Source organism: Talpa europaea, assembly GCF_964194135.1.
Source record: "Talpa europaea genome assembly, chromosome: 2".
In the NCBI taxonomy this organism is placed as follows: Eukaryota; Metazoa; Chordata; class Mammalia; order Eulipotyphla; family Talpidae; genus Talpa; species Talpa europaea.
This window is the reverse complement of record NC_140068.1, coordinates 78340564-78616697: the sequence shown is the minus strand read 5'-3', so window position 1 is coordinate 78616697 and position 276134 is coordinate 78340564. Positions and strand designations below refer to the sequence as shown.

At 36.7% G+C, this 276134-nt stretch overlaps 2 protein-coding genes and 1 pseudogene across 6 annotated transcripts; 2 read left to right on the top strand and 1 right to left on the bottom strand.

The window, feature by feature from the left end:
- Window positions 1–18059: 18059 nt before the first annotated feature.
- GFRAL (GDNF family receptor alpha like) lies at window positions 18060–63133 on the top strand (the record flags this gene model as incomplete). The annotated part of the gene is made up of 8 exons (XM_084258814.1): window positions 18060–18198; window positions 23220–23276; window positions 23896–24226; window positions 28443–28693; window positions 57505–57600; window positions 57688–57760; window positions 60523–60629; window positions 62931–63133. 8 exons carry the CDS (start codon window positions 18060–18062, stop codon window positions 63131–63133), a joined length of 1257 nt encoding a protein of 418 aa, XP_084114940.1.
- Window positions 63134–75524: 12391 nt separating this feature from the next.
- On the top strand, window positions 75525–76294 carry LOC311185724 (TLC domain-containing protein 3A-like; annotated as a pseudogene). Its single transcript has one exon. The product of its transcript is annotated as a TLC domain-containing protein 3A-like (transcript).
- Window positions 76295–88924: 12630 nt separating this feature from the next.
- HMGCLL1 (3-hydroxy-3-methylglutaryl-CoA lyase like 1) lies at window positions 88925–244494 on the bottom strand (the record flags this gene model as incomplete). 4 transcript variants are annotated; one of them, XM_084228213.1, is made up of 9 exons in its annotated part: window positions 88925–89026; window positions 93043–93168; window positions 163176–163364; window positions 166588–166651; window positions 175878–176026; window positions 177720–177815; window positions 204406–204513; window positions 205002–205082; window positions 244387–244494. In XM_084228213.1, 9 exons carry the CDS (start codon window positions 244492–244494, stop codon window positions 88925–88927), a joined length of 1023 nt encoding a protein of 340 aa, XP_084084339.1. The 4 variants fall into 4 exon arrangements, with proteins under 4 accessions (XP_084084339.1, XP_084084340.1, XP_084084341.1 ...); XM_084228214.1 differs by lacking the exon at window positions 177720–177815; XM_084228215.1 differs by lacking the exons at window positions 204406–204513; window positions 205002–205082.
- Between the last annotated feature and the right edge of the window lie 31640 nt (window positions 244495–276134).

The window sequence follows — 276134 nt, the reverse complement described above, 5'->3', positions numbered from 1 at the left end:
AGTGTAGTTACATTCAAAGTGAAAATCTTCTGCACAGAAAAAAAATTTAAAAAAATAAAAATAAAAAGGCAACCTATGGAATGGGATAAAATACTTTCAAAGTATATATTGTATAAAGTTAAGATTCAAACTATATAAAACTCAATACCAAAAAAACTTAATGTTAAAAATTGGCAGAGGAACTGAACATCTTTCAAAAGAAGACATCCAGATGCCCAACAGGTAAATTAAAGATGTACAATATCACTAATTATTAGGGAGATGCAAATCAAAACCACTATGGGATATCACCTCACAACTATTAGAATGGCTATCACCAAGAAGATAAGAGATTATAAGTATTGGTGAGGATATGGAGAAAAGGAAATTTTGTGTACAGTTGGTGGATTGTAAATTAGTGTGGACACTATAGAAAACAGTATGGAGGTTCATTAAAATATTAAAAATAGAACTACCAATGATCCAGCAATCCCACTTCTGAGTCTATATTCAAAGAGCAAATGAAAACAGAGTATCAAGCAATATATGTACCCCCATATTTATTGTGGCATTATTCATGCCAAAAAAAAAAGATATGCAAACTGAAATGTCCACCAGAAATAAAGAAAATGTAAATATATAATTGGGGATATATATATGTATATGATGTATATTATTCAGTCATGAGGGAAAAAAAAGTAATCCTGCCATTTGTTAGATGAATGGATCTTGGGCCTCCCCGGTGGCGCAGCGGTTGAGCGCTGGGTTGCGTAACTGCGCGCGGCCTCTGCGGCGCCGGTTCGATCCCCGGCTGCTCCCCGGCCACCGGAGGAGGGTCCCACATGGCGTGCAGACCTCTCCTGCCGCCCGCTGCTCCCCTCAGCAGTGTACTTCGGTCCTTCTGCCTGCTCTGCTCCCCGCTCTGGCTCTGGTGAATTCTCTCACCCTCCCGCACTTCTGACTGTACCCAGTGCATGTATAAACAAAACAAACAAACAAAACCAGCAAAAACAAATAAATAAAGCATGCCTCTATAAAAAGAAAAAAAAAAAAAGAAAAAAAAAAAAGATGAATGGATCTTGAGACCACTGTGTGAAGTAAAATAAGTCAAGCAGAAAAGACACATATTTTTATAATATCACTTACATGTTAACCCCCCAAAAAAGTTAAAATTACAGAATGAATCAGATGATGGTTACCAGTGTTTGGGGATGAGACAGTTGGGGAAATGCTGGTCAAAGTGTGCGAGTTTGCAAATAAATGAACAAATTCCAGAGATCTCAATTATAGCATAGTGACTGGAGTCAGTAATATTATATTACATACTTCAAAGTTGCTGAGATACTGAGCCTTTAAAGTTATCACCACATAAAAGGAGAGAAAATTATGTCAGGTGATAGAAATATTGGTTAATTCTGCAGTAGTAATTGTATTACAATATGTAAATGTATCAAGTCAACACATTATATACCTTAAACTTATACAATGTCATATTCCAATTATATCTCAATAAAAAGAATATACTAGCAGAATACAAAGTATAAAATTTAAAAAATGACAAAATGGAAATGAGCAGACATTACCATATTTCTTATAGAAAGTAACATTGAGCAAAAATTTAAAGCCATATATATATACATTTAATACATTAATGTTTATATACTTTGTATCCCATAAATTTGGAATATAAATGATCTTCTTAGGATATTGGGACATTTGAAATGTTAATGTGTTTGCCACTCAAAACCTTAATAAAATCAGGAAGGTAGAGATATAAGTCAACTTAATAATTTAATATTTGCTATGAATGGAAGTGATATTTTAGTAGTTGTGAACATAAACAGTCTGGAAAGCCTACTTTTCTGGTAGAAACCTTGTAAAGTTACTTATCCTCTCTCTACTTCAGTTTAATCATCATCATATAATAATAATTGCCACTTTAGCAGAATAATAAGGTTCTTTTGAGGTTCAGATGACTCACTACAACTAAAACACCCAGAATTATTGTATCATGTAGTACCTGCTAAATAGATATTAGCCTCAAAGTTAAGATATATGCTCTTAAATAATACCTGATTTAGAATAAAATTAAAACTAAAATTCCACTCTTTAATTAGAAAATAATTAAAAAGAGAACTCTACAAAAGCAATGGATAGAAAATAGTAACATAAATAGCCCCAAATTTTGAAGGTTTATGTTATACCATCTTATTTTCATGAAAGACCTACATAAATACCTACATTTTACTAATTGAAAAAAAATCTGAAGCGGTCTTTAGCTTTTATGGCAAAAGGCAAAAAGTGAAAATAAGAGTCACTGTTTGTTTCAAAGCAGCCCTAATAAATGCTGTGCCCACCCTGAGCAGTGGCACCACCAAACTCCTTCCCCAGAACTACTTGATACAGGCTGTGTGTTTATCATATCATTCTGGGCTTTACTGTATGTTAGCATAATTTTAATTTTTATGCATAACATGGTATGATGTGGCGGGTTAATTCTGGGGCCTGGGCATGCTCAAAATTATTCCCATATAAATCAGTGGTAGTTGTTTCTTTATGCCATTTCAGCCTATGAAAGTTTTCAAAGAACATTCTACTTTTGGATAGGGGGAGGTCCCATCATGCTATTTTTCCTTTAAAAAAATGGAAATTAATGAAATAATTTTTGTATATTAGAAATTACTTGTTGGAAGACTTACATTTAAAAAATATAACAGAAATTTGTGTTAGGGGCAAACCAAATTTTCTGCTGGTAGGAGAGTTTTGAAAAACTTGCTTTTAGAACAGGGAAAAAACTTGCAATCTTTGAGAATGAGGAATGTTTCAACTAGATGACAGTGTTGTTTGGCAGTGTCAGATGCTCTGGATGGTGATATAAATTAATAATAATAATAATATAGTTATAATAAAACCAGCAAGCACAGTAATGCAGTTTTCTTCGGTATGTTTCAAGCAGAGATCAATCAGTTTGGGTATTGACATAGTGTAATTTATATCATAAATTGAAGCATCTGAGTGTACCAAAAAGTATGAAGGAATTCCACACCATAGAGTTTAAGATGGGAAGTAAGGAGAGCAATGGGAGAATAAGGAAATCATGGAGATTAAGTTGAAGGATAAAAATATAATAAAAAGAGTAAAATGTTTTGAAAAAGAAGAGATTGATATGCTAGAGGTGCAGCAGATTATAATCTCCCAAATATGGCTGTATCAATACATATCCAATCCCACAACTGTTTTTACACTGCTACCTTGACATTTTCCATGAGGAAGTAAAGATTTATTTCACCCTTCCTTTAAAATTATACAGAACTTTGTAATTACCTGGGCTAATCAATAGCTGCAGTGAAAGTGATGCCATATTATTTCAGAAGCTCATTTAACAAGGCAATAAGGCCTTCTGTTTGATTTTCTCTTGGGACTCACACTGTGGAACATGTAAGAAGCTCAGCTGTCTTATAATCACTGTGCTGGATAGAATACATAGAGAAGCTACCCTGGGATAGAAACTATGTCCCAAGAATACCAGCTGTTCAAGGTTTCTCAAATCAGGCACCTAACAAGTGATAAAACGTCTTTCAAGGTCAATTCTCTGAAAGAACTGTCTATTTGCAAACTCAAGAGAGTCCTAAACCAGATGGTGGACCGACAGTCTCAAATACCAGACCCACAGAAACAGGGAGTGATAGTAAATAATTATTGTTGCTTTAAGACACTAAGTTTTAGGGTGACCTAAAAGATGAATTAGAAGCATGAAGACAAACATGAGGTCAGAGAATTTGAGAAGGGGAGAAATGAAAGGGAAAAAATAATAATCAGCAAGAAAATGCAATATAATGGCCCTCCAAAGGAAAGTTTGTTCTGAGCCTCTGAATGAAGGATCAGATTACATGGAAATCTTTGGGTTTAAATGCCATTGACCCTGGGCTATATTTGTATTAATTCCACTATTAGAAAAGTATGAGTTGGAAATAAACTTTCATCAACAGAGGAGTTGAATGTATTTAAAAATCTATAATAATAGGAAAAGGTCAAAAGCTATTGGGAAGGTTTTGAATAATGATTTCATTAAGTAGACAAAACCATTATCAGGGAAGAATTAAAGGACAGTAAAGCTGTGCTGAGGGGCATCAGCATGGGTGTTTTGGTGGAGAGTGAGAGGAACATGCACAAATGGAAGAACAAAAATGCAACTCCAAAAATGAAAATAAAAATTAAGAAAAAGACATGGTAATCTGCTTAAACTGATATAGCATGCTAACAGCTCCAGTAAAAGCAGCAGACATGTCAAATATAAATGAGAAAGAGCAAGTAGAAATGACATCACAACAGAGAAGAAAGAACTAATGACAGGTGGGGTGCTTCTAATTTAGAGACATGGGAAAACTAAAAAGGTGAAAAAGCATACAGGAAACAGCCAGAGTTATAGATGTGACTCAAAAAGTAATTTGAGTTTTATTTGCAGTCAGGAAGAGTGCTTTAGGTGTAAAATGAATATAATCTAATATTGCCAATATCTCTCTCCTGACCTCACATCCCTCTCCAGATACTACCCAATCCTTAGCTTCTTTTTGCAGCAAATAATCCTGAAAGAAGAAATACCTATTATCACAAATTCTGATTCCATTTTGTCATGAATCCAGTCCATCTGAGTTTTTTGGTCCCCCAAATCCTACAAGTACTTCTTATATTATTGCCAAGGACCTCCACATCGCTAGATCAATACAGTCTTCTCATTGTACTTGAGTTCATGGTACCTGACTATACCTTTCTCCTTGAAATACATCCTTGACTTATTTCTAAAATCCCCTGTTCTCATGATTTCCTTTCACTTCATTGCTCATTTTTTCCCAAAATCTCTTTATCTTCTTGACTTCATTCACCCCGGGGCTTTGAATTAACCTCCCAGCTAGGTTTCCTACTTTCACCCAACTCTCCATAGGGCAGCAATTACAGTCCAAATAAAAAAGCAAATTTTGCTATTATCTACTCAATATGCTCCAATACACTTTTATTTTATTAAAGTAAAAAAAATTAGTTCTGTTGTAAGTATACACAATCCCACGTGATTTGTCCCCAGAAGCCCTCTGGTCCATGTCTGATCTCTCTCCCCCTTGCTCACTCTGCCCCAGCCACAGTAGCCTACTAGGTGCTCTGTGAGCAGACCAAGCACTGAACTAGCTCAAGGCTTTGCAATTGTGCTTCCTTCTGTCTGAAATCTCTCCCTACTTATTTTCTATGTATTTTGTCCCTTTACTGACTTATCCTATAAAAAATAGCAATTCTTTAGCATTTGCTAAAGTGCTAACTTCAGCATTTTATATCTTCTTAGTCCTGAATTATATATCTTCATAGGCTTACAGGTACCTGGCATAATTGATCATTTCATTTTACTTTTTATACCTGTATTCACCAATTAGAATGCTCTCCCATCAAGACAAGAGATGAATGAATATTGGACTAAAGTTTGAACCATCACAGAACAGAATAAAAGGTAGACAAACATAGCAACTTTGATAATTACATGTGGATGGAAAAGGGAGCATGCAGTACATTGCTAAGGGAACAAATGAAATTTAGAACAATATTTAGAATATAGTATTAATAAATATATAAACGGTATGTACTTATAAATATGCTTAGAAAAGCTTTGAACGTTCTGCATCAAATCTTGACATAACTTGTCTTTGAGGGAGGGAAAAGGTAGATGGAGTGTGGACATGGGTGGTTTGTTGGAGGGTAGAAAGAAAAAAGAGGTAAGGATTCAACCAGACTTTTTAAAAGGATGAGCTTTTATTTCTTTTCAATATTTAAAAAAAAATAAGTTTTATACAGCATAATTCTGTTTTTGGACATTTAGACATATAATTAAAGAAGACGACTGAATTATTTCTATGCATCAAAGGAGGTACTACATGGACAAAAAGATTATTTTATGTGAATTTGAATTATTTAAATTTCTGCTTTAACATTTAGGATTTGCTGAAATTTGTTTAAAAAAAGATCTGTTAATACCTTAAATCCAAGAATTAAATGTAGAATTTTGATGAAAAAAAACTGAAAAGTCATAATACTTTCACTATCTTTTTTCACATTAGTTTCATTTACAATTTATGAATAATCCTGTGTAATTTATGCTTTGAAAAATGCTATATAGAATTCATATAAATGCCTGTATCTATATATGTATTGATGGATGTAGATAAACTAAGAAATATAACCAAGTATTTATACTAGTTGTCCATAAGTAGTAAGGACTGTTATGATTTTCTTCTCGATATTTTCAGTCAGAAAAAAAGACGTGTTATTAGCATTTTAATGTACAAATCTGTATGAAATCATATAGTAGTGATGCTTAAAATATAATAAATACATGTAAGTAAAATGATTTGAAGGAAATACACTAAGAAATGTACAGATGTCTCTCTTAATAAAGAAGCACATATATTGCTTTCTCACAAGTTTGCTTTCAAAAACATTTATCAAAATATTTGATGCCCATGACCAGATCCCTTCACGTACTATGGCTTTCCTTGGTGATGCATGCCTGTGCTTTGAATAAGGCCTACACACCTACGTCTAGAATTCTGGACATTGAGTGGGCTCAGTTTCACATGGCATGGGCCTCCCTGGTAGCACAAGGGGTTAAGCAGAGCACTGTGAGGCCTTCTGTAGCCTTTGCAGCAGGGTTGGATCTCTGGCCAGTCAGGAAGCACATCAAACCTCTCCTGACTTGCCCACTGCTCCCCTCAGCAGTGCATTTCAGTTAGTCTGCCTGTTCTGCTCCCCACTCTGTCTCTGGTGAATCTTCTCACACCCCACACCTCTGGCCTATCCCCCAGATCTTATATGCATAAATAAATAGTTAAAAAAAGAATGTGGGCATGGAACACATACAGAACTGATGAGACATAATTCTGGAACTTGATTAGGAAAGCAAAAAAAAAAAAAAATACTAGGAAAGAAAAAAAGTTATGATTTTTACTCAGGCTTCTGGGAGAAGGATGCATGCCAAGGGCTTAACTGCCATCTTCCCACAGAGAGGAAATGAAGCTGACAGAGAAGAAAGCAGTTAAAAAAGACAGATGTAGGAGAAGGGGGGAGGGGATAAACAAGACAGAAAGACAGGGGTGAGGGAGTAGGGGGCAGGGGATATGGTCAGGGTCCTAGGACAAGTTTTTAAATCTGTGTAAAATTTGTTCTGTCGGGCCTCCCCGTTGGCGCAGCGGTTGAGCGCTGGGTTGCAAAGCTGCCCGCGGCCTCTGCGGCGCCGGTTCAATCCCCGGCTGCTCCCCGGCCACTGGAGGAGGGTCCCACATGGCGCGCAGACCTCTCCTGCCGCCCGCTGCTCCCCTCAGCAGTGTACTTCGGTCCTTCTGCCTGCTCTGCTCCCCGCTCTGGCTCTGGTGAATTCTCTCACCCTCCCGCGCTTCTGACTGTACCCAGTGCATGTATAAACAAAACAAACAAACAAACAAATAAATAACATGCCTCTATTAAAAAAAAAATTGTTCTGTCCCTAAAATCTTCAACTATGGGAGCTGCCAAATGCTTCTCTAGTTTAAGACATTTTCAGTTAGCTTACATCAAGAAAAGTAATTATGTCTTTATGAAAGAATTATTTCTTTAAAAAGAAATAATATGTCATTGCAATTATTTTGTTAAATAATAAAAATGGGGACAATATAACTGCATTTGTTGGTATTTGCGACATAGTTAATATAGCTACAGATACAATAAGCCCATTTTACAAAGGAGTAAAATATAAATAATTTACGTAAACATTTATCTGTATCTACAGAGATACACAATATTACCCTTTCAGTTTCTTGGACTCCAGATGTTATTTTTGCCATTATGTACTCTGAAAGGATAATATAACCTCTCTTCTAGTATAAAACAAACACTTTGTGGGAACAAGTGTGCCCCTTCCATCTCAAGGAAGTCATACTTCTCTTTTTATAAATTTTTGTCAAAGTAGTATTTTATATTTTTTAAGCTTTAATTATAGAAAGCTCTCAGGGCGCTTTAAAAGTGAATGCCTCCTGATGTCTCAAAGGAGACAATGAATATTTATCTTGTGAAGAAGAGGACATAATAAGGGAAGATAAAATAATGGCTGTCTTGTCCAGTTAGGCTTCTATATGACAGTTTTACAAAGGTATCTCCAAAAAAGGGAAGGTATCATGTCTCCCCCCACCCCAAGTAAACTCTGGGTGACGCTGCACAGCCAGGAGGAATTGTATGACACACGGCAAGTGGGCTGTGAGGAGAAGGGCTTACTTGCTTCTTGACTTTGAACTTGTACCAGGGACTTAGGAAACATGGAAAGAGACACATGGGTGAGACATGTAGATCATGGCAGCCTTTACCTTGGTTTTTATTTTGATTTTGCTGCTTTGTTCTCAGACTTACCTGGACTCTGTCACCCCCTTCTTGGGGGTCCCTGCAAGAGGGTGCCTTAGACTTGCACATCCGTGACCCCACTTGGGCGAACCCTGTTTGGCTGGGCATTTACCCACAGGGGGTTAGTTAGGTAATTTGAGTATTTTAGTGGGATACTATTATCTTTCTTCTCTTTCTATGTACACATTTTATTAAAGTTCTTTCACACTAAGAATGTTTTGTGCAAGAGGATTGCTGAACTGCCTAGGGCAGCCCTCAGTCATGCACTAACAAAAAATAGCATGGCCTGGGTAGCTTCCAAGTCATAGAAATTTCTTTTCATTTTTTTAAAGATTTATTTATTTATGCATACAAGAACTGGGATAAAGGCCAGAGGTGCAGGGCCAGTGAGAGGATTCACCAGAGACAGAGTGGGGAACAGAACAGGCAGACTGACTGAAATACACTGCTGAGGGGAGCAGCAGGCAAGACAGAAGAGGTCTGCTGCGCCATGTGGGTAGCTCCCTGGCCGGGGATCTAACTCGTGCTGCAGAGGCTGCAGACAGCTTCACAGTGCCATGCTCAATCCCTTGCACCACCAGGGATGTCCCCATAGAAATTTCTTTCTCATGTTTCTGGAGGCTGGAAGACTAACAGTGCCAGCATGATCACATTCTTGTAAGGGCCCTCTTCCTGATTCATTGTGGGCAACTTCTCTTGATGTCCTCACAAGGTGGAAGCAGTAAGGGATCTCACCAGAGTCTCACTTTGTAAGGCTCTGTTCTCATTCATGAAGGTTCTATCCTCATGACTTAAGCACTTTCCAAAAACTTTACCTACTTTTACTAATATCTTTGGGGGACTGGATTTCAACATATGTATTTAGGAAGAATGAAAACATTTAGACAATAACAATGTCCCTCATTGAAGCAGAGAGAAAAATGGCTGTCAAGTGGATGATTACCTTTCCAGTGGAAAAAATGATGGAATTTCTCCATCACCATATGGAATCATTTCTTACATTGTCATTGCATTTGGAAGGTTTGAGGAACTGAATTTGAAGCAGCACAACTAAGCGCATGTGGAGAACATTTCTTGTTTGGGAAGATGAAGACTGATGCAGTGAAACTTGAGTCCCTATACATTTTCCTGGATTGCTTATGCTTGTTTTCCTTCAGCACATCCTCAAATGACATAAAATTGCTTGCATCAGACTACTTAATGAATTGGTAACAGAGCTTCTTTGAGTGTCTAGGAAAATTTAGGGTTATGTTTGGGGAGATTTTTTACCATTTCATATTGTAGTTGAAGAAAAAAATACTTTTGCATGATTGTGCAGAATATGTATCTTTTCTCTTAGTATCTGGCTTGTGAGCTTTCGTGGAAGTGTAATATCCAAGATTAGTACACTCACAAGAAAATAATTAAATTTGGACATAATTAGGAAAGTTCACAGCTCAGGACATATTGGTGAGGACATGATGATATAGGAAACTAATTTGAATCAGTAATGCTTTTAGGAAGCAAGAGCAGACGCTAAGACCTAGTTCTGGACAGTTTTTCTTAAGAAGGTGGTTGGAGTCAATGTATCTGCTTTCCTTCCAGGTGAACAGACCCAAGTCCAGCATGATAGTTTTCATTTACCTGGGTAAGTGATCTGTGCTTCTTGTTTATCCGAATTCATAATAACACTTATTTTTCATGAATCAAATGCTGTTCTGTTTAATACTGTTGATTAAGCTAACAGGTTTATAACATGAAAAATCAATTGCAGCTTATAGTTAACATGGTTTATTAGTCTTGTAAAATGTTCATTTACTGTTCTTAATTCTCTAGACCATCTTGAATGTGAGACTTGCATTAATCACTCAGGGTGCTTCTATACTATTGTATGGAATAATATAATTATTTTGAGTTAATTAGGATTTTTGAAATTCACATATATACTCGAGCCTTTTAGAAAGGAAACCTCCTAGTATAACAATTCACAAATTATGATACATTTCAAATTATATCTGTTTTTCTTTGAAATTAAAATGAGATTAAGTAATTTAATTCCCCTAATTTTAACATGTTACTAGTAAAATTAAAGAAGTAACACAGCATTTAGGTGCTTTACATTTTGATCATTTTTTGTTAACTGGAAATAAACTATAGACTTAGCTCTCTTGTATTTAGTACTATGAATGTATTTAAGCTATCGGTGAGCAAAACTATTATTACGGTAGAATAATACTTGATACATATAATACAATGATATTTAACATATGTATTATTGAAGCTAGTATATATTCTTCAACCGTTAGTAGAATCTATATATTGAATTTAGGAGAAGTGGTAAGTTATATTGTGGCTGAATATTAATAATGCATTAAAACAAAGCCAGTCTATTTTCTGCTTACTCTGGGCTAATAGATATCAATGAAAAAAAGGCATAATAATGAGGAGAAAAAAACAAAGAAGCCTAATGAAATTATATTAAACATAAAAGAAGAGTCAAAGTAAATGGAATTAAAGAAAATCAAGATAAGAATTGAAGGAATCATTATGTATTTTCAGTTTTTCTTTCATTTAAATAACAGTTATCCTGTGTTGCTTATATTTATTTCTAATAATATTGTCTTATTTCTATTTTTTATTTGGAGTGACATCTAGGAAACTTTAATTTTTGTAGATCAGGCAATAATAGAACAAAGCACACAAATTCATTACACTTCAAATGGCTAGTTGTAAAAGCAATGACAGTCTTGTCATAGTGAATTTTTAAAATAGAGCATCTGAGAGGCAAAAGATTTACATAAATATGAATTGTGAAAGCTCATTATCCACATTCTAAATATATATGTATTTATTTATAAGCTACAAGTTTCCTATTTCTTCTACATATTTTTCTTTTATCTCTGTGTGCATACATGTTTACATGCATGTTTTACTTGTGTACTATGATGGGAAATACAAATTAAAAATGAGAAACTTTATTCTTCCCATTGAAAATAAAAACTCCCTCACCCTAACCCATTTCCCCAGCACTTTTGGGGGAGCATTTACTTTGAAATTGAATTGTTTTTTCTCTGCTCCTTTGAAATGCCTGTAAATCTTTTAAAATGCTAACTAGCCTCTTATCAGCTACCCAGGAGTGTCTGTTTGAAATGTTCCCATCAAGTATGAGGGGTCCCTAGGTGGTTGGATCAAATCTGAACTTCAGCTGGCTTCTCAAGTTGCAAAACTACCTTTAGTCTTTAGGGTGTAAGAAACGTTATTTTGGGTTTTTTTTTTGTTTTGTTTTGTTTTGTTTTTTGACATAAAACCAATTAACTAGCAAGATGGTCACACCAATTAGCAAGAGAATGCTAGATGAACCATATGTGACAAATGTTGCTGTCTGTTTCTCCTATTTGAGGACTAGCTATTATTCTTGAGGAGACACACACTGTGTTGTAACCTCTTGGATATATATATAAGGGCAAGGTTTCTCTGTGCAATCTCTATTCAGATTGCCTGTCATGGACATCACATTTTGGTTTAATGATTATTTGATAATAAAACTGTTTTCTTTCCCTTAAAAAAAGAGGCATCTATTATCCTAATAAGGGTTACAAAGAGTGATATCATGTGCAACTTTTCCCATTTTTGTTGTTTCAAAGTAGAACCTATTTTTCTCTGAGCATTTCGAGAGAATCCTTGGAAACTCCTGGGTCAAATATATGACCATAAATCATAATCAGAAATAAACACGATTTTGGGCAAATAAAGATATTTTGATTCTTGAAGGCCACATCAAGATGGATTCTTTAGTCAATTCAATATTTCATTAGAGTGGAAGGTTTTGGAGTTGATAGATTTGGAGAGTGGGGCCCTTGGGTTCACTCTGGGAAAGGTTTCACCAGAGCTACCCTTTCACCAGCACTGGCAAGTTTATCCATGTCACAGAGTCGTTAGTTGTATCCAAAAGGGCAGGTTTAGTATAAAAGGGAGAGAAGAATAAAGGACACTTGCATAGACACAAACTGGCAGAAAGGGCTGCCCCCAAAGGAACAGGTTTGCTAAGAGAGTGGCCTGAGAGAGGCCTGCATGGCCTCCGCTGAGGGAGGGCAGTGAAGAGAAGCCCTGGAAAGGGACAGATCATGGGCAGGCTGAAAGGCTGCTGCCCTGCAGAGGGACAGACAGTTGCTGAAAAGGAGCATCTGATTAATCACAGGTGGGCACAAGGACTGCCCCCTAGTGCCACTGCAGAGATTGCACAGATACAGTCTACTTCTCCTGTAAGACAGGCTCACTCCTTCATGGAGTAGTTTTTTTGCTGTTGTTGACTTTGAATAAACTTTGTAGAATTTGAAAGGGGCCAGATTTCTACAATGGCCCTCAATCTCCATATCTTCCCCTTCAGGTCTGTACTCCTGACACCCCCTACAGCAGTCTGAGACCTGCTCGGGTCTGGGTCTGTGCTTTGTGATCTAGGCATTGGTGCCTAAGGATCTTAGTTCCTATATCTGGGTTAATGGCTATGTTAATCCCTTTGACCCCCACTTCCAGCTCATAGCATTGTGTGAGCCAGGTTTCTGATCTTGTACACTTCCTTTCCAGTTTTTCTATCATTACCTACCATTAGAAGGTTCGGAAACCTATATAAAATATCCAATCAAGTGAATTATTCAACCTAAAATTTTTAAAATGAAAGAATATAAAGCTGCTTTGGAAAAGATACTATGTAGAGTTTATAAGTGATTGTTGCACTGAGGTACAGTGAATTTTGGATGTTATATCCAGGATACCGTCATCTAGAAGTTTCCTGAGGAAGTTGGACTCCTAGATTAACAGCGTAACATCCTAGCAGATATCCGCAGTTGTGCAGGTGCATCCAAAGGTAAAGATATGGAGATTGAGCCCATTGTAGAACCTCCGGGTCCCTTTCAATTTTTACAACGTATTCCAACATTAGGAACTAGCTGACAGCTCATAAGGGGTGACCCCTCCCAAACAAAAGAAAATTACATCAGTACAGTCTCTGCACAGGCTGGGACAGCACTCCCTCTGCCCACCTGTGACTATGCAGGTGCCTCTTTTCACCAACTCTCCCGCTGCAGGGCAGTAGCCTCCCTGCCTGCCTGTGACCTGTCAAGGGCACCTGCCTGCAACCATGCCGGCCTCTCTTAGCAAAGCTGTCCTTTCTGGAGCAGCTTTTCCTGCCTGCTTGTGACCGTGCAAGTGTCTTTCACTGCTTTATCCCTTCCCCAATAAACCTTCCCTTTAAATACAACTAATGTCTCTGCCTTGTGGAGAAATTCTCCTGGGAAACTCGTGCGTGTTGCTGAAACGGGAGCTCTGGTGAAACTGTTCCCAGAGTGAACCCAGGGACCCCACACTCCAAACCCACAGACTCCAAAAACTACAACAGAAAGTACTATTTTTATTACATATTATCAATTATTTATACATAATTTATAGAACTGTTAAAATTTGTGTCAGTTGTATATGCTACTTGAATAACTGTCATGCATCAATGTGTTGACGATGGAGATACAATTATGAATTACTCTTAAAGCCCACCCCCTGGAATCCCAGAATTCACTGGTGGAGACAAGCACATAAATACACTGTTACACTATTTTTATTACATATTATCAGTTATTTATACATAATTTATAGAACTGTTAAAATTTGTGTCAGTTGTATATGCTACTTGAATAACTGTCATGCATCAATGTGTTGACGATGGAGATACAATTATGAATTACTCTTAAAGCCCACCCCCTGGAATCCCAGAATTCACTGGTGGAGACAAGCACATAAATACACTGTTACACTATAGAGAAAATTCTATTGTTAGGAAATTAATACAATTTTATGAGAGGTGTTAAATTATTATTTTTTTTTAAAGAGGCACGTATTTTATTTATTTATTTGTTTGTTTGTTTGTTTTTGTTTATACATGCACTGGGTACAGTCAGAAGCGCGGGAGGGTGAGAGAATTCACCAGAGCCAGAGCGGGGAGCAGAGCAGGCAGAAGGACCGAAGTACACTGCTGAGGGGAGCAGCGGGCGGCAGGAGAGGTCTGCGCGCCATGTGGGACCCTCCTCCGGTGGCGGAGGAGCAGCCAGGGATCGAACCGGCGCCGCAGAGGCCACGGGCAGCTTCACAACCCAGCGCTCAACCGCTTTGCCACCGGGGAGGCCCGAGAGGTGTTAAATTAAAAATAGGTTTAGGAAGGGGAGATATTGAATTCAAGGAAGATTTCCATGAAATAGATAATTACTGTGTTGAGTCCAAAAGGACAATAAAAGTCTATTCCTGAGGAAAAAAGAAAAGGAGTGGCTTCTAATGGGCATATAGTAAATGCTCAGAGGCAAAAGACAACACGGGACACTTGGGAAACTATAATGATTGAGGTCTTCCACAGTGCATTTGATGAAGAATATGAGAGCCATACTCTGAGAAATCCTCCAAAGAATAAAGCAGGACTAGAATAGTGTGTTAGGCACATTAAGAAGTGTAAAGAAGCTCTCTGGATAAGACTAGAGGCAGACTAATTAACAAATTGGTCACATTATTTACAGTGAGTCAATGAACCTATGTAAGAATTGATATGAGAGATTGAAGTTGAGAACGGAGCAAAGAATTTATATGAATCCAAGTTTTCTAGTCCAGTGCCTGTGTGAACAGTAGAATCACTGATGAAGTAGGATGGTTCCGCCGGAGGAGAAATAACAAGGACACCATTAATGGTGGTATAATCTGGAAATGTGCCTGGAACATTCAATGGAGATAACTGCATCTATAACTGGAGTACTAGAAAATAATGGATTGGATTATACATTTGAGAAAAGTCTAGAGAACAAGTTAAAACCATGAAAGTGCATAGAATTGTTCAAGGAGAATGTGTAAAATAAGAATGGAAAAGATCTGAGGATAGATCCCAAGCTGAAAATGAAAGAGCAAGAGAATCCTGGGAATGTTTCTAATTACAGTCAGAAAATATCAAGTGGATAAATATCAAGAGAACTAGATGAAAAGGTTGCCAAAGGAAAACAGAATTTCAAGAACAAAGTAACAAAATGCCCAATGACAACAGTAGGAAAGAAGTCTTAAAACTATTGAGTGAATGCTATGGAGATTACTGGGAAAATTGAAGAGCATTTTCCAGATAGTAGTAATCACACACAAAAAATTATAATTTGAGCAACTAAAAGGGAAGAAGAAAAGAAAGCAAAAATAGAGTCTTAAGGGCCTTGCCGGTGGCACAGGAGGGTTGAGCGCTGGGCTGTGAAGCTGTGCACAGCCTCTGCAGCATGGGTTTGATTCCCAGCCAGCCAGGGAGATTCCCACATGGCGCAGCAGACCCCTCCTGCCTCGCCCACTGCTCCCCTCAGCAGTGTATTTCAGTCAGTCTGACTGTTCTGTTCCCCACTCTGTCTCTGGTGGATCCTCTCAACCCCTGCATCTCTGGCCTGTACCCCAGTTCTTATATAAATAAAATAAATCTTTAAAAAAATAGTCTTAATTTTAAATGTTATACAGGGACAGTATAGGTCTATAGATAGAGAATGGTTAAGATTCATTGCAGGCTTCCGGTGATTTTATCACATTTTATTTTCCATAGTTCTCTTTACCATTAATAACTTAGTTTTGAGATATATAACTGCTATACTGTAGTATCACAAATTTGTTTTGGTTGTTCTGCTGTCATCACTTTGTTGTTGTTCAAGTTATGGGACTATGCTTGGAAAATGAATCTGCTCCCCAAAGCATTGATTGCATTCATTTAAGAAAGCAGTGCCTACAGGATGCAAGTGCATGTAAGCATTCCTGGAAAACAATGGAAGATGCCTGCAGAGTTTCAGGTAAAACAAGTTGTTTCAGATAAACTCATATTTTTTCTTGCCTAGATAAAAACAGGATTTGATTTTTTTTTTCACTATTCTAGGAACTAGATGTTGCTATAAATGCTTTGCTCAAACTTGATACTCAAAGGATTCACCTGAAATTTAGTGACAAAAGTTTCTTAATTACTCAAGGACCCTAAATAATGACAAATTTATGCAAGTTTTAGATGATTTTTGCATATCTCACCATGTATAGTGGTACCATTATATACATGCTTTTGAGAAACATGACAACACTTTTAAGTAAGATGTTCTTTGGCTTATGCACTAAAATATCAATAATGAAAGAGAAAAAAAACGAAGATTCAAGGAACTGCTATTTATTTGTAAGTGTATAATGTACATCTTATACTTTTTTTTTTGCAATACACACTATTTTCCATCCAACTATATCAAGGTGAATGAAAATCTTTTCCTTTCTAACTTGTTCTGCATTCTAAACATTTGAGGGGAAGCCAAAGGGATAGAGAATGTGAAGATTGAAGAGTCACTATCATTTGTTTGAAGAAAACCAACCCTGAATACATAAATTCACCAAATACTGAATGAAAGAATTATAACAATACTTTCACTGAAAGGAAATAAACTGATTATTGGCACATTGACCTAAGATTAATGTGACAAAACACTTCAAAATATCACACTGTGCCATAATAACAAATTTTATCTACTTAATTGTGGACATTACTATAAAATCTTGCTAAACTTCTGGAATGTTAAGAAAATTCAAAAGCAAATATAATAATCTACTCTTTTCTGACTCGCTTTGTTTATCCATCCATTTCCTAGAGTCAATTCTGTACTGTTCATGACTCTGTCTTCATGAGTTTCTTCTAGCTCCCAAGTACTATAAGATAGAGTGTGTGGGGTTGAGGAGCAGCACTCTCTGGTAAATAGTGCCAATGTTCACCATCCCCACCAGCAGATCAACCACTGCCCCCCAGACATCATGTTTGATGTTGAAGAAAACAGAGAGATTCCCTTCTCTGTCTTCCCTTTAGGAAGCACATGGACTAGCCACACTGCCAAGGATATTATTGCTATCTAATCCAACATTCTTGTTACTGCCCAGGAAAAGAATTTCAAAGGCATAACTTGTTCAAAGTAACACAATAATTTTAAGATGAGAATAGAGGGCAATGACTTAAAAAATATTTTATTTGTTTTGATGATGAAGCTCCACAGCAAATTACATAAGGCAATTTAAAATGTGTTGTTAAAAGACTGCACTCACTGTGTCATGATTTATAACATTTATTTATGTCTACATAAATAGCAAGTCATTTGCAGTGAAGTGCAATAATATTAGCATAATTGTCCCATGTGGGAAGCTGAAATAGAAATATTGTCAAGTACACAGATGTAATGAATTCAAGTAGTTTTACTCAGAAAATGAATAAAAGAAAATGGTTGGGTAGATGAATATTACTTTTTAAATTAAAACAGAAAATGAAATATTGGTAATCATGAAAGATTCATTAGTCAATAATATTTACTTAGTGCTTTTTAAGTGTCAAGATCATTTCATTTCCCATGATAAATTTAGAACCACCTACACATCTTTTACTATAATCTTAAAAGGAAATATAAAGTAAGGCAGCAGATTAAGACAAAACAATTGGCTGAATAGAGAAAACCTGGTATTTTGCTTAAAAGCCACTTATATGTACGAACTGTAGCAATTCCAGTTATTCTTATTATAATAATGAATTACTCAGATTAGCACATTGGGTAGGGTGTTGCTCAAGAATTATATTCAGATAAATATCTGGAGTGTTATATGTTTGACTGTAAAATACAGATAACCTCTGCAAGATGAAGGATGTATCCAGCTGTAACTTGAGTATCCAGTCCTTCATGGAAAGCAATTTCCAATTTAAAGATTGTCTCTGCACTGATGACCTCTATTGTACTGTTAACAAATTGTTTGGGGAAAAGTGCATCAATGAATCAGGTAATGTGTTGTTATATAGGATATTTACAGTCATGAAAAAGAAAAAAACTTTGAAAATTATATTAACCTGTGCTATTTGATTAATTCTTGATATAAGTTAAGGTCCTGTAATCTGTCAATCTCATTAAGTACATAATAAATTTCTGTAACTGATAATCCACAATTTCAAGCTTCATTCAATTATAATTTTTGCCAACAGATTCACTCAGATTTGGAGACTCACTCAGTCAATACATGTATCTGTGGGTTCACTGTGACATTTTTGCAAGACTTAAATGCTAGAAGATGAGAGTTGTCCTTTCTTTTGTTATGAATTCAGGTTATCCTGAGAAAGAGCAAAATATAGCCATTTACTAAAAATTATATTTGCTGTTGAATAGGAGCATTTAGTCATTTAACCTGCATTTATTTACTGCCTACCCAGGTTACCAGACTAATGCTAGATTTATGGTAGTCAAACTAGTCTGCATATATTCTTGAGGATACATAAAGATTTTCCAAGGGATAGGTGGGATAATGTAATTCTAAAGCAGTTGATTTCCAGATCCTTTGTGTCCCTATGTCTTATCTCTAAAAACTATCTGCTATTGACCATTGACTAATTGTTAGTCATTATTAAACTTATAGAAGAGTCAGTGCTATCATCAGATTTGACTTCACAATCAAATATTACACAATGGCTCCCTCAGAGAGATGCATCATTACTGGTTGAACAAATGAGTGACTGTGTCTTCGCAACAAACATCTGCCAGGAATCTGAACAGTGCATGCTGTTGTATGAGGAGTTTAAGAAAAACTGTGGGAGAGAATCAAAACAATGCAAGACACATGAAGGAAGCCACCTTTGTGTAGCATTAAGAGAAAGTCTGAAAGAAACTATCTTGTGGAATTGTCAATGCAATGACCCTTTGAAAATAGGCTGCATTGAAATTTGGAAAAGTTTGTTTGAAGACATATGTGTACAAGATTCTCAAATAACTCAAGTTCCAGGCTTCAGTAAAGGGCATGAAGATAGATTCAACCAGAACATCATTTCAGGTTGGTACTTGAAAAATAATTGAGTAACATTAAATATAATCAACACTATAAATTAAATGTTTATTTATTTTAAGATTTATTTTTTATTTATACAAGAACCGGGGTACAGGCCAGATGCACAGGAGGGTGAGAAGATTTCACCAGAGACAGAGCGGGGAACAAAACAGGCAGAATGAGGAAATACACCGCTGAGGGGAGCAGCAGGCGAGACAGGAGAGGTCTGCTAGCCATGTGGGTTGCTCCGAGGCCGGCGGGGATGGAACTGGCACTGCAGAGGCTGCAGACAGCTCCACAGCACCGCACTCAACCGCCTGCGCCACCAGGGAGGCCCTAAAGAATATTTAATTTTTGATTTCAGCTTTGTCATTTCTGTCTGCATGTCTCCTAGGAAATTTAAATAATTTAGTTATTTTAATTATTAATTTCATTGAACACATATGTGTGAGTCATTTATAATGTGCTAGATCCTTTGCTGCAGGATTTAAAAAAAAAAAAGCATTCCTTCATTCAAGGAACTTATTATTCTGGAGGGTATTTTTAAAAATTAAAGACATAAAATGTGGTGAGTTGATTATTTAATGGGTAAATTTTTGAGTGCCTACCACATCCTAGGCCATGTTCTAGGACCTGGGGACAATGTAGTAAACAATGCAAACAGAAATCACTGCTTTCTAGAAGCTTATATTCTAAATAGAGAGTTTTGAGTTAGTTTCTCTGGAATTAGACTCTGAGAAACAGGTTTGCATACAGAAAATGTGCTGGACTAACAGCTGACAATCAGGAGCTAGTAGGAAGTATAGGATAAGGTGGACAGAAAGTTGAAATCCAGTACAATTACTTCAGCAATCTTGGTTGATTCCACAGGACACTGGGGTCTGCAAAGATTTTTTGATAGATTTTACCCATTGAGGTAAGGGTGCTAGTTCCTTGAACACTTCATTTGGACTAGTCCTTAGGTGTGAACTGTTGTCTGCAAAAAATCTGTAAATTTAGGAGTGGCAACTTCCTTTGGATGATAATGCCTAGAAAAGGACAAATTGCGATCCAGCAAGCAATGATACTCAAAACAGCTGAGAGTTGACTACCAGGATCACCAAAGAGGGGACCTCAGCAATGGACCCCAGAACTCAGTATAGGCACAAAGAAAGAATTAGCAGGACAAATGGCGTTAACGTATATATTTTAAGCAGTATTAGTGCTAAGGAGAAAAATGAAAAGGTCTGAATGGGTGTTTTGTAATTTTGATTGAATGGTCAGAAAGTTGCTCTAATGAAAGTATTGTGTGAGTAAAGTTTAAAAAAGGCAGGGGAATGAACCATGAGGACATCATGGGGAAAATACTTTAGGCAGAAGAAACAGGTTAGAGGTCCAAACTAAGAATATGTTCTGAAAATTAAAGAGCAAAGAAAACGCTGTAGCTAGAGTTGAAAAAGCCAGGGAGAGGGGTCGGGGTTAAGATCAGAAATAAAACAAATCATGTAATCATGCAGGGCTTCATAGTCACTTAGAAACCTTTGGATCTTTTTCTGCATGATGTAAGAAACCACTGAAGGATTTTGGTTGGGGGAGTTTTATCCCTAGATTTATATCTTTAACAAAATAATTCCCATGCATGCATGAACAATTGAAGAGAAGCAAAACCCCAGGTTGCAAGACCAATTAGAAGGTTTTCATAGAGGTACAACAAAAAGATGATTGATAATAGACCAAAATGCAAAGTTGTCAGATTCTGGATATATTTTAATATTAGTGAATCATGTAGGAATGCAAGAAAAAGAAAGGAATCAAAGTTGACTCCAGGGCTTTTGCTCTGAATGATTAGAAAGATATGGTTACCATTATTTTCATTAATTATATTGGGAATAGCTACAGGAAGAAGACTATCTGGTGGGACATGGAGGAAAGGTCAATAGTCAGTTTTGGATTCATTAAGTCTGAAATGTTTACTAGATAGCCAGGTAAAGTACACAGTTCTATGTATGGAATGGACATCAAAATTCTATGGATGATATAGAGAAGTAATATCTGTGCAACAGGAGACAAATTGTGGGAGGAGGGGAGGTTATTTACTTACAGAAGGCAACTAAAAATATGGAACTAGGTAAGGTCAACAAAGAAATCCTTGGCATCTTGGACCACAGGCAGCAGAGAGAGAAGATATTAGAGTCTGGATATATTTTTTATTAGTGGAGCAATAAAAGGAAACAGTTTCCATTTTTTTGATGTATATGATTTTTATAACTCAAATGTAGTTCTGATTGGGACATGCTTCTGCTTACCCCCAAGATATATTGCCCTTTAGTTCTTCCTCAGTAATTAAGCTACAGTTTAAAATATCCTCTGGAGGGGGTGGGGGTTGTAAATGTGTGACTACACTTATATTATGTGTGTGTATGTGTGTGTATATATATATATAATGCTATAATATCAGACTAATGTACAGATAGTTTATTATTTTTCAGTGATAATTTTGTGAATATGTTTTAGTCAGTGGCACTGCCATACCAATCAGTCCCAAAGCAGAGGTATTAATATGTAGTAAAGGGCATCCCTGGTGGAGCAGGGTTTAAAGACACAGCACTATGCAGCTATCACCAGCCACTGCAGCACAAGTTCAATCCCCAGCTGGCCAGGGAGCTATCCACTGCTCCCCTAAAGCAGTGTATTTCAGCAGATCTGCCTGTTCTGCTCCCTACTCTGTCTCTGGTGAATCCTCTCACCACCACCCTCTCTTTTATTTTTGTATGCAAAAATAAAAATCTGAAAAAAAAGGTAGTAGAGAATGAAAAGCCACCATAGTGAGAATAGTTAGACCAATGTAAAAAATCTAGAAAGACTCTAAACCTGGTAATAGAAATAAATGTCTTACAATTGTGCCTTCATATACATGCAGAAGATGGGCAAAGAATATAGAAGCACAAATGAGGATAAGTGGAATTGTGAAGAGACACATGTCATAATAGAAGTTAATATCCTAATCATTAGTCAAGGGCTAAAACTAAATTTTTATTTGAAAATGAAAATATGATCCTACTATTCCCCATCATATTGTGCCTATGTCTGTTGAAGTCCTTTTATCTTACTTTGGTTTGCTTATATGTGTTTATTTCCTGCCAGACTGTGGTAGAAAATGACAGTCCCAATGACATGAGACTACAGATGCTCTCATCAGCTTGACATTTGGCTTATGAACCTAAGACTCAGCCAATACTGCATAAATGATTTTAGAAGTAGATGGCTATGGAGTACACATCCTTCAGTGAGGATCAACAATTCTGTAATTATAATTCCTAAAAACTCTAGGAGGCTAAGATAATCAGAGGTAGAAATAGTCTCTTTTTTTTTTAAGATTTATTTATTTATTTATACAAGCACTGGGTACAGTGAGAAGTGCAGGAGGGTGAGAGAATTCACCAGAGCCAGAGCAGGGAACAGAACAGGCAGACTGACGAAATACACTGTTGAGGGGAGCAGTGGGCGCGGCAGGATTGATCTGTTGTGCCATGTGAGATCCTTGCCGGTGGCCAGGGATCGAACTGGCGCTGTAGAGGCTGCGGGCAGCTTCGCAGCCCAGCGCTCAACCACTGTGCCACCAGGGAAGGCCCTAGAAATAGGGCCTTAAAATGCATTTCTATCTAATTAAGATCCAACAGAGAAGAACATTTTTTTCCTGTTCAGGCAATATTCCTCTTGGTCTTTCTCCCCAGAGAGGGTTTTTGTTTATGTCAGTGCACATAGCCTAGTCGTTAGCATTTGTTTAAATCTTCAAGAAACTGAATTCTTAGAGCAGATCTGTTTAACTGGAATGATATTTCAGAGATTTATTTTTCTTCATACCTCACTAATTTTGTATATCAAGAGTTAAATAAGTGTTGCATGAGCATGTATGCATTTTTGCTTGGTTACTCATTTATAAATATAGCCCTATTCTCATTTAAGAAAAATGTTCACTTAATAAAATAGTCTCTTTATTTTCCTTCTAGATAACATGAAAGAGGATAATAAATTCAAGTGGAATCTAAGTACTCTTTCCTATCATGGTAATGTTTAAAAATTGTCATAGACACTAGACAATGTAATTTTAAATGTAGTTACTAGACTTCTTAACCATAGACTAATAGATAATTCAGTGGCTTTGTGATGGTTCTGGTATTACAAAATTCAACAAAACCATTGCATTTCTTCCATTAATGTATCAAAGCGACTGCTTTGCCCATTCATCATGTATTTATGGATATGTGAAAACTATAGTTAAGATTTCCCCAATGCAAAAGCACAATAGAACAAGAATCATTTTGATTCAAGCCAATGAACTCACCATAAGTTATATAGCTTAGATGTGATTTCTGAAGATTTATTGTTTACATTTGAGAAACATGAACTCAAGAATTTTTCCTTCAGCTCAGTTTGGCCCCACATACTCCCATCATTTATGGATCACAAAACATATTCCATATAGATGAAAGATGATTCAAATAGCCCACTATTCAGGTCTCAGTAAATTTATACTTATTCTAAAAAAAAAAAAAAGTAATGCTTGCCAAAAATAGCACATTGATACATCATTTTACTTAGCTCATGGACTTTAAATAGTGTTTTTCAGATTCTCTATGTCCAGCTTATATTTACTCTTCATGATGGGTATGCCATTGTTTTCAGAAACCAAAGGGATCCAGTCCTGTTTGGAAGTGACAGAGGCGTGCGTAGGGGATGTGGTCTGTAATGCACAGTTGGCCCCCTACCTTAAAGCTTGCTCAGCAAATGGAAATCTGTGTGATGTGAAACACTGCCAAGCAGCCATACGGTTCTTCTATCAAAACATGCCTTTTAACATTGCCCAGATGTTGGCTTTCTGTGACTGTGCTCAATCTGATATACCTTGTCAACAGTCCAAAGAAGCTCTTCACAGCAAGCCATGTGCAGTGAACATAGTTCCACCCCCTACTTGCCTCCATGTAATTCACAGCTGCCGACATGATGAATTATGCAGGTGAGTAAAAACACACATACCTTACTTTCTTATTTCGGCACCTTATTTGTTACAGTCCAGTTCTAACACTTGATCCCATTACATTAGCTAGAGTTCCCACCATCATCCAGCATGATGTAAACAGGGCCAGACAATTCAGATATTTGAATCGGTCGTGCATGTGTTATATAATTTTTGAAATTCTAGTGTAGGATGTATTTTGGAATAAAAATATTGCAGTATATCAGAGTTAGGGTATCATTAAAACTATATATTCAAGTTAGAGTAATGAACTGGTTAATAGGCCTGACATGTCACCATTGGATTATTTGGTATGATGACATTAGACTGATAAAGTCATAGAATTTTGACAAACTTCAGCATAAACCCTTTCTGCCTTAGGCTGGAGACTAGGAAGGAGAAGACAGTATTAGTACCTTTTCATTTAAAAGATTTATTTATTTATTTATACAAGAATTGGGGTACAGGCCAGATGCACTGGAGGGTGAGAAGATTCACCAGAGACAGAGCGGAAATAGAACAGGCAGACTGATGAAATATACTACTAAGGGGAGCAGCGGGCATGACAGGAGAGGGCTGCCACGTCATGTGGGACCCTTGCCGGCTGGCTGGGATCCAACTGGTGCTGCAGAGACTGCAAGCAGCTTCACAACGCGGCTCTCAACTGCCTGCGCCACCAGGGGAGGCCCAGTATTAATACCTTTTGGACGTCCCCAGCACACATGCCTGCCTTGATGCACAAACATACCCATTCTCCTCCTCCTAATTTCATACCTTAAAGGAATGGTATTAGTCATTTATTTGATTATCTAAATTAAACGTATCAATTTGCTCTACTCCTCCAGGCATCAGTATGCAAGAAACAAAAATGCTTGTGCCCTGGAGTTCATACTCTAATGACGTTAGCCAGATAATAAGTCAGGAAAATGTGTATTATATTTTAAGGTGATGAGTGCTTTGGAGATAAACACACACACACCCCCCCCCAACAAAATAAAGAAATTGAATGGCAGAAAGAGTTGCAATGCAAATAGGGTGGTCCCAGTAGGGAGCATTTTATCAGACTTGAAGAAGTGAGGGAATGAGGCTTTTTCAGGAACTATCTGAAAGAAGAATATCAGGCAAACAAACCAGCCAATTCTGAGGAGGAAATATGCTTGGCATGTTAGAAAAACAAGCAGAGTGTACAATGGGAAGAGCAATCAGAGATGTAGTTACAGATTTAACTGGATGGGTTCCCAGCAGGCCTCGATCCTTTAGGGATACTAAAATTTTCATTTTTACTCCAAGTGCAAAGCACAGGTACTTGTGGATTTTTGAGCAGAGGTAGGAATGATCTGGCTCACTTATTATAACTTCCACTTTGATTGTTAAGACTAGACTATACTTTCACAGGTAACTCCACTCATAAATCATAAATCTAATCCAAAATTCTGGATTTTCTTTTCACAGTACAGTTTTCATTAACACACTGCCTTATATATTCAAGATAAACTTATCTTTTTTTTTGTGGTAAGAAATCCAAAGTTGAGCGAGTCTCTTTGGACTAGAGTAATAAGGTAGAGGAAAGAGTAGGAATACTAAATAAATTTGATGAATCAAAACTCTGTGTCACATTGAGTTTGCCATGTTAAAGGAACTTAACCAACATAGAATTGTATAATCTTTGGATTCATATTTTACTTCTTTGGGAGTTAATTCTTATATTAATTTTTTGCTCAGTGCCTTCTATCAGGGACTGTTTCATTCAATGTTATTTAAATGAATAACATTCATATATAGCAAATTCACTTAAAGATTAAAATAAACATTTAGTGTGGAGGAGTAGATTTGTATGTGATAACTCAAAGCAAGGTTTGTCATATGTTTCTCGCTTCCCTACACTTTTATCTTGCAGTTAATTTTTATGATGTTTTGATGTACATACACACACACACACGCACACACACACACAACTCTTACATAATTTCTGTGTTTCAGAGATTAGTTCCATGAGCAAGCACATGGGCATCTTTGATTTCTTTTATCACTACAAATAATCTCTTCAGGACTACTTTGTGTAATAGAAATATTGTGCAATATTTGAAGTCATGATACAAATATAATTCCTGTCATTTTCTCAAGCAAATTTTTCCTTAGGAAGATTTCTGGCATTTGTGTTATTTTAATGTAATTCAAATAGAAAAAAATTCTTCAAGTGTAAAACAACTACTTCAGTAACTTTTAAGGCCTTGTCACTTACCATTTTTGCAGCAGAGTCTGTGCATAGGACAAAGCAAGGCACTTGAGCTTTGAAATAAAATTTCTGTCCATGTTCCAGATTTCTCAATTCATGATATGTTTTAAGACTCTTTTATTTAATTGAAAAGGCCAAGAAGGCAATATAAATTCCATTTTCAACTGTGTTCAACACAAATATACCCTGGGTGATGAGATTATATTTGGTCATTATAAATGTTTAAGAACTTAAAGAAAATGATAATACATCAGAGTTCCTTACGTATGAGCTCAAGAAAATGTGAAGAAAGCTATTTACTTAAAAAACAGTTCTATCTTTAAAAATGAAAGTCTATAATATGTACATTTAATTATCATTGAATATTTATAAAGTTTGACTACATATTAGATCACAAAGGAAAATATAAATCATTACGTGAGCAGAGTTATACAGAGTGCATTCTCCTACATTTTGTTATGTAACTTTTAATTAATAGCAAAAAATGTTAAGCAAAATGATCCATTAAAAATAATTACTCTTTTATTCATTTGCTTGAGTAATAAATCAAAATTTAAAATTGTGGGATAATAAGAAAATAGGAATGGCAAAATCATAATTATCAAAACATTTCAAGTACAAAACATAAATCTATATAAAAGTTAAAATTTTTTTAGCTTTTTAAATTTTAAAAAGTTAAATTTTAAAATCAAGTCATAATTTTAACTTCAAATGATTTGGATAACTAGTGTGTCAAAGTACTTTTATGACATTTTAATATTTAATTTTATCTCCTTTGGTTCTTCATTTTTGAAAAATTTTACCACTACTTTTCTGAATGAAATGACTTCTATGAGCAGGAAATAAATCATGCAACTTAAATGTAGCTAAACATATTTTTTAAAAGAATAAATGAAATCTCAATCTAAATGAACACTCACATGTAGGTGAAACATGTATATCCCTTAAACATTATGTATATCCCTTGCATTAAAGGAACATAATTCGTTCTGGTCTCAAAATCATATACTCAAAAATGTAGTACTTCATTAAATAAACATTTTTAAATTAATACTTTACATTGTATTAAAAATTATTCCTTGAAGATAATTTAAATATGAACTATTAAAATTAATGTGGATTTTCATTTTAAACAAAATAAAATCATGAGAAGGAACAAGCTTGTGATAAATGGATATATCGGGTTTTTCATGCGTGTTTGATGGTAACCTATTCAAGGAAAAGATAAAACATAATTTTAAGTGATAAATATTAATAAGGAAGCATTAATGTCTGGCTTCTCTGAGAATATCTTCTTAATGTGAATATTTCAAAAATGAAACTATTGTACATTATCCAGATGTTTATTCAAAGCTAATAAAAAAGAATCAAAGACATGCTCAGAAAAGTCATGAATGGATGTGAATCTAGTAGATTATCCTGGTTATTAGGTGAACTCATAATGATTTGCTTTAAATTAGCTGTTGCTGCCAGAGAAACTCAAATCATTGAGTAAATTTTAGTAAGTCTGCTTAGCAATGCTGAGAAAGAACAGCACACCCCTGTCCTGTAGGAATACTGGCTCCAATAGTCAAGAGCATTATCTGAAATCACTTGGTGTGAGACAATAGGTAAATGCTAGCCAACTATTGGTCACAAAAGCACATACCGCTTCAAAAATATTGCTAAGAAATATCCTAAGTAGTTCATACTGCAAATCATCACTCATTGAAATAAAATAGCAATGAAGAAAAAAAATCAGACTGGGAATCCTAAATGAAGCCAATGCCTTTCATCACAAAAGGAAAATAATCCACATGGTTTCACTAATTTTTCTTCCACACTCTTTTGGGATGTTTGGATATACAAATTTAACTTTCAGGTCTGTAACAACAGCTAGACGTCATTTGGTTTCATGCAGTCTTTCATTGGGTAGGGCAGCAACAAATACTAATAAGAAATAATATTATTCACAGATTAATTCCATTTTAATTATTCTAGGAAACGCTATAAAACATTTCTGTCAAAATGTTGGCAGAATGTCACTAGCAGGTGCCAGGAAGATGAGACCTGCATCGGTTCCTTCAACAGGCAGGACCTCACTTGTTCGGGAAGTGATGACTGCAAAGCTGCTTATATTGGTACCTTGGGGACAGTCCTTCAAATGCAGTGCACCTGTAGGCCTGTTGCCCAAAATGAAGAATCTCTGTGCCATATTTTTCAGCACCTGCTTCATAGTGGAACCTGTTTCGGTAAGTTCACCAAAGCAACTCGATGCTTACAATTTTTTTTTAAAGATTTTTTTTTTTTATTTATGCATACAAGAACCCGGGCAAAGGCCAGTGATGCAGGGGGGTGAGAGAATTCACCAGAAACAGAGTGGGGAACAGAACAGGGAGACTGACTGAAATACATTGCTGGGGGAAGCAGCGAGCGAGACAGGAGAGGTCTGCTGTGCCATGTGGGTTGCTCCCTGTTTGGCCAGGCATCAAACTTGTGCTGCAGAGGCTGTGGATTGCTTCATTCATAGTGCAGTGCTTAACCCCTTGCGCCACCAGGGAGGCTCCTACAATTGCTTTTTAAAATCTGGTTTCTGGCTATATTTTATGCATTTGCTGCTTTGCTTTCTTGTTAGCAAGCAGTGCATGTTTTTAATTTATATGATTGATTACTCTTAGTTGTAATTCATTGAGTTCAGTATCAGTGGCATAATGGGATTATCCTACCAGATAACAGAATGTATTAGGTAGCCATTGTGAGTATACCGCCACGTCAAAAATTAAAGGCTTGAAATAACCATTTATTTTCTCACAATACTGCACATTAGATTTGGCTCAGTTGGGTGATTCATCTGATGGTCTTGCCTGGGGTCTCTCATGTTGCTGCAGTCATCTGATGGCACAACTGCAACTGGGTGGTCCAAGATGGGGTTCAGCAAGTGCCATTGGCTGGTAATGCACAATTCTTCTCAATGCAGCCTCTTCAGCAGCACACACTGGGACTCTTACATGGTAACAACAGCATTCCTAGAAGCTAAGCAGCAATGCATAAGTATTTTTCAAGTGCTTCTTCTGTTATATTTGCTAACCTCTCTCTAGACAAAGCAAGTCACAAGGCCAAGTTCAGAGTCACTGTGGGAAGGGGCCATACAAGGATGTGTTTATTCGAGGTAGGATGTTCACAGGGACGATAATGTAACAATCTAGTCTATACCTGTCCTGACTTACGTAAAGCATTTTATCCTTGGTTTCCTTCACTTGGTCCTTAGTAAGTCTGCTGATCTACCTGAAATGATGGAATGGAAAACACATTTTCTGAAATTATTATTTTTAAAATATTTATTTATTTATACATACAATATCTGGGGTACAGGCCAGAAATATGTGGGGTGAGAGGATTCAGAGAGCAGAACAGAGACAGAGTGGGGAGCGGAACAGGCAGATCGACTGAAATACACTGCTGAGGGGAGCAGCGGGGAGACAGGAGAGGTCTGCTGCTCCATATTGGTCACCTCCCTGTCGGGGGATTGAAGTCATGCTGCAGTGACTGTGGATTGCTTCATAGGGCGGCGTCTTAACCCCTTGTGCCACCAGGGAGGCCCTGAAAATACTATTTTTTCTATTTTAAGAATAAGAAAACTGAGCTTTAGGAATTTGAATAATTTATGCAGAATCTCAAAGTAAGAAAGTAGTAGAAGGGATTTGTCTGTGAGTCTTGTAGAAAAATCTATGCTCATACACTATTTCAAGACCTCTCCACTTTCCATCTTTACCATTAGTTTGTTAAATTATCCAAGTACCAAAACATCGTGGGGTCCATAGGTCCTTAGTTGCTTTATGTATTTATTTTTATTGAAATACTATTATTTCACATCCTTGTTCTTTTTTTTTTACAATAAAGAATTTTTCCCTCAGATATGGTCACTGTCGTTCTCCTACCACCAAATCACCCATAATCCTCCACCATAGTCTGTTGTATTTACTCCACCCCTTTTTTTCTCTCCTCCCCTTCTCATATTATGCTGGATGCTCTAGATCTATGGTCAGTTTTCAAGGGCTGGTTTTAAGCTTTGTCTTTGTGTACTCTTTTGTTCGGTTTCTCTATATTTCACATATAAGTGAACTATGAATATTGGTATTTAGCTTTCTCCTTCTGGCTTATTTCATTTAGGGTAATCCCTTCCAGTTCCATCCATATTGTCACAAATGACATGAGTTTATCTTTGTTTGAAGCAGCAGCACTATTTACAATCACCAAAATATGAAAACAACCAAAATGGTCCAGGATAGACGAGTGGATCAATAAGATGTGGTACATACATACAATGGAATACTACTCAACAATCAAAGGAGATAGGCCCTTACTTATGATTACCAAACTTGTAGACACTGTTCTCAAAAAGAAACAATAGGGGTTTACTGCTTCATCACAATCAAATTTTTGTATTTATGAAAAATGTCTGACACACACATATATGTATACATCTTTAGTCTTTTCCTGTTTTTTAATGTATTTTTATTGAAATAATATTGGTTTATATTAATGTGTGTGAATCAGAGATACAAGTTCACACCTCTTTAGATGTATAATACCATGCCACACCCACCAACAAGTACCCGTAGTCCACTGGGCACGCTTTCTGGTTTATATCTCTAGCTATTGAACTATATACAGATAAACACATTTAATTATTTATAAATTCTAAAGAGATACACATTAACCCATGACCTAACTTGTGATTTGTGATGTATTCAGTAATAAACAGAGTTTATGGTTTTGATTCAAACAGAACACTCTGCTGAATTTCCATAATGCTATAATTAACCACTACACATATATTTTAATTGAAATCATGATAGAAGAGGAAAAATGGAGCATTATCTATGTTGAGTCATATCTGTATATAACTTCCTTTCTGCTTAATATTAGATGGCTCATTCTGTTGAAACTAAAGGTAGATATAATAAAAGACTCATAATAGTACAGCATTATAGAAGGAAATCGCTAATAAAATAAACCAACAGCAATATATACCTTTACAATATTATGGTTATTTATAAGTGGTTTCTCCATACTAAATGGTATCTAGGCAAAAAGCAAAAAAGTAGATTCTATAGTTTAGTAATAATTCAGTTTCTTGGGAATAAATTCTCTAAAAATATCAGTCCAAGCAATATAATTCTAGTGCCAAGCCTGTTTTTTCCTATGCATTTTAAATTATTATTATGTTTTATTTTCATAGTGTTTGGCTACTATAACAGAGCCTATAGTATAACAATAACTGTATCAGAACACAAAAAAATTATTGAGGGAGAAATAGTAGCAATAGAATTTAAAAAATCATAAAAATTGGTGTACTGTGTAATATTTTAGAAAAACAAAACTAGTTCAATTTTCTTCACTCATCTATTAAGAAAAAACCTTATGAGGTTTTCTCTTTAAACATTACTTACTAAAAGTAGGCATTTCAAGAGACAGGTTTATAGAATTAAAGGAAAAAAAATAAATATTGGATGGTTTCACTTCTATTTAGAATATAGAAAAACTGAATAAAAGGCCAAGAAAAAGAAAAAATTAGCAAGTTGACCGTACATCTGAGGCATACAGTAGGGCAGGGTGGAAGGTCAAACAGGGAGGGAAGAGCACAAGGGACAATGGTGAAGGTTCACAGATGATGTGGTGGTGGTAGAACTACGGGGTCTACACCCGAGGGCAGAAACCAGTTACTGTACAAACCTGCGCAATGACACACCCTGGAGCCTGCAACCTCCAGGCATTTTTTTATACCCTCCTCCTGCTGAATGAGGAGTAACTCTCCTCTTTGCATTCTGTTGGTCTCTCAAGTCCAAGAAGTTTTCTGGGTTGGCCTCAAACCACAGGATTCTTGGGGTGTAGGGTTCTCTACTTAACTGTACCCTGTTCCTCTAAGATAGGAAAAAACCACTCTGCCACTATCTCTGTGATCTCTGTCAAGGAGGGAAAATTTTATGATCTATTTTTATTATTTATGCATACAAGAACTGGGGAATAGGCCGGAGGTGGGGGGTGGTGAAAGGATTCACCAGAGACAGAGTGGAGAGCAGAACAGGCAGATTGAAATGCATTGCTGAGGGGAGCAGCAGGCGATTCAGGACTGATCTGCTATGCCATGTGGGCCAGCTCCCTGGCCAGGGATTGAAATGCTGCAGTGGCTGTGGACAGCTTCATAATGCTGAGACTTAACCCCTTGAGCCACCAGGGAGGCCCTCAACTGGATATTTTCATTGCCATTTAAAAATATTTGTTGTTAAAGTGATTAATACTAAAGAAATTTTGTAATGTAAATATAATATGTGAAATCGTGGTATTTGCCATTCAAGCTAAGAAATAGAATATTACCATATTTTTGAAGTCTTTTTTAAGATTTATTTATTCATACATCGAAAAATTGGGTGTAGGCCGGAGGTGTGGGGAGGAGGTAAGAGGATTCACCAGACACAGAGTGGGGAGCAGAACAGGCCGATCTACTGAAATACACTGCTAAGGGGAGCAGCAGGCGAGATAGGAGAGGTCTGTTGCACCTTATGTGGGTTAGCACCCTGGAAGGGATTGAACTCAGGCTGCAGCAGTGGAGGCATGATAGCATTGAGACTTAAACCCTATGCCACTATGGATACCCTTTTTGGAGATTTTTTAAGTGACCTTCCATATCATATTATTTGTTCTACTAACACAATTCACCAACCATACACTCCCTGTCACACATGTCTATGATATTTTCTGGGGTAGCAGTTCTCCATCTTTACTAAAGATAAGAATAACCAAGAGATTAAAATTTCTTCTTCCCAATGAAATAATAAAATTATTATAAGGAGACAGGACTTAGGTGTCAGGGTACCAACCAGTAGGTTCTGGCCAGTGCTGTCACATTGAGCTCAGTGCACAGAAGCACCCAGAGCTTCTGGCTTCATGTTCTTCAGTGATCACCAAGATAGTGGCAGAGGTCATTCCTTACTTACAGATTAATTCCTAACTTGAATATTAATTTATCTTTAAGTTTGTGTTTGTAAATGATGTCCAGTAGAGTTTATGTGGGGAGCTCGGAGTCTCAATGCATATGCATTCCTGCTTCCTGCCATTTCCCTGGGACAGGTGCATACTCAGCTCCCTACCCTACCTTTAATGCTCACCACCTGTCCACTCCCCCACCCTGCAACCACGAGCAGACATCTGTCTTAATTTTTAAATGACATTGCATCTTCTAATACATGGGTGTCGATTTTCTTTGATGTCTTTTGATATATTTTATTATTTTTTCAATAAAAATAACATCTCAATAATTTGCTCACCTAGGTTTAGTTATAATTATTTGTAGATATTGTGAAATATTCCATTTGCTACTCTAAACTTTATCTTTTTTACTGTTGCATTTTCAAACTCTTTAGAGTTGGGCTAGAGAATGTGATTGATTTTTAAACCTCTAAGTGGATTTTTGGCATGGCAGTTGTTGCTCACAGCTAGCACTGTTTTCACCATTCTAGGAAGCAATTATTTAGTAGATTTGTTAATCCCCAGAAGCATGTTAGGAGCTGCATATCAAATGGCAAATGGTCCTCCACTATAGATTTCATTGCCTTGCCCTAGAACTGAGGGCTCTGTGATATGATTCTCTATTTGGACTTGCCAGAAACTCCATATTCATTTCAAGAATTGAATGATATTATGTGTATACAGTACTTGTTACATAGAAAAATTCCACTTCATCCTACAATTACCTTGCCTTTAAAAAACCCTGGGTTTGTTTTTGGATTCAGGACTGGACAATGTGGGTTTTTAAAAGTATTTTAAAAGTCCACATACATTTTTAGGAGTTTCTGTGTTAATGTTTCATTAAACTCAGCTGGTTCCTCAACTCTACAAGGAAAAAAAAAATCTTTGCTTTATTAGTGAAAAGTATGTTGATCATGAAGACAACCCCAAAATACTGAGAAGCTGAATACTGAGTTTTTGTTCTCCAACCTGCTAATTCTCAGATATACCCAGAGAATTGGTTTCAAATATAGATGTGGGATCCTAACCTTAGTCATTCTACCTCTGTGAGACTGGGGTGGAGCTCAGAAATCTGTACTGAAAGAAAAAACAACTCACCCTTGTGGTTCTGATTTTCATCTACGTTTGGGAACCATTGCTCTAATCCTCATGTGGGAAAAACCTGGTCACCAGTCATAGGTCCTGGAGTCTCTTTTCATTCACACCTCTCAGAAAATGAGAACCTTCTGTGTTCAGAAAGGCAACACTAATACCACACAGCTCTCAAGGTGGCCTGCTTCCCCCACTGCCTAAACACATAGTTGGTGCATATTAGCCATGCAATAAAAGTGAATGAATGAATGAAATAAGGAATGAATGAACCAATGTCTACTCCGCTTCTTTGGCAGCACTGTCTTCTGAATACCATTGTTTTTCTTTCCCTTATTAGAACTCTCTTAATAATACAGCTTCCATATTAAGAGCCTCACTATTTGTGTTTCCACTTAAGTTGGAATTTTCAATTCAAATATTTGCGCAAAAGAATTAGGAGTTTTAAAGACTAGGTTGCTAGTGCCCATTTTAATAAAAACATTTCAAACCCCTATATTTTCTAACACTTTTACTCTTGATAGATCTACTTTCAAAAAGTCTACGTAATAGGAACTATTTTACTGTTGATCCCTGGGAGGTGTCTATACTGTAAATGATCAAGTCTATATTTTGCTCTTAAATGTGTCTGTGTCTCTAATGATCTGTATCATATGGTTAGCTCTGCCTATTCATAATACGGATGAAGAGGATTCTCCTAATATACTTGTAGAACTAGCTGAATTTTGTGCAGCATTAACATAAAATTCCTAAAATGTGTATAAACTTATTAAGAAGTCTTCTATAGCCACTTAGGAAAAGAGCCCTTCTAATTCATACCTATTTCCCCCATTTAGTTTGTCTTTTGTAGCCCTATTTATCAACTTTCTGTGTATTGAGGTGTTGTATATGGTATCAACATTACTAGTAAGACTTTTATTCATACTGTCTGCATTCAATGGGTAGATTATTTATTTGGCTGCATTTACTCTTGCCTTGTATCATTTCATCTATTTCCAGCAATATCTAGATCTAAAATTAATGTTCCATTAGTGAGTGTTTTAATAGAAATCCCTTTAAACACAGTCATATATGTATGGAGATTCATAATATATAGTTTTATATTTATGTCTGAACAGCATAAAATTTTACACTTACTGTTAGCAAAATAATTTTAAAGATTATAAAAATGGATTAATAGACTCAAACTCTTTGTAAATTCTTATTTTTTATTTTCGTCTAATCAATAGCTGTATAAATATAACAGTGAAATAAGTAAATTGTGAAAGGCATTTCTATTGCAAGTCAATCTCTCTCTCTCTCTCTCTCTAACACACACACACACACACACACACACCAACTTCTCTTATAGTCAATTCATATAAGTTAGTATTTCAGGAGCTTTATGTTAAATTTTGGCTTTAAATAAATCACTTCATCTAGCCAAAGCCACTGACTTTTTCTTGGTTTCTACACAAAACTTTAATTCAAGTTCAGTTTCTTTCAAATTCAGTCCAGGTGCTAAAAAAGTCTCTTGGTTTTCCAAGGAACATTCAACCACATTTCTCTACTCTGTATTCATATTTATAACATAGCTTCTAAATAGTCCAGTATTTTGTATTTTGTGGATTAAAGTGGCTCCATGGTGAATTTGTAGTTCATCAAATTCATGGACACTCACTTATAAATGTATGTTTTTCCTCTTAGAAATTAGTAATTATTCCTTTAGGACCTTGTTTTTCATTATTTGCAAACTCTTTTGAATCCTTTAAAGAACAGACATGTGTGTTATAAGTTAGCAATAAAAAGAATAATCAAAACAAATAAACCATTCATTTAGATTGACTTTAGTTACCACCCAAAATAAAAATTCAGGCTCAAAGTGAATTCTTTAACTTTTGGTTTCTATGCCATTTAATTTATAGGCTTACAATTCTGGCTATTTCTTTGGGTATGGTTCTCAGGGATAAATCAATGTATTGAGATTTTACTGGACTTCAAACTTAAAATACAAACAGGACCACTTCTTCCACTCACATATTTCACAACCCCATTCTTGCCTTTTGGTCAAAAACCATGATCATCGACAATGAATCTAATAATCAGATGCAATATTGGAAGTGCTGATGGGCCCTATTAGATTCCAGCCTTAGAGAGACAATGTGCACCAGCATGTCTGGGTTCAAATAAGATTTAATCACTTACCAGGTAAGTGACTAGGAACCAGCTACTCATTTTCTCTGTCCCTCAATTTCTTGTCTGTGAAATGGAAAACTTAATCCTAAACCATAGCACTGCAGCAAAGATTACATAAGTTAATTCATGTAATGATATTTGAATTTCTAAAAAGTTCCCAACTGATCACACTTTAAATAGCATGAGCTTAAATAATGTCTTAAGGAAAAATAATTATATATATATATATGTATGTTTCTATCTATCTTTCCATCTATATATATCAAATAATTTATACATTTAATGTATAAGCATTCCTGAAAATTACACCAACAAAACTGGCCAGATGCATTCTGTCAATTTAGTACTCTATTCTTCACGGACACTAGATGTATTACTGTTACAAAAGAGTTCAAGCAGATGTACTTATAATTTCCTAAAAGCATTTGTTGAGATAATGACTTAAAGGACTGGTTCTCAAATTTTAACTGTATGGAAGTCATCTGGGGGCCTTGTTAAACATGATGATTGTGTCCCTAATCCCAGGGTTTCTGATTCACTATATCTGAGGTGAAACTTGAGCTTTTGCACTTCTAAGAAGTTCCCAGGTATGCCAGAAACTGCTTGTTCAGGTACCACACTTTAAGACACACTAGCTTTGAGCACTCTGATTCTTTCATGAAATCAGTCTACTGGTGTTCTCTTTCTTGAATAGTCAATATAAGTATGCACTTCTGACCCTCCATTGGGGGAGCTTCAACGTTGGTTATTTTGAGATACCATGCCTAGAATAGTGATTCTTAAATGTGTTGCAACTTGCTTACAAAAAAATCTCATCGCCTTCCATTTCTCTTCATGAAGTAAAATGCTTTCAGATTCAATAGCAGGAGATGCACTGGTTTTGATTAAAGGATGGTGAAGTGATGCCTGCCTTTTATTAAGTATAAATAATTATTAATATACTCCATATGTGTTAACACCAAGATTGCCATGTTATAAACATCAAAACAAACTTGGATCCCTGGAGGAATTCTTCTTGGCCTCACAGTTTTGCTCTCTGTATTGATAACCACTGATCTGAAGGATAAAATTCTCGAGGCAGAAAACATCACAACAGTGCCATCACTTGAGATTCAGCATACAACACATGATATTCAGAAAGTAGTGCAGAATATGTGCTGCACAGGGAGTGCATTTTTAGCTCTGTTGTGGTGAATAACCAACCGGTGAGGGAGGAAATATTGGCTAGATGAGTTTACGTGATTAAACATCTGATATGCTACCTGGATATATTTGACTAAGTCCTATTTGCCTTGGTAGCTTTTGAAAATTTACAAGACACTTTGTTCTAATAGTTGAAATCTACATCAGAATGCCAAGATAGAAAAATCTCAGACCCCTTAATTTCACACTAGTTAGTCTAACCTCTAAGGATAGCAGTAAGTCAAAATTAGGGTAGGCCAGATGGAATGCTCTAACTTCTCTGATGGTATAATTGTGCCTATCCTGGAAAGCACAAGTCTTTAGAAACAAGAGGTAGAGATCAAAAATGTTCTTTTATGCACCTAATTCTATTTTTCACATTACTTCTGCAGATAGTGGCTATCAAGTGAGGTTCTCTTTGAGCCCATTATTACCTGCCCCAAAGAAACTGCAGAGTGAGTGATTAATGGCCAGAAGCAAATATTTAAAGCATTGCATTAATTTTATTAGTATCAGGGGGAACTGGGCAAACTCTTGAAAATTTTCCTTCCAAACTGCAAGGAATATTTTCATGTCTCTGTTTGCAACCTTATTTCCACATTATGAAATAACATGGAGAAAACTAAAGCTATATGAGATACAATATCTTTAAAATTAACATTTAATAAATATGATATCACTTATGAGTTTAAATCCATTCACAGGCAGTTAACCCTAGCTTGCCTTTTGTTTACTCAGGTTCCTATGATCTGATTGCATGCTCACTATGTGTGAGATGTTATTCTACTCATTTTATGTCTTGGTTAACTGAGCTTTTACAGGAAATATATAAAGTAGGTGCTATTTCTTTTATCCAAGAGGAGATTGGGGCACCCAGTAGTTAGCAACAGATCAGTTATCACACAGGGTGCAACAGAAGCAGAATTTCAGCAAGCAGCCATGGGTACCAGAAACTGTGACGGTAACAATTGCAATGTACAGCTTTCATCTAATCATATGAAATTTATAAATGTCAATTGATTATAAATATTACCCTTCCCAGAGAACGTGTATGTCTATAACAAGAGAATCCTTCAAAAGCCTGTTTTCTGGGAGGCAGGATGTTGTAACACAAAGAGCCTGGGGCTAGGAAGCGAGCTCAGTCCCTAACTACAGCAGGTTTTGTGGAGGGAATCAGCTATCCTCTCCACAGACTTCACATACAACTTTTCAAAACAGTTTCCCAGAAATAGATGATCTCTGAATACAAGATGTAGCTTAATACTGTTGGATTAGATGACTGACAATATCTTTGAGGTCAGTATATTTTCAACAAACCTCCCTTGCTCCTTGTGGATAGGGTCACTTTGGAGTAATGTGCTTTTTAAGAGCTAAAAAGACCAGCAGTCTGCAAGAATTTTTTGCTTCTTAAGATTATACTAAAAATTTAAGAAATTCTGTATCATTTCTTCCTTTGCCCTTGGGACAATACTTAATTTTTTTCAGAGATTTTAAATTGAGATTTGTAATAAAAGGGTTTTGCCTAGTGTTGGATTGCCTTTGAATACTTTGTTTACTAAATTCCAAATAGATTTATAAATAATGTATCCAAGGCTCATGGAATACTCCCTATAGGGCATATTCTTGGTTCTACTACTTATGTTTTGAAAATCTATAAAATGACTTTTTGCTTGTCAAGGAACACAATAATTTTAAGTAACACTGAAAATATGATATGGGATTTTTCCTCTGCAAATCCTGTAAGTTGGACATTATTTGTCACACTTGTTTGAGTTTATGTTTAAGTGAACATGATGTGTGTGTGTTGACTTTTGATTTTTTTTTTTGTACTGTGTTTAGGGAATCATTAGCTATTATAATTTGTGTAATTGAAAATAAGATTAATGAAAGAGACCCAGTTTCCTCTCATCTGTCTGAAGTCTTGACTCAGAATGGCATCATTTCTGGTTGTACCTTTCACCTCCATTGGCTAAGAGTCTACTAGATACTCTAAAGAATAATATGGCAGGTTTCTCTTTGGACCTTTTCCCCAAGGGAACAGATGTTGAGTATAGGCCCTAAAGATGTAGCCTATTCCAGCGGAGACAAACGTCGGCTTTTGTTTCACTGCTAGGTTTACTTGCACACAAAAGTTCCCAATAAAATACAGCTGGTTTAAATTTTGTCTGCAGACCTGAAACCCAGCAAATTTGGCTTGGCTTTCTATTTTGCAGAAAATGCTTCACACCACTGTAATCTGGAAATACTAAAGTACAGCCCTCAATAGAAACAACAGGACAGCTGTCTCCTACCTTCACTTTCTCCCAACTCTACCCAAAAAGACTTAGGTGTAGTTAAGGGAGGGAAAAAGTCTGCCACTGAACATGAAAGATGGTATGAATCATCTATGACTACCTTTGTTGTTTGCCCTGAGCCAAAAAAGAAAGATTAAAGAGTTGCCATTGATGAGTGAGACAACTCACGTATTGGCATTACTAGAGAAGGAGGGAGCATTTCAGATCATGGAAGGAAATAAAACAACAAAACAATACTGTTACAATTTGAATAATAACATGCTTCAGTATGTGAATGCATCGTGTTATCTTTTCCATTTTCCACCCTTATGCTTTCATTGGCTTCATACAATCCCCTGGTTGCCTGTAATTGGGAATGAAGTTAGTGCCAAAGCTGCATAAAATAAGCAGTCTTTCCTTTATACTTTCTGTGCATCATGATTGTGTATGTGAAGTCATAAAATATTTATTATGAGCGTGTGTATTCCTGCCTTAAAGAGCCAAGTATTCTTGTGACAACAATATAATATCATCAGATGTATTCCCATAAAACACCATATGTGGGCACTTAATAGTTATTGCCCTGGCACATACATGCTGGGATATCATCTTAAAGGTGGACTCCTTTGACAAAAATCAGTGGTTTGGTACACAGACATAGAAAATCCTTAGATGAGTTTGGTGAGCAAGGAATAGAAAATTGTTTCAAATCTAATGATAATGACAATTGTTCATCTTCTGTTAGAATCAAATTGTCTCAAATCATCTAGGGTTTTCTTCATGGATTTAAGAAAACCCTTAACAGCATGGCAAAAATCAGTAAATATTATCTCAATAGCTAAACTGCAAGAATGTTCTAATATTTGATATCTAGTAATTGTGAGAATGGGCATATATACTTTTTCCCAGTGATTTAATTAAATATTCATTTTTATTGTGATAAAATATATATAACATTAAATTTAACATTTTAACAGTTTTTATATTTCCAGTTCAGTGGTGTTTAGTGTACTTACATTGTGATTCCACACATCCATCTCTAGAATGTTCTGGGTTTTTTTATTTTTTGATTTTTTTTAATTGCGGTAATGTTGGTTTACATCATCAGTACATTGTTTGTATTTTGGGAGTATGGAATCCCCTCTTCTGGTGTATTTAGACTGGTCTAGCCCTTACAGAAAACAGTATGGAAATTCCTCAAAAGATTAAAAATGGATCTGCCATACGACCTAGCAATTCTACTTGTAGGTATTACCCAAAGAACTCAAAAACACTAATTTGAAGGGAAACCTGCATTCCCATGTTCATTACAGCACTGTTTATGATAGTCAAACTATGGAAACAACATAAGTCCCCAAAATGGATTAATGGATTAAAAAGATGTGGTACACACACACACAATGGAATACTACTCGGCAATTAAAATGAAACTTGTGCCACTTGCAGCAAAATGAAAGGCACTATGCTAAGTGAAATAATTTCACTCACTGTTTTTTTACCCAAACTTCTATTCTTGCTCCCCTCCCCTATGATGGAAATATTGTTGCTTCTAATTGGTTTTGTTCTTTTAATACTTCCAGGAAGCTGAAAGGGAACTTTTTTTTTCAAAAAAGATTTATTTATTTATACAAGAGCTGGGGTTAGGCCAGAGTTAAGGGGGGTGAGAGGATTCACCAGAGACAGAGGGGGGAACAGAAAACAGGCAGACTGACTGTAATACACTGCTGAAGGGAGCAGCAGGTGAGACTGGAGAGATCTGCTCTTCACCATGTGGGTTTCTTTCTGGCTGGCTGGGAATTGAACTCGTGCTGCAGAGGCTGCAGATTGCTTCATAGTGTGGTGCTTAATCTCTTGCGCCACCAAGGAGAAAGATAAATACTGCATGGTGTCACTTATAGGTGGAATAAAGAGGAATTAAACCAAGTGTCAGATAAAGCCAAACTTAAAAACTTAACCTTGAAAGCTTACTATGAACCAAGGAATCCAGAGGGGGAGAAGCAAGATCAAAGAGGGGTAGGATGGGAGCACAATGGGCTCTGGTGGTAGACTGTGAGTGCACCATGGTAATAATTTTTATTTTTCTTATCCAATACTTTTGGAAAGCCATTATTTGGGACTTCTGTTAGAAATCAATGCAGTTTCCAAACTAGATAAAAGAATGAGAAATGGAGGAAGGCCACTTAGTGTCACAATGTGAGTGCTTGCTGATGTGATTGATGCAAGTGTGTTTCTGTGACAGAGACTATTCCTCATTGTCCTTTTCCTTTCTGTGGGCTTTTGGTTTAGGGTGAGATGTCTCCTTTTGGTTGCCACTGAGGCTTTTCCAACTCCCATTATGCTAGAATTTGCCAGAACTCTGGGGCTGATGTTTTACTACAGCGTTAGTACCACCTCCAGGTGGCCAGACTAAGCATATGATAGAGACTTCCAAAACAGCACAACTACAAAAAGATGCCAGAGCCCATTAGTTCCTGATTGTATAGCTATGTTAGTTGGGAGTCAAGGCAATTTGAGAAGAGGAGCCAAGTAAATCTAATTGCAAGAATTTTATCTTGGTAATGCACTGCTGTGTGTCACTGGGCCTGTGTAGGAAGATGCTGCTGTTGATGTTTTAAGATTGCAGGCCAGTCATGATTCAGTGCCTGCATCCCTATTCACACACTCTTCATATACAAAAGCCTAAAACTTACAATGATATTTTGTTAAAGTACATATGGTAGTTATTATGTTGAAAGTGCACACTACACATATGGCTGTAACCCTGAAAGCTCCTGCAATACTCCTATGTTGTGGCTGCTTCCCCCTAGTCAATTTTACTCACTGATTTTTTTTACCCAAACTTCCATTCTTACTTCCCTCCCCTACAATGGAAATATTGTTGCTTTTAATTGGTTTTGTTCTTTTAATACTTCCAGGAAGCTGAAAGGGAACTTTTTTTTAAAAAGGGATTTATTTATTTATGCATACAAGAGCTGGGGTACAGGCCAGAGATGCAGGGGGTGAGAGGATTCACCAGAGACCGTGGAGAACTGAACAGGCAGACCGAATGAAATACGCTGCTGAGGGGAGCAGCAGGCAAGACAGGAGAGGTCTGCTCTTCACCATGAGGGTTTCTCTCTGCCTGGCTGGGGATCGAACTCATGCTGCAGAGGTTGAGGATTGCTTCATAGCGCAGTGCTTAACCCCTTGAGCCACTAGGGAGGCCATGAAAGGGAACTTTTGAGGTGGATACATCCCTTACTAATCCAATTAACTTCTTCTTAAATTTGGTAAAGCTGGCCTAGTAATTACTAGCCCTATTTTTTACTCTACCAGTAGCTGATTTTTCAAAGGTTTTTATCCATTAAACAGAACCCCCCCCCCGCCAAACTCTTCCCTTCTCTTTCTCATAATTACTTCTATTCCACAAAGTCTACTATAATGCAATTTATCATCTGATTTCTTTCTTTCATCTCCAAGATCATGTGTTTTCTATGCTCTACCAATGGTTCCTCATCCTGAGTGTGCATTGCAAGTGTGTTAAAGAGCTTTCTGAGAGTATGAATGTCTAGTATTGTACCTCACTTCCCCTTAACCTATTAAATCAAAAGTTATAGTGATGAGGCCTAAGGATATTTAATTTTAAATGTTCCATACTTAAAACTTATATGCAATCACAATCAGAACATACTTTTCTAATGACAAAATTCTGACTTCTATTTTATGTCTACCTTCTGCAAGATACTTTATATGTTATGTCTCATTTAATCCTCACAATAAGCCACATAAAGCCAGTTATCCTCATTTAATAGAATTGGAAAGTGGGGCACAAAAGAGTTTTTGAAAAAATTATTCCAGGTCATATATTTAGCAAATTTTTGAAGAGGGACTTGAATCTGTGGCTTGCAGCCAAGCTAAAGTCTGGCTTCTTTCCACCTTGCTATCCTATTCCTCCCTACACTCTATTGTCTACTTTTACTAGTAGCTTATTTTTATTTCCAATTTTTCATTATGTCTTTGTAGTTTTATGTAAAGTGACAAAACAGATGGAAAATTCATCTTGTATTATAATACAACCTGAAGTCATTTATGAATAAAAAAGATCTGGTCCTAAATGATTGGGGTATAAGTTAAATCCCAGAAGAGATAAAGGTGTTGCATCTCATACATTTTTGAAAATGAAATGAACTTGAAGTTAGGATTGCTGGATGATAAATAAGGAGAGATTATAATAAAATCTTAGTCTAGTACCTGATTTCCCCAAGTGAGGTGGAGGGGAGCATTTCTATCTCCAAGGTAAAGACTGTTCTTTAGTGCACTTCTATTTTCCTCCAAGACTACTCTTTTCCATTCTCCTTTTTCTTTAACTTTTTTCTTATCCCTCTAACTATATTCAACTGATAGATATGAGACAGAAAAGAAAGCACTAATATTTATTAAGCACCTACTATTGGTCAACAATTTTCATCTGTGTATATCACTATGCCTACATTAGATTTTGCTAAATTATGCAATTATGTGTAATCTTTGTACTTCAGTGACTTACAAAAACAGAGATTGACTTTTTTTTCTTCTTTTTTTTAATATTTATCTATTTATTTATACAACCACTGGGTACAGTCAGAAGTGCAGGAAGGTGAGAGGATTCACCAGAGCCAGAGCAAGGAGCAGAACAGGCAGACCGACAGAATACACTGCTGAGGGGAGCAGCAGGGGCGGCAGGAGAGGTCTGCACACCATGTGGGACCCTCTCCCAGCAGCCGAGGATTGAACCGGCGCTGAAGAGGCTGCGGGCAGCTTCACAACCCAGCACTCAACTGCTGTGCCACTGGGGAGGCCCCCTGAGATTGACTTCTTATGCTACATGCAGACCACTGTGGATGGACTGCTAAGGCTCTACCCCCCATGTCTAGACCCAGGCTAAAGGCATAGTCATTATTTGCAATATCTCATCTCATGGCAGAGACAAAATCAACAACAGAATCTCTCAAGCTTAGTCTTGATGACAACTCATCTTAAGCTTATTCTTGAATATGTTCAGCTTTTTGACTAACTCAGTCAAGTTCAAGGCCAATAGAAGTAGGGCAGTAACATACTGCTCCACAGAACGTGATGTTCTAAGTTACATGGTAATAGGTAATGGCTGTGCAATCATTTACAGTGAAGAAGAATTAATCCTTTTGCAATATAATATGATTTATCCCCATTCCCCTTTTACATATGAAAATTATGAGACTAAATGAGATTAAATTAACATGCCCAAGACTATTGAAGCTAGTGGATGACTCAAATATGATTGTGTTGGAGAACTTTCTCATTTCAGAACCAGTGTTCTTTTCTCTCTACAGTCAGGTTGAAATGTGGGAAAGAAGTAGTATTATTTTTATTCTTCTTTTATTTTTCACATTAAAGCTATTTTAAAATATCAAGTGATCTCAAGAATCTAAGTATGGTATGGTATGGTATGGTATGGTATGGTATGGTATGGTATGGTATGGTATGGTATGGTATCCTTGACTTGATAGCTTCATTTTCAATGTCAACTAATACTCTAAATTATAAATTTATAATGATAGACTTTGCTGAGCATTTATTTTGTGTGAATCGATGTTGCAAGCTCTCTTCCTATATTTAATTTTTAGCTATAAAATTTGTGGCATTGTTCAATTTTAAAGATCAGGGGAAATTCACACTAAGTTGACTAAAATGAAGAACTGGGGTAAGGCAGAATGTATTTTAATCATGTCTGATTCTAATTCCTGTGCCACTATACTCTGCATCATTCTGTATTCCAATAAGAATCTCTGTCTTAAATGCAACCTTACACTTACTTCTTTGCTTAGTTCTTACACTTATTTTTATTTTCATTTTCTCATGTCTAAATTGCTGCTAGAGTCGCAGTGCTGTGAAGCTGTCCACAGCCTCTGCAGCGCCAGTTCGATCCTGGCCAGCCAGCGAGGGTCCCACAGCAGACCTCCTGTCTTGCCCACTGCTCTCCTCAGCAGCGTATTTCGGTCCATCTGCCTGTTCTGCTCCCTACTCTGTCTCTGGTGAATCCTCTCACCTTCCTGCGCATCTGGCCTGTACCCTGGTTCTTGTCTAAATAAATAAATAAATAAATTTTAAAAAAAAATTAAAAAAATAAATTGCTGCCAGAGTTTCCTTGTTAGATCTCTCTACCAAATCAGCCTACTTACCATGACTAGACTAATTCTGCAATGGTGCTTTGATTGTGTTATTTGTATGTGTAGAAAACATCTGCTGCACACTCATACTCTTGCTTTCTAAATCTAAACTTTTAATCTAAACTTTCTACATCTAAACTCTTTCCAATCTAAACTTTTTCATCTGATTTACAAGAACACCCATAATGCAAATCAGTCTTATTTCCCACCTTTCATCACATGTGTGCTTTTCTTCTAGTTGTCATTTGTTGATTCCTACCTCACTTATTTATATTATTCTTCCCACCTGAATATAGATTGGGAACTTCATAGAAGTGTGGTCACATATCATCCAGCCTATATATCCTCATATTGAATGCCATCATGCTAGCTTTGTGGTTTTTTTTTAATTGTATTATTTTTTATTGAGCCAATACAGTCTGTGATTCAGTGGTACATGTTTGAAGTAGAAAGTAATTACTTAATTGGGAAATATATATTTAGGTCCAGATATGATGGTTTCTGCTATATGCTATGAACATTTATAGGTGACTAGGTATAAATGACCCATGAACTTTTTCTGGCTCTTCTGGAATGGGTAGAGGACAGATTCTGAATTCTCCGTATCCCAAGAGAAACTGCTGAGAAAGTGAAGAATGGCAGGTTATCTGGCAGCAAATGTGGAATTAATGTTGCATCACACCATCCTCTCAAAGGGGCAATAGAAGTAGCATTTGGGAGGTCAGGAATCTCCCCAACCATAGGGTGAAAAATTTGTTTGACTCCCAGGAATAAAGAACAAGAGAAATTGTTCTGCCAGGTGCTGTGTGTATATCTGTTTAATAGAGGAAATAATTGTAAATTAGGTCCTACATTCGTGGAGAAAAAATATTTTCGGTATGGTATTCTCTGCTTTTCTATTGACTAAGCAAAAATAAGAACCCTTAATAAGCATCTTATGTCAGCCCCAAATTTATATATATTTGTCTGTTAAACTCATATACCCTTGTTTTCCAGGGTTGTTTGTAAATGTTTTCTAGGTGTATCCCACAGAGAAAATATCTTAAGGTGTATCCTTCTCTTATAGTAAAAAGCTAGAAAACACTCACAGCAAATAGAATACATATTTTATTTTGGCTAATCTAGAATTTTCCAAGTCATTTAATTTTGGGACTTTTTATGTGCCTGACACCTAAAAGTATTCTACAGAGCTAATGTTTCATGGAACACAGTTTAGAAAGATGAATCTCTTCCAACAAGCATTGAATTTACTGTGTCCACCTGAGACCAGGTTTCTGAAATAGAAAATTACAGAGGGTTCTATCTTAGAAAATTGGCCCAGGAATATCTTTCCAATGATAAGAAGTAAGGGAGGGAGGAAAGAAAGGGAAAGGGGGGAGGAAAGGAGAAAAAGTACCATCAAAGAAATTCCATCTCTTTTCTTTGTTTTTCCTTCCATTCCTCCCTAAACTTAAACATTATTTCTTATGGAAGTACCCCAAAACTGTTACCCAATACCAGTTTTAATTTTTACTTTCATCCTCAAAAAAAATGAGTGCTGGGCCTCCCCCGGTGGCACAGTGGTTGAACACTGGGATGTGAAGCTGCCCGCAGCCTCTGCAGCACTGGTTCGATCCCAGGCTGCTGGGCGAGGGCCCCACATGGCGCACAGACGTCTCCTGCCGCCCGCTGCTCCCCTCAGCAGTGTACTTCGGTCCTTCTGCCTGCTCTGCTCCCCGCTCTGGCTCTGGTGAATTCTCTCACCCTCCCGCGCTTCTGACTGTACCCAGTGCTTGTATAAATAAATAAATCTTAAAAACAAAAAAAAAAAGAGTGCTACTAAACTCATTTTCAAATAAGAAAAAACTGAAATTGAGAGAAATTCTCAAAATTCTTTGCTCTTAGATACCTTCTAACCCAGTGACCAATGAGTCTTGGCTCTTCTGAAAAGAAATGTAACAGAAACTGTCACCAGGCAAAATAGATTGTTAACACATTTTGTTGAGTGGGAAATCATATGCATTGCAACTAGGATGCTGGATTTACATTTTGAGAAAAGCTGATAATATGAGACAAATATGTGATTTCCATGAAAACCCTTGGCTAATGTCAGTTAAAGAGAAGAAAGCACTAAAAATTATATAATCATATATTATAAAATGTGTGTCTATTTAGTTAAGGATGTGCTATTTCAAATGTGGAAATTGCTAGTATATACTTTGTGGCTGTAGATAATTGCATGTGTATGGCATTGTGATAGCCATATTTCTTTACAAATTAGATAATTTCTCAGAAAGATTGCTAAGAGGGGGCCTCCCTAGTAGTGCAATGGGTTAAGACGCAACCTATGCAGCTATCTGCAGCCACTGCAGCACAAGTTTGATCCCTAGTCAGGGAGCTACCCACATGGCTCAGCAGACCTCACCTGTCTCATTTTCTGCTCTCCTCAGCAGTATATTTCAGTTGATCTGCCTGTTCTGCTCCTCACTCTGTCTCTGGTGAACATTCTCATCCCCCACACCTCTGGCCTGTACCCCAGTTCTTGTATGCATAATAAAATAAATCATTTTTTTAAAAAAAGAAAGATTGCTAAGGGAAGTAACTATATCTATCTATCTATATATATCTATATATATATCTCTCTTTTATATTCAACTTTCTTTTTTTTTTAAGATTTATACAACAAGAACTGGAGTATAAGCCAGAGGTGCTGGGGTGAGAGGATTCACCAACAAGAGTGGGAAGCAGAGCAGGCAGATCTATTGAAATACACTGCTGAGGGGAGCAGCAGGCAAGACAGCAGAGGTCTGCTGAGCCATGTGTTAACTCCCCCACCGGGGAATCAAACTAATGTTGCAATGGCTAGCAATAGCTTGATAGCTGAGACTTGAACCCCAGCGCCACCCGGGAGGCCCTATATTCAATTTTCACTCAAAGATTTGCAAATATGTGTGCAGGGAAGAGATCTGCAATTACATATGTTTTTCCATTTTAAAACTCAATAACTTACAAAACTTGCTGAACCACCTCATTACTCCAAATGACATGAAAATCTCTCCAGAGTGTCTTTATTTTTTTCCCCGACCCTCTTTTACCTTGTGTTTTCAACCATCCTTTGAAAAACTTGTGTAAGCCATCCTGGTAGAGTCTTACACATTTTCAAATGAGCTGACATTAGTGAATCATTCAATTACAAATGGAGATAACAGAAAACTATATGGACCATTAATGCTGGTATCACATATACTTTATCACACATACTATATTTATCACATATATTTCACAAAAATATACTGCACATTAAAACTATCATACATAAAATCTTTATCTTATGAAACTGATAAAATGTAGTGAAAATTTTATCTTATATTTGTCTTATTATATGTTCTCTTAGTGCCTGTATAATATAATTCAAGGTAAAAATTACTGTTCAATTTTGGGAACTTAAATTTTTTTCCATTAAAATCACTCCAGACATGGACAGATTTTAGCAGTTGGGTTACTTTAAATTTTTATCTAAGACTCAGGTTATATTGATGTAGACATAGATTATAGCAACCAAAGTAATAAACAGGTCTGATTTTAAATAGTTACATTGGTCTTTTATGAATTGTTCTTTGTATGCACTTTGCCTACTAAATACTCTGGAAAACTAACTATGCATCTGTAAAAACCATAAAATGCTCCTATTAATATCTTAATCATATATAACCATCTTGAAAACTGCAGCATTCACTTTATTATTTATGTTAAATGTAAGATTTTAAGTGGTTGATTAATTGATTACACTGAAATTGATGGACATACTTTAAAGTGCGTGAAAAACAAAATACCCTGCATGTATAGGTGAAGCCTTCCAGATATTTTAGTCATCAAATTTTGTGTCACATTTCCTATTGTGAATTTCAGCAATGGAAACATATAAGCATGATCATTTGCAAGCAGCTACTACTGTTAACTGCTTCTTACTGAATGATTCTCTATATATAACTTGTTCACTTTTTTTTTCAGTTCAATTTTCTAATACAAATACCTGTCACAATAGAAAAAAACTGAAAATGTTTTACATGGTTTTTATGGTCTTCATAAAGTGGCTTTTACATATAATTGGTAGGAGATTTCACCTTAAGTAACATATTCACTATTTATCAGCTGTTAACTAAGTGAATGAATATCCCTTGCTGGTACATGGTATTATTGCAGCAAGTTATTATTTAGTTTAATTTTTGCAACATGTTTTAGCAGTGAGGCTGCTTTATTCTTGGTACATGTGTTTATACCTTGGTTTTTCATATTATACATGTATTACTTTTTCAAATTTAGAAATGCTTATATATTTTTCTTTCTTCCCAACACAGTACACCTTAGGTCTGTTTTAGAAGGAAGCATTCATACACTAATGATGAACAGTTTTCAATATTTGGAATCTCACCATTGATCATTAGGTGAAATAATTAAAAACTCATTTCCAGATTGGGGATTTGTATATCTTCAGATAAGACACTATTGACTAAATTAAGATTTTAATATATTAAGGCTGATAAATACCACCAACCCTTGATAAGCAAATATGTTATCTTTGAATTTTCATTCTCACTAAGATATTGCCATGATATTGACATTCATTTTTTTAAAAAGAAAGAATTAATAAAGTTTTACCTGTGCATATAATGAATTAATTTTAAAAAGCTATAAAATATGTTTTTGAATCTGTGAAGATGTTCATTTTAATTTTTCTTCCAAGCTGATTCTTCTGAGTTAAACTTTAATTACAATTTTAATTGAATGTTTATTAATTTGAAATCTTCAATATCCTATTTATATTCCAACTACTCATATATTCAAGTCATTATTTTGTATCAGATCAACAACATTTTTTACAATGCATTTACTGTTTCATATAAATTATACAAGTAGAGCTTTAGTATACATCGGCTCTCAATCACTGCTGCACAAGTATTTTGGAAGAACAAAAATCTAAATGATCCCATCTCTGGTCCTCATTTGTGAGAATACTATTTAAATTTGTTGTTAATATAAGGTTGTAATTAATCTTGATTTCCCATCAAATGTACAGTGATTTTACAACATAGTTTGTAAGAGTGTTTAAATCCTCTAGAGTATGAGGTAAGATAAACAAGTCACTGACAGGGTTTATCTATAAATATAGCAGATGGTGTGGGACTGAGGCTGGTTATTAACTCTGCTGACTTTAATTGCATGGTTATAAAATACTGTAAACCTCATTGTTTATAAAAGGTGGGGAAGAATCTCCAATGGGCTTCAGTAGCCAAGAAATCCTCTATGACATTAATCTCTCTAACTGATATTTGGTATCCTCCTTGGGTGCAATATTTAAGATTGTGGAGTGATTGCTAGACACATTAACATTTTCACTGGGATCATTAGCTAACATTTCTGTCATTGATCTATTATAACTTTACTAATGAATTCCATGTGAGTGAAATTTAGTGAGTGAGATGATTTTTTTTTGGGGGGTGGGGTAGGTGACTGTTTAACAGTTACTTTAGCCAGTTATATATCTAAAAGATAACCTTATTTGTCAAAATAATACCTTTTTTCTTACTCAAAGATAAACTGTGATAACTAGACCAAATGCACTTAGTGATAGAATTTCATAAAGGAAAGCTATAGCATTATTTAAATAATCAGTGATTATACTATATATTTATATGTATTTACATTTAGATCTTGAATCTGTCTAAAATGTTACAAAATGACAGAATTTTAAAAGGAACAAGTTATCCTACTTATTCTTAGTTGATTTAAATGTGAATTTTTTTGTGATCATTTATTTTACTAGAATCCTATATGTTAAATTTGATTAAAATCAATTCTTCCAAGAAGGACCACTATTATAAAAATGGTATTATTTGAAATAGCTCAATTTTTCCATTCCAACTTTATAGTGAATAGCAAATTTTATTTTATAATCGTAAAAGAGAAAAAAAAATTCACAGGCTCTTCCTGTATTACTTTTATATTTAGAAGAAGTTGATTTTTCCTAAGTTCCAAAGGAGGTCAGACTTCTATAAATATTTGATAACCCAATATATGAGCTGGGGATTTAAAAAAATCTCACACACAAAAAAATGTTTGGCTACATTAGAGTTCAGACTCCTTGAGAATAGGTTTCTAATGACAAAGTCCTTAGTTACTTTTCTAGCTTTTATATTGGGCTGTTTCTCCTGGCCCCTTGAGAGCTTTGTTGCTGATCTGAAACAGTCTTTTTCCTGTGCTTTCTGCTGATTATTCCTAATATAAACCTCAAACACTGAATTGCAAGGAGCTGACTTCTGAAAAGCAGCAGCTGTTGGTCATAGAGCTTCTCTTTTCTCCTTCCTGCAGAGCGTATTGTCACTACCTGTCATCAGATACAGTATCCCAATATTTGATACACTCATATCTATAAAATATATGTCTACTGGTACTTAGATTTGCAGGTCTCAAAATGTCCAAGGTACCTGTAAGAGAGGACAACAAAGTCTCTCTAAAGTGGAGTTTTTATCACATTTTCATTTTTCACTTTTATATTTCAACTCCACCAAAATCATCGTCATCAAAGAAATTGGTTATTGGGCTCCTAGTATGACTGGTTTCATATTTATGTTGAACTGAGTCAAAATTAGGTGTAACCTCTCTTCAGAGTTATATAAAAGTCACTTAAAATAGGAGTACAGGATGGCATCAGAATAAAGAAGCCAGCTTATCTCCTTTGTATATTCACAACTAAATTGCAGCTAAACAAGGACAACAAACCTTGCATACATTAAGTGTACTTTGGTCAATCTGCCTGTTCTGTTCCCAGCTCTGTCTCTGGTGTGTCCTCTCACCCCCCACACCTCTGGCCTGTACCCCAGCTCTTGTATGCATAAAATAAGTGGATATTTTAATTTTTTTTAATAAAAAGAAAAGTGTATTGGCACAGTGGAACTAGGTAGGAAAAACTGTAATTACCCGTTTAGAGGGGTACTGGAGCAGTAGAACCCACAAGGGGGATGGGCGACAGCTGGACTGAGCCCTCTGTTGTTAACTGAATACTAGCATATGTCCACATTGGGGGATTTAAAAATGGGCACTGGAGTGGAGAAGCGAGTGTACTACTGGAAACTATAGAAGCATCACTGCATGGTGGTGATCACCACCTTGAGCCGATACCTCTCAAACTAGAAAATTTGGAGCCCAAACAGAGATAGACATCTGTCTCCTCCTGGAAGAGACTATTATTTGTAGCCTTTGGCTGTGATATGCAAAACACCTGCTGCACCCCCACCCATGGCCAAAAACAGAACAAGAGTGGGATCTTGCCCCCAGCCAGAGTTTAAAGCTCCTGGTCTGGAGCAAATGCTCCAGGGGAAGGTTTTGTGTTCCAAAAGCAGCTGAAAACTGTCTCAACTCTAGTTATCCTTCAGGTCTACATCTATTGCTCAACCATAGTTAAGATGTTGAGGCTGACAAGAGACTGAGGTGTTTTGGCTGAGGAGCTTGCCTAGGGAAGAGACACGCAATCCAGTACGTGAGGCCCTGGGAAACTTAAACCTTTGATGTTCACTAGAAGCAAATTTTCCATACCTTACTGCTCTAGTTCCTTCCTGTTACCCTCTACCCACATTAGTACCCCAGCCATCCACCTAGGTACAAAGGTATCAGTCTGTGAAATAATAGATATGTAAAAGTCCTGGGTAAAAAACATCTGGGGCTAATACCTAACTTCCTGTAAGTGGTGGATAAAGCCAATCTGTCAATCTGTTGAGATAAGAAAAAAGAAACAAAGGAAACCCCTGATTGTAACTCCCAAAATGAAAGTAAAGGACAGAAGAACATAAAACAAATGTGGAAGCAAAACAACCTAACACTACTCTACCAAAAGCAATATATAAATTTAACCCAATTCTCATTAGAATACCAATCATGTTCTACAAAGAAAGAGCAAAAAACCTAAAATTTAAATGAAACCATAAAAGGCCTTGAATAGCTACATCAATCCTGAGAGAAAAGGAGAGAAATATTCATATTACCTAGCATTTAATTATGCTATACAGTGACAGTAATTAGATCAATATGGCATTTGCATAAAAATAGGCACTTAGATCAATAGGACAGAATAAAAAGTCCAAAATATGTCCACATATATACCAAAAATTAATGATCAAGAAACCATGAGCACACAATGGGGAGTGTCTTTTTAACAAATGGTACTGGGAAAAATAGATAACCATATTTAATAAATTGAAGTTGGATCTCTAATTCCATGCACCAAAAAAAAAAAAAAAATCCAAATGGATTACAGACTTAGATATAATACCTGCAACAATACATAGAAGAAAACACTGGAAATTTTTTTCATGATATCAATGGTAAAGATGTTTTGGAAACAACCCCTATGGCAAGAGTAATAAAGCAAATATAAACTATTAGGATTACATCAAAATAAAAAAAAAAAATTACAAGTGAGAGGTAAGTAGATTAAAAAGACATCCTACTGGGCCTCCCTGGTGGCGCAGGGGGTTTAGCACAGCACTGTGAAGCTGTCTACATCCTCTGCAGCAGGAGTTCCATCCCTGGCTGGCCAGGGAGCTACCCACATGGCGCAGTAGACCTCTCCTGTCTCGCCCACTGCTCCCCTCAGTAGTGCATTTCAGTCAATCCACCTGTTCTGTTCCCCACTCTGTCTCTGGTGAATCTTCTCACCCCCCCCCACTTGTGGCCTACACCCCAGTTCTTGTATGCATAAATTTTTTTTTTTTATATAGAGGCATGTTTTCTTTCTTTATTTGTTTGTTTGTTTTGTTTATACATGCACTGGGTACAGTCAGAAGCGCGGGAGGGTGAGAGAATTCACCAGAGCCAAAGCGGGAGCAGAGCAGGCAGAAGGACTGAAGTACACTGCTGAGGGGAGCAGCGGGCGGCAGGAGAGGTCTGCGAGCCATGTGGGACCCTCCTCTGGTGGCCGGGGAGCAGCCGGGGATCGAACCGGCGCCGCAGAGGCCGCGGGCAGCTTCGCAACCCAGCGCTCAACCGCTGCGCCACCGGGGAGGCCCTGCATAAATAAATCTTTAAAAAAAGGACATCCTACTGAATCGGAGAATATATTCACACAGTAGAAAGATGACAAGGATTTAATAGCCAAGACATACAAAGATCTTATTCACCATAACAATAGTAATTTTTTTTAATGAGCTGCAGATTTAAACAGTGCATAAAAGAGGATATTTAGAAGGCCAATAGATATATGGGATGTTATTCACTATGTCTTTTAAAAAGGGAAATACAGGTCAAAACCACAGATATATATCACCTTACAGCCATCAATGGCACATATTAAAAAGACCCCCAACAAGAGAGCTAGAAAGGATGTAGAGAAAGAACAATCTTATTACAGTGTTGATGGGAATGTGAACTGGTAGCGCCATTTTGGAAAGCAATTTGTATTTACCTTATAAAACTAAAAATGGAAATACTGTATGATCCAGCAATCCCATTTTTGGGCAACTATCCAGGGAATAAGATACCATCACCATACTATCAATACAAAAATATTCTCTACAGTGTTTATTGAAGGATTATTTACTAGGATAAAGAAACAACCTAAGCTCCTGCTGATAAAGAATTGGATTAAGATATGGTACATCGAAATAACAGAATATTATTCATCCATAAGAAAAGTCTAAATGTTGCCATCTACAACAAAATGCAAGGAATCTGAGGAAATTGTGTTTAGTAAAGCAAGTCACAGTGACAAATTTTAGACATTTATGTAATAATTTGGCACAGCAAAATACATACAAAAATTAGCAACCTTAACACATGAAGGGAGGCTTCTGCGGTTAATAAGGAAGGGGAAAGAAAAAAGGGATAAAGGGGTATAGGGTTGGTGGTGAGGGAAAATTGTTTTAAAAAAGTAACCTGAAGTTATCAATTCATTTTATGGGTCACATCTTTTGTCTTGAGAATTGTGAGGTAAGGTGGAAATGTGTTTAGCCAAACATGACCAAGAAGACTATGGTCACAGAAGGGCCAAAAGTAGCCTTTAAGTGAGACAAAAATAGGTAACAACAATAGAAACAAGACAGTTCAAAAAGACCGGGTGAAATAAGCAAGGCCAGATATTGAAGGATCTGATTGGAGGGTTGTGCAGAGTGATTGGCTTAGGGACTCTGTTACAATAATTCATAAATGTAGAGGGTCTTGGGGCCTCCCTGGTGGCCTAGGGTTATGTCTCAGTGTTATCACTGCTATGCCTGAGTTTGATCCCCAGCCAGGAAGCTAATCCACATACGGCACAGCAGACCTCTGCTGTCTCTCCTGCTGCTCTCCTTAGCAGTGTATTTCAGTAAATCTGTCAGTTCTGCTCCCCAGTGTGTCTCTGGTGAATCCTCAGACACACACAACTCCCCCTGCATCTCTGGCCTATACCCCAGTTCTATGCAAAAATGAATAAACAAATCTTTAAAAAAATATAGAGAGGGTCTTAGGGAAAAGCATATTAAAAGCATATTAAAACAATCAATTTTGTCAATAAGGATTTTTTTTCAATATCCCAGTGAATAGCCTAAAGATACTGTCTTCTATTCCCTAGTCTACATTCTCTACATAAGGCACAATGGACTTTCTTATACATGTAATTTTTTTCTATAATTTAAGAAAAAACAAAGGTTTCTGTAAGAAAGTTATCTGATCAAAAATAAAAATAAACCTATTAAAATGTAAGAAAAGTGTTTATTTTTACCCTAATCTATCTGATTTTATTTAAATAGTGTCCTAGATATAGATTGTTGCCCTATAAAGTAACCACTCAGGGCCTCCCCTGGTGGCTCAGGCAGTTGAGCGCTGCGCTGTGAAGCTGTCCGCAGCTTCTTCAGTGTGGGTTTGATCCCTGCCAGCAGATGAGAATCCCCATGGCACAGCAGACCTCTTCTGTCTCTCGTGCTGCTCCCCTCAGCAGTGTATTTTGTCAGTCTGCCTGTTCTGTTCCCCACTCTGTTTCTGGTGAGTCCTCTCACCCTCCTGCTCATCTGGCCTATATCCCGGATCTTGTATGCATGAATAAATAAACCTTTAAAAAAAATAAAATAACAGCTCATGGGGTAAAGTTAATGCATGGCCTTTAAGTACTTTGTTTACAATCTTATTTTCAATATTTTCTTTCAGATCATCTGATGCTATCTAGTGTCAACAGCATTGCACTGCCTAAAAGAAAACATGCAAAGGAAACCACTCTTAGTGGATTTCATTCCTCCTTCAATGGTCAGTTAAAAGTCAATCCTCTATAAATATTTTATTATTTATTCTCACCAATAATCCAGTGATGTTTGAAAAATATTTTGCTTCTAGGAGAAATCATCTATGCTGTCTTGTGCATGGCAGTCACCTGTGGAATCCTTCTTTGGGTTATGCTCAAGCTGAGGTAACTGGATACAACCCAGAGGGGAAGGGCTGGAAGGGCATCAGCATGTTAGAGCACATTTCACAGGGATAGAGGTTACAAAACCAACTTCCATGTGAGACAGGTCCATGGAAACAGTACTCAGTCTTCATATGTCAGGGAAATGTGATCATAGATTTATTTTTTATATTACACTTTGGAAATAAACATGCATGGCACCCTCCTCTCTACCCCTTACTCCATAATAAATTTATCAATCTTTACCCAGGTTTTTCTATAAGATCCAATTTGAACTTTGCTGCATTCCTTATTCTGATCATTTACAGGGTTGATTAGCTCACATAATGAGCCCATTGTGTATTTTAGTTTACAGTTTCCTGAAGATTTAGTGTTCATGCTAATTCTTTGTATTCTAATGAATTTTATTCATATTTTAATATGCAATTATTAAGAGATCTTTAATGAGATCTCACAGGATTCTGTTAGAAGAGGTATTACTACTTCTTGAAATTAATTAACTCTTCAAATCTTCTTTATCCTTGCCTGCCTTCATTGCTGAGTGCAGTAATGCTTAGAGTCACATGAGACTTACCATTAGATTAAACGATCTCTAGATTCTAAATGTCTGGAGTTAAAATTTTCCACTTATTTAACATATTAAAATAGAGATAAAATGATATGATTGACTTACCTTTAATTAAAAAAAAACCCTCACCTTTAAGTATGAGTGATAGTCATTTGCTTATTCATCATACATATTTAGGTATTTGTGTGTTACAAATGTTAACAAAATATATACGTTTAAATGCCTATTATATATGAATTTATAAATCTATATCAACCTATATAATATATACACACACACAGATACATACCATCTACTTATCAATAACAATCAGCCTAGAGAGGAGAAGAGGCAATGACTTTTATCTCACCATACTCAGAGGAAGACATCAAACTATACAATGCATGTATATATATTGTCCCTCTAGAAATCTCAGACTTAAGGGCCTTGACAACCAGTCAAAATGACTTTCCAACTTAAAAATAAATAGGTAAATAACAGATCTTAAAAGACAGAAGATACATGGGGCAGTGTATTGCAATATCAAGGAGTCTGGCACATGATAAATGTATATCTCTGCCTAAGGACATTCAGATTTTTTTATTTTTAAGTGCAGTGCCGGATAACTACAGTTAAGTCCTCATTTAACATTGTCAATAGTTTCTTGGAAATTGTGACTTTAAGTGAAAGGATGTATAATGAAACCAATTTTACCATACACTGATTGATAGAAACAAGAGTTAAATTTCCTAATGACATATTTCTGGTTACAAAATACCACCAAACTTCTAAATATAGAAGTCAAGAAGACTTCTAATACTAAGCAACAATCGTTATTCATTCATTCATTCATTCATTCATTCATTCATTCTCTTACTTTTTAACTGCTTATTGCCGTTCAGGGTTACAGGTGGCCTGAACCTACTCTCTGGACAGGATACATGAAGAAACCCCATGTAGACTTAGGGAGAATATTTAAACTCCACACAGACAGTGGCCCCTGGCAGGAAGCAATTATTTTTTTCCTCATCAAAGTCATAATGAAATGACAGTGAACCAAATGGCATTATTTGAGTACCTGATGTATATCTATTTGTCAGATTCAACCCCTTTAAACATTCAATTTGATATTTACCAATATCAGTATCAAAACAAATTGCTGTTCTCCAAAATCTTAAAAGTTGTGTTTCTGTAAGAATTTTCTTGGGTTCCAAAAGAATGGTTTGAAATGGACTGAAGTAATTAGAGTCAGCTTCTAAAGGCAAAAATAGCATTTGGAATTTATTAAATTCCCCTTATTTGGTTTAAATTTTTTTGAGAATACTGTTCAATTAGTTCTGCCTACATATGCCATCACAGACATTATTTCAGAGAAACACAATATGTTTTCTAATCTGCAAAAATCGTATTTTAATGATCCTCAACCTTCATTTCTTAGCTACATACATAATGTAAAAAGTTCACATCTGTTACACAGTCCCATAGTTTTTTTTACAGATTACTGTTATGCCACAGATAAATAAGGTGTTGGTCTCTCAAAATTCCCTGTGTACTAGTTGTAACTTTATCTCCTTTCTCACATACAGATAAAGGCATGTTCCTTTACTGACTAGCAGTTGTGAATGTTTTAGACAAAAATGTTGATTTACTTTCATATGTATTTTAAAGCAAATCATCCATAATATGTGATTTAAAATAGATCATTATCTGTAATCTGAAAGAACAGACCCAAGATTAGTAAAAGCCATCATGCAAAGAACACAACAAAAGCATCATTAGCAACAAAGGTTGTGTTACCCCACACCTGAAGATTAATAATTCCTCTTTAATGAAAGAAGGCTGGCAGCTACTCACTTGATGATAAGTCTAATCTATGTGAATACCTTTCTGTAGGAAAGATGAAAAATTTGCATTTTTTAGTATGCTAAATTTTGAAATATTTAAATCTTCAGAGAAATTGGCAAGGAAATCAAAAATTCAACACTTAAGTATTTGAGAAAAGAAAGTATACTTTTTTGGAAAAATCAAATCAAATTTAATTGAATGATATTTATCAGAAAGACCATCACATATTCTACTACTGGGATTTTACATTCAGGAGTTTGATTATTTTTCCTTCTCTATGTGCAGAATACATCCCAAATATATCGGCACAAATAAGCACACGTAAAATCTCTAAAATGGCATATTGTTAACTTTTACTTTTACTTTTATATAGAACTTCCAGAATATCAAGTCAAACAAGAAATCTCTCACCAATCCAAATACCTAGAGGACTTACACTTCATCAAGAGTCACAGATCATTAACAACCATATTCTTTTAAGCAAGTCTTTGTAGTCAACAGAATATTGTCAGTCATCAATAAGGCAAATGTTAAGATGGATTTAATGATATTGGATCATTAAGTATAATCATGTAAGGTATAGTAATATGGCATGATGTTGGCTTTATTCTGAAGAAAAAAGTCAAGTGCTAATAAACAGTGATATCTTTTACTGCACTGGTACAGAATTAAATTATCCCTTGAAGGCAAAAACTGTTATTCCAAGTTACAGTCTGCATGATCTATTTCTTGATGACTTTGAATCCATATAATGGTAATTAGTTACATCATAATATGAATTAATATTGTTAGCAGGGCTTGTTGTAATCAATTTGATAAATTCCCATTAACTTGCCAAAAGGAAAATGCTAATAAAAAAATACCAAGTACATTTGTTTTTATATATCCATTTTCAAATCAATAGCTACATCATTAGCATTGACTTTAAGTTCCTCTAAGTATTTGATTAGATTATCTGTCTTAAAAGTCAGAAGTGATATATTTGGATTTCTATAATTTGAATAAAGTTGAATTTTGCTATATTAACATATCTTTATCTTATACCCATAAATATGTAAAGCATCTACATTTAAGCCATTGTGCACTTCAGTGACTTACTTGAGAATTTAATTTTTATCCTAATTATTATGAATTTTTGCAATCATATAGCAACATCAGTTGATATTCTCTATATTATTTTTGGTGTTATTCGACAGCAGAGTATAATTTGTAGTAAAAAAAAATTGGGAAAAGATTTCAGTTAGGTTTTTGATAAATGGGCCTCCCTGGTGGCACAAGGAGTTAAGCACCGCACTATGAAGCAATAGCAGCCTCTGCAGCACGAGTTTGATCCCCGGCTGGCCAGGGAGCAACCCACATGGCAAAGCAGACCTCTCCTGACTCGCCTGCTCCTCCCCTCAGCAGTGTATTTCAGTCAGTCTGCCTGTTCTGTTCCCCACTCTGTCTCTGGTGAATCTTCTCACCCCCCCACATCTCTGGCCTGTACCCCAGCTCTTGTATGTATAAATAAATAAATCTTAAAAAAAGTTTTTGATAAATGCTTTTCAACTGTCTGTGATCATTTCAACTGTCTGTGATCTTAACTCATTGTTAAGAATATTATGTTATCTACAATGGCACACAGGTGAAAATATTCAATAAGTTAATCATATTAATAATTAGTGATATATTTACAATTAAAGGTCAAATATTTTTCTGCCTGTTTGGTTTCATGACTATTGCTGTTCACTGTTCTTTGGATTAAATTGTCTATATTAAATAAGTTTGAAGTTAACATTTGACTATGTTTACCCAGACTGTATATCTATAGATATATAGATATATGCCTCCCATATCTTATTTATCCAGTCATATATTTATGGGCACTTAGGTTGTTTTGCTATCTTAGCTATTATAAATAGTGCTTCAATGAACATAGGGGTGCATATATTTTTCTAATTAGTGTTTTCATATTGTTTAGATAAATGCCAAAAATGGACTAGATGGATCATATGGTAATTGTATTCTTAACTTTTTGAGAAATCTCCATAATTTTTTCCATTGTGGTTAAAACAAATTTACATTCCCAACAACAGTGTCTAAGGGTTCCCTTTTTTCCATATCCCCTCAACATTTGTTTCTGGTCTTTGTATCTGTCTAGCTAGCTAGCTAGCTAGTTAGCTATCGCTATATCTATAGCAATATACACACACATTTATACACAATGAAATATTACTCAGCTATAAAAAGATGAGATGTTACCATTTGCAACAACATGAATGGACCTTCATGGTAATATGCTAAGTGAATAAGACAGAGAATAAATACCATATTATTTCATTTACATATGTAAGATAAAGAAACAAAGCAAATGAATTTCAGTAAGCATCTCTTCTTCTTTCCCCTTCAGGGCTAGAAAAAAATTATTGTCAAAATCTAAGGGTTATTTTTGCTATGTTTAACATTTTCATTTGCTTCTTTGTTTACCCTCCAAAAGGTAAAACCAGCGACTCAGGTGTTACTAGTTGTGAGTTTCTGAGTTACTTTGGTTTTCCTACAACTACCCTCACCTGTATAAAGACTCCCTAAAGTAAACATCTTACATCTCTCTCCCCTGAAGAGAAAACAAGTTTGTCATATGAGGATTGCCTTTGATATTGGGGGGAAAGCCTTCTGGGGAAGAGTCACAAGGTCACAGACCTCTCCTCACAAGAATTTGACAGTTGATGAAATTCCTCCAGAGCTGCCTGGCTATACCAGTAGTAAGCTTCTGTGACTCTGCTGCTACTTCCCATTTACCAGGGCCTCTTTCCTCAACCCAGAATCCCTTTCATAACCCCCACACGTGTTCCTGGGTGACAGAAAGCTGCAGAGTGGTGCCAGCTGGGACTCAGCGAGGTGAATATCAAAGGGCTCTTGGGAAGGCTTTTGGGCAGCAGGAAAACAGGGTGCCGCCGCCAAAGCTGGTGCTCACGTCTCTGGCCCTGCTTTTGAATGTCTTCTGAGAGCAGGGAGAAAGACCTTTCAGGAGATAGTGGACCATGCATCCCCTCATTGCCGTGGACACAGAAATGAATACAGACAACTGAAAACGTAAGTGTTTCTAAGTATTTCCGTGAACAAGCCGAATTGTGTCTCTACAACCAAATGATAGTTTAAGCCACTGACAGTCAAAAGGGTGATGGTGCTGCTTTATGGCAGAGCCAGAAAAGCCCATCTCCTTGGTTCCCTCTGCTGTATTTACATGTTCTTGTCTATGCGGCCTGCAGTTTCATAGTTCATTCCCTCTTAGCCCTCTTCTGTGGCCATCTAGGCCACAGAGATTTGCTGTGCTTGAGTTTCTCTAGGTTTTTTCCTAAGTGCTTTTTATGAGATTTCAGAGTGTCTTCAGACCACACTGGTTGTAACCCCCAAAACTTAGGGTGCGGAATGAGTGTTTACAAAGACTTCCCCCACGGACAAGTTAGTTATAGTAGGTGAATCCTTAATCAGGCTTGTTGCAGCTGTCTGTTGTTATCTTGGTTCTGCAGAGAAAAGGAAAATGCCTTTAAAACACAGCAGTTTAAAGTTTAGTTGAGCAAGATTGCTAGACTTAAATGTTGTGTCAAACATTCACCAAGTTAATCACCAGAATAGTAATTAGTAAAAGTTCATGCACCAAAAAAGACAGTTTGCAAACCGGGAGTCCTCCAAACACAGAGTGATGCTCAGGAGAACGTTGTGACAAAGCAGCTTGTGTAGTGGGGAGGCAGAGGCTGTTTATGCTTTACAGTGATTGGTCAAAACTTCAACATCTTCTAGTGATAGGGAATTGGCCAGAGGTTACCTCCTATCAACCTTGGGAAACAGGCTGTTTTTCTTATGATTTCTAGAGCCATGCTCAGGTCAGGATAGCCTCAAAAACTAAGTAAAAATGTTTGTATGAATAAACTGGTTTTGTCTGTTGAAATATATATAGCTATCCTTTTTCAGTGTAATGGGTTATTAGACATCTGCATATAATTTAAACTACCAGAGGCAATAGGGAGATAATAAGGTAAAGTATTTTCTAAATATTTTGTGTTGATAAAAATACAACTGTAAATAAAACAGTCATCTTTAGAAGGAATTTTTGTTTGTAATGCTAAAGTTTGCTTTGGATGTATGTATATAGCACTAATTAAGCAGAGTTTTTGATTTTTGGTTTAATAGTGTCTAACATAAATACAGCCTATTTTATTTCCGATGGGTAAAAGCAGTATGAATCTTCATAATTACTTAAAAGTTATTTATTTATAAGTTTTTTATTACTTTACAAAATAACATTGAAAGATAAAAAGGATATACACAAATATATCAGTATTTAGTGTGATAAACTCTCAAAGAATTAACATTAAACACTGAGATTTCACTGTAATTTTCTGTTACAAAATGATAGGTTTTGCAAAATTTTTAAAAGTTCAATATTTATATTTTTAGGTAAGCTTAATTTCATTTACTATATTGTTTCAATATTTTGAAACAAATGTAATTGTTACTCTTTTGCCTTAAAAGTCTGATGCAGTAAGTCATTGAAGATAATGTGTTTCTTTCTTAATAATAAAAAGCATCAGCAGCACAGTGCAAATATGTGACATAATTATAAAGGCAGAATAAATTCCCAAGAACATGTCCATAAACACCAAATACTCATAATGCTATATTTTTTCTTAATCAGTGGGGTCATAGAAAATAAGGTCCTATTTTTTTTTTTTTTTTTGTGGGACCCTCACGAGCAGCCAGGGAACGAACCGGTGCTGCAGAGGCTGCGGGAAGCCTTGCAGCCCAGCGCTCAACTGCTGCACCACCAGGGGAGGCCCAATAAGGTCCTATTTTCTCCAAATTCAACATTTATTGGTTCTGGTCTTTGGGAGATGGGTCATTTTCACAGGTATGAAGCTGTAGCTCATGATGGTTTTGATTTGCTTTTCCCTGGTAGGTGATGATGAGCATTTTTTCATATGCCTGTTAACTAAATGTACATCTTTGGAGAAGTATTTGATTAGCAATCCTGTCATTTTTGGTTGGATTTTCATTTTTCCTTTTGTTGGGTTGTATGAGATCTTTGTAAATGTTGAATATTAGCCCTGTAGCTGTCCAGTTTTCCAATACCATTTGTTGATACTTTCTCCACAGTTTACTCCTGGCTCTTTTGTCATAGATTAACTTACCATGTAAGTGTGGGTTTATTTCTGGAATCTTAATTCTGTTCCATTGGTTCTGTATTCCAATAGCATACTACTTTAATTACAATAGCTTTGTAATGTACTTTGAAGTCTGAGATGTGATGGGATGCCTCCATTTTTTTTTTTTTTTGAGTTGGAATAGCTTTTGCTATTCAGCCATCTTTTGTAGTTCCATATAAATTTCAATAATGTTTCTTCTACTTCTTTGAAGAATGTCATTGAAACATTGCCAGGATTAGGATTGACTTTACATTGCTTTGAGTTAAATGGCCATTTTAACAATGGCCATTTCTTCTAGCCCATGTTTCTTTTTGTCTACTTCATTTAGCAATATCTCATAGTTTTCATTCTACAGGTCTTTTAGCTCCTTGGTTAAGTTTTTTTAGGTATTTCTTTTTGGAATGTTTTTCTCAATTTCTCTTCTACTTTACTATTTAACTGTAGGAACACAACTGATTATCGTATAGAGATTTGATTTCTTTTATCTTTCTCTTGCTTAATTGTTATAGCAAGGGTCTCCAATACTGTGTTGAATAGCAATGGTGAAAACAAACATCCAGTTTTTCACCATTGAGTATGATGTGAGCTGTCAGTTTGTCACATATGGCTTTTATTATGTTGAGGGATTGTAGTGGCAGGATAGAGATGGAGCTGGTTTTCTGATGATCTGAGCAGACTGGGCAGGTAAAGGAGAGTCCTGGAGCCCTCAGTGGCTTTCTCAGGCTTGTATTGAGCTTTTTCATGTAGTACAGCAACCAGGTACAGAGCAGGCAGGAGTGTCGGGCTGCCATCAGGGATCCTGGCCTTCTCTGGCTACAGTCTCGGCCACAAGCCACACACTGCATCCACCCCCAGGATGCACTCACTCTTGGATTGGTGATTCTATACTCTTTGGGGGTAATCACCCAATCCTCAGGGTTTTCTGTCTGCAGTCACCTCAACACTGGGCTTTCATAGCCACCAATGTGACACACAGACCCCTGCACTCAGGCCAACCCAGAACAGAACAGGCATATCTACTGAAATACAGGTGCATAACAGGCAGATCTACTGAAATGCACTGCTGAGGGGAGCAGCGGGTGAGACAGGGGAGGTCTGCTGCACCATATGTGGGTTAGCTCCCTGGCGGGCCTGGAATCGAACTTGTGCCACAGTAGCTGACACTAGCTTGATAGTACTGTGTTTTTGACCCCTACATACTACCGGGGAGGCCCCCTGTATCATGTATTTCTTTACCTTCCTAGTTAATGAAGCACAACATTTTGTATCCTATCCTCTGTCATAGTTTGTCCTGATCCCTGATATACAAGTGTTTTTTCAGTTCACCCAAGCCACCAGACATTCTAGGTAAAGTGTTCTTGTGATAAACTATTAGATAATTCTCTTATGAATGAAGCAAGGAACCACCTCTGATGCCATCTTGCCTGTCTCCCAGCCTAGATTCCTATCACTGTAAGACCCTTCTGCTCCCACTTTCGTGTATCCCCTGGGGATTTTCATGTATCCTCTGATTAAGTCCCTCTTAGATCCTATTTATACCATTTTGCATTATGAGCTTTAAAACTTCAATTGACCATTTCTACAAAATGGGATAAAAAACTGGCCAGAGCAGAATAACACTGACTTCTAAGTTCTATTTTTCATTCTATTTATAGTAAGTAGCCCAACTTATTAAAATGCTTAAATTCTAAAAATTCAGAATTTCCTTTATTAGCAAAAAAAAAAAGAAGTCTAATAGGAAGAATATTGGTAGATGTCAAGCAAGAGTATTTCATCTTCCAGGGAACATGTTTCCCATAAACATGAGGATCATCCCACTTGTAGCAGGGGAAAAGCTTGCGGACCATATTACTGACATTCAAGTTACAGAACATAGTGAAGGTAGAGGCATCATTTCTTCCTGTTTTCTTTTTTTTTTTCTGGAAGTTGTAATCTGTAGAGAAGTCCTCTTTAGAGAGCTCATCTATTTGGTGTACCTTTGCCTTACTAGCTTTAAAAAGATTGAAGGAATCAGTGTTTCCCAGATAGTAGTCAAGAAAGAATATCAGAGGTCCCTGACACCAAATAAAGGTACCATCAAAACCAAAATGGTAATGCTTAGGGGTTAAATGGGAAATTTGCCCAGATTACCTGTTCTTCCAATCTGATCACATTACTCCCTGCCTCCAATCTATTACTTAAGTTGCCTCACTGATTACTCAGTTTTTATCCTATAGTGTAAATCTCTTAACATAGCCCTAAAGCAATAATTAGTATAACTTAGTGATTGCAAGAACAGTCCCTATACTAAAACACCATGGGTTTGAAGTTCATGGATTTGCAGCTTATTATCCCATACTAAGAGAAATTTACTTAAACAGTATATTCCTTGTTGCTTATCTACAATTAATTATGAATATCTCTTTATAAAAGTTGTGAAGTCTGAATCCTTGATATGAGCAAGTGGATAGTACAGTTCTGGCACATGGAAGATTTCAATATGTTAGCTATTGTTATTGGCATTGTTTATAGGGTCACCATTGCTTACCTCCCCCAGCTTAACTTTCTACTCATTTATTCTGTGTTCCAGACACATTGTCCTTGTTTGGATCCCTTGAAAATGATAAGCTTCATTCCATCAGTCACCTTTTTCTGTTCCCCCACCTTCTCTCTAAAGATTGTATTTGTGAATTGAAGATTTGCTTAGGTGTACAAGCAGTCTTTTGTATATTTTCTGGTCTCTGTTACAGAGTGGTTACTTTTCTGTGGTCATACTGTGTAAAGCTGGCTGAAAAGTGACTAGTCTATCCTTATACTTTGGCTCTGGTGGCTACTTACCATGGCTTTCAGTTTCAAGGGCTTAGTATACTGTGACTCTCTCATTCCAAGACTGGCTTTCACTTGGCTTTCTAGGGAGAGTCTCCCTATATTTCTGTGGGGAGGAAAACATTCAGCTCCATTTATAGCCAGACCCCCTCATTTTGCAACAAAACCTGCCCTACACTAAAAAGTAGGAATAAATGGAACTGAACTATAGCACCTTTTATTCTCTCTTCCACCTACCCCCTCCTTGTGATTAATTATTAATTGGCTCCACTTACATTCCTGGGGAATTGGAAAACTGAGTGTGTTACATCCCTAATAAACTTCTCCATGCCCCTCTGAGGTTAATAGTGGCATCAGGAACAAACATCTGCTGATTGCTGGGTAAAGTCAAACACTCTGCCTCATGTTGCCTAGACTGCCTGATACCTTGTTGGACCTAGAAATAGGAAACCCTCAACTTCCTTACATTCCTTCCTTCCTTGTAGAATCCCAGCATTCCTGCTGACTGTTTCTTGGATACCTATCCTGGCAGACCCTTCGATAGCCATTTCGAATAAACTGTTCCTTGAGAAGACGTTTCTCATGGTTCAAAATTTGTCTTTCTGGGCCACACGTGAAAGATCTAGTTTGGTCATTTATACTTCATCTGCCTTCCTTCTTGCTAGAGTTTAGTGTCATGGTGATTTAGCATAATAATTAATGCGCAGATTTGTTGAGAGGAAATAGGTAAGTCCCCCCATATACTGAGATTTCCCCCAGACTTCTATGGAAGTTACTATGGTTCATTCTGCCTTGGTCCCAAATCCACAGTTCATACCACCGTGGAAGCAGTGGGATGGTGAATGGGAGAGAGGAGAGTGGCGATTTGGAAGGAGGCAAGACAGGTTGCCAAAGCTGAACCTCTTGCCTCTACCTTTCTCTTCTTCTCCAAGGTGGAGTGTGCCTATCTAACATGAATTTCTCTTGCAACATACTCTTAATATTTTTATATTCTTTTAGCACAGTTTTATGACTTACATTTATCCGTTTATGACTTACATTTATCCGAGTTTGATTATGTTATCTACAAGGAAATTTTTACAATTCAAAAAATACTGCTTTTTCTTAAGAAACCTGGCTTTTGATGCTATTTCTTTATGTGCTGAAAAAGAGTGGATATTAAGCTCAAACTGAACAATGGGTTATTTGTTTGAAGATTGTGCCTAGTCTTTCTCAAGAGTAATAAATAGTATTGCTTTCCTGGTTTTGGAGTTGTAAAGGATCACAATTCAAGAAAAAAATGAAAAAAAAAAAAGTGATAGCTTAAGATTTTCCACTACTGGGCCTCCCCTGGTGGTACAGCTGTTGAGCACTGGGATGTGAAGCTGCCCGTAGCCTCTGCAGCGCCGGTTCGATCACTGGCCACCAATGAGGGTCCCACATGGTGTGCAGACCTCTCCTGCCATGCCCGCTGCTCCCCTCAGCAGTGTATTTCATCAGTCTGCCTGTTTTGTTCCTCCCTCTGGTGAATTCTCTCACCCTCCCGCGCTTCTGACTGTACCCAGTGCTTGTATAATTGAATGAATGAAAGAATGAACGAACGAATGAATGAATAAATAAATAAATCTTTGGGGGGGAAAAGATTTTCCATTAATTTCCTACTACATACATACAGTGGTTCAACTAAAAGCTAGAGTTAATGAGAAAAGAGTATGTAATATCATGGAATGAGAATAAAAGAAATGAGAGAAAGTAAGAAAAGAGAAAGGAAATGAAGACAATGATAGAGGGTATCAACTACTGGCTCTGCTTCCCACTCCCTATATTATCTTATTTCCACTTCAGGTAGAAAGAAAGAGAGTTGCAGGGAATACCTGAATGTAAAAGCCCCTAAAAAGAAAATGCTTTTGTAGGTCTAATATGTGGTTGTAGTGGCCTGATTTGTTGTTTTGTAAGTCATTTTAATTATCATGGTCACAGTTCATTGAAAAGGAATTTCCCCACAATGGATCTATCAGTGTTGCTGGACAAATCTTTTTTGTTAAGGTCCATGGCACACAATGTTTAAAGATATTTGAATTGAAGGTTGTTTGAGTTCCACTTGATTATTGACTTAGTGTCAAGTATCTTAATGGACAAAATAGACCCTTAATCTATACCTAAATATGCATCTTTACAATGTCACAGCTAGTAAGCTCAGAACTGCATTTGCATCGAACCTTTAGAACGTTTCTCTGATTTAAATAGATTTTTATACTTGCCTTTATTATCTACCTAGTTGAATACAACTAGTAATAGGTACTTCAACAAGATGGATTGTTATGCCAGAGTGATAATCACTAATGAAATGTCATTGTATTATAATAACAAAGGTTTGTTTCTTATGCTGTAAGTTCATGACAAGTAGACTCTGACTCTGCTTTGTTGCCTTCACTGGGAAGTTCAGGCTAACACAGGAACTTCTCTCTGGAATAGTACCAGACGGAAATTGAGATTATGACAAAGCACACATTGGGTCTTAAAATTTCCATTCATTGGCCAAATCAAATAATATGACTGCCTGAATCTGAGGCAAGAAAGATTCAGATTCAGTCTATCAATTAAATAGCATGCATTGAAATTGCTACACCGAAACTGGCATTCTTCTAACATTCATATATTTAATACTCATCTGAGTTTTGTATGTACTAGGTTTTTCTACTTATAGGTGAACAATAACAAATTGAGAGATTTAAGAAATTTGTTCAAGGTTATAATGCTAAGTGGCTGAGTTGGGATTGGAACTGGATTTTCCTGCCTCTGAACCCAGTCATTATTCCTGTATATTGTATTGAATATGCCTTCAAAACCCTTCTATAATAAGGAGGAGAAAGGACTATTTAAGTATTAGGAAACTGAATGATTCTCATTACATTCCACTGTTAAGAAAATCCAGGTTTACTTCAGGGACTATCCCTCTAACTTTGAGAAACCAACTGCCAGTGGACCAAAGTAGTTCCTGATGAGCTGATAATTTTCTCTCACTAGTAGCTAATTAAACTTCAGTCTACAGCCACTTATCTTTGGTGTTCAAAAAAACCAGTAAGATGAAGAGTCAACTGGAATACCTGACATAGGTCAAAACAGATATGAGCTATAAAAATTAAAATACATGAAGTTAAGTAAATAAGACAGAAAACCAAAGAGATAATTAAGGTCCAACTTATTAATTGCTTGTTTTTTTTTTTTTTAAGGTACAATCCTTTTAAATTTCAAAGTAGAATTATAGTCAGATTCCATCCTGAGCCTAATTAGCAGATCATTGACAATAGTGCTTTACTATCTTATCGCTGTGGTTGGATTGTTGGATGGGCAGATTTATATATTTCTGGAGTCTTTTCTTCTCACCTACAAAATTGTTCTGATATTTCTATTGTTATTCTCCAGTGTGCTTTCTTATGGTATCACTTAGAATATAGGAGGGCTATGTTATTAATTCAACTAATATGAGACATTATGCACCAGTTCTTGTAGGCCTGAATGTGACAAAGGCATGGCCTTCATGGAGCTTAGTCAAATGGGGGTAATTTAAACATATTTGCAAGGCATTTGGGCACCATATTCCATTTGAGTTCTTTGTTTTAATTTTATGTGCATGTGTGTAAGTGTATGTGTGTACAAGAACTATGGTGTAGGCCAGAGGTGTGTGTGTAGTGATGGTGGGAGGGAGGGGTGAATTTTGAGAGAATTCACCAGAGACAGAGTGAGGAGCATAACAGGCAGATTTACTGAAATACACTGCTGAAGGGAGCAGGAGAGGCCATATGTGGGTTAGCTCCCTGGCCAGGGATCAAACTCAGGCCTTAGCAGTGATAGTGTTGAGACTTAACACCTAGGCCTCAAGGAGGCCCCATTTGAGTTCTCTTTACTTGGTATCCTAAACTGGACAGAAAAGAAATGTGTTAAATTTATTTGCCTCAACTTCAATATTATATTATGACTGAAAGAGTTGTATCTCTCTCCCCTGTTAAATTAATATATTGAAATCCTAATCCCCAAAATGATGGTGTTAGGGGTTGCAATTTGGGAAGGTGATTTAGGTCATGATGGTGACAGCATCATGAATGGCACTAGTGCTCTTGTAGGAGAACCCCCAAGTGATCTCTGTGAGGATGTCACAGGAAGTCAGCAGTCTTGCAAGCTGGAAGAGGGCCCTCAGCAGAATCTAACCATATGGCAATAGGATCTCCTGCTTCCAAAATGCCAGAAATGAAAAATTTCTGTTTAGAAGCCATTCAGTTATGGTACTTCATTATAGCAGCCCAAACTACCTAAAACATATGATTATTTACACTATATAATAAAAGGGAAGTGTGTATAACTCTTCATCATATGTCATACTTGAACAATTATACAGCTGGGACTTGGAAATTGTTTTGGCGGAATGGAAAGCATCTTGAAACTCATCATTTTTGAAGTTTGAAAAAAGTTAAAATTGTCTCCTCGTGAAATTTATAAAGCATTATACTTAATATTTCAGTATACATTTATATGCAAGCATTATTTAAGATGTACTCACAAGTAAATATCAATGTAGAAAAATATCTTTTCTTAACTAAAATTTCTTCCATTTCTAATATGAGAACCGATGTGCTAATAATAGACTTCTTTTAAAGTCTATGAAAATAAATAATGCTATGCATTTAACTTTACTTCAATAAACAGCCTTACATTTTCTGGTTCCAGAGTACATAACCATATATTCTGCTTGTCCTTGAATATCTTAAAGCACACTGTGATGCTTCACATAAGAGTAACAGGCCCTTAAACAGGTGGATAACATAATTTTCATTTTCCTAATGTATACCAGAGTCTAAATTGCATCTTGCCTCCATTTGAAACCCAACCATTCAGTTACAGTAAACCTACTTGATAGGAAGTTTATCTTAAGACTTATGTAATCTTTGTCCCTTGTGTATTATGATATTTGGGGAATATATTTTCTGGGGATGACATATGGTGGAACAATCTTTCAGGTTACCTGTTGTGACCCTGTGTTTGCATTATGGGGGGAAAATATGCTTCCAATTAAAATTGTCCTGTGGGGATGCTATTCTTTATGAATTCAGGGTGAAGAATAGCTAAGGAGTCTGGTCTGTGTCTGACAGCTGGTGCAAAGCACCTTGAATCAATAAAAGTCTTATTAATTCCATTCTAAGTACTGGCTATTGGTTCACATCGACATGACTCTAAAAAGAACTGTAAATTTGAAAACATTTAATACAGGTTATCATCCAAAAAAATGCCAATATTCCTGAGAAAGGTCTATATACTGACAGCAATAACATCTCACTGTATAGCAGCAGTTTATAGGCATTTTTTTTTTTTAGATACTTGAGTGTCTCAAATTTGAAGACAAAATTTACATCCCTGAATGAGGTTTTTAGAAAACAAGACATAGAATTTTAACTCAAGATTATTATGTCATGAGTTTATAGTTTTTCTCAAATAATTAGTTTACTTAAATGATCCAATAATTCACACTGTCTCCTAAGGTTGAACCCTGGGTAATGTTAAACATACCAAACATTCTGCAGACTTGCCTCATTCTCTAATTAGATTTTAATTTTATTTTTTTTCTTTCTCTTCTCTAAGCATAGTCTCTCAGATTACTCCATATTTAATTTATCATCCAGTGTATTGCAGGACAGTACAATCATGCTAATGCTCACTATTTAACCTCCATCACATCTAACTTGTTACTATACCCCTTCCTGCATTCATATATTTTACAATTTTATCCTCTGATTCACATCTGAGTATCCAGATCCTAAGGGATAATTTTCTCTTGATACAGTTTATACAGCCCTTCACCTCCAGTAGAATATCAACTTTATAACCAAAAATAGGGAAGGAGGTGATGATTTCTTTCCCCCAGTACCAAAATCTCAAGGTAATTAAAATTAGCACTCAATAATATATTTATTTCAAGTTTATTTAAGAATATGATTTTCATTCTAAATGTTCCTTAACAGTCAGCCAAAGCAAGAAAACATAAATCTCATATTTGTTTAGTCCTAAGAATCAGGGACAGTTTAAGAAACATTTATTATTATGACATCACATCACATGACAAATTAATTCTTGTTATTTTATTTTTGATGCTTGCCTTTTCTGAACAAATACATAGGTGAGAGAGTGACTACTGTGACTCAAGTACTGAGAACATAAACTTATAACAAGCTTTCGTCCAAATGACTTCCTTGTATATTATAATTTGTGATCTCCTTATTAACTAACATATGTTCGCACATTCATATTCTTACATTTCAGTCTATTTTGAGTTTCTCAATGCATCATGCCCCTTCCATATGACCATTACACATGTTGTCCTTCACATGAAGTGGTACATCCCTCTATTTTGTGCCTTAATTCTTTCAGAGCTCATGAAACATGTCTTGTGGATCGCCACATTTGGCAAATCCATACCTCTGCCATTCACTATTAGAGAAGACATATGCTTCCCTTTCATAACACAAGTGTAATTGTCAGTTGATCATTTCTATGACTATCCCATTGGACACTATCCATAAGGAATCTTTGGCTGTTTCACCCATTGTTCTATCTCTAGCACATAGTACGACCTAGCCCCGGTAGTAATAACCTTGGCTTTACTGACAAAGATAATTGTTTTTCCAGGATCTAGTCTTAAATTCTTCCATTCATAGAATCACACTTGTGTTTGGGTTGGCAATATGCTTACATTTCCATTTCTTTAATAGCTAAGTATAGTGGCATGACGAAGTTGTAGCTAATGACATTGACAAAGCTTTACTTTTCCTGGTAAAGAGAGACAAAGGCAGCTAGACTGCTGTTGCCCTTTCTTTTGGCCTTAGATGTGAAGACTGAGCTATTGAAGCTATCTTGGGACTATGAGGAAACTAGAAAAAAGAAAGAGAGAACATGTTTTAGTCTTGGTGAAGCAGAAAAATAGCATTATAAGATTTTATGATCAAAGAGATAGGTTGGTCTCCACCCAAAATTGGCTCAAATGTTAAGACTGATGGTGTCATATGCATCTCATTGAATCTTTCAGAATAGACATCCAAGCAGATCTGAAAAGAGCAGGAGCAGAGGCAGGAGTGAGTGCCCCTGACATTTATTGTGACTGGGGCATACACCAAGGTGGGAATTCAAGCACAATTAGAACTTTCCTGCTGGCAATCTCCTAGTACAACTTCCCCACCACCACAGGTGGTAGGGAGAGAGGAGGGAAAACCTAGTCTTTCTTACCAGTGTGGCCAGCTATGGCACAGAAGGGGGAAGCGAGGTGAGGGGGCCTTAAAATCTACCAGTGTTTACAAGTCAAAAATGGAGTCAGAGATGTGCAGAGCCGGAACGCACAGGAGACACACCAAGTGGAGCACCCATGCTGCTCACGCTGCTCTGGGGCTTCCTCTTCTTCCCCAGGCTCTTGGCGCTCTGCACCTGCGGGCTGCGCTGTGCGCTGCCAGAATGACCAGACTCCAACTGCGCAATGATGAGCATCAGGCTGGTTTCTTTAGTGCAGGCTGACTTGGCCACCGGCTCCGGGATCGTCGTCAGTTCCTGGAGCGACATGATCTCCGACAGGCACCGGCTTGCCTGAGAATACATCTGGTTTTTGATTCCATACATGATCTATGACTACTATGCCATGTACCTCTGTGAATGGCACCGAAGCAGGGCCCAGAACCGCAGACACTCCCTCATTACTTTTTGAAACTTCTAATTAAAAATCGCCTCGTGGTCCCACACCATGCAGTCATTCTGTTTGCACTTGTGCCAGTCACACAGACGTTTAGGGGAGAACTGGGGGACTTCTTTGTCGGCTGTATCTTCACAGCAGAACTGAGCACTCCATTTGTGTCACTGGGCAGAGTTCTGATTCAGCTAAAGCAGCAGCATACCCTTCTTACAAGGTGAATGGAGTCTCCATGTCGATCACCTTCCTTTCCTGTCGGAGCCTCTTTTCCCCTCACGTATGAGTCTTATGGCCAATAGCAGGGGCTAAACCTGTTCCAACTGCCATTCCGTATCCCTTTCTTCTGAAGTGTGGCCGATGCCTTCCTCATTGCTCCCCAGATCTACTGGTACTCCCTGCTGTGCAAGAAGGCAGTGCAGCTCTTTGACAGTGCCCCGGCCAAAAAGGATGGTTAGTCACTTCCAGAGTCAGGCCGCGAGGGTGCGTCCCCATACTAGTTGTCTCTTCGCTCTGTATTCCACGGGCCAAATTGTGCCCTGGGTGGTCTCAGCCTTTTGGGTATTGGTCAGCAGAAGGGTTTGAGTTTTTCTGGAGAATATTGTATCACCTCCACTTTTCCAATTAAGCACTAAGCCCTGTCCAGTCATTGGTTCCCAAAAACATTGGCTGATATAGATCTTGGGTTCAGTGTAAATATTCTTCTGGAAGAGCTCATGAAACACAGCAGATATGCTTCAGAACTCAACTGAATCTATACTTGTCGCCCTGTAGAGCAAATGGCAGTTTTGGGGAAAGCTAGAATTTGAGTATAATACTGACAGACAGGGACTACATTTGCCTTGTTCATTATTAAAACCTCAGAACTTAGTGTTTATATATGCCCAATAGGGAAAGCCCTAATTTGCACTTGTGTATTTTCAAATCACTTATAAGGGCACCTACAAGTTCATTAAGAGTTTATTAATTTTGTATGTAAGATAATTCGAACAATGATTCCAACATCAAATATACTCTGTTTCCTAATGTTCCACTGGGTTTTCCAAACTTCAGAAATTTAAAATAGTAAGTGAAATGGAAAATGTCAAGAGGGTCTTAAGAGTAAAAGCTTCTCCAAATTAGGAAAATGAGAGCATGTTTTCCTAAAACAAAACAGTCTAAGGCCACTGAGGACAGGGTTTATTTTTATTTTATACATCTCAATAGTAACTGCAACTGTTACTAAATGAAGTTTATATTGTTAATATGGGCACTTACTATAATCAACATGCCAACTCATTTATTCATTCGAAAGATACTTATGAGATGAACGCTACATTATGTCAGATATAAAGCAAGGCACAAGGGATACACAAGTACTAAGTTGCAGCCTGTGTATTTCAGAAGCTCACAGTCTACTCAGAAATACTGGCATGCAGCAAATAATCACACTGAAGAGTGATAGAATATGAACAAATTTCCCCTGGAAATAGCTGGTTGAGTAGCAGCTATGTAGGTGAGAATGTGTCAGGGACCGGGAAGAAAAAAGGAAGAAAAACAAGATTTTCCTGAATAGTGATTCCTTTTGAAGGGATTTGAATTGAGCAGAGGATCATGGGGTAGCAGAAGATGAAGTAAAATGACAAATTAAATTTATATCGGAAATGGCCTTGTATGTTAGGAGGGGCCTTTAAAACTGGGGAGCAAATAAATCCTGCCCATAATAATACTTCCTATAGATACATTTCTTCTTCAAAGAGTTGGGATGTAGAGACCTTTACTCACCTTAGAAGATCATGTATCTTTAATAGCCCATCTCTAATTCATCTAAATTCCAGTCATTGTAAGTTATTAGATATAAAAAATAAAGTGACTTTTTAAAGCAAAGATAGACATAAATGATTTTGAAGGAAAGTCATTGCCTTGCAACTCTGGTCACCTATTCAAACATTCTGTGGGTGAAACAGATGGGTTTACTTACATTGTAATCAAATTGTTCTAGAAAAATTTGATACATTTTTTTCTTTTTTTTTTCTTACTGAGATAACATGGGTTCACAACACTATATATGATTTAGGGGTATAGGTTTACACCTCTTCAGATGTTTGATACTATACCACATCCAACACCAAAGCACCCTAATCCTTCACATAGCCCATTGGGCCTCCTTCTCCTGTGCTCCCTAGCCCCAATCTCTCCTCTGTAACCTGAGTTCTGCAGTCAGATTCCTAGGGTTTGTTTTGGCATAGTTTTGTCTGTTTCTTTGCTTTATTTCTTTATATTTCACATATGAGTGAAATTACCCAGTATTTATTTTTCTCTTTTTGACTTTGCTGAGCATAATCCCCTCCAGCTACTCCCCTGTTGTCACAAATGGCAAGATGTCCTCTTTTAATTTTAAATAGCTGATTAGTAATCCATTCTTTTGAATTATTTGGAAGGCTGAAAATATCTCTTGTGTCAGCCTCAATTTGAATTTTAGGAATAATAGAACATAATTTGGATAAAAAATACAGTGACTAATGTGGATATTTAAATGGATTAAATCATGATTGTTCACAGTATTATTTTAATCAAATGTTATTGATCTACCATTCATTTGCATGGCTGTATAACTATAGGGGTACAGCTTCACACCTCAACTCATATATATGTTTCACTTACCCTCCACAAAAACTCCAAAGCCACCCAATCACAAAATGAAACAACAAAAACTATGGCTAATAATATCTTTGTTAACAATATCAACATAATATAAAAACAGAGTATGACCATGCATTAGTGACCTTTAGTTCTTTATATAGAAGGAGTCATTGCAATCCTAAAAGCTGTCATTGAAATGAATGTGACATCACAAAATGCCAACTGGGGGTACAATTAATCTTGCACATATTAAATACCTAATGATGGTAATATACTTTTTGTCATGTCCAGTAGGCCCAGGGAACAACCACTAGTCACCTGAGTGGTAGATCAATAGGAAACAAAAACCCGTAATTCCAATCTTATCTCTTTTGCTCCTTAGTATCTATGAAGATATTAACAATTGACAACCCTAAGACATACTGATTCTTGTTCAAGTACAGGATCATGTATTTAATGTTTTCTTTACACAAGTGTGATAGGAAACCAAGTGTACAGGCTGCTATAAGATATAACCAGACTTTAGGTCACCAGAAATTAAATATAAATTGGAAGAATGTATTTTTTGACCACATCACCCCCTATTCCCTAGGCCCTGGAAACCACTATTTCAGTATAATGATTATAGTTAATAATACTGTATTTTTCAGTTGCTAAGCAATAATTTTTTTATTTTTATGACATAGGTAATTGCAATTATGTGATGTGATAGACATTTAGCTTATCTTTTTGCAATATCTACCTGTATCAGATCAGCACATTTGCAACTTTAGCTTACTCAAAGTTATATGTCAGTTAAATGTCAATAATGCTGGGTTAAAAAAAAATGAAAGTTACCAAAGAGATGTAAGTGTAGCCTCAAATGCACTTCTAAAATGATTTACAAAACCATGACTGGGGTTTTAAATCCCACCATTGATTTCATAGAAAAAGTTTTACTGAAATTCATGGTACATTGGTGATTTACTGATGCCTATCTTTTATTGCAAACTTATCAGAAGAAATTGGATTTTTATACTACAAACAAATGATTTCTTTTAAATTTATTTATGCATATAAGAGCTGGGGTGCAGACCAGAGGTGCGGGGAGGTAGTGAGAGGATTCACCAGAGGCAGAGTTGGGAGCAGATCAGGCAGACTGACAGAAATGCACTGCTGAAGGGAACAGTGGGTGTGACAGGTGAGGTCTGCTGTGCCATGGGGGTCAGCTCCCTGGCTGGGGATTGAACTTGTGCTGCAGTAGCTGCCAAGAGCTTAATAGTGCTGAGACGTAACCCCTTGCACCACCATGGAGGCCTTTTAAACAAATGATTTTAGAAGAGAAAACTTGAGATTCTTCTTGGAAGATTTTTAGACAAAGTATTCACTTCACAACCTTTTAAAATGTCCAGGATTCAGAAGATTCAAGATAATTATCTGGCTACCTGTGATTTGCCTATTTTATCAGTGACTGTCCTATAAAGAACCTAGCTGGAGAAAGTTAAGTTCAGATGAAATAGTTACCATAAGTTTGGAGGTATTTCCTCTCTGATTCCTGGAAGGATGTAAGCCTTTCTGTAAGCTGTGGGAGCTAGATACTGTGGCTATGAGGTCAGAGGATAAATAGCCCCTGTGGATGCAAAGAATAACCCTTTCTGACTTTATACACACAGTGTCACAACAGGAGCACACAGAATGGTATTTTGTATGACACAGAGAAAATAGAAGCCTGCCCAGTTAGAGAGCTCATCAAATATCTACTAACAACTCTGTGGCAATATTTATCAAGTTTACCTGCTCACTTGTCCAGCTGCCAAAAGCATAGGACTAATTACTAATGTTCATGAAATTTATGACTTTAGGTGATGGAGATTATGCTTATTATGACTTTAGGTATGGAGATTATGCTTATTATGTCTTTAGACAGATTTACTTGGGAAAGTCTCAGTAAGTTCCTCTGGTAACTATAGTCATATAAAATGCAGAAAAGGTCAGCTCAGAATGCATGGCTCCAAGATGGAGCATAATATGTAGAGTGTGGGATTTTGGTGCCAATTTTCAATTATGTGGTTCTGGGATTTGATGGTGATCTAGGGATCTAGGCAGCTCTTTTAGCCAATATACCCTTTACGTGAAACTGGAGAAAGTATGATGATCTTTTATAAGAGCCTCCCTAAGGGTTAAGCAACTCATAATAGAGGAAGAGCTCACTCCAAGGTAGTACCATAGAAAGGGATAATAAAAATGATGATAGTTAACATTTATTGACCACTTACTGAGTGCCAGGCATTTTGCCAAACACTTGTAACCATTTCATGAAATCCTTCCAACAGCTGTATAAATAAGGGCTATTATTGTCCAGGTTTTACAGGTGAAAGGAGTGAGGTCTGAAGTGAAGTTTAAAGGCATTCACCGTGGTTGTGGAGCCATTGAATAATAGATCAGATGGTGCCAAAGAAGACTCAAGGCTGATGGAATGCAGTAAGGCCACTGTGCTGCCTCTCTCTAGGGCAGTGTAGTTAGGTGACAATTTGAGGGTGTCCTTCCCTCAAGTAATACATTACTTTTTAACTATTCCTTATGGTCATCCCTAGAGGTCTCTAGTGCTCACTTTAATTTGCCTTTATACTTACAGTAAGTTGAGGGATACCAAAACGGGTGGAATTTGTCTTCAGTTGCAGCCTCCTGGAGAATTACTGAAGCACAGTCTGTTCAATGGTTCTTCCACTTCATTGGTCACAAGCCAGGTATGATTTGAAACTGACCCCCCCGTGCATAGAGCGCAAGGAGAGACCCAAGAAAAAGCTCACTCCATGTGAGCTTGGTGATAGTTTTAATAACCAAGACATTTTACATAGAGACTTTGCAGTGACTGTGACACAAGTAGTTTTCTATGTCTGTTCCCCAAATCGGAAAAGTTTATATAGAAAGTCAGAAAGAAAAAGAAAAATATCAAAATATATAAGGTGGTTTCACTTACAGGAGGTCTATAGTGAAACTGAACAAAGGGTCAAAAAAAAAAAAAAAAGACAAAACTTGCAGGCAAACTATAGATGTAAGGCATGCAGCAGGTTCCGGAGGGAAGAGCACAAGGGACTGGTGATGGTTCACGGGTGATGTGGTGGTGGGGGACTTATGGGAAGTCCACCTGAGGGAAGAAATTAAATTTTCTACAAAAATGAACAACAATGTAAAATATAAGTTAATCAATAATAAAAAAAGTAGAGACATGAACTGAGTTTAATCATGTGTACTATCCACATGATCTTAGCAATTTATTCTCACTCAGGGATATGTCCTTGGGAGCTTTGGAGATAAAAGAAGGAACTAGCATTTCTAGGGTTGTGGAGGATAGTAGTGGTGGTGAGGATCCACTAATCATGCAGGTCCAGCTCGTTGGCCAACTTTTTTTTTTTTTTTTTGCTTGCCTTCCTCAACACACTCTAGGGTGCTGGGAAGCAGTCAAAGTGAGGAATGTGGCAGGAGACATCGACTTTGTGTTAGAGTCTCCCTTCCCCTCCTGCTTACTTTGGACATGTAGAATGATATAGCAGATTGGATTATCTGAATGCTAATTTAAAGGATGTTTAGTTGTATGAATGTAGCAAACTGAGTCTTGCCCACTTTTTCCTCAGTTATAGCTGTGGTAAGTCACTGTTTTGGAAGACGATTCACCTTAGACAAGTATTCTGAAGATTCAGGGTGCCTCACAAACACCAGGAAGGCCTATGAAGACACAAATAGTTGAACCTCATCCTAGAGTGTCTGATATGCTGAGTAGATCTGAGTTGGGGACCATGACTTTACATTTCTAGTAAATTCTAATTTGCATTTTAATGCATTGGTATTTCATCACTTCCTCTACTCTCTGGAGTGTACATTAATGCACATTAATGGTGTGACTTTTGCCAGGTGACTCCCAGATGATCCAGATTCATCTGAATAAAGTTCTCAGGAAAATTAGTTGCATTATTGATGCCACTGGTCCTGGGAGCACACTTTGAAATATTCCACTGGACTGGACATTTTCACTCTGGCTGCACATGAGGACTGCCTATACACACGTCATGATACTTGAAGTCACTCTAGACCAATTCAATTAGAATTTCTGGAGACAAGGTCCAGGGATCAGCATTGCTAACCCCCCTCTCCTGTCCTCCATGAGCGATGGAATGAATGTGCAACCTACATTAAAACTGCAGGGTATATGGTTGTTTGTAATTTTCTGTCAGCCATGGAGAATTGAGAATTGATCTATTCTAAAACTTGTTCTGAAATACCGAAGAGAACTACTTAACAAATACTAAATAAATGAGACCTTGATATAAAATAATTATGAATTTTTTTCTATTAATCACATAAATGGCAGCTGCTGTTGCATGACATTTTACAGTGGACTTTTGAATACACAATTCAGTTCTAGTTCCTTGGACAGGAAAAGAGGCTGTAGAAAGTTCAGATGAGGAAACTGAGTTTTACTGTGCCTAGTTGGATGGTTTATTATGAATGTGTGTGTGTGTGTGTATGTGTATGTAGGAGAGCAAGTGAAATTACATACACTTATTGAAATTAATACCTCTTTTCCACCTCAGATTTTTGTTGTTCCTGATATTGTCAAGATTTTCTACCAATCCTGATGGTTTGATTATTGCTTAAAGGATATTTGGCTTTCTGACTATTCCAATTTCTCTAACATATGTAAACACTCTTAAATTGGTACATAGTTGTATCCATTCCTTAATATCCTTAGCTCTATTCCAAGAATTTTTAGTAAGCATTATTTTGAAGCTACTATGAAACAAGAAGTCAGGAAATGTTTAGATATATATTAAAAAGAAAGAGTTTAGGCCAAATGGTTTTCTTTCTTATGTTCACAGAAATTTGTATCAAGCTCATTTCTTTAGTTGTTTTTCCTTCAGACTAAGCCTCACAAATAGCTATTGTTGTTAGGCCCTAACATTGTATGGTAAGAATGAAGAAGAAATCAAAGCCCTTTTTCTCTTGGAGAACATATTCTGGCAGAAAAAAAAGAAAACGGCCAAATTAAGTAAAGATTCTATCATCAAAATGAAAATTAAGCAAGCTGAGTAACAAAATCTTGGCGTACTGGACTGAACCGTCCACAAAAACTCACTTAAGACTGAGGACTGAATGATAGGAAGTTGCCAGTCAAGCCCTGGCTAGGCATCAGAGAAAGGGCACTACAGGCAGAGAGAAAAACAAAGGTAAAGGACCAAAGATGCATCTGAATCAGGCTTATTCCAGGAGCAGAGAAAAGACACTGAACTAGAGCACAGTATATGAGGAGAGCCGTTCTAGCCAGACTATATGGAGCTTCGATGTCCATGTGACACCAGGAAGACGTCAAGCAGGCCAGTACAAATAAGCACTGAGCAAGGCAGTCCTGTGAGGATCTTGCACCAAATATAGATTTTTTTTAAAAAAAAGATTTATTTATTTATGCATACAAGAACTGGGGTACAGGCCAGTGGTGCAGGGGGTGAGAGGATTCACCAGAGACAGAGTGGGGAACAGAATACGTAGATTGACTGTAATACACTGCTTAGGGGAGCAGCGGGAGAGACAGGAGAGGTCTGCTATGCCATGTGGGTCAGCTCCCTGGCCAGGGATCTAACTTCTATTGTAGTGGCTGTGGATAGCTTCATAGGTTGCATTATAATCCCTTGTGCCACCAGGGAGGCCCCAAAATATAGATTTTGATGCCATGCACCTGGGAAGGAGCCAAGGCATCTTTATTTCTCAAAAGCTCACAGGTGATGACAACTTTGCTGGGCCTGGGATATATCTTAACTAGTGGGGTGCAGGCAATTTTACATTGTGATCCATTGTTAAACCAAGGATAGGGGGCCACCAACATTTAAAGGGCTGGTGGGATATGAGATGGAGCAGTGCCTCAGAAATTGAAAAACACTTCAAAGAGATGCCAGTGTGTCCAGTAGCAGTGAAGGTAGCATGAGGATAGGTGAGTGGACTTGGATTTAGCACCTAATCACCTGTGGAAACTTGTAAGAGTGAGTTAACTTCTAACACTGCTCTGGATAGATTTCAAACTTGATTCTCTAAAGCTGTCACTCCATCCCCAATTCTGATGCTCAGAGACCTCATTCTGTACCTTCCTGAAATGAGTAGAAACCTAATAAGCAGGATCAGCTACTTTCACCTTAAAACCTAAACCTCTCAAAATTTAAAACTCAATTTCTATCCTTTCCTCCTGTTTGAGAAATTAGATAGAGCTCCTTAGAGTTGTTAACTCCTCTGCCTTGGATTTCTCTACCTTGTCTTACCATAAAAGGTACACCTGCCAGGCTCCCCACTACTTCACTGATCATCAGTTCAAGGTCACCAGTGACCTTGTTGGTCTGTGTTAATGATCTAATCTCCATGTAAGAATATAAGAAAGGGCCTGTGATAGTCTGCCCAATGAAATATACAGGAAGAGCGATTGGGGCAGGGTGAAGAAATGTTCTTCATGAATTTAAAACAAGACTTTCCGGAAGAAAAACCCCTCTTCAGTGACTAGGCTGTGTGTGGAATATGAGGCCTGGAAGTGCTGTAATCTGGGCGATTCTGGGGATAAGGAGCCCAGAAGGCAAACCAACACCTTGAGACTAGAAAAGCAGGGGAATGGTGAGATAGTTTTTTGCTGGAAACATAATTGATCCACTGAGTTAAACTATGGTGGAGGGTATAGAATTATGATTCAACATCTATATACCCTGTATCATTCTCACTACAGAATGTTTACTTTCCATTCATCAGCATCTTCAGCATTTCACCCACCCTCCCCCTGCTTCCCTTCCGGTAACCACCAGTCTATTATCTGTATCTAAACATTTTCTGTTTTGTTTTGTTCTTTCATTTGCTTTCTTTATATTTCACTTTTGACTGAAATCATACTGTATGTGTCTTTGTCTGAGGTATTCATTAGCATAATGCCCTCAAGGTCCTTCCATGTTGTTGTAAATGGCAAGATTGTGTCTGTTTCATAGCTGAAGTATTCCATTGTGCATATACTGCATCATCTTTATCCACTCATCAGTCACTGGACACGCCAGCTGTTTCCACAACTTAGCTATTGTAGATAGCTTTGCGGTGAACAGAGGGGTGCACATATCTTTTCAAATTTGTGTTTATATTCTTTTTTATATATGTTTACTTCGTTGTTTATTTTTGTACAATGTTTGATTTCTCCACTCAGGGCTATCACCTAAAGTTTAAAAGAGCCTAGCTGATAACACTCTACCACAACAAATTCAAATGATTACTGGTGTTCACAGTAACTCTTCACTTGCTGATTATTTCAACTCAGATTCCTGGCTGGTTCCCAGACCTTTTATTTATGATTTATTTATTTATGCATAGAAGAACTAGGATGTAGGTCAGAGGTGTTGGGGGTAAGAGGATTCACCAGAGACAGAGTGGGGTGCAGAACAAGTGGATCTACTGAAATACACTGCTCAGGGTTGCAGTGGGCAAGACAGGAGAGGTCTACTGCCACAGCTGATGGTGACAGCGGTGGTAGTGTGGTAGTGTGATAGTACTGAGACTTAATTCCTATGCCACCAGGGAGGCCCCTGGTTCCCAAACCTTGTATCTTCTTATAGTTGTGATATGGTAGATATTTGTGGTTTATCTATTCAACCCTAAATAACCTGTGACTCTGGGCTATCTGGACTTTATCATTTCAGAGAGGCAAGGTGCATACATATAAAAACAAATAGCCACCTAAGTGCATGTAAAAAGGTATTTATTAAATGTTGATCATGGTAAATCACATAGAAGGGCATTCTGAATTTTTTGTCATAGGCAGCTTCCATTTGCTTGCTTTGTGAATTTTATGAATTCAGAATTTAGAAAATATCTAGCTTTCAGAGTATTTAGTCTTAAAGTCTTTGTTTATAATCAGTCATCTACATGTGATAAAATAAATTACATATTCTAGAACATGTAAACGATATTTACCTTGACTTACGGGCAGATGTCATAGAAGACTGTTAGATATGTATTTCAATAGAGTCATGATTGCTTTGCCATTCTTAAGCCTTTCCCCAGGGCTCACTGTGGTACAGGTGTGGGTGAGTCCTATAGTGACTCCAAGTTTTCCTGGTTACTTGAAATATAGGGGCATTCTGCCTATGGACATTTGGCAGCTTTATGTGATTTTGTGCCTTCCCCCAAAAAACTAGAAAAGAAACTCTCGTTAGCAGAGGTGTTTAAACAGTCTGGGTGGACAAAGGATCACAAATACCGAAAATACAAACTGATGAGTATGAGTAGGTAGCAGGGAGATATTTTTGGAAATGAATCCATAGACTGATATGTGTGCAGTTAAATGTGTGCAAGACTGCACCTGGCATTTTACTGCTTGTTCTGCCTTTTGAAGAATTTGTGTTTTATTTCAAAACAGCAATGCTTTGTCCTTAGCTGTTTCTATAAGCAGTTTGCTTCAATAGATGCTTTTCCAAATAACTCAAAACTAAGAAACCCATGGTACCATAAGAGATAGGAAAAGTACCCTCAGAAGACGGGGGCATGCCCTGTCATGCATTTAGGACAGGTGTCCCATTACTGTGCCAGAGCACAGGGGCAAGCACTTTGTCAATAGTGACACACAAGGGAGATGGAGCTGAAACAGTCATGTAAAAGAGCTATGACTTTGGCCCTCCCTGGTAGTTCAGGGGTTAGAGACTGCTCTATCAAGCTATTGCTAGCCAATGTAGCACAAGTTCAATCCCCAGCTCGCCAGGGAGCTGATCCACATGGTACAACAGACCTCTCCTGTCTTACCCACTGTTCCCCTCAGCAGTGTCTTTCAGTAGATCCACCTGTTCTGGTCCCCACTCTGTCTCTGGTGAATCATCTCACCCCCTGAACCTCTGGCTTACACCCCAGTTCTTGTATGCATAAATAAATAAATCTTTTAAAAAAGAGCTATGACTTTGTTTACTCCCTTGCACTGCCCTTCCCCCACTGACATTTACCCAAAGGTAGAGTTACTCAGCCCTCCAGATGATAGCCTCCTGTTTTACCACCATCACAACCTGATGAGTTGGCATTTTCCATGGGGATTAATTTGGTTTTGTCAATTATCAGTGTTTCCCTTGTGCTGCTTCTCCATTATTGTATATATTTAAAGTTAACTTAGCTGTAATGATATCATACTGAATTTCTCTTATTTCAATGGTTTTGATGCTTTTTGAACAGAAAGTTGACAGTACTCACTTTGATATTTCAAGTTTTATTCAAATTTATTCCAAGATAAGATCATCCAGTAACACTGGAGAAGACTACATAAATAATGGAACTGATATTTCAGACCCACATGTAATAATATTGTCCCCACATGATTTGCATAGGTTGTGGAAATGTTTTTCTTAACATAATTCTCCTGCTTAACTCTTCTCAAGTTTGATATATTAATTTTGGCTATTTCTGGTAAAGGTATCCAGTCCAAGAGATAAAATTTCAGCCACTTCAACATCAAAAATAAACATAAAAAAGCCAACCTCAAAAATGTGATGTAATCAAAGTACCCTGAATCAAAGCAAAATAGTTTATTCATGAGTTAAGAAATGTCTTAATATTCTTAGGATCACAATAGTTCCATGAGCAATTTGGAAGTGATCTGAAAATTACAAATGTAGATGACTGTTGTATATGCATCAACCTATTCTCATCGCTACAATGGAGACATTGGAATCAAAGCTGTGCCTCCCATTTCTCTATAGCCAAGCAACACCACCACCATGCTGGTTTTTACTGTGACTTTAACTATGACTGATGAAAGGGAAGGTATGGTAAACTAGATGCATGTAACAAACATGGGAGGTCGTAATATGTTTCCAGGATATGGCATCTTGCCATTGACCACAGGCTTTTGGAACAAGATAAAGTCATTGAAATAGTTAACAGATGTTAGCCATACTCGAAATATAAAAGTTCTATTGCTAAAAATTATGTAGGGTCAGATGGCGTTTTGGCGCTTGGTCCATAACTTAACTGACTTGGCAAGTGGCAAGTTGAGATCAGGAGGCATAGCGCATAATAGCGAGGCCACACACTTCGCACACTCTGCAGGAGCTCATAAACCACCGACGATACGTGCACTGTGCTAAGCCAGCTTGATTAAGTATTAACACAGTATTTGATACTTAGGGAAATCTGAAGTCAATTTGCACGTCTACTAAATTAAAAAGTTATTTCTGGAAGAGCAAAACAGAAGACTTTACTACAAATTCAAAGTACGTCTAAAGTTCTATTATTTAGCCTCAACTTGCTGTTTACCTGACGACTGGCATTGCTTTCCACTGACTTCATAATCCACCCAGTTATATTCTTTTTAAAAGTATTTTTTCTACTCTTCTATGCTACTTAACATTTCAGAACAAGTTGACAGTAATGATTTTCAGATGAATATTTGTAGCCAAAATGGATCTTCTCTGCCTTGAGTCACAAATTCATTCACATCAAGCACTGAAGGAGGCTTGAGCTACTTTAGAGTTTGTGGTTTTGTTCACAGCTTTGCAAATAAAGTCACCAGCATCCATCACTTTGTAAAGATTCACACCCTGGTATGGAAAATAAGAGACATCATTTGGAAAGGGGGTGAGCAAGAAGGAAAACAAAATAGATTCACTTTAAATTTATCAGTGATAAACCATTTAAAATTACCAAACAAAATTGCTGTCATTATTGACTTGCAGACAACATTTGTTTTCATGAATCATGTAGTGAATATTTTATTAGATTTTTCTGCTTTATTAAAAGATGTCTTGATGCTTACCCTTCTATAAAGCCATAGGCTAATTCAGGCTGAAACCTAAACTCTAGAAGGACACTAATGGAACTGGAATCCACCTGTAAACTTTCAATGAAGGATAACTAAAGTGATAATGGTTTGGCAGATTTATAGATAAGGACTTAAGGATAAGGAAAAAATCCCCTTAATATAAAAAAAACAAATTCATAAAACTGTAAGATATATAGGAAAGGTGGTCCCTAATTTTTTAGCACATTCAGAAATAATAATGTTTCTGAACACCAGTGATATTGAATCTTATCGCTAATATGATATTGAAGGAGGTAGGTGAAATAAAATGTAGTATTTAGTATACATCTGGAACTTGTTTGCCTGAGAGGCTGGACTGTCTGAAAGCATAAATAGGATCAACAAAGGCTTAGATAAATCCATGGATGACAGATAAGCAGTTGGGTATGAAGGCCAAGTTCAGTGCATGTTCCTCATCTCTCCATCTTGGTGTAACAAAAGGTCACCATCAAGGTCCCTATCCAGCACCTTTGCTGTCACTGAGGGAGAAAGAGTATTAAGCAGATTAACCAGAGATTTGCCCTCATACAGTGTTTTATAAGCTTCTATGACCTCCCTCAACATGGACTAGAAACAATGTGGATTTAAAATTGAACAGAATCAGGCTTCCTTTCTATGAGGGAGTAGTTTTTAATATTTATGTAAATACGTCATTTTCTTAGACAAACATAAATGCTCATAGGGGCTTTTCATAACTGATCATTGATTATCATTTTAATGTAGCTAATTTTTGATCACCTTATCCTTTGCATTTTACTTTAAAATGATCAAAAAATATTTTGTAAAGTGACACATTTAAATGAATTTTACTATAGTATAAAGTGTTTTGAGGTTACCAGTATTTGCTTTGGTTTGAGAAATTTGGCTTTGTCACAATAAAGCTTTAGGTTGAGTACCTTTACATGTATTTTAGGTTAACATTCTAACTCAATGATACTTAAATTTTATAAATAACTACATTTCATTTCTGAATTACACTGAAAAAGGGACCCTAGGAAGATTTCACTCACTAATGTTCTTCCCTTAACAAGAATTCTATTTATAAGACTTACGTAGTGAAATTTTTTGACATCATACCAAAGACAAAATTCACTTTGACTTTTCTTTCCCACTGAACGAACATATATCATTATGAAATAAGTGATTTAAAAATAAGTGCAGCTCAATCAGATACATAAATATTTCTCAAGTACTGTGACATTCTGTATTTTGAGAACCTCATGTAGAAGGTAACCTCTGTCTCTGAGGTGCTTATGTTCAAAGCAGGAAGATGGACCCTTAAAGAGAAAAATCCTGAACTACACAGTAAGTCACTGATAGAGGGAGACCCAAAATGGCTGTGAGGGCAGAGGCACAGGGCAGTCAGTTCTCAGAGCAAAGAGGAATGTGTGAAGGAAGGGTGTAAGTCCTAACCTGAGTCTTCTAGGAAGAGTATGATTCATTGAGGAGGTGGATGGCTGTGATTCCATAGACAGAAGGATAGTAAAAGACATCTGAAAAATATTATGGAATATGTGAGGAATCATGGCAGAGATGGCTAGAAAAGATGTAATAAGCCATATTATGTGGTAAAACCTAGCATAATTATGTGACTAAAACCTAATCTGACATAATTATAGCAAGGGCAGTAGGGGAGAGACATCCAAACAATATATTTTATTTTTTTAAAGATTTTATTTACACAAGAGCTGGGGTACAGGCCAGAGGTATGGGAGGGTGAGAGGATTCACCAGAGAGAGTGAGGAACAGAACAGGCAGACTGAAATACACTGCCTAGGGGAGCAGCGGGCAAGACAGGAGAGGTCTGCTGTGCCATGTGGGTATCTCCCTGGCCGGCCGGGAATCAAACCCATGCTGCAGAGGCTGTGGCAAGCTTCACAGTGCTGTGCTCAACCTGCTGCACCACCAGGGAGGCCCCCAATATATTTTAGATGTCCAATTAGCAGCTCTTTGTATATGACTGGGCATGAGAATCAGAGTGACACTGAGTTCTACAGAGAATCCTGGCTTGTTAGCTTGGGATACTGGTTGAATTGTAGTTGCTACCCATGTAACAATCATTCTTGAATTGTGAAATTCTCAGGAATGGGATATGACTAACATGCATTTGGGACCTGTATGGCCTGATACATATTAAGGATCAGCTGAATTCAATTCAGTTTTCTCAATCTCCAAGAAAGGATTATTATTGCTGTTCAGTTTCTTGATAGTCCTATGTTTCTGATATTATTAAGTTATGGAAATTAAGTTACTTTTTAAATAAAATATTCCTAGCCAGAGAAGGCAGGCAATAGCTTTTGGGTTTTTAGTGCCTAATGATGTCAGTCTTTGAATTAATATTATGGAGCATCTCTTTGCAATAAGTTGAATAAGTTGTAATAAATGCTCTCTGGCTGCAGGGCATGCAAAACAAAGCAATAAGATCATTATATAACTTTATGTTAGGTTCAGAGATATAACTTTATGTTAGGTTCAGAGATATAATTTTATGTTAGGTTCAGAGGTAGAGGCACAGAGGTTAGGAGGGAAGCACTTAAGAACAAAATCCCACAATATGGAGCAGAGGCATAGGTAGGGAACTGTTAGAAGAGTTGTTTTTTTTTTTTAAGATTTATTTATGCATACAATAAATGGGGTACAGGCCAGAGGTGTGAGGGTTGAGAGGATTCACCAGAGACATAGTGGGGAGCAGAACAGGCAGATTGACTGAAATACACTGCTAAGGGGAGCAGCGGGTAAGTCACAAGAGGTCTGCTGCACCATGTGGGTAGCTCCCTGGCTGAGGATGGAACTCTTGCTGCAGTGGCTGTGGGTAGTTTCATAGGTTGTATCTTAACCCCTTGCGCCACCAGGGAGGTGGCGAGTTAGAAGAGTTTTTAAGGATGGTGGTGACTCACCATCCAGGTGAAATTGAATATGAGGGGTGAGGCTATTCCAAGTGGCAGTGAAAGTGAGCCCAAGGGGTAAAAGTGAGAAATGGATGGTGCAGAATGGGGACTATAGGCAAGTGTGGTGTTGCAGGAGCATCAGTGTAGGTAGTGAGGAAAGAGGAAGAGACGGACAGAGAGAGAAAAATTCCATTTTGTAATCAAGATGCTGCTTCTATATTATGCAAAGTACTTTAAACTTCTAATCATCTACAAACACTTTTCTTTTTATATTTACCCTCCAAAAAAAAATCTGCCTTATAGACTAATAAGCATGTGGAAAAACGAGGTACTGATTTTAGTAGATGTTATAGAGCATATGACTGTTTGGGTACTCTTTGTAAAGAGTATTCTTGCCATTCAGCATCTCACCTTCTAAGTATGATTAAACTCCACCACTGACCATTTTAAAAGTACCCTGAATTCTTTTCCAGAAGCCTTGTTTGCCATCCTTTGAGAAAAATCAAGATTGCAGTTTCCTCCAAGGAAAACATTCATACTAAAATATAAAATGGCAAAATGTAACAGCAAAGACACAGGCTCTAACTCAGAAAGTGTGTGATGTCAAATCAGATAATATATGAAAAAGTACTTTGGAGGTCATGAAGCACTGTAAAAATGTGACATAGCATTTTGGTGATTGATCTATAAAAATAAGTTACTTTATAAAGCCCCTCAAAGAATCACTGTATTTTCCCAGTGTGCATTTTAGTCAATAGTAAAAGTGTAGTAAAACTTTGACCTCAAATTTGCTTACCAAATCTACAAGGCATTCCCATTTGAATTTGTAAGGAATATATGAATATTAAAATATGTTAAATTAACTTACTGTTTTGAGCCCCAGGCCATTAAGCATATATATCAAATCCTCAGTGGCTACATTCCCAGAAGCACCTTTTGCATAAGGGCAACCACCTAATCCAGATACTGCAGAGTCCACCACGTTAATCCCCATCTGGAAAACAAACCAAAACACTCAAGGCTTGTGTATTTATGACATGTAAATTGTTCCATTTCTATTCAACCTGTTCCAAAGAGCCAATAAGCAAAATTGGAAGCTGTTATTCAAACATATTCACTTACCTGTCTGCTGTTTCAACAGCCCCTGGGATGCAGACTTCTTTTCTGACTAATCTTGTCTTTTAGAATAATAGACACTCTGCTAAGGATCTGGAGAACCCTAGTAATCTTACATCAAAAATAAAAATGTTATTTATTAATAGCACAATTATAGGGAAGAGACTGAGGTTAGATTAATTTACTCATGAGAGGTATGGATTTTTCACACAATTCAATATATTTATCCTAAAAGCATTATGTAAATAGCATGGAATATTTTCAACATTGTAACTCAATCAAGGTGCCTTAGAATATTGAAAGGGGGTGTCTCTGTGTGTGAAATAGTAATCCAACCAATCTTACAGAGCCATTATTTTGTTCACAAAACAATGTTGCTTTGGGAGAAGTGATGAGATTTTTAAGAGGCAAGACATTCACCATTAACAATAGCGCCAGCTCTTGCTGATTGGGTTCTCACTAAGTGCCAGATACTATTCTTTACACCATATGAATATTAACTCACAATCCTCACAAAAATATGAGGCAGATGCTTTTCTGTATTCCTCAAATCACAGATGAAAAACCCCAGGTCCCTTCTGCCTCCACAGAATTCACACTCTGTTGTGATTTGTGACCTCCAGGAACCTGCGAGTTCATACACTTTATGTATTGGTGTTATCGGAGGTGGAGGAGATTGTGTGTGCTGAAGAAGCTGTGAAAAATGAGCACAAAAGGGTCTGGCAGGGGTCCTGGAGATCAGATCTGGAGATCAGATTCAAAGAACGGGGAAAAGAAGCAGGCATACCATTCCTCTGAGAAAGGTGATAATTGTGTAGTCAGAAGCTACCAAGAGGCCAATGATTCTTCATTCCTGGCCATTAAAAAAAAAAAAAAAGTAACATGACTTCATCTAAAATGAGAAGCACCTGACAGCAGACTGCTTGGCTTTCTTGCCAGTTCAGCAGTTCTCAGTCCTGGGATCAGAATCACGGTTTGTTGTTATCTGCCACATTGCTGACTCAGGTGTCTGAACTGGGCCCCAAGAATCTGATGTTTAACCAGATGCTGGTTGCTGCTCATAATGCTGCTTTGAGTAGGGGAGCTGGCGTGGGGGGGGAGGTCTCTCCTTTTTCTTTGATAATTTTTTTGGGTTATATTTTAAAAGGACAGGTTCATTAGGAAAAGAAGGAAAAGAAGCACCTGTATAATCAGTCATGGGTAGGAGATCTCCCAACTTTATTTTAGAATAGTTGTAGATTTTCAGAAACTCTGTGAAGTGTATACAGCATTTGCATATACTAGGCTCCTGATTTCCCCCTGCTATATTATTATTATAGTATATTTCTCATAACTAAAGAACTGATCTTTTAAAAAATACTTATTTATGCATACAAAACCTAGGGTACAGGCCAGCGGGGCAAGGTGGGTGAGAGGATTCACCAGAGCCAGAGCGGGAAACAAAACAGGCAGACTGACTGAAATACACTGTTGAGGGGAGCAGCAGGCGAGACAGGAAAGGTCTGCTGCACCATGTGGGTAGCTCCCTGGATGGCCGGGGATTGACCTCCTGCTGCAGAGGCTGCTGATAGCTTCACAGTGCTGTGCTTAACCCCTTGTGCCCCCAGGGAAGCCTGAGAATTGAATTTTAAACTGAATTCCACCCACCGTTGAGATTTCTCTAGTTTTGAACCTGATTTTTTTTTTAAATCGTTTTTTTTTTAATAGAGGCATGTTTTTATTTTATTTTATTTATTTGTTCATTTTGTTTATATATGCACTGGGTACAGTCAGAAGCGCGGGAGGGTGAGAGAATTCACCAGAGCAGGGAGCAGAGCAGGCAGAAGGACCGAAGTACACTGTGAGAGGAGCAGCGGGTGGCAGGAGAGGTCTGCGTGCCATGTGGGACCCTCCTCTGGTGGCCGGGGAGCAGCTGGGGATCGAACCCACGCTGCAGAGGCCGCGGGCAGCTTCGCAACCCAGCGCTCAACTGCTGCGCCACCTGGGAGGCCCAAGAACTTGATGTTCTTTATATGCCCCGGGAACTCATCCAGGATACATCATCACAGTTAGTAATCTTGTCACCATGGACTCCTTTGGGCTGTGATAGTTTCTCAGTTTGTCTTTGTTAACCCGCACAACTTTGAATAGCATTTGTGATGTATTTTTTACCATACCCTTCCATGGGGCTTATCCGATATTTTTCTCATGTTTAGAGTAGAATTCTAAAATTGTGTGGGGAAGACAGGTGAAATTCCATTCTCAAGACATCAATTCGACATATGCTTGATGAGGTAGTGTTACTAAAATGTCTGCATTAAGTCCTCACCCCTTTCCAGTCCTACCTCGCCTCCTCATTCTTTTGTCTAGTAGATGTGGGATGCTCTGAAGCTGAAGTTCTCATCCCTCTCACCCTTTTATCAGTGGTGAACATGGGTCAACTTTAATTTTAGTGAAGTTCTACACCACGGGGTAGTAAAGAGTTAATTGTGACTAGTCAACTTTTTTTGAAAGAAGATTTAAAAAAAGTTGAGACAGCAAAAGTCAGAGGTGCCAGCATGAGGTGAAAGATGGTTCCTGCCCTCTGTGAGGACTGACTCATTGCCTCTTGGGGTCTGCAATCTGGGTATCCTGTTCCTTTGCCACTACCAAGGATCAAGACCCTACAACCAGTGTTACTTGCTGGAAACAAGGAGACATGTTGCTTTATCAAAAAACATAGCTTTAATTGGTCTTTTGGGAGACTGAAAAAACAAGTCACTCTTCTATTCTGTAACTAAAGACCAAGGTCACCATTGTGTAACCTTTTCTTTGGGCAAAAGTGAAAGGTTTATTCATAATAGAGTAACCAGTGTCACGACATAGGAACAATATATGAACATTGTCAAAATACAGTAAACAAAAAAACAAGTGAAGGCAGGAAAACATGCAACCTCACATTATAAAAGATTGTGACTGAAAGAAAACACTGTCATTTTACACTCACAATAACAAAGATTGTAGCAAAGAAGTACTACAAAGAAAGGAAATGAGAATACACAGAAGTTCAACAGTATGGACAAATGTCACAAACAAAAGGTTGTATGGAAGAAGGGAGTCCCCAAAGAGAACATGTATTATGATTCCATTTAGATAACAGATAACAAGCCATGTTGTTAGAGGGAAAAATAATAGCTATTCTTTGACATGTAAGTAAAAATGGGCACAAGGAGAGCTTCCAGAGTGCTGCCAATATTCCTTTTCTTGAATCATAGCAACAGTTGTGAACTTACAAGATTGCGCTTATTATGATTTGTGTCACTTTGTGTATTAGGTTTTGATAAATATCAGTGACAAATATCATGTTCCTTTTTAATGATGCGTACCTGAAACTTATGTACCATTTTATAATGCAAGGTTACTTCAAATTTAAAAAGGCACTGTTGAAACTAAAGATAAACAGGAGAACATAAAGTGGTAGAAAATAGAATTATTTTCTGGTGAACAATTTACTTTCCAATTTTAATTGCCAATATCCATCCTTTATATGATTTCTATTAAAAAGCTTTTTAATGACAGTCTCATGAATCATAATAGATGAGAAATAAAACAAATATACTTATGGGTGAGCGAAGATGTGTCATGCATGAAAATACCATATAGAATAGAAATTTGAAATCAATCCAAAATTCTATAATGGGGAATATTTAAGTTAATTATGGTATAGCTACAAAATGAAATGATAAATGGCATGTGAATCCATGGTTAAGGGAAAGAAACTGGTTAGAGGATGCTATAACAGTATATAGAACCATGAAAAAAAATGCAATTTGAAAAATCTCTATTTTGAAATTGAGATTTGGATGATATGTCAAAATGCTAACAGTGGGGGTGACCACTGAATGGTGTAATTAACAGATATTTTAATTTTGTTTGTCTTTATTTCTACTCGTCCCACAGTGAACATTAATTACATAGATATGTAGAAAAATAAAATCTTTTCTGCAAACTTTAGTAGAATGATAGTAAGAATGAGCATAAAAAAATCCAAGTTTGAATAACTTGATAAACATCATGATTTTGCATCTGATGGATCTCTCTAGGTCTTCAGAATACAGGATTAACCTAGATCCATAATCTGATAAACACAGTCTAAATGAGAGACTGCTGGAAGTGGTCTTTCCCTTTCTCCCCACTATCTCAATGGCTCTAGACATGATTCATTTTTTCAGTAGGCACCTGTCAGAAATAAAGTGAAATAATTCTAAGAGCAATAGGTGCATTTAAAGTTTAACAAATTTAGGGCCTCCCCGGTGGCACAGTGGTTGAGCGCTGGGTTGCGAAGCTGCCCGCGGCCTCTGTGGTGCCGGTTCGAACCCCGGCTGCTCCCCAGCCACCGGAGGAGGGTCCCACATGCCGCGCAGACCTCTCCTGCTGCCTGCTGCTCCCCTCAGCAGTGTACCTCGGTCCTTCTGCCTACTCTGCTCCCCGCTCTGGCTCTGGTGAATTCTCTCACCCTCTGCGCTTCTCACTGTACCCAGTGCATGTATAAATAAACAAACAAACAAACAAACAAATAAAAATACATGCCTCTTAAAAAAAATAAAGTTTAACAAATTTAAAGTTTATTAAAGTATAAACTACCTGTGAGGGAACTGTGAAGATAATAGCTTTTTTTAAAGGTCTGTCTTCAAAAAGCACAATATTTGAAAAATACTTTTTATTCAATAGCTTTTATATTATCTATATTAAATTGTAGTCCTCTTCCCCAAAAATAAATACCTTCACAATGGGTAATGGGAATTACGTACTATGTGTTTTTATTTTTAAACAAGTTATTGTGGAATTTTCTCATAGTAATCTAAGGAAATTTGATTTTACTGTGTACATTTTTTTATATATGCTTCTTTCCCATTAGATATTATATGTGATATGATGTAAACAAGCTCTTAACATAGTAGGAAGAAAAACATCTCTTCACCAGTTCTTTATAGTAAAAACATGGAAAGTATTTGTGTTTTATTAAAGTTATGGTATCGCAGCAGAAGCCATTACATGTATTATGGTATGCATTTGAAAATGACAGACTGGCCACTTAGCTGATTTGATCATACAAAAGATTATCTGCATAAATGAGTATTCTTAGATAATTCCTGCTCTGCATTTCCAAACATAAAACACTGTTGAGAGAGAGAGAGAGAGAGAGAGAGAGAAAGAACACAAACAAGTGGCTTATCCAGCACATACTGAAAAAAACAAAGCACTTGGTTTTAGTTTTTAAAAACAGCAATCTTTATATGAGTAACCACAAGGTGGCAGTGTAGCATCAAACTCTATCTAGTTAAGGTCAAGCATGTAACCCCACTGTGTTCCAGTCCAAGAAAATGGCAAACACATAAATAAATGACTTATTCAAAGAACTATTTTTCTTAATTTTAAAATATGGACATTTTACTAATGGTGTAGAACACATAAATTGTGGTTTAATGTATTTAGTATATTTTTAATTCTTCCTTTGACTTGACCATGTTTATTAAGCACATGCTATATGCAAGGGACTTGGAATATATACAGAGTTCCGGAGCTCACTGAGCTAAGCATCAGTACCCCCAGTGTACAATAAACTTGTTGAATTCAGGTAATTATACTCTGCTTTAGGGTTAAGAAAAAAAATGGATAAACTATTGGTGGCCCCTTTTAGTGGAAAATGAGAAATGAGCTGTAGATCATGAGCATATTATGCTGGTGGTGCTGATTTGCCTGGCGATGCTGATAGGATTGAAAAACAAGTTACTGTCTCAACTTTTTGTTGGTGCTGTAAGAACTTATTTCCTCAACAAAACTGAGAAACATAATATGGACTGAAAAAATCATTTTGAAAAATATATCATCTTCTGGGTAGTCATGATTTCAAAATATTTAATGAAATCTCCAATTTTAGATATCAGGTATACTAACATCTATAGGGACACACAGAATTCTGTTCATGTTATTTTTTTGAAATGACATCCACTTTCTTCACCCTGTAAGATCAGCGTTTTCTTTAAGAATCTGTAATAATGTTAGCTTTACTAGAAAGAATGTCCAATATGATTTATTTCTATGTAGTTTTATGTTACTCAGAGGAGAAAAGCAAACATTCAAATTTAAAAATAATGCATTTTTCTCCACTTGTTCCTCATAGCCAATATTCTCTCCAACAAAGGATCACAATCATCCCTTCATGAGGTGCTACTTTTCTAATGACCATGCCAGATATTACTATTGAATCTCAGCACACTTTCCAGTAATCCCAAATCTTGTTTTGAGCTGCTTTTCAACCAGTGCTAAATAGTTATAGATATAAGTTGTCGTACAGCTGAGAAAGACGCTATTGCCATTCATGCCTATTGTGAACACAATATACCATGCAAGTCACACTAAATACACAGTTCACACATAAATAAAGTCCAGTGTTTTAATAAACTGAAGAACATACCAAAATTGCCACAGAAATAGTGATAGGCATATATATACACACATATATGTGCTTGGTGGTGGATACCTAAGCAAATGGTAACTGAATCCTAATGTTCATATACAGAGCATCTTACTTTTTAAAAGAGTGTTTCCTGCCTGCATCACTCCTCCTCACTGACCACATTTATAAGCTATATTCTTACTTGCACTTAGTATATTTCAATATATAGAAATGTTAGTATGCACATAGAAGGGAAGTAAGAAAATGGAAAAAAAAACAGATAACAAGAAAAATCTCAATTGGGTAAGGCAGAAAATAATAAATACCATTAACAAACGTCTACTGAATGTTCTGTCACAGGCATTATGCCATATGCTTCATACATGATAAAGCCCCTCAAAATCAATTTTAAGTAGAAAGTACAACTTACTCTCATTGACGAGGAAACTGAGGCTCGGAGGGGCAGTTCCTGCTTCACACAGTATGAGGCTGAAGCCCAATTTTAATTGTGCACTAGTATTCAATATTCATAGTTAACATTTTACAAGCAGATTTCAAGTCAGACACATTATTAAACACTTTACACGCAATGTTTCACTAAATTCCACACATCAACTCTGGGGTACTGGCTATTAGAGTGCACTGGCAAGTCAAAAGACACTGTTTCCTTACGAGACGTTCTTTACTTTTCTGAAAAGTTTCTATACAAGCTAGCAACATTATCAAGAGTCTTGAGAAAGTAAGGGATTGTTGTCCCAGTGACTATTTCTAGGAAGCTAGTCCAAGAATATAGTCAAAATTGTTATTCTATATTTATACTCAAGCATGGATATCCTTTAAGGCATTATTTGTAACAGTGGAAAAAATCCATAAATTAAATGTCTTTAGGGAAAGAGGTAACAAATTCTGTAAGATAGACTATTGTGAAACATGGCAACATTTTCAAAGAACATTGAAAGGTAAGAAAATGGAAGATAACAGAGTAGGGTACTATATTTGCTATAATTCATTTGTGTTGCTAGTTTTGATAATTCTTTATAATCTATACCACTCATGTAATTAGGAAAAATAAACCTTATGAATTAATTTATACTCCTTTTGCACCATTACTTCTAGCAGTTCAATACCCTCAAAAGGGTAAGGACCTTGTTTAGGCTATGTTTTCTCATTTCTTGGATTCATTTCAAATTCTACAGCTAATTTCTTTCAGAATCTTCTACTTTTGCTTATTCTTGAATGGATATTGACACAAAGAACCAAAATTGACCACCAGCTCTCAAACTTTAATAAGATTTTATTTAAGATGTGTAAAGTGAGGGTTGCATTGGCACATTTTTAACAACTGCAAGTTACGTTGAAGCTGCTCATTCCACAAATGTACTTAAGTGGCAAGGAGTTGTTCTTGTTGAAATCATCTCAGGTATCACTACACCGTGGTCCAGTCACTAAAGTGGTTCCCCTGCCTGTCTTGTACACTTTCGATGTGAGATCATCTGGGTATCAGAATCACCTAAGTTTCTAGTTAAAAATGCAGATATCTCTGCTCTATCCCCAAATCTGATTTTTTTTCCCTCGTAAAGCCCAAATATATGCGTTGTTGCAAACTCCAAGATAACTTTAATGGATAATAAAGTTTAAAAATATCTAGCCATTCAATTTAACTGTTCTCATGTGGCAGATGCTGCTAGCATTTTACCAAAAATATTTTCCTTTTCTTTCTTCATCCAGCTAGATGACATTACCAAGCTGACCTTTTGTTTTGCTGGTATTATTTGCCAATGTATGTGGGCAAAGTGACCATTTCTAGAACAAATCTTTTCAGAAACTACATTTCACTTTCCTCTTTAATAGTCAAAAGCAGGTGACAGTGAGACCTTAAGGGAGGGTGATGAGCCACAACATGGAGTCTGGGTTTCTGAATGACCACTCTGTGGAGGAATGTCCATTGACAGGACTTGTGCAGTGTATTGTCTAGTGATTGAGGAGTAGACAGCCATATGCTTGAGTCATTGATTTTGGTGTATACTTTTATGTTGGATTAAAATCTGCTATCTATTTTCTATTCTAGTCTATCATTTTCCCCTCTTGTTAATTGAGTTTTTTTTAATGATCCCATCTTATCTTTTCTATTTACCTAATATTTCTACCTCTTTTAAAAATTATTTAGTAGTTACACTATGGTTTATAATACCTCTTGCATTAATCATAATCTACCTTCAAAAACCCATGCCCACATTTAGAGAAGGAACTTATCTGTAGTAGATTCTGAATTCTTTCCACCTCTCCTTTATATTATTGTTTCCTACCTTTTTACTTTTACAGATGAAAACAATATAATGGTATTCTCTTGTTTAAAGAAGTTCTCTCTTGAAGTGATTAAAAATGAAAAAAATAATCTTGGTTTTTCCATTTCTGAATTCTCTGAAGAAACTTGCCTAGATTAAGAATAGCAGAAATTAAAGTCCTGGTTTTAGCTGAACCCTATCTTTTGAAGTTAGAAGGAAGACGAGTTATTGAGAGACAGAGAAGAGTTCAAGAGTAATTGAATGTCATAAGACAAGATGAAACGTTTTTTTAAATACCTATATCATAGTGATAAATGCTACAAATAGTTAAAGAAAATGACAGGTAAGAAAAATCTGCTGGACTGTGCAATCGACAAATTTTGAAATAAACTGTTTCTGCAGATGCATAGCAAGGGAGAGCTGGCAATAGATTTTAAAACAGAGAACAAAGACCCCAGAGTCCTGAAGTAAAGTTTCAGTACTCAAACTTCTTTTTGAATGTCCTCAGCCACTTGTATATTAGAAGGATATAGAGACCAATTGCAGACATGTGGTGATAAAATGGAGAAGAGCGCTCAGGGATAATTTGGGAGGGGCATGTGATAGAGAGATGGGAAAAGTGCAAAACAGGTAAATGGGAAGTCTTAAAGGACATGGCTAACTGAATGGGAGTAAAGAATGACATGCAACAGAGTAGAAAATCAGAAAAATTAAAGAGGTGAATATTGAGATTAGCATAGAAGTATGGAGTTAAGAAATTAGTTAAGTATGAGCTAAGAAATTAGTGAAGAAAACTTTCCATGGAGATAGGGTGAAAGGAGAGGACAGAAAGAGGTATAGAGGTATGGAAAAAAAAACAAAAAACAACTCAAAGTTTCTGAAGAAACTAAATGTTCAGAATTCTCAGAAAAAATAGTATTGAGTTCCTCTGCTGAGAGTCCAGGAGAGTTGATCACCTGCCATTTCTAGCTCCTTGACACTTGACTTCTCTTAAATGCTGCTCTACCCTGTCCTCACTGTTCAATGTGTGTGCAAAGAGAGATGGGTAGAAGTAATGCTAAAAAGGATGGATGGGGGAGAAGAGAGATCATTGACATTGTATAAATGATCAAAAATTTTGTATCCATAAAGTTGGAAGTCTTATTTTTCATAAGAATCTGCAAATCAGAGATCATTCAGTCAAATCATGTATGGTTGATTGGTTCATTGGTTGATTGATTTAAAAGAAGCTAAGCCCCAGAATTCATGGGGAATTACCAACATCACAGAGGTCATCATCTGTCACTAGAACTGAATGAAATTAGAACATAGGGCTTCATGTTCCTGAAATTTCACTTAATAAGAGATTAAATAATTTCCAATTCCAAAATGAATGTTAGAATCCTACCTGACAACATGAAAATATAGTTAAATTTTAATAAATTTTAAGAAAAGTTGGAAAATGTTAGAAAACACAGGCTTGCCGATAAAGAATAAATAGCATTTTCCATACTCACAAACCAGGGGGTGCTTGAAAGAATAGGAAGACCAACTCTTTGAAAAGAAAGTCAAAATAGCAAGCAGTATATATGCTATAAGAAGGCAGAAACTTTAATCAATCTCACTTCATTACACTCTCATGATATAGAGTAGTAACTAAAACACAAAATGTTATTTAAAATTTGTTGAAAGAATAATTCAACAAATGACGTGTATAGAACAGTAATAGGTGCAATATCAAAACCTGGACTCAATTATAACTATTCATGGTAAAAACTGAACTTGATTCAATCCAATTAGAGACAAAACTATGTACTGAAGTCACCAAAATAAAGGAAACATTTCAATAGATCACTATCACTGTTGTTTGTTCTCTAAACCATCTTCTCTTGGACCCACATCTTTTATAAAGATAGGCTTTTGGAAACTGTTTATTTGCTCAATGCCTATTAATTCTAAACTGGGTCAGTCTCCTCCTTGAGATTCAGAACAAAGAATAAAAAAGAATACATCTTTCTAAGACATATGTAACATATGAGCTATCGACTAGCAATTTTCCAATGAATAATGGTTGGGATGGGGGCAAAGTAATTAGGTCTGCAGTAAGAGGGAAAATGAAGTGCAGTTGAATCAGAGAAATGCCACCTGAATTCCAGAGAGGTTTTCAGTTCTTTCTGAGGTCCAGCTTCATTTCCTCCCGAACTTTGTTTTTGAAATCATATTTAGTAAGAGCTGCGCCAAGTGCTTTAAATCACACAATAACTCTAGGAAGTAGGTACTATTAATATCATATTCCTTTTATAAATGAGAAAATTGAGCCACAGAATGTTTCATATGATCATGCACAGTTACATATTTGGTAAGTGGTGAAAGCTGAGATTCAGAATCAAGTGGAAAGCTTCCAAATCTCTCCTCTTGATTTGTATGTGTACTTCCTCCAAGAGGTTGCTGTAAGACATCCCTGTATCCTCATGAAAGAAACCTTTTTGCTGAAGGTAGCATGAATTAGGCATTGTTGCTTGGAAACAAAGAGTAGGAACTAACACATCATTGAGTTAATGACCTGGCAAAGAAGATATTCATAAATACCAAGCACTATAATAAGAAGTAGAATGTGGTAGCTATTATGATAATTATAAACAAAGCTGCTTAAAAAGTGAGATGCTTTCTCTATTTTGTATTGGAGCAAGAAAATAGAGGTAGAGTGAAAAGGTTGATGAATAGTTTGACTCTGAATTCGGTCTTGAAGGATGTTGACAAGTGGGGGATGGTGAGAGAACAGAGATTCTACAGAGAGGGAACAGCTTAAGAAAAGACAAATGATGAACAGGCCCAGGATGTAATGAGGAAATTTTAATGAGACTTCATTGTAGGGAGTACTGGTTGTGCTTTGCATCCAACTCCTGATCATGGTCAGCACTGAATGTCTTTCTACAGGGTATGAGCTTTATTCTCTGGGAAAAAAAAGACAAACATATGACTACTACAGCCAACATCAGCATTTTGTTTTACTCAGATTTTTTAGTAAGAGAGTAATAATTGAAAGGGATAGTTAAGAAATTATATGTCAGTGGAAAATACTGCTTAGAAAATTAGTGCAATGTATCAAGTCAATATTGCAGGTATTTAAAATGAAGAAAATATTCTGTTAAGAATAAATTTGAAATTGATGAGGTAAAATAGTATCTAAATAAATGAGGAATAATTAATGAATGAGGAATCATTAATAAAAGCACTGTGATTTCTAGCTTAACAACTGAATAAGGATGACCCATTAACTGGAATGGAACATACAATTCACTTTAATGGACAGTAGAAGTTGGTTTCTTGAAAATCACTCTAGCTAGAGAAAACTGGACACTTGACATGTAATCCCTAAAGCACCCTGATTATTCAAAATTCACTTTAGTTATTATCCTTCCATACCAATTTCTACTTATTTGCTTCTGGGGTGATTTCATTAAATTGTAATGCTCAGATTCATGGTAAAACATTCTGATAACCAAAGAATTGGCTTCTATTGGGCAATAAAATCATTTAAAAAGATACAATAACATGCCTGGATGCCTCCTCTCTGCTAGGGATACAGGCAGAGTAATAGGAGATATAAATTTCAGATAGGTTTAGGGGAGCTCTAGAACAGAGGGGACAGGTCCTGCTTCCAAAGGTATGCACTTGAGGGAATTATAAGACTCAAAGGTTCTTTCTGAGCTGCTTGGGATGACACAGCCGCAGAGGCAAAAAGGAAATGCCTGCAAAGGAAGATTTTAGGCAGCCTCAAAGGCAGAGGGCACTTGAACCTGGCATACAAAACAATACCAATTTCTGTTTTTCCCAGTAGGGATGAGAAAGCACTGGTGGCCTTGAAGGGTCTAGGGTCATGCCCGGGAAGGGAAACACCCCAAGGATGGAGGCTGAAGGAACTGGAGAGTTGCATCACAGAGCAGATAAGGTAGGATTAAGAATGCCATCAGACCAGGTAATCTTTCACTAATGACAAAATGATACATAAGCTCCCTTCCAACTGGGCTCGCTCATGGAAGGTAAGAGGGGCAGAACAAACAAGAGACACTTTGTTGTGCATGAGAAATAACTGACCTGATTAACACACATTCATCCACTTATTAAGAGTTATTTTTTGGGGGGCATTTAAACCAAAGGTTGTATTCAACTGGGCATGGTAATATATTTACATATATAAGGAGTTCAAATTATTTTATAATATTCACTGTTTGATTATTACCACACACACTGTTATTGTTCACTACAAATAGCTTTCGATTTGATTTCTAAACAACTTACCAAAACATCTTTGCTTATGCGAGAGCCACCACTGATGAAAATAACTTACAAGATATTTATGGTAACTGTGATTCAACTTTTCTGAGCCTTGAATACAACTTGAAAGAAGAGAAAGTTGAATACAAATGAAATCAGAATGGGTTTTTCTTCAGTTAAAGTCAGTTATTCAAAGAAGTTAGGGAAACAAAAGTAGTTATAATTGCACAAAGCAGGTTTGGGCAAGCCAGCATATCTGGAAAACATGATATAACCAATGGTTAAGGTAGTTGTGGGTATTTGTGTTGGATGAGACTCATAGGTAGATGATAGTTGTAGTTACACAGTTTAAGATCATTATGTGGTCAAGAAAGTACACATATTCTGTATGGTTCCAGAAGAAAATACAGAGGTACACTTTGGCTGATTTTGAAGGCTAACTCGACCCACTTAATGCTGCCTGAAAGTAAATGGCATAGCTTTTAACATAAAGATCCTTTTGTCACTAGAGTATTGAGTCTATCTAAAGGTTGTTCAAGGAATTCTTCTTCAGTAAGTGGGGCTATTTGTTTTGATGACTTCTAGGATTTTATCCAGTCCTAAGGCATTCTATAAATGTATGTTGAACTTAGATTGCTCAATAGCATCCAATTCTGACAGTTATAAACATAGTTAACAAAATGAAAATATTAAGGGTTTCTACTATAGTAGTTTGCAAAAATGCATCACTGGGGGAGGTTCATTCCTTGGCCCCTGAATGTGACAGGCAAATGTTAAAGACACCAAGGTTTCTTGGGAAGGACACAGCAACAGGCTTCCAGATGGCTGACAACCATGATGCCCAGTGCTAATGGCTTATGCCCCCCTCCCCAATGTCCTATAAAACACAGTTTGAAAAGAAAAAAACAAAACAAAACACTTGCAAAGATTCTCTTGAAGGGTGCCAAACCCACACATATTTGGTATTTAGGGCATGGCTGCCAGTTAGCACTAGAGTTACAAAAGTTTCCATATGACCTGGAATGCAGTTGTGCATTTTAAAAACATACTTCTAAGAACCTAAAATGCAGTCCCACCCACAGATACAAAAGAAAATATAGATAAGTAGGTAAGAATCTTTAGATCTTTGTCCAAATCAAGTGTTAGTACATTCAGAGAAAAATAATCACTTATGTGACATGCAGGAAATGACAGCAAATATTAATCATGAAAAAATATTGATATGGCCAACTGTTCTATAGAAGCAAGAGGGCCCAAAAGGTGTAATGGGTACCTCTGGTCTCCCAAGGACACAGGTCTGTGATAGTCAAGCACCTCTTTGCTATAAGAAGTCTTTCTTGTCCATACCTTTCCTGCTCCTTATCACAGGGGACTGATTCCTGCGGTCTGTGTTTCCCAAGCTCCCATGTCAAGTAGCTTCCCACTGAGTTCAGTCAATAGAAGGCGCTGATGAATGAGGAGGCCAGCACATTTCCCTATCTGATGGCTTCACCTGGTATCTCCACAGAGCCATGCTCCACTCCCTCCTCCACCTGTCCTTGGCTCCTAATGCCCCCAACAGTCCCATCATACTTCCAGCTCCCTCCTGGTGATTCTGGATGCTGGGATGCAATAACACCATCCTCTTCCTTTGTCCCTGCAGCCTGTGGGCCTCACTGATATCGAAGTGGTGGTTCCCTGCTGTTTTTAATCTCAATTAGCTCCTTAAAAGTATGTCATCCAAGATGCAAAATTTAAGGGTACACTCATTATCAGGTCTGGCAAGTATAGCATCAATACTTGAGAATGAGTGCCTCGTAAATCCTGTACCCTGGATTCCTGGTGCACCCTGCCCTAACCTAAGCCCTGCACATCTCTGGATTGCCTCATCATCTCACATTTAGTTCCATAGTTTGCCCATCACCTTCATAATTAGTTCTTATATTCAATTGCTTTTGTGTTTATTGCTTTCTGTCTGTATTCTGACAAATCTTAGCATCTATTTCAAATATTTTATTTTTTTAAGATTTATTTATTTATACATACAAGAGCTGGGGTACAGGCCAGAAGTACTGTTCTATAGAAGCAAGAGGGCCCAAAAGGTGTAATGGGTACCTCTGGTCTCCCAAGGACACAGGTCTGTGATAGTCAAGCACCTCTTTGCTATAAGAAGTCTTTCTTGTCCATACCTTTCCTGCTCCTTATCACAGGGGACTGATTCCTGCGGTCTGTGTTTCCCAAGCTCCCATGTCAAGTAGCTTCCCACTGAGTTCAGTCAATAGAAGGCGCTGATGTGGGGGGTAGGATTCACCAGAGACAAAGTGGGGATCAGAACAGGCAGACGGACTGAAATACACTGCTGAGGGGAGCAGCAGGCAAGACAGGAGAGGTCTGCTGCACCATGTGGGTAGCTTCCTGGCTGGGGATCAAACCTGTGCTTCAGTGGCTGCAGATAACCTCATAGTGCTGTGTTTTAACCCTTGTGCCACCAGGGTGGCCCGCATTTCAAAGATTTTAATCTTGATTTTGCTTTGAACAAGTTCTTATAAAAAGAAAATTGAGAACATATTAAACAATGATGTTTTAAGGACCATACTTTCTGTCCTTTTTAGAGTGCTATCCTTGTATCAGTTTAGTTCACCAGAAAGATACATTACCTGGATCCCATTATCTCAGACTCCTGCAGAGATAAGCATCCATAAATTCTATCATGAGGTCATTCTCTTACATTTATTGGTAGTCATTACAGAACATTAAAAAATATGTGTGTGTGATGAGAGTCCCCCCTCCCTTTATCCTAAAAATTCCTGCTGGAGATATTGACCATTAATTTTACTTTATTATATCTTATATTAATCAGAATAACTCGGTTGAATCATTTAAGGAAAAGAAAGAAGGGAACTGATTTACTTAAGAGGACTGTGCAAAGAGTTTGATGCCTATTTTGGGGAAAACTGAAAGAAAGGATCCCAAAACTTCTCCTTCCCTTCTCTCTCCCTTCCTCACACTCTCCACCACCCTAACTTCTTTTTCTCATTCTGATGTCATCATTTTTTTCTCTGTGTTCCTTTCCTTTTTCATTTTGCTATGCCAAAAGTCACAGGAATTTATATAAGAAAATAAGTTATATTACATGAGCTAAGCCAGAAAATTCTTGGAAAGGGTTCTTCATTAAAGTCACCTTCAGTCATATGTTCATCTCTGATCAGTTATTTTTAAATCAGTTTTAAATCAGTGATTTAATCAGTTATAAAGCCAGTTATTTAAATCTGCCTTCTAGTATATGAAGATTGCTGGGGCTGCGACCAGGAGCCCACCCATAGATCCAGCAGGAGTATGTGTATCGGTGGCCAGGAAGTGAGAGGAGACTGCTGCAATTTCTAAGTCTTCACAAGAAATACAAGATTGGAGCAGCTGGCTCCAATCCTAGAAGGAGGGTATTATTTTGAATATGCCAAACAATAAATAATCACTTAAATTCCTTTTGTAGAAGTCATTCAGTATATTCCATTTAAAGCTCAATACCATAAAAAGATTAGTGTTAAGTCCCTAGGTAACTCTTTATATATATTTATTAGGAAATTTAACTCTTTATATATATTTATTAGGAAATTTAAAACATCATCTAATGCTTGGTAGTTTATCCAAGCAACTGTTTATCCTTTCATGGATCTTTATTTAATTCCTACATTGTTCTGGGGGAACATACATAATAATGTCAAATAACACGTACAAAATCTGTTCTCTCATGGAACCAACTTTCTACTGGAAGAGAACATCTCTTATGGGTAAACAAGATACAATGCAGGAAAACAAGTCTAGGATAGATGTTAATTTATGCCTTCTTTCAAGGAGCACTGTTTTAATAAAGGAGTATTTGAGCAGAGATGTGAAGGAAGTAGGAAAGTGAATTATGAATTTATCTGAACAGTGTTTAAGGTAAAATGAATAAGGTTAGAAAAATGCCCTGAAAAACAAGAATGTTCAGTGTGTTTAGAAAACAGTAAGGAGACAGTATGTGAGCAGAATAGAGGGACCAGGGAGACAATGCTAGAAAATAACCTGATAAACATGGCAGGGCCATGAGGCCCAAAGGGCATTTTCTCAGTGACAGGAATAGAGCAGAAAAATGCATGTAGGCAGTGTACCACATTCCAGTGTTTGATAGGCCACAGTCTTTAGGATTAAGGCACAATGTACTGGGGAATATGTTATGAATCAAAGTCCTACAAAGCTATTAATAATTTGGGTTATATTTATGCTTTGCTATTAAACATGTTTACTTTCCTGTTAAATATATCCTGCAATAGACTGTGAGCTTTTAGATTCTTACCGAACACTGCAGTGAATTTCATAAATATCTGTCAGTTGAACTAGTTCTAATTTCATAAGGATACATCCTCTTTCAAAATTACTCTGGAATGATAGCTGTTTTTTTTTTTTTTGAATGATAGTTCTTAAGAGTGCATTTTTTCATATGAGCCAAAGAATAAATCATGCAGTCAGTTTTGAAACACAGTTCTTGACTAACATTAAAATCTGTTAGAAAAATAGGTGGATACATAAAATGAGTAAGAAGTACTAACTTGGGTCAATTAGGAAACTATATTAAGAGTTCAAAGGGAAAGGAAATCATTTCAGGTTGGGTTAATCAAGGCAGGTTTCATGATGTAAATGAGATTTGAACTTCGACCTTAGAGTGGGAATGTTCTATAGACAGTGACAGAGGCTCAGAGAGCAGTCCCTAAAAACAAACAAACAAACAAACAAACAAAAACAACTAAGAAACAATGTCAAAGACTGAAATGATTAATAATAGTTTCTTTATTGCTGATGTTCAACATTACCCCAGACATAACGCTGGATCCCTCTTGCTCTGTAGTGCAATTTGGTGGGAGTATCTCAAATCTTACTCATGCACTATTTACTAAACTATATTTATTAAATGCTTTCTATATACAACTCACTATGGGAGATATAAGTAAGAGTAAGACACAGTATTGTAAGTAACTACATGCTTAATAGAATATATTTCTATGATTGCATTATGATATTATGCATGTACATATTTATAATTTCAGCCAAATGCTACTTTGATAAATATGTTCATGATATCTCTATATAGAAGAATATGCATATCTATCACTCTGTTATTTTGACTACAGCACAACACTGTATAGCCTATAACTCTTTTTTTTTTTTAAGATTTATTTAAGCAAACAAGAGCAGGGGTTAGGCCAGAGGTGCAGGGGGTGAGAGGATTCACCAGAGGCAGAGTGGGGAGCAGAACAGGCAGATCTACTGAAAAACACTTCTGAGGGGAGCAGCAGGCAAGACAGTCCAGATCTGCTGTGCCATATGTGGGATTGAACTCAGGCGTTAGTGGTGATAGTGCTGAGACTTAACCCCTAGGCCACTAGGGAGGCCCAATCTGTAATTCTTGAAGAGAATGTCTACAAGGCATCTGTGAATATGACTGGATTTCTTTATAGAATCACGTCTGTTCTTGTTCAGTATTTCAAGTCAGTACCTAAAGTTTTGTCAATTGTGTATAATATTTCTCATGTCAAAGTTTGTGAGATTCCTAACAAATGCATGCATACTTTTTAACATATAACTGTATTTTAGAAGTTTTTCAGAGGTAGTACTATTTCAGGTAATATAACTTAGGGTAAGAGGGTACTATTTCAGGTAATATAACTATTCCAGGTACTATTCCAGGTAATATAACTAGGGTAAGAGAAATCCAAAATTTCACAGGAAATTAAGTATACCATAGTATAGTTTGCTATGTAAAATAGTGTTTGGTATTTCAAGCTGTGTACACAAAAATATTTTCATGTTGGTACGAAACTCTAAATCATTTGTGTAACAAATTACTAGAAACAAATGACGACTGAATTCATAGAAAGCATTTACATTTAATTTTAGCCATGATTTTTTCCCTTTTACCAACCACTTGCTTATGAACCATTTTATGAAACTAGACAAGGCTTGTTGAAGCACAATAGAATTGGCCTTTGTTTTTGCTTTCAGTTTTTCAGTTACTGGACATTTGACTTCGGAAAAAACACTTCACATTTTTTGGATGTTACTTTCCACATTTGAAAAGTGAGCTGTTGAAGTAGTTCCCTTAAAAATATTAGTATAAAAAATTCTGTTAAGAAAGTAAGAATAGAGTCCTGGTTATAAAGGCAATGAGAGATGCTTAAGAGCTCTTATATAGGTTTAATAAAATGACATTCAAGGTGCAAATATTTATGCCTGCCAAATGTCATCTGTTGATAGTACTACTTTTCCTGGTAGGCAGGCAGTCTGTAAAGTTTATTAAGGAACGTATTATGTACTCCTGATTTATTACTCTACTTATAAATATTAAAATTTTTAAAAATGCATATTTCAAAGATAATAGCACATTTACTGTGTTATAAACCTTCAAGTTTCTGAAAACCAGAACAATGATCTTCTAAATCACGGTTCGAAATACTTTGTAAATCATAGACTGCTCTAAAATCTGAAGAAAACATTAGATCATTTTGCTAGAAAAAAACTAACATGTGGAGACATACTCAAATCTGTATCTTGACATGATCTCTGGGCAGAACACTTCCTACAGAAAATATATTGCATTCACTTGTCACCTTTTCCAAGGGAAGGAAAACATTTGATTGTTACCTGTTTGCTCTGCAGTCCATGTACCTAAGCATTTTTTGTGTCGGTGTTTAACAGACTAATTTCTGAAATTTAGTATGAAGGTAAATTTTAATGTCAACATTCCTTGTTGCAACATTTAAACATTTTTCTGATCAACTTGAAGTTAGGTAGGAAATCTCTATGAGACATATAAAATATAAGATGTAATATCTTCTCATGAGAAACAATTTTGTGTGTTTTATTAAGACTTTTGCCCTTATGGTGCTGCTACAGGATTTGGAACCAAAATCATTTAACTCTATGCCCTGAAAATGAAAAAAAAATACAACCTAATTTATAGAATCTATTCTGTAGTGTTTTATTGGCAAGCAACATAAACATCCTAAAGAATAATGACCCACTTTATTTCTTTAGTTATCTAGACATTCTTTCAGGCAGTAAAAATTTTTTTTCAGAGTAAATGGTTTTTGGAGAGTCAAAAGAAGAAACATGTGGAACACATTCCTCAGCTTTCTGAATTCTCCAACTGTGAGTGACACATGTATAGTACTTTGGAAAAAAATTCAACCAGTTTCTCATAATATTAAAAATAGACCCACTATATGATCGAGCAATCCCACTTTTAAGTATCCACCCACAAAAACGCTAATTTGAAGGCATATCTGAACTTCTAAGTTCCTTGCAGCATTATTTAAAATAGCCAAGTTATGGAAACTAATGTCCAGTGATAGATGCGTTGATTAAGATGCGGGGTGTGTGTGTGTGGGTATATGCACTTGCATGTATGTACAAACATGTGCGTACAATGGAATACAACTCAGTTATAACAAAGATGAACTCTTTCTATTTGCAACATTACAAATGGTACTGGACGGGATTATGCTAAACCAAATAGCCAGCAGGAAAAAGAGAAATATTAGATGGTTTAGCTCATATGTGGAATATGGACAAAAAAGGACCAAAGAGTCAGGAAAAACACTAAATCATAACAAATCCTAGAAATATGACTATAGAATTGAGGCTGCCAGGTCACGAGGGGGAGGTGGGGAGGAAATTGAGGAGAGAGCCCAGTGGACTATAGTGGAGGACTGTGGACATCTTGGTGGTAGATGTGGTTTGATAACATACATTTAAAGAGGTGTGAGCCTAAAGCTCTGAATCATATACAATGTTGTCTACCAACTTAGCATGGTTAAAAATAAACATTATACAAGTATGGCAAATCCCACTGTAATTCTGTAAATATATAATATTTATCTGCTAAAGGATGCAAATACATAATACTATATCCACTAAATGTTAGTACTGTAAAAAAACACTTAGCTAGGGTTTCAACGCTTAGTAACCAATTATGGGAGTCAGGGAACTAAAACCAAATGTACAAAGATTTGCAACTTTTGAAATGCAGTGAGGGATACATAGACTACTCTATATATCATAAAAAAGGAATATAACTAATTTTCCCCTTCATGTTTCTTTCACTTTACTTTTTTTTTAAGATTTATTTATGTATACAAGCACTGGGTACAGTTAGAAGTGCAGGAGGGTGAGAGAATTCACCAGAGCCAGAGCAGGGAGCAGAACAGGCAGAAGGACCGAAGTACACTGCCAAGGGGAGCAGCTGGTGGCAGGAGAGGTCTGAGCGCCATGTGGGACCCTCGCCGGTGGCCAGGGATCGAACCGGCGCTGCAGAGGCTGTGGGCGCCACTGGGGAGGCCCACCACTTTACTTCTTAAAAACTGAATTGTTTTGGTCGATTCCATTTAAAATTAAAATCACCCTTTGAATAGGAGAAGCATAGAAGAAGCACTCAAGATAGATAATTCAAAAATTTGTTCACTCTGGTTGATGTAAAACACATAGGTATGCAAAGCACACTGATAATGAGAATAATATTTCTAATTTTAGACAAGGAAATCAAATAGTAAAAAAAAAAATAAGGGTAATTCAGTCTGTCTGTTATCTAATACAGGAGAAGGTTTATATGATTTAATTGTTACCCAGGTGAACGGCAGATTATAGCAATCAAGATAGTCTTTTGGTCCCATCAGAAATGGCATATGTACATATATTGGGCACCTTAGGGGCAGCCTAATGCCAACTGCTGTCAAAATAGAGTCAACAAATGAGGATGACTATATTGAAAATACCTTGTGCATTTAAAAACATATGATAGGGATGACATGATAGGGACATATGAAGGGATGATATTGTTTCTCTAAGTTTACATTTATAAAACACAAGTCAGTTACCTTAAATACTGCAATCTACTCTTGAGATCTTGCCTTCCTCAAAATGCTCACCTTTATCTTGTTGCTACCATTTCTTCTGTTTCTATGCTGACCACATATGGTCATCTTTTAAGTCTGTGTTTTACTCCCTTCTCCATTTATTCCACATCTTAGAGCTCTCCTCTCTCCCCCACAAATCTACCCTTAACCTCTCCTCTCTTTCTGGTATAATATTTATATGACTATAATTTCATCTAGAGACTTAAGTTTCAACATATCATCCACAATGTTGTGATGTGACAAAAAATGTAATCCATAATAAAACTAAAAATTCTTTTAATTGGTCTCAATTAGAGCATGAAATGATCAATGGAAATGCCAGCCATCTTGACCTTTGCTTATATAAGCTGTTGTAGAATAGGCTAAAGATTATTTTGAAGACACCTAAGATCAAACATTGTGCAAACTGTTGTGCTGTAGTCATGCCTCAGATGCTTGAGTTTTCTAGGTCTCATACAGCTGCTATACCTTTCAGCCAATAGGCATCTCAGAAATAGTTAAGTGCAGAATTGGTAGTACTCACAAGGACTCCACCACAGTTAGAAACTGGTTATGAATGAAAATTGTTTGTGGAAGGTACAAAGACTCTCTTTCTAACTAGGTCAACATGTGTAGTCAAAATATTCAAAGCAGTTATGCTAGGTTTGGAGTGTTTAGTCCATGCAGACTTTGCCTAAGAGAAATAAACGATGTATAGAAAAAGAGGCCCTTACAATGTGAAAATAGTTTAAAAGCAAATGAAGAATGGTTGTTATAATTTATAATTTGAATTATTTACTTATTAAAACTTAGCTTCCTTGATTTAGAACTCTACTAAGGAGACAATTCCAGAAAAGTTAGGCTAGTACCTACAAGTGTTCAAAGCACTCCTATAAAACAAAGTATGTTTTAATACAAGTATTTCAAATTAAAACAGTATACACAAACAATTTTGGTTTGAAATACTGGCTCAACCACAGACTTTCAAGTATCTCAAACAAAATATCTACTTGCCACCTAGATATAGTAACCTCTAAATACCTCTCCAGATGGATGGAATCTTCACTGAAAAAAAAAAAGTGAGCTTTGTCTTTTGTTCTGTTGCTGATGGAGTTGTTCATTTTTCTACTCCAGATACTCTTGCTTTCCTGAGAGAACGCATGAGTTATACTTTCAGAATAAAAGTTGTTTTGAATATTTTCTGCCTCACCTCCAGGGCAAAAGTCTATGTACAGAATCATTAAAGAAAGAGAACAGAAAACAGTGGAAATTAGGAACCACACAGGACTTTAGACTAAACTGTCTTATTTTATTTTGATTTTAGCTTGTTTCATTCCTCATTTTTAAGTTATTAAATTTTAAGTTTGAAACTGGTAATGGGACAGTTGTACAATTACTGAGATTTCATATTTGTCAGATACAAATTTCTATAGACAATGATTGTGAATATTAGTATTATAGCCTAAGCAACTAATGTGCTAATGTGTGCTGTCAATTGAAAACATAATTATCTCTGTCATTAGATCTTCATGAAGAGTACTCAGTAGTTGTAGGACAGTGTGAATAGATTTTCCCAAATTGAGAAGGTAATTTGAATTCAAAGAATATTAGTCACACTAAAAGCTGATAAATGGCAACTGACATACTGGGGTCCTCAGCACTGGCGCTGCTAGACAGGACTTGAGGTTGAAGCAGGATCCACACCTCCCACCCTGACAGGGATCACCCTGATGCTTAACATTTAAGTAAAGAGTAAGGGCTTGTCTAAAACTACTGATCCTAGGTGTCTAGGAGACACCTCGTGTGCATTTTTGTTTTATTAGTATCAATAAGCTTATGTGTGGTTCACAGCTACAGGTTAATGCGAATGTAGAAAGGTATATGGAATGTGATCTTTTCCAAAGTAGGACAGCTGTAAGTCACAGGCCCACAATGGCGTCAACATGAGATGGTGTCCTGTTTGTTTCCCTACAGTAGTGAAAAAAGAAAACTCACAAGGTCATTACAGAAAAAAATTATGACTCCTAGTTGGGAATAGAAATCAAAACACAAAGTGAAAGGTATAAAAGCCTTATTCTCCAGCCGTTGCCCTCACTAATGAGACTTAGAGTGACTTAATTACTTTAAGAAAATATTCCTAGTGCCAGGCCTGTATGTACCCACAAGGAAAACCACCTAAAAGGTATTTTTAATGAATATAAACTAGAACAAAATTGTCCAACCACAAAGAAATCCTATAGCAATTGCTGAGACTGACATTCAGTTCTGATTGTGACTCATTAATTCAGATTAATAGCCCAATCAAAATGAACAATAAAACAAAGTTTCCTCTGTGTGGATCTCCACAAGTAAAAAAAAAAAAAAATCCTACCAGTGTGAGAGCTTCCATACTCAGAGCCGAGGTCTTTCTGTAAACTTTCATGCATTCTAGCCTTTTAAATTTAAGTACTGGTGAGCATCCCAGTCATTGTAATCCTGATTTCAGAAGAAGCCATACTGGAGGCTATTTATCACAAAAAGGGTATTCTTCTGATAGAAGAACCTGTCTTACCAAGATTTTACCTTATTCTAAAGGATACTTGTTTGCTCTTTGTCTTTTATGACTGTTTCTCCAGCTTTATTTTTTCCAATTGTATTGAAATGTAATTGATGAGCAGTACTGTAAGCTGTGCATGTTGACAGATTTGTGCAAAATGATTACCACCATGGCATCAGCTAATATCCCCATTCTGCCATATAATTACTTCTTCTTCTTCTTCTTCTTCTTTTTTTTTTTTTGGAAAGGATGACTTTTATTTCCATCCTGAATGATTATCACATCATTATTTAAACTGTTGAACTATTTGAATTTCCTCATTTTAAGCTTAACTAGTTAAATATTTGATTTGTTCTGTGCCTTCAGTTTATTTCAGGATTTTTCCAGATGTGTTTAAATAATTACTTCTTCTTTTGATGAGAATATTCAGGATCGACTTAATTAGCAACTTTCAAGTATATAATATAGCAGATACTTAAGTAACATTGTTTTGTTACATTTTTTGATGAGGGAAAAAATTTCCCCACCAGGATCACTGTATCTGTGGAGTTTACAAATTCTTCCCAGATCTGCCTGGTTTTTTGGGGGAGAAGGTTACTAAGGTTTCCCCCACATCCTCAAGATGTGTACTCTAGATTTATTGGTGTGTCTACAGTGTTCCAGTCTGAGTGAGTGTACCCTGCAATGGAATGGTACCTGTCTCTGTGCCACTGGAATAGGTCTAGCCATGGAAACCCTAAACTAGAATAAGCAGGTTGGAAAATGAATGCACTAATGAATATTGTACAAATGATTGTGTAATGTTAGAAGTACTTGGATCCTTATTTAGCAATGTGGTGATGTTAACAGAAATAGGCTGTAGGTATATAAATTATATTGATTAGTCTATGATAAAATTGGTTTGCTGCGCATTATTTTGTTTTAAATCACTGTTTCTAGGAACCTAGCAATGACATTGAGGACTTTCATAGTATTATTACCATGACATATGGTAATATACAACATGCTATATGTTAGATATCCCAATCTTTTTTAGATTCCCCAAAGCTGTTAACCTTATAACTAGAAATTTGTACCCCTCTGTCAGTATCTCTTCAGTACTCTCCCTCTATCCATTATAACCATCTCATCCATCTACTCTGTTTCTTTGAAGTCGGCATACAAATATACACATGCATGTGCAATATACCACCATAATTCACTTATGTATTAATGGGCACTGGGGTTGTTTCCATAAGTTGACTACTGTAAAGGACAATGCAATGAACTTGAATGTATCTTCAAGCTAGTGATTTCATTCCCTTTGAATATATACCAGGAGTGGGATTGCTGGATCGTATGATAGTTCTATTTACCTCCATATTGTTTATAGTAACTGAACCAATTTACAATTCCACCAACAGAGCATAAGCACTCCCTTTTCTCTGCACCCTTGCCAACACCTCTCTCATCTTTTAGATGATAGACATTTTTTTTAAATATATTTTTTTAAATATTTATTTTTATTTATTCATGAGCTGGGGTACAGGCCAGAGTCGTGGGCGGGTTAGAGGATTCACCAGAGACAGAGTGGGGAACAGAACAGGCAGATGGACCAAAGGCACTGCTGAGGGGAGCAGCTGGCGAGGCAGGAGAGGTCTGCCTCACCATGTGGGATTCTCCCTGGCGGGCCAGGAATCCAACCGGTGCTGCAGAGGCTGTGGACAGCTTCAGAGCATGGCGCTCAACCTGCTGTGCTACCAGGGAGGCCCGACAGCCTTTCTTTGCAGGTAACATTGCTTTATAACACTGTATATGACTCAGACGTATAGGACCCCCTATTCAGATGTATGCTACCACACTCCACCTACCACCAAGCCGCCCATTGTCCTCCACCATAGTGTACTGGGTATTCTTCCTTTTTTTTCTCATCACTCCCCTGCTCAGTTGTAGTCTCAATTTTACCATCAGATTTCTAGGGGTTGGTTTTGGTTTCGTTTGACCCTCTCAATTCTGAACCACTGGTTTATGTGTCTGTATCTATGCTAGTACCAAACTGTTTTCTGTTTGTCATTATAATTTTTATTGAAGTAATATTGCATTGTAACACTGTATGTTTCAGGTGTGCAGCATTATAAATCAATGTCTGTATATACTACATTAAGCTTACTTTTACCATACAATTGACTGCTTTACATGATTTGCCCACCTCTTCCCTCTGTGACCATTAATTAGTTTTACAGTCTAAAATTTCATCTTTGTTTTATTTAATCCATCCTTGTTTGACTTCTCTATATTCCACATGAGTGAAATCATAAGGTATTTGTCTTTATCTGATTTATTTTACTAAGAGTAAGTTTATCCATGTTGTTACAAATGGCAAATTTTCAACTTTTTTTTTAACAGCTGAGTATTTCCTAGTGCCCAGATATAATTAGATAAAGAAGATGTGGTATATATTCACAATGGAATAATACTCAGTACCATACTGTTTTTGATTGCTATACCTTTGAGAATAGTTTCAATTTTGGAAGTATGATGCCTCTAGCTTTGTTCTTCATTTTTCAGGATTGTTTTTCTCTTCATGGTCCTTTGTGGTTCTATATAAATTTTAGGATTTTCTTTCTATTTCTGTGAAATATGTCATTGGAAGTTTTGATAGAATTGCATTGAATCTATAGATAGCTTTGGGTGGTATGAATATTTTAACAATATTTTTCTAATCCATGAGCATAGGTTATCTTTCTATCTGTAATATTTTCCATCAAAGATTTATATTTTTCTTTGTCTATTTTCCATCTCTTTGGTTAAATTTATTTCCAAATATTTTATTTTTTGACAATTGTTTATTATTCAGATATTCATTGTATAGAAGCATATTTTCTATATGTTGACTTTCATAGTCAGAAACTTTCAGAATTTGATTATTTCTGGTAGTTTTTGGGTGGTATATTTTAGGATTTTCTCCAAAGATAATATTACTTCCTTTTTTATTTAGATGCCTTTTGTTTTTCTTGAATTATTAACTTCTTGAATTATTAATTTCCAGTTTTATATTCAATAGGATTGGTTAGAGTGGGCTCCCCTCTTTATGACCTTAGAAGAAAAACTTTCAACTTTCATTAAATATGAGGTTGGCTGTGGCTTTGTCATATTTGGCATGTATAGGTTCCATTATCAGTTTTCATGAACAAAGCTGTTAAAATCATTTCAAAAACCCAAAACTATATAAACTAATATTGGATCAGTCCCATGCTTAAGATACTGAATTATGTGATCTGTGAATACTGTGTATCTGTTTGTTATGATTTCTTTGTGTTCTTCAGTGCCATTTTAAACTCACATATAGGTTTTACATCAAAGGTTTTAGTAGATTTTTTTTTGTGTATGGTGTGAGGTGGTGGTCAAGCTTCATTCTTTTGCATGTAGCGACCCAGTTTTCCCAGCACCATTTATTGAACAAACTTTCTTTGCTCCAATGCATAGTCTTTGCTCCTTTGTCAAAGATTAGTTGACCATAAACCTGTGGGTTTATTTCTGGATTTTCTATTCGATTCCATTGGTCTGTATGTAAATCAACTCAAAATGGATTAAAGAACTAGACATAAGACCTGAAACCATAAAATATATAGAAGGAAATATAGGCGAAACACTACGTGATTTGCACATCAAAGACATCTTTACAGACACATCACCCAAAGCTGTGATAGTGAAGGCAAAGATAAACAGCTGGGACTATATCAAATTAAAGAGCTTTTGCACAGCAAAAGAGACAATAACAAAAACAAAGAGAAACCCCACCAACTGGGAGAACATTTTTGCACCCAACACTAATGATAAAGGACTGATCACAAAAATCTGCAAAGAGCTGATGAGTCTCAACAACAACAAAGAAAATAATCCAGTCAAAAAATGGGCAGAAGAGCTTAAAAGAAACTTCTCTGAAGAGGAAATGCAAATGGCCAACAGGCATATGAAAAAATGTTCAACATCACTTGTCATCAGGGAAATGCAAATCAAAACTACCATGAGATACCATCTTACACCAGTGAGAATGGCACATATTAAAAAAACTAGCAACAACAAATGTTGGCGAGGGTGTGGAGAAAAAGGAACTCTTCTGCACTGTTGGTGGGAGTGCAAACTGGTCCAACCACTGTGGAAAGCTGTGTGGAGATTTCTGGACCTACTAAACATAGAGCTTCCATATGACCCAGCAATTCCACTCCTAGGTATTTACCCAAAGGACACAGAAACATCAATTCCAAAGAACACCTGCACCCCTATGTTTATAGCAGCACTGTTTACAATAGCTAAGCTTTGGAAACAACCCAAATGCCCAAAAATAGATGACTGGATCAAGAAGATGTGGTACATATATACCATGGAATATTACTCAGCATTCAAAAAAGATAAACACATGCAATTTGCTGCAACATGGATGGCGCTGGAAGGGATCATGCTCAGCGAAATAAGCCAAAAAGAAAAAGAAAAATACCGGATGGTCTCACTCATAGCAGGAATCTAGAAAACTTAAATAAGGGACCAGGAAAATGAATAACTATAAGAAAGTGAAAATCAAAATCAACAAAAAACTATGAACCAGAGACACTTTTAGGGGGGCGGGGGCGGGAGGGGAGGGATTGGGGTCAGAATGGGGGGCTGCAATTGTATGGGGAATATAACAATAAAATTTATAAAAAAAAAAAAAAAAAAAAAAAGAATTAAAATGAGAGCAAAAATTAATGAAATTGAAAACAATGGAGAAAGTCAATAAACAACAAAAGCTGATGGGGGTAGAGGAAATCTAATAAAATAAATACCAACAAAAAAAAAAAAAAAAAAAAAAAAAAAACAAAGGTTTTAGTATATTTTTGTTATATATTGTTTCCTCCAGTACTAAATAGTCTTTTTATTGTTGTTGCTAACTTGAATATTCTCTCTCTTTGACTATATGTTGATTAGTTATTATTTCTGTGTGGAAACACTGCTAGATGAGTATTTTTTAACCTGCATCTTTTCTGAATGCTCTTATTACTATACATATTCCCACTACTCCCATATACACCACAGTTATTGCCAACTGTGCAGTAACTTTCATATAGTTTATATGAAAATCTAAGATAATAGAATCATTTGAAAATATTTGAAGCCAATCATTTGAAAAATAGATACTTTTAATCTAATTATCTTTATTATTTTACTACATTGGTTAGAACCACCTATAAAGTGCTGAAACAGTAATAAACACCTTATTTTATTTTATTTTTTTATAGAGGCATGTTTTATTTATTTGTTTGTTTGTTTGTTTGTTTATTTATACATGCACTGGGTACAGTCAGAAGTGCGGGAGGGTGAGAGAATTCACCAGAGCCAGAGCGGGGAGCAGAGCAGACAGAAGGACCCAAGTAAGCTGCTGAGGGGAACAGCAGGCGGCAGGAGAGGTCTGTGCACCATGTGGGACACTCCTCTGGTGGCCGGGGAGCAGCCAGGGATCGAACTGGTGCCGCAGAGGCCGCGGGCAGCTTCGCAACCCAGCGCTCAACCGCTGCGCCACCGGGGAGGCCCATAAACACCTTATTTTAAATTGAGATGATTTCTAAAGTATATTAAGCATAATATTGATTTTAAGTTTTGATAGATTTTCTTCATTAGCTTCAGGAAGTCCCCAGGTACTTATAATTTATAAGAGCTTTATCATGAAAGATTGTTTTTCTGTTTTTCCCAGCATTTTAAAAATGTTTTTCTCATCTATTCTCCTAATGTTTTGATTACATCAATTTCCTGCTATTGAATTACTCTTTCATTCATTCCTGGTATAAAGCTTACTTGGTGTCCTAGACTGTGGGCTGCTATGACATACTTCTGGGTGGCATAAAAAAGTATTTCTCATATTCAGGAGATAGCAAAGTTCAAGGTACCAGCAGATTGGTTCTATTTGATGAAGGTGCTGATTTGCAGATGACTGTCTTCATTTTGTATGCTTTCATGGCTAAGAGAAAATGTAACTCCTTATTGCTTCTTTTTTGTTAAGATTTATTTTATTTATTTATGCATACAAGAACTAGGGTATAGGCCAGAGGTGGGGAGGGTGAGAGGATTCACCAGAGACAGGCAGACTGACTGAAATACAAAGCTGAGGGGAGCAGCGGGTGAGTCAGGAGAGGTATGTTGTGCCATTGGTAGCTCCCTGACTGGGGATCAAACTTGTGCTGTAGTGTCTGCCGATAGCTTCATAGTGTTGACATTTAACATCTTGCGCCACCAGGGAGGCCCTCCTTATTGCTTCTTATAAGAGTATTAATTCCCATTCACTAGCCCTCTCCCTACATAATTATTTCCCAGTAGTATCACCAGACCTAATCACATGGAGATCAGGATTTCGACATAAAAATTAAGGGGAGCGTACATGAACATTAAGTCTATAACATTTGGTCATATCATATTCATCCATACTAAGTTCAATTTTTATAACAATGTAATATTTCTGTTGTTAAAATTTATCACTTTGTGTAAGATGCTTTCTTCCTCTTTTTACATTTATGCCCATCTCTATTTTAAGGTTGGTTTGACTCTAAAACCGTTGCACTAATCTTTATTATAATTTGCCATCAGTAATGAAATAATTTTCCTAAGACATTAAGGTTAAAACAAAATAGATGGATGAAAACAGGCCAAACTGTAAGTTTCCTGAGTAAGGGTATATTTGTGGACACTTTGCCTCTCTGAGGTTCAATATTGAAGTCCAGAACCCTTCTCCATAAGTATTAACGGGTAGTGGGGCAGAAAGTTGAGTAAGAAAACATCTGATGAATTATTAATTTTGAATTATTAATTTTGAGTAAGAGGCAGTATCATTAGCCACTCCAGAGTTAGACAATTTTTTGTAGTAAGCTTATGAGACGAACCTTTACAACAGTGGCAGTTGAAGGGAATGAATGAAGTAGCAAACCAAGAACATAAATTTTGTCATATATTACTACAGGAAATTGATGAAGTCCAGTTTTTGTGCTAATCTGAAATCATCCTTGTGCTTTAACACTTCTGTTTTCACTGCCACTTCCATAGTTTATTTAAACATAAACATGCGAGGGTAGTGGTACAATTGTTCTCTGCTTTGGGGGGCAGTCATAGTAATTTAATCAATTAACAAATACATCTACACGTTAATGGCTTGATTGCTGACCATTCTATCAGTTGTCATTCCTCTAAAAAGCAAGGGAGCCCCTCACTTCCTTTTTCTTTTTTTTTTCAAGATTTATTTATTTATGCATACAAGAGCTGGGGTACAGGCCAGAGGTGCAGGGGGTGAGAGGATTCACCAGAGACAGAGTGGGGAGCAGAACAGGCAGAATGACTGAAGTACACTGCTGAGGTGAGCAGTGGGTAAGTCAGGAGAGGTCTAACGCACCATATGGGTAGCTCCCTGGCTGGGGATCAAACGTGCTGCAGAGGCTGTGGACAGCTTCATAAGTTGTGCCTTAACCCCTTGCACCACCAGGAAGGCCCCTCACTTCCTTTTCTGTCCCACCCACTGTCTGGTCTTCTATCTGGAGCAGAGCAGATAGTCTACTTCATCAAGTAGTGTTTCAATTGGTGGAAGAATTCCAGAATTCATTTTATGAAACTGTATTCATGTGTATGCAATGCAGATTTTATAGTGTACTGTGCTTTCCAGATCTAAATTATATACATTAAGGGACAAAGGTGCTAACAGCAAAAACAAAAATAAAAACTACACAATGGAATTAGCCACATATCTCCCCAACCCCTCCATATTCAGTCAAACCTGAAATCCTACTGATATTACCATTATGCTAAGTGAAATAAATCAGACAATTACCTCCTGATTTCACTTATCTATGGTATATAAAAAATAAAAGTGAAACTCATAGCAATGGGAGAAAAGTAGCACCAGAGGGTGTGTGTGGGGAGGGGAGGGAAAATTGGGAGAGGTTGGTAAGAGTGTAAACTTTCAGGTATTAAATATGAATAAGTTCTCAGTAATGTAAAACATGATGGCTTCAGTTTAGTAACACTGTATTGTATACACAGTATTGTATAGCAGAAAGTTGCTAAGAGAATAGAACTTAATTGCTCTCACCAAAAATTTAAATATAAATACATAAGGATTATAGATGTAATTAAGGGAAATCTTAATTGTAATACATATAATTGAGGGAAATTTCTTCACTATGTATAGTAAATCATGATGCCGTATACACTGTAAATAAGTTACAATTGTATTTGTCAATCCTACCTCAATAAGGCTAAAATTAAAAAAAAAGTAAGAAGTTATTGTTTGAACAATAACAAGACCCTAGGGGGTGTGTTATGTGGTACAGGAACTCAGTCCAAAAATAATCTGCTCAGAAATTTTTTCTAAACTGTGACTAAAAGATGTATATAGAAGTTGTCCAGAGGCATAGAGAGGTAGAAGTGTACCTTAAGGAATAGCCTGTGTGAAGATACCCAGTCCAGGGGATTTGAGGTTATAGAGTGCACAAGGGCAGCCCAGCAATGAGCTTGGGATCTATTTTGAAGACTTGATGTTGAGAGTACAATGGAGTCACTAAAATGTCAAGCAAAACATGAATTTATGTCTAGCAATGTAATTTATAACTGAACAATGAATTCAGGTTTAATGATTTTGAAAGTGTTTCAAAATCAATGGACTCATACTATCTCACAGTCAGACACAGACACATACTCAGTTAAGTCACGCAACAAGCAGTCAAGCCTAGCATTTAATAAAAAATATCTTATAGAAGATGCTCAACAGATATTTCAAGAATTCTTTGAGGAACAGAGACATGTTTTTTTATGAATTAATGTCACATCCCATTAAAATACCGCTCTTTGAGACTTGGGAAGTCAACCTTTCAGTGGAAAGGTGGGATGACTGAGTAACATTCCTGCTCCAGGTTTGAAGGCAGACTGTTAGCTGAGGAGTGCAGCTAATAAGAGAGGCGAGAAAAACATTTATAGGGCCTAACATGTACCCACATTCACTTAATCCTTGTAAGCGCTCACGAGTAGATACTATTAATACCTGAGTCTTACAGATGAGGAAACATGGGGCATAGGAAGGTTAAAAAATTTGCAACAAAAAACTATGAATCAGAGACACTTTTGGGGGGTGGGGGGCGGGAGGGGAGGGATTGGGATCAGAATGGGGGGGGTTGCAATTGTATGGGGAATATAAAAATAAAATTTATTAAAAAAAAATTGCTTGAGTCTACAGAATCAAAATTGGAACCTAAAAATTCAGACCTCAGATGCTCTGCTTACAACTAATATGCTACATTCTTCTATTCAGCATATCAGGAATGGGTTCGTTAATAGTTTTTACTTCTTTTAATTAGTTTACATATTTGTACATTTATTTTGACCACTTGAAATATTTAATGCAAAGGGGACTAAAAGCATGCAAACTAGTAAGCAGAGGAGGGGCAGACAGAAAGGGAGAAACAGGAGGGCAAGGGAGAGGGAGAGAAGAAATTGTTACTAATTAGTTTTTGCTGGCCAAATGGAACCAATATGAAGGGGACAAATGTCAAGGCCCAAGTATAAAGGGGGAGTCCAGGGGGCTTCTTGTGTTATGGGGTTGATGCAGGTGCATATTCATCTTTTGGCACATTTGGGAAATGAAAATTTTATTCTTTATTCAAATGCTATTAAATTATTTACAACTAGATGTGGAGGTTTCATATTCATCATCATGAAGTATAAAGCCAAATGTCCCTTTTTCAGGAGCACCAAAGATTAACAGATTAGAATGTTTTCCACATGTCCATTTTTACTGTCAAGAGAATTTTACAGAAGTTTTCCAGCTTCCGCAGCTGAGCCAGATGTCAGTGGGTCCCACAGTGAAATGAAATTGGCAGAGTAGCCTTCTCATGACCCCGGGGTTGTTTTATCAGGGATCAGTTTAATGCCTAAGAGCTGTTCCTTGCTGAAGACTGTAAAGTTTAGGGGGCCAATCTGCCACAGTTACAGAAATCTGCTGACATGGTTGAACCACTGAAATCAAGCAATATTTCTTACAACTTTTCTCACATGGCACTATAATTGTTGTTTGTGTTGGCACAAGAAAAGTAAAGGATCTCATTTCCATTCTGTTTCCGGTCTCTGGCTGCAGAAACATCAGTAGAGAATATTTTACCAGCCACATTTTTTTGTTGCGTAAACAAGTCCTAGTGATTTACCCTATCAGTCCCTCCACTGTGTTCTCAAATGACCATGGGCTTAAAAGATCTCAGATGAACGCTTTCTAAAATAAATGTAGGAATTAACACAAAAATGCTTCTTATTTTAATTAACAGTTTTAGTTCAGGATTCATGGCCAAAAGTGGTTACACTGGCATATTTCATTCTTTTTTTCTCTCTAACTTTGTTATTGTAATTTTAAAAGTTTATTTACACATAAAATTTAAAAAAATGAATGTAGTTCTGTTCACCACATGGTTTAAAAAATGGAATATCCCTGACAGTTTTAAATCCGCATGTAAGATCTCCTTGCATGCATGTTCTCCTCCCTCAGAAAATTTCACAAATGACTTTTTAAATTATTCTTTACAGTGTGACAATATCATGTGGTTGTTAATTAAATTGTTTTGAACTTTACTTAGGTGGACTGATTATGTATTCTTTTACAATTTGCTTTTTTTCCCACCCCATATTAGGTTTTTGACATCAATCCATGTAATTGAACACAGCTCTATCGTTCCTTATCATGGGATATATTTCGTTGTGAGAGTCTGTGACACTTCATCCAATTCATTTTAGATGAAAATTTGAACTGTTTCAGTTTTTATTATGCAGTTTTGCTAAAAATTTTTCATGTATTCTATTGTGCATATAAGAGAAACTTCTATGTATATACCAAAGAATGAATTGTAGATCATAAGAGTTTTCGTGTGCTCAAAATTACTATGAAGTACCAACACTGTCCAGAAGTGATTATATCAATTTACATTCACACCAGAGTATGTGAAATTTTCTGTAAATCCACATCATCACCAATACTGGATATTGTCTGACACTTTAAATTTTTGCCTGTATACCAGGTATTAAGTGGAATCACAGTTTAATTTTACTTTTTCTGACAAATAACAAAGTTGATATATTTTATGAATTTGTGGCATTTGTGCTTCCTTTTGTGTGGAAAACCTAATGAAGTTCTTTGACCATCTTCCTACTGGTCTCTCTCTCATTCTCTCTCTCTTTTTTAAGTAAACTCTTTAAACATAACATCCACAGAGAGCACATACAGATAAATGAGTAATCACATGAAACCAACACCCAGATCAGAAAAAGTACGTCAGCAGCAGATGCCCCTCTAATGTCTCCTTCAGCATTATTCTGCTCCCATCTTACTTTTTCACAGATTAGTTTTGAGTGTTATGTAAAAGTGATTATATACTGCACACTCATCATGACTGGCTTCCTTTGTTCAACTGTTTTGAAAGTCATTGTTGCCTATAGTAATGTCTTATTCATTTTCATAAATTAAAATTGCCATAATCTTTATAAAAATATAATTGCTATGTACATTTGAGTTGCTTCCAATTCAGGTAAATTGCATATTGAAATAGTGAAAATATTCTTAAACATATCTTTTGGTGAAAATGTCTCTAGATATGTTAGTTATATATGTAGCAATGGAAATGCTGGCTTCTGAAGCATGTGTATTTGGCGACATGGTGGTACTGATTTTAAGTCCCCAACCAGCACTGTGTGAGAGCCCCCTTTGTTTCCCATTCAAATACTTTGTTTCCCATTCAAATGTTTGACTTTATAATTTTAGCCATTTTTGATTGTGCAGTGTTATCTCATTATGATTGTAATTTACATTTCTCTGATGACTAATGAAGGTGAATACCTCTTTATACTTTAATGGCAATTTCTATGCCTTCTTCTATAAAATGTCTCGAACTCATTTGTATATTTTTCTATTGGGTTATTATTCTTCAATTTTTGATGGATTAGTCAGAGTTCTATACATACTCTCTCTGTACACCATTTCTTTGTGAGATGAATGGACTGCAGTATAATAGTATAATAGCGCCGTAATAAACATAGTGGTGCAGGTATCCTTTTGAATTAAAGTTTTTGTGTTCTTTGGAAAGATTCCTAGGAGTGGAATTGCTGGGTCATATGGTAGCTCCATTTTTAGTAGTGTGAGGAACCTGGACACAGTTTTCCATAGTGATTGGGCCAGTTTGTATTCCTACCAGCAATGTAGGAAAGTTCCTTTATCTACACATCCTCACCAATATTTGTTGTTGCTAGATTTTTTTTTTTTTTATGTACCATCCTCACTGGTGTAAGATGGCATCTCATTGTGGCTTTGATTTGCATGTCCCTGAATATAAGTGATGTTGAACATTTTTTCATAGACCTGTTGGCCATTTGAATTTCCTCTTTGAGATGCGTCTTTTTAGCTCTTCTACCCATTTTTTGACTGTATTGTTTAGTTTGTTTTTGTTGAGTCATGTGAGCTCTGTATATCTTTGTGATCAGTCCCTTATCAGTTGTGTGGAGTGCAAAAATTTTCCCCCAGTCAGGTGTCTGTTTTGGTTAATGTCTCTTTTGCTGCACAGAAGCTTTTTAGTTTGACGTAATCCCAACTGTTTATATTTTCCTTCACTTTCTTTGCTTTGGGGGATGAGTCTTTAAAGATGTTACTGAGATGTATGTCTTGTAGTATTTTGCCTATATGTTCTTCTATGTATTTTATGGTTTCAGGTCTTATGTTTAGTTATTTTATCCATTTTGAGTTGTTTTCTTGTGCACGGTGAGAGGGAGTGGTCTAGTTTCATTCTTTTGCATGTGATGGTCCAGTTTTTCCAGCACCATTTATTGAACAAACTGTCTTTGTTCCATTCATATTCTTTACTCCTTTGTCAAAGATTAGTTGCCAGTATATATGTGGCTTTATTTCTGGGTTTTCTGTTTGATTCCACTGGTCAGTGAATTTGTTTTTGTTCCATTACCATACTGTTTTAATTGAACACTCAAATAAAATATAAGGAAATATATCCATAAAGGGAAACGGATGAAAAAGATTGCAGGACTACTGGGATTGGGAAGGGAGATAGGAACCAAGAAAGAAAACATTTGAAAAATGAGATTAGGTCAGAAGTGTTTACTTAAAATAAGTTCTCATTAAAAAAAAAAAGTTTTATCTGTGTATTTTTGGAGTTATATATTTCAAAAATATGTTCTGTGTTTTAAAGAATACATACCCAACGATTAGTGATTTTAATCTGGTGGAATGTGTATGAGGTTCCATGATCTTCCTGGGAAGGAAGCAAGGCACCTCCTCTATATCCATCTTGGTTCTTCTCCCCTCCCATTGTTTTTAGGTATATTGCATATACCTAAATTACCCTATAATTACTCACCATCACTATTTTGAAAAGTGTCTATTACATGAATTAATAATTAAAATATTGTAGCTTATCTTCATTAAATCTTTGATGCTTGTTCTTTCTGACTTTGATGCATATTTTACACATACACACATGCACACACACATGCACACACACATTATTTTCCTTCCTTGAAAAATCTGTCTTAACATTGGTACTTGAGCACATCTGATGATGCAATTTCACAGTTTTTGTCTGAGAAAGAAGCATTGGTTTCTCTGATATTTTTGAAGTGTAATTTTGTTGAATATAGAATTCTACATTGGTGGTATTTTTCTTTCATCATTTTAAAGATTTCACTCCACTTTCCTATTACTTCTATTGATTCTGGTGAGAAATCCAATGGCTATCTTTTCCATTTATCTTTATATATAAGATGTTTATTGTCTTCTGGCTTCAGTATTTTCTCTTTGATTTTATTCACTTTAAATATGATATCCATAGTTGCAGATACTTTATATTTATCTCACTTGGTATCCTCTGAGCTTCTTGGATCTGTGATTTGGTGTCATTAATTTTAGAATATCCCAGATATTTATTTTACCCTGTTCTCTACTCCTTCTTTTTATGGTATTGAGATTTTGAATATATACTTATCACATCAGACATCATTATTTTATGACATCCTTTCCAATTTATATAGATTAAAATAATTTTCTATACTGTTTGAGATGATCATAAGATATTTTATTTATTAATATAATGGCACTTACTGGTTTTAGAATATTTCACTAAAATTTCTAGAATAAACCCAAACTAGATCAAATGATTTTTTTAATGTTACTGCATTTGAAAGAAAGGCCTCCCAAGATGTTCATAACACGCCTCCCTAAAATATTCCCAAGATGAGTTACTTGGTATGTGCATTATTTTATTTATTTATTTATTTTTTTAAAATTTTTTTTTTAAGATTTTTATTTATTTATTTATACAAGCACTGGGTACAGTCAGAAGCGTGGGAGGGTGAGAGAATTCACCAGAGCCAGAGAGGGGAGCAGAGCAGGCAGAAGGACCGAAGCACACTGCTGAGGGGAGCAGCGGGTGGCAGGAGAGGTCTGCGTGCCATGTGGGACCCTCCTCTGGTGGCCGGGGAACAGCCGGGGATTGAACCGGTGCTGCAGAGGCTGTGGGCAGCTTCGCAATCCAGCGCTCAACCGCTGCGCCACCGGGGAGGCCCTATGTGCATTATTTTAAACTGAGATCGAGACCCTGCAGATGTTTACCACTCCCTTACCTGAAACAGTAGAATTATAGTATTTTATTGGGGCCTCAAGAACAATAGCTGCTCCTGAAGCTACTTAGGAATTTGGCTCCCTGGTGTTTAAGGTTTTAAACAAAAGACAAGAAAACAAAAATTGAATAGTGAGAAAAACTAGATATCTAAATGCCCCACGACAGGGTCATAAATAAATATGGTCTGGGTTATACCTGTTATATGTTGAGATGATATCTTTTCCTTTAAGGAAGTGATTTCAAGTGATTTTAGTTGGACCTAACTCGAATTACTGGGTAAAACAAAGTTCTTTGGGATGTGCTCTCTTTTTATACATCAAAGACATGGTTGGTTTGACTGGATTTGGTTTCCTAATAATTTGTTTAAGACGTGTCACCAACATTCATAAGTGGGAATAGACATCATTTTCATATAATGTCCTTACATTTTGTGTGTTACTGTAAAGTGGGGTTTGTTCTGAAAATATGTGAGCAACACAGAAACTTAATGCATATTTTACATTCAGTATAGCTCACCTTTAAAATCATCCGGATCCTATTTTTCATTGTGAAAAATATAAACACTGATTTGATGAGTATTTCTTTTCAATTTTGATCATTTATATTTTATGAATTTTCTTCTACATTTAAGTTTTTAAATATACTGGCACAATATTTTCACAGTAGTCTTTCATGTTTGGCCTGTACTACTGATCACATGTAAAGTTGTACCTGTTTTCATTGCTTCCATCTTCTCATCTCTCCTTAGGACATCATAATTAAGACCCCGTGAAAGCAGCTCATGAAGCAATAAATTTTCACAGAAAATGAATAAACTCTTAACAGACACTGAGAATAAAGGTAGCAGAATTTCCACATAAATTTTTAAGTACGGATGAGAAGTAAAATAATGAGTAAAACAGCATATATGAATGAGCTTATGAATTTGAGATGTGAACATATTACAGAGAAATCTTACACATTTCAGAGCAAGAACTCCTTGTGGCAAATGGATAAGAGAAAAAAACAGTTGTCTTAAATAAGAAATTTGTTATCAAAATACTGAATATAACCAAAAAATTTGTTCTTAAAATGAAACTTTTTAAAGGAAGTCTAAAAATAGACATGAATCTGGATTAGTAATCACATAGATATTTAAATACTTTTACATATGTGTTTATATTTTCGAACATAATGTAAAACTCTTAAATCATTAGTGAGGAACCACTAGAGGTCAGTCTTCTTGCTAAGTGGGGTCAACATCTACATTTGAAGTAGGTATTTTGTATCATGATATTTTTTTAAAGATTTATTTATGCGTACAAGAGCTGGGGTGCAATCTAGAGGTGGGGAGTGGTGAGAGGATTCACAGAGATAGTGTGGGGGCAGAACAGGTGGATCTACTGAAATACACTGCTGAGGGGAGCAGTGGGCAAAACAGGAGAGGTCTGCTGCGCCATGTGGGTCACCTCTCTGGCCAGCCAGGGGATCAAATTCGTGCTGGAGTGGCTGACAATAGCTTGATTGCACTATCTTTAACCCCTGTGCCACCAAGGAGGCCCTGTATGATGATTATTAAGTAATTCTTATGGAGGCTGTTCTTATATTTATTTCATGATAAATAAATTCAACATGTTGAGGCAGAATTCTCCCTCTAGAAATTTATTCTTCACTAGTATCACTCTACCTAAAATTAAATAATTGAAAGGCCACAGATAGGAAATTTCCTTGAGTGTATTAATCTACTTTTTCTTATCTCTGGTAATAATTTGGACTATATGTAGTTTCCAGTGTTTTTGATATTAAACTAAGTCAAAACCGAAAGGAATTAAAACCATAATCCAGTTAATTCTTGCATTTTATGCTGAAAACACTTAAGTTTATGGATACAGGGATCATCTTTACCAGACTTGGGCTTTACACTTGTGTTATATGCTATGCAGCGGGAAAAGCCTTTGCCAACCATTAGGCGTTCTCCATGGGAGTTAGTCTAGCGTCTGGTGTGACCAATCATGACAATCTTGTTGATGTTAATTTCAAAATGACAGTGCTTGAAACAGAAATGACACACATTTCTTCACAGTATCTATGTATTTTGATGGTGCATATGTCTGCATTATAATATGTGCTGGGCTACATCTGAAAATTTGGGGCGTGGTTTGTTTGTAATATGGAGTCCTAATAAAATATAAAGAGGCTTAATTTCCTGACCCATTCTCATGGAACATGAAATTGCAAATCCCTCGTCACTCTTATCCTAATCTTTTCATTTATATAGCGGCAAGTGATCCTCATGTAATCTTAACCTTTCTCTCGTGCTTTTTCTTTTTCATTTTTTGTATTAGTGCAGTAGGCTAGTACATTGTAGAAACTCACTTGTAGTTATTTAATGATTTCATTTTTTATGTGAAAAAATATTTTGGGTGTGCAAGATTGAACATTAAAAGGAAATACATAAGGATAATTACAAATGTACATGTTTGGCTCCTTTCACTCACTGAGCTCACCACAGTTTAACAGGATTCATTTAATCTCCAATTTATACTAATTTAATCCAGAATTATTCTAATTTACTAAAGACCACAGTCTTGGTTTGGATCCTGGATTAGTAAATTATGTTTACCAATTTTTCCATTTCCTTACCCAACTACCACTATCTCTTCCTTCAAAACCTTATATCAGGTTTCTAAAACTCAAATGCTTCTAAAATTTAAATTCCACAAGTAAGGCAAGATGCAAACCTCACCTAAGCACTTGGAGCATGTCCAGTCAATGTGAACTAGAGAAGGGACATCCAGTTTCAAAGGGCTATTTGTAACTTAGTTATGGTCTATATTTGTCACGTAAGAATAGGAATCCACTTTGATAAACAAGTCAGCATTCATTAAAATCCACAGCAAAGCAGGCCTTTCATGGTATTTCTCATAGTCAGAGGAGGCAGGCAATCAATGCCTATATATCTACTTACCTGTTTATACCTAACTTTGTGCAGTAACACTGAGGGGAAAATACCATACATATTTACCATAAGATATTTCCTTGAGAAATTCTATGTCTTTATTTTTAATCAAATAAGGCAAGAGTAAGATAAGGTAAAATTCAGAAAGTTGCCTTTACTTTATTGAGGTTATGTCTTGATAAAAAGAAAGGGGACTCTTCAATTGCTATTTCATATTTTATAAGTAAATTTTGGTAGCAGATAACTGTTAGCTTTCTTACAGCTGAATGTGGGTACTACTTTTCACTCTAAAATCTGTTATCTATAAAGTCTTGTGTATTTTTAAGAGGAAGTGTTCCAAAATGCCTGTGTAGAAAAATAAATAAGATTTTCTTTCCTTACAAAATAGAAACAGTATTCTTTTAATTTGGACCTTCAGTGAAAACAGTGGGTTTTGGTTACTGAAGCAAACGTTTCCTTTAAGAATGTTTACTGAACTGAAAACATTTTACCAAGAAATGTGAGCTTTATTTAGTTATCTGTAGTTATTATAAGATCAAAGTAAAAAGGAATCTAATTCTCAAAGCATCCTCTTAAAACTTCAACTTTTTTACCTCAGGAAATTGATGTCATAAAAATATTTTCCATATCCTGCAAGTAAAAATTTTTCCCAAGAAAATACTCCAGGTATTCATACATTGAATATAAATAAATTTAAATGTCTTAAGCACAGTTAAATGAAGGGAAAGTTCTGAGAAATTTAAGAACTATCCCTGTTAGGTGAGGAAATTTTCCTTGGATGGAGAATCATACTTTGTGAGTGAGGGGAAGAAGAGAGATTGATAATGTTAGGAAGAAAAACAAACACATTACAATTATTTTTTTTTTTTTTTTTTTTTTTTTTTTTTGGTGGGACCCTTGCCTGTGGCCGGGGATCGAACTAGTGCTGCAGAGGCTGCAGGCAGCCTCGCAACCAGCACTCAACCACTGTGCCACCAGGGGAGGTCCACAATTATTTTCAACAAGAGAATAAATCTAAATTCACAGGCTATTTATAAAAAATATTTTTTTCTTTTTGTAAAAGCAAAATATTTTTATATAAACAATAACCTGAATACATGGAAATATAAGCCAATTTCTTGGGTGGGGAGAAAATGCTGTCAAGTCTTTAAACTATATACTTAAGGAAATGGATATTTCGGGATGAGGTTTTGTCAAATTTAGCTAAATTGAATTAAACAATATATATAAAATAATGAGGGTTTGTTATAAAGACTAATAAAGAGATCAGGCAATGCTAGATTTATAATCTAACATAAAATCAAGTGAATTGAAAGTATGGCATTTGCACAAAATAATTAGACCAAAGGGATGAGATAAAGCAAGATAACTAGGTTTTTGGTTTAGTTTCTGCCTTTTAAGTACAGGGTTTTGTGCAACTGACCTAACCTTGGGGTAGTCATCATTTCTTATGTTTAAAAAAAAAAAGAAAGGAAAGAGTGAAAAAGTTACTTAACAGGTTTGTTATCAGTAGAAAATAAGATAATGCAGGTAAAACACAAATTGAAAGTCAATGAATTGGAAAATCAGTAAATACCAGTTATTATTATGACAGAATAAAACCTCTAGGGATAGACTCAAAAATATAAAAACATAGTATTGTTATAGGTCAACCTATAACCTTTTTCTTTGTACCATAAACTATATAATAGTTCAGGTGAATTAAAGGTTGGATTATAGCAACCAAAGATGCCATAAGTAATAATGTATATCAATTTGGAATCCTGAAAAGCCTTTGAAACAAAATTCCAAAGCAGAAATGATAAAAAGGAGACAATGTTATTGATTCTTGATTGTCATCTTACTTTACCATTAAATAGCATTGACACAGTTGAGCATCTCTTCCTCCTTAATACATTTTTTTCCCTTTAGAGTTCAAGACTGAAGACTGTCTTGGTTACCTCCTGCTTCATCAAGTCATTGTTTCTTAGTCTCTCAATATTTTATTCTTTCTAATCTCTTAATGATGAAAGGTTTTGATGCTTAGGATTCTTAGCCCTCTCTTCTTCCCTACCTACCATCTTATACATTCCCTTTGTTTTACATGCTATTCTGTATACTGATTACTTCCAAACTCATCTTTAGCAAGCACTTCTCATGTCAACCCAAATCAATCTTTACATCTTTACACACACACACCATCTCTACTAAACAGTTCTATCTAGATGTTTCATCTCTACCTAGATGTTTAGTAAATTCCTCTGATGTAATCCAAGCTGAAATCTTGACATTCCTACTCAAAGTCTTCCTTATCTTTTATTAGTTGATGGCATTTATAACTCTAGTTGTCAGGTGAAGACAGTGGTACATTTATGATCTATTTCCATTCCTAATACTCCACAAGTAATTCATTATAAAATCATTTAAAATTTTAAAACATACCCAGAATATTCTCATGACTTCAGTGGATATTACTTTGATTCAGATCATCATCATCTATTACCTGGCTTGTTGAAATATTTTCCTAACCATCTCCCTGCTCTGATCTTGCTCTTCATTACCATCTAGTCTCAACAGGGCTACCAGAATGATTCTTTTAAAATGCAAGCCAGATCCACTCAAAATCCTTCAATTTTTCCCCATTTCATCAGAGTAAAAGCCAAAAGACTTATGATGGGTCCTAAGAATGCTCTTCTACTCTCCCCCTTACTTACAAAAGCCCCAGTCGCACTGGCCACTGTGCTGTTTGTTCAACATCCTTTGTAAGTTCTTTGCTATCACTTTTCCCTGGGTCTGAATGCTCTTCCTCCAGAAGTGAAGTGGATTAACATCAATTTGGTCATTTATCACCATCCTAGTTAATGCTTCAACCAACTCGTCTTCCATGTACCCCAATCTCCCCATCTCCTTTATCTGTTAATCTTTCTCCTTCATTGTTTGGTTGCATTTATCGCCAATTCATAAACTTTAAAACTGCTTCTCTATTATGTGTTTTTTAAAATCATTTTTACTATCCTGCTAGAATATGAGCTGTTTGAGGATATAACTTGATTTCATCCATATGCATAGACCAATATATGGTATGTAGTATGTGCTCATTATGTTTATTGAATAATGTACCTATGAAAATTTAAAGCAACATGAACTAAAAGAAAGATTTTTAAAATCAGAAATATAATTTACTATACACAGTTCATATATGTGCCTATATATAAACATAGATGCATGTATAAATAAACATGAAATATACATGTCTATGTACACATATATGCATTACTGTAGGGGAGGTTATAGGAAATAAACTATAGGCTTATGTAACTTAATCCACTCTTAATAACATTATTGTCATATAAACACATATATATGTATATTCGGGCCATAAAAAGCATCTAACAGTACCACAACTACCACTTATAATACCATGTTGTATATTTGAAAGTTGCTAAGAAAGTAAATCATAAAAGTCCCCATCATAAGACACAAAACATTATATAAATATGTATGGATATATGTTATACTCATTGCATTGATCATTTTACAAAATATACAAATACTGAATCATTGTTACATGCTAATAATATCTCACTAAAATTAATTTTTATTTAAAATATTTGGAAAAGACAAAAAAACAAATATAATTTGACAACACAGGGAAAACTGCTATCAGTTGTTAAAGTGGACCATTCCATACACATCCACACATGTGTGTGTATACGCACACATACATACACATGCAAATATACACACATGCATATGCATCTTCTGTTTATGATGTACAATCCTTAATAATTATCATAGTAGAGATAAACTCCTTTACTGTTTTTTTTTTTTAAAGCTGGAAAACTGTACTCTCCTTCAATTCTGAATGATAAATTTGCCAGAGAGCATATTCTTGGTTGGTCACATCTGGTTTTATAAAGTTTCTGCTAAAAAATCTGTTGTCTAACGGGGCTCCTTTATAGGTACTGAGTTGTTTTTTTTTTTCTCTTTAAGGTTCTCTTTAATTTTTATTTTATATTCATGAATGAGAAAACTCAGTATTGTTAAGGACTCAATTTTCTTCTCTTTAGATCAAATGTAACTCATTTAAATTCCCCACAGATGTTTATTCCCCATGCCAACTGTTGTATGTATCCCTTTCACTTTTTCTTCCTTTCACCTCCCTCTTAGCCTCAGAAACCTCACTTGTACTGTTTACTTATACTAGTTTTTTTTTAATTTATTAATACTTTATTTTAATTTTTTTATCTTTTTTAAGATTTATTTTTTTATATTCCCCATACAATTGCAACCCCTTATTTTGACCCCTCTCCCCACCCCCATAGTGTGTCTCTGGTTTATAGTTGCTTGTTGATTTTGATTTTTTTCTTTCTTATAGTTATTCTTTTCCTACTCCCTTATTTAGGTTTTCTAGATTCCTGCTATGAGTGAGACCATCTGGTATTTTTCTCTTTCTTTCTGGCTTATTTTGCTGAGCATGATCCCTTCCAGCTCCATCCATGTTGCTGCAAACTGCATGTGTTTATCTTTTTGATTGCTGAGTAATATTCCATGGTGTATATGTACCACATCTTCTTGATCCAGTCATCTATTTTTGGGCATTTGGGTTGTTTCCATAGCTTAGCAATTGGAAATAGTGCTGCTATAAACATACCGGTGCAGGTGCCCTTCTGAATTACTGTTTTAATCCAGTGCTCTATAAATAGGCACTTAGTTTTCATGCATGTCCAATCTATTGGAGATAATGCTGCAATAAACATGGTGCAGCATATAATTCCAGGAATTGATAGTTTCATGCTCTTTGACTAGATGCCTAAAAGTGGCATTGCTGGGTCATATGGTACATGTTTGTAGTTTTTAAAGATGAATCCAGATTGCTTTCCAAAATGATTATACCGATTTACAGTTTGACCAAGAATGTGTTAAGAGTCCCTCTTTCTCTGCATCCTCTCCTGCATTTGTTGGTTAGGATATTTTTAACATGTCACTTTTACAGTTGTGGCTCTGACCTAGATCTCCCTTACTAAAAGTGATGATAGGGGGCCTCCCTGGTGGCACAAGGGCTTAAGATGCAACCTATGAAGCTGACTGCAGCTGCTGCAGCATGAGTTCGAGCCCCAGCCAGGGAGCTACCCACATGGCGCAGCAGATCTCTCCTGTCTCGCCTGCTGCTCCCCTCAGCAGTGTACTTCAGTCATTCTGCCTGTTCTGTTCCCCACTCTGTCTCTGGAGAATTCTCCCACCCCCCACACCTCTGGCCTGTACCCCAGTTCTTGTATGCATAAATAAATAACTCTTAAAAATTAAAAGGAAGGAAATTTTTTAAAAAAGGTGATGATGGATATTTTGCAATATATCAACCTTCTGGATATCCTCTTTGGTGAATTGTCCAGATCTGCTAACCATTTGTTGAGTTTGTTCTTTTTTGTTATTGCTAAATTTTTCAAGTTTTTTTTTAATCTTAGATATTAACCCCTGTAGTTGCGTAATATGTAAATCTATTCCCACATTCAGTAAGATGTCTTTTTAATCTACTTATATGTTCTTTTCCTATGAGAAAGCTTTTTTAATTTGAGGTAGTCCCAATTGTTTATTTTTGCTTTTATTTCTTTTGCCTTAGGGACATCAGATCACAGGGGTGAATCTCAGTCAGCTCCTATATTTTAGCTCATTAGAAGTTAGACCCCCAGGCAACAGCTTTTAAAGTATGCAAATATAGACAGTCTTGTGGCGCCACAATTGTATGACTTGCTGGTCATCAGACCAGGCAGTCTGCAGGTGTTCCCTAGTTAACAGTTGTAGAATATGAGGCTATAGATGAGTGTATAAGCTTCTTTATGGGGAATCACAGTAAGCTATAGTGAAGCAGAAGGAAAGTGCACAGATGCCATCTGCAGCCACATTCCCTGGAGCACCTCCACAGGCCTCTAGCTGTGTGCCAAACCTGAAGCCTGCCCTCATGCCAAAGCTCTGGGAGAAGCAAACAGGCCTCTTTCATAAAGACTGTGGTGTTTGGTTTGCTGTGTACATAGGACGTTGTGGGACAGTGGGGGTTAAGTTGGTAAGGCCTCTCTCTCCAATTATTATGGTCTAATTGAACTCTCCAATACAGGCACCCCTGGCCTTTAGTGCTAGGAAATCAAGGGGTTCGATTTGGGCTGTAGTCATAAAAGCTTGGCACCTGAAAAAAAAAAAAAACAGCAAAATACTAGGCACTGGGTATGTATAAATGCTCCCTTCCTAGAGATACAGGCCTTGTGGATCAAGGCAAAAGGAGAAAACAAAGATGGCACCTGCCAAGGTAATATTGGTGCCTTTAGCAATAGGTGCCACCAGAGCCTCCATTCCCAGAGATTATCCCATCAGGCCTCCTCCCCCTCTCACCAATGCTTAAGATTAGCCAGCAAGTCTCACATAAAGTCTGAATGCTTTTCAAAAGCACTGAACCCTAGGATAGTGAGTCTGCATGCAAGCTCTTTAAAAGAGGTTTCTCAGTTGACTATAGTTTTTGTGGGTGTACTGTAATGAAGCCTTGATAGTTTTCAAATTCAGATGTTTTGGGGGTTCATCTCTCAAGTGCAGGTCTTATACATTGGGCTACCTGAGCTGAGGTATGAAGACTTTGCTCCTCAAAGAGAAGCTACAGGTTTGGAATTTTCTACTGTTTGTGGGTCATGGAGCTCGGTTTAATTTTATGATAAGACTATGTGTGCCTCAGCCTCTCCTACCCACCTCCTTGCAGCCCTTTTCACAGTTGCTAATATGAAGGGTCTGCTTACCTAGTTTTCAAGTCATTTTCAGAGGAATTCTCCCAAATGTAGCTATAGATTTAGTAGGTCTGTCTATATTGCCATCTTGAATCATCCCTAATAATGGTATTTTAACATTTTTTAAAGATTTATTTATACAAGAACTGGGGTACAGGCCAGATGTGCGGGAGGGTGAGAGGATTCACCAGAGGCAGAGCAGGGAACAGAACAAGCAGACTGATGAACTGCACTGCTGAGGGGAGCAGTGGGCAAGACAGGAGAGGTCTGCTGCGCCATGTGGGATTCTCTCCGGCTGGCGGGGATCAAACCCGCACTGCAGAGGCTGTGGACAGCTTCACAGTGAGGCACTCAACTGCCTGTGCCACCAGGGGGGCCCTTAACATAATTTTTAACATAATTTTTAACACTGCTTAAAACAAAAATAAAGTAATAAATGTAAAATTTAATGTATAGGGCGATATTATGTGGATGGGCCTTCATGAAGTCTGTTTGCCTGAGGGAGAGGAGGAGGCACCAAAGAATTAGCCCATGATATTTGTGGGGCTAATTCTGAAGAATGAATATGGCTCTGTGGAATATGAGTTCATGAAATAGGATTACCATCATTAGCAGGCCCCTGCATCTGTCCTCATAAAGTTGGCAACGCCTCGGAAAAATTAAATAACCTAATGATGTCACCTATTTTTGTAAACTTCCTGCCTCAAACTCATTTCTCCCTTCCCTGCTTCCTAACCACCTTCCCCTTCCTTGACAGTGGCTCACAAATTTTAATTCCACTGATTCTTCACTGCAATAATCTATCTCATGTGTATCCTGTGTTTTGTCTTCACCTTCATCATTTCCCAGTAAGAATGGGCTACTGCAGCAGTCTTCTTCCTCATGTCTATTTCTTTGGTCTCTGCACCCTTTGTTTTTTCATCTCTGCACCACCCAAAATCATAGCAGTCCATACTCCACATAGAATTTGAAGTGTTTCCTAACACAAGGTTTAAATCAAGTCATCCCGACTTAAACAGACCAAATAGCTGGCTGCTGCTGCAAAAAGTATGAAAATAAAACAAAAGATCCTCTTCTTATGTTTGATGTAAAAGGGTGTCCCTTGGGTTCCTTTGAAACTTTACCTGAACTTCCCTCTGCTCCTACTGAAAACTCCCTAAGGCTAGAAACTGGAGCTTACCCTGGCATTCATCCTCCTCTGCACTTGAGTACTTCATTGTTTGAGTTCTACTGAAATATATTTTACACACACACACACACACACACAAACCTACATATTTTTAAAGGTAAAGAATAGAGTAGAAATCAGCATATTGACTTTAAAACTATGGCTATAATGAAATACAAAATGGTGCAGGTTACTATAGTTTTTTCATCTATCTTTGGCATTTCCTAATTTCAGAATAAGACACAAATATTGCAAAAATAATTTCACTTAATTTGAAAAATTTTCAGTAGAAATATGTAGCCCATAAACTGATTCTTAGTTACTATAATTTAAACAGATTTTAAAATATTTAAGTCACTATAATTTGTTTCTAACTTATGTGAAAATAACTTGACTTTTTAAGCAGTGAATTATTTTCACATTTTATGTGACAGATGAAAAATATTTAGTAAAGAAATGTTGTTTATTCCACTTTTTATTATCTATTTTACCTGGTAACAGTTATCACACAGAATGTAGACAAAAAACAGTTTCTGGTTAAATGAGCATTATAAAATAATTCTTAAAATTATTCTAAGTAATTGACAAATATGATTTCCACTTATCTTCTGCTACATATATATTTGTTTGTTTTTAAAGATTTATTTATTTATTTACACAAGCACTGGGTACAGTCAGAAGCGTGGGAGGGTGAGAGAATTCACCAGAGCCAGAGCAGGGAGCAGAGAAGGCAGAAGGACCAAAGTACACTGCTGAGGGGAGCAGCGGGCAGCAGGAGAGGTCTGTGCGCCATGTGGGACCCTCCTCCGGTGGCCGGGGAGCAGCCGGGACCGAACCGGCACTGCAGAGGCTGTGGGCAGCTTCAGAACCCAGCACTCAACCGCTGCGCCACCAGGGAGGCCCTATCTTCTGCTACATATTTAAGAGATTTATAAATGGAAAACCTTTGCAGGTTCCCAATTGGGATTCCACATATTTGGCGAGAGCTTATCAAAGTCCTCACCATTCATTTTCTTTCAGTCTTGAATTTAACATATTTATTGATATTAAATAAGCCTTTCAATAACACCTGAGAAGTGATTTTGTGAAAATGAACCAGAGTGATCTAAGAGCTTGTACTACTCCCACTTAGTTCAAATGCAGTACTAGAAAATTTTGGCAACACATGTTCAAAGAATAAAGCAAAAGGATTGTTGAATTTTGGCTACTTAGATGTCAGTGGTTCAAACTGTATATATGTGTCTGTATTTGTAACTGGTTATGTTATAATAAGCCAAAACAGTCATAAGAATAATGGTTTACTTTCATTACCAAACTGACCAATTTCAAACTAATATTCTAAAGGATTGTGTCATTACATACAGGGTCAAGAGTCAGTATGTGTCTTAAGTTTCCTTGTAAAAATGAACTGCGAAATAAGCCAGAAAGAAAAAGAAAAATACCGTATGTTCTCACTCATAGCAGGGATTTAAAAACCTTAATAAGGGACCAGGAGAAAGACTCATTATAATAAAGAAAAAATCAACAAAAAACTATGAACCAGGGACACACTATGGGGGCGGGGGGAGAGGAGGGATTAGGGTCAAAATGAGGAGGGTGGGAATTGTATGGGGAATATAATCAAAATGAAATTGCATACATACATTGAGCAAAAATGAAAAATGATGTAAGAATTATATAAAATAAAAAAATATATATAATATGAACTTCAAGGGGAAATAATTGAGAAAAACAAAACATGAAAAGCTTAATAGGTTTCTGAACAACATAAAAACAAGATTTCTACATTAAAGCCACTTGTGTTAAGAGAAATGGGACAATTGGTTAAAAAAATATTGAAAGAAATAAAAAATTGAGATACTACAGAATGGATAAGCAATATGTTCAAAAAGGTAGTGAGGTTTGAATTTTTATATATAATATACATATATATAATATAAAAACCAAAGTCCTAATAAAGTCTTAATAATAAGTCCCAAAGAAATACTAGACTTAGAAGAAAATAATGGTGTGAATAGATATTTCCCCCTCAAGCTAACAGGTGGGACAAGCAATAATTTTAAATTTAGAATTATTATTATTTGGGACTCTCTGGTGGCACAGGTGGTTGGGTGTGGAGCTCTGAAGCTATCCACAGCCTTTGCAGGGCTGGTTCGATCCCCGCTGGCCTCAGAGCAACCCACATAGTGATCAGACCTCTCCTGTTTCGCCCGCTGTTCCCCTCAGCAGTGTGTTTCATCAGTCTACCTGTTTTGTTCCCCGCTCTATCTCTGGTGAACCCTCCCACCCTCCCGCGCATTTAGCCTGTACCCCGGCTCTCATATAAATAAAATAAATCTTTAAAAAAATAATTGTTGAGAGGGGGCGGAGCAACATGGCGGTGAGGAGACGTGGCGAGTAAGATCTCCCATTAAAAAAATTTAATAGGGAGGGAAAGCGGCAGGTCCCAGTGAGAACTGGGACACGGAAGATAAACGGGTGACTCCAGCAAACTACCCGAAGAAGAAAGTGGCCATAAAAGAGGACCAGAAGGGAGGAAAGCACAGAACCCTGTTCCCCTCCCCCACCCACAGAGGCGGCACTCTCCGACCAGCAGAGAGGAGGAAAACAACAAACTAAAACGACCAAAGAGAACAAACTACGCAGCAAGCGGGACTGGGAGTGGAAAGGAACTATTGCAGCCACCACACCCCGTGAACGGGAGCTGTGGAGAACCCTGCAGGATTCGCCGCAGCGGTGAGCGAACGGCTCCTGGCACCATTAGAGAACAAAGAGACTCTGGAGGAGACCTGCACACAGCCCAGGGCCGGCAGGTAAGCTTGCGCGGCAAAGCGGCGCGCTTGGCACTCTTGAAAAGCAAACGCGGATCGGGATCGCAGCTGCCCAGGTCCCCGCGCCTGCGACCTAGGCTTGCAGGGAGACGCGCAGAGGCCCTCACGAGGGTGAAAGTCCCTCACTGAGTAAGCAGGAACCAGGCACGGGAGCGGTGCAAAAGGTGCCATTCCCGCGCCACTGAACTGGGCTACAGCCCGCGTCCTGGACCTGAGGGCTTTGAACCCGGGGCACGAAGTTTGGGGCGTGGGTTCTCCACGACGGTGGGGCACAAGGCAGACACAGCACCCCAAAGCCGTTGAGGTTTACCCTACCATTCCCGCTCTGTTCCCTGTCCCACGGGGTGGGGGGGGCGAAAAACAGCCCCCCAAGGACAATAGGAGAGATCTCTGGCGCCACCTAGCGACCAGAAAAAAAAGTCACTAACACCCCATAGAACAGGAAATTTCTTAAGACTGCTTGAAAAGGGCAGAAGGCTTCTGGAGGACCCAGTGGCCAGCTGGGAAGTTAGCCCACGCCAGGCCCCTTCAGACCAGCAGTCTGAGCCCACAGAGGGAACAGGCACCCACGGCCGGGGCCGACCGGGCACGCAGAAGAGTGTGCCTGAGACCGGATGCTCAGGGACTGAGTCCCGCGTTGCCATTTTAGAACAGGGACATTTCTTCAGTAAAGTCTTCCTGAAACCAGCAGAAAGCTCCCTCAGAAGCCAGAGGGGAGCGGAGAAGTTCACCCAAGATGCCGGCCAGTCCGAGCAACACAGTGTCCCAATGCATACGACAAATTAGAAAACAGACAGTAGGGAGTAGAAGAACCACACGCAACCTAGCAACTCCTCAGGAAAAAAGCACACCACAAAAAGAAAACCACCCCCCAGACTGCAACGACAGTAACTTGGAAGAACTTCTGAGCCTTCCAGAAAGAGAATTTAAAATTGCCATGATTAAAAAACTGACAGAAGTCATAAAGGAAAACAATGATCAGAAGAAGGAAAGTGAGTCCCTAAAGAGGGAAGCAAAAGAAACACAGGAGATCAAAGAATTAATGGAGGAACTAAAGAACTCTGGGAAAAGCAATGAAAGCAGAATAGATGAAATGGAAGAACGAATAAGTACTCTTGAAGACACAGAAATAAAAAGAACCAAAACAGAAAAGGAAAGAGAAGTACGAAGGAAAAAGAACGAAGAAAGACTTCAGGAACTATCTGACTCCATGAGGAAAGGAAATATAAGAGTTATAGGAATTCCAGAAGGAGAGGAGAGAGATGTAGGAACAGAGAAAATATTCCAGGAGATAATTGAAGAGAACTTCCCAAACGCGAAGAAGGAGCTGAAAATTGATATACAAGAAGCAAGAAGAACACCAAACTTCCACGACGAAAGGAAAAATACAGAAAGACACATAATAGTAAAGCTCCCAAGAATCCAGGACAAGGAAAAAATAATGAAGCTGACAAGAGGGAAGAAACATAACATTCAAAGGAAAACCAATCAGGCTGACATCAGACTTCTCTGAAGAAACACTTCGGGCAAGGAGAGAGTGGAGGGACATAGTCAACAGACTCCAAGAAAACAGATGCCAACCAAGAATACTCTATCCCGCAAAGCTCTCCTTCCTCTATGAAGAAAGAATAAGGACCTTCCCAGACAAAGAGAAACTCTGGAATTTCATTATGACTAAACCCCCACTCCAAAAAATACTACAAGGAATCCTACAGCCAGAACCTCAGAAGGATGAATAACAACGAAAGAAGGCCAAAAAAAAAAAAAAAAAGTTATTAAAAGAATAAATAAAATCAAAGGAAAGACAAACACAATGGCAAATACAAATGCTAACATATCAATATTAACTCTAAATGTAAATGGACTAAACTCTTCAATAAAAAGACAAAGAGTTGCAGCCTGGATTAAGAAACAAAACCCAACCTTTTTCTGTCTCCAGGAAACACATTTAGCTGCAAAAGATAAAAATAGGCTCAAAGTTAAAGGATGGAAAACAATCCTACAAGCAAATGGACCAAAAAAGAAAGCAGGAACAGCTATACTTATATCAGATAAAACAGACTTCAAACTCAAAAAAATAAAAAGAGACCCCAATGGTCACTACATTATGATCGAGGGGACAATACTTCAAGAAGAAATAACACTCATTAACATATACTCACCAAACGAAGGCGCACCAAAATATATCAGACAACTGTTGTCCTCTCTGAAAACAGACATCAGAGAAAACACATATGTAGTGGGAGACTTCAACACACCACTATCAACAATGGATAGATCAACAAGACAAAAAATAAGTAAAGAAACTAAAGCTCTAAGTAAGGACCTAGAGCATTTGGGCTTAACAGACATCTATAGAACACTAAACCCCAAAAAAACGGAGTACACATTTTTCTCAAGCGCACACGGATCATTCTCCAGGATCGATCACATACTGGGGCACAAGACAAACATCAACAGATACACCAAGACTGAAATCATATCAACCATCTTTTCTGACCATGAAGGCATCAAACTAGAAATAAACCATAAAAAGAAGGCAAGGAACTTTCCTACCTCATGGAGATTAAAAACCACACTACTGGAAGACCACTGGACTAATGAGGAGATCAAAGAAGAAATTAAAAAATTCTTTGAATTGAATGACAAGGAGGACACCAATATCCTAAATGTATGGGATGCAGCAAAAGCAGTAATAAGAGGAAAATATATAGCAATAGAAGCTCACATCAAGAAACAAGAGAGAACTCAAAGAAACAACCTAATCTCGAAGCTCAGAGATCTAGAAAAAGAACAACAAAAAAAACCCCAAAACCAGTAGAAGAAAAGAAATAATAAAAACCAAAGCAGAAATAAATGAAATTGAAACTAAAAAAAAACAATCCAAAAGATCAATGAAACCAAGAGCTGGTTCTTTGAAAAAAATCAATAAAATAGACAAACCCCTAGCCAGGCTCACAAAGGAAAAAAGGAAGAAAGCACAAATAAACAGGATCACAAATGAAAGAGGAGAAATCACAACGGACACAGCAGAAATCAAAAGAATAATCAGTAACTACTATGAACAGTTATATGGAAACAAGTTCAACAATCTAGAGGAGATGGACAAATTCCTACAACTCTACAATCACCCAAAGCTAGATCAAGAAGAAATAGAACACCTAAACAGACCAATTACAATTAGTGAAATTGAAATGGTAATCAAAAACCTCCCCAAAAACAAAAGCCCAGGACCTGATGGATTTACAAATGAATTCTACCAAACATTCAGAGAAGAATTAGTGCCTATCCTTCACAAACTCTTTCAAAAAATTGAGAAGGAAGGGACAATACCAAACACGTTCTATGAAGCCAACATTACACTAATAGCAAAAACAAACAAGGACAACACAAAAAAGGAAAACTACAGGCCAATCTCCCTAATGAACACTGATGCAAAAATCCTCAATAAAATTTTAGCTATCAGAATCCAACAATGTGTCCATAAGATAATTCACCACGACCAAGTAGGATTCATTCCAGGGACACAAGGATGGTTCAACATCTGAAAATCAATCAATGTTATCCAACACATCAACAAAAAGAAATATAAAAACCATATGATAATATCAATAGATGCTGAGAAAGCTTTCGACAAAGTGCTACACGCATTCATGATAAAAGCCCTTGAAATTCCTGGGATACAAGGAACATACCTCAATATCATAAAGGCCATTTATGACAAGCCAACAGCCAGTATAATTCTCAATGGTGAAAAAATGAAACCAATTCCATTAAGATCTGGAACAAGACAAGGACGTCCACTCTCACCACTGCTCTTCAATATAATACTGGAAGTCTTAGCCAGAGCAATAAGACAAGAGAAAGACATACAAGGAATCCAAATAGGAAAAGAAGAAGTCAAACTATTACTACTTGCAGATGATATGATAATATACATAGAGAACCCCAAAAACTCCACAGAAAAACTAATTCAACTCATCAATCAGTTCAGTAAAGTAGCAGGATACAAAATCAACACGCAAAAGTCAGTAGCCTTCCTATACACAAACAATAAATCTGAAGAAGAAGAAATCAAAAAAACCATCCCTTTTATTATTGAAACAAAAAAAATCTAATATTTGGGAATAAATCTAACAAAAGAGGTAAAGGACCTATACAAAGAAAAACTATAAAACACTGTTAAAAGAAATAGAAGAAGACACAAGGAAATGGAAAGACATCCCCTGCTCATGGATTGGAAGAATAAACATTATTAAAATGGCCATCCTACCAAAAGCAATCTACAGATTCAATGCTATTCCAATCAAAATTTCAATGTCATTCTTCAAAGAAATAGAACAATTATTGATGAAATTCATATGGAATCACAAAAAAACCCAAATAGCCAAAGCTCTCCTGAAAAAAAAAAGGGAATGGAGGAATCACACTCCCAGACTTCAAACTCTACTACAAAGCCATAATCATCAAAACTGCATGGTATTGGAACAAGAACAGACACACAGACCAATGGAATCAAATAGAAAATCCAGAAATAAACCCACAGATTTATGGTCAACTAATCTTTGACAAAGGAGCAAAGACTATGCATTGGAGCAAAGAAAGTTTGTTCAGTAAATGGTGCTGGGAAAACTGGGTCGTTAAATGCAAAAGAATGAAGCTTGACCACTACCTCACACCATACACAAAAATCAACTCAAAATGGATTAAAGAACTAGACATAAGACCTGAAACCATAAAATATATAGAAGGAAATATAGGTGAAACACTACGTGATTTGCACATCAAAGACATCTTTACAGACACATCACCCAAAGCAGTGATAGTGAAGGCAAAGATAAACAGCTGGGACTACATCAAATTAAAGAGCTTCTGTACAGCAAAAGAGACAATAACAAAAACAAAGAGAAACCCCACCGACTGGGAGAACATTTTTGCACCCAACACTAATGATAAAGGACTGATCACAAAAATCTGCAAAGAGCTGATTAGACTCAGCAACAACAAAGAAAATAATCCAGTCAAAAAATGGGCAGAAGAGCTAAAAAAAAACTTCTCTGAGGAGGAAATGCAAATGGCCAACAGACATTTGAAAAAATGTTCAACATCACTTGTCATCAGGGAAATGCAAATCAAAACTACCATGAGATACCATCTCACACCAGTGAGAATGGCACATATTAAAAAAACTAGCAACAACAAATGTTGGTGAGGGTGTGGAGAAAAAGGAACTCTTCTGCACTGTTGGTGGGAGTGCAAACTGGTCCAACCACTATGGAGAGCTGTGTGGAGATTTCTGGACCTACTAAACATAGAGCTTCCATATGATCCAGCAATTCCACTCCTAGGTATTTACCCAAAGGACACAGAAACATCCATTCCAAAGAACACCTGCACCCCTGTTTATAGCAGCACTATTTACAATAGCTAAGCTTTGGAAATAGCCCAAATGCCCAAAAATAGATGACTGGATTAAGAAGATGTGGTACATATCAGAAACATCCATTCCAAAGAACACCTGCACCCCTGTTTATAGCAGCACTATTTACAATAGCTAAGCTTTGGAAACAGCCCAAATGCCCAAAAATAGATGACTGGATTAAGAAGATGTGGTACATATATACCATGGAATATTACTCAGCATTCTAAAAAGATAAACACATGCAATTTGCAGCAACATGGATGGTGCTGGAAGGGATCATGCTCAGCGAAATAAGCCAAAAAGAAAAAGAAAAATACCGGATGGTCTCACTCATAGCAGGAATCTAGAAAACTTAAATAAGGGACCAGAAAAATGAATAACTATAAGAAAGCGAAAATCAAAATCAACAAAAAACTATGAACCAGAGACACTTTTTGGGGGGTGAGGGGCGGGAGGGGCGGGAGGGGAGGGATTGGGGTCAGAATGGGGGGGTTGCATTTGTATGGGGAATATAAAAATAAAATTTATTATTTAAAAAAAGAAAAAGAAAAAAAAAGAAAAGAAAAAAAAATAAAATAACATGGAGAAAAGTAAAAAAAAAAAAAAGAATTGTTATTACTTTTAAAAAGGCAAAAATGAGCCTGGAAAAATCTGTCCTCCTGATTTTAACTTTGTGTCATTATAATGGTGTAAAGAAAATAAAACAATAGCTTTACATCAGGATGGCTGTTTTATAATCAGCAATGGTATAATCAGAAGTAAAGACAGAGACCTCTATTAGTCTAATTTGTAGAGAAATATGGCCATACTAACAAAGTAAAAATTGCTATGAGCAAACAAGCTATTTTGAATAATATCTGTTGAACTGGTATCTGATGAAGAAAATGTAGTAAAAGATATTGAACATGTAAATTCAATTTACTTCTAATAGAACAGACTTCTTTAACATGTGGGGAAAAGAGAATCTGGAAAAATATGAGACTTTTCTAATACCAATTTTTTCTAAATAATGAAAAAATTAGCATCTTGGTCAGCATAATATATACAAGTTTTAATTGAAAAAGAGAAGTACCCATTGTGAGGACATGGGTACTTCTTGGGAATTTCAAGAAAATGAAGTGAAAAACACATTCAACCTCATAGGGAGTAAAAAAGGTTATAACATAAAACTGATACAAAAATTAATACTTTCATATTTTTGTTTTTTTCTCATTTTATTGAGATGCAATTGATATGTACTGTGTAACTTGAAAGTATGATGGTCTGACCTATCTTGTGAAACGATTATTGTGATTTTAGTTAGCATCCCTCTCATTGATAGATAAAAATTTTCCTTGTGATGAGAAATCTTAGAATTTACTGTCTTAACATGATACATACATACATACATACACACACATGAAAGTTCTTAACTATATTCACCATGTTGTCACACATCACTAGAAATTATAAGTCTATACTTTGAACTATCTTCCCCAAATATACCCTACACCCATTGCCTGCCTCTGGTAACCTACAAATCTGATCTTTTTTTTATAAGTTTCAGCTTCTTTTTATTTTTTAATTATTAGGTTCCACATAAAAACAAGAGCGTATAGTATTTGTCTTTCTGTGTCAAGCTTATTTCACTCATCATAATGCTCTCAAGGCCTATCCATGTTTTCACAAATGGCAGAACTTCCTTGTTTTTTTATGGGTCAATAACATTTCATTGTATCGCAACACCTTTGTCCATTCATCTACTTGTGAATACCTATGTTGTTTCCATGTCTTGGTTATTATAAGTGATGCTGCAATAAACAGGGGTGTGCAAGTAGTTAGTGTTTTTGTTCCCTTTGGATATATTTCCAGAAATACAATTGTTGCATCATACGATATATCCATATTTTACTACTTTGAGGATCTCATGCTGTTTGCTGTAGTGGTTTTACCAGTTTACAATTACACCAATAGTACACAGGAGCTTGCTTTTATCCATGTCCTCACCAGCACTTTTTATTTATTGTCTCTTTGGTAATGGCCATTCTAACCAGTGCGGCATGATATCTCGTTGCCACTTTTTATCTACCTAATGACAGTGATGTTAAGCTTTTTTTTTAAATCTGTTGGCCACATGTATGTCTTCTGAGGTCTGTGGCCCACTCTTAATTGAATTACTTGTTTGATATTTTCTCTTGAGCTAAATGAGTTCCTGTACATTTTGATATTAATCCCTTATCAGATAAATCATTTACAAATATTATTTCCCATTCAAGAATTTGTGTTTCTACTTTGCTGATCATTTCTTGTACTCTGCAGAAGTTTTGATGTAGTTCTATTTTTTATTGTTTGTGCTTTAAGTGTCATATCAAGAAAGCATTGCCAAGACCCATGCAGAGGAACTTAATATCTCTATTCTCTTCTAGAAGTTTTATGGTTTCGGGTCTTAGGATTAAGTCTAATCCATTTCAAATTAAGTTTTGTGAGTGGTAGATAGGGATCTTTTTTCATTCTTTTACAAGTCGATATCCAATTTTCCCAACATCATTTATCAAAAGACTGTCTATTTCTCCCTTGAATAAGCTTGGCTCTCTTCTCAAATATTAGTTGAGCATATATAGCTGGCTTTGTTTCTAGGTTACTTTAGTCCATTGATCTTTTTTCTTTTTATCTCTGTACCATGTTTTGATTACTGTAGCTTTTTTTATATAGCTTGAAATCGGAAGTGTGATTCCTCTTTGTTCATCTTTCTTTCAGGATTACATTGGCTTGGCAGAGTCTTATACAATTGTGTATAAATTTTAGGATTGTTTTTTTCTATTTCTGTAAAAATTGCTATTTAATGTTGATAGGGATTGCACTGAATCTATACATGGCTTTTGGTGTTTTTTTATTTTTTAAAGATTTATTTATTTATGCATGTAAGTACTGGGGAACAGGCCAGAGGTGTGTGTGGGGGTGGGGTGAGAGGATTCACCACAGACAGTAGGGAACAGAACAGACAGACTGACTGAAATACACTGCCGAGGGGAGCAGTGGGCAAGTCAGGAGAGGTCTGCTGCTCCATGTGGGTAGTTCCCTGGCCGGGGATTGAACTCATGCTGCAGAGACTGCAAATAGCTTCATAGATTGCGTCTTAACACCTTGCACCACCAGGGAGGCCTGCTTTTGGTGTTTTAACAATATACTTTCAATCTATGAACATGGGATACTTTTCCATTTATTTGTGTCTTACTCAATTTTTCATCACTAGCTAGTTTTCAGAGAATAGATCTTTCATCCCATTTTTAAAATCTATTCCCAAGTACTACATTGTTGTTGATGCTATTGTAAATGGGATAATTTTTAACAAAAATTCAGAAAATTTGTTGCAAGTATGTAGAAATGCTGATTTTTGTAAAGTAGCTTTGCGTTCTGAAAATATGAGTTCAATTATTAGACCTAATAGTACTTTTGATTAAGTCTTTAGGGGTATTTATCTATAAAATTATGTCTTTTGTGGGCCTCCCCTGGTGGCGCAGCGGTTGAGCGCTGGGCTGCAAAGCTGCCCGCAGCCTCTGCAGTGCCGGTTCCATCCCCGGCCACCGGCGAGGTTCCCACATGGCGCGCAGACCTCTCTGCCACCCGCTGCTCCCTTAGCAGTGTATTTCATCAGTCTGCCTGTTCTGTTCCCTGCTCTGGCTCTGGTGAATTCTCTCACCCTCCCGCGCTTCTGACTGTACCCAGTGCTTGTATAAATAAATAAAGAAATCTTTAAAAAAAATTATGTCTTTTGTAAATAAAGACAATTTTACTTCTCAATTCTAATGCCTTTTATTTTTTTTTCCTCACCAAATTTCTCTGACAAGGACTTCTGTTTGTATGTCTTATAGGTATGGTGATAGTGGGCAGCTTTGTCTTGTTCAACCTGTTTTAAGGTATTTAGACCTCTTGGATCTGAATACCCCTTTTTCTCTACAGGTTCAGGATGTTTTCAATAACAATTGACTAAACGTTGTTCCTTTCTCATTCTCACCCCCTTCTGGAATTGCTATGTGAATATTGTTTCTTTTCATTGTGTCCCTCAGTCCTTTAGGCTTTCTTCACTCATTTTTTCATGTTTTCTTTTTGCTTCTCTGTCTACATAATTTGAAATGCACTATCATCCCGGCCACTGATTTGTATTCTTTTTGCAAGATCTTGTCTGCTTTTCAAGTTTTCTATTGAATTCTTTAGAATAGTTACTATATTTCTTAGCTTTAAGATTTCTGTGTGTTCAATCATTTGTATTGTTGTTGAACTTGCTTTGTTATGCATTGTTTACTTTAGTTGTCTAGATGTTCTTGCAATTCACTAGACTTTATGAGTATTACTCTGAATTCTTAGACAGTTCATAGATCTCCTTTTTAAGGACAGTTACTAGTGCTTTATTACTTTCCTTTAGTTGTATCATATTTATTTATATTTTGTGATACTTGAGTCCTTACATGGGTATCCGCACATTTGAGATACTTACTAGTGGTCTCCTCTTACAGACTTTGCAGATTTGCTTTGGCAGAGATAGTTTTTCACCAATCAACTCAGTCTGGTTTCTGGACATATTTGCTGGTAATGTTTTTGGCAGTGGGGTTTGCTATTAGGGTCTAATTTTTGGTGAGGCAAATGTTCAAGCTCTGAGATCAGGGTTTATATAGGTAAAACTGAGAGCAGCTGGCTAGGACCACTGAAACTAGAGGCGAGAGAACACTGCCCAAGTGAGGCTTGGTATGGGCTCTGCAGTTTCCGGAATTCTCCAGCCAGGCCAACTAGGTGATCATGACTGCATACTATACTCAGCACTAGGTAGGGTTATGGATTAGTTTTTCTGTCCTGCCTTGTTGGGGGATCCAAATCAGGAAAGAGTTTGCACTTAGTATTCTGGTCAGGGATATTGCCCAGCAGAGAGAGAAAGCCATGGACTTGCTTTCTGTTCAAGTCCCACTGTAAGGTGAATGGGCTGTGCAGCTTCCCATGTGCTCTGGTATGGCTTTCAGGCAGCATGCAGAAGGCTGTGTTCAGCAATGAATGAGGCTATGAATTAATTTCCCTGTACAGGCTCACTGGCAGCAGCAGCTTCAAGACCAATGATATTCTTTGCTCAAGGTATTCATTCAAACTGAAGTTCCTCAGTGGATCAGAGCCTCCTCTTTGGCTCTGGGGGATGATCAGCTTTGTCCACCTGCCTCTCTCCACTCAAGGCCAGGCCAAGAGTTACTGGCTTATGCTATAGTTTCCAAGTGTTCTTACCAGCTCATCCTGACAGTTGGGGTCAGGAGTAATAATCTTCAAGGGGGCCTTGAATTCACTCCCCTGCCTGGTACCAGTTTTACTCTGAGGACAATCAGCCCTGCCCATCCTTCTTTCTGCTTGAGTGTTGCTGCCTTATGCAGCTTGAAAGTATTCTTGCCAGGCCTTCTCTCAGATGGGGCTGGTGGCAGGTTTTGTAGTGGGTGAAGCTATGCCTAATCTCTCCTTCCAGGGTATGACTGGGAGGGCCCATTTCTGGCAACTCCCAGATTGTCTCAAACAGTCTTTCTGGTCTTGGGTGCCAGGAACCATGATCTGCGGCAGGTAAGGCTATGACTTGGTTGTGCTTTCTGTGGACAGAGCAGGCCCTAAGGCAAAACTTTGAGGACCCAAATCAGGCAAACTTTTCCCCTGCCCAGTTCCATGGTCACACTGTGCTACTAAACTGGTTCTGTATATGTACAGAGCACTGGTTGTGACTACTACTGGACGCTGAAGGTAGAACTTGCTCCGCTGATTTAAGTGCTGGAATCCTCTCCCTCTTTCTCCATCACAGTCAGATTCCCAGTGTTGTATCCTGAAAATTAACTTATCATCCCCATGGATCAAAATCAAAGGAGGGGCTCCCATAAAGTGACCCACAATGTTGGATGGGCTGGATGTCACACCTGGGCTCTATTTTCCCATTGGAGGAACTAAAGTCTCAGGGGGGGCCTCTTGGCACAGCACTGCAGCAGCCTGGGAGCATAGCAATGAGGCCTCATATAACTATTCTTACTCTTCAGCTGTAGTCTGTCTGGATCTCTGTGGTGCAGGGAAGTGCTTCTGCCTCTCTCCTAGTTTCTAGGATTCCCTCAGCAGTATCTTGTTCATGAATATTGGTAGTTGTTTTGGGGGATAGGGGAGTGGGTGAAGTCAGGAACAACTTATATTACCAACTCGGTGATGTCTCTCCTTGCTGTGGGGTAGTCAGAGCACTCTGGGACATGTTTCTTACTTGGCAAGCTTAAATTTTATGATCCAAGTATTACCTATTCTGTAAAGATTAAATACATTCATTTTTAGCATATCAGAATATAATTCTAACTATACATATTATTTTAAAAGTTAACTGGATATTTAAAAGTAGACAAAAAACCTAACTGGTCACTTAAGGAGAAGTTTAAAATAATAAAAGGAGGTAGAGAAACAAAATATTCTGTTTACTCATTCTTCATCACTATTGTGAGCAATGCAACTACCTGAATACCTAAAAATATATATAAGGAACTTTGTTTACCTTTTCTAACTTTAATGAATCAGAAGTCTTGCTGGTACACAACGGAAAATGAACAGTATTCTTTCTAAGAGAATGTTTTTTTAACAGAATCCATGCTGAAGAAAGTTAATTGTGTAGCCAAAAAAACCCTTTCATAATCAAAAAGCTCTTGGAAATACTGAGTTAAGCTAAAGCAGTTTTCTTCACAATAGTATTGCCTAGAGATTTACCATCTGAATCTAACATCCACAACAGTGTCTGACAAAGTAAATGTCTGTTGAATAAATCAATGATGCATTTTCTAAAAGCTCTGTAGTGGGATCAGATTTTCAACATTTTATTTTTTTTCTTGCTCATCAATTTCTAGTTAGCTCTTTTAATAGTGTTTAAGGAATGACTATCTAGTCAGTGTATTTACAAAACACATTTGTAATGTAGTGTGGTATGAGTCCTAGCTCTACTCACAAATTATAATGAAACTGTCATAAGTAGCAGTCATAATTGTGTTGATAGTATTAACCACACATACAATCATCATCACCGATGTAAGTGTTCTAGAAACTACATCTCTTCTCAGAATTGCTTAATTTGCTAACAAAGACCTCAGTGTATCCATTCTATAGATAAAGAACAGAAAAACAGACGCTCCTATGACTTGTAACAATTTTTAAAGTCTCATTGAGAGGGCCTCCCCTGGTGGCACAGGCAGTTCAGGGCAGCACCGTGAAGCTGTCCGCAGCCTTTGCAGCATGGGTTCTATCCTGGCCTGCTGGCAAAAATCCCACATGCCATGGCAGACCTCTCCTGCCTTGCCTGCTACTCCCCTCAGCAGTGTGTTTCAGTCAGTCTGCTGCTCTGTTCTTTGCTCTGTCTCTGGTGAATCCTCTTACCCTCCCGCCGTCTGACCTGTATCCCAGTTCTTGTATGTATGAATAAATAAATCTTTAAAAAAAAAAGTCTCATTGAGAAATTCAAAAGCAACTGACATGTAGAAATATTTGCTGTGTAGTGGTATTTAAACTCGGGTTAGTTAAATCAATAGGGCATATGAAAGCTTTGATGTAGAAATTAGGTAAATAATTTAAGTCTTTCTAAAAGGGAGCAATACACATATGGAAGACATTATGAGGAAAGGCACATTAGCTGAAAGTCTATTAAGTTTAAGGGGAAGAAAAGACATACAGTATTTGTTCAGGAGAAAACAAATATTGCTGGTTTATCTCTGAGCTACCAATTAACATGGTACTGTTATTTGTGGTATTGAATCTAATTTGTTTCATTCTGTTTCTACCCAATTATGAAGTCAAATCTTTTGAGTGTAAGGGTATATAACTGATACTAAGCAGATTAAACAGTTGTTGGCTGCTACTTGCTTAGGTTCTTGGGAATATGCAGGTGGGTGAAGCTCTCTTTTAACAAAATTAAAACAAGTATATTGGACCATGTATATTTTATTTTTAATACTGAATTATTTTTTATGCTGAGGTAATAGTGGTCTACAGCACTTTATAATTCAGAGGCATAGGTCTACACACTTTTTCAGATGTTTGTCACTGCTGCCACCAAAGCACACATAATCCTTTAGCCTAGTCTGCTGGTGCCCTCGCCTCTGGTTCATTATTAAAATGTTCAGAGTTTTATCACTCAAATCTGTATCTGATAATTATGCATTCTTGACTTTAGTCATCTAGAATCCTACAAGTCATGTGTTTAAGTAATTCAAAATACAATGAATCCTGGAAATCCAAGAACAAGCCCTGTACTATACCATTAGTGCGGGCTTCCTAGGCAGAGGGGGATGTTCCATTTATAACTCTCATTTGTTTCCTACAATTGTGGCCAAGTTTCCACTTATTATATGTCTCCTTGCCTTAATATTAATTTCCAGTTTGGAGCACTGTAAACTCTCTCAACCCCTAAATTAAAGCAAATGGTATCCACTCCACATCCACCATCAATTTTAATAGAAACCACTTCAAAGATTCCATTTTTAAAAACAAAGTATCACCACTGCTTCCTGAATTCAAGGTTAGCCCTTTCATAATCAAGTGGGACATTCTCTGATTTCCCCTTTATTTAAACACGGGCAGTTTTTTCCAAGGCATTTTATTTCCTTCACTAAAGGTACACCTATTCTTTTGTTGTTACTGCTGGTATTGGGGAGGGGAATAAGAAAAGGAAAGGGCAGCACTTACTTGGGGCAGGGTGTGTGTGTTGCTATGCCAGTGCTACATTCAGCTTTTTTTTTTTTTAAGATTATTTATGCATACAAGAACTGGGGTGTAGGCCAGAGTTATGGGGGAGGTGAGAGGATTCACCATAGACAGAGTGGGGAACAAAACAGGCAGACTGACTGAAATACACTGCTGAGGGGAGCAGCAGGCGAGACAGGAGGTCTGCTGTGCCATGTGGGTAACTTCTTGGCTAGCTGGACAAAGAACTTGAGCTCCAGGCCTCCCCTGGTGGCGCAGTGGTTGAGCGCTGGGCTGTGAAGCTGCCCGCAGCCTCTGCAGCGCCAATTCGATCCCCGGCCACTAGCGAGGGTCCCACGTGGCGCACAGACCTCTCCTGCCGCCCGCTGCTCCCCTCAGCAGTGTACTTCGTCTGTCTGTTCTGATCCCCGCTCTGGTGAATTCTCTCACCTTCCTGCACTTCTGACTGTACCCAGTGCTTGTGTAAATAAATAAATCTTTAAAAAAAAAAAAAAGAACTTGAGTTCCTTCTGCAGAGGCTACAGATGGCTTCACAGTGCTGTGCGTAACCCTGTGTCACCAGAGAGGCCCCACATTCAGCTTTCTTGAGGAACATAAAAGTCCCCAAACTTTTAAAGTTTACTTCAGTTACACATTTTCAGAGAGAGCGAGAGCAATAGAATATATTTCTTTCTTATGTTCTTCTGTCAAATAGTTTATCAAGCTATATGAACGTGGAAGGCAGTAAAGACAAAAAACTATACACCCCCAACTTCAGCTTCCTTAGCAATCTGCTTTTTGACCATTTTCTCAATCATTCCTTATACTAACCTCACAGGCTTCATGTCGCTTATTATATAAGCCGCTGTTAGCCTCTTTTCCACCTACTTAACTCTGTGACTATAAATTGAGCTCCAGGGCAATATAATATGAAGTTGGAAGTACATTATTGTTTTTCCAGGCTCCCTGCTTCCCTCCTGCCCTCCCACCTCCCATATAGGGAGCAAGCTAGTGCACCTAGTAAAAGAATAGAAACCACAGTGACAACTACATACAGACTCACTTCCTAGTAACTACCCAATGGAGGTGCTGAAGAGTATCCCATACACACCAGATACTTCAGTTTCAATTGAAGATGTGTTCGTTCAAAATAATTTATCTACTTGGCAAGTGAATCTGAACCCACATGAGGGTCAATAAAAGGTTATGAAATGTGAAGGGAGACTATATTTCTCCTCTATTACCAAGGCCGTGAGAATGAATATTTTTCCTGTTCCTTTTGAGGTTGAAGTTTTGCTGAGTCACCATTTGGCTGACGCTATGGTATTTTGGGGGATCTGAGTCTTATACATGTTCTCATCCATATCTCCCATTTTGCTTCGGCTTAATGGTGTTTCCTGCCCCCAGTATGGTTATGACAGGAGGGCACAACTCCAGGATTTCAGTCCTCACCTCTCTGTAAAGAGACTATGCAATTTAACTAATTTCAGCAAATGTTACATGATTTACTTTCGCCTCTGAACATACGAGTTTCCACCCAGTTCTTACAACACGATCCTCCCCACTCCCAAGGCCTTTTGCCCAAATAGTGTTTCATCTACTTGAACTGTTTATTCTGTAAGAATTCTGTATTCTTTAATCTTTTCATGAGTACATGCACACATCTACTGGAGTTACTTCTTTCTCATTCCTTAGAGCTGATTTTAAGCAGTATTTTCTCAGCTAGGCCTTCCTTAACCCTAAAGTCACAATGGGAATAAACAATCTTTGCAATTTGAGCATTTTCAAAAAGCCAGGCCGAGTCCAGAAGGAGAGTTATGGGTTCCCGGGTTTTGTGCCTTATTCAAAAGAATTAAACTATCATTCAGTATAAAGGCTACACTAATGAAATATAACTCAAAGTGTTACCATAGAGAGGAGAGATGGAGGGTGAGGGACCAAGGAAGGGAAAAGGAGAAAGACACTCTTTCAGGAACTTGCTGGTGAGGAACACTTAATAAGTTACAGTTGTAGCAGAACACAAAATCCTGAAGCAATGCCTAGTTCTCTATTGTTTTAGAAACTAGAATACCTAGGGAAGGAAAATTGTAAAAATTCCCACGCCCAAAAGTCCATGGGATGTAATTTTCTCTTGTCTCTAATTCAATACAATGTTCCTTGCCTGCTTCCAGAGGATAAATGAGGATCTATGCACATATGTTACAAAGTCAAAGTAAGCCCTAGTGGGGCTTGATCTTCACACTGCTTTTTAACGTTTGCCAAGCAATCCAATACTTTAAGACTGTGACATTAAGCTTTACATATTGATTTTCAGCATCACTTAAAACTTTCATAGTCTTATCTTTAGCTGTCAAAATACTGAGTTCTAAGAATACCAAATGAATCTATTTTTAGCTGAGCTTAAGAAACTAACATCAATCTGAAATAACATTCTTAAATATCTATTTCAAATAAATACATTCAAAATAACAGTTATTCAAATTTAGTTAGTAACTGTTAATACTCTAACTTTTTAGATTGTTTCATTTTGATCATCAAACAATATACTTCATTAAAAAATGGGGTCTTTCAAAGATGTGCTTACCAACATCAGGGAAATATCTTAAACAAGTACCCTATACTTTAGCATCAAATTTCATCATCGAGCACCGAATTATCAAAAAGTGCATTAATTACATGATTGCGACAGTACAGTCTACTCTGTGTTTTTAACTCCTCAAAATGCCATGACATTTGAGTCCATTAAATTCTATGGTTGAGAGCACATGGGACTTGAAAAAGCAGACAGAATGAAAAAAAAAAAAAGATTAGTATTTTAAAAAGAACCAATTCAGGGATTTTATCAAAAACAAATTAACATTAATAAGAGACATTACTTTCCTAAAAATTTGTGCAATTTACAAATGTTTCCTGAGTGTCATGTGGCAGGCACCATTGAGATATTCATAGTAATTTATAAATATCTCACTAAAATTTTAACATACTTAGATTATAACTAAGGATACACACCTTAACAATACACACAATAATACAGAATACCTGAAGGGCCGTTAGGATATTTGCTAAGGCTTGTCCATATGTGTCATGACAGTGAACAGCAAGGGCACTTGGTGGGATTTCTTTCATGACACTTTCCAACATTTTCTTCATGCTTCCTGGAGTCCCCACTCCAATTGTGTCTCCCAGGGAAATCTCATAACAGCCCATGCCATACAATCTCTTAGACACCTGTTGGGAAAGGTGAAGTGCTAGTAAAACAATGGAAAGGAACAGACAAACCCTTTCGTAAAGGCAAAAAAACACAACTAAGATGACATATCCGTGGTCAACACATAGTTGAGTTTTTTGGTCCTTTTCCATGCTCCTTAAATCCTAAGCATTATATAAAACATTGGAATGATGGTACTGTACTTAATGCTTTCCAATATTCAAATTTGCCTGAGAGTCATATATGTGTGTGTGTGTGTGTGTTCATTGATGGAATAATAAGGTACAATTTCAATTATGGGAGTTTTACTTTTTTCTCAACCCTTAAACAGAAGCATTACACTTTCTACTTTGGAAGCAGTGTTTCTCAAGGCCTTAGATTAGGGGTTAAAAGTGTCTCAGCTCTATCACTAAGTAGTTTTGTAATTTGTAGAGTCCCTTAATATTTCCAGCTTAATTTTTACTGATTCAAAGTAGATATTTATGTGAGATACAATGCAAGGTCCCCTCAAGCTGAATAGTTAATGTAATTTTCAAAAAACAAAGTGAATTTGTATGACAGTATGTTGACAAAAACATGGATTCTAGAATCAGACAAGTATGAATTTACATCATGAAAATGAAACAAGAATGTATATTAAAAAAACACTATACAAAACTTGACACATGGTCACTCATAAATTCATTCATTACATATTTCGTCAGTACCAATTTTATGCCAGGTACTATGCCGGGAACACAAATATTGAGACAGCTTATCTATTTATGAAGCCTGAAGTCTAGTGAGGACAGACATTAACCATTTCAAATCTAATTTGTGTAAACAGAAAGTATAAGAATAATTCTGGAACAAAGACACAGGGTTTTAAGAGCATGTAGGAAAAGAAATGGACTTAAATCTGTCAAACAGAAAAATATCAAGTGACAGCTTCAGATAAAGTAAGCATTAACTTGTTGAAAGGTGCAAGATGGAAGGATATAAGAATGTTCGAAGAGGAATGTCAAATGCAAAAGTTGGTGTATTCCATGCAGATGAAATATAAAACTCAAAGAATATTCCAGGCAAGAGAAAAGTCAAACACAAAGGGCTGTGTCACATAAAAGAAAAAACAATGGGGAATGAAGCCATATAAAGCTGGAAATATAGGCCTAGGGAAGCCCATAAAGAGCCTTGCACACCAACCAAGTTTAGTATTTTGGTTAAGGATTTTATCATAAGAGTAGTAGAAAGCCACAATACAATTTGAAGTAATATAATCAACTTATGTTTCAGAAAGGCAATAACAATATCTTAAAGCAGTTTGGAGGGTCCTCAGAAAGGGCTGCCTAGTTCTAATAGGAGACTATTATTAGTTGGAGACTTGATAATGAAAGTATAAAGCCCACTCTTTTCTACTGCACATTGCATACTAGAATTCCCTAATTGAAAGGTAGCAGAGAATGAGGCTTCAAAGAAGAAACTGAACTAGTTGGAGGAAATCCAGAAGTGTGGTATCAAGGGTAAATTCAAGGTTCAGGAAGGAGGGAATTGTCGACAATCCCAGATTTTGCTGAGAGGTCAAAAATATTTAATATGATCTTGCATTTCTTTGTACAAGTGCTAAGAGTGATCTTATAAAGAGTAATTTCAGTAGACAGAATGGTCCAGAGGTCATTCTGAAGTATGACAAGGAGCTGGTATTACATGAGGAAATGGAAACCTCTGTAGTCAGTCTTTTGAAGAAGTTGTAAAAGGATGGACATGGTCAATAAATAGAAAGGGAAGCTGAATTAAGAAAGATTTTTTCAGGTGGAAGAGATCTGAACTTGTTCAGGAGTCAATGGGGAGGATTACACACACACACACACACACACACACGCAAAAGAGAGGAAGGACTAGAGAACTGAACAGAGTGAACAGTTTGAAACAGTCATTCTAGAGAGTAGAGAAGGTGTTGATCACATAATGTGTTAGAACAGTACAGAAGATTGTTGGTGTGAATTTCTAATGTTTCCAATCTGCTTGTTTCATGCTTCTGCTCAGCAATTCCTCAGGCATCCGGGGCAGGAATAGAGTTTGAACATGGTCTGTCCAGAGAAAGCAGAAGGCATAAAACCCAAAAAAAGCAGGGGCACTATAGTTAATAGGCAATGTTAGATTCAGGTTTTACGGAGCCTGAAGTTATGCATTTTGGAAGAGTTCCTTAAGAATAAAATATGCAATTGTGAATATCTATTAATAACAGTCTCAGATGAGGCCCATGTGAGTGAAGTACTAGAAAATTTAAGCTTCATTTTTGTAGTATATTTACCTCTGTATGTAAAGGTCTTGCTTAAATAAGACTATGGAATAGCTCTCATTTGAAAAATCTGCAGTAATTTTCAGAAGTTGAAAAGTTAAAAAAAAGTTTAAAAGTTTAGCATACATACATTTGTATTTTCTAACAATGCCACCTTCTCTGCTTTAGTATCATATTGTAAATTTATCAAAATTAACAAACTTACTACAGGTGTGCATTATATACTTCCTATACAAATAAGTTTCTGAGACAGTCTAATATAACCTCAAAGATATCATTTTGTATTTGTTAGTAATCAACAGAAACTGGAAACAGAAAATCTTCGGTAAGCAATTCTAAACCACTACACAGACATGCATCACTCAAGATGGGGTTATGTTCCAAGAAATGTATCCTTTGGTGACTTACTTGTGCAGTTACTAGAGTGTAATTACACAACTCTAGGTGGTGAAACCTACTACACACATAGGCTGTACACTGTATGGTATGGTCTATTGGCACCACAGTCATTGTATATGGGATCTGTCTTTGAAACATTAAGCTACGTATGACTATAATCTGTTGCTATAAAATTGCTTGGAATAGCAGTGGTAGTAAATGTATTATATTCAGAGGAGCAAAACGAAGGAATGTTACTTATGCAGCCAAGGCAAAGTTTAAGTGTATATGCACAAACTTCCCTGACATTCCGACAGAAAGAGCTTCTATCTACACAGAACCCAAACAGCTGCTTTTGTTGCCTTCATGTTGGAGCACCCAAAATAAGACATACGTTATTTAACTTTCAAAGGAGTGTGTCCTGTAGTGTCTGCAGGATTAAAATAAACCTATTAAATAATCAAACCTGTCTTCAGAGAGAAATACAAGGGATTTCCTATTGTACAGTAAAGAGTAAGGAAAATGATCACTTATTAAGATAATATACATCATTTTACCATGAACCAGAAAACTGAGGTATATCTTACTTCTGTCACTTTTTGTGGTGTGATGCTTCCTTCATATGGACAGCCCAGGGCACAAGACACATACCTAAATGCAAAATACAGAGCCATATAAATATGTGAATGATAGATGAGCCAATTTGTAGCTTTTATTGTAGAAAAAGGAATAGGCAAAAATGCACCAAGAAAGTTTGTTTTTGACGCCTTCATTATTTTCAGATCAAACAAACAATTTTGGAGCACTTTAAGCTTAAATCACATTTTCATCTTTCTAATTATGATGTAATATATTCTATTTGCTGCTGGATAGGGATAAGAGAACATGAATTTCTTATGTGGTTGTTTATATGTGTAGCAACAGATAAACTTCCAAAGCATGTCAATGAACTATGTGTTTTATTTAAATGAGTAAATCTATTCAATCATTAAAGATCTAGGTCTTTGGTATCATATATATGTATAGAGTAACAGATGTCCAACTGAATTTCTCTCTTCATCCCATCTGGATGTTTTGGCCTTATTTAGATACAGTCATTAATCACCCCCAAAAACTCCTACAACAATCCATCACCTTAAATTTCATCTTGTTTATCTCTCAGGGGTTTACCTAAATCATTCCAAACAGAATAGTGTCTAGTCTTTTTAAAAGGGTCCAAATATAGATATTCCATAAGCTTCTTTAATATAAAAAGTTAAGTTTTTCCTGCAATGACAATGATACATTTATATCTTAAACTAGTACACTTTAGGAAAAGCCCATTTTAGCTATTTTCAGCTCATTGCCTATCCCTTTTATTAAACTTTCCTCAGAGATTTTATGACATTTGTATTAAAATAATGAATCATGTATCTGATTGTCAGGAATTAGGCAATTCTCATGAGGATGAAAGGGGTGGTCAGGAAAGAAGCTAGAGATACCTTTATTTGGGCCAGAATATTAAAGATTTTAGATAGAAGGCACTCAAAATACTAGGTAGTTAATGACAAGGTTTTTTTGTCTTACAGAGAAGTGTGGGTAAACCCATGAGAGAAGACAATACTGTATTTCTTCATTCTAGAACAATGAATTTCATAACAGGTTTAGAGTAAAAAAAAAAAAAAATGTACCTTCAGTGATTCAACACATATCCATTGGCTTGAAATACGTAGCCTAATATCAGAAGCATTAAACTGAATAAAAGTTATGTTTTGATATTAAACTAAATAGTTATACAATAACAGGGAAGGATAGAGGGCAAATACATGTAAAATTTTAAAGTTGGATGGACAGGAAACCCATCTCTCTGCTCTTCCTACTGTAATAATTATTTACTGATCGATGTGAACACAATACTAGAGAAGGTGATGAGGATGAAACAGGGAACATAATCTATCCTGAACCCAAAAATAATATATGTAATTAAATAGAAAATTCAAACTATCCATTTACATGTTCTCCCTTTAAATGTGAGATGCAAAACAAGCAAAAACAACAACAAATATAAAATCAAGCAAATATACCTTCCCTGTATTCTTATTATTTAGCCACAACTTATGCCACAATGCCCTTTGTGCTTGTGTTTTCATTCATTCAAGTTTTGCCTTTGATTCCTTCCTAGGTCTATAATTTGCCAGGTCTTCAGACTCCATTGCATTTAATCTTCTATGACTCCTTTCCATCATTGTAACTGTTTACCTCAAACTATTAATACTCACACATGTGGCTACTTTCTTCCAAAGCAAATGTGGTGATTCTCAACTATGTTCTTTACCTGAACTTCTAAAGCACAGGTTGGTAGACCAAGCTCTACACACCAAATTCTGTTCACCTTTCTTTTGTAAATAAACTCTTAACTGGAATACAGCCATGCCCATCTGTTTACCTACTATTAGTGGCTGGTGACAGGAACATTGAGTAGCTGCAATGTAAACAACCTTATTCACAAAACCTAAAATGTTACTATCTGGCCCTTTATTGAAAAGGTTTACTAACCCTTGGTAAAAACTGAGAACACATTTATTCATTATGAAAATAAGTTAAATTTTCTGTTTTGACACATTGCTAAAGTCAGTTTCTGGACATGAGTGTTTCTCTAATAATCTATTTGAATGGCTCTCAATATCCGTTGTACAGAAACATGAAGGAGCTTAACCAAAACAAAACACTGTTAGTTAGGAATATTCCAAACCAATCAGAAAATCAGAATATAATTTAAAATAACCTTATAAGTTCCATTTTGCCAAAAATAAAATCAAAAACAAAAAAAAAAGCACTCAACTATTAGCAAAACTGTCTCACTTGGAGTACCTGATTGATTCCCTTATCTGAAACAGGATATTATACAGATCTCTAATAATATCTCAGGATTTTTTTTTTTTTTTGCTATTATGCTATAGCATTTTTATCCATCTTTCATTAGCTGGTGGCTAAATTTCTCACAGGCCCAGGCAAACAGTTTCTACTCTGCTAAAAACCCAAACTTCAACCTTTCATGTCCTTTTTCATTTTTCCATACTTCTGTTTCAATTTTCTTTTTTCTGATCTGTTTTCTTTCGTACTTCTTTCAGCAAAGGTAGAATGTGACAGACTGTTTGTGTCAGCAAATGATTTTATTTCACCTTCACTGTGTAATAGTTGGCTAGGTAGAGAATTCTAGGTTGGCATTTTAGCATTTTGAACACCTTTCTTTTCCGCTAGCTCTGTTTCCTTTTCTGCTTACCTTGTCCTGATTTTTCTTAGGGTACTTTTTCCTAGGGTACTTTGTTACCTTCTGTGGATTATAACTTTTACCATAGGTGCCTTTTGGTTTATATACAAGTTCTTTGAGAGCCTTGAGTTATTTAAATGTCTCTATAAGGAATATCTGACTTCCTTTATCCTTTGCTATGTACATTTTACCAGTTCTTGCAGTAAATTTATACCTTTATTTTTCAATTTAGGTTTCCAGTGTATTTGTGTGTCATAAATCTACAACACATAACTATAACTGAGATGGTTCTAGTTACTTTGCATTGGCAAGGAGGGCCTAACAGGCTTCAGAATTCTTAGTTATGAATTCATGTTATAGCAGAACATCTATGTTTTCCCACATAAATAAATTCCATTTTCAAGTTACTAGAGAATATATCTGAGATAGGTACCCGTATGTGACACTGTGCATGCTCGCCATATTATTTTTAATGAAACATGGGAACTTTTCTTAGTTTGGCAATGTTTTAAAAGTTATTATATTGAATGTTTGTAATGGAAACAGAAAAAAATCTGTGTGGCAGCTCTGTCCCTATAGTCTCTTTCAACCTTATACAAATAACTCTAGAAACAACTCCAAAGCTCTCTGTGCACATTATAATTTGTTTGATACATTCACATGGTATATTAAGCTTAATATATCCAAAATGGTACTCATTCCATACTTGCATTAACCTATAGTCCTACATTTGTCACTTAAAAAAATGATATAGTAATTCTAAGCATCTGTCTTAGTAAGTTATTATCCTAGTTAGTCATCTTTGAGAACAAATTCAATAACCAAGGTTGACTGAGTCTTCCACTCCACCATCTAAAGCACATAATCTCTGCTAGAACCAGCCTGAGTGTGCAAAGCTGTCCCTGAATCCCCCTCCAGGGCAGTTTCAGGTATCTCCTACGTGCTCCCCTAGTCTCATGGCCCTCATTTTTACTCCAGTCTACTGCCAAAACAACATTCTTAGAACATAAATTTGATTACATATTTTATCACTTTGAAAATCTTTATGGCTTGCCATTATCTACCAAATAAACTTGGTGCTCATGTTCAACAGCTTATGAAGCCTCATTCTAACTTTCTACCTTTCCTCTGTTATGCAGCCTCAAAACATTCTATACCAATGAAGGGATTCTCTTCCTATAACCAAAACGTTTCTTGAGATTTCTCTTCATTATGCCTTTCTTTTCTGTACATTCCTCCCTTACCTGAAAATTCAATTATTTCTAATAATATTACCACATATTTACCTATCTTTACTGACTTTATTTTATAGCACTTTCTCCATGAAGTTTCTCTAAATAGCTCACAATGGTTTTAACATAATGTTTCTTTAAACTTTGGTAGGCTTTATCACAAGATAGCATATAGTAAACATGTAACATTTCCTAGTACATAAATGTTAGCTAATATTTTCACATTCTAAATAATTTTCGATGAAATTCCTAATCATTATAATGAACATACAGCTAAATCTGGGATGTGTATGTTCTAATTCAGTCAGTCAGATATGATAGAATTTTGGAAACTTAGAAGCATATTTTAAACATTATTTAGGATGACAGAGTAATAGTATAACCACTGACCATGTTGAGGCTGTTTAACAATATCATACATAAACATGAGAAAGCCTAAACTAAAGCATTCAAGTCTTCAACAAAAGGAACGTACAGTTTAGGTAATATCCTAGCCTAACTTCCTACAATTATCCCATGTCCCGCCAATCATTTTGTCAAAAAGAATTGAAGAGTAAAAGCCTTGCCTAAATGTCACAAACACTTGGAGTAGAATCAAACATTGTTATCGTCAAGAGAAAAGAGTGATGAAATCAGAAATTATGATAATTAAACTAATTTAAGAATTTAAATATAGAAGTTGCATTGATGTACTGTTGCAGTATCCATCAACTTATAAGCAACACCAAATAGCATCACACTATTAATAAACCAACCAAAAATAAACTTTTGGAGCCTATTTATAGATACATATATAATATGCATATAAATAATATATATAATATTTATGTTATTTATATGTAACTGCACATGATGTAAGAAAAGATGGTTTCTTGGTCTCAATCACCAATTCTGCTTTCATTTTGCTCTAGACAATTAATTTGATCAAAAATGATAAAACACAATCTTTACCTAGAAGTTCTACAGGAAGGCAGTTTATACATCACTGCAAAAATTGCTTACATGTATTAACTATTGTTGAATATATGTTATTCTGGCACACAGAAGTACTGGAGTAATACATAAGGCTAAAAGTGGTATAGACCATCAAATACACCACACATAGGAAAGAAAATAGCTCTAACAGATGTTTCATATACCATATCTTGGTAAATGATGATTTGAATTATTCCTCCAGGCCAATACAAAGGACTGGATTGAACAACAGAGGTTGGAAAGGAACTTGACAATATGTTGCTTACTTATAAGACAGTGATATGCAAGTGAATCCCATTGGGGTAGATCATCCAGTGGAGGAACACTTACAACATCAGTCATGAGAAAGACCACCTGCCAGTCACTATGTATTTCAAAACCTGACCCCTAAATAAGGGGGCTCATTATCCCACTCAATAAGACTGCTATTGCCTTCAGGGTCAGGATCAGAATACATAATGACATTCTGCAGTGGACAGGGGGAGGAGAGGAAACACAAACCCTGTGCAACTGAACTTGGATGGATTGGCTAACAAGCAGTCTGCAAGTTTTTGAGTCAATGTGTTGAGTTATAAATTATTTCACAAAGGGGAAACCAGTAAAAACTCACTACTTTGAACAAAAAGACTTCTTATTTTTGCAGCAGTTAGGAAGATTGCTATTTTAAAGGCTAGAACTCAGCGAGAGAGACAGCTAGTCCACCAATAATTAAGCACAGAAAGAATTTCCTAAGTTTGAGTATCTTTTATCAAATAAATTGGTCACTAATATAAGTAATACAATCTTATTTGGAAACTTTTCAAATAAATTAGACAGAAGCAAGCAGATGGTAGTGATAGTAGGTGAAGAGATAGATAACATATGTGGCACTAGGAAAATGTTTTATAAAGAAGTTATGCCTAAAACAAAATGTTACCTTATCGAAAAATTGTCTTTCTTTAGTACCTAAAAGTAATCTATGATAGTCTAGATTAATTACTAAGTTACCCTACTTTCCCCCCTCCTTGTTATTATGTACTTTTTCTGGGAATTTGAGAATATTTTTGCATTTCGTAGTTTCTTAAAATATATAATTTTGACTTTTAGGCCCAAGACACATAAAGCTGTCTTCCTCGTATATGCCTTCATATGCACAGATGCTTACCTTGGGAATTTATAATGCACACTTACAAGAATTTTAATGTGAAGTTAACAGCACCTCAGTGATGGTTTACTTTTTAAATGATTATTCTCAGATAGTATGTATGTGATTCATGTGATTTTACTCAGAAAGCTGGTATCTGCTTCAGATAAAAAGGAAAAAAAAGACTCTTACATTACGTCAGTCTCACATTACATAAGTCTTCTTTTGTACTAGAAGACTACTTAATATCACCAGGCATTTCACTTGTAAAAGGATCTCAACAAACCAAGAGGTATACTGCTTTCAATAAAAGCCAATGGTAAAAAAAAAGAAAATATTTTAAACTTTAGAAATAGAATATTACTTGGATTTTTAAACATATCATGTGAATTACACAATTAAAGAATGAAATCCAAAATATACACATTTCATTGCCATTCACACATAATGTAGATGCAGCAGTTAGCTGACTGCATTTTATGGCAGTGATTTGGCATGGTATTTTTTCACAGTGTGTCCAGATGTTATATAAAGTTCTAAGCATGTATTAAAAATGTATACACACATATACATGTGTGCTTCCTGAAGGAAGGAACAACAATATCCTAAAAATGGCTTGCTATTTAGGCCATATGAAAGTTTACTATTTTTATAAAAATTCAAGTGATTGTAGTGAGTATTCATAAAATGTGTACTGCCTTATGGCTTTTTCAGGCTCACAACATAAATTTTCTGGATGATGTCCAAGTACATGTTGATACAGCTGTTGCCATAGCAAGGCACACTGAAGCATCTACTTTAGTTTCTACTAGCTGAGCATGGCTCTTTTCTTTAAATGAGTACCAATGGCATATTAATGAGTATCCACAATCAATATTGCCCATAAAAACATCTAATTTAAACTATAAAAGTTTTAGGGAAGAAGGTAATTTCCAATTGCAAGACTAAATAATGAACTTACATAGTGTAAAACATTTTTTGGGGTATATTTTTACTGCAGTAATGTTGGCTTACAGCATTGTGTATGATTCTGAGCTATAGGTTCATACCATTTCAGATGTCTGTTACCACACCACACTCCTAGCGCTTCTCCATAGTACACTGGGCCCCCTCTGAGTCTAGTAGCCTCAATTCATCAGTGAGATTGCTAGAGTTGTTTTGGTCTGTTTCATTGATTTCTTTCTGTTCCACATATGAGTGAAGTCATCTGGGATTTGTCTTTCTCATTTTATGGCAAGTTTCATCTGTTAATGCTGAATACTATTACAGTGCATATATACACCATATCTTCCTAAACCACTCCTATGTAAGCGGACATTTAGGTTGTTGGCTATTGTAAATAGTGCTGTGATGAATATAGGAATGCACATATCCCTTTGAATTTGTGTTTTCACATTCCTTGGGTAGATACCTTGAAGTGGAATTGTTGGTTTATATGGTATGTCAATTTTTTCATATTTTTAGAAACTTCTACACTGTTTTTCATAGGGGCAAAACCAGTCTACAGTCTCACCAACAGTGGGACTATATTTTTCTCTATAACCTCATGAAATAGACATCCTTTATTTTCTGTCTTTGGCAATACTTTATCTTGCTTTTAATTTTTTTCTTTTATGTGTTTAAAAATGTGCTATGAGGAAGGAAGGAGATGGTGTAGTAATATACATCCTAAGAGATGTCAACCTATACCTCTAAATTATATACAGGTTGTAAACCAATGCTATTTCACTGCAAACAAACAAAAAAAATTAAAAAGGTAAAGAGTTCAATATAGCGTAGTCCAACTCTACTCACATTCCAAATGATTTTGGTGGAATTCCAATTCTTATCTAATGCCATCATACAAAATTGAATCCACTTTTATTTTCTTAATCTTTCCTGCTACAATAAACTTTCCTCATCCAATAACATTGTTAGTAGAGACAAGAGGCACTGAAATACTTTACAAGTAGTAGAACTATTCCCAGTTGAAAACTGGTGCCATAGACCATCAACTCCAATGAATCTCACAGTTACAGCCTTTTTTGAGTGGGAGTATGCAGAGGGTTAGCCTATGCCAACTTCAGAACTGCATGTTGGATAGGAGGGTAGAGCAGATATTGGTGTCTTTATTTCAAAACTCTTATATCTAAGTCTCATCCATGCTTGATTGAGTGACAAGATCCTGATATTTGAGTTTTTTGTAATACATTTGGGGGCCTTGAGAGAAGAAGATGAATAGTTTTTCCATAAGGAGATGCAAATTGTGAGTAAAAAGTGAACTGTGGCAGGCTGTATTTTCTCCAAATGGCCATATGTTATGTAGTATATTACACTGTATTTGTTATATTGTACTCTTACTTATAGTTCAACGCCTTCATGCAGGTTGACACTGATACTCTATCAAGATTATTAGTTGCCCTTGAATCTGGGAAGGTCTGTTACTGTCGCTGAAGTGACAGAATGTGACTTCTATGGCTATATCACAAATAAAGACTATAGCTCATGACAAAGAAACAACAACAAAAAAACTTTGCTCACCAACCAAAGGAAGTACAACCTGCATTTAAATCCAATGATAGCACTGTCTTCTCTGACAAATGCTGTATTTTTTCATTTATTAAGGTTATGTACTATGTTTATATCTCCTTTATTATAAAACCAATAGAAAATTAGCTGGTGTCTTATGTGATCGGGGCCATCACTATATATTGATATATCTCGCAGCATTAGTTAATAATTGTTAGAGTATACCTTGCTTGTATAATGCAGTTGATTCAGAGGGACAGAACTGCTGGAAATAGACAACAACCAAAGCAGGTTTTCAACTGCTTTGGGGTCACACAGAAAAAGCAGGGGATTCTGCAGTTCAATGGGAATTTTGCAACTTCCCAATGCAGCTCAAAGGCTCAATTCTATCTTTTATATATGCAAAGTTCCACGTCCATCAAATATTCTTTGAAGGAAAAGTCATGGATCTTAAAATTGTTTATAATATGATTTGGAAAGCATTAGTTGATTTTTTTTAAACCAACTCATGCTAGCTGAGATCAAAAGCCAGCTGCATTGCAATTTTTTAGTAAATGAAGTGGTAATAATTTTGTTAGGCATACTAGTCTCTCTGAATCAACTGTAATTTTTATTATATATAGTGATATTATATATTATATATAGTACCATATATAGTGATGACCTTGATCACATGGCACAAATAGATATTCTAGTCATTATAAATAGTGAAATAATGTATAGGTAGTTCATATACGGGCTTTAACAGCAGGTGTAAACTAAGTAAAATTTGTAAAATTTCTTAATTACCCTCGTGTTGGAATATTCATGTTCCTTGCAGACTTAATGACTTCCTCAAACTTCTCCATACTTTCTTCAATAGAACAGTTGATATTCTTCTTGCTAAAGGATTCAGATGCAGCGCCAAAAACTGATATTTCAGTGGCTCCGGCAGCAACCTGAAAAATACAATTTAAAGTCAAAATTCAGTAACAAAAATTTAAAAAGCAGATTAGCTATTTTATAACAATTATTCCACATACTCAAATACATAAATTGAACATAAATCCTAAAAAAAATAAAATAAGGCACATAGTTTATTTATTTATGCATAGAAGAGCTGGGGTACAGGGGGTGAGAGGCTTCACCAGAGACAGAGTGGGGAGCAGAACACATGGATCTACTGAAATACACTGCTGTGGGGAGCAGTGGGCGAGACAGGAGAGGTCTGCTGAGCCAGCTCCCTGGCTGGGGATGGAACTTGTGCTGCAGTGGCTGCAGATAGCTTCATAGTGCGGACACTTAACCGCTTGTGCCACAAGGGAGGACCTCTATTTTTTCATTTCCTAAATTACATGTTTACCCTAATTACAGGTAATACTAGTAGCCTTATAAAATCTCTGAATATCTATGGAAATATTTCTTGATTAATTATACTCTATTTTTAAATGACTTTTTTTCTAATTCACATAGATTTTGCCTAAAATTATCTTCTAATTTCACAGTCTAACTTATATAGGTCCATACTATGACAGGTACAACCATATCCCTATGTGTAATGCCTTTTCATCCTCTCATCAGCCTTTAATTAGGTTATCATTTTGAATTTACTTTTTCCTTTGCCCCTTTTATTATCTTTACCCCCTCCCAACTTCAGTGACTTTTCAAATACAGATTTCTCAATTTTCTAGATTAGGTTATAAAAGCAGTTATGGCAATGATTACCTTCACCAAGAGGAGGGAAATAAGTGACAAAAAGCTGACAATTGACAATTATATTCTATCAAGAAATGTTTAAGCCATGTTCTGTTTTCCTTTTTTTAAAAAAAGAGGAAAGCACTTTGAAGTGAATTTTATCAAAATGGATTAATGTATTTTTATGTTTAAAATGGAAAATCTGTATATGGAGCACTTTAGTCCTTAACAATACCATGGGACTGCTGATCTCCATGAACTAATACTAGTTATTTACAAATATTTATATAGGATAACAAGTGAGTTATATATGACAGTTTTAACTTTGCAAATATCTTCAAAACAATAAGAAGCAGGGGGCCTCCCTGGTGGCACAGGGGTTAAAGTCTCTGCACTATGAAGTTAATGCCAGTGACTGCAGCATGAGTTCAATCTCAGGCCAGGGAACTGACTCACATGGGCAGCAGACCTCTCCTGTCTGGCCCACTGCTCCCCTCAGCAGTGTATTTCAGTAAATCTGCCTGTTCTGCTCCCCACTCTGACTCTGGTGAATCCTCTCACTCCCCCCACCCCACACACACACCTCATGCCTATACCCCAGTTTGTTTGTTTTTTTTTAAAGATTTATTTTATACAAGCACTGGGTACAGTCAGAAGCGCGGGAGGGTAAGAGAATTCACCAGAGCCAGAGTGGGGAGCAGAATAGGCAGATTGACGAAATACACTGCTGAGGGGAGCAACGGGCACAGCAGGAGCGGTCTGCGCACCACGTGGGACCCTAGCTGGCCGGCCAGGGATCGCAGGGGCTGCGGGCAGCTTTGGCAGCCCAGTGCTCAACTACTGCGCCACCGGGGAGGCCCTATACCCCAGTTCTTGAATGCATAACTGAATAAAAATAATCTTTAAAAAAAACAGTAAGAAGCATATCTATTTTAGAAAAATTAGAAGTATACTCACAGCACGATGAAAACCTTGAAGATTAGGAGTAAGGACGGGATATCGAACACCTGGGTATTGATGAATGCCTTTCATCACTTCAGTGTGATCAGCCATCTTCAATACATAATAGTTTCAATATTAATCAAGCATGCTTTTAGATTTTTAGGTAGCTAATAATTACATGAACAGCCATTCTATAAAGTTTGCAATTACAAAACTATGCCAATGTAACTAGCTAAAGGTTAAGTAGTTTTCAGTGTCATAAAAACATAACTAGATATGGTTTAACTTATTTACATAAATAGGATCTGACTAGAGTGATTATAAATATTTCAGATTTCTGACTTGTTATTTTCACTTCACTGAAATTTATTCTTTCCATTTTATTTTCGAAATCTCAAATACCCCTCGAATTGAGGAGCTTGAAAGATAATATCCCATGCATTTACTTTTGACGTGAAAATTGCATGTCCAAATAATTCTCAATGTATTTCTTAAACTATTGTAATGGATACATATTACCATGTAACTTATTAAAATTATAAATTATTTGGTTAACACAGATGTTTTAGTTTCATAATAGTCATAATATTTTATGCAATGCTATCATAGGGCTACTATATTTATAAAGTAAATTAATACAGGAAAAATTGACCCCTCCTACCAAACCACTATCTTATGACAAACTACAAAGTTTGAAATTTTTCTTTTTTCCTCCTTTTTTTATAGGGACATTTGATTTACAAACTGCATGTGATTTAGAGGTATAGAATCACACCCTTATGATGTATGTCACTACCCACCAAGGCACCCATAGTCCTCCACCACCATCCACTGGGTAGCCTCAGTTTAAATTAGAAATTTCAATTCAAAGTCTGTTAAGTTAGCTTTTTAGAGCAGTAACAGTTGCTCAAACTCCATCATCACCATATGTAGAGATTGTGATTGACATAACCATGAGTATTGCATATAAGAATTGATATGAACAATGAAAATTAAACAAAATGACCACAAAGATAATTTTACAGATACAATAAACCAAAAATTTGTATCCTTAATTTGGGGAGGGAAAACTTATTTTTTCTCTATACATGTTGGTTTGTAGCAATAAGCATGTGTATTACCAATTTAAAAATGAAGCAAGTGTAAAGTATAATTGCTTTTCATAATCTAACCATACACTTGAAAGCCATTAACATATTATTTACTCTTATTTACTGAATTAATTTAATACTGCCAATGTTTAAAATATAAAATGTATACCTGCTATTGACTGTCTTCCATCAGGCCTGTGGACACCTACACTTCCCTGTTTCATGAAACCCAAACACATTTACTTTTGTCTAACCTATCATTCTTGCTTACTTATTTTATAGAGATGAAATCCACTAATATCCACCCCACAGTTGCATCCTTTATCCAGACTATCATAATCATTTGCAATGCATAAAAGCAAGGTCTCTCATATTCTAAGCATATTTGACTCTAATACAGATTTTTATTGATCACCTATTAAGCCCAAAGCCCTGTGGTAAATATAAGTACAGGAATCTAAGGTCTTATACTGAATTATTTTTTGCAATACAGTTGAGGAGACAAAACAGATGCATACTAAAAGTTCCCAACTCAAAGGAATAGTGGTTTGAACATAAAGGTAAAAATGGGAAAGCTCAGTATGATAATAGCCTAGGAAAACTTTAGAGAATATGGGATCAAAACTAGCTCCTTACTACTACATATTATAGATTTTTTTAAAAATGGCCACAGAAATATTTCCTACACCCATCAAGATGTAGCCTCTATTTTCTGAGGCTAGTTTGTAAAAAAAATGATAATTTCATATGGCTTTCTCTATGAGGGAAGTCACTATGGGGAAATCAGCTGACATGCTCAGAGAAAACAAAACAGAAATTAGTTTATACAGAGAGGTCCTGTGAAGAGAAACCAATGACCACAGCCAGTATCACTCTACGTTTAACTGAAGGTGTCTTCACATCATTTTAGCCTCCAGTATCCCAACTACCCACCTGAGACCTCAGATAGAGTGGGCCAGACAAAACCTGCCCCCTGTTCAAATTCCAAACCTTAGATTCCATGAGCAGAGTAGGCATTTATTCATATACTAGTTCTTAGGTAGAAGTCAAAATATTTTATCTGGATAGAGGAGATTCTTGGTAACTCATCAGGGAATAGTTTATAAATGAAGACAAGAAGCTACCCACGGTTATCTTCTTGAGGTTAGGGCCATATATTATCCTAAATAATCGTAGTTTGTTGTGAAGGCAAGAGAGCCATGGAGAATGGGTGTAGAATACTGGGATAAAATAGTTTTAGAAACAATCGAGAGGAACAAATGTAGTTTGGAAAAGAAAGACAAACTCAGGTGATTGAGAGAATCTAGTTTGGGGCAAGTTCTATTGTAAAGAAATGGCACAGGGAATAGACCACCCAAAGAAAAATTGAAAGAATTCAGTAGCTACTAAGTATAAGGAAGATGACTTAAACATGTAATATTCTATTTCATAGATTTTCTTAAAGATAATTAATGGTTGTGCATACTTCAGCAGTTCTTAATAACAACCATGAACTTACTTTTCATGCCTGAAAACTTACTCTTCGTTACACACAAATCATAATGAAAGTTTAGAACACTTATTCCTATTTTCAAGCAGGAAGATAAAGTTACTACTAGCTTTAGAGCATTGTAATCAAATCTAAAACAAAACTTTGACTGTTTACTATGATAACAGAAACGAATAAAGATTTGGATAAAGTATGACAGTGGATCACAAAGCGGCATAACAGGTACAAATTTAATATTCAAGATACATATGTATGTCATGTTAATCTGTAAGGAATTATTTCATTCTACATATAATTAAAAATAACTTGAATTCTTCTGAAGAAATTTATGTAATGCAAGAATTTACTAGATATATCAGATTAGAAAGTAATCACAGATGACAACTCCAAATCCCCAGATCATGAAAACTGTGAATTAATTATAAGCCAAAAAATCAGTATTTTCCCTTTGAAAATAGCCACATTATTAATGAAATAATACCCTGACTAAATTTAGTCAGTAAAAACAATTATGCAAAGTGCTTTAGGAAATTATGCTAGTAAACAATTCTACTGAAATGAATAAAATTGAGCAGGGTTTAAGTAAAAGTATAAAATCCTTGCTCAGTGAAGTGATATGAGCTCCACGGTGACAAGTCAGTGCTTTTTCTTACCCTTTTGATTTATAGTTATTCTGATAATAGCTATAACTGGAGTGGGGGAAGTACCTCTGTATAGCCTACTGGACACCCATAAGGCATGAAGAAAAGCAGCCGTTACCTTCTACCCAGGAATCAAAATGATCTATGACAAGCCACAGGGACTCCCTACTGAAATATGGGCACATCTAATGCTCCCTTTCCTATGTATACACCCCCTGCCATGTTCTGCTGTTGCCCTTTTTCTTTTTTAAAAGAAAAAAGCATTCAAAAGCTCGGATAAGAGCAACTAAAATTGTGCCACAGTACCAACTTATTAAAAAAGAAGGGTGCTACCAACTTTTTGAACTATTAGATTCAAAGTTAATAACTACTTAATTAAATAAAATGTTGAGAAGGCTATAGTTGTTAGGCATCCTGATTTCAAACTACACTACAAAATCATGGTAATCAAAACTGTGGTTACTGGCACAATGGAACAGACTAGAGAAACCTGAATCAAATCCCAGCATATATGGTCAACTAATATTCAACAATGGAGCCAAGAACAGCCCATGTGGAAAGATACTTTAACAAATTGTGTGGCACTACTGGAGAAATACATGCATAAAAGTTAAATTGAACCACTCATCACTCACAAAAGTCTACTTAAAATGGGTTAAAGACTTAAAGACACTCACTGATACTGGTATTGACAATCAATTTTTGGACATGCAGAAATAACAGAAGTGAAAATCAACATTTAGGACTATATCTTGCCTATAGAAAGTTTGAAAACATTTGCAAACAACCTGCTAGATAAGCTGTATGTTTTTGTTTTTGTCTTTGTTTTAAAGATTTATTTATTTTTACAAGCACTGGGTACAGTCAGAAGCATGATAGGGTGAGAGAATTCACCAGAGACAGAGCGGAGAGCAGAACAGGCAGACCGATGAAATACACTGCTAAGGGGAGCAGCAGGCGTGGGAGGAGAGGTCTGTGCACCATGTGGGACCCTTGTCGATGGCCGGGGATCAAACCAGCGCTACAGAAGCTGCAGGCAGCTTCACAACCCAGTACTCAACCGCTGCGCCACCAGGGAGGCCCCTGTATTTTTTTTTTAATATATTTTGGATAAGAATACCTTAACAAAAAGTCCACTTAAAAATGAGAAGGATTTGGAGGAAAAAGAGTAGCACAGGAAAACCCTGAACTCACCCCATTTCACAGACACACCAAATATACCCCTTCATATGAAACTATTCCCAGAGCTGACTAGCAGGATAACTACAACACAGCCAAGCTGAGATGGGTAAGAGTCAATTACCCACTACAGGGAAGGACCTCATAAGCATTTAGCTTTTTCCAAAAGAACAAAAGGGGATTGTGTTCCATACTGGAAACCCCAACCCTTTGGGACTCTAACTGGAAAGACAAGTCCTTAAAACATCTTGCTTTGAAACACTAAGGGGCATCTGTCCCAGAAAGCCAAGTGGAAGTAGAGAACTGCAAAAGTCATTTTAAATGGCCCACATACAAACTCACAACACAATTCAGTGCAGATGCACGAGTCTGAATAGTGTCAGGACTGTGTGTAAAGGTCATCCCTTTGCTGATCCTGTGTTGACTGTCATAATGGAGCAGGTCAGTTTAGTGTCTTTCTAGGGATGGAGAGCTTGGCAGGTTTTTTTGTTTTTTGTTTTTTGCTGGCAAACATACCGGCATATACACAAAAGTGACTCTTCCCTCATGATTTGTTAAGACATGCAGGATAGAGCAGGCACCAGGCCAGAGGATGTCAACACCAAAGCTAAAGCAGAGGTCAAGCACACCCTTCATGCCCACCAGCAGCATACTTGATTCTCAGCACAGACCATCCACACAGGGGACATCTCTTGACAGCGAGGTTTGGATAGCCAAGGGAGATTGAATTCCTGTGCCCCATGAAACTGTAACAAGACAGACAGTACTTGGTAGACTGCCAGCCCCAGATTACTGCAGAAGCAGCAGACAAAAGCACTCCCCTACTTTTCCTGCCAAAAGAGCCTGTTTCCCTCTCCTGAATCTTCAATCTGAGGGACATGCTACAAGTCTGCTCCACAGCTAGAGATGAGAGAGGCACTCTCGGGGAATAAAGACAAGCAGACACCACTTGAGTACTCAAACCTGGCCTTGCCACAACTCACTGGTACCTCACAGAATATATACTCGACTGGTACCCTGATTTTTGCAACTGTAGTCCAAGGTATCATCCAGATCTCCTAATCTGGAAGTTAGCAAGATTTAAGAGTATAACCCCAGAGGAATCTTTATATTTGCATATTGTATTAAAAGGCTGCCCAAGTATCTGGCTTTCAAGCAGCCTAAAACAAGGTGCTGACTAACATCCATTCTTTCAATGAAATGTAGGCATTGGCATGCCCTAAAGAACTAGGACCTGTCAAAAATAAATGAGGCTGCTTCGGCAATCACAAAGGTTTGAGAGTGCATCAAGAACAAAGACCGGGTTCAAAGAGGAGTTTCCTCGTCTACGCCAGGTCACTCCAAGACTGAGAGGGGCTGTTGTTCTGATACATAAAAACAGACTTAAACAAAATGAAGAAACAGATGAATATGTTCGAAGTGAAAGAACTAGATAAATGCTGAGGAAAATGCCTAGTTAAATGGAGAGAAGTATTCAAAATAAGAATATAGAAATACTCTCCATAATCTGCAGAAGAATGCATGTAGAGAGTAAGAATCCTAGCAAAATTATCAAAAACTTAAAAAGCACCATCAGAAATCATAGAGCAGAAAAATATAATAATTGAAAAATGCACTAGAGATACTCAACAGCAGATTAGATGAACTTGGAGATCAGCAAGCTAGGTGCCAAAGCAGTGGAATTCAAAAGAACAGCTGCAAAAAGCCAGGGGAAGTTTTAAAAATAAAGATATCATTAGGTACAGATGAAACATTAAACAGAATATCATCCAAATTATGTAAGTTCTAGAAGAAGTGAGAGAGAAAATCTATTTGAAGAAATAATGGCTGAAAATTTCCCTACATTGGTGATGGAAAAAGATATTCAGATCCAGGAGACACAGAGTTCCAAATAAGGTGACCTTAAAAGATAGCCACACAAAGACATATTATACTTAAAATGTAATGTTACAATAAAAGAGATAATTTTAAATTAGCAAGAGGCATACATTCACAGGATATTCCATGAGACAACCAACAGAATTTTCAGTAGACACTTGGATATTCTATTCAAAGTAATAGGTCCTAAAAGGAACCTATTTCTGCCCAGGATACTTTACCCAGCAAGGTTATCATTCCTAATTGAAGGAGAATTAAATATATTTTCCAGAAGCAAAAGTAAAAGCTTATCATAACTAAATTGGCCTAAATAAGAACTGTTAAAGGAACTTCATTAAGCTGAACAGAAAAAGCACTAATGAGTATCAGAAAAGATGTTATAGAAAATAGATCTCATTAGTAAAGATAAAGGCTGTGAATTATTTATAAAGAAAGTATGAAGATAATAATCATTACGAAATTAATGATTATTACAGTGATTAAGGGATACACAGAATTAAAAATGTAAAACGTAACATCAAAAATAAGAGATAGTGATAAAGTTTTAGAATGCTTTCAAATTTAGGGTACTATCAAGGCAGAATGTGATTAAAAGGCTATTATATTTGACACTTGTATCACTTCTCGGCCTTTTGGCTAAGATCAAGTGTCAAATATAATAGCCTTTTAATCACATTCTGCCTTGATAGTACCCTAATTTTGAAAGCATTCTAAAACTTTATCACTATCTCTTATTTTTGATGTTACATTTTACATTTTTAATTCTGTGTATCCCTTAATCACTGTAATAATCATTAATTTCGAAGGCCAAGAAGTGATACAAGGCTACTATATTTGAATCTCATGATAACTATGCAGCAAAACTCTAAGGTAGGTGTCTAAAAGATAATGAGAAACAAATCCAAACATAACATTAAAGAAATTCATCAAACTATAAGAACTACAAAAACAATCATAAAGCACTTACATATCAATATTACCTGAACTGTCAATAGACTAAATTCTCCAAATAAAAGACAGAGTGTGATTGAATGAATTAAGAGACACACCTATATACTGCCTATGAGAGAGTCTTCGGGTATAAAATATATATAGTCTAAGAATAAAGGGAAGGAATAAGCTATCCCATGAGAAATGAAATCAAATGAAAGCTACTCTTACATAAGACAAAAATGACTTCAAAACATAAGGTATAATAAAAGTCAAAAAATAAAAGACCTAACATAATGAAAAATGAGTCAATGAAGCAAGAGGATATAATTATTGCATACACCTGAAAACCTGCTCATGTCACTAATCATCAGGAAATGCAATTCAAAACCACAAGGCCATAACACTTGGTGCTCGAGAGAATGGCTATGTTTAGGAAGATGCTACAACAGGTGCTGGTGAGGATGTAGTGAAAGGAAACCCCAATTCACTGTTGGAGGACATGTAAATTAGACTAACATGAAAACAATTGGAGGTTCCTAAAAAATTAAAAATGGAGCTATCACATAATCCAGCAATGCCCAAAGAAAAACAGAATTTTAACAAGATATATGCACTATCACATTGTAGCAGCATTATTCACAATAATCAGGTTATGGAAACACCTGAAACATCCATGAAGGGGAAGGAGAATAAAAAAGGTGTGGTATACATAGCAAATGGAAATATTCATCTATAGGTAAGGATGATACCCTGTCATTTTTGACAATATGGATGGCCCTTGAACAAATTAGGCCAAGTGAAATAAGTCAAAGGCAAGTACTGTATAACTCACATGTGGAATCTACAAATAGCCAAAACCATAAAAAAAAAAAGAGTAAAATAGTGCTTAATAGGGGATGACAGTGGGGTTAAGCAACAAACCTATATAAAGTACAGTAAGTCACGGTGATGTAATGCACAGTATAATGAAAATAGACAGTAATGTTGTACTATAATTATGTAATGAGATATATACTTATATGCAGGCTCTGTTTCTTTTCTCCTATAGGATCCAGGGATAGATAGTCCCAAAACATCCCAGGAGATGCTAGATATCAGCAACACTGGGAAATCAGTGTATTGAAGTCATCCTGAGGTTTAGGGAAGGCCAAATCAATGCATTCAATGCCCTCTTTCCTGCTATAAGGGAAACTTCATTTTATTATCATTCAGAAGTGAGTCCCAGGTTTGTGACTCCAAAGTAACTACAATTTAGGGGGAGGGAGCAACAAACTACATAGCTTTAGAAAATTTCATAAAGCACATGATCATCGAAAGTAATGTCATCAAGATAGTTAAGAACCTTTCTGAAATATAGATTCATAGCATTAACAGTCATCCCTGTCCTCAGCATTCAGAATTACCATCAGGAATGAAGGGAGATAAGTTTAGCATGTCTTCATTTTGGTATCCCATAATATTTGAGTGTATCAAAGTCTATAAATTCTGTTTAATAAGACACTTTAAATTTTGCCAACAAATACACAAACTCATAACCCTCCATTCCTCTGATCGCTAATATAGTTTGGTAAATAATTACAATATGATTTCGAAAGATTCTTTGTTTTTGTTTATCCTACCACCATCGCTCAGGATAACATTCATATCTCTTTAAAATAAGCAGGAAATGTCAGAAGGCATTTGCCTACAATCTCCAAATGAAACACAACTGAAAGACTTACTTTCCCTATGCAGTAGTGCAGCAGGAAAGACGAATAAAGAACGTGCAATTTCTTCAACACATGCCATCGATTACTACAAAAATGTAAATAATGTGGTTTCAGACTCTATAACTCAAAACTCAATTGGAGCAGTAACTCCTCTTAAAGGTAATACATTCGTAAATTCAGTAATGAGAAAAAATGAGACCAGAGCTCTTCCTGACAACCCAGGGTGAAAATGCTCTACCCAGCTATGAATAGCCTTGTAGCCTGGGTACCATAACCCTGTCTCAGTCACAGACTCTTTGCATAAACCTCATATATCTTACCCTCAGTAGCACAGAGGAAATCTTGGTCTGCTTGAAGAAGCAAGACAGTTTTAATAAATCACAGTCTTACAATAATAAACACAGGAAATCTCTGGAAAATTGAACATCCAGTTTTTTTCTACCCAATACCCTGTCTTGGCTGCCACTGCTAAAATGGTCTGACACCATACTCAACAAAACTTCTTAAGTCCAGAAGCCTTAAAACTAATTTGGTCTGGTGTATAATTTCCTGTACTTTCTTATTCAACATTCTCTTTGTGTTCCAGGGACCATCATACTGCCCTCTACCGAATGGAATGCATGTTTCGTAGGAGTGACCAAAGCAAGTTGTATAGGACTCCTAGTCTCTTCCTGTGAATACAGGCAAAGCATCTTCATCATAATCAATTATTGTCTACAAATATTCACTTTTTTTACTTATAAACCCAATCTTCCCAATGGATTTGTGTGCTATAACTGGGAGACCAATGTTCCAGATAGAGAAATGAAAGTCATTCTATTCAGTAACATTTCCCAATTTCCTAACAGAAACATAGCAAATATGCATCATTTTTTCCCCCTTCAGGTCAAAGACTTTTGTGACCAGTCTTCTGGTCTTCCCTGTTAAGACAATCATGTTTCCAACAACAATCTGAAGGAGAAAGAGTCTGAAAACCCCAAGTATAATTTTCTTTGCATTCAACTGTGTCATCTATCATATATCATGCTTTTGCACTTGATAGTAACTGTCAACAATGCTATTTATTTCCCAATGCTATTTATTTTCCCATGGAAGTGGAAGTAATTTTTAAATACTGTATCTAATTTTATTCATTCTATACTGACAACAAATGGGGTTTTCCCTTCTATACTTACACTTTCTTCTATTAGTTATCTCTGCCAACAGTGGATAGCTATACTAACAAGAGAAAGTCTTGGCTGTTCATGGGAGATTAACTCACTGGCAATTAAACACTGACAATAAGGGCTGAGACAAAAAGGGTATTATTACCATGGCAGATGCCATCACTGTAATAGCTTGTATGAGCAAACTGAATGATCTGGCCCACATAGGGACCTGAAGGCTTCATTTTGGTAAAAAATATAGATGATGTAACAGGTTGGCCAGGGTGACAATGACAAACTGCTTAATGTTTTGTGAATATTAGGTTCTATTTTATTATAACTTATATTGACTTGATTTTAAAACCCCTTTGCATGTTTTTATTTCTTTTTGGTGATTTCATTCCCATGATTTTAACTTGCATTTACCTTATTATATGGATATTAGAGTTACTGCTAGCAACTACGTGTTACTTAATTTTGAATCCAACACAGAATTCAACTGAGTTTTTAATAGACATAACAAAAGCAATGCAATGACTAAACGGGCAGGATCTAACACACAGAGAGAATGAAATACTTTGCTGAATCATATTAAATGAGTCAGGTCTAGGATTTCCTATCGTTGCATCAGAAAATGCATATTCTATATCAAAACAATAGCTATACTGCCACCAAAAACCCAGGAAACCTGCAATCTGAAGGACTTAAGGAGGAAATGACTAAGGAACGCATTTCTTATTAAATGTGAAAAAATAAGTCACATCAATCTTACCTAAGAGCAGAGTTATATTTTATTAGTGGATCCCACATCATATCAGTTCTTGGTCTAGAGTAAGTATTATTAGTGCTTTAAAGTGATTAGTATAAAATTGCCTCAACGAGATACTTTAAAGAATACCCTATTTAGAGCCTCACTGGTGGCGCAAGGGGTTAAGACGCAACCTATGAAGCTATCCGCAGCCATTGTAGCACAGAGTTCGATCCCTGGCCAGGGAGGTGAACCACATGCCACAGGGGACCTGTCCTGATATGCCCTAAAAATCTGACTGTAGAATTGAGACTACCAGAGGGGAGATGAGTTAAGTGTGGAGGGGGCGCAAAGGACTATGATGGTGGGTGTGGTATAAGATACATTTGAAGGGGTCTGATCCTACATCTCTGAATCATATACAATGTTGTAAACCAATGTTACCTCAATAAGAAAAATTAATCAGAGAAACAGTGCATACTGAGCATCATAAATCCTTGAGTATTATCTTAACAGTTTCACATTTGGGAGTTAAAGTCCAAAAATATATTAAATGACAACTTTGTCATGAAAAAGTAAGACTCTTAATGACATTGTTCTTAATTATGATATAGTAAAACTACCTCTTACCTAGAGTAAGTTACCTAGTAGACTTGAATGCTGGGTAACATGTTCAATGTTAGCAACTTATAATTGTTTCAATTTTAATTGAAAAGTACAACCTTAAATAAAGAAAAATTGCTCCCTATCCTGACCATTTTTTTTCATATTTTCATATTCTTTTCTGAAACAGACAAAAGGTAATGGTCCAAAACTTTTGAATGTGTTATAATTTGCTTGCCCTATATGATAAAGTAGCAACATTGTAATTGCACAAGGCAATAACTTTACTGCATTTCAGGTTAACAATTGCTTAGAAAGACAGAAAAATCCACCCTTTGATCAGAGCAAAGCAGGGTTTTACCTTACCATTCATTTGTAAAGTTACAGTAAGTGGTATATACCTATTATTATAGAAGAAACACTTGGTTATTGTATAAAGCAAATTCACCACCTTATTATAGAGTGTTCCCAGTGGTACTGAGATAGCATAGGTTAGTCTCATCAAAAGGAGAAAAATACGATTGCAAATCTAAAGCAACATTTTAACACAGCTACTTAGAATAATGCAGAATATTTGTGCTTAATATAAAGCTACACAAATCTAATAGCTACTTTTCATTTCTGGAGTACAATGACATTTATTCTAGGGTGGGGGAGTGCCTTCTTGTTCTTATTCTTTCAAAGTATGCAGACATTACCTAAATAATTTGACACATTGGACTAAATTGTGTACATATGCCAGGCATTCCAAAATATGTTACAACAGACTCTGAAAATGTGTCACTGCAGAAGCTGGGACTCTGCTGAGCCTGTCTAGGCAGGGATGATGTAGCTTCAAGGATATATGGAAATAACTTTCTACAGAGAAGGCAGTGATTCAGGCAGGAGGTGACTCTCCCTTTCCCAGACTTTCTCTTAACTTGGGCTACATGTTTATAAGTTGGTGTACAGAGAAAAACTGTCTTCACTCCAGGGTAGAAGAGGTTATAAAGATTAATGCCTAAGATAGTTTTACCACTTTGCACCTCCCTTCTGTGTTAACCAGAGGTGAGGACAAGAGAGAGATGGAGGGGCCTGTGGATAAGTTGTTCTCCCTCTCTTCTCTGGAAATGGCAGGGCAGCATATCTCTCCCTAACTTGAATTTCATTTGAGCAAAACAGTTTTATGAAAGGAGAAAGTAGAATATTAGCAGCCCTGACCATGCTAAATATTATTATGAAATTTGGGATCTTCAGAGAGAAGAAACTGTCTTCCTATCAATTATATTTTTTAATTACGAGTAAGAAAACACGTAACTGAATACTAGACCAGTTGTTAAACCAAGTATCTTCTGATTATAAAAATGGCTCTTATGATACCCCTCCCTCCCTGCACTCCTCTAGGATACTCCACAGTCAACAAGTGACAGCTGTCCCTTTGCTCTAAAATGAGTTGGGGCAACTGCCCCAACTAACAGATGAATGATGTGTACTTTCTGCCTGACGCTTAAACAGTCACCTGTAGGGCCCTGAGCCACCTTATATGTCTAAGCCATGATGCTGTAAGGAAGGACAGACTAGCTTACGCAGGGGGACCGTGTGAGAAGCTCTGAGAACACATGTGAAAAGAGAGATGTCAGGCTGGCCTGAGGCTGTGCCAGGCCCCCAGCCCTGTGATTCTAGTTCTGACCACCACCTCTGAGAAACCCTTAGCCGATGTGACCTACTGAACCACTTCCAAATTCTTGATCCACAGAAGGCACAAACAAAGACAACTGTTGTTATTATGTCATGAAATTTTGGGATTGTTATGCTGATAAACAAAAGCACTAGCATTATTTTTACTGGTTTACAGGGACACGTGGCTATTTTGCACATATTTGACTACACACGTATTTGTACATACAGTTAGCATATTTGCTACAAGCTACATAATTAATGATAAAACACTGGAATTATTAATGCAATTTGAAGAGTCTGTGGCTACATACCATCAAATGCCGGGAACAAAAGGAAAGGGCAAAATAGTGATGTGGTGGAGGCCCGAAGAGTTAGCTTGGCATGAGTTATAGAAGAATTCACAGAGACTGAGATGTTAGAAGTAAAGCAAAGTTTTAGTGAAAGTATTATCTAAGAGAGCAAAGGGCAGGAATCTGACTGCCTGCCCCAGTGCAGGGGCTGGGGTCTAGCTTTTACATTTGAGCTTATTCTGCCTTGTGGTTGCTTAAAGGGGCACACATTTTTCATTAAGACTGAGGGACAGGAAATGTTGCTGGTTGCCGTGCTGTTGAAAGGGGCAACTGGCTCATGACTCATTTTTATTAAACTTTTTTTTTTTATTTTCTTGAAAAGCTAACATATTTTATCTGTGTGGATATACCTCTCAGTACAATTTTATCCTTATTTAACTTTTGATAACCATTTGTGGTAATTTACTAAGGAATTCAGTGTCTCTTCTCTGAGACCAAATTTTGAGCACACAATTATTTGACTTGTAGAAATTCAACATATTCAAATATGTTGAACAATAAAATAAGTCTAATACATTTAGAACCTATTGATAAATAAAATATAACATAAATCCTCTTTAATGTAAGCCTTTTTACAGAATAGCAGCATTACTGTGTGCTCTTAGACTACCAGCTCAGGAAAAAAGAAAATAGTCTTCCTCAAGAATTAGTCTGAGTGATGTAAATTGGCTAGTTCCTGCCACTTATTGTGATAATTAAATATTCATTTTACAATAGGAAAAAAACACATGAAAGACCTAAAAGTAGGGAGTAGGACAGCAATTAAGTGTGTATTAGTAATTTTAGTGTGTTGTACAAATGTACTAAACAGAGGTGAGCAGTCCAAGTCTCCTCTGAACAGAGTTTGGATAAATCACATTCCCCTTCTGCTCCCCAACATATTTGGATAAAATGATTCTTGAAACTTCATGAAATACGAACTAGGCCTTGATCAATTTCACCAGAGTCCCTGGGATTCTGAAGATGGCAGAGGCCAAATCATCTGAGATGTAATGAGCCTCACCTGGAATACTTCTCAAACTGTGACGAATTCCTGCCAGTTAACAGTATCTCATGTGCCCTCATAGGCAAAAGAATTTGGGGGTTCTGTACATGTTCATTCTCTCTCTCTCTCTCTCTCTCTCGTGCATGCACATGGACACGCATACAGAAGTGTATGTACACACACGCGCACAAACCCTCTAACTCACCACCTTTCTTGCCTCTTCCCCAGATACAAACACCCCCTCTAAAAGAGCAGGGCCAGGAAAAGAAACCAGGAGGAGACCCAGTAGCAGAAGTTCAGAAGTTACAACTTCCTGCATCTCATCAAAGCCATTCTGAATCTTAAACTTTAACCCAGTAATATATTTTCATTACCAATAAAGAATTAACTATCACACAGTAAAATAAAGGTAAGAATAAGTTTACACATTCCTTCTTTCTTACAGTGTGCTTACCCCACATTTTTCAGTGCTATATTGCTTTGTAAATAAATTTTAGTTCTTTTATATTTTTTTCAATTTTTATAGAAAAAGTCTATGTCTAGCCTTGCTGACGTGTTAAGACCTGTGACCTACTGATTCCAACAGTTAAAAATTAAAAAGGAAAATATAATATTTACAATTGAAACTTTGCATATGACAAACAGAAACATGCAATGTTGTAAATGTGTAGTATATGCTAACATTTAAATAAATGATGTTCACTTTCATAATACATATGAATGCAATGATTAAAACCGAATGGTAAAATGAAAAATGAATGTTCAACCCTAGTTCTCTTTTTAAAATCGGTGGTATTTATAATGATTTAAATAGCTTACTACTAAGAGTCATATCCCAAACTCTCACTAAACCTCTCGGTTTTTATTAACATGCTTGCTTTCCGTTACCTTTTGTTCCACTGATGTAAGGGGCTATCTAGACTCATTCCTATGTTCTTAGATGTCATTCTAAGGAAACCTTTTTTCCAGGTAAGTTATAAAGAACATGTATTTCTTTTAGTGGCAGGTATTTTATCATCTTTGGTCATTTAGATTATAGGTGTGGGATCCTGTTTTATATGGCTCCCTGCTACCATGGAACTTTTAGCTGCTTTAGTTAGAAAGCTGCTGCCAAGCCAAACAGTAGGAGGGAAACTGTAAAAAAGCTTTACAATGCTAAAAAAAGAACTAACTTAACAAGCAGCCATCTAAACACAAACTAGAAAACTATTCCCATGACCTATGTTTGAGGGGAAGAAGTGGAAGAAGATGCAGATAATTAGTGGAATACCAATGGAGAGCTGCAATTGTCTTTATTTTCATTTTACTTTAAAACTGTCTAAGGAACATGATGTTAACACAGTGATATGCCTAAACTGAAGTGTCCAGCTTGATAAAATTCCACACATTAATGCCCATGACCCTCACCTGCCCAATTCAAAATAGAGAATAGTTCAACCCCCTAAGAGTCTCCCTTCTTCCCTTTCTCAATGTTACTTTCCCAGGGGTAACCACTAGACTGATGTCTATCGCCATAGATTAGCATGGCCTCATGTTGAACTTCATGTAAGTAGAGTTGAACAGTACGTGTTCTTCCTTCTCAGGATTTTTCCAACTCAACGTTATGTCTGTTGGATTCACTGGTTGTTTTGCTTATGAGATGTGATTTTTAGAAGGAGAAATTATTTCAGATAATTGCAATTACGTTGTTGTACAAAGATGATTCTGTCATAAGCTTCAGACAATATTTTAAGCTAAACAAATTTGATAAGATTTTCTTCAAAAATGAAAGAATAATATAAAATATCAAAGAGAAATTAAAGCTGTGAATTAGTTCTGCTGATTTAAGATTTCCTTTGCTAGCATAAAAGCAATAAAATCAGAAGTTACATAATGAGGAACCTCCAACTACAATAAAAAAAAAATGCTCTACTCAGGCAAGCATATCTAAAATACAAAAGAGCTACATAAAATCAAATTGCAAAAGGTGATATTCTCAATATTGTCTTTTTACAAATGCTTTTATGTTATGTAGTTAAGTGATTGGTATAAATTAGGAAGATGAGTCTCATAGTATCTTTGACTCAGGCATCCTGCTCTGTATGTGGTTTATTTATTTATTTTTTAAGATTTATCTATTTATTTATACAAGCACTGGGTACAGTCAGAAGTGCGGGAGGATGAGAGAATTCACCAGAGCCAGAGCGGGGAACAGAACAGGCAGACTGACGAAATGCACTACTGAGGGGAGCAGCGGGCCCGGCAGGAGAGGTCTGCCATGCCATGTGGGACCCTCGTGGCAGCCAGGGATCGAACTGGCGCTCCAGAGGCTGCGGGCAGCTTCGCAGCTCAGTGCTCAACCACTGCGCCACTGGGGAGGCCCTATATGTGGTTTATTTTAAGACACGTTTTTGGTTTGAAATACATTTAAGAGTATGGTATATACACAATGGAACACTACTTGGCTATAAAAAAGATGAACTCTTGCCATTTGTGACAACAGGGAAAAAACTGGAGGGAATTATGCTAGGTAAAATGAGACAGAAGGATGAAGACAAATACCAGATGGTTTCACTCAAATGTGGAATATAGAGAAACCAGACAAAGGGTCACACAAAATGAACTAAAACAAAACAAAATGAAACAAAAAAACCTACAAATCTGACTGTAAAATTGGTAATACTAGATGGAGAGGGGCAGGGTAGAGAGGAAGGAGGTATAGGGGCCTAACAGATTATGGTGAGGGTTATGGGTGCCTTGGTGGTGGGGTGGTAACATCCATCTTAAGAGGTATAAACTATTCCCGCGCCACTGATCTGGGCTACAGCCCGCGTCCTGGAACTGAGGGCTTTGGAACTGAGACCCGGGCGGAGGCCCTCCCTGAGTGAGCAGGAACAAGGCGCCCAGGCAGGGGAGCGGGATTCAAAAGGCGCCATTCCCGCGCCACTGATCTGGGCTACAGCCCGCGTCCTGGAACTGAGGGCTTTGGAACTGAGACCCGGGGCACGAAATTAGGGGCGTGGGTTCCCCACGACGGTGGGGCACAAGGCAGACACAGCACCCCAAAGCCGTTGAGGTGTACCCTACCATCCCCGCTCTGCTCCCTGTCCCACGGGGTGGAAAATCAGCTCCCCAAGGGCTCTAGGAGAGATCTCTGGTGCCACCTAGCGACTTGACCCCAGCACAGGCTACTGAAGGAGCTAGTGGCCAGCTGGGGAGTTAGCCCACACCGGGCCCCTTCTGAACAAGTAGTCTGAGCCCACAGGGAGAGCGAGCACCCACAGCCGGGGCAGACCAGGCGCGCAGAAGAGTGTGCCTGAGACCAGAAGCGCAGGGAGTGTGTCCCACATCACCATTTTAGAACAGGGACATTTCTTCAGTAAAGACTACCTGCAGAAGGCTTCCTCAGGAGCCAGAGGTGAGCGGGGGAAGTTCGCCCACGCCAGACCCCCTCTGGCCTGCAGTCCAAGCCCAGAGGGGAGCAGGAACCCATCGCTGGGGCAGACCAGGCGCACAGGGGAGTGTGTCCCCACATCGGCATTTTAGAACAGGGACCTTTCTCCAGTAAAGGCTGCTTGAAACTGACAGATGACTCCTGGAAGAACCAGAGGGGAACAGAGAAGCCCACCCAAGATGCCGGCAAGTCCCAACAACACAGTGTCCCAACGCATACGGCAAATTAGAAAACAGACAGTAGGGAGGAGAAGAACCACACGCAACCTAGCAACTCTCCAGAGAAAAAGCACACCACAAAAAGAAAGCCAGCCCCCAGATTGCAACGACAATAACTTGGAAGAATTTCTGAGCCTTCCAGAAAGAGAATTTAAAATTGCCGTGATTAAAAAACTGACAGAAGTCATAAAGGAAAACAATGATAAGGGAAAAATAATCAACGATCAGAAGAATGCAATTGAGTCCCTAGAGAGGGAAAACAATGGTCAGAAGAAAGAAATTGAGTCCCTAAAGAGGGAAGTAAAAGAAATGCAGGAGATCAAAGAATTAATGGAAGAACTAAAGAATTCTGGGAAAAGCAATGAAAGCAGAATAGATGAAATGGAAGAACGAATAAGTAATCTTGAAGACACAGAAATAAAAAGAACCAAAACAGAAAAGGAAAGAGAAGTACGAAGGAAAAAGAACGAAGAAAGACTTCAGGAACTATCTGACTCCATGAGGAAAGGAAATATAAGAGTTATAGGAATACCAGAAGGAGAGGAGAGAGATGTAGGAACAGAGAAAATATTCAAAGAGATAATTGAAGAGAACTTCCCAAATGTGAAGAAGGAGCTGAAAATTGATATACAAGAAGCAAGAAGAACACCAAACTTCCACGACGAAAGGAAAAATACAGCAAGACACATAATAGTAAAGCTCCCAAGAATCCAGGACAAGGAAAAAATAATGAAGCTGGCAAGAGGGAAGAAACAGATAACATTCAAAGGAAAACCAATCAGGCTGACATCAGACTTCTCCGAAGAAACACTACGGGCAAGGAGAGAGTGGAGGGACATAGTCAACAGACTCCAAGAAAACAGATGCCAACCAAGAATACTCTATCCCGCAAAGCTCTCCTTCCTCTTTGAAGAAAGAATATGGACCTTCCCAGACAAACAGAAACTCCGGAATTTCATTGCAACTAAACCCCCACTCCAAAAAATACTACAAGGAGTCCTAAAGCCAGAACCTCAGAGCGACGAATAACAATGAAAGAAGGCCAAAAAAAAAAAAAAAGTTATTAAAAGAATAAATAAATAAAATCAAAGGAAAGACAAACACAATGGCAAATACAGATGTTAACATATCAATATTAACTCTAAATGTAAATGGACTAAACTCTTCAATAAAAAGACACAGAGTTGCAGCCTGGATTAAGAAACAAAACCCAACCTTTTGCTGTCTCCAGGAAACACATTTAGCTACAAAAGATAAAAATAGGCTCAAAGTTAAAGGATGGAAAACAATCCTACAAGCAAATGGACCAAAAAAGAAAGCAGGAACAGCTATACTTATATCAGATAAAACAGATTTCAAACTCAAAAAGATAAAAAGAGACCCCAATGGTCACTACATTATGATCAAGGGGACAATACTTCAAGAAGAAATAACACTCATTAACATATACTCACCAAACGAAGGAGCACCAAAATATATCAGACAACTGTTGTCCTCTCTGAAAACAGACATCAGAGAAAACACATACGTAGTGGGAGACTTCAACACACCACTATCAACAATGGATAGATCAACAAGACAAAAAATAAGTAAAGAAACCAAAGCTCTAAATAAAGACCTAGAGCAATTGGGCTTAACAGACATCTATAGAACACTAAACCCCAAAAAAATGGAGTACACATTTTTCTCAAGCGCACACGGATCATTCTCCAGGATCGATCACATACTGGGGCACAAGACAAACATCAACAGATACACCAAGATTGAAATCATATCAACCATCTTTTCTGACCATGAAGGCATCAAACTAGAAATAAACCATAAAAAGAAGGCAAGGAACTTTCCTACCTCATGGAGATTAAAAACCACACTACTGGAAGACCATTGGACTAATGAGGAGATCAAAGAAGAAATTAAAAAATTTTTTGAATTGAACGACAAGGAGGACACCAATATCCTAAATGTATGGGATGCAGCAAAAGCAGTAATAAGAGGAAAATATATAGCAATAGAAGCTCACATCAAGAAACAAGAAAGAACGCAAAGAAACAACCTAATCTCGAAGCTCAAAGATCTAGAAAAAGAACAACAAAAAAACCCCAAAACCAGTAGAAGAAAAGAAATAATAAAAACCAAAGCAGAAATAAATGAAATTGAAACTAAAAAAACAATCCAAAAGATCAATGAAACCAAGAGCTGGTTCTTTGAAAAAATCAATAAAATAGACAAACCCCTAGCCAGGCTCACAAAGGAAAAAAGGGAGAAAGCACAAATAAACAGGATCATCAATGAAAGAGGAGAAATCACAACGGACACAGCAGAAATCAAAAGAATAATCAGTAACTACTATGAACAGTTATATGGAAACAAGTTTAACAATCTAGAGGAGATGGACAAATTCCTACAACTCTACAATCACCCAAAGCTAGATAAAGAAGAAATAGAACACCTAAACAGACCAATTACAATTAGCGAAATTGAAATGGTAATCAAAAACCTCCCCAAAAACAAAAGCCCAGGACCTGATGGATTTACAAATGAATTCTACCAAACATTCAGAGACGAATTAGTGCCTATACTTCACAAACTCTTCCAAAAAATTGAGAAGGAAGGGACAATACCAAACACGTTCTATGAAGCCAACATTACACTAATACCAAAACCGAACAAGGACAACACAAAAAAGGAAAACTACAGGCCAATCTCCCTAATGAACACTGATGCAAAAATCCTCAATAAAATTTTAGCTATCAGAATCCAACAATGTATCCATAAGATAATTCACCACGACCAAGTTGGATTCATTCCAGGGGCACAAGGATGGTTTAACATCCGAAAATCAATCAACGTTATCCAACACATCAACAAAAAGAAATATAAAAACCATATGATAATATCAATAGATGCTGAGAAAGCTTTCGACAAAGTGCAACACCCATTCATGATAAAAGCCCTTGAAATTCTTGGGATACAAGGAACATACCTCAACATCATAAAGGCCATCTATGACAAGCCAACAGCCAGTATCATTCTCAATGGTGAAAAGCTGAAAGCAATTCCATTAAGATCTGGAACAAGACAAGGATGTCCACTCTCACCATTGCTTTTCAATATAATACTGGAAGTCCTAGCCAGGGCAATAAGACAAGAGAAAGACATCCAAGGAATCCAAATAGGAAAAGAAGAAGTCAAACTATCACTATTTGCAGATGATATGATATTATACATAGAGAACCCCAAAAACTCCACAGAAAAGCTAATTCAACTCATCAATCAGTTCAGTAAAGTGGCAGGATACAAAATCAACACGCAAAAGTCAGTAGCCTTCCTATACACAAACAATAAATCTGAAGAAGAAGAAATCAAAAAGACCATCCCTTTTGTTATTGAAACAAAAAAAATCAAATATTTGGGAATAAATCTAACAAAAGAGGTAAAGGACCTATACAAAGAAAACTATAAAACACTTAAAAGAAATAGAAGAAGACACAAAGAAATGGAGAGACATCCCCTGCTCATGGATTGGAAGAATAAACATTATTAAAATGGCCATCCTTCCAAAAGCAATATACAGATTCAATGCTATTCCAATCAAAATTTCAATGTCATTCTTCAAAGAAATAGAACAATTATTGATGAAATTCATATGGAATCACAAAAAACCCCGAATAGCCAAAGCTCTCCTGAAAAAAAAAGAAGGGAATGGAGGCATCAGACTCCCAGACTTCAAACTATACTACAAAGCCATAATCATCAAAACCGCATGGTATTGGAACAAGAACAGACATACAGACCAATGGAATCGAATAGAAAATCCAGAAATAAACCCACAGGTTTATGGTCAACTAATCTTTGACAAAGGAGCAAAGACTATGCATTGGAGCAAAGAAAGTTTGTTCAATAAATGGTGCTGGGAAAACTGGGTCGCTACATGCAAAAGAATGAAGCTTGACCACCACCTCACACCATACACAAAAATCAACTCAAAATGGATTAAAGAACTAGACATAAGACCTGAAACCATAAAATATATAGAAGGAAATATAGGCGAAACACTACGTGATTTGCACATCAAAGACATCTTTACAGACACATCACCCAAAGCAGTGATAGTGAAGGCAAAGATAAACAGCTGGGACTATATCAAATTAAAGAGCTTTTGCACAGCAAAAGAGACAATAACAAAAACAAAGAGAAACCCCACCAACTGGGAGAACATTTTTGCACCCAACACTAATGATAAAGGACTGATCACAAAAATCTGCAAAGAGCTGATGAGTCTCAACAACAACAAAGAAAATAATCCAGTCAAAAAATGGGCAGAAGAGCTTAAAAGAAACTTCTCTGAAGAGGAAATGCAAATGGCCAACAGGCATATGAAAAAATGTTCAACATCACTTGTCATCAGGGAAATGCAAATCAAAACTACCATGAGATACCATCTTACACCAGTGAGAATGGCACATATTAAAAAAACTAGCAACAACAAATGTTGGCGAGGGTGTGGAGAAAAAGGAACTCTTCTGCACTGTTGGTGGGAGTGCAAACTGGTCCAACCACTGTGGAAAGCTGTGTGGAGATTTCTGGACCTACTAAACATAGAGCTTCCATATGACCCAGCAATTCCACTCCTAGGTATTTACCCAAAGGACACAGAAACATCAATTCCAAAGAACACCTGCACCCCTATGTTTATAGCAGCACTGTTTACAATAGCTAAGCTTTGGAAACAACCCAAATGCCCAAAAATAGATGACTGGATCAAGAAGATGTGGTACATATATACCATGGAATATTACTCAGCATTCAAAAAAGATAAACACATGCAATTTGCTGCAACATGGATGGCGCTGGAAGGGATCATGCTCAGCGAAATAAGCCAAAAAGAAAAAGAAAAATACCGGATGGTCTCACTCATAGCAGGAATCTAGAAAACTTAAATAAGGGACCAGGAAAATGAATAACTATAAGAAAGTGAAAATCAAAATCAACAAAAAACTATGAACCAGAGACACTTTTAGGGGGGTGGGGGCGGGAGGGGGGGATTGGGGTCAGAATGGGGGGCTGCAATTGTATGGGGAATATAACAATAAAATTTATAAAAAAAAAAAAAAAAGAGGTATAAACTTATACTTCTGAATCATATACAGTGTTATAAACCAATGTTGGCTCAATAAAAATGAAATATCTACTCTTTTGTATTTAAAAGATGAGAATCTTTAATTATAGAATGGGCCCATCCAATATTTAAACTAAACATGCACTTTAATTTTTAAGAAAAAGTCTGTTTATCAAAAAGAAGTAGGATAAATTGTCTGGAGTCTAGGATAAGTATAGTCAGCCCATCTTTAGTTAGGTTTTCACTTAGCTATCACTTCTGAGCACTGGTCAGGAGCCAGGTTCCGTGGACTCTGCACATTCACACACAGAGACCCATTCACATGCTTCCCAGTGCTTTGGGATTTCCAAAGTTCAAAGAGATTAACTCTCTTACTTAAGCTTAAGGTGGAATGCAGACAGGGACACAGAACCAGAGGTGCGTCTATCTCACTGTAACTGTTCTCAAGGTGCTCTGGAGAACTCTGTCATTTGTTCAATAATACATTGAGTCCAGGAAAAATTCATGAAATCTCATTAGGTTAAATCCCAAATTCAACTCAGGTCCAAGCCCAAAATAAATCATATTATTTTATGATCTCTTCACAAGTAACTACTTAATGTGAGGTCAGAAGATCCTATTTCTGTTCAGAGAAGGACTGCCTCTCCTTTTCTGCACATATTTTCTTTTAATTAGTTCTGCAAAAATTGTGGCCCTCTAGAAAGTGTTCTAAAGTCCTTATAAATATCACTGTGTGTGCCCTTGATCAGTCTGAAGAATAAAATAGCAAATAATTTCCAGTACTGTATAATATTAGAAAGCTACCAAGAACATCACTGGTAAAGGCCCATCATTGTAGGCAATTCTACATGATTGTAGAGAATAAAAGTACTTTGAAATTGACTACCAATAAAAAATATCTGAAATCAAACTTTAGTTGCCCATCAATTAATATAACCAAAACCCATTCTTTCATAACAGTAACCCTAAAGTTATAATAATCTATCTTTCTCCAGCAATGATCAGGTATGTAAAATAAGCATTGACTGTATTAAACAAAAACTTTAAGTTGATAAGACTATCAAATTCCCTTAAAATGAATGACTAGTGAAATAATAACACCTATAACAATATAAAAATATTATCAAATGAATGTGTTTGTGTCTTCCAAAGGAAAACACTTTTGAATTTCATTCCCAAGTAACTGAAAACAGTATGTTATTATTTTAGCAGTGACTGATTGAGTCATTACTCATGTCACAACCATTTACAGAGTACCTACTCACTGGTCTCTGAATACAGGGGTTGAGGCGAGGAACTGGGGAGATAGTGATAAATGTACACAAATCACTAGCTTCACATTTTAGGATGTAGGTAATTGGAAAATATTTTGGGAGATTTATATGATGAACAATAATGACAGATAAAAAAGAGTTTTTGATAAAAAAGAAAGTTTTGACATTTGAATACTGACTCTTTGAAGAACAACATATTACTATCAATATTATTTTTGGCTTCTGTTGCTACCTATGTCTTGCATTTAAAAAGGTTTTAATGTTTTACAACATCATGTTATAACTTCAGAGCAATGCAGACAGGGATATGTACATTAGCAAGTATAGATAAAACACAATATAGGGGCCTCCCCGGAGGCGCAGAGGTTGAGTGCTGGGTTGTGAAGCTGCCCGCAGCCTCTGCAGCGCCAGTTCGATCCCTGGCTGCTCCCCGGCCACTGGAGGAGGGTTCCACATGGCGCGCAGACCTCTCCTGCCGCCCACTGCTCCCCTCAGCAGTGTACTTCGGTTCTTCTGCCTGCTCTGCTCCCCGCTCTGGCTCTGGTGAATTCTCTCACCCTCCCGCGCTTCTGACTATACCCAGTCTTGTATAAATAAAATAAATAAATCTTTTAATAAATAAATAAATAAACCACAATATAGATAATGAGGCAAGACATGTAAATGGGGGGGGGGTGGCGGAAACAGTTGGTTTGGCAGGCCTCAAAAAATGGAGTAGGGAAATAGAGTTAAGGCTGAAAAGGAAATAAAGGGCCAAGTATGTAAGTTTCTTAAGTAGCAAGTCAAAGTATCCAGACTTTTTCAATGGGAAAGGGAACCTAGTATGGGAGTTTGAGAAAACTGGTATTTTGGGAAGATTATTTTAGAAGCAATGGACAAAATATATAAGGGAGAAACAGTGCTTATGAATATCATTTAGGAGACTACCACAATAATCAGGCAATAAAGGTGTAGATTAGTAATGTATCCATGGGAATGAAGAGACAAGTATAGGTTATAGTGAAGAATTTTTGAGTCAGTAACCAACTCAACTCACTCACTAGATACAGAAAACAGTGCTTTGAAAATTCAATCCAAGATTCCAAAGAGAAGAGCTGAGCTATTAACACAAAACAGGGTAGAAAATAATGAATTTGAGGGGCCTCCCTGGTGGAGCTAGGGGTTAAGACAGAGCACTATGAAGCAATCCACAGCCACTGCAACACGAGTTTGATCCCCAGCCAGGGACGTGACCCACATGGTGCAGCAGACCTCTCCTGTCTCTCCCGCTGCTCCCCTCAGCAGTGTATTTCAGTCAGTCCAACTGTTCTGTGAATCCTCAGCTCTGGTGAATCCTTTCACCCCCACACACTCTGGCCTGTACCCCAATTCTTGTAAGCATAAATAAATCTTTAAAAAAGGAGAAAAGAATGAATTTCATTTTGAATCCATTGAGTTTGAGGCCCTGGCGGCATGACTAGAGGAGGCTTATCAAAGAGACACAGAAATAGAAATATGCCAGTCATACAAGACACTGTTGATGGGGACAGCTAGATAAAGAAGAGAGCATAGGCAGCAAAAGTTACTGAAAGCCAAATCTTAGGGGAACCTTAAACTAAGTGGTGGTGAGTTGTCATCAGGGATGACAGAAAAATACAGCAATTGGGGAAGTAACTGGATCAGGAGAGCACAGGAAAAAAGGAAACCACAGGAATGGGGTAAGAAAGTAATAAGTGAAGTTCTATGCAAAGGAGAGATATATGCAAATATGTGCTCATATATGTGCTCATAGGTGTGTGTATATATCCTTCCAGCAAAGCTATTATAAGTGCTAGAAGAAATCTCATATATATATTTTTCTCACTTTTGAATATAGGGTTACATGGGGAAGGTATCAATCACTCATCATCACTTCCTTCTAACAAAGAGCTGAAACACTTGGAAAAGAGATTATTCCTAGTCAGTAAAATGATCAATACAAAGAAGATTAGTGAATATGCTATTGAAGAACCTTATACTCTCCTTATTATACTGGACTATATATTCAAGTTGGTCTAGTATGGAATTCCAAATAACATTTTGGACTAATTGATATGACATTTCATCAAAGGATTTTTTTCTTTAGTCATATCTCAGTGCAATAGCTAATGTTTTATAAGAACACAGCAAATTAATAATTGCATCAGTGATACAATAATGTTTATTACCTGGTTTACTGAATTTTGGCAAATTTGAAGGATCTAGTTAAGGATTTACAGATTTACATACCTGTGGCACCCATCTGGAGGACACAAAGCTGGTCACTTCTATTGCAGACAGTCCAGTTTGGGAAAGTTTATTAATAAATTCAATTTTTATATCTGTAGGAACTATAATCTATAAAAACATTAAAAGTTTTTATAAGTAGTTGTATAGGTCTATTGAAGCATAAATAGAAAATTACTTCCTAACTATAAAAGAAATCCTTTTTAAGATTTATCAATTCAAGTTGCAACTAAAAACAATCATGTAACATGAATTCCACATAGGTTTTAGATTCTTCATAAATAATAGTGTTTAGGGTTAGCATTTAAAATAAACTGTGGGGCCCCCCAGTGATGCAAAGGGTTAAGGTGCAGCACTAAGAAGCTATCCGCAGCTTCTGCAGCACAAGTTCCAACTCCGGCCACATGACACAGCAGACCTCTCCTATCTTGACAACTGCTCCCCTCAGCAGTGTATTTCAGTCAGTCTGCCTGTTCTGTTCCCCACTCTGTCTCTAGTGAATTCTCTCACCTCCTGGAACCTCTGTCCTGTACCCCAGTTCTTGTATGCATAAATAAATCTATGAAAAAATAAAATGTGTAAAACTAATGTAAACTTACCTTTTCATTCTGCAATCCATCTCTAGGTCCAACTTCTACTATTTTAACATACTCAGGGAGTCCAGATAACTGGGATGTTTCCTGAAATGGAAAAACAAAGGGTAAGAAAAACTTTCAGATAGCCACACTTGTTTCTTTGAAAAGCTGTACTAGTTCTAAGGACAGGTTGACTTTGATGAGTATGCTATTTCCAGCTGATCAGTGATGTTGAAATTTTCCTCCTTTGTTAGTCATTGATTCCAACTTGTCCTCCTAAAATGAAATTATAAGCCAGAGAGTCACAAGGCCTCCCTCAGCTATAAGGTTTCAACAACAACTCTACAGCAAGTTAATAGCTGATTTTCAAAAGATTTATAGTAGCTCTGTCAGGGCAGTCGGGTATCTGAAACCCTGAATGGCACTTCCAAGTTGAGGTTGACTGTCAGAAGCTCCAATTTTCAAAATATTGAGGAACAGAAATTTAAAGCTCAAAGAACCCACAAAGTTATATGCACCTTATATGCATATATGCACCTTCATACATAAGCTCTTCCTTAGCAACATGATCCCCTCTAGCACTTAAGGGATGGAGAATTCCAATCACATCACACATCAGCTTTTACTATACATTCATAAATGAGGCAATAATCCACTGAATTGTTTCCAAGGATCCTACTTACAAGACCACTTTTGTTTTCTTTCCCCCTTCTTAACCCTGCCCAAATCCCTTCAACTGAACAATGACTTCCTCCCCTATGTAAATGTGAAAATGTGATCATGAATTTGATGTCTTCATCTGACAGAGCCATCAAAGTTCAAGTGTCTGTTCTCTCCAAAGTTCCCCAGCATTCCCAGATGGATGATCCTATTAGACCAATCATTATCTTTTTCCTTAAAGCAGACTATGGTGTAAGGTTGGGATTGACAAGGGGCAGCAGAGGAAAAGGCCATACTCCACAATCCAACCATCAATCCTATGAAGGGTGAGATTTTACCCTACTTAACAGCTCATGAGTAAACAAGTCACATTTACTTTCAATTTCAGGCAACCTAACAGCTTCTCAACAGTTCAGTCAATGAACTTGTAATATTTTGGGTTCATTCAAAGCCCTAAATTGCACACCAAAATCATTATCATTGATGTATTTTAACCTTGGGAAACCCTTGGCTTAGTATCCATACCTGCATTGGTTTCCAGCAGGATAACTGGTCTTATTTACTCTGTCTGATAGACTTGACTTATACAAAATTCATTATTAAGACAGCATTTCTTCAGTCCTCTTCCAATTAAAACATAATGGCTAAGGGAGTTTTCCAAGGTGTCAAAGCTGACTATAGAATTTAACTAGAATTCTCTGGGTCTTTTCTTGTTCTCCATTGGCTTGCCTGTTAGCATTATAAACACAATCTGGGGCAGTAGGACCCCACACACTAGTCAGTGACTCATCTGTGGTTCCTCACAGGAGTTTGTGTATCCTCATGAAACCTCCCTAAGCGAGCTAAAGTTCCTGAACAGCAGCCAAGATGCATAGCATAAAACTCAGAGACCTTTTGCTGTCATCTCCAATTACATCTAAATTTGGTATGATAGACTGCAGGGTGGGCTAAGCTCTAATAAGGCCCAGTTATTCTTATTTCTCAAAAAGTATTATATACCTACCCCCTTTTCTAATAAGTGAAATCAAGCTTCTTATAATTCACCTGGTTTCTTCCCATACTGTTGTCTGATTTTTTTTTTTCCCCTCTGTATCACCACTAACTCAATGTGAAGAGGAACAAGAACCTTCAGCACACACAGATCTCATCCTAGGTTGTTAGACTGGTTGGACCTAAGGCTGACAACTAGATTGCCAAAGAAGTTCCCTTGCCCTCAGAGAGAAAGCACAATGTCCTTGGGCCTATTTTATGGGCACCACAATGTCCTTGGGCCTATTTCCTGGTAATCAAACTACAATCATCTCCCCAATTCCTCACCATTAACAGGCAGAAGGCTATTTATTGTTCATAGACAATAAAATCTCGTCAACACGTTTGTTACCAATTCCCATGTGCTTCCTTCAAATGCTTCTAATCCACCTGATAAATATCAATCAAAAAATGATGTCTCTCTCAGTAGCCCATGCTCACCAACATTACTGTCAAATCCGTGAAGGGTGAGATTTTACCCTCTATGTTCATAAGTAAGTTGTATCCAGCTATTAGCTGCCATAGTTTTATGGATGTTGGCAGAAGATATGTAACTCTTGAATCAGAGAAAAAAGGCTTTATTACTCACATTAATAGCAGTAGCCAGAACATCAATATTTTCTTGCACCAGTTCCCAGAGTATGACAGAACCTGTGCTAGGGGAACCTGAATATATCATAATGGGCGTTAAGAGGATTCCTATTCCAGAGGGAGACACTAATTCTTTTTCTGAGGGCTGTTTGCTATACACATACATTGAAAGATACTCCCAAAGGCAGGTAATCTGTGCTATTAGTAAGAAATGTAGAAATGCAAGAGGCCCATGAAGCATTATTTTTCAGTACTATTAGCACCTCAGAAAATACTGAAATATTATCCTGGATCAAAATTCATATTCATTGTCCAAGATTCAATTTGTCACCTTCTCAAGACTTTTCTAATCTCCCCATAAGTAATTTCATTTCTATGATTCCATCTCACCATACAGACTCCTACTTTAAAGTACATCTTTGATTTATATCTTTGCATCTATTTCTCCTTTTTGATTAGGAAGCCTCAGGTCATTAGAATGGACACAATTAAGCATTTGTTAAATGAATGAATAAATGAATTCACATCTAAAACTTAGAAGAGTAAAGTTGACCATTCATTCATCAAATTTTAGCCAACATGGAAATGAACTTAAACAAAAATCCCTGGCTGTAACAAGCTTACACAGTAGTGGCACACAGTTCTTATATGCTACTTTCTGGAGGAGGAAACACTAAATATATGGATGGATGACTTGTAAGTTCCAGCAATGGAGTTTTAAAAAGTAATTAACAGAAGTATAGCAACATAGTCCTTAAACAGGTTGATAATCCACATTTATTTTTATAGCATTAAAAGCCTTAGGTTACTGAGTTCAGCGTATCCTTTTTAATGGGGAGTAGTGTATGATACTAGTAAGAACAAAAGATGTATTATCCAGAATGAGGGTTTCAAAAAAAACTATGTTATATGGCTGAGTATAATGTAAAGTATAGGATTTCTAATGGTTCAATTTCACAGTACAACAACAACAAAAAAGCAACACTATCTTGCATTTATGTTGCTTTATTATTCTAAATCCCTTTTTCTATCTTCATTTCATCTGTGAGGCTACCCTGTGATGTAGGCATAACTGAAAGACAGATTGAATGACTTACTAAGGTTACCCAACTAATTTCCCTGGCTACTACTCACGTTTTCTTTAGGGTGAGATTAAATATATCACCAACTACTGAGCTTAGGTTGAAAAAATAATAACGAACCATTCTTTTATGCAGAGCATAAGTAGGCTTACTCATTCTTTTCAATTTTACATTAAATTAAGGCATATTTTGATAGAAATGCCTAAGAAATCTTTAAATTGTGCATGTGATATATATGTGTTTTATGCTCTATATAACACAAACATATAAAATTTCTCTACAGTCAAAATGGGTCACTTCTATATGTATAATCAACTGTCCAGACAGTGACACAGATAATTCCCTCTTAGTTGCTCCATAGATACATTTTTTTTCCCCTAGGAAAATGATACCATCTAGAGTAGAAATTTGTAGACAGGTTTGTATATGTTCCATTCACTTCATTTCTTGAGGAGTAATTTTATGTGTAAAGTCTTTATGGATATTGAAATATCCTTTTTCATATTCAATATTCCCACGGAGAACTGCCATAATGGCCAAATCAAATGTTCTCACTACATGGATGAGAAATCTGAATCAAGAAATTGTGTGATTTTCTTTTGAAATTAAATTGGACTTTTTATGGGGGCATTAGGTGTCTACTTTTCCAAATGAATCTAATTTTGTCATTCCTTCTGAATATGCACATGGTGCATTTTGTGGTAATGTTAAACTCTCCACATTCTACTATTTGTTATTTCATAGATATTAATTTCTCTTTTAACCAAACAGTAGAAACACATATGTATTATTGTTAATGGTGGAGATATCCACAGAAACCTTGGTCCTCTTGAGCAATATAAAGACCTTTCTCTTCATGGGACACTTTCTGGGATGAAGGGCTGAGTCAACAAAGCTGCTATTTGAAATCCGTCTTTCAGTACATTTATGTACAAGGTTGATTTAAAGGCAATCTCTGGCAGCTTAATAATTTATTTGTAACCAAGTAAAAATAAGTTTGTAATGTTCTATTAAGTCATTTCAACTCAGTAACAATATATATTAATTTGCTAAATCAAAAGGTATCCATGTATTTACCTTCCAGCAATTTTTGGATAATGGAAATGAAATGTGGAGTATGTGCAGTTCTTTGTTCCCAAATGCATTCTGTCAAATTTTAATAGAGATTAAAAACAAACTCTAAAAATGTGAACACTCCTCTCTATGTACCAACACTAATATTTGTTCTTGGCACTTGATGAAAATTAGTTCTAGGTGTCATACAACATGATTAAACATGGATTCCTTCTGGAATTATATAAATTTTATGGATACTTAGATAAATCAAAAGTAATTACAAAAAAGCAGAAAGATATTAAAGGGCACCTCCCATATATGACAGATTGAAATGTAGAATGATGGACAATATATGATCACCTCAATTTTATTAAAATTAAAAATTGAGGCTCTTAACATCTACACTATAAAAGTTCATGTCCAGATTAATTTTTTAAATTAAAATTTTTAAAAGTGGCTTGGACAAATAATGCATATATACTTAAAAGTCATATTACTTTAATTCAAAATCATAAATGTATTATTGACAATATACTAGGACTAAAAATAGAACATATTGAAATAGACTGTGAACCATTTATGAAATAATAGTAATAAAATATTAGAAATCAAACAAAAGTGAGATGAGATACAAAGAAATCATGAAAAGTAGTCTTTAGCCCATGAATTCCATATACCATCCAGTAAAAACATAATTTTAAAATAATTCAAAACAGATAAAGCATGAGTTCATATCTGTCTGTCTCTTTGTCTATCTATATATCCATCCACACTAGTAATGTTTCTATAAATGGTGGTTATTTACCTAAATCAAGAAATCAATTTATTCTTGCATTAATGGTAATTTAATGATAAAGTAAAACAAGCTTTATGAAAAACTGGTCAACATGATTTACAGTTCTTCATTCCTGTAATTATCATTATAATGGTAGCTTTAAAGGTTAAGCCAGTAATTAAAACATTAATTAGAAAATCAAAAGTATTACTTGAAATATTTTAAGTATGGAAAATTCCCTTTTCTTCCATGTCTTTGCTATTAAAATTCATTTGAAACTACTGAGATTAAAAAAAATATATTGTAAGTTGAGGCATCATGTTACCTGATTTTAAATTATATGATAAAGTAATTAAAATAATATGGTATTGGAATAAAAACAGACATATGGATTAATGGAACAGAATCAAAAGCCCAGAAATAAATCCATACATAAATCAATACCTAATTTATGGCAAAAGAGCCATGAAAGACCAAACAATGAAGAAGAGTCTCTAACAAATGGTGCTATGAAAACTGGACAGACAGATGTAAAAAAAATAAAGTTGCATCACTAACACCAGGCACAAAAATAAATTCAAAATGTATTAAAGACTTAGAAGACCCACAACAATAAAATACACAGAAGCAAGCATTAGTAAAAAAAATTATGGCCAGGGAAATAAAAGCAAAAATAATTAGGACTACCTCAAATTAAATAGCTTTTATACAGCAAAAGAAAATACTGGTATGTTGAAAAAAACACTTTACTTAATAAAAGAAGATATTCACACATCACAAAACCTAAATTTAAGGTATACAAATAACCAACTTAACATCATCAAAACAAGCAAACCAATTAAAAGTGGGCAGCAGATACAAATACAGACTTTCCCAAAGAAGCTACACAGAAATCCAATAGGTATATGAAATTATGTTTATCAGCAATTTTAATAAAGGAAATGAAGTCAAAACAATAATTGCATATCATTGCATACCTATGAGAATGGCATACATCGAAAAAAGACCAACAAGAAGTACTGGAGAAGATGCAGAGGAAGAAACTTAGTACCTTGTTGGTGGGAAAATAAATCAGTTCACCACTTTAGAAAGTGGTCTGGACTTAATTTTATTTTTATTTTTTTAAAGATTTATTTATTCATGAACACAAGCACTGGGGTGTAGTCCAGAGTTGCAGGGGGTGAGAGGATTCACCAGAGACAGAGTGGGGAGCAGAACAGGCAGATTGACTGAAATACACTGTTGAGGGGAATAGCGGGTGAGTCAGGAGAGGTCTTCTGCGCCATGGGTGCAGCTCCCTGGCCGGGGATTGAACTTGTGCTGCCATGGCCACAGACTACTTCATAGGTTGTGTCTTAACCCCTTGTGCCAACAGGGAATCCCTGGACTTAATTTTAAAAACTAAAAATGGAAACATCATATGATCCAGCAATACCACTGTTGGTATCTATCCAAAGAACACAAAGCCATCAACTCAAAAAATCACGTGCTCCTCAACATTTACTGCAGCATTATTTATATAGCTACAATTTAGAAGCAACCTAAGTTTCCAGTGATAGACTGGAGTAAGAAGATATGGTAAACACTGTTTACCATGTTACCATGTCACCATTTACAGCAAGATGGAAGGAATTGAAGCAGAGCATGAACAGCAAGGTAAATCAAAGATAAAACAAATATTGGATGATATCACATATCTGAGTAATATAAGGAAGCAATGAGGATGAAGTGAAAAAACAAAATTACTGTAAACTAGCAGACAGCTAATTTCTCAATGGCACTGAGAAAAAAAATTGTTCCAAAGTACTCTTGCTGATCTTATTAGTAAGGAATATTCTAGAACTTTTGTAATTTGTACACAGGTTGCTCCTTTATGTACTATATTAGAATTCTCCAGAGAATCAGAACCAATATCTGTCTATCTATCTATCTATCACCTATCAATCTCCTACCTATCACCTACCTATCACCTACCTATCTATCATCTATCTATGTAGACAGTCTGATTTTATGGAGTTAGTTTATGTGATTGTGGAGGTTGCTAAGTCCAACATGTGCAGGACAGACTTGCAGGTTGGGGATCCAGGGAAGACTTGTTGCAGTTTTTGTCTGCAGACAATTTTCTGGTAGAATTCTTTCTTCCTCAATTGATTGGAAGAGACCAACCCACATTAGAGAGGATAATCTGCTTTACTCAACTCTACTAATTAAAATGCTGATCTCATCTTAAAAATGCCTCCACAGAAGCATCTACAATAATGTTATCTTAACAGCTGGGTACCAGGGCCTAGCCAAGTTTATATAAATTTAACCATCACAACATCAAAGTAGCCATAGGAGCTTAGCAAATACGTTAGTATGTTAATAATTGTTTATTTCAATCTATAAGATTTCAATCTTGCAGAAGATGAAATTGGTCAGTTAGCTGGGGTTAGCTGTACCTTAATAAAAAATCCCTTGCCTACTTTACACACCTGCACCAATTTTCAGGTCAAAATCAAATGACTGCAGGAAAAGCTAGCTATTTGTTAGGAATGAACAGTTGAGTGTTTCAAGTAGTAAAATAAGGGGCTAATAGAAATACCAAAATAAGTTAGTAAAGTTAGGTGAAGCCTGCACCTTTGGAAATCTTTCGAGTATTACAGACCACAGTTGACATTGTGCTATACGGCTTCAGCACCCCTTTCAGGAGTGAGGCATTCTCAGAAGCTGGAATTTTGGCAGTTAATGGTATTTTTCTGAGCCCATTTTTAGAAAATCCCACCAGCTTAAGAAAACCACCTTAGTCAAAGTCATGTCCCCTCCCTATGATCATCCATTGAGTGGCTAATGCAAAAACATAAAGCCTAGTCCCTCTTCCTCAAAGTGGTACCACTCTGAACGGTTATACCAGCCCTACTCATGAGACCTTTGTGAGACTGAGGCCTTTTATGTGACTGTGTCATAGCTCCATTTCTTTCTCTGCCCAGTCCTGCTTCCCTCACTTCCCCACAGGTATTGATTCAAAGGCAATTTCCTGTTCACTAATCTTCATCTGAGAATGTTTCCTCAGAATCAAACCTAAGAAAATTGGCACCAGAAAGTGAGCTCAGAAAGCAGTCTCTAAATCAGAGACATCCTGCAGGGGAGGAGGAGGGAGAGGGATCAGAGGGAGGGAGGGAGGAGCACAGGGGACTGTGGTGATGGAGCACGGGTGCACTGGTAAAGGAAAATCTATGGGGACTATTCCTGAGGTGGGGTTGGGGGAGGAAGCATTGTTTAAAAATGAACAATGATGTAAAAAATATATTTAAAAAAATTAAAATGATTATTTCAGAGCAAGATTATTTGCTAGAAATTTTCAGTTAGTTTTCATCTTTGGATATAGGGATTAACAGTAACTGCTATAACCTGCAACAGTGCAATTCCTAAAATTCCCTCATCCATGATTTAGGTGATCTGTACCTCAGTGGTCATTTGGCAATGTCTGCAGACACTTTTGGTGTCACAGTTGAGGAAAACTACTGGCCTACGTGGGTAGAGATCAGGAATATTGCTATTTCTGATTGCTATGCCTTATAATGCACAAGATAGGCCTCAACAGCAAAGAATTATCCCACTCCAAATGTCAATAGTGTTGAGGTTCAAGCACCCTGATCTATAAGATTGAAATAAATGAAAGATGAAGTAGATCACCTAGCTGGGGTTAGTTAGGCCTTACAAAATTCCCTCGCCTACTTTACATACCTAAGCTCACTTTCAGGCCAAACCCAAGTGACTGAAGGAAAAGCTAGATTCCCACAGGATGATCCTATACTCTTATAGCTACTATATTCAGAAATTCATCTAGAGTCTCCCCACAGGTATATTTAACCTATATTTAACCTTTTTTTTTTTTTTTTGAGTAAATACACACTGGGCAAAGACAAATAAATTTTTAGACTCAGACACAAGGTCTAAGTTGATACTGATTCTTGGATGCCCAGTGTCATTTTTTACCCCTTTGTTGGCAGGCAACTAAGGGAACCACCTAATAACAGGAGTCCTGGGTTCCTTTTCTCTATGGTCATTTTCCAGTTCCAGAAAGTCTAATTAATAAACGTTTGGTAGTTGGCACAGCTTGCACCACATATTCATTCCTGGACCTGTAATATAGTGCAAGTTATCATAATAGGGAAGGACAAATGAAGGTATTCTGTTCACTCCTATTTTCATCTAACAAAGGAAAGAAAGAAAAGGATACAGAAAAAGAGTGCATCTTGGGAGAAACAGCAGAGATTACTGCTATCCTTAGTATCTAAAGCAAAGGATATAACTGTGATGGCCCCATCATAAACCCAGTTTATTTACATATAATTGACAATTTTTTAAGATATTTAAAGTAAAGGTTTACTATACACACGTGTTGACAAAGAATTTCATTCATAAAGTAACAAATCCCTATTTGTTTACCATGTTTTGGTTAGAACATTTGAGTTCTATTCCCTTAGTAAATTTCAGTTACCCAATACAGTATTATTAATCACAGTCACCATGTTATACATTATATATTAGATATTCAAACCTTATTTATCTTGTAATTAGAAGTTTGTACCATTTTATCAGCCTTTCCCTATTTTATCCACACCTCCAGTCACTGGAAACCACTTTTACATTCTCTGAGAAACCTACTTTAAGCACCAGTACAAACTCTACTAAAAACAGAAAGATGTAAAGATTTTTGAAGGCTCACAATGGATTATCACAAACTCATCCCCAACTGGTTCTGCCAGTTGTGGTATCTTTACAAGAATACATTAACAATGCCTCAGGTATTTGTATGTAATTGATGGGAAGGAGAGCATAAACAATCCCTACTTGCTTGGAACAGATAACATAGACAAGTATAGAATTCTCACAAGGCTAGAGTCATTCTCTTACCAGCTGTTATAATAAATTTCAAGGGATCTGAAATATCTTCACATTCAACAAAACATTACATTGATAGAACTGTAACTCTTCATTGATATAGTCTAACAATCTGGAAGGGTACTCAAAGCGTATTAAAAATTTACAGAATTCAGGGGACTTTTGGTTGATTGCTTTATTTTTAATTCAGGTATCCAAACAAAGAACAAAACAAAAATGATCATTGAATACTCAATACAGAATCCAAAGTATCAAAGAGATAAATACCATAGAAACTCTACTTCTATAGGACACTATATTGGCCTAACATGCCAAGCATGAAATTGACCACATTTCTATTTTAGACTCAGGGGGGACTTATACAGTGAGTCCAGGTGTGGTCTCCTAGACTTTCTCAGTGTACAGCTATTTACTCCAGTATCAACTCTTTACTCCAGTATCAACTATACCCAGTATCAACTCAGTGCACAGCTATTTACTCCAGTATCAACATCAACAAAGATGTTTTCAGGTAGATACTCCATCCAATTAGATATACTGTCTGTTCCAGGTATCTACTATAAATGATTAAACCCAGCATCCAAGACAAGTCTATCTGACACCCCTGCTATAGTATATGTGTTCTTCTTTCCATTTCCTACCTCATTTATTCCTCTATAAAATGGAGATCATGATAACTGCAAAGATTTGTGGCAAAGTCAAGACTAGTGTTGTATAAACAGTACCATTAGACATGATAATTTTTAAAAATGTGTATATATATGTATATATATATCTATATACACACATATATATTATATGTCCCATATATATTGTCCCTTTTTAAACAACATTTGCTTGTTCATTAATTCAGTCACCTAATTCTGAATGGAAACTGACACATTTAAGATCCCATGCTAGAATTCGGTCAAAGGAAACACATTTGAATATAGAGAGAAATTTTAAAGGAATTAGCCTAGTTAAAATATTCCAAAAATAATACTAGCTACTCTATCAGCTTTGTTACTGATATTATTACTGAAGAAAATACTTAAGTATTTGAAAATGATGATGTAGCAGGGCATCAGGTATGGTAATAAAATTTCTTCACACTCTCTGGCTCCACCACATACTGATGCACAAATTTGAGAAAATCATTTTATTACTCTTCCTCACTCTCCTCTGTTTAAAATGGGAAATTGACTTTCCTCTCAGTCAACTGGCATTTGGTCCAAAAGTTTGTTGTGAAACTTAAATGAAAATGTGAACATAAAGCATTAATAAGCACAGTGCTTGGTGATGTTAACATTGTTTATCATTGTTTATCATTCACCTTTCTTAAGTCTAGTTTGAAGACAGGAGGATATTTTTTCTAATACTTTAAAAGAAAGATAACTTAAAATTATTGTTTGAAATTTTCAAAGAAAGGAACCATTGTTGATAGCAGAATGGATTACCTTATACTGTTCCTGCCACAACCACAATAATACATGGAAATTATTCAAGCTCTTTCAGCAAGGAGCTCAAAGCACTTTAGACATTATCCTATTCTGGAGTCTGTCAACAATTTTATCCACCTCCAGGGCTGACACCATCAACTCCACCCATCCTGTTCCACTTGGCAATGTCAACCTTGAGAGGCAACAGAGGGGCACTCACTTCATCATGAGGGTAAATAAGAGCACATATTAAAAACCTGGTTAAATGCTGTAAATGAACACAGAAATCATAACTATTTACTTGTTAGAAATGGTTTTATGGAAAAATAATAATTTAAAAGGCAATTAAATATATTAATAATTTGGTTAGTATTGGCACTGCATCCTCACACTTAGCAAGAGTATTCAAAATATCTCTATATCCTCATTACAAGCTAGATTTTAATTTCTTCCCAGAGATTTTGCTTTCAACTTTGAAGAGTAGTCTGAGTTTGGAAGATATAAACATTTTTGTAAAATGTAGACCTTCCTGTGGAATACCAAACTGGCAGATGAATGACTAAACATTCAAACCACAGCATAAGGTTTGAGTTGACCTACATCCTTAAGCAAAAGAGACATCACCAAGCCTTAAAATAACCCAGTTAAGCATTTTGTCAATGTTTGAGGTTTGATTTTTCTAATTACCCCTATAGGTAATGGAATGGAAAAGATTTTCAAGCTCCAAAACCTATCATACTTTTCAGAAACGACATCACTTGGCACATGCAAATGAGCAATGAAATTCAAAAGAGCAATGAAATAAAACAGTTGAAGCAGTGTAGAGGGCCTTAGGCGATCTTGAGTTAACACCTTTAATGCAACATGGCCTCTTGAGGCCAGAGCCCAGGGCAGGGGCCCTGCTTGGCCAAGCCTAGGAGTGCTTGAAAAGTAAGAGTTTATGCTTCTACAACTTTCCCATTTACATAAATGGCATGCTCTGCTTTTAAACTGTTGTTTACTTTTTATGCCCCCCCAAAAAAAAGTTCCCATGTGGAAACAGCCCCCTCCACCCACAATTTTCTAGTATTTGAAGGTAAGGCCTTGGTGAGGTGACTGAGTCATCGGAGGGGAGCCCTCACACATGGGATTAGCACCTATTAAAAAGAATCCTGAAAGCTCCCTCTACACCACACCAATGAACACAGTGAAACGATAGCTGTGTATGAACTTGACAGTGGGCTCTCAGCAGAAACCATATCATCCAGCACCTTAATCTTGGACTTCACAGCCTCCACAACAGTGAGTGATAAAGGTGTTGTTTATAAGTCACCCAATCTATAAAAATTTCTTCCCGCAACCCGCAAAGTCTAAGATAACTGCTAAATCCAACACACTGACTCATTGTTGAGTCCACTTTTCTTCAGATCAATCACTGAATAATCTCACGAGGATTACTCTACGAGCACTGAGAGTGGTTTCTACCCTTGTCATCCCCCTCCAATGCAGAACCCTTACTAATACGTCTGAAACATAAATCCGATCACATCCCTCCTCTGGTTTAATGCACTCATGATTTTCTGCTTCTCTTAGAAAATCTTCAAATTCTTCACAACTTTGGATTCCTTTTGTGGTATTTCACCTTCTTGGTCTGAGCTCCTCTTCCACTGCTCCTTGGCCCTGCCCCAGCCACACTCAATTCCTTGCTGTCCCTTGAACACCTGGACATTTATACTTCCCCTGCTGGACAGTCTTTGCCCCCTAAATCTCTGTGGCTTGCCTCCTCACTTCCTAAGGTGTCTGATTACAGAATGTGAGAAAAAAGCTTATATGATACGAGGAACAACAAAACATCGCCACTTTCTAGCACCTTTTGTACACTCATTACTACCTAGCAACTTAGGTTGTTGTCTGTTGTCTGTATCTTCCCCATGGACTGACAGCCTCTTCAGAGTATGGACATCTTTAGATTCACTACTGTACCCAGACCTTAGAACAGGCATAGCACACAAAACTTGCTCAGTAAACACTTATGTATAAAAACATGGATGAGGGCCTCCCCGGCGGCGCAGCAGTTGAGCGCGGGGTTGCGAAGCTGCCCGCAGACTCTGCAACACTGGTTCGATTCCCGGCTGCTCCCCGGCCACCAGAGGAGGGTCCCACATGGCGCGCAGACCTCTCCTGCCACCCGCTGCTCCCCTCAGCAGTGTACCTTGGTCCTTCTGCCTGCTCTGCTCCCCGCTCTGGCTCTGGTGAATTCTCTCACCCTCCTACGCTTCTGACTGTACCCAGTGCTTGTATAAATAAATAAATTATAAAAAAATAATAAAAATAAAAACATGGATGATTCATCCAATCTGAGTTCACAGTAGCCAGTCACATAATGGAAGATATACATACTCATGACTTTCAAAAAACTAATCACAATTCACTATGTATAGTGTTCCACAAAATTCTGAGGGAGACAATTAGCATCCAAATTTGCACACTAATTGTCCAACAACACTGGGAACAGGAGCACATGTGATGAGCAAGCTTCAGCAAAAGGAAGGAAGGCCAATACTACAACCACTGCTCTTCTAAAGAATAGATGCCCTGGGGTCTAAAGGAACGCACATGTTTCTGTTGTACAGATTCTCCTGGGCAGGAAGGAGCATAATTCAATGCTGCCACTGGTATTATTGGCTATGGCATATCAAGAGTTTTGAGTCTAAGAGCTCAAATACCCACTAGTATGTCTAATCTCCACAGGGTTCCCTAAATTGGATGGCATTCTGTGACTATTAATAAACTGAGCTTTCTGTAAAGCATTTATTTGATGAGCCCTGGCATACAGCAGTGAAAAGAATAGACAAAAAAGCCTCACCTTGGACAATAGCAAAACTACTAACAATAAAATAAAGTATGTACCAAAAAGTATTATGAAGTAAAAGCAAATCAAGGAACAAAGAGTAAAAGGAATTCAGGGGGACAGGAGATAAATTGCAATTTTATATAAGAAAGTTGTGCTTTGAGAAAGTAACATAAGGAGATGATTAGTATGGACTGAGACAAAGTTTACAGATATCTTAACCTTCTAGCAGTCAATGAAATGTTCTCTGAGTCGACTGGGGAAAATTCACCCAGGTGTTAACTAGGAGAAGTCAGGGCAGTATTAAATGGAGAAGAGTGAGCAAAGGATAAAATTTTTAAAACATTTGAAGTGTTCGTTATGGAGAGAGTCCAGGTAAAGACTTTTCCCCCAAAGAAATGCAAATCAAAACCACAATAAAATACTATCTTACACCAGTGAGAATGGCACATACTTTAAAAAAACTAGCAACAAATGTTGGCGAGGATGTAAAGAAAAAGAAACTCTCCTACACTGCTGGTGGGATTGTAAACTGGTTCAACCACTATGGGAGCTGTGTGGAGGTTCCTCAAATGGCTAAAAATGGAGCTTCAATGTGATCCAGCAATTCCACTCCTAGGAATCTACCCAAAGGACACAAAAACATTAATTCAAAAGGACACCTGCCCCCTATGTTTACTGAAGCACTATTTACAATAGGTAAGATATGGAAACAACCCAAATGTCCAAAAATAGATGACTGGATCAAGAAGAGGTGGTACATATATGCAATGGAATATTACTCAGCAATCAAAAAAGATAAACTCATGCATGCCCTTTGCAGCAACATGGATGGAACTCGAAGGGATCATGCTCAGTGAAATAAACAAGAAAGAAAAAGAAAAATATAGGATGGTTTCACTTACAGGAGGAATGTAGATGATCCAAATAAGGGATCAGGAAAAAAGGTAATTATAATAAAGCAAAAATCAAAATCAACAGGCAACTATAAACTAGAGACATTCTGCAGGGGGGAGAAGGGAGTAGGATCAAAACAGGGGTGAGAAGAGCACAAGGGACTATGGTGATGGAACATGGATGAATAGGTTGTGGGAATTTCACAGGGACTGTAACTGAGATGAAAATGCATACATTGTACAAAAATGAAAAATGATGTGAAAAATATACAAAAGGGGCCTCCCCTGGTGGCACAGCGGTTGAGCACTGGGCTGTGAAGCTGCCCGCACCCTCTGCAGCGCCGGTTCGATCCCCGGCTGCTGGCGAGGGTCCCACATGGCGCGCAGACCTCTCCTGCCACCTGCTGCTCCCCTCAGCAGTGTATTTCGTCAGTCTGCCTGCTCTGTTCCCCACTCTGGCTCTGGTGAATTATCTCACCCTCCCATTCTTCTGACTGTACCCAGTGCAAAAGCCTTTCCCCCAAGTAAATGGAAAGCCATTGAAGGACTTTGTAGCAAAAGAAGAAAAGGATCGAGGGATGTGTTACTGGGCTGTATGACTACTGTACTGACTGAAGCACACCAGCGTGGAAGCAAGCAGACTCAAGGTTAGGCTCTGTAGGCAGAATCCAGATAGCAGATGAGACTGTTTTGAGAGCAACCTGGGTGAAGACTGTTTGAGTGGGGGAGTGGGCAAGAAGTAAACCTGAAGGTACAAAAACCTTCCATCCTGGCAAACTTTCCTGACTCTTGGGCTGGGAAGGACAGATGAGAATCTTGTATCCTGAGTTTTTTCTTGGAACTTTTAACAATGTAAAGTGCAGTAAAAGAATACTTAGGAGAGGGACATAGCCCCAAATGTAAGGAAAACGGAAGTTGTTAATTTTATTCAAAATCTGCTTCACCATTAAACTCCTTCTTACCTTCCCCCAGAATGCTACTAAATATTTCCATACAGGAAGCTTTCTCACACCTTATCAAGTTAAAGTCAATCACCCCATTGATACCAATATTTTGTTCTTTCCATTTGACACCTAGGTCCCCCAAATCTAAGCGCTCACCTGCAGATACCAATTTATACTAAAGTGCCTTATACAAAGCCAATTATTTTTTTTTTCTGTTACTAAACTTTAAAGGGTATGTCTGCATTTAACCTGTTTCCTACTACAGGACATGAATTCCTGAGAAGAACATTTTACTGCTTCTGTCGTGCTGTCTGTAACATCAAGCCAGTCCGTGGCAACACAACTACATTTCAGGGCCTGGCAGCACAGCCATGAGCCCTCACAGCATTTGCCATCAGTACTACCTTAGCTCTGCATTCAGCAATTATTCTCAACTCCTCTGTGACTCACTCACTACTCACCAGGCTCTGCTTGCTTCCTAGTGCTCTGACCCTCTCCCGGCCAGCCCTAACTCCAATTAAACCTTATGCTGCACATTCCTTAGGGCTCTGAGCACAGCTGATGAGGTCGCTACTGGCTTTACTATGCCTTCCTTTCCAGGTGGTCAATTTCATTTTAGGATGCCTATCTCAAACCCCAGCGGTGTCTCTAATACTGGGAATGTGAGCAGGCTGTAGCAAGGGGTGGTCTGGGACCGCTGATTTTCTGATCCTTTTAAATCACAGCATGACTGTATTTGTTCATCCTGTTAAGGCTAAATCTAGCCCTGCTTAAATGTTTTCCATAAACTATGAGTAGTGGGGTACTCAATAAACCTAAACTGCACTTGAAGACTGTGCCTAATTCATTCCACAACCTTCCATTCTCATGTTGAACAAGTGAGCAACAGGATACTCAATAAAGGCTTAACCTGCTGGGGTCAGTCTAAGATATTCCTGCCTTACTTAGCATTTGGTTGGAATCTAGATAGGCAATCCTGTCCTGCTTTAGGTGACACACAGACAAAGAATTTAGAAAAGACCTGCAAAGTGATTCAAGTAGCTGCTCATAGCAGGAGTGTGAGAGGGTACACAGTACTACCAATATAGCTTTGAGCATAGCAAACTAATACGTAATTGTATAACTTGTTATGTAAAGGGTTATCCTACAAAGATTTGTGAGTTCTTTCCATTTTTATTTAACACAGGACTTATTTCAAACAGTAGGTACAGTAGAAGAATAAAATTTTATTAAAGTGAGGACTGTTAAATACTTTCAGAGATCATCGTGGAATGAATGCAGTATCACTGTCTTAAGAGAAGGTTGCCTCACATCTTTATTTGCAGTGGTCCTGGTTGACGCCTGTTGTCCTAGGGTAATGACTATCATCCCTGTTTTCTCTCAAAGTGTCCATATTTTTACTATTAATTATAGGATCATCTTACTTAAATTTCACATATGAATATACTTTGAAGGAACACAGGCTTATACATTCCTTCAAACTCTACCTGAACACAGAACTTCCATGGTGACCAAACAAGCTCCTATGTCTGCCCCTGCATGTTTCTCCATGTGACTAAGATCAAAAGCAATCACAAAAAGCAAAGCCACCACTCCAGAATCTTTAATAGCAATATATGTGCCACCCGAGACACTGGGCCTTTCAATCTCTGTATTTACAGAACATTTCCCTGGAAATGTCACACAGAGTGAAAGCTCCAGGCAACGAGGAGCAGGAAGCCTGTCTCCAACCCTTCATAACCCAGAGCTACTTCATGAGTCTTAACGGTATTTTTTTCTACCCTTCAATGGATCTGTGCTCAGTAGAAGTATTCAGATGGCTTTCCCTCCCCATATCTCATCAAAATTTACCAGACTTTCTATCTATAATCTGTTGGGACCATGATCTTGGTTACCTGAGCGCTACCTTTATATATTGCAGTAGCCGAGAACATATTTTGAACAGCTAGGTCCTGCCCATTACCTTTCACTTTCCCATTACCTTTCCACCTACCAGTGGTACCAACTCTAAGACACATTTTAATAAACTCATATCTCTTAGTTTCTAACTTCTCAGAGGCACTTCATGAAATGATCATCCTAAGAGAATGCTAGTCTGAAGAACCAGATGTGCACCCAGACTAGACAGGAGGATGCAGATATTTAAATAGAAATGAAAGAGGCTTTTTGTTCCAAAGTTTTACTAAGAAGAAAATACTACATATATAATTGTCTATTTATTTTTTCCAGTTTGTCCCTGAACATGCATATTTAGACTTATTTTTATAACCCAGAAACATAACCTGCCTGGTGTCCTGACAGGAAGGTAAAGTCCACAGGTAGAGAGTGTTAAGCATATCCTGCCAACCACACATGTAAGTGTGACCTTCTGCGTGTGTTCTGGACCACATAACAGTATATAAGTTCTGGAGGGAAGTGATAAGGAGTAGATGTGTCTTTCCCACAGTAATTTTCCCCATACTTCAGTTAAATGGAAATAACTTAGAAAAAGTCTGGGCCAACAGAATTAGTCTGGGTTCCTGAACAGCCACATGGTCCCAGAATGACCAAATCATCTACCACGGACTTATACAAGAAATCATCTGTGAACATCTCTCACAGAAAATTTAGAGTTGTGTGTTATGGTATTTAAATACACAGGATAATAAAATCCATTTCTTAGATTTTGAGTCCAAATAGAGATGGAGCCTGTGTTTGCAGAATCTCCATACATTAAGATTAATGGAACCTTAAGTGACTGCTGGCAAAGAGGACTACAGCTAGGAAGGGAGTCAGCTTATACACTGCTGCTTTACCTTTTTAATTCCCAACTTTTCCAGATGCTCAAGTATCTGGCATCAAAAGGAAAACTTGTACTCAGAGATAAACTTGATTTTTGTCTTCTAAGGAAAAACATGTAACTTTTTTTTTAGCGGGGGGAGAATAAATTAGTTTTATTATCTAAACAATTTTATGTATGTATGTATGTATGTATGCATTCATTTATTTTTTTTTCATTAATCCATCCATTCATTCACAAGTGGGAGAGGAGGTAGGTAAAAACAATATTTTATTCAAAGCCACACTATCTGCTGCATGATGAATGACTTAGTATCAAACTGCTAAAGCAAAACCACTCACTTGATCAAAGCCTTGGATCTCCATTTCCAAAGCCCAGAACTCTGTTGAGACTTCAAAGTAGGGTCAACATATTGGGAGTAAGACTACAATGGTGTAATGGCAGGATATCTTTCCAAATCTAAGAGAAAATTTCCAGTGGCTCTGTAACTAGACATCATCACTGTGCTTTAGTATACACCCCCTCAAATAAAGCCCACCTATTAGCATGTTCTGTATTATGTGAATCTCATGTTCTATTTCACATGGTACATTTAAGCTGCTCTGTACAAATTCCAATTCCAGCTTTTTTATAAGTTCAGCTGTGATCTATGGTTCATTCTGTTAAGTCTTTTCCTTAATCCATCCATTCCATATTATATATACACCTTCAGTGCTTCCTTCTCTCCCTCACATCCTAACACCTTCACTTAATCGCCTCTTAATCATATGCCTGAAAAGTAAACCCTCCAGTCACTTATTGTTTCCTTCCAGATGCTGCTGTGGAATGACTCCCCATGGACTTCACCTAACATTCCATCCATGTTCATTTGGCTCTGCAGACTGTGATTCCAGCACTCCAAAGCTTTTAAGCTCGCTCTTTCCAAGAAAACTCATAGCTAACACCATTATTTCCTCACAAAAACAGCTAACATCTGCAGACTGAAACATCAAAACAAAGAAAAAAGTTCTGCACAGTTCTGCTAAAGTTGGATGCAACATTTACTGACCATTGTAGGCAATAAATCATTGTCCTTGTTTTTAATTTCCATTAAAAAATAAACCTCAGTGGTGAATTTTCAATTTCACTTCAGAGGAATAGTTAGCAAACAGGTTACCAGCAATGACTAACTAGTCTTTCTGCCCACTCAAGAGAACTAAGCTTCTCTTTGGGAATTAAATCTCTAGTAAAATCCATCAGTTTGTTCAGTAACTTTTATTCTGTCATAGTTCCTATCATCTGCATTATTTAGTTGATAAACTAAAATCTCCCAACAAACTGCTTATTCTAAACTAAATATTGCATACCAACTAAATGCTATGCAATATTCTAAATAGTATATAATGATAATAGTATGCAATAGTCTAATCTAAATAGTATGCAACATTTGTTAAAATTATTCATACTCAAGAAACTCCCAAATAAGTAACAACTTTGACTTAAACTATTATCTTACAAAATCATTTTTAAAGCTTTGCTCTTATTTGTTCTATATTCTCAGGTAAAGTAGGTTCCTTTTTTAAAAATTAAGAACATAAGGTCTTTACAATATAAAACTAAGAGAAATCCCAAGCCTCCTGATTTCAGCTGTTTCCTGTGTAAATAATAATGTTTTTCAGTCATGGCCTATTCCTTTAGAGAAGTATTTACCAAACTCTAATGTGCATGAATCCCCTGTAGAGCAAGTTAAAACACTTTCCTGGGACCATCTCTAGAGATTATGACTCACGAAGCCAGCGTGGGCCCAGGATTCTGCATTTCTAGCCAACTCACAGATGGCAGTTAGGCTGCTGATTCAAACCACAGTTTGAGAACCACAGATCTAGCTTAAGCCACCTTCAAAAAAAAAAAAAAAATGAAAATCCTACATGATTAAAGTAAAGTAAAATCCCATCACCATCCACTATGGAATCCAGAAAATTCTTCCATTAGTATAATGGAAAGCTGATAAAAATCAAAATACCTATGTTATACTAATATCCATTTTAATTTGATAGCTTAAGTAGAACTTTCTAAATCCTTCCTCTCAAATACCACTATTTTATTTCTAAGGGGAAATGATACACATTTTCTCAGTTGGGCCATTTCAAGTCAGCCTTCCCATCATTTACTAGGGATAGTAACAAATGAAATACGTTAAGCCGTAACACCAGATATTCCAAAAATTCTACCAAATCTCTTTACAAAACTCACAAGTTATTTAAATATTTTTCTTTCTCTTTAAATTTCCAGTGGTATTGTAGCAATACCAATAAAAGGAAAATGTACAAATATTAGAGTGCACCAAAAGAAACATAGACACACAGAGACACTACTTTAATATTGAATAATTTGATAAACTGGGAGATGGATGCTCAGGGAAGGTTTCAGGATCTGCTACTCCTACCACCAGGACATCTGCTTTTCAGAGGTCTCCTCATTGTCCTTGTGGAACAAAGGGGTTGGGAAAGCAATGGTTAACTTAAGTAGGCTTGGTTTAAAAATAGGTAGATAGGGCCTACTAGTAATCGTCACATAATAAACCTAGTAACTTAAAATGGCCATTTGATAGCATCTCAAGGACAAAGACGACAATAGAGCAGGCTATGCAATCAACTACAGACATGGAGGACAAATAAGCAGACACTGTAAAAAATTCTCTTAACCAATGCCTTGTCCTTCACACCCATTTTTGAGTAGATGCTCTCAGTTCTTATAATATCAATCTCATTCACAATGTCCTCAATTACTCTGGCTCCTAATTTATCATTAGCCAGATGACCATTTTCCTGAGTGCTTTAACTCTAAAAAAAAAAAAATGCCTTAATATACCACTACTTAGCCAACAGTAATAAATACATACTCATGTATATTCATAAATATAAACCTACATACAAAGAGACTTACATTCACACACTGACAAACATGTTTGGATAAGAATAGTGTCGCTTTCAGTGGGTATGTATATATGCATGCATATGTTGATAATTAAACACACTTATATGAACAAGTTCATGAGCTATAAATATTTGTCCTCATGAAAATTAGAGGAAGTAAAATTTATCAACATTTGCAAATTTTTAGCTCATGAAAACTAATATATTATAAGCTAATGGCCTAAGAAAGCACTGGTATGTGCTGGCAGGGACATTAAAGCCAAAATGTGAAAAACAAACACACACTATAGACCAAATATAATTTTGCTCCCCCACAATAGTAATATAAACAGAAAAGTTATATAAGAATATCTAACTTTTCTGACTTTCAACTCTTCTGAATTCATTAAACTCTTCTCAACTGTTGCTATGGTACATAAAAATTATATATTCTACTACTATTGATTAGAAAATTTAATTTTCATACCTTTCCTTTCTGAAAATATAATTATTTTATAGCATGTCTCGGCCAATTTTATTTTAAACTTTCTAAGAGTCCTCAGCATTCAATGCCTACCATCCCTACTGATTAACAGAAAATGTCTGCTATGAGTCAGATTATGAGTCTGAAAACAGAAGTTATTACATGTAGCTTGAGTAATTAAATAATCTAGTACCAAGTATTACAAGTGGATTTATCAAAACTAGCTAAATGGGAATAATACAGAATTAGTGACAAGGAATGTATTTTTATTTGCCTTTCCCAAAGGTTTGAAAAGGAATAACTGATCTGCTATTGTCCTTGCTCCTACTAAAAAGAGAGAAAGGAGGCATCGACTATCATGGTTCCCTGGGAGCAAAGTTGACTCATGTAAAGAAGAGAAATGAGGAGTTCCCCAAACAGCATGGGGAACTCCTGGCCACCTCCACATTCACACATTCAGCACAAATTTTAGAAACACTGGTAAGAAATGGAAGGACAGTAAAGTTACATGAAAGTGCATCTGTGAAAGAGTAAATTCAATTCAAATATTTCATCATAACATTACTGGCTGTTCCTGAGCCACTGCCTTCTCAAAAAGGAAGTACCTCGAAGTTAGGGTATATTGTAGGTGTTAGAATTTCCTTGTCATTTTTTCTTTCTCACCTATTATCTTTTTTATTCTATGATCAAATGCATTTTGTTTCATTATCTTTACTTCTGTGGTTTTAGCAACTGACAATTATTGTTCATGCTTACAATAAGCCACATCCTATTAATAAAGATCTGAGCTAACTTTAGAGTGCCATTCAGCACAATTTAGGTGACTGAGTTTTTTGTATTCCATTTTGCCGCGGACTAGCGCAGCGGTAGATTTGCAGGACTGTCTCAGGATTGGGAAACTGTGAGGATGCTCAAGGAATCGGCGCATAAATGACAGACAGACACACTTCAAGAGTGAAGATCTGAATGTAATGTGCTCAAAATCATCATAGACTTTTATACCTTTTCTAACAATAGATGATTTCATACAATTCTTTCTCAGCATAAAATACTTTGTAAGGCATAAGACATCTACTTTGTTATTCATGTTCATGTGATCGATGTTCCATGGCATGGCACATCAAACAATCTCAAGGTACTGAATCTACACAATCAGTTTTGTTTACACAGAACAGCATTCTTTAAGCTAGCTTTTCTTGATTCGTATCCCAAAACCACAATGATCAAAAACATTGATATTTACCTACTGGCACCTTTTACTTTCAGTGATCACGAGCAATATATTCTCTACGTAAGCATTTTGATTTTTATGGTGTTGTCTCATGTGAGAAGTATTATGATTATTATAAAACTACTATTGCCACACACTATTTTCTTTATCATGCATTTCCTGAAACTGACTGTACACATATAAAGAAAAAGCAAAGTAAGTGAAAAAGTAGTATGATTATAGACAGGTTGCTAAGTTGTTACTATTTCTGAAACAATGACTATCTGGTTAATGGTTAAACTGCTTTGTAGGTAATTCCATCAGGCTTGTTTGCAGGTGACGCCCTTAGCAGCCTTGTTTCCATCAAAGGAGGGGTTAATTACTGCAGGCTTGTTGCCTCAATTAGGCTTATAGGCATGTAGGCCTTATTTGATCTGAACGCCAAAGTTTATCATGATGAAGCCCCTCCGGGACTGCGCCTGTCTTAGGTCGTCTGGAGTCACAGACATGAGGCTGGCCAGTGCCTTCTTTAGTCTGCCCCCGATCTTACCCGTCATTGACTGTCCAGTCCAGCGCACAGGGGAAGGGGGTCTTACTCACTTGGATGTGTCTGAGTGAAAGCCTCCCTCTTTCCAGTAAGTTCACTGGCGTTCAGCGGCAGAGGCTGCCGCACCATTTATTATTTTATAGTGTGCTTTATTCCATACATTATGGTTTTGGATGACTTGGGGAAAATTTTAAAAGATTCAAAGGATGAAGTAAATAGATTTTTCTAACAGAATTTATCCAGCAACTTTCAATAGGTATATGATGTCTACCTATGCATTATTTGGTATATGGTATTATATAATCATACATTATAATATATTGTGTGTATGTTTGTGTGTGTGTGTATATATATATATATAAAACAATATACAGTAATACATCTTATGTAAGTCTGACCTTTCTGATATGACTGAATCAACTTTGACTTAAATTTGAGCAACCAGGGGCCTCCCTGGTGGGCGCAAGGGATTAAGACGCAGCACTATGAAAATGTCCGTAGTCACTGCAGCATGAGTTCAATCCCTGGCCAGGGAGCTAACCACATGGCGCAGCAGACCACTCCTGTCTCGCCCGCTGCTCCCCTCAGCAGTGTATTTCAATGGATCTGCCTGTTCTGTTCCCCACTCTGTCTCCGGTGAATCCTCTCACCCCCTTGCATCTCTGCTCTGCACCCCAGCTCTTGTATGTATAAATAAATAAATCTTAAAAAAAAAACAAAACTGAACAACCAACAGAAAAAACAAAGGATGTATGTATGTCTCAAATATCCTATAAAACTCTTCACCTGTGGGCAGGGGATGGAAGAAAGAGGCTGCTTGTAAATGCTGAGTAAGAGGAGAAGGTAATGAAAGATACAATAACTATGGAATTATTGCAAAGAGTGGAAATAACCATGTCAGAAGTTAAGAATGATTCATTCTAGTTCATCCACTTCAGATTTTAAATGATGGCTGTTAAAACAAATGACAGAAATTGAGCTATCTCCCAAGTCATTCCTAACTAGCTGCAGTTTGCCTCCTTGAAGTGATAGGTTAACTTAGAACTTTACTAATGTTACCAAAAAAAAAGGCTATATTACAGAGTTTTATTAACTCTCTGAGACTCTTTTTCCTTATATTTAAAAGTAAGCATAGCAGGATCTTCTTTGCATCACTAAGAATTCAGAAGTTATATAAAGCCTTTAGCAACTCATTGGAATAAATTCACTATACGATAAGGAGTGGTTGATATAATTTTGTATTTTCCTAAACTCTGTTAATAATGACAGATAATAGCTTGAATAATAAGTTTGCATCTCATATGTACTCCTATTTGCCCCATGCAATAAGTCAGCTGCAAATGTAAAGCAAGTATGCTAAATACTACTACTACTTCCAAATAAGACTTTTGATTATGATAAAAGATTGACATTTTATTTAACAAGTTATCACTATGTATTTACCATGAAAAGGTCAACATGTGTATACATTCTACAAAGAGCAAGTAGATTTAAGAGATCTAGCTCTCTAGAGATGAGTATTATCCTAGCTTATGTTCCATCTCCTTTAGCTCAAGTTTTCCTTTCAATATTTTCTAGAGCATACACTGAGTGGAATTAAGTTAAATATTAAAATCTTGTCATAAGGGAATGGAAACTAAGTGATAGCAGACATTCATGAGTGAAGCTCTGAATAAGTACATCTGTTTCTCCACAGATCTTGCAAAAGTCTTTTAAACACAGCTTTAAAACCTATGCAAACAGACTTCCAAGTTGCCCTCAACTTTTATGTTTGACCACATCCATAGCTTTTTGTAAAATTCAAGGTATAAATTGTTCCATAGCATTCTAAAAGATCAGGGACTTCTGGGCCTTTAAATCATAATTCTCAAAAAGTATAAATTGTGTCTAACTAAAATAAGATTGATATTTTGACTTAGACTTTAACTATGATCGACTTCTCTTTCAGAGTGAAAGAAATGCAGATTGAGAAAAGAATTTTAAAAGTGAATGCCAGAATCTGTACACCCAGTGGGTTACAGATGTATGAAAGTGGTGGCAGAGAGCCACTCCACTTCCTTCAAGATCCAAAAACATTTGGAAGGAAACCCCAGAAGGAAAGATGTCTGACAGACATGTTCTCTTTGGGGTTTTCTGCCTCCTTGCTTGCCAAGCTTCCTAGACCCCATCGTTTGTTAATAAAGTTCACCAAAAAGATTTTATGAAATGTTGATTTCACAGAGTGAAACTTACATTAAAGGCATTTTTTGTAGCTGAAGTTTCCTGCATCTGCATTTCCCTATTTCACAAACCCAAGGCAGCGTGACTTGGAGAGTTGTAAGCAAAAGGTGACACATGATGCACTTAGTATTGGAGGGATAGTTGCACTAAGCACTGAATCCAGAACTGCAGACTAAAGCTAAGACACTGCAATAGAGAAGCTGCTTCACCCTGAGGGTCTCATTATAACCCTTAATGTTTCTGCTTCTATTGTAAAATGTAATCCTGAGAGACGCATAATTTGCACTGTGCAAATTAACACAACAGAAACACAGATATAGGAAGTGAAGAAAGCTAAAGGTGCTTTTTGTCACCTAATCAATGACATCCAAGAAAGAAACAAATAGTTTTCCAATATCCAAAACATTCAACATGAAAAAGAAGAGCTAAGACTACTAATTCCAGTTTACAGAAATTACATTTTTTATATAATTAGTTACTTTTGTCAGTTGGAAAGTCAGGGTATTTTTTTTTAAAGCACTTGAAGTTTTACTATGGATGTTTGCTATATTTAAAATGCACAAAACTATTCAGTTATATAAACATTTAATAAGGATCTAAATACTTAGGCCCTTAGGATAATGGGTAAATAAGGTTTTATGCCTTGAGAAGACATCAGTGTTACACATTATTATTTAATATATTATATTTATATATATTTATATATATTTATATATATTTAATATACACATTATTATTTAATATATATTTCCACACAAAAAAACAAAACTATGTATAGACAAACTATAAATCGGAGACATTCAGTAGGGGAGGGGGAGAGAGAGGGGTCAAAACAGAGGAGGGAAGAGCACAAGCGACTATGGTGATGGTGCATGGGTGAAATCAGTGGTGGGGATTTCATGGGGATTACACCTGAGAGGAGAAATCAAACATTGTACAATAATGCAAAATGATGTAAAATATATATGTATATTAAAATATAAAATGTGTGTTTCAAACTGCTGCAACCATATTCAATAGGGAACTCTGCTTCAATGCAGAAATAAAGATGCATGCATAAACACTCAATGGAAATTAAGGTTGGCAGAGGCAAAGGATCCAAAAGAAACACTTGTAAGAAAAAAATCATCACTTATGAAAAGTAAACAACCAATTTCAAATCAAATATTTTTTTTAAAAAATGCAAATTTTAAGAACAGGGCCCCCTGAAATTATATTTTTCTGTAAGAGACAATAGACAAATGAGTGCTTGATTAATAGCTAGCACTATCAGTGGAATAGTTACACTTCGCACTGAATCCAGAACTGCAGAGAGAGGGAAAAAGAGGAGAGGTGTACAAGACAGATGGAAAAAGATGTACAATACAGATATAATTTGATATGTATATATTTACACACATACACATTTATAACTAAATGAATAATTCTCCATGATTGCAGCATATTAACTTTACCCATAAACCTTCAATTATCTTATTCCGACCAAGAATTCCTTCTATCCGAATCTCACTGGACCTCAAATCTGCTTCCACCACAAATTTTACTGTTATCATCACTAACTCCCCTCCATACTTGGGTTTTCAATTCAATTACCAGATAGAACTGCAGAAGAAAAAAGTGATCCAAATAAGAAGTGCAATGGAGAAATGAGCTTTCAGTGGAACACAGCAATGAAGAATGAACTTGTTTCCTGGGCACTGCCCTCAGAACAGAAGCTTCAGTGGTTCTTTCCCATAACACTTGACTCCTCCTCCCCCCACGGCCCTTACCACAGAGCATGTATCAGAGTCAGAGCAGAGACATTCTTGTCTCCAGACCAGGGAAGGAAACATCAGTTCCTTTACTGAAAGCGTATTTGGAACTTACAGTTCCGTTCTCTTCATCATTGCCTGGAAACAATAGCTTTTGTTTATATTTTATAATTTCTGTGAGTTTTGCCATTGCTGTTATTACTTGGCTTTATATGTTATATAAATAAAAGTTTAATATATAAACCTTTATGAACCTGAAGTGTGTTTTAAATTATTTTCACGTAAACTCCTCTTATAAAAAGTCAGGTTTCAGAATGAATGTATCAGAAACAAGAGCTGCTAAGGAATTTTATTTTCTGTTAAGGAATAAATTCTGATCACTCAGAAAAAGGAGGTAGTCCAAAAGGAAAGAGAACAAACTTCTGATAATTTAGAGACAACTTCTTGTCTGGTAAATGATAATAACTAGGCTCTACCGTTGAAAGCTATGCCAATGTTTAGCAATGTCCTGAAGAGTATTCTCTGTAATCGACCATTAAGGATCACAACATCAAATATCCATGGCCTCAGGAAGATAACCCAAATGGCTGGGACAGTTAAACATAGGAATAAAGAGGGCAAATCCAGCCTAAGTCATTCATGTGTTTTTGTCTTTTAATTGTATCCTCAACCAAACAATTTCCAGGGATTACATCAGCAAATCTATGCAGCAGCCAATCTGCATCTTCTTCCTAGACAAACAATAAAGAGAGCAGCAGAAGGAAGCTGGGAAGCTAGACATTGCTTCTGTTATTTTGACTTCAAGGAGGCTGGGCAATCTCATTAAAATCAAATATATGATGTTGCTTTATCTCATTTAGCTACCATTCATGACATGAGTGTGACCCACAAGTTATGGGTCTGCATAGTCTAGCCCCTTGGTTGATTAAGGAAAATAAAAGGTACAAAATAAAGACTGAACTTGGAAAAGGATAGATGAGGAGAGAAGAAAGGTCAGGGAAAGTTACAGCACAGAGTGAATAAGCATAAACAAAGCCAGAAGACTTGGAGAAGTTCAGTGCTAATGAAAAAAACAAGAACACAGGGTGGGGGAGGGAAGGATGTAAAAGCCAGCTGGAATAAGAGAAAGCAAGAAATACAGGAGCCAACAGAAATCCAAGGACAGAAAGTATTGGAGATTGAAGGGAACAGGAAATTTATTGGAAACCAAGTTGTTTTTCCTTTTGTATCCAATGCAATTCTATTCCAGGCCGAACTCTACTCTCAACCACAAAGAGGACAGAGGGGAAGTCAAAACTCATGGGCAGGAGCCAGAAGCTCTGGAAAGACAGACTAGAGGAAACATGATATGACAGCAGATTCCCCTGAGAGGAGATGCAGGAACAGAAGGGTGGCAGCACCACCCTGCACACCGTTTTCCAAAATTAGGTGAAATAGAAACACAAATAGTTGGGCTACAACTCAGAGTTACGGAATCAGAATTTCCAGCATATTTAATAACCATCTCAGGTGATTCTATTAACAGAAAATTATAGTAAGTAATGGTTTAGTGGTGAAAATGGAGGGTTCTGAAACTACAGCTACCTGAATTCAATTTCTAGCCAGACTAATCATTAGCTGTTGACCAAGATTAATCTATTAAAGATTTGTGCATCTTAATTACCAAATCCATGTAATGAATTGTTATGAGGATTTAAAAGTGACTGAATGTAGAGCAGGTAAAATATGGAAAGATTGATTAAAAATGGAAAGATTGAGGATATAAAAATGTTGCATTTCCCTTAAAACATCAGGGAGCAAACTTTTCAAGGGGACAGAGATGGTATTTGACCTGGTCTCATCATGCATGAGGCAGACAGCCCCCCCTTTTGGAATATGTGAACAGCCTTCTCGAAGAACATTTTTTTTTTTTACAAAAGCACATGTACTAATTCAAAATTATAGGTTACTTCAAGATCTAGCATTCTCATGCTTAAGGATAAAGATTCTTGAAAAACGAACAAACAAAAACAAACAGCTTATTCTGAGATGCACAGCCCCAACTCCACTACTGCATTTCATTCACCTATAACTCACCTTACTTCACAATTCCATTCTCTTTAGTCATGTCCCAATGTATTATTCCGAACAATCATTTATTTTTTCTATAGAATTACAAAGATCTCTACCTTTTCCATTTATAGGACTCATATTTTTATTTTTTTTTCCAAGTGGAAACTCAATTCTGTAACAGCTCCACCACTTTCTCTGTCTCTTTACTGAACATATCCAATATCTTCTGGCCTCCAATGAAGCATTAGTAACCCTTGTGGAAAGCAACTCACCCTTTACCCTCTCACATAAGAGATTGCTTAGTTTCCTGCATCTTGCTTAGCGACTGGCATGGAAGGCATCTTAAATTTCTATTACTTTTTTAAGTCTGTTACTCTGGTTCATTTGCACAAAATCTCTACTCCTTTGAGATTCATGTAGTAAAGCCACACTGTCCTTTATCCCTACTTGAGAATTTGATCCCTCACACATCAAGGTCATTAGAACTTAGTACATCATCATTCTTATCACCTGAAATTTTTGACAACATTCTACAGTGAATCAGATATTTGACTATACCCAGATTATATTCCAGATTGTATCTCAGATTTCCTGGGAAATTCACTGGAATTTTACTCCATTACAGTCATTAATTCATGAGGTCGTACAAAAGGAACACTTCGCCTATGACAGCTCATCTACTAAGTTTCTAAGTACAATTGCCTATCTTTCCAACACTAAAATTTAGTGTTCATTCATAACTAAAATTTTTGGCTTCATTAGTACTATAAATGTAGAACTTTGTTTTCAACTTGTCTTACATTAATAGAATCTCAACAAAGAGGATCTTAAGAATGGCAATGCACTTGGTAGCACTCTAAGGAATCACAGTGTAAGAAAGATAAAAAAACTCTTTCTCAAGATGAATGAGTTCATTCTTCAAAACACATCTTTTGCTTCAAACAACATTATTGATTTAATATAAAATATTAATACCAAAAATATAAACAGTCTCAAAGGAAAGAACTATAAACTGCTGAGGTTAATATATAGGTTGGAAAATAGGACAGACATATAAATACTCACAACAGACAAAGTTAAATTCACCTAAGTGAAGACAGGCACCAATCAGAGAAGCACATTTAAAGCAAAACTATAGAGAATTGGACATGTGTTGCCTTCGGGCACTTACCTTGTAAAAGTCTAAAATTACATAAGCCAAATATTCACATAAATTAAAATTTTAATGAAAGCAAAGAAATACGATTTTTTTTTCAAAAACAGTAACAGTTGTTAGCACATTATACATGCACACACAGATATAAACACATACTTATTGACAGAGGAATTAATAAGCCTACAAGATACCTTTTGAACAGGGCAAATATGCAAACTTCTAAAATGACTTATCGAGAAAGACAGACACACAGACTGGGAGACACACCAAACACAGAATTATGAAACAAGGGAAGTAAACTAAGATTTATAAAGAAAAGGTTAAGAATAAATTATGTTTACCAACTTCATGTTTGTCAAATGGTAACATTTAAGGTAATTTTATGTCAAAGGAAATATTATATAGGAACTATCCATTTAATCATTAATTCATTTAATAAATTTTATTGATCTGTATCACACATAAAGCAGGAATAAATTTTGTATCTCTAAAGCTAAATACTGAAATTGGCATAACATTATTTATAATTTTTTCTCATTTTTATTTATAGTGAAAACCATTGGAAAAGTTTTTTTCACAAAATATTACTTTTTCAGGAAGCACCCAATCTTTTTATCCCTTTTTTAAACTATAAGTTGTTACTCTGCACAAAATGCTAGCATAAGATGAACAAGTTCTAATGTATGCCATAGTAATAAAGTTAATATCGTGTTATACACTAGAAAGTTGCTAAAAGAGTAGTTATATGTTCCAGGCACAAAAAAAGAAATGGTAATTGTGCAGATGTTAGCTAAGTCTATGGTGGTAATCATTTAGCAAGATATATATATATATATATATATGTAAATATATATACACACACATACACAGACACACATATATATATATATATATATCAAATCTGTACATAATAAACTTATACAACAATGTATGTCAAATATATCTCAGTAAAGCTAGAAAAAGTTTGCATATTACCTGCAATGTAATCATCTCAAAATTTTTATAGTGTGGCAAATGAATATATTTTTACTATTCAAATTCTATTGCAAAGTTGGTATTTTTTCACCTTCCCTATTAATTTTTCAACTAGCTTGTTCAGTCAAACCTCTTTTTGAGAATAACTAGAACAAGTTATTAATGAAAAACATATTTAATGGAGTTGCTAAAGTAGTAAATATGTCAGGGGCCAATATAACATGCAGAAGAAAAACAAAACGTAACCCTAATGATCACAGGACAGAAGCATTTGCCAGTTCTACATCAGCAGCTCAGAAGTTTATCAGAGCTTCCAGAGCCTTAGACGACAGGGAGAAAATTATGTCTTCAGGTTGCAACACAGAGAAGACCTGTAATGTAGAAGATCTTGTAAATACCCAAGATCATTAAGAAAAATTCCTGAAGGGATGAAAAGTAAAGGTGAATAGAAAATACCAATCCTCACAATGAAGAAGGAGTGGCCTCAAATAAACTCATTATCCATCTTGCTTAAGGTAAGTTATCCTTACACTCAATGCCTACACTCAATTTATGCAAAACATAAATCCTTTCTGGATAGTATCACTCATTGCCCCTACATGAGGTCTATTTTTTCATATCAGATTCTAATATCAAATTGAAAATTAGCAGAAGTTTAGGGAGGGAAGATACATGAAACAAACCTAATGATGATCTGAATATTAGAGTTATCAGATATAGAGCTTAAAATAACTGCTAAATATTTGAGAATTCATGATAGGATGGATTTTGGCAGATAACTAAGAACTAGATTTGAAAACCATATGGAAATGCATTTACATGAAAATATTACTAAATGTAAGAACTCAATAAATTAGATTAACAGTATATTAGACAAAGCTGAAGTTGGAACAAGTGAAAAGGAATATAAGCAAGAAGAAACTAATTAGACCTAACATGGGTTAGAAAGGATGAAAAATGCAAAAATGAATGTAAGAAGTAAATGGGGAACGGGGAGATTTCTGAAATTCTTCAAAATGGAAGGCCCAAGTGGAGATAATAACAATAAACAGAAGGTAATATTTGAGTATGGTTGAAAAATTTGTAAAACTTATGAAAGTGGGCCTCCCTGGTGGTGCAGCAGGTTGAGCGCAGCGCTGTGAGGCTGTTCACAGCCTCCGTGCCACCGGTTCGATTCCCGTCAGTCAGGAAGATTCCCACATGGCGCCACAGACCTCACCTGCTGCTCCCCTTAGCAGTGTATTTCGGTCCTTTTGCCTGTTCTGTTCCCCGCTCTGTCTCTGGTGGATTCGCTCACCCTCCCACACCTCTGGACTGAACCCCAGTGCTTGTATAAATAAATAATCTTTTAAAAAAAAGGGGAGTTTAAAAAAAAACTTATCAAAGTCCACAAATATCAACTCATAGACCAAAGAAATGCTAGGAACGATTAGCAGATACTTAAACTATATTTAGACACATTATAGTCATATTGTTGGAAACCAAAAGCAATGAAAAGAGAATGAGAGATACACCATTATCAAAGAAACAAAAATTAAATTAACTGGTGATTTCATTGTTTCTGGATTGTGCTGCATCTCTTGAGAAATGAGTATTTCTAATGTTGCCATGCATTATAATTTATATGGGATATACATGTACAGTCATTATCACTGATATTTATGCACACATATATGTGAATGTGTCACAATAAATGTAATTTCAAAGAAAAACTGAAAAAAATTACTAGATTTTTAGTAAAAAATATAAAAATGGAGCCTCTCTGGTGACACAGGGGTTAAAGTCTCAGTACTATCAAGATATTGCCAGCAACTGTGGTGTGAGTTCGATCCCTGGCCAGGGAGTTAGCCCACATGGCATAACAGACCTCTCCTGTCTGCCCGCTGTTCCCCTCAGCAGTGTATTTCAGTAGATCTGCCTGTTCTGTTCCCCACTCTGTCTCTGGTGAATCCTCTCACCCCCTGCACCTATGGCCTATACCCTAGTTCTTGTATGCATAAATAAAAAGAAATAAAAAGAAATTAAAACATACTTCTAGTTGAGGAAAAATAATTTCAGATAAAATAATGGAGATAAAGGAATCAAGAACAGGGCCTCCCCGGTGGCTCAGCAGTTGAGCGCTGGGTTGCGAAGCAGCCCGCAGCCTCTGCAGCACTGGTTTGATCCCAGGCTGCTCCCCGGCCACCGGAGGAGAGTCCCACATGGCGCGCAGACCTCCCCTGCCGCCCGCTGCTCCCTCAGCAGTGTACTTTGGTCCTTCTGCCTGCTCTGCTCCCCGCTCTGGCTCTGGTGAATTCTCTCACCCTCCCACACTTCTGACTGTACCCAGTGCTGGTATAAATAAATAAACAAATAAATAAATAAATAAATCTTTAAAAAAAAAGAATCAAAAACAAAGAAGAGGAAAAATATGCACATAAACATAAATGTATGTATATAGACTATAAATATGTATTGCAGATATAAACAGTATCTCTAACAATAATATAAAAAGCAGAAGCTGGCAAATTGAGTGAAATTATTGTGCTAACATTCTTAATAAGTTAAACAGCACTAATTTTTATCATTTTGAATTATCAAAGCTTATGTGTGGAGTCTATGGACAGCAACCAAGAGTCCAGTGAAACCAGTCTAGCATATAACTAACAAGCTAACTCAGGGAAAGTAAATAATAATGCTACATAAGGGGAAGAAAAAGTAACAAAGAATGCTTGAGAAAATAAAGGTTGGATGATAGTTCAGTTATTTTTTGAAAATCCCTCCCTAATCTTTCTAAGGCATTTAGTAAAAATACTAACAGCTACTTAGCTACAAACTAAAATCTCTATATTCACATTATCCTCTGATCTAACTTAAACAGAAATGTAATACATTTAGGTTAAATTCCAGAAACCTTTTAACACTAAATATTTTACTTCAAATCATAATTACTGCTGACAGCAAACATTAAAGGTTTGTATATAATGTAAAATAAGAATGAAATTATTCTCACATAATCTACAATTTTGTTTTGAGAAATTGATTTAAAACATATTTGTGTTAGAATTTAGATCCTTTGATAATTTATTGTTGCAAAGGAATATTAATATATGAAGAGATTTAGCTACTATTTAAGCAGTACTTAGAAATCAAAGAACTGCTTTATCCAGGAACTTTAATCAAAACTTTAAGCCATTATTCAAGTAGCCTTCAACAAACCCATTTGAACAGAGACAAATATAGAAAATAAAACAGGCCCCACAGAATAATAAGTTTTAACCTCCTGATCTATTAAGGAAATAGTTTGCAAAACCAGTTATAAGCAAAAAAATTAGAAGAACTGAAGAATTTACTTAGTGAAGCTATGGTAGAGTAAATCTTTCATTGGCTGATTTTTGTTTGGTAATAAACTGTGAAACTTCAAATGTGTGTATTTGTATTTATACAAACACATAATATTTAGTTTTAACCCAGTAATTTTTCAGGGGTATATTATCTTTAATGTGCAAACTGAACATTTAAGATCTAGCCAGACTACTGCTTGCATAAGACCACAGAATAAATTTGTAGGAGAAAATGTCTAGGTCCCCAGTCTTCTGTTCTCAAACACAGGATTCTTTCAAAATACAGCACTCTATCTGTCCCAGCTGCAACCAAATTATCTCAAATCACAAGGGTTCTGCTCGAGTCTCTCTTTCAGAATGAAGAATTGGTTACATTCTACACAATCTCTACATAAACTCCAGAATCATTTTTAACTTCTTCCCATCAAAGCTTGACTATGTTCTATAAAATGAAAATGCATAGTAATAATATTCACCTGCCACCATTAAAACCAAACTCAGTTGACAACAGTTCTTCATTTTTATAATAATATTCACCTGGGCCTCCCCGGTAGTGCAGCGGGTTGAGCAGGGTGCTGTGAGGCTGTCTACAGCCTCTGCATCGCGGGTTCGACTCCTCGCCGGCCAGGGCAATTCCCACATGGTGCAGCAGACCTCTTCTGCCTCGCCTGCTGCTCCTCTAAGCAGTGCTTTCGGTCTGTCTGCCTGTTCTGCTCCCCACTCTGTCTCTGGTGAATCCTCTCACCCTCCCATACCTCTGGCCTGTACCCCAGCTATTGTATAAAAAAAAAAAAACAATAAATATTTTAAAAAAAGAAAACTTTAAAAAAATAATATTCACCTGCCACCACTAAAACCAACTCAGTTGACACCAGGGTCTCATTTTTATCACTTTAAAATTCATTTAACATATATTTATCATTGTAATACAATGTGTGACTCCTGCAACATGCTATGAAGAATTTCATGGTCCCATAAGCATGGGGTGTGCATGGCCTAGAAGGATAAAGATTCATTAATTTATTTATCCAGTATGTACTTATTGGGCACCAAAAACTAACCAGACATTTTGTTGCTGAGACACCTGGGTGGATTTTTCTCCTTTTATGATTCACAGAGTGTGGAAAGTAATTAAATATCAAATAATCACAAAAATATATAATTCACATTATATATAATGAATAGTGCACTGGGCAATATCAGATTACAAGGGCTGCTTGCCTTGAGAAAATGCAAAAGATTTCATGAGAAAGCAACATTTGAGTTGAAATCTGAAGGGGGGATAAAAGTTGATTAGCTGAAAAGAATCTCCCTGGCAAGACTCTTTACTTCCATGGCAAGCAAAGGAAATATGATTAGCGAATTAAAAGGGCACCACGGTGGCAAAAACAAAAGAGAATACCTAACATGATGTTGCAGGTAATTGGAATAAAAAGATCATTTGAAATTTCAGGGAACACATTAAAATTTTGGTATTCATTCTGAAGCACAAAAGGAATTCACAGGTTGTGAAGCAGGGAAACAGCATGATTCTACTTGAAATACATTTCCTAACTCGCCATATAATGAGATACAGAGGGATTACAATAGTTTAATAGATTGCATGGAAGATAATGCCATTTTAAAATTGGTAGTAGCGGTTAAGGTGGAAGAGTAGATGGATTTGAGAGAAATCCACATTTCTCTCAAATGTGTAACTGTAGAACTGTAAAACTGTAGGACTCAGTGATGGAGGAAGAAATAAAGGAGCTTTTGGTTTGTGGTTTGCATAATGGAAGGAACTCTGAAGGTGCCTCCTGCAGTAGGAAATACTAGAGAAGTTCTGAGTTTGCAAGGAGGAGAACATGAATCCAATTTTGGGAATGTTAAGTTAGAATTACTTTTGAGACATTCACATGAGCAGGTGAACATCAGGACTGGACCTTGAGAGACAGATATGGGAATATAAATCTGGAAGACACTGAATTACAAAGAGGAACTGAAACTGCGAGGTATGATGTCATGAAGAAGTTGAACATTTACACACAAATACAGGCCACTGAGTCAGCCAAGAGACTGAGGAAGCAGAGAGGTAGGACATAAAGCAGTGAAAACACTTTGAACTTAAGCCAAGGAAGGATATACATTTCATGGAGCCAAGTGTCCAGTGCCAAGGCTGCTGTAAACTCACACAGAACAAGACATAACAAAACTTCAGTTTAACAAGATTAGAACAAAAACAGAATTATGCACAGAATATCAGAAAAGTCCAGAAAAAAGAGTAATAAGGATGGAAGAAAAGAGTTGCTCAAAAGAGACTTAAGCTATATATGAGGGATGAATAGGAGTATCACAGTCAAAGCAATTGGGATATTAGAAAGTAATCGCAAAGAAGGTGCAATTATTTCTCCAAAATAAAGCAAAATTCTTCATTATGCTGCTTACAAATCCCATGACATTACGATACCCAAGCAGTCATGCTAATCACTTTTACTTGTCATGCTTCCACACTTTAACAGGGCAAAGTATAAATCTACAGCTAGAAGTCTAGCTGCTATTATTTTCCCCAAGGCCCAAAGTTGAGAATATGTGTTGGTGGGTCGAGGTTGGAATACAATGTCAATACAGTTAAAAAAAAAAAAAAAATCAAATAAAGTCTCAAGCTACCACAATAAAACTTAAGGATTCCAGATTACTTAACAGATTGACTATTAAAGAGAAAACAGAAAACTAAAATGCAGGAAAATTAAATATAAACAGAGGTAACTACACGCAGATAAAAAATATTTTCCCTCTCTTTCATTGTCAACCACAGGCTTGGCATCACGTGATCAATGGCACAAATAAAGAATTGGGATAAATGATCTCTTAAAGAATACACTATTCCAATTTATACAACTAACTTTACAATCACACACTGATACACTGAACTGAGAATACATTAATGTAATCACTTCATAGGAAAAAGGGTGTCTACCTTTAGAACAGCTGATTTAAAGTGACATAATTAAATCAAATTTAGCCACTAAAATATTATAAGTTACTATTTTAAGAGGAATCAGGAATAAGCATTTTTTCTTGCAGCAAAAAATTTTACAGTAGCTAAACCCTCAGTGTCCTTCCTCTTTTCTATATTTTCACATTCAAGTAACATTGATCACTGCTATACATTTTAAATTTTAAGCTCTTTTAAAGAAAAAGTAAATTTTTATATCCTGTCTTCATTTATCTGCCATTTCTGGTTGACAGTGTATTAAACCGCAAATATATGGATACCAAGTTGTTTGTTGTCTTAAAATTGACTTTCAGGAATCACGTGTGAATGTATTTTTGTGGGAAGGAGCTAATCACATTTTCCCCCCAAGATCTTAAAGTGCAATAAAGCACAAATATATTAAATACTTAATGAAATGACAGCTAATTTCATGCTACTAGGTTTTCCTACTTTCTTTGTTGGGTTCATTCCGTTTTCTGCCTCAATTTTTAACACGTGTTGTCTTTGTTACACAGGACAAGGAGGGACCTCAGTCTGCGGGCACTATCCTTGGAGGAGTGCCTCCAAATACAAAATACCTACTGCCTCCTTCCCTAAGAAAAACAGAGAAGGAACAATTTTCTTTAGGCGACCTGCAAAGGACCAAGGTAGGGATTCTGCTGCATCCTTTCCGTAGGGGCGGGTCTGCACGTTCAAGCAGAGAGATGCTGGGAAACCTCTCCAGGGTGAGGCCTAACGCGCCAGAACTGCTGCAGAAAGGGCCCTCGGGTGCGGAGCTGACTTAACAGGGGGAGAGGAGACGAGGAGGTCGACGGGGTAGAGTTCTGGTTGGCAGTTTGCAAGAAGGTGGGCATACCCTGGGCCGCACGGTAGTACCTGCGCGGGGTCGAGGGCCCCTGCCACTGAATCCCCGATCCAGAGATGCTCCCGAAGAAGCTGCTGGTAGCTGAGGCAGTGCTTCACCGCGGAGGGCACATTCCCCATGGCGGGCTGCTCCTGCAGATGGCTACAGGGACGCGGGGCGGGCGCCGTGCGGGGCGACTGCGCCAGTCCCGGCGCGCGCCCCTCCCAAGTGCGGGCAACAGCACCAGCCCTGCTCCGCGCACTGCGGCGGCGCCGAGGGCGGGGAACGCACGCAGCCGCGCCGCGGGCAGTGGGTGCAGGAGGCACCTGGGCAGAGGCCGGCAAGCGCAGAACCTGGAGAGGGAAGATACTGAGCCAAAGGATCCTCAGGTGTGCGCGTTTTTGCTCTTGGCGCCCAGCACACTGGGCTCGTTGCATCTGCACGCGCCCCACTTAGCAACTCCTCACCTGGTTCAGATCTGCTGGAGAAGGAAAAGAATCTAAATAAGAGGAAGGAGGAGAGTGCATTTTTTGTCTCGGTGAATTTGTTTACTTCCAACTCCAGTCTTTACTGCTGTGTAGATCTGCCCTGCATTGAACTCCTTAGGTGACGCTTAGAACAACAAACTCGATTTTAAAAATATTTTGAGGCCGTCTGCAAGGTTAAAACACGTACATACATCAGTCGAATAAATAATGCATATGATACTAGATAAGTGATGTCACAGGTAACTTGGCAGGCCAGTAAGTTATCGGTAAATTGATATTACGAGTTAAGCACCAAAATGAAATTAAGTTGCTTAAGACACACACGGGACACAAGTCATTAGAACTGAAAATTCTAACAAATCTTCAGACTAGGAGTAATTTTTGACCCAGGAGCAAGTTCAGGAGATGATCCTGTGACAGACCACCTCCTACCTCCCCCACTTACACAAGCACATTTACATCACATGGACCCACTTAAATTTTTGTCCAAGTGGGCTGAACAGCTTGCAATTTATAGGCATTCTTCAAGAATAGCCAGCTATGCATGGCCAGGACAGGAGTCAGGCCTACTGCTTGCTGCAGCTAACACAAATTAGGAGCTGATTGATGCATCCACAGTTAAACAAACAAATGAAAGAATCCAAAAATTACCTGGTAAAATATAATATAAATATACTTAGCAGGAATTTACACCCAGCAATAAATGAACCATGGTTACCACCTGTGAGGGTGGTGAGACTTCCACTAGTAACAGAAAGAAAGCAGTTCAGGCAAAAATCTTAAAAGATGAGACATATCATGCAATCCTTTAGTGAAACAGCACTGCAAAGGAAAAAGAATGACAGGATCTTAGATCTTTCAAAGCTTTGACCAAGGATGGCTAACTTGGAGAACATGATCTCCAAGTTATTGGATGCCTTTAAAACTCTCTAAAGCACTAAAAGTTCCAATCATTTACCTGAACAAATGATTTTATAGGTCTATATTCACAGTGCTAAATCTCATTGTACCTTGACTTCAGCAAGCTAAGGTGTTATCCCATTACAGTTTACATGTATTATACAATTTGCATCTACTGGCATTTTTTTCCCCATGCTGTTGTAATTGTACCACAGAGATCATGATATTTGAGTGAATGTAAAAGGGATCCAATTTATGAACAGATTTAATAAATCCTTCATAATGGAGTCATTCAAAACTTGAAAATCTTATAATTATTATGTAACTATAAATTTTGGAGTACATGACTTCCAAGATAAGTTAAATACTGTATGATCCTCCACTTCTATGAACAAGAATACCTTGTAATAATTACTGCTTAATCATTTTCTAAATAGGAAAGGTCACACAGTTGTTGTTCATATAAGTATATGAATACCACTACACACAGCTGTTGTTCATAATTTTTTTCCCTGTGGAAATCTTGTACGGCTTATTGGAACACTCCTGAAGAATGATTTTACATTTGCTTGGTCTGGGTTTCTAAAAGGGTTGATTTGACAACACCAGGATTTATTTATTTACTTACTTACTGTTAACATCCTAGTTCACAGTACCATACAGTTTATTATGAATCTGGAATTTCAAACCATACATGAGGACACTTGGTATAGGGTAAGGAAATATGTCAGGCTTTGCTGCCCTCCCGCCATCAGGATAGATGATAGATCCTAGAGGTCCTGAATGCATGCCTGATGGCGGCACCTGGAGTAGGGTGTGGGCATGGGTAGATGGGATTCACCTGGGCTGAAACTGGGCTTTTAAGGACGGCATCATGAGGACGCCAGTAGAAGCCAAGAGAGAAGCAGAGAACGCCGGGGAGCCTAGATAGAGTGAAGACTTGCTGGGGGCTGGGAGGACTGCCAGCCTCCCAGCCTCCCAGCACCCCTGCCTGCCACGTACCCGCTAAATCCCAATAAAAGAGGTGCAAAAAACCACTGAGGACTCTGACTCCTCCTTGACCCGGTCTGCTGGATCATAAAAAACCTGCACTGTGTCCAGTCCTGCCCTTAGAGATGGCTATGTAAGCATCGATATAATGACAGCATGGATAAAGTCAAGAGCAAGTGAAGAAATCAAAATCTGAATAGTAAGTAGGTACTGTAGGGTGAGTAATTGTCGGGCTTTTCTGCCCTCCTGCCATTAGGACTGATGATGGATACTTGCGGTCCTGAATGCCCGATGGCGGGCACCTGGAGTAGGGTGTGGGCATACATAGGTGGGTACACCTGGGCTCAGATTGGGCTCATAAGGGCTGTGTCACAGGAAGCAGAACCACCGGAACAGAACAAACGAGACAGCAGAATAAAAGAGAAGCAGAAGAGAGAGAAGGAGACCAAGAGAGAACACCAGAGAGCCCAGAAAGAGTGAGGACGTGCCAGGGGCTGAGAGGCCTGCCAGCCACCCGGCCCCTGGCACCTCTGTCTGCCATGTACCTGGTAGAAGATGTCAATAAAGCCTGAAAAAGCCACCGAGGGCTCTAGGACTCTCCTTTACCCATCTCCATCCATTCCTGTCGCTACAGGTACATGAGGCCACGTACCTCCTGCGAATGGATCAAAGACACATATGGTGAGTCTCAAACAATGATGCCATAGAACTTTGGAGAGTATCACAAGAGCAATGTGCTCCAGCCTTAAACAATAAAAAGGAAAGAACAAAACAACTTGGTTACCAATGCTGGATGATATCTAAGGAGAAGCAAAGCTTTCATCATCTCAATTTTATTGCTGAAAATTTTAAATAACTTCTCACATATGTTATGTCTGGCTGATCTAAATTGATGGGAAGGATAACAGAGTGTTTAAAAAAAATGTTTGGCATTTGGTCACCAAAATCAAAGTTCTATTAACAATAGCAATGTTCTGAAATAAAGCATTCTTTTGAAAATAAGTAATGAGATCTATTTTAGTAAAATAACACTCCACCCCAGGTGATAGATACCTGGCACTAAAGAGAACGATCAGAACAAAGCTTCAAAGCACATATGTCCAGATGTAGGAGTCTACTTACTCTTTCACTGATTCAGAAGGATTCAAAAACAATGGTTTTGCCAACCATATTATAAAATAAAAGACACAGACATTGACTGTTAACTACTAGTAGTTCCTTAGAAGGCTGAAGTACACCTAATATTTGCAAATAGATATAAAATTATCTTTTCATTCCATTACTTTTATTGTAAAATGCTTTTATTTACCAAGTGATAGTATGTATGACATTTACATGTAAACTATCTTTGAATCTGTATCAAGTACTACTGAATGAGAAAATAAGTCAATATTCATTGTAAGCACTCAGTATCTTGTTTTGCACATACTAGTTTTCTATTTCTTCCTCTTCCCACATCAAATCAGTCCTATTAAGAATTTATATGTGGCATTGCTTTACTTAAAGGGGAACTATACATTTTTAATGATTTCTATAGAAATTTTATTATTAAATGTATTTTTTCATTTTTATTATTTTTACATCATTTTTCATTTTTGGAAAATGTATGCATTTTCACCTTGGTTATAGTTCCCATACAATTCCCACCCCCCTTGTTTTGATCCTACTCTCTTCTCCCGCCACACCCCCGTAGTGTGCCTCTGGTTTATAGTTGCTTGTTAATTTTGATTTTTACTTTATTATCATTAGTCTTTTTCCTGGTCCTTATTTAGGCTTTCTAAATTCCTGTTATGAGTGAGGCCATCCGGTATTTTTCTTTTTCTTTCTGGCTTATTTCGCTGTGCATGATCCCTTCCAGTTCCATCCATGTTGCTGCAAATTACATGAGTTCCTCTCTTTTGATTGGTGAGTGATATTCCATTTTTTTAATGTATATATGCCACATCTTCTTGATCCAGTCATCTGTTTTGGGGCATTTTGTTTCCATAGCTTAGCTATTGTAAATAGTGCTGCAATAAACACAAGGGTGCAGGTGCCCTTCTGAATTGTGTCTGTGTCATTTAGGTAAATACCTAGGAGTGGAATTGCTGGATCATATGGAAGCTCCATCTTTAGCAGATTGAGGAGTCTCCACACAGCTCTCCATAATGAAAGGACCAGTTTGCACTCCCACCAACAGTGCAGGAGAGTTCCTTTTTCTCCACATCCTCGCCAACATTTGTTGTTGCTAGATTTTTTAATATGTGCCATTCTCACTGGTGTAAGATGGTATCTCATTGCAGTTTTGATTTGCATTTCCCTGATTACAAGTGATTATTTTAAAAAAAATTTATTTACTACTCAAAAACTAATGTAAAAATAAATGACCAGAGATGTTTCTTTGACTTTAAAGATCTCAGTAGTGATATCTGAGAAAACAAACAAAAAATTATGTGTACATATGATCTTCCAGGTACATTTTAATTAGAGAAGTGAAAAAAAAATTAAGTTCCAAATCTGTAGGATCGAGGCTAAAATATTATTTATAGCAGTATCTGTATATTTTCAAACACGATGGGGTAATAATTGAGTAATAAATATAGACCACTATATTACTGTGTGTGGGAATAATGGTGAAAAAGGACTCTTGAACATGCAAAAAAAAAAAAAAAAACCTGGTAATTAAGTTGTACCTACTATGCCACTCAAATGTATACAACAGGGAAGTATGTTGATAAATGCCAAATAATAACTTAAGTTCAGAATTGAACAAGTGAAGTCAGTTTCAGCTGGGGAAATGAAAGGAAACATCCCAGGAAGGAGGCCACATTTGAGAGGGCAGAGTCTATTATGATGGAAGCAAAGGGTTGCAATGGGGAGAAAAACCCTTTTGCAAGGGACTGAAACAGTTGAGAGGGCAGACAGAACCTATCATGATGGAGGCAGAGGGTTGGTGAGGAGAGAGAAAAATCAATAGGCTCATTGCAGAGATTTAAAAAAAAAAAAAATGGCAGAGATACTTCATCGTCTTTATTTTTATTTTTGTCTTTAGCATTGTTTATTGGAAACAGCCATGTTTCCTTTGCACAAACTAATATAATAATATATTTTTGCATTTTTAGTTACTACTCAAGAGCTAATGGATGTGCCTAGATGTGCCTTTCACACAACATGATGAACTACTGTGGTGACACATCCAAAGGCACATTAAACCTCTGCAAGAATCTGTATAAGTGAAGTGAACTAACAGGACTTTAAGGACTAATGACAGCAAGAGAAGGGGGAGGTGAAGGTTGAAGAAAAAGGAGGGGGAGTGGAAAGGGGAAGAAGAGGAGACCAAGTACTCACACTCTCATTCACAGCACTGTCTACACAAAGATGAGCCAGAAGGGGCAAGAATTTGAAAAAGAGTTTGGCATATGCAACCGCACATCTTATCATGCTAAACACAAACATCACCTTTATTTGGAACTCCTCATGGGAAGAATATGCACAAATGATGTTCAAAGTACACAAGTGAGAGTGGAAAGGAAAGCTATTTACTGTTTCTTGGCCTCTCAACTAGTGAAAAATGGTTTCTAATGTTTTTCTTAGTGTTTCTCTGCGCCAAATGGATTCATGTAACATGTAATTCACAAATAAAACTGAAGCAGAGATATTTGTTTCTGCTTTCCTGTAATCTTCAGAAATGGCCTAAATATGCATATGTTTCTGTGCCACAAGAAATTTAAGCTTGGAAACCAGATCTCTTCCCAATTACTTATAATGAAGAATCTCATCTTTCAGGCCCTTCCTACAATATGCTGATTACTTAAAATGTGTTACATAAAATGAAACAAGAATCCCCCTTAGGTTTTTATAGCATGGAGGGAGAAAACTGGCTGTACCTCCAAGATAGTACTAAGAGGTGGGAACAAAGGTGACTATTTTCAGAGAAGGCTTTGCACCCACTCTCAGCACTGTTCTATTGATAACACCAAGAGACTAAATATTCAGACCAGAAGAAATTTGCTGGCAAGGGGGGCTTTCTTTGACAATTATGTCACTCACATATTTGGGAGGGGACAATTTGGAAGCAAGAGCTTCCTCCTAGTTACATGCAGAACTGGAGACCTTGAGACGGCCCTGGGTGATAGATAATATCTTCATAGGATGATTTTTCTCTGATGTGGTTCAAGGTCATGATATTGTAAAACCCACAGACTCCTGCCAACTGTGTAAACAGCGCTACTGGCTGGTCTCAGATGGCACTGAAAAAGCACATGCCATAACCACCCATCACCATAATGCTTGTGGGATCACACAAGTCAACCAATGCTACTCAGTGGGGCTCGATGACTCAGCCCACTGCAGCCTGTCCTTGGGATATGCTGTAAGTAGCATTACCAATTCAGTGGTGAAATGTCACCATCTTGGTCAAGAGGGGGTAAGCTGGCCAGCACAACATCTTTATGGCACAGAGCAACGAACATTTCCATAAAATTGATGAGGAAAAAGACTGATTGTCCATGAAGCATCCCCTATACTTGTTCTCATCAATTTTGGTCAGTGAGTGTGATATCACCCTCTTCAAACATAACTTCCCTTCATTTTCAGATTCCAAATCATAAAGAGCTTGGGAAGAGGGCTGCTCCATTAGGGAACCTGGAGGCTTGGGGGTGCCAGTGTGGAAAAGGTCACAACTGGGTTGAGAATTGTCTTCAGTCAGAAATGCCAGAATTATTTGTTATTTGGGTTGATATTTCCTTTTCAACTGGGATGAAGTTAGTCTTTTTTTTTTAAAGATTTATTTATGCATACAAGAACTGGGCTGTAAGACAGAATGCAGGGAGTGAGAGGATTCACCAGAAAGAGTGGGGAGCAGAAAAGGCAAGGCAGGATCTACTGAGATACACTGCTAAGGGAAGCAGAAGGCAAGGCAGGAGAGGTCTGTGCCATGTGGGTTGCTCTCTGGCTGGACAGGGGGTGGGGGGGAATCGAACTCATTGCTGTAGTGGGTGGCAATAGCTTGGTAGGGCTGTGTTTAACCCTGCATCACCAGGGAAGTCCTGGGATGAGGTTTGTCTTATTCTTTCTTCTTGGCTGAACATGGCTTGCTGCTAGACTGTCTGCTTAAGGTACTGCAGTTGGGCTTGCCAAGCACAAAGAGCCGACTCACCTGTTGCATATTCCATCCCCAGAAACTGAACATCCTTGACTCAGCAATGTTAGACTCATCAAATTTCTCCAATGCTGGATGAAGGTATTCATCTGGAATCTTGCCCTGTCCTTTCTTCTTATAATCAAAGTTCAGGTGATGATCCTCCAACTGTTAAATAATGCTGAATTTCCTTCATATTACCCTCATGAAGATTCAGAAGGGGGAGGGTTGAATGAAATTCTGCCTTATTTCCATGTCCCAGAGTCACCTCTAAGAATTCCTCCCCATCTCACAGGGGCTGGGCCAAAGTACATCTCTGAGCTCTCTTCCAAACTTGAGCATGGTCTCTATGAGCAGCTTCCTCATGAAAGGAACTGTCCTTTCAGGACAGGTTGTGGATCTGTGTCATGGTATTGATCATGCTGAGTTAGCTTTGGAAATTGGATTGGGTTGAAGGGAATCAATGGTTTTAGCCATTATTACCATCACCGTCCAGCTGGAAACATCAACTTTCCATCTCTTTGAAGTCATCATCTATCTTAGTACCATCAGCACCTCCAAACTTCTCACGTTCTGAGTGGCTCTTCTGAATTACATCTTTACCATAGTCATTAACATGGTGCATGAGGATGTTCAGACACTGATAGCTGTTTATGTAAGAAAGGGTGGAAGAGCTGGCCGGAGAGTTAAGTGGGGCAGTTGAGCAGCTGCCCCTCGCTCATGGTGTTGCCATTGGGACTCTGGGTGCAGGGATAGGGATGAGGTACTTCATCTTGATAATCATGGGTGGCAGTGGTAGTATCTCTCTTACTACAAGCCATGCAAGCTTGTAAGTTTATCTAAACACTGTGTATCAAAATATTCTTTTTTAGTTCCACATCACTTTTCTTTTTTTTATTTTTCCCCCTCTGTGACTGGGCATTCTTATTAGTACATTTCCCCAAATACCATTTCCCCCCAAAACTAATGAAGTTTTACTATTCCACTTAAGGAAGATTTCCCATCATGGAAAGTAGCTGCCTTGCCAACAGTTCCCCAGAGTTCTCCAGGAAGTACAATTCTCTAAAGAATTCACAATTGATTGGGTAATGGAGACCCTTTGTTAAGAGAATATTAATCACTCCAAGAATATTTTATGTTCTTGAGTATGAGAGCCTGGATATTATGAGGCAGCTTACATGCTTCATTACTTTATAATCATCATTAAAATGTTAAGCTAAAAATTGTAAGGGTAGAAAGTCATAAGAGTATTTTAAACACTGTCATTATTCAATGCCCTGCATTTTTCTAGTCTCAGATACCGACTAAATTCACAAATGGAAATGCACCAATATGGAATTGTATGAATTTTAAGGCAATAATATATAGTTATCACGTAATATTAATTTTCATAACACTCAATAACATGAACTTTGAGTAACTTTTCATTCATTCATTTAAAGTTCATATTAACTAAAAAGTTAGTACTTTGAAAACTAAACTAAAAAGTTAATACTTGGAAAAGAGTGTAGGGATGGGGAACAGCAGGCCTAAAATTATGTTCTTGAGATTCTCCTCTTTCCACTCAGCCCCTGCTCCTTTAAGTTTCCCTCCAATGTTTTGCATTTCTCCTTCTTTCCTCCATGTTGTAAGGACACACTTATTGCATTAGCAATTTTGTTATTCTTCAGAAACTTTTTCCTATCCCACAGTTATGTATTCATGGAAATTTCTGATTTTTGATAAATCCTTGTTTGTTTAACATAAGGTTAGAAGATAAAAAGTCCATAAATTAGGATTAATCACCACTATTTGCAACATTTTGAAAATGATTTTTGACCTTTAAACTTCATTTTCAAAACCAGACTAATTTAGATTGTTGTTTCAAAGCCTAAGAACTATGATATTTTGTATGTGATAATTCTTTGTTGTGGAGTCTGCCCTGTAGAAATTTTAACAGAATCCCTATTTCCTCCCCTAGATGCCAGCAGCCTCTTCAAAGTCATGACAATCAAAATTATCTTCAGTCACTGTCAAATGTCCCCTTGTAGGTGAAAATTATTCCTGGCTGAGAACCACAGGTTTAAAAGATGTTTAGTGCATATTATCTATTTTACTAGAAAGGTTCTGGAATTCCCACATGACATTTGAGACAATATGGAGCACAGAGAAGGAAACTAAGTCACAACATCACACAGCCAATTTGGAAATCAGCTGAAATTCCAACCCATGCCTTCTGACTGCAAAGCCCACATTTATAATTATCAGGACAGAGCTGACAATCAGGCTATAGAGCTGCTTTTCTGGATTCACACTAAGAATAAAATCTCCATCAAAAGCAAAGATCAGGGCCGCCCAGGCGGCGCAGCGGGTTGAGAGCAGTGCTGTGAAGCTGTCCACAGCCTCTGCTACATGGGTTCGATTCCCGGCTGGCCAGGGAGATTCCCACATGGCACGACTGATCTTTCCTGTTGCACCTGCTGGTCCCCTCAGCAGTGTATTCTGTCCTTCTGCCTGTTCTGTTCTCCACTCTGTCTCTGGCGAATCCTTTCACCCTCCCCTGTATTGAGGTTCCCAATACACTAGGCTCAGTCTTGGGCTAGTCCCAGTATGCTGTATTACTTAGAATCTTTTGAATTTTTCATTTTTAGCAAAGAATTTTGTTTCATAATTGCACAACAAGAAGCCAGGTTGACTAAAGCCAACCTTCATATGTACTTCCAGCTTCTGTCATAATATTGTCTTGCAGTGTGCAAGACATTTGTTCCAAGAAGGAGCTTTCACTTTAACATGTAGTTAAATCTGTAAGATGTCCAGCAATAGGCTCTTTCTTTATTTGATCTTTTCCAGATGTAACATAGCTACTATCTCTCCTTCAAAGAGAGCATTTAGAGTTCCAGCTGATAAAGTGAAATGTGCTGTGTAGAAAGCAGTTAGGGACAGCTACCTCCCTCTTAGATAGTGATGGTGAGAGAAGAATGTATGCTGATGGCCCTGCTGGTCCCTTAGTCTGGCAGCTGGTTAGTTGGCCCATGAGCCTTGCCTAGTATGGTGTTGTCAGGACACTAATCCTCTGGGTTGGAGGGAAATGATGAAAATTAAAGGATAAACAAACAGGAAAAATGTAAGGAATGGAAGTTAAGCAGTCATGCAGCAGAGGGGCAGGGAACACTCTGGGTATCGGGATTTAAAATAATATGTACTATATATTATGAATCTACATTTATTGACCTTTATTTTTATTAATGCTTTTTATTATGCAAAAAAAAATCTTTCAACACCAACAGCAGGAGAATATAGAAATGGGCATTAAAAATGTTCTAAGTTTCCACTTCTCAGGAAAGTTGATGATGATGCAGGGGTCTCCCGGGAGGGCCTAGGAGTTAAGTCTCAGCACTACCACCAGGAAGGCCCACCACAATGGCCTGAGTTCAATATCCAGGCAGGGAGCTAATCCAAATGGCACAGCAGAGACCTCTCCCATCTTGCCCGCTGTTCCCCTCCATAGTACATTTCAGTAGATTCTCCTATTCTGCTCCCCACTCTGTCTCTGGTGAATCCTCCCCACTCCCCACGCCAGCATCTCTGGCCTGCACTCCAGTTCTTCTATGCAAAAATAAATCTTAAAATAAAAGTGTGTGATGCATTTGTAACTTGACCAAAATGTGTTTCAGTATTTATACCATCTACCAGGAGGATTACATTCATCACATGAAAATCAGAAAACACAACTGCAACAGAAGTGTCAGCATTTTAGGCAGACTATGACCAAAGACAACATCTGAACACACTCAAATGTCGAGGTAGAATATTTATCAACCTATTTGGTTCCACATTTCATTTAGATATATTAATATAAACTGACAGAGTGATAAGATATTCTAAATTAATCCTGTCTATTCATATTTGAAGTTATGTGTGTGTTTGTGTGTGTGTGTGTGAGAGAGTGAGTGAGAGAGAGAGAGAGTTACACATGTGGATAATAAAGGGAAGAATGATATTATGTTTACTGAATTAGGAAGAGAACTCATTAACAGTGACTGCTTATTGTTTATTATATTGTCTCCAGAGATTTCAGGGGAAAAGCTGTTCTGACTAATTATGACAAGTTTGACTTTGATTTTCACCTGATTCATGGTAATAACTCAAAATGTCTCTGGAAAAAGTGTGAAAAGAAACAGTGAATCTTTGGGAACATTATGGATTTGCATTTAAAATATTCTCAAGCACATTTCCTCATGTTTAAGTTACATACCTATTTCTTAAAATATTTTCACTCAAATTATCAACAATTAGTTCTTAAAATTTATATCACTAGAAGCTCAATTTTGCCTTTATTTTTTGCCAAGTATCTTATACTTAAAATATGACAATACTATTTACTCTTCAGATATTGAAAATCAATAACAATACTAAAATACACATAGCATATAACTAAAACCAGGTGTTAACATTATCAACATGGAAAAATGTTTACATAAATACTTCCAACAAAATGAAAAATATATTAAAATAATGTGTTACATATAAAAAGTAAAATGTTATGTGTGAGATGCAATGATTCTTGGTCAGGAACCAAATGTGGGTATCATTTGCTTTTTCACATTTCATTTGGGTTTTATTTCAGGGTCAAGTTGCAACATTTAGATGTTATGAATAATGTAAGCTCATCCTTGGAACCTAACATAATGAAGTGAAAATATTGTGAGTTTTGGCTTTTATTATAAACACCACGTCAATAAATGTAATGATACTTTAATAAATAAATTATGAAAAAAATCTTGGAATCATACATACATTCATTTTATAAAGTTCAAAATATAATGCCTCGATCAGACTTCATATTTTATCTCCAAATACCAAAAGTATATTAAAATAAATGGTTAAATATGATTTACAGTCCCTTTCTATCAATAAAGACAAAGCTTCTTCTAGAACAAAACAATCATTATGTAAGAATTAATGCCAGATTTTCAAAGCTGTGATTGAAAAGGATACAGAAGTTAAGAGGGAATTGAAATACAAGATATATAAAGAAGTTGTAAAAAGAAGAGGTTCCAAGAGATCAGGACTTTGGCTCAGGAATTAAATGTCTGGATTCCACGGAAATTCCAAAAAACAAATGCCACACTTACTCCATTATCTTTAAGCAATGATGGGAAGGAACTGCATGGCAATGGTAAAATGGAGTAATTATTTTCAAAATTAGCAGCTTAAGTATTAATTCCAGGTAAGGTGGTAGTTGAAATTATAAATAAGACAGTATGCAAGTAGAGGAAGCAAAAATGTTAATCATTATGGACAGCACAATTTCACAAAGTCATTTTAAACTCAACTCCTTTTTTTGATAGACTTATTAACCCATAAGACAAAGACTGGAAGGGACATGGGGAGGAAATCAATAATGCAGAAGAGAACAATAGAAATTTCTCAATTTGAAAAAGAGAAAAAAAATGACTAAATAAGTAGCAGAGTCTCAGGAACCAGTGGGCTGAAAAACAAAGCTCTAACACTCATGTCACTTGAGTACCATAAAAGAGAGGATAAGTTTTGGCAAAAGACAGAAACCTACAAATTCAAGTAGTTAATTCCCAATAAGATCAATCTAAAGAAAACCACATCAAGACACAAATAGCCAAATAATTCTTTAACAACAGTTCAATAAAAAAAGTATATCATTATACAGTATAATGTCTTTCTCCTCAATCAAAAGTTTGGTTATGACAAAAAAAGGATTATGCTTATTCAACATTTGTTCTGTTCACACTGAAGGATTAAAAATGTTTGTGATTACATCAGAATTCAGCCTACTTTAATTCTCTCTCATTCAAAATTCTGATGGTTCTCTTTAACAAATGCAGTTGACAAAATCTTCAATTTATTTGAAATTAGAAAATCATGCTTTAATTCTGAAGAAAAGGCCCTACTCCAAAGTTGTTCTTGACATTTTTAATAGCTCATTAGATGAAGATTGGAGTATCTCTTTAACAACAGTATTATTGAAATTCAAAGAAAATCATGTTATGTCAACTGAAGTACTCCTTTACTTAAAGGGACTTGTGGAAGTGTTAAAGAATTAATGAAAAATGTATACTTTTTAGTGTCAAGGTTATTTTTAACAGGGAAAATATCACATGCACTTACCATGAATATCTTTTGGAAGAGATTTCATTTTTAAAAAAAGATTTATTTATGCATACAAAAACTGGGGTATAGGCCAGAGGTGCAGGGCGGGGAGGGGGAAGGTAAGAGAATTCACCAGAGACAGAGTAGGGAGCAGAACAGTTGAATCTACTGAAATATACTGCTGAGGGGAGCAGAGGGTGAGACAGGAGAGGTCTGCTGTGCCATGTGTGTAGCTCCCTGGCCAGGAATCGAACTTGACTACAGATAGTGCTGAAACATAACCCCTTGCACCACCAGGGAGGCTCAAGAAATTTCATTGTTTAAAGAATTTGATTCATGTATAAGAAGTTAATAAATCCTCTTCCATAATGAGAACAAGAAGCCACCATGTTTAAAGTTGAAGAATAGTGGAGCAAAAAATAATAATCTTTTCATTGATGTTTACAACATTTTAAGTTGTTCAAGATATGCAATCTAATCCTGAAAAATAAAAACACAAATTATGCCATTAAAAATAGTATTTTGTGTTTCAGCAAATTATATTTGGAACAATTCTGTGTTAACTTGATGCTGTAAGTGTTCAGTGTACCAGCCCATAATATTAATGCTAACTTTGTTCTAACAAATGTTTAAGTGAACCAAAGAACAAATTTGGGCATGATGACTGCAGAAGTTATGTTACAATAGAAATGGAACTCAGATTGTAAATTCAAGGAATTTGATAACCAAATTGTGCAAAAAAGTCTGTCAAGTAGTGCCAACTCATCAGAGAAATACAGTTAGATATATATGTATAATTCCTACATTATAATTTATGGAAGATTAATAAATTTTATATAGGTATTCCCCATACAAACTTGATTTTGTTCCAATGTAATATACACACAGTTGATTCAAAATAATTTCAATTGAACTGAATTTCTTCTATTTCTATGATCTGAGTCTGGCAACATAAATTCTACAAATAACAAAACCACAGTATTGTACAATATGTGAACTGTGCTGAGAACTGTGAGTCTGTAGGTCAGTTGAATGGCTCTGTTCCTCTGGACCAGTTTTGGCTAATCTTAGGTGAACTTTCTCTAGCATCTATATTCAGTTGATGGGAATACTAGGAATTGGCTGTTAATGTATGGTCTCATTCATTTGTCTGACTGTTACTTATTAACTAGGGTTATTGGAGTGACTGGGATGCACGATACTTTTTACTTCACAAAATAGCCTTTGCTTGTTCTCACAGAATATGGTATGGTATCAAAGAGAAAAAGCAGAAGCCAGGAATCTTTCAATTGACACACTATCAATTCCACTGCATTTTTTTGATGAAAGTGCCAACTTAACCCAAACTCAAAGGTTAGTCCTTGAAGTTACAAAGTCACACTACAAAGGCATGGATATGGAAATGGAAAAGTGTAGCCACTTTTGTACAGGTATTCAATAGATTAAAAATTGTTCTCTTGGCAGTCAGCATACCTCATAGTTGGAATATATTCTTGATTGCAAGGTTACCTGGATATAAATCAATCCTTAAGGAAACGTAATGATGGATTTTGATGCAGTTTTTTTTTTTTTTTAAGTTCACGTCATTATTTCTTTGTTTGTTTCACAGAACTGTGGTGTAGGCCGGAGGTGCGGGGGTGGGGGGTGGTGGTGAGAGGATTCACCAGAGACAGAGTGGGGAGCAGAACAGGTAGATCTACTGAAATACACTGCTAAGGGGAGCAGCAGGCAAGACAAGAGAGGTCTGCTGCATTATGTGTGGGTTATCTCTCCGGCTGGGGATCAAACTTAGGCCTTAGTGGCAATAGTGCTGAGCCTTAACCCCTTGGCTACCAGGAGGCCCTTGACCTACTTTATAAGTATGTTTATTATATCAATTTTACATATTCAATAAAGGTCATAAAACATAAATATTTAAACCATAAACAATATGATTTAACTTAGTGTGTAAGTTTATAGTTTTAGCAATTTTTTCCTACGTAGTACTTTTTCAATCTCAATAAATGTAATCTCTTCAAACTTAATATTTACCCTACACCTTTTGTTACAGTTTTCATGAAAGTTTCTCCATTTTAAAAGAGGATAAGTAGGAATAACAATCTTATTGACAAAAAAAATCAGTTGTTGCTATAACTTTTTTTTTCATTTGGTTCTAGATTTTTTAGCTTGCTAAAAAATCAAAAACAAAGATTTTTGTAAAAATAAGTCAATAATGTAATAAGCAGAAAATAAGCTTTCAGAACATGGACTAGCACAGAACTGGCATGCTATATGTGATTCTCTGTGTCAAAAGAAATTTCAGAGCTCTTTTAAGTTTCATAACAGTGAGTTGAATGTTGTCCATATGCATACAAAAACTGAAAACTAAAACTTCAATGAAATAAAGGATTTTTCTACATATATTTGAGAGTATTTTCATTCCCAGAGAGTCAAAAAGTATAACATAACCTCTAATTACATTTTGCTTTAAGTTCTAGTCTTTGGTGATATAGTTGCAGTATTTCATGTATTCTTCAAATTTGTTTATTTTTTTCTCCAAATTAAACCCCAAATCAGTATGACTAAGTCCCTTAAGCATCCAAGTAAAAATAAATATTTGTAATGTTGGATACACAAACATTTCAAGCATTTTTTTCATTTATATAAAATTGATAAAAGCTGTTTCAATAAGTAGTATTAGTACTTTGTATTTTGAAATGAAATCATCATATCTAACATGTGAACTAGGAAACACATGCAATAAGGAAATAATCCTAAGGAAGGTGAACTGGTGGAATCACTATATGATGAAATCAATTAGTAATATTATGTCAGGTAATATCTAACACACATGCTATCTGAAACTCAAACTTATGAAATTTGAGATCTGCCTATAATTTAATAGAAAACCACCCTTTGTTAAAAAGCATGCAACCGTCCCTAAAACAATGGTTCTCAATTTTTAGCTTATATCAGAATCACCTGGAGTCACGCATCTCACTGCAGTTTTTTATGTAGTAAGTCTAAGGCAGAGAACTTAAGGACTTCAATTTTAACAAGCTTCCAAGTAATGGAGATGCTTCTTGTCCTGAGCCTGCCCTTTAAGAAATTCTGACTTAAGAAAGAAAAAGAAAAATACTGGATGGTCTCACTCATAGCAGGAATTTAGAAAACCTAAATAAGGGACCAGGAAAAAGACTAATTAATACAAAGTAAAAATCAAAATCAACAAGCAACTATAAACCAGAGACACACTATGGGGGGAGCAGGGCGGGGAGAGGAAGGATTAGGGTCAAAATAAGGGGGTGTGCAATTGTATGGGGAATATAACCAAAATGAAAATGCTTACATTGTGCAAAAATGAAAAATGATGTAAGAATTATATAGAATACTAAAAAGAACTTCTGACTTAAGAACAACTGGAGAAACAATATAAAAAAAATTGCTTTCCACCACTTCTTTGGATAAATTGCTTCATTTTCTAGTTAATAATACAGATGCTGCTCTGAAGGATTATATAATCAAGAAAAGTTTTGAAGTGATAGAATTTTGATATCATATCCCTAACTCATTCCTAGTTTATAATGTCAGATACTTGGTACTGTTCTTTGAACCACCTTATTTAAATTTTTGTTTTATCTTATAATTTATTTTAGGTTTGACTTTTAGTTAACAAATTCCAAATTTACTTATCTATTTATTTATTTTAAAGATTTATTTATTTATGCATACAAGAGCCAGGGTGCAGGCCAGAGGTGTGAGGTGAAAGGATTCACCAGAGACAGAGTAGGGAGCAGAACAGGTGGATCTTCTGAAATACACTGCTGAGGGAAGCAGCCGGCAAGACAGGAGAGTTCTGCTGTGCGATGTGGGTCACTTCCCTGGCCAGGGATCGAACTCGCACTGCAGTGTCTGCAGACAGCCTTATAGTGCTGCGATTTAACCCCTTGTGCCACCAGGGGCCTGGTGACCCACATGAAATTTGCAGCAACATGGATGGAGCTGGAAGGGATCATGCTCAGTGAAATAAGCCAGAAGGAAAAGAAAACTACTGGATGGTCTCACTCATAGCAGGAATTTAGAAAACCTAAATGAGGGACCAGTTAAAAAGACTAATTATAATAAAGTAAAAATCAAAATCAACAAGCAGCTATAAACCAGGGACACACTACAGGGGGGAAAGAAGGGAGTAGGGCTAAAACAAGTGTGGTGGGAATTATATGGGGACTATAACCAAGATGAAAATACATATATTGGGCCTCCCCAGTGGCGCAGCGGTTGAGTGCTGGGTTGCGAAGCTGCCCGCAGCTTCTGCTTCGCTGGTTCGATCCCGACTGCTCCCCAGCCACTGAAGGAGGGTCCCACATGGCGTGCAGACCTCTCCTGCCGCCCGCTGCTCCCCTCACAGTGTACTTCGTTCCTTCTGCCTGCTCTGCTCACCGCTCTGGCTCTGGTGAATTCTCTCACCCTCCCGCGCTTCTGACTGTACCCAGTGCTTGTGTAAATAAATAAATAAAATAAAATAAATAAACCTTTAAAAACAAAGAAAATGCATATATTGTGCAAAAATGAAAAATGATGTAAGAAATATATAAAATAAAAAAATAAATACAAGATAGGGGTTTATTTGTGAGTGTTCTTGCTGCATATGCATATATATTCATATTAAGGGTTTTCACCTTTCAGTTTTGGATACAAGTGAACCTTTGCCATTTTAACTAACAATCTCCTGTGTACATACAACACACAGGTGAATAGATTCTGAACACTGAACTCTTGTCCGTGGTCCTGGTGTCTTAATAGTTTACGTCATGATTTCAGAGACAGAAATGTCTCTGCCGTACACTCACTCAGTGTTATGCCATCGTGGAAAGTGTTCTACCGAAAGCTGGATGCATTCTTACTTGTAGCTCATCATTAATTTGAGTCTTTTATTATATCTCACCAGTTGTAAGAATACTGCATTTGTTAGCTTTGAGAAATACAAAGATAGCATGTTTATATTTCTCCACAATTTATTTCAAACATCTGTATTTGCTCTTATAGTTTGTGATTTCTCCACCAAAAAAGTTTTAGTTTCACTTAGGGCAAACTGAAGAACAGAAGCATCAGTCTCTTGGCCCTATCAAGTGCCAAAGGTAGATTGTTTTCTCTGTGAAAACATTTAATAAAAAATGTAACTCAATTTTATTTCATAAGTACATACAAAGTAATATTGATTTAACATCTATTCCTGTACAGAGTTTGTTGAGTATCTGGAGAGTTTGATGGGAAGAAAGGTCATTCATAAAACTGCCTCATCTAAAATTTTCTTTCTCTTTTTTTCTTCTGAAAGAAAAGTCAAGTGCAGCAGGGAGCCAGCCCAGTTGCTGTAGGTTCCAGCACCAGTGAATATTTTATCTACAGAGTTCTTGCCAAGTTTCCTACTGTCAAAGAAGCCCTGAAATATGAACTGTTAAATCAATTCATCAGAAAACAAATACTACATATAAATTAGTTTGAGAAAAAGAAATCATACACATTCTTTAACTTCCATAGTTATTTTGAAACAAAACAACCCCCTGCTACCTCTGCCAAAATGCATGTGGCAAGCATACATTACTAGCTGCATTCTAAGCATTAATATTGAATGAATTTATTTTTTTAGATGAGTTTCAACAAACTTTTGTTTCTCAATTTTTCTAGGTTCAAATTTTATTGTTTTTAAATTATGTTTTCAAAGATTGTGCACTAAATTTCCTAAAATTTTGACTGAGACAAAAGACATTTTGAAATAATAGTGTAGAAACTGTGATACACTATGCAGATATAAGAAACTGAAGAAACAATGACATTTTCAAGGGCTGCTGACATATGGAGGTTGTAGTTTTAAGTTTGTTTTTAGTTTTAAAGTAAATAGTGAGATGTTTTTCTTGGTATTAGTTAAACTGACAGAAAAGCTAATTGACATTAGGATGTAATCCGCTATAAAGACTTCAGCTTCTCTGAATGCAGAGGGTTACATTAACATTTTATTATAACTAATATTCACACAATGGGCACAAAAACAGTGAGTATTCTTACCATGTGTACATGTATTAATTTTCAACAGTCTTCTACAGAATTGACCATTAAACAATGAGAAAACTAAAATACATGTAAATAACTAGCATAAGATGATGTACTAATGTCTATTTTATTTAATTTGCTGATATTTAAACCCATAATGTGTTGTGTATGTGGTAAATATGGATATATGTTGTTGAGATTCCCCCAATGAAGAATTTGCAGACTTAGGTGCTAGAAATGCTATTTCTTAGCAGGCAGTGCTTGCTAGGATTGTATCGGCTTCGAAGTAGCACCTTCCATAGGGGGACCTATATCCAAAGACCCATAGAGATGGGATAAAAGGACTTTGCCCTTCTATCCAAGATAGGTGAACTCTGGCTGGCCATATCAGCTTCAGAGGCTATTATCAAGGTTGCATTTCAGCTTCACTATTCTCTCTACCCAACCCTGTTCCTCTCTTCTCCCTTCCACAGGTATTAAGTCCAACACTTCTTAATAAATATCATACACAACAAACCCCATCTCAGAATCTGTTTGTTGGGAGAACTTAACCTGGAACACTGTATCCACATGTTTCAATAAATACCCTTGAATGTATATTTATAAGTATTAGTGAAAATTAATATCCAAAGGGATGTATTTCTTGATGGTTAATTTTGCTTTAGTTTAGTATTCCAAATCCTACCCTAAAAACTTCTACCATGATTTGGAAAAGCACAATAGCGCTAACTGTAAATCTTCCCATCAACTCTTAACAGTAAATTTTAAGATTGATGATCTTCTTATCAATTCTCTGCAGTACCAGTTTCTGCAATAATGAGTGATTGGTATTACTACTGTAGCAATCTTAAGAGTAACATTATCAAGACTCTGACTTAGAAATCCCTTCCAAATGTTGTACTATTGCTTTTTTTCTTTATAGATAATTCCTAATTCTTATATAAACTTTGGGATTATGTTTTCATCCAGATTATATGTGCTTCGCAATTTGCCCCCAGCAAAATAACAATGCATTTAAACTTTTATTACTTAAGCTTTTGAAATAGATGTGGTAATATAAGGTCTTCATTTCATAAGTTTCTTTTTGGGTGGACTGAAATGATGTTAGATATTAAAAGGCTAGTCAATCAATATGAAGGTCATCTTTCTATGGACCACTATTGCTGCCTCTGGAATATTTATTGTTTTTAAAATTTACTTCATAGTGAGTTAAGAGAGGGTTAAGGGATATAACAGAAACTCATGCTACTGAATGAAATCATCTCTGATTAAACTGCTTGATACTGCAATTAGAAAAATTAATATATGCTGTAGATAGGTGATTTTTCCCCTAAATATAATATATCTCCATAACAGGAACAAATATCCATTGAAGTCATGTAGCGAATTAATTTTATATTTTATATCTCTAAAGGAGTAACTTTCATGCTTGAATGCTTAGAATGGTAAGAATTTTGTACAGTATCATGAACTTAACATCTATGAAATAGAATCTACAATACCTGAAAGTTGAGCATCAGAGAAAGATGTACCCATAGCCAATTTCTGATTAATAATACCAGGTAAGTCCTGCTTAAAGGCACTCCATTATTGACTGAAACTACTACTATATTTGAGGTTTTGTCTGCTCTCCACCATACTTACAAGCATAAAAGTTTACTCAGTGTAGTTAAGCCAGTAGGTCTCATGATACAGGGTAAGTAGGCAAAGATTAGTGTGGAGTATCAAAATGACCAAAACACAAAATATTTAAGAGAAAATTGGTATGGTAACTAGTGTGACTCTTCTTTATTTCTACTTGGAACAGCAGCAGTCAAGCTTATAGTCCTTTGAAAACTTCTTTCTGGATAAAAGTTTCTTAAGATAAAAGACTTACAGAACCCAGCATTTGAAAGCACCCCCCCACCCCCCCCAAAAAAAAAAACAGCTGGGAACTATTCTGTGGTAGATTATAAAAATACCCACACATTCCTCCCCCTGAATCTTAAGAGTGTGACATTGCAGATCTTCCCATCAAGAGATGGGACAATCTGCCCACCCCTTGAATCTGGGTTTGCTATGTGGCTTGCTTTGGTCAAAGGAGCTTTTACTAACATGATACAAAACAGATGCCTAAAAACCACTTAGGGCATGCACTCTTCCTGCACTTGGAATACAGACACCATCACACAAACACATCTAGTCCAGCATTCTGGAAGCTGAGAGGAAGAGAACAAAGACACCTAATAGACTACCAAGAGATCCGAGATCATTCAGCTGCCAGCTGACATGGCAGTTGATCAAAGACATATGACCTAGCCCAGAGAGATCATCTGAGCTAGGCCAGACTCCATCTGAACCACAAAATCATGAACTAAATAAATGGTCATTGTGTTAGGCTACTCATTTTGAAGTTGATTTGTTTTACAACAGAAACTATCTGATATACTAGCTGAACAATCTATTCTAATCCCCACCACGGAATAAGACCCATTTTTGAGCACAGAACTTCCTACTTTCAGGACCTCTAGCTGCCTTCTGGATAAAAAAATATACCCTATCCAGTTCTGCCAGCTGCCAGCAAAAGGGACAGGGTCACTGTTCCCAAGGAGAGTTGTCCCAACAATTAGGCTCCTGAACCCATTGCCCTTCCAGCCCTTCCCAGGCCATTGAAACCAGGACTGGAAGTGACTCAGGGGGCCTCTACTACCATGCCAGAAGCTACAAAGCCCATGTAGCTGTGTCCACCCCCCTCAAAAATAGGCCCAGAACAGTGGGAGAGAGGGACTCACAACCAGGACCAAAGTAGAGCAGAGCAAACCCAAAGTAAATAATGGGGTGAAAGAAAAATACAAATGGCCAAACAAAAATTGTTGTGGACTTATATCCAGCAGCAAGGATAATAAACAACTGTGGCTACATCAAAGTAACAAGTTTCTGTACACCTACAGAAACAGTGACCAAAACAGACATCCTACTGAATAGGATAAAATATTTGCACAGCATACATCTGACAGGGGATTGATATTGAAGATATACAAAGACTCATACAACTCAACAGAAAGAACAAACAACCTAACCAAAAAATGGACAGAAGAGATAAAAAGGCAATTCTTCAAAGAAGACATGCAGATGGCCAACAAGTATCCAAAAAATGTTCAGCATCAGTTATAAGCAGAGGAATTTGTAAAAAAAAAAAAAAAAAAAAACAGAAACAAGTGCTGTTGAGGGTGTGGCAGGAAAAGGAGGCCTCTTAGACTGTTGGTGGGAGTTTAGACTGCTCCAGCCCCTATGGAAAATGTGCAGATGCCTCAAAAGGCAAAAAATGTATTTACCATATGATCCAGCAATTCCAATACTAGGCATATACCCAAAGAACACAAAAAACTAATTTGAAAGAAAACCTGCACTTCAAAGTTTACAGCAGCACTATTTACATAACCAAGATATGGAAACAACTTAAATGTCCCAGAACAGATGAGTAGATCAAGAGATGTGGTATATATACAATGGAATATTACTTGGCAATCAAATAAGATAAACTCATGCCATGTGCAGCAACATGGATGGAACTGGACGGGATTATCCTAAACAAAGTGAGGTAGAAGAAAGATAAATATTGGATCATTTCACTCATAGGTAGAATCCAGAGAAACAAAACAAAGGATCAGAGAATGACAAACTTTAAAACAGACCCTAAAAGGTGGCCATAGATCTGATGCATCCCAGAAGAGAGAAGTAGGGAAAAAATAGTCGGAAGAGAGCACAATGGACTACTGTGGAGGACTCTGAGTGATTTGGTCATGGGAAAGCTATGGTCACCACACCTGAGGGGAGAAAATCTATATTGTAAAAAAGCAAAGAATGTAAAATAATAGTTTGCATTTAATAAATTAAAATATATTAAATAAATTTGGTCAATTGCATGCATTGAAAGCTCACTAAACCAAGAAGTTAATGGATACTTTACAATGAATTATTCATACTAAAACCAGTAGCATTTTCCCCCAGGGAAAAAATCTGGCTGTAAAGACACTAGCATCTGGTTGCCTGCCAAAAGCCACGGTGCTGGACAGACTTTCAGATGGGTGCTGTCCCAGGGAATCCAGCACACTGCTCTGACACCCAAGACTCCCCACTGCACAGTGCAGTTCCCATTAAGTCTTTTGGTATTAAACAAGAACTAAAGGATCTTGGTGCTCAAACAACTGTTTCATAAATTTTAAATGTAACAATTTACACTGGGCACCACAATTCATTCTGGAATTGATTCATATGCTTAAGAACAACCTGATAAACATGTAAACATGTTATTAAATATACATAAATTGATGATAATATTTATGTTTTCCTTCATCCTATGTCAGATGTGCTGATGATAGTGTAGTCTGAAAGCCCTGAAGAGTAGTTAAAGAAAAAGTAGAACTCTTTTAAAAAAGTATTCTATTATCCCTACCTATTTTCTCACAGTCCTGGAAGGTATGTTAGCCTGTAAGAACTCTAGGGCTTCCTAAGTATTGCAGGTTCTTTAAAAATTTAAACCATGACTCATAGATTAACGCTTCAAGATCAATACCATGATAAATAAGTTGTGAAACTCTAATAACTTTTGAGCAGAGGTAAAAGTTACAGGGTACAATTAAAAAAAAAAAAGTCTCAAAGACTATTTTACCTGCCTCACATTTCACCTTAGGAAAAACACTCTGACAATTCAAAAATGATTAAAGGGCCTCCCTGGTGGCCTAGAGGTTAAGTCTCAACACAATCACCACTGTGGCCTGAGTTCGATCTCTGGCCAGGGAGCTAACCCACATATGGCACAGCAGACCTCTCCTGCCTCTCCCGGTAATCCCCTCAGAGTGTATTTCTGTAGATCTGCCTGTTCTGCTCCCCACTCTGTCTATGGTGAATCCTCTCACTCCCTTCTGCCAAAACCTCTGGCCTATACCCCAGTTCTATGCAAAAAAAAAAAAAAAAAAAGATTAAAGCTTGAATCAGTCATATCTAAGAACTCTAATTGCTGCAGGGGGCCTTGACAACATTTTGCCGGAGGCTGGTCCCTGGCATCTAATAATGAGGAAAATTAAATTAATTTTGGCATGGTCAGAGCATCTTTATTAAACAGATTTTATTGTGTGCTATATAAGCTTACAATTATTATAATTTAAAATGTATTATATGACTTATTAATGGTTCAAAATACATTATTTTGTATATAAAAGTTCAGAAAAAGGATAAGTCTGGAATTTTGATTCAAACTACTGGAATATTTTATAACACACATCAGTTTAAGTTTCTTGTAAGTATTTATCTTTCTAAGGGATCTAATTAATCACGGCCATTGAGACACAGTGAATTTTGTACATATCATAGCATATGTATTATCATACTGGATGGTGAGTTCTTGAGAGTAAAATATTCATAGTAACAGGTACCATGTCTGGTAGATAATCAATATATTTTTGCTTAGTAAAGAAGTGATCATATTCTTCCTTGATATAGTCTTGAAAATTTGGCGGGGGGTAGAGAATTTCAGTGCATTCTTCTGTGAATTTTATTGACTGGGAAGATCTCATGAAGCAACGAGGAAATCACACAAGGTTCATACACAGACGCCTACATCTCTGAGGGAATTTCTAGAGTCCTATTTGAGTCTGCACATTGGCAAGTATTTGCAATTGGGCAGATGTTATTTTTTACATGAAATAAAACTGTTACCGCTTCACAAAAGACTGCTATTGTGAATATAAAGCAGAGGACTAAAATGTTGGCCAGCTTGCTCACTAGTAGGTGATTCACTAGCCCACACCAGCCTCAAGGCATGTGTGATTCAAATGTATGCCTCACTCAATTACATGGAAAAAATACATGGACTTCTGAGATCTTGCAAAGGTTAAAACCACTAATATAAATATGAGAATGCCTAGGGTCCATTATATAATTGTGTACCTTTGAGTTACAGGAATCAAAAAAAGGGTAGGTCAATATGGGTTAGTCTAGTCATTTAATTACTCATGGAAGAAATGCATGTGGAGTAGCCTTTGAATGGTGTCTTTGACTAGGAAAAGAGAAATTTTCAAGTAGACAAATAAGCATAATTTAGGAATAATTAAATGAGAACAGTAAATGCATAGAATAATAAAGAACCCAATTCAATGCAAGTCGATGGCATATGTATTAAAAATTGAAAATTAGGTCAGAAAACTATAAAGGAACTATATTATACCAAAAATTAATTTTATTCTGAGAAATTCAACCTTGGTACAGCAGGCATCAGGAACAACTGCTGACTTTGCAGCAAAAAAGTGATGTAAACAAATAGTGTTTTCAGAAGAGTAAGGCAACAGACTAAATAAAATTTTCATTGCAAGAATAATAATTTAAGGGCCTCCCCAGTGGCCCAGTGGTATGAGAGCAGCACTGCAGAGGCTGCGGACAGCCTCTGTTTGATTCCCTGCCGGCCAGGGAGATTCCCATAAGGCGAGGCAGACCTCTCTTGTTGCGCCGGCTGCTCCCCTCGGCAGTGTGTTTAGGTCCTTCTGCCTGTTCTGCTCCCCGCTTTGTCTCTGGTGAATTCTCTCACCCACCCACACCTCTGGCGTGTACCCCAGTGCTTGTATAAATAAATAAATCTTCAAAAAAAGTAAAAAGAATAATAATTTAAGAACTCTGAAGTGAATAAGCAGTGGGAAATCAGATGTGAAGAGTAATATACAAATACTATAGGCAAAATTTGATGACTGATCATGGGAAAAAAAAGATGAAAGTTTCAAGAAAATTGCTTTGCTTTTACACCAGTTTCCTCAGGTGCTGGAAATGTCTTCTGAATAAATTTGCAAATGTCAACACATCTTACTTTAAGAATTGCTGACGAGGTGCGAGCCTATATAGTGTTGTAAACCAACATTAGCTCAATAAAAAATAACACTCTAAAAGGAGAGAAAAAAAGATAATTGCTTTAACTAATGTTTTAGTAACTATTCCACTCATCGAATCAATTATGTAGTCTCACATATGGCAATGAACTCTTTCACACTTATTAAAGAATTGCATTTTTAATTTACATTTTTGTCTATACCTTTACCATCATTTAGCTGAAGGAAGATGTAATTTTTGTTGCGAGTAACACCTAAGGCCCGTCACCAAAGATAGAAAGCAAATTTCATGTGCAATGAACAGAGGGACACGCCATGGTGTCCTTGGTTCAGTGTCAACCAGCTTTAGAGGAAGAGCTTATTAGCCAGATGACAGACACTAATAAAAACGATGGATTTAGGTTTTATTTTGTGAAGATGTGCATGTGTGTAAGTGTGTGTGTGCACATGTGTGTGCATGCAATATTTACTAAAATATCTGTTCAGCTACAATAACCAGCAAGAGTCATAGAAGAAATGAACAGGAATGGGAGATAAAAGAGAAATGATAGGTGTGAAACGTCAGAATCCCTGAGTAAGAATTTGCTACTTGATTTTAGCAAGTACTTGCTGTAAACCCAGCAGGAATTTAAGAGAGCAGTTGGAGAAACTTCTTGGTACATCTTAATCCATGAAGCCAAAAGTGATAAACGACATTTCTAAAATGATTAAAATGCTTCTTCCTAACTTTCCTGCAGTTGAATGCCCATGATAATGAATATAAACACATCACATCTCTTTCCTAAGTAGATCAATCTCTTGATACCTTTCCCAAGTTCGAAAGTCTTGCTTGGTTAAAATAATAAGAACCCTCATGGTACACTGAGTAAATTACTCATCCATATGTGGTACATTATTCATATACTGGAAAAGGAAAATTGCTCAGAGGAGAATTTTAGTCCCTAGACTTGTTTTCCTTCCCTTGCTCACCACCTAATTTATTTATTTTTTTTTGGTTGTTTGTTTGGTTTTTTTTTTTTTTTTTGAATTAAAAAAAAAAAAACTTTAATGTGCGGGTGGAAAATTACATTGGAAGAGCAGGATTTCTAAATACTCTAAAAATAACTGAGACAGTTCATTATCTGTTAAGGCACACATATCCTGAGTCTCCAAGTAAACAAAACCCTGAATATAAAAATTCAAGAACTCCCTATGGGAGTGTTGGATGTGCCTACAAACTGGAAATAAAATAACCTAGACAAAACACTTAAAACTATATTGTCTGGACAGACGAAATGATATGATTCTCCTAGAGGTGCTGTCACATTATTCTCCAGAACAGTAAATAACTTACAGGAAAAATCATATTCCATGACAACCAAAATAGAAAAATTAAAGTATATATGGAATTTTTTTCAAGTAAAGTTTATCTCTCTGTCCATGTCTAATAGTAAAGTAAACAGACAACAGAGCCTAGCTTTGAATTACGCATAATTACATAGCTAGGGGAAATGTTGGCTAGGTAAAAAACTCAAAACTAAGTCTGAAACACCACAGAATATCACAGAGACTGTCAAACGTCAGATATGACAAAGACCTGATTGTTACAAGGCCCCAGTCAAGAGTCCTGGGTAAGAAAAGTTCCCTTCATGTTAGTGTTATACACCAGCTGAAAACAAGGAACTAAATTATATGTATATATCATTTAAATCTGGGGAGTTTAAATTATTATCACATCAAGTAACTGAGATTATGTACTTTATTTCCAGAAGGCATGCTAATTGCCAGATGCCATCCTTAGAGGATCAACTTCTCTTGCTTAAGTTTGTGTGGAAAGTGCATCATTTTATAACCTTTTCCAGGCATCCATAGCAAGATTTCTTTTTTACTCTATCATAAGAGAAGAAAGTACAGAAAGTTTAAGTGCTAGGGTAGAAACTGGGAAAAAAAGCTTTTTGTCCCAGCTTTAGTGATCCTGTCATCGCTGAATAATATTTTAGTAAAAGGTGTGACCAGAGAAGTGAAGCTGAAATCCACACGCATCAGTAGTAGCGAAGAGAACTGGCCAGGAGCTTCCCTGGGAACTCAGCCTATCTGCTAGCATTGCCTACTATCCCACCCAGACAATGGCCCGACAGGAAGCAACCAAAAGTCTTCCAACAACGTACTGAACCCTGAACAGAATAAAACCCCACTCAGAAACAGTGACATTGGAGCTCTCATTATCAAATACAGCATCCACTTTTAGAGCACTTGATTCATTTTCACAACTGATCAGTAATACAACACGGGGCATCACACAGAACCCATTCATACACTAATAAAGCTGGGGCCATATCAAAATGGAATATAATTGAGGAATGATTAAAAACATTTTAAATTAAAGGTGGACAATTTTAAGCATTTTTAAAAAGTTGATGTGTCAACATTATTATAAATATTATGCATAGGATATGGTACACATTCCAATTGAGATCATGATGGAATATCAATGGAAATTTGCAGGATAATAATAACAGTGACTAACATATACAGCAACATATTTTCACTAAGAACAAAGGCTCTAAGTTTCCTGGCTATGCCAGTAGTAGCTCCTTCAAATTTCCACATGTCCTTATTACTATAAATGCTTTGTTTCCAATGTTACAGCTGGACTCACAACTTAAATATTTTAAATTCAATTGCTGGTAAGCTAAATAACTTATGGCTTTGTGTAAGGATTCATATTTCTTAACTTTAGCAATGAGTTGTTGCCTGTGGGGATGTGTTAAACTAACATATGAGTAACATGCATCTAGAGAATTTAAACAAAGGAGGTATCTTGCCTTCACACCAGGTCCCGTGACAGTTTCTCATTACAGTTACAGACAAAATAGTATCATTTTAAAATCTGTACAATAATAAAGAAAAAATTTAGAGACCAAAGTGATTCACTGTTTAGCAAATTTAACAAAGGGAAACAAGTTCCTTAAAAGAAGGTGGATAGGAAAGAGGGTTCCTGCAGTGATATAAACTTTAAAAACCCAGATTCAGTTGCCCCTGAAAAGTTGAAACGTTTGGTAATAAAATTGCTTTTCCCACAAAAGCACATTCGAAAATTGACTTTTTTAAGTCAACTGAAAAATAAAAACAAATAATTCTAATTTTAAAAATACATATTTTCAACAAGTGTTTGCAAGGATGTAAATAAATAGGAATCTCCACCACCTCCATATACTGTCAGAAGAAATGTAAGCTGGCCCAACCCCTACAGAAAGTAGTATGGTTGTTTCTCAAAATATTCAAAATAGATCTACCATGCCATTCAATCCAGTAATTCCCCTCCTAGGTATCTACCCAAAATATGCAAAAGCACACTATTCAAAGGGATATATACACTTATGTTCATGGCAGCACTGTTTATAATAGCCAAGCTATGCAAACAATGTAAGTGAACAAAGACAGATAAGTGGATTAAGAAGATGTGATAAGTATACATAATGGAATACTACTAAGCTATAAAAAATTTCAAACTCTTGCCATTCCCATCAACACGAATGGAACTGGAGGGGATTATAATCAGCCAAACAAGTCAAAAGTAGAAAGATTTCAGGTGGTTTCACTCAGACATAGAATAGAGAGAAACAAAACAAAGGGGCAGAGATATCCAAACCAAAAACAAACCCTGGAAATCAAACTGTAAAACTAAAGCTACCATAGGGGAGGGAGAAGGTGGGGAGCAAAGTGTAAAAGGGGCCCAATGTTCTGTGGTAGAGGAATATGTGTACCTGTGTGATGGTTCTATCATGGTAACATACATCTGAAAAGGTGTAATCCTAAAACTCTCAATCATATACAGTATTTAAAACCAATGCTACTCCAATTTTAAAGAGGGAAAAAAGAAAGTATCGAAGCTAACAAAACACCTAATTATTTATTCTCTTTTCTGAATATCTTATCCATACTCAGGTATTTCAGCAAGAACGAGTAAACATGCCTTAGAGGGATGTCTGTTAAGAGTGTAAACCAAAACAATAGGACAAAGTGATACTAGAAATTAGAAATACAAGAAATTTAGAACTAGGGATTTTTCTACAGTAAGAATGAACTTGTCAGTTTTTGGCCTTCCCTACTACCTTAAATGCCAAAGGGCAGTTCAATACTAGAAAAGTAAACCTAAAAACAAAACAAAAAAGTAAAAGACAAACAAAACATTCAATATGAATTGAGTCCTGGATTTCTCATTTTCAACTTTATTATCTTGTGAAATTCATATTAACTTCTCAAAAACTCATTTCATTCATTTCAACAATATAGATGATAAGGCTGCCTACTCCACAAAATTTCTACATAAATGACAGAAAATAGTACAAGAAAACAACTTGTTTTGATATATCACTGACCTTGTTTTGTTTTGGGTAGCTTGGCAGCTTTCCAAAATATATACTGCAAAAGAAAAAAGTAAATAGTGTAGAGAGTTAGGATAAATGAATATATAATAAAGACAATTTATACCACATGGTCCTAAATATTATGAAGGATAAGTTGAAAATTTAAATCTATGTTTCCTAGCTGCCCTAGTAAAGACTGGAAAATGATGATATTACAGCATCTGAAAGAAAACACTTTTTTTAGTTAATATAATAACTCTGTAATTCTAATTTCCTAAACTCTTTTGCATGGCTTTCTTATCCATGAAATGATGATAATTACCTACTTCAACAGATTGGTGCATGATCAAATTAATTAATGCATCTCAATTCATGTTAGCTATTATTATTGCTAATGAAAATATCACTACTGGCACCATCACTACCATTAGTACTAAAACTAACAGAAGAATGACTTACTAGCAAACACTTAATGAGCATTTACTACATTGCAGGAACCTGGCATGGGTCTTCATTTCTTTCCTTTTTATCATAGAATGAATTTATTCATTATAGAAGCATGAAATAATTTATTATAGAAGTATTTATCAAATAACTACTAGAGGAGTGTAATAGATGATGGTGGGTGTTGTTTTTTTTTCCTTTAAAAATAACATGATCAAAATAAAATAGTATCTACTAGATAGCAGCACTATTCTAGATACTAAAACTATAGTGGTAAAGTAACACATATTTTAATCTCCTATAGCTAAAATTCTACTGGAGGAGACAGGCACAACTATATATCTCTAATTTATTGATGATCTGTTGATATGAACAACCCATGCAAGAGCATATAGTGAGGACTGACAGAGTGGAACACAAACTCAAACTTACTGCTATCCACAAAGAAGCACCACAGACCCTATGCTGATTTTTTAAGGATGGTATTAAGGCTTAAAATTAAGG